Source organism: Squalius cephalus (genome assembly GCF_949319135.1).
Source record: "Squalius cephalus genome assembly, chromosome: 16".
Classification (NCBI taxonomy): Eukaryota; Metazoa; Chordata; class Actinopteri; order Cypriniformes; family Leuciscidae; genus Squalius; species Squalius cephalus.
In genome coordinates, this window is record NC_137137.1 from 10,963,974 (window position 1) to 11,166,107 (window position 202,134).

Sequence of the window (202,134 nt, forward strand, 5' to 3'; positions counted from 1 at the left end):
TAGACAAATCATCTTTTGCAACGTATTTCTAGAGGTTGGAGATTAGAATGCAACATTTCTTAAGGTACAATCAGTTACAAAGGTGTTGTCTGCCACCTAGTGGATCAGACAGGATGGGTTGGTTGCATTAAATAATTTAGACTAATTTTATTCCAACGCAGTACTTATTTTTTCCTATACAGATACAGATTTTCAATACAATGAAAGCGAATTACAATTTTAAATGCCAAGCTACAAAAAGTAAGAAAAAAAGTAGACTACCATAAAACTAGTCCATACGAATGGTGTTCAATATTCCAAGTCTTATGAATCCATACGGATGTTTTGTGTGAGGAACTTTACTAAATACTAAAATTCAGTATTTATTGACTGACTTTTTCCCTTGTACACCGGCTCGCGGTCATGGCATGCGAGAACAAAAGGGGTTTGCGTCATTTACGTCAGAGCGGCGCCATTTTTGAGTTGAACAAGACCGCGAATGATTACTCACTCACCTGTCATGACTCATAAGGAATAGCCTACATTAATGATAGTTTTTTATGATACTCAAAACTTGGCATTAAACATAACCATCCGATTTTATAGTATGGGAAACCTGCTTTAGAATTTTCTGCCTTCTCATGTTTCACGGAAGAAAAATAATATTTGCTTTGGAACTGCATGAGGGTAAGTGATGATGACAAACTGATAACGTTTTTATTTTGGGTGTACTGTTTCTTTAACAGAATAAAACTCGACAAAATGTGGATAATAATAAAGTGTCGACCATATTTTCTCCCTTCATTTAATAAATCAACTCGTAATTGTTTGTACAATTTTGGGTAGGCCTACTAGACAATAAATACAAATAATAATTAAAAAGAAATGCTTTGAGTGCCAGTAGAGGGCAGTATGCGTTCAAGTTTTAGTAACGTTGAAAACCTAAATTAAGGGACAGGACAGGAGTCAAGATTCTTTACACAACTCTGTTAACTTTAATACTTGAGAAATGCATGAAAATATACTCTTCATGAAATAATAAATATAAAATTTCTGTATGAACAAATGCACAATTTACAAAATATAAGTGTCATCTCTGTGAACTATTTAAGTTATTCAGTTATCTGTCAGTGACCATATCACATAATAACAGTCTCTATTACATAATTTAGGTTTTTAACCTTTATGTGATAATGATAATTTGGTATAGGCTACTTTCTTTTGCCCCATTTAACTTATTAGAAGAAAAAAAGCACATTCATGTTTTGCTGTCTGCTCTAATGGGGCAGGAGGGAACAATCATGTGGGTATTCACATCAAGGTACAATCTTAGCTGATACTTACGAATGAAGTCTGGTCAGAGTCATTGCATAAGTATAACAAAATGTTCTTGTTTTTCTTTTACTGTTATTCTTACAGACTACCATTCTGCCAGATGTAACAATTAGAAATGTCTCACATATGTCTGCTGTTACATACTACAGCAACTAATTTACTGTAGACACTAAGGCAGAAATTCAAAATTGATCTAAGCAGTACCTAAATGTACTTTACTGCCATTTATTTTTACCACAGGCAAAGTCACTCAGATACAATTCTGATCGAGTTGGTTTGTGAGCTTCCAAGAGACCCATTCCCTCTTCAGGAAGTAAAAAGCAGTTGTGAAATGAGACAGGCCAAAAGGTACGTCAGCGCATATGTTGGGTTTGGAGCAGCGGAGTCAAGAACGCTGGGGTTTGTGGGCAGGCTAGGTGTCTTCAGTCTGTCTCTGAGCGGCGTTCGTCTTTGCTGTTGTTCGTGCCGTGTTTGAGGAGGTTCCACCGTCACATAGCCATTGGTTATCCTCATATTCAGGTGTGGAGTTGTGCTACGGTCAACATGAAAACAAAAATGTGGGTTTTATTAGTAAAGAGCAGCTTTGAATTTCCTGCCGTTTCTGGCATGTGTCGTGTCCTCACCTGTCTCCCATGCGCACCCACAGGTCACTGAACAGCCGTGGTCGACTGTGTGAATGATGGGTTTTACGAGGGCGCTTGTAGCGGCCAAACTCCTCTAGCTGGCTGAGACTGTCTGGCAGCAGCATGTGTGTGAGTTCTTCCTGGCTGATCTCCTCTAGCTCTGGAGGTTCTGATGTCCATTCAGTCACTGACTCAGAGCTGTCTTCAGAGGGATTCACAGTAGTCCCCTCAACCTCAGACCAGCTCCTTCTGTGAGAACATGTGGAAGTTAAAAAACTTATGGGATGCAGAATTTTAATGGGACATTGTCGAAACACAAGTTTATTACTATATATATATATATATATATATATATATATATATATATATATATGCATATATGTGTGTGTGTGTGTGTGTGTTGGATATTAACATGCCTAAGACTTTTACACAGTACTGTATATATATATATATATATATATATGCTTAAAATTAGGGGTGCATGATATATCAGTACCATATAATTTATTCGTTTTTTTTATTGTGTTTGTCAATATTGGATATATTAGCTGATATTTAATTAGCTTGATAATTTCACCTCATTTTAAATTGAGATTATTTTTTACTGTCATCCAATGCTCACTAATATCTTTTAAAACATTATTCATTTAATAATGTAAATAATTTAGAAAATCTCAACATGAATTTCCATTTTTTTAATACTAAATTATAACTTTGTGGTTTAAATTCAGTTGCAATGTTTAAAATGATTCATTTTTAAGTTTTCAATTTACTTAAAATTAATTTAAATTAAAATGGACTAAAAACAAATATTTTAATATCAGCCATCTATATCATAAAAAAATAATATCAGGCTATCAGTTTAGGTCAGAATTTGAATATAAATTTAGTTGTAGCATTTAAAATGAGTATTTTTTTAGCTTTTACTGTTATTTTTAAAAATGTATTTAAAGATAATTTTAATTAAAATGTATTATTAATGAATATTTTATTATCAGCCATTTATAACAATTTACAAGCAATTTTCTGATTATCGGCATAGGTCCGAATTTTTGTATCGATGCATCCCTATTCCCTACTTAAAATAGTGGATTAATACATATGAAGGTTATTTGAGAACTGGGTAGTGTCAGGAGACACCTTTGAAGTACTGGAGATAAAATCCTAGTAGTGTTTTAAAAAAGCTCTGGCTTATGGTGTGTGTGCATGTGTTTTGGAGATACCTTGGACTTCAAACAGCTTCATATCAACCTTTCGGCTTGCTAAGAATTTACAAAGAGCCAGTGAGGTCAAAACTACAACCTCAAAGTCTTGAGCTCCCTTACTGATATCCATATTCAGACTTGCATACCAATCCATACAGCTATTAAATGCTAGTATTATAGAGTCATGACTCTTCTTTCATTATAGACATTTGGACATAGACTTTACCATAGTGAACCAGTAGGGCGTAGCATTGCTCAAGATTACGCCACTCTATACTTGTCACCTCCTGTTGGTGAGTGCCCTATAGGGCATTTCATCGAGTAACCATGACGACATTTGGTAAACCGTACTTTATTCCAAACTGCCACATTGTGGTTAGGCCAACCCACTGTGTTTAGTATGTCCATGAAGTGTTTTGTTTGGTTTGAATCTCATAATCACCCATATGTACACCACAAACACACTACAGGACTGGTTTTGGTTCTCCAGTTTGTGGTTCATGAGCTTTTAGTAAACACATGTCCAGCTGCCATTGCATGTTGTTTTACTTACCCATCATATCACCTCATTTTTTTTCGCTTTAGAGAGAAAAGTGAGCTAGAGGGAGCAGGCCTGAGAAAGCTGGAAGGGTTCATGTTTCTAAACCACAGTCAGTCCGTCATTCAGCCAGTCCATCCAGCTGTCAGCTTGTTACCACAGCCACTGTCATCATCTCCAGCAATCTGAGAACCCCCCCTCATGCACTCTCTGCCTCTCCCACTTCCAGTGGCGCAATGTGCCAAAGGAAAACGTTTGCACTGAAATTAGCAACAGGAGATTTTTCAAATGACACCGGCTGTATGTTGTGGCGGTGGTTGGGTCCTTTTGAGTTCTAAATGCCTTTCTGAGACTGTTGGCTTGCTCATCGCTCTCATTTTTCCATTTGCGTCTTTGCTGGGTGTTGGAGTCATTACAACAGCTATTTAATGAGTACAACCTACAAAGCCTTTGGATCACCTCCTTCCAGCTCCCCCAAAGGCCTGTTGAGTAATGGTACAAGTATGCCAACAATGGAGGTGGGTTTCCTTTGTTTGAGCAGGCATTGCACCTCTCTCTAAAAGATAACTGGGTGAGGACTGAGTTTGGAAGAGTGCTGGTGTAGCCCACCTTGTCATGGTTAGCAGGGGGAGATAAAAGGCATAGTTTAGCACTGTTTGCAGTTTAGCACAGTAAGTGGAATATCCTCCTGGTGATTTACAAAGTGCTTGGGGTTTCTATGTGGTGAAATACGATGCACTACAGAGTCTGTGTATGTAGTATGCGTCATTATATTCTGCGCCACAGAATATTCAGGGAAGTTTGTTGTATAAATAACTTCATAATTATTGTGTGTGTGCACGGTATTGGCATGGGAGGAAACGGAATTAGTGGAGACTGAATCTTAACGGGGAGAAAAAGGTGAAGAGGAGCACAGTCCTTGGTGAGAGAACCATAAAGCCAAGAGTGTGAAGTAGAGTTGTGTTCAAAATGCAGTTCCTGAAGTTGAATTGAGGCAGCAAACATGATGCAGAAGTTCAGTTCCAATTGGAATGCAAGGCAAGGCAAGTTTATTTATATAGCACATTTCATACACAATGGCAATTCAAAGTGCTTTACATAGAAGAAATTAAAATAATAAAAAGAAATAAGAATAATTAAAACAGTTTAGAAAAATAAAAAATAAAATACAGTACAGTACAAACAGTCGGACGAACATTGGCACAGTGCTCATTCATTTAAATGCATAGCTAAACAGATGTGTTTTGAGTCTAGATTTGCAAGGAAGTAGAATTACAATGAATTATGAAGAAATTCATATAACTGTAATTTTGAAGTTTTCAAACATGGCTTTGTCAAGCTAACATTAAAGTTTAGCTTGACAATACCATGTTTGAAAGTTTTTTAAAAAGCCTTGAAGTTTCAAGGTTTATAGGGCTTGGATGGATGGATGGATGGGTGGATGGATGGATGGGTGGATAGATTGATAGATTGATTGATAGATTGACTTTTGTGGCCCTGGGTGGAAGGACACTTAATTTCCCAGAATGCATTGCCTGTGTTGAATTTCTTTGCATTGCCTGTGTTGAATTTCTTTGCATTGCAATTCAGTAAATTCCACTGCATTCTGATCCAAATTCTGAATTAATTCTGAATTTTGCACAACCCTGGTGTAAAGTGTTTGTATGTGTGTGTACTCACTGTGTGATGGGCTCTTCCGCTGGTGTGTGCTCCACCTCATAGCCCTCCTGCCTCAGAATGTCCAGTACACTATGATTCCCCAGGAAATGACCTGTAGAACACAGGAAACAAGTAGCAGCCATGTTATTGAGGATACGTTTAAGGTGGGCATGTGCAAATATTAAGAGAAAGCAGATAAGAGCATATAGTTATGGGCGGACGCTGTCTCAAGAACCCTCAGTTTCTCTTGTTCTTGATCTTGAGGTGCACTTGTTCCTTCAAGAATAAGGCCATATAAAATGTCCCCGTGCTACTGTCTCTCCGCCTCAGCTCTCACATATAATACGCTCATAATTCCTTCACTCTTGAGACATCAAACGCACGCGCTCCAGCGCCACGCTGATGAAAGCTGTTTCACTTGTCTGCGTAGCCGATAATCCTGTGTGTCACTCAACCCAGCAATAAGCGCTAATACAGCCTGACCTCATCGCCTCAGCATGCTCCGTGAGCTTATTAACGGCACGCTGAAAATCTTCAAGGCTGTCTCTTTTCATGCTTCTTTATCATCATTATTTTGCTGATCACTCGTGAAGACAGGGAAGGGGAGGGGGAGAGATGGGGCCCGCGGTGCTTTCTTGGCCGCCGAGTTCAAAGGCTGCTGGGGCGACTGGCACGGAGCGTGAAGAGGCTACCGCTGAGCGGCGGTCAGATCAGACGGACAGATTATGCCGCTACGCCCTTCGGCCCGGTGGGAAGGAACAGGCGGCCCATTGAGGCCGGTCCTGTTGTGTTCCTCACCTCGTCTCCCATCCCAGTGCTGACTCAGGTTCAGTGACACTGCGGCATGGTCAGTAAGCTATCACACCCACATACACACCCAAATATGATTAATGTTCATATTAAACTTGGTTAGAAATGATCTTTTATGGAAATTTCGAGTAAAACAGCCATGCCTCTGTATTCTGCATGTAAAGTCGAGCAGTTCATTTCATGTGCTGTATTTATTTGCAGGGTTTGAGCCACATAAATAACCCAGCTGGACAGAGCGTTCTCACAGACATTTGGCTACTGGAGGAAGTAGTTACTGGAGAAGTGTTTGGTTACTAGAGGAAGTAGTTGGATTAAGTTTCAGGCTGCGGTGAGGTGCGGGTGGTCACCAAATTGGTGAGGTTTTTCTTTGTTGGGACTTATTTAGGGCGCATTCGGAGGTCTTTCTGAAAAGCTCTCCTTTAATTAATGCAAGGAGGCAGATGCATGCTACAAAACAAATCAGCCTGAACTAATCTCTTGCTCTTTCTCCGTAGGCACCCACACCCAAAACACTGGCACACGATAAATAAATATACACACCCAGAAACAAACAAACAAACCTGTGCGCCATACACACAGACTCGTTTCACTACAGGAGCTTCATCTCTCCAAAGGCTGATACAATTCATTATGTATATTTGTGGTGTTTATTTTGTGACCGCAGTTAGTATATTCTGATTACCAAGAGAAAACTGCTGTTAAGAAATCCTGAAAACACACGCAGGCCTTAAACAAATCCATTTGAGGCTTAGCAAAAGCTCCTGGCTTTTCACAATAGTTACACCTAAAGCCCTCGTCCAAATCATCCTGTTTACAGGTGCAGGTGCAGTGACTGTTAGTTCATTCCTTCTGATTCAGTCAAAGTAGAGGACATGTGGTGTTTACATAGTTTGTTTTTCAACTTGTAGCTCAGTCGGTAAAGCATGGCGGGAGCAATTCCATGGCTATGGGTTCGATTCACTGGGAGTATGAATACATTGAATTCACTGTAAGTGGCTTTAAATAACAGAGTCTGGCATATTAATAAATGTAAATGTTTAACTAATGTCCTTACGGCCTGGCTTTCGCTGTAATGCTTAAGCTCTGAGCTTTCTCTCTCTCTGACTTTCATCAGACTTGTTCTCGTTTTCACTCTCGGGGTATTTAGGGTTCTCAATCACTTTTTAGCAAACATTTTTTGGTGCATTTATACATTTTATGAATCCCCTCTCCTCTTGCCCAATCTTCGTACTCAGAAGATGTACTGTGAACAGTTCAGGGGTTGGTTTGAGTGTTTTGGTTTGTGTCCAGGTATGTCAGCACCTTTATGATACATGACAAACAACACGCAAACACACACACACACACACAGCCATTCAGCCAATATTTTAGACTTGTGAGGAGTGTTTTACACAGCAGGATTTTTTGTTTTAGTCATAGTTATTGTCAGCTTAAATCTAGTTAATATATTTTTGTCATATTTGTCAATTTTATTATAATTTATTAAACTCGCTATAAGATAGCAAATAATTTTATATTCCATATTATGCTTATATTTTTATATGCAAAACAGACCAAACATTAACCAAAGTGAATGACCAAAAGTTAAAGCAAACTAGTTCAGTTACAATTTAGGTATTCAAATCTATGATTGTACATACTTTGAACTATTTACATAAACCTTTTATCTACTAAAAGCATTGTTACTGCACTAATACACACATTGCTGTGTTAGGGAAACCCTAACCCTCTTGGTATATGTTTGTCTGCTTAACACTTATGTGAATGTGATTTCACCAAGTATAATTATGTTCCTAGATCAACATCTTTGTTGGTCCTGGAACAACATTCCAATCAACCAATCAAAATTGAGGTACACATTTACAGTTTATGGCAAGTTTAGGCTTACAACAAGGGTTAGGTGTTTCTACATCAGTGTTATTCACCTATCATTTCTCTCTGATTTTAGGGTTAAGTTATGGGTAGGGTTAGGTTTAGGGGTAGGGATAGGGATAGGGTTAGGACTACATTTTCGGGAAGGAATGTTGTTTCAGGATCAACAAAATATGTTGATCCAGGAACATGTCTTACTTGGCAACATCACGGTGGCCCCTATGGATAGACAGCCAACAAACAAAATATTCATTGGAGAGAGGGAACATTTGAAAGAGAGGAGAAAGCACATATTGAGATCTGTGATATGAAATTGAAATGCATTGTGGTCCACCAGGCTGCTGCTGTCTTTGATCATAGTACTACTTTTGTCTTGTTTGTTCTCTGCTTGCTGTCCATTATTATAAGCATGTGTGAATCTGTGGGTGTGTGTCAGATGATGCTCAAGGGAAGCCTCCACCTCAGAGTTATTCATTTTTCTTCTATCCAGCACTCAGTCCCCCATGATAACCCTACAAACTACTGACCTGCAAAGCAGCACAGCTCCATCTAATCCACACACACATGCTACCCTCTGCAAGTTTTTACAGCAGCAGGAAATCTATAAATCTCGACATGGTCTCTGAGTCAACAAAACCTCCGCGCCGCCTTGAGTGTGAGCGAGAGTAAATGACCACAGATCAGCTCTCACACCTCCTATAAATCTCTAAAGATCAGGAAATTCCAGCCTTCAGGCCATCCCATGGATCTGAGTTGAACCCAGAGATTAGTGAGAATTAAGGGGGTGCTTCTCTCTTTTACCTGTCCAAAGGGACTCCTCTGGTGGTAGTTCAGCAGACTCCATAATGAGGGGACTCTCTCTCTGTGGCGCTGCCGTAGGGGAACTGGAGTGAACTACTTTAAGGTCTGTTTGGGGTTCAAGGGTTTGATGCAGAAACATTGAAACTGTTTCCTTTATGGCTTTAAATATTTACATTTCTCTTACAGTGACTGTTGGGTGGCGGCAAGCAGATTTACCAAAGAGAGAGAGAGAAAGTCAGTACAATGGATGGGGACATTTTCACAGTTGGGGAAATGTGAAAATGGAGGAAAGAGACAAAAACAGGCAGAGCAGGAGCGCATTAACAGTCAAAACTCACAGGGGTTAAAGCATTTAGGGGAAATTGCCCCTACAGTTTGTTTTAGTTTCTGACAGCTGGGGTCTCTACTTTTTTTCTTGGAATGTTGAAGTGGCTTTGAAGCAGTAAACAGAAAGAAGCCTTTCTTGCTCATAAATACATGTAATGGTATGTGCACATACTCGAAGAGCAAAAACGACATTTATTGACAGGGCAGTGCACAAAAAGTGTGTGTGTGTGTGTGTGTGTGTGTGTGTGTGTGTGTGTGTGTGTGTGTGTGTGTGTGTGTGTATCAAATGTCAAATGTATACAGCCAATGTAGCATATTTAACTGCATATATGGGCCATTCTACAGAATTGATGCAAACTGCTGTCCGACAACCAAAAAACACATTTAAAAAGCATTTAAGTATTCAAATTTTAGATGTTTACTAAGATCCTTCTATTATCTATTGAATCCCATAATAATATTTAAAATATAAGTAAGCTTAATATATATAAAATTATAATTTATCGGGTACTTTCAATTGGGAGGTGGCTGTCCCGAACCCAAACCCCTAAATTTCAACTTGTGAAAATATTGAATTTATTTTTATTTTTTTCATTTTATTCTATTGTTGTTTTTAAAAATATCTTTTTGATTTCTTTTAAAAAGTAAAGTAAAAAAAAAACATTTATTTTATATTATATAAATCATGAAACTTTATGTAAAAAAATGTGTCCTGCATTTTCATGTCACTACCCAAACAGTGTGTGTTTTAGTCCATTGGCTGAGACTGATTTTAACCACACCCCTACATTATTGATCAGGAAATATTCTTGTGTGCCTCTCTCTCATAGCCTCTCTTTCATTATAGATAGGTACCATCATGTTGAGGGAAATGTGTTCAAAAGTCTGAAAATCTGTGTGTAACTTTAAGGGACATTACTACCAAACACCTTTTTTCTGCAATTAAGCAAACTTTTTTTGGGTGTAATTCCATAAAATGTAGTTTTTTTGTTTGTACAACTGTTCAGAACTGTGCTAGGTAACCAAGTGCTGGCTATCATCTTTGAACTAGGCTCAAAAGTATCTTAAATTGTCACTACCGAAATATGTGGTGAAGTTTCGGTTGTTACATCATGTTTTTTTAGTGTTATTAAATCAAATTTAGTTTTTGTGTGTGTACAACTGCTCAGAACTGTGCTAGGTAACCAAGTGCTGGTTATCATCTTTGAACTAGGCTCAAAAGAATCTTAAAATTGTCACTACTGAAACAGTCATGACCGAAACATGCCATCATTGTTTCGGTAGTGACAAAAGGGGACACATAATCATTTATTTGGGGGAAATAAACAAAAAAATTGTACAGTTATGCAAATCATTAGTATCTTAGTATGTTTTAGTAGTGTTTTAGTATGCAAGTTAAAATTCTGTAACGTGATGTGGTCGCTACCAAAACATTGGATGTTTTGTCTCAAATAAAGTATACTGAATCATCAACTAAGAAGTTATTATAGTGTTTGGTTCGATGCATATTCAAACTAATGAATCCTTAACTTTGAAATCAGTATGATTAACTTAATGCCTTTTATAAAGAAAGATTGGGTATCTTTGGGTATCAACAATTCTTATAAATTACACTTGAAATATTGTTAAAATTGTTATTGATTTACCTGTGAAAACTTTTTAAAAATAGCAAAAATATATTTACAAGGTAGATGTAAACAAAATATTAATAGGTCAATATAAGCCGCCTTATTTAATTCTTTATTATTGTGTTTTGGTAGTGACAAATTTGGGGAGAGGAAAAATATTCCAAAACTTTCTGAAAATACGATATGATAATTAATTACTAGAAATGTGTACCTTGGATATTATACAATTTGCATACATACACAATTTGTAGAAAAAGACACCTTTTTTTCAAGACGTTTCCAACTCAGACTTTGAACCAATTCTGTAGAATGGCCCATAAATTAGAAAATAATATTATTTATTATACAGTTAAGCCCAAAATTATTCATACCCAGAACAAATTTTGAGTAAATTTTAAGTTAACTTTTACTTGGTGAATGGGTATCTACAGACTGTCAATGACAGAAGAACGTGGGTGTCAGAGATATTAATGAAAAATATTAGGTTTGTATTTTATTTACATTTTCACAAAAAGTTCCATGTCCAAAATTACTTATATCCCAGATCTTATTGCAAAATTGTCAGGAAATGCAATCTTATGCACCATTCTAAGAGTTCCTAGTAACTTCTAGCATGTTCTAGAGCATTGTGATCAACTCTAAATTCAGAACATCTGATATACCTGTTTGCTAAAAAGTTTCTGGTCAATTGCGAGTCATGGTTAAAACCAAGGAGCTCCGTGAGGACCTCCGGTTGCGCCTGTATAATCTATATCTAATATATATTAGGGGTGAGTGTTATGGCAAAAATATCATATTACGATTTTTTCCAGGAAAATCACGATTCACGATTTTATCACAATTGTTTTTTCACATTGGTTTTACTATTTTACAAGTGACTTAGCATTGCAGCCAAACTAATGGCACGGACACACCGGACACCGGCACGGACACGGCACAGACACGGCACAGACACAGCACGGACACAGCGACACGGACACCGGCACGGACACCGGCACGGACACACTGGACACCGGCACGGACATACTGGACACCGGCACGGACACACCCGACACCGGCACGGACACACCCGACACCGGCACGGACACACCGGACACCGGCACGGACACACCGGACACCGGCACGGACACGGCACAGACACAGCACGGACACAGCGACACGGACACCGGCACGAACACAGTGGACACCGGCACGGACACACTGGACACCGGCACGGACACACCGGACACGGACATACCAGCAAGGACACCAGCACGGACACACCAGGCACGGACACACCGGACACCAACACGGACACACCGGCACAGACACACCGGCACAGACACACCGGACACCGGTACGGACACATCGGACACGGACACCAGCACGGATGCAGCATGGACACACCAGACACCAGCACGGACACACCGGACACTGGCATGGACACGGACACATGACACCGGCACCGACACACCGACACACGACACACTGACAATGGCACGGACACACCGACACGACAAAAAAGGTGAATTTGACTTGGTTACATGACACTCACCAACAGCGGTTACACAAACAAAACTAGACAAGATACAATGGAAACATGAGGGCTATTTATACACCAAGAATAATGACTAACAAGAAACACCTGTGAACAATCAAGACGATCAACCAATAATAAATATATATATATATATATATATATATATATATTAATTATATATGCTATTATTTTATATATAAACACCATAACTGATGGTTATCATGGTGAGTCAGTAAACTGTATCATTCACACACTGTATGATTTCACTCCTGCATTTTAATGTGGTTGTCACTCCCAAGACTCTCTGACTTTGTTGACTCTGCAATTATTCTCACAGTTATTTTTTCTGTTGTAAAGGGATACAAGGCTGCTTAAATAATTTGCATAATAAATCACAGACTTTGTCTTGGAGTGCATCCACATATTCTTTTTGTGTGTGTGTGTGTGTGTGTGTGTGTGTGTGTGTGTGTGTGTGTGTGTGTGTGTGTGTGTGTGTGTGTGTGTGTGTGTGTGTGTGTGTGTGTGTGTGTGTGTGTGTGTGTGTGTGTGTGTGTTGGATAAAATCACTTGCAGGTAGAAGCATCTGTTTAAGTGCATCACAGTAAAACAGTGTGTGGGAGAAGAGAGATCATGTGTTATGTGTGTAATGTGAGCTTAAATTCCATTAGCACCCAGATCAGTTGTTTTAGTAGCTAATGAGGCGTGTAATGGCAGAGTCTGATAATGAGCTCTGCTGGTCTAATTAGCACTGAGAGTCACTTCTGCACAATGTACTCAGAGATGCAGACCAACACAACACCGCAGCTCAAGACAAACAGACTGTTTTCTCCAGGGTCCCGAAAGCCATTCCATTTGATTTGCATTTAATAGTTGAGCTTTTTTATTGTGTATTTGGAGGGACCATTTAATGACTCAGATAAAAACCCTTCCTGCTTGCCTTTTGAGCCTGCATGATATTCACTTTCTAGTATATAATATTCCTAGCCAATAAAAGGACCAATTGCAGTGGTTATTGTGATGCCATCTGGTGGAGTCATCTTTTAAATCGCTTGACAAGCTACAAGTGACTCAATTTAAAGCAGTTTAGTTACAGTCAGGCTGCTTTTTGCATCCCAGTTTAGCTCAAAAGAATCCACAAAAGTTCTTCATTTAAACAATCCATCAGAATTAACTTTTACTAAAATGAATTGGACCCAATGCAAATGGTCCCAATGCTTCATAGTGCTTTATCAAACAATTGTGACCATGCCTATGTCCTATTCCATTCACTCTGCGAAGTTAACATAAGGTACTTTGACATCATCTTCCCAAACCACTGGAGCTTTTGTTACGGTTTTTCAATGACTGACGCTTCTAATGCAGCGCACAGAACCTTGGGAGTGAAGTGTCCCTCGGTTGGACACCAAGAAAATGTTCATGTCAAAGGGCCCTTTGAAGCAATTCTTTTTGAGCACTTCTGTAAGGAATGACAATACAATGACCACCACAAACAACTGCAAAACACATGTGCTGAGAGTTCCTCACCACACACAAACACACGGATGAGTGATCACATTCATACAAACACAGTAAGACATAAACAGTGTCCCTTGCTCTTACTGGAACTGACTGTAATAGTGCTTTAGAGCCTGTGATATTAGCATTGTCATTTATTAGTGTCATATGCATGTCAAATCAATAGAAAAACAAATCTGAAGCCATTAATGCGAAGACAAATGCTCCCTATCACTTGTAGCGTGTGTATTAAAGAAGAAAGTGGTTGGCCTGGGTTGTGGCCATTGCAGGAAATTCCTAGGGATGTTTTCAATAAGAGCACGAAACTCCACGCAGCACCGAGGAACCAGGCAAATGAGAACCTGCTGAAACGCCACACACACACTCTCTCCTTGCTCAGCAAATGGCTAATTAGGATGTGAGTGAATATGTTTGAGGAAAGCAAAATGATTTTTATTACACAAACAACGTTTACCATCGTACAGCATTGCCTTGACATAAGGCTTTTTATGTAAAATATATGTGTTTGTCGGAGGTTTGTTAATAGATTTCTAGTGGATGTGAAATACTAATATATACTGAAGTTTGTGTCTGTGATCTGTACCATAAACAGATGTGCCATGGTGGTGTGTTCCTGCTTATCATCTAACCTGTTATGTAACTTTGCAGTCCTTCTCATACTCACAAAAAAACAAAGCAAAACAGATGAAAGAGAATAATTGCTTTTTATATGAAACACTGAATTTTCGCAAAACTGTATACATCAGGGCCAGGGTGTGTTCCAGTCTTGCTCCTGGAGGGCCAATGTCCTGTCCTGCAAAGTATAGCTCCAATCCCAATTAAACACAATAAATCCGAAATCACCCCCTAAACCCTCAATCACTATTCCCTACGTTAGTCCACTAATACAGTTCACTTAAAGTAGTGAGTGAAAACGAGTGAACGAATTCGGACAGCCGTTGAGCCAAACTGAATCAAGTCTTATTCATAAACAAATCATTTAGTTTTGAAAACTGTGTGTCTGTTGATTCATTGAATATTTCCAATTCAAAAGAATGATTAATTCATGAAAGTGAATGTCAGGTAGAGCTAAGGCTGATCAGATTTTTAATCAGCATAAATTGTATGGATGACTTTTAGGGAACTTTTTACACAAAGGTGCTTTGGCGTCAGGGTTTGGGGGTACAGTATGTGTGAGTGCATATGAGTATGATTTTCCAAAAGAGTCTTCTAGCCTGTGCCATAAGGGCTTCCTGTTGAATCAAAACATGCTTTTGGAAAGTCTACAAAGCAAAGGTGGCAGGTTTGCTGTGGAGCAAAGATGGATGGCTTGTTTAACCACTTTACCAGCACAATGTGTACTTTAATCACCCCTACAGAAACTTGTGGAGCACTCTGGTAACTGTAGAACCCTATGAGCCCAGGTTTACAGCTGCCAATTTTGCTTTCTGTCAATAGTTCTGACTAGGTTCTGTGTGAAATGGTCCAAATTAAACTGAGTAACTCAAACAAGAGCTCTGAGTAAACACAGTTAGAGAAAGGACTAGCACACCAGGGACAGACAGACAAACTAACACTGCAGTTGGTGCTATTAGTGTGTTATATTTGTCACAGTCTTGATCTTTTACTGAAAAACCCAGGCATTATCATGTTAAATTCTACTTCTATTTCATTAACACTTATAGTGTACAGACAGGTTCTCACACACACACACACACACACACACACACACACACACACACACTTGTCCAGTAGAAAACCTCAGATTCACCCCATCAGTGCTAATAAACTTCACAAACATAAACGTGTGCTCATACCTATTTTTTACAGTCTATGGCTCATACACACACCACAGTTATCCCTGATGACTTGAAGCAGCATTAGCTTGGAATGCAAATTAAAAACAAACCACTCACACTCTTACAGATGAGAGTAGCTGTCAGTCCTCTCACTGGGTCTCATTCACTATTACACGCATTCAAGTGTTCTTAATTACGTGTGTACAAAACGTTTTCACTAAATTTAGAACAGGTGTGTACACGCATGCATTTCTATTCTCGTTCTAATGAATCCTGATTATTCTAAAGTGTGTAGCCAGAGTTAGTAATTAGCATAATACACACCAAAACTCTCACTTCATGCAACCCTTTTGGTGATTAAAAATGTCATGAAAATAATGCATTTTGTGAGGTATGCATTTGTCAAACAGACAGAGAATCGCACACAGGTGCACACAGAATAGGAATGTAGGTGATGTGTTCTCAGTCGTGGGAAAAGTTCTGAGGGCCGTTTGGTTTTACTGCCATCTGGGGGAGTTTGTGTGTGTGTGTGTGTGTGTGTGTGTGTGTGTGTGTGTGTGTGTGTGTGTATGTGTGTGTGTGTGTGTGTGTGTGTGTGTGTGTGTGTGTGTGTGCACGTTTGTTTTGTATGTGGAGCTGGACCTATTCCTAGTCAATGTCAACTGACCTCATCTTCACGTTGTTAAGTGTATGTGTGTGATGGTTATAAGTTTTGTGTGACTCACCAGCTCCGAAAGCAAAAAAGAATCTTTGGGTGGGGCTTCTCTGAAGCAGGGCAGAGACACGGCGGGCCATTCGCTCGTTGCGTTTGTAAATGAGCTCCTGCCGCAGGTAACTGTCAATCTGCTGCGCTGTCAAGCGCTCGTGAGCTGGCAGGGAACTGTTGATGAAATGTGGAAGCTGAGAGAGGAAAAAGAGAGAGAGAGAGGTGTTACTAAAGGCCTGGCATGAATCTAAGTCTGTGTATGTGAGAAATTGGGCAGCTGAGAAGTTTATGACGCTTTGTGGACGCTTTCTTACAAATTCTGTTTTACTGTCTTGGACTGCATTGATTTGCTGCAGGGTAAAGTGTATAGAAAGCTTTCTACAGCTGTCCGCGTCTCTCTACACAGTCTGCTATTAATACATAGGGATGGACTGAATAGATGGAAGGAGAAAAGGGAAAGTAGACTTCAAAGATGGAATAGAAGAGAAAAAGAAAAGGAAGATTGGGGAAAGACAATAAAGACGCCAAAGTCCCTGCAAACTGGTTTTCCACAATGAGGTGAAGTTTTTCTGAACTAAATGATTGAGCTTGTCCATTTTTTTTTATGGAATAAAAGTCTAATGGATGCCCACTTTTAGATTTAAAATGAGCTATAACATTTCTGTCATAAACTACAGTAAATCATAATCATAATAGGATAAATTATGCAATAGAGATGTATAGTTTGAAAAGCTTTGCTTTTATGGCACAAAGTTGTCTCCTCCTATTTTCCTCTTCAATGTTGTTTATAATCGAGGTTGAGTCAAGGTTTTCTAATCTTTTCGAGGTTTTTAAATTCCATAGTGCTTTAAGTTCAAAGTAGAGTTTTCTGTATGATTTCATTGGGTCTTTAAGGCCTATTTACACCAAGTGCATTATGACCTTGTTAGGAAAATGTGTGAAAGACCTTTTTTCATAGAGTGAAAAAGTCCATGTTTTAATTGTAAGACATTTAAGACAGTTTAAAATAAATGTTATACTTTTAAGCATCATATGAGTTAGAAAGTTGCAATTGAGAGATATAAGGCTGCAATTACAAGATGTGAAGTCACAATTATGGGATAAAGAGGCAATTATGAGAAAGTCACAAATGTCATACATAAAGTCACAATTTTACTTATACATTTAAGTCGTAATTACCTTTTTATTTTTTTCTAAATGTATGGAATCCATCTTTAGAATTGGAAAAGCGAATATAGATCTTTGGAAGAGAGCAGGGCATTAGGGAAATATATATGGTTATGGCTCTAATAGATGGTCGGAAACACAACGCTTCCCATGTCTTGACTGGCTATACATACACCAGAAATGGGGGGGGGGGGGGGTAATGGATAATGGCACCAGGACGGAGGAAGCGAGAGAGACTTAAAAGGGAAACTGTGAGGTGGCCTCTTGTTAGAATCCAGAGCTTTGGAACGTCTAAATACTATGTATGTGTGTGTGTGTTTATCCATTCACCCCTCTAATGAGAGAACAGTTTGGAAATTGGGAGGCAGAGAGGGTAAATATGGCTGTGCATGTGTGTTTATCTGAGAGATTCCTGCTGGAGTTGTGCACTAAAGAACTGAAGGTGAAGTGCAGCGATGCAGAAAGCCATTCGTCTGACTCCACTGTATGTGTGTGTGTGTGTGTGTGTGTGTGTGTGTGTGTGTGTGTGTGTGTGTGTGTGTGTGTGTTTGTATTCAGACACTGATAGATGAACTGCTGTACCCCTGCAAGCATCCAAACCACTTTTAGGGAAGGCTTTCCCGCAATGCCCTCTTATACTCTCTCTCTCCTCCTCCTCCTCTCCTATAAGACACAGTATAGAGAAACTTCAGTGTGCTAAAAGACATGGAAATTCAGTAAAAAGAGGGAACCTGACATTTAATGAGTTTATATATGTATACATTATCCTTGAATGCGGTTTGGATTTCTGTCTGTAATGATGAGACTCTAGCAGAAAACTCAACTCAAGCTCTAAGTCAAGTATTGCATAATTTCCGCATAGAATATAGAAACCGAAGTAGAGAAAGAGAATGAGGTTGAGAGGCATAAAGCAGTGAAAGGGGGAGCAGTCAGATTACCTTATCAGACAGTAAAGCCATTAGCTGCCCAGTGTCTGATCTTTGCAGGAAATATGGAACAACAGAGAGAAATTCCCTCCCTCCTTCCTCTTACTGCTCCCTCGCTTTTTTCCTAAAATGTTCATTCTCTCTTGCACTATGTGTGTGTGACGTTGCTTTAATCTCTTAGCGTGCAGGGTGAAGTTGAGAATTATAGGCCATCCATCAGAAGGAACCTGTTGCTGCTCAAACTTTAAGCTCATAATGAATTCAATACATCACATACATGCAGTAACACTACACACATACTCACATGATGCATAGAACAGGAGTGTGTGTTTTGTGTGTGTGTACCTGTGATGTGTCATGATTGAAGATGATGGAGTTGAGGTCTCCACAGTTGTAGTGTGTGATGAGGTCCTCAGTAGTGAAGGCGCCCTGCAAAATGCCTGCACGCAAACTTTCATGCTGCAGTAGAGTCTGGTTCAGAGCAAACAACACCTGCAGACATACACACACACACACACACACACACACAAAGAGAGAGAGAGAGAGAGAGAGAGAGAGAGAGAGAGAAAGGGGGGGTGGGGGTCAGTTTGACATTTTGAACACAAAATACACAAGTTTAGTCATTTTCACTCCCACACACAGAATATAAAGTCACAAACGCACTCTTCATTTATTCACACACTATAAACATACTCCATATGAACATTTTTCCTTTTGGAGGCGCCCAAAAATTACACCAGCATACTGCCAGGTACAAATATGTTGTGTAAAGCAGGCAATTTCTAGAGAAAAAGGTATAAGAGAGAAACAAAAAAGACAGGGAGTGCTCCTTTAAAAACGGCTCTATCTCCAGGGTCCAAGGGTTGTAAATTTACAGCCCCCATTAAAATAAAAAGTAAACTCTCTTTAGAGAGAATTTATGGTGTGCAACAGCCACAGACCACAGTGACACTGCAGCTGTCCCAGACTCCTGGGATTAAACTTCACAGTTCACACTCCCGCCCACTTCGCTCCCACACCACGCCTGATTGGCTGACTCGCCCGACTCTGGCTGTCAATCAAAGTTAAGCGTTTTGACAGCACAGCCCATTAGAGATGGGAGGGGGTCGTTTTTTCTGTTATTTTGCGTGGAAAGGTAGATCGAATTTCACACTGTCGTGCACTCTGCTGGCTAACACGTTCATACCCGATCATGTGTGGTCAGTTGATTTGTGTACTTGATTACACCTCTCTATTCTGGCTGGATCCCGTCACATAAATTGCCTTGGAGATTTACAGGGAGGGTGTATTTGTGAGCGTGTGTGACAGAAATACAGTAATGAAAATGGTCAATGAAAGCAGTGATGCTGATTGATTTATGCACTAGCTTAAAGGCTACAGAAGATTTAGTTCCTGCCTCATGCAGAAAGGTTGGAAATGAGAGTCTGTGCTGTTCTATTTAGCACTGGGAATGAAATACAGAATGCTGTTTTGCTCACTAGTCCAATGTGCTTTGTCTACACTAAGCATTGCCAATAGCAAGCCAACCAAACTTGACATCACTTTGTTTTTGTTTAAAAGTTTGAGAATCATAGCCTAAGCTCCATCTATCTATCTATCTATCTATCTATCTATCTATCTATCTATCTATCTATCTATCTATCTATCTATCTATCTATCTATCTATCTATCTATCTATCTATCTATCTATCTATCTATCTATCTATCTATCTACTGTCTGTCCGTCATTTATAAGCATCAATGTAGTAAGCTACTTTTCCCCTGTAGTTTATAGTGTAACTATCTACTTTCTCAACTTACTGTAAATATTTTTGGTATAATGTAATTTTTATCTTAGCTAGCTATAGGCTACCTTTCTTTGAGCAGTGTTATTTATTTTAGCATTATTATTTATATGCTTTTGTAATTTATATGCTATTATGCTATTATAGTATTTATTACAATTTTAAATGATCTTTTATTTTTAGATTTTCAGTTTTTCATTTTGATTTTAGTTTAAGTTTTATAATTTAACAAATTACTGTGCTTTTGTCATTTTTCTTAGTTTTTGTCTTAAACATATTTCTATATAACATTATTTTTTCAGTTTTCATTTTTCATCTAATATATATTTCATTTATTTTATGTCATTTAAGCTTTATTTCAAATAAAGAAAATTATTTTTAATAGTTTTATTTAACTATAACAACACTGTTGTTTGAGTAGCTTTCCCAACACTATACCTGGGTATAATGTCAGCGTGGGGTTAGTGATGCTATTTAATCTATTAAACATTTTTTAAACAATTCTATTTTCAGCCTAGTGCTGTGCAGATCTTTGTCACGCTGCCAGTGCGGTAATCCCACAATGGACCGCGATCAAACCAGCACCAGAAGAGCACGAATGCACTCCATCTATCGCACTTCACATCCAGCCAGCTCTCTGTGCTCTAAGCCGACCCCCTGCCGGCCTTGTAATCGCCGGCCGTTTATTTCGATATTGCGTGTGTTGTTTTATTGTCTTCATTTTTTACGTTGCCATGTCATGTCGGGTGTTGCCCTCCTGTGCAGATGTGCTCTGGCTCTGTGAGCCACGGTTTCTGCCCACACATGGGAGCTTTATAGTGATGCCAGCTGCTACAGCGGCCATGGCACGCTCAGATTAGGAGACGGGTGTCTGACCCATCTGCCTCGCTTCTGTGCTGGTGCCAAAAATGAGGAGTTTCCCTTAACCTTAAGCGCATTCCATGTGAGAAATAGAAAGATGAAAGGACGACTGGGATGTGATAGATAGAAGGATTAAAGGATGGGACGGCGAGGACGAAAGCAAGCCAGGAAAGAGAATTGGATCATTCTGTGCTTCTCTGCTGTTCATTTGATGGACAGAGTGCGAGAGAGCGCAGACATTAAGGCCTGGTGTTTTGTGTGTGTATGTGAGTATGTGGGATGAAGGATGGCTAAAGTGTGTGAGAACGTTCCATTTGTTGAAGTGTGAACACCCTTTAGCATCCATTGTGCTAAACAAAAGCATATTTTCACAGCGCTTTCTCTCTGGTAATGGAGATTTCACAGGGTGGTAGGTGTGCGATTTACCCAGATGGACTCTTCTGTGTTTCTTGACATGTGAGAAGCCTCGTTTACATCTGATAATAACATCCGTTTTGGTTGTCAGTTTAAAACAGGATGATGTTGAATACAAGTGTTAAGATTTAGATATCAAATAAACCTAAAAGGTATGTTTGGGAAAAACAGTGGTGAGAATTTCCTTTTTGTGATCGGATCACTCGAGACGGATAATGGGTGTAAACGGGGCTTGAGTCTCATGGACTGATTAAACACAGAAACCCCTTTGCAAACAAAAAAAGTTTGGAGAACCCAGCCTGCTTCTGGAACGTCTTACCTTCTCCCAAGCAATTCATTCCAAAATTTCATTAGCGGTTTGGAGAAAATAAATAGAGAAAAATACCAAGTGAGGGAGGGAAAAACAAAAGAAGAGAATGTTAATTCCCATGTAATGATCCCAAATGAGAGGAGGAAAAAGAAGCATGCTATTTCATTGACACGTGTGAGTATGGAAGTAGTTGACTTCTTGCTCGTTCATGTTAGTTGTCCAGCGGACTTCTTTTTTAGTTCAGCTGACGCAGATCTACACGACCAACACACAGCTAATTACATTATCACTCTCACACCTTCATTTCTTTGGGTCTCTTTCTTCATTCAATTCTTTGACTTGCTTGTCTTCATTGTTGTTTATGGAAAGTTCTGAGGTAGAACAGAGGGATGGAGGGAGAGAGGATGGCAAAATAAATAATAGCTGGCTGCAAACGCATGTGCACCACAGCTGGAAGTGATTTCGTCTCTTTTAGAGTGGTCAGAGGCATTATGGGAAAAGTGCAGATGGGCACAGGTGCAGTTGGTGGGCAGTGCGAGCCAAAATCAGCTCAGCGTATCCAAACATAAAAAGAAAAACAGCAGTCGAGCACAGCTGACCACTTCAAACCAACATCTTGTGGATGACACTTGCTCTTTATTGGTCATTAATTAGAGGTTCTCTCTTCCTTGCCAAATTTATCCCTGCACTTTTGTTCTCACTCTTGACTGCCCCCTACATGTCACAGAGATATTGTGCATTTTGTGGATTAGCTTGGGATAACTGATATATGGCATGAAGTTTTTAGTTTCTAATCTTTCAGCAGAACGTTTTTCACAGCAAGGTTGGGCAAAATTAGAATGTAAGAATTGGCCGCTATTAATGCTTGAATGTGAAATTTAATTGAAAGTTTAGTATTGTCAAAACAATAATACTCCCACAGACAAAATATCCACCACATTGTTTCAGGTAACTTTATAAAAATATCACAATTGTGATCTATTTATTTTGTAATGTTTAATGAACAATTATAACTAGTCCATTAAAAATGACTAAAAGTCATATGCTTTGCATTTATTTATGTTCTATATTAAATAATTAGAATTCAATTAGAATTTAAATTCTGCTTCCGTTTTAATTTGAAGTTTAAAAGGCATTTTCAATTCAATTTCCAGCGACACACAATCCTGAATCAAAGCAGGTGTGATTTTAATGTTGTTTTGACATTCTTCTAAACCATTTTGTGTAAATTCTGCATTTTTTTCTTGCAGTACCCTTAAAAGGACATCTGTGTACCTTTTTTACTCCTAAAAGTTGCATATTAGTACTTTAGAATACAAATACGAACCTTAAGGTACTAATATTAAACTTTTTGTGATAAAAAAAAAATGTACAAATATGTCATTTTAAGGGTACTGCCCCAGAGACAAGCTGTTGTACCCTAAAGGTAAATCTTTTTACACCTTTTTCTTTCTGTGTGTAAGTGGTTAATGCCTTAAAGAAACAGAGAGCAACATATTGCAACATATGCATTGAAGCACTTTCTGGACCAGGGTTTCTCTTTCACTACCTTGCATACTAATTTTACATGCTTTCCTTGTCTTGTATTTTCTTTTAGTCCAGGAGTCATATTAGTTACTGCCAAGAAAAGTTTGGTAGCACATTGGTGCATTTTGGTTTTCCTCTCCTTCCTGTCTTGCCAGACAAATCTCTTCATCTCTCTGTCTAATCTCTCCATGCACTCGTCTCCATCCTGTCAGTCTGTGTCTTGAACCCGCTGTCAGCCTGCAGCGACCATCTGTGTCTGTTTAATAAGATCATGGAGAGAGTTTCTCTTTTATTTTCTCTCTCACACCCTCTCTCTCACTTTTTGCACTTGTCCAAAAACAAACTCTGCCATTTGACTTGGCAGCACCGGTAGCGGAGTCTTCAGCCATTCTTTCCCTTCAAACAAAAAAAGAAAACAAGACGAAAGAGCAGGAAAATAATCAACTGTTTCTCAGCGCTCCAGCTGCTTCTGTGCTGTGAGGAGAAGAAAGTGGGAAATTACAAAAGAGTATGAAACGTATAGAGAAAGTGAAAGGGTACACCACTGAGAAACAGGAAAACGCTCAGGCCGGTCTCTAGGAGCTAAGGGAAAGATGGAATGGAGGGATGAATAAACAGAGAAGGAGAGGAGCATTGTTGAGAGGGGTCAGAGGTCAAATAAAACTCAGCCTCCTGAAAGCCCACCGCTCTGAATAAACATGCCAGTAGAGATGAGCCGAGCTGCATGGGGCTTTAGGACACTTATTAACCCCTGTGTGTGTGTGTGTGTGTGTGTGTGTGTGAGAGAGAGAGAGAGTCAAGTTTTTTTTGTCTTGTAGAGGGGGGAGTACTGTTAGGACATGATTGGTTTTCTAAACGACATTACAGTTTAACATACAGCTCTTGTGTTTTCGTACTGATTCTGACGAGATTGGGATCTGTGTATCTCTGGATGTGGGTGTTATGGAAGGTCAAGTGCTATGGATGTACATGCATCATGAAACCCTTTGAAATAAAAAGAGACGTATATAGATGTGACCAATGTATGATAGAACACACTACCATTCAAAAATTTGTGTTTTTTTTTAAGAAGTCTCACCAAGGCTGCATTTACTTGATCAAAAATGCAGTGAAGCAGGAATATTGTGAAATATTATTACTATTTCAAATACATATTTTCTATTTTGAATATATTTTAAAATGTAATTTATTCCTGTGATGGCAAATCTGAATTTTCCAAGCCATTACTCTAGTCTTCAGTGTCACATGATCCTTCAAATTTGCTTAACCTTAATTAAAGCTGCAGTCCGTAACTTTTTTTGTGTTAAAAATTTATATAAGCGAGTACATCATGAATCCATTTTCCAAACCGTGGTTTTGTCTTATTCTGAACACTATGGTACATCTATAATAAGTGTTTATATTCAGACTATTTAGACTGGTTCGGGTCGTACCACTGCAGAGTAGCCTAGCACCTGCGAGACTCGTCATAGACATACAGAGAGAAGTAGCTCCGGCTACAATGTTCTTCCGCAAGACGCATACAGTTCTGTTTATTAACTGCTAGAGCGCCAAAATTTACGGACTTTAAATACTAAGCATGTTTAATGTAAATATTTAAAATAAAAATAAAAATTGTGAGCAACAGGAGTCAAAAAATATAATTCGCTCAGTATATAAATAATAGAAGTCAATGAAAATTCCTCATGATTGATAAAAAAACGTGTGTGTGTGTGTGTGTGTGTGTCCTGCACTCTTGCATTGATCCTCTCACATTCTGAAGATAGTGGCCCCTCCCACTGGAAGAGATAACTGACTCCCACTGCTCTTTATCAGACCCCGGGGCGTCTGATAGCATCTAAACCATATGATGCTCATTCCAGAGCAGAGAGAGAGAGAAAGACAAAGAGAAAGACTGAGAGAGTCCTTCCAACTTCTCTCTTATCTACAGGATAGGCTTTTGTCCGTTTAATGCCCTCGGACAGCGTAATTCTCCTTGAGTGATTTGTAGTTTTCACAAACTCTTGCTGGAGAGTGTGCTGAAACATGAGTATAACCCATAAGTTTTAATATGATAATAAATGTGCTAAGGAAACTGGGGGGAAAAGCCTCCTACCGCTGCTGTTCATTCATACAGACAGACCTGTGTGTGTTTGAGAGAGACTAAATGAGAAGCAGACAGTGACAGTGTGTCATGTTCTCCTGCTCAGAGTCACAGATGAGATCTGGAGCACAGATGGACTGCTCTCCACCCAAACCTGCAGTCTTATCAACATCACGTCTTCTTTCTCCCTCTCTTTCTACGATTCATCCTCATCATAATGTTTATTCTCCTTTCATCTACTCTCAGCCCTTCCTGTGCCATTTTCCTTTCATGTGCGTATTTGTGTGTCCACTAATGTTGGTCGAATCTGAGTGTGATTGTATAGTCAACATGTGCTCCAGTTGGTTTTTACATGACTGTAGGATGCACTGATGATTTTTTATTTATTTTTTTGCCCAAAAATGCCATAAAATGCCACTTTCGTTTTTGGCTGAAAGAGAAAATAGACCAAATAGTTGAACAGAAAGCATTACTTTATTCAATAACAGGATCATTAAAGGCTTTAAAGACCTAAAAATGAAACTTTTGTCATCAGTCATCCTTATGTTGTTCCAAACCCTTTCATTTATCTTCAAAACACAAAGATATTTTTAATGAAGACTATATGACATTTCTGTCCCTCTAATGAAACTCCATTCACCCAAAACTCCATTCAAAACATTCATAAAAACGTTGTAAATCAATCCACAATAACCGAATGGTTTAATACAATTATCAATCAATTCATATGGATTCCTTTTACAGTATTTTTATAAACTTTTTAAACTGTCAAAGATTTGGGTGAATGGACTTTCAATTGAGGGTAAACAAAAAAATAGCACTTTTTGCCACTTGTTACCCATTCTGTTTTACTGAAGGATTATAATTATATAATATTATAATATAAAATATAATATTAAAATGATAAAAGTAATAAAATGTAGGCTACCATTTTGTTGTTATTTACATAGATTTTTTGTTTATTCAAACAAAGAGCGTTTTAATAGAAGCATTTTAGCAGACCAGCTAAAAGAAATATACCTTGCTTAATATTATTATTATTTTTATTAAATTAAATTAAATGCTGCATAAATACTGAGAAAAGCACAACCAATCAAAACATATGATCTTTATTATATATTTATTTGGAGCAGGATTATGGACCAATGAGATTTTACTCTGAGTGGAGTTCCTCAGCATTAAAAAAAAAATAGAAACCAGGCGACCAACAAAAGCTTTTGTTGCATGTCACGGATGCAGCTGTCAAGGATAAACTCGGAGATTGAAGACAGAGGGTTTGACACTTAGGACACAGCGTAAGACTGAGTAGTTTGTGTCATACCATGCGCACTAATGCAGCCTAAGCCCAAACAAACACAGCATTTCACGGCAAATCTTTGCAGAAAAGTCCGATTTCACACATAGACTGTGCCAGCACTGCAGGCCAATGTCTCTCAGACTAGAGGAGAAACAGAGAAAATGTGTGCGTGTGTTGTGTTTGGCTAATGGCAGGCATATGCTGTCTTGACTGTGTCCTGTGTGTACTGTACATGTGACCTAATGATAGAAAACATGGAAGTGTGCATGTGTGCTTTCATATCAGGAGCTTTAACATGTGTTGAATGCATATGAGTGTGTGTGTGTGTGTGTGTATGTGTGTGTGTGTGTGTGTACAAAGGCAATTGCACTCATCCAAAGGGGTCAGCCTCCTCCGTCAATTTCAATGTATTCCATTACAGCAGGAAAGGTTCCTGTCAACATGTGCGTACACACTGCAACAAGAACAAGCTGTCTGAGCCTGAGCAGATATTGATGGAGCTTTCACAGACTGGCGCACAGACGTGCCGTGTGATTCTGTGGAGGAGCCAGCGTTCTCTCAGTGTTGGCTAGTGCAGTCAGAGTCTGAAACTAGAATGAAATGACACTTTTTTCCTGATGGAAAATATGTACAGAGTGCTTGAGCAGTCTTATGTCATACATTTCTTGTGCTTTTGCTCTCTGTTTTCGGCTCTCACCATCCCAAGGCCCTCTGTGTAACATACACTCATGTGTATTTATACAGACGCATACAGATACATATGTCATTGGATATATATATACAGTATATATAGCCTATATATATATATATATATATATATATATATATATATAAAAAAAAATTCCCAGAAATAAAATAAAAATATAGCTGTGAGCAGCAATTATCGGGGTTCAAGCAGTTTAAGGCCTTTAAGCACATGCGTAAAAAGACATTATGTTTTATTTAGCAAGCCTGTTACCATCTCAAACATAGATGGAAATGACCATTTACAGCCAATACAGGAAATGTAACAGGAAATATATGGATTTAAAGTTGTTTAACAGTAATTCATTGGCCAATGGCGGACATGTTTTTTGAGATGCGTCAATGCACGCATAGACAATCAGCTCGGACAAAGACACGGCATGCCAATTTTCAAGTCAATCGGACAAGCGGTGAAGTAGTTATAGGTGTTTTCATGTTTTTCCCTGTTATAGCGCCACCAGGTGGCCAGTAGCCGTGTCCTTTTCAACGCGACCACAGAATGAGCTCTTACATAGGTGCGCTGAGTTTGGTGAAAATCTCTCATTCGGTTCACAAGTTATAGCCATTTTAGTAAAAATGGCTCCTCCCACTTCGAGCGTTTTGGCGGCCCCTAGGGACCATGTCAAAAATCCATTTTCTAAAAAAAAATAAAAAAAATAATGTAATATTGACGGAACGCAAAAGGCAGAACTCTGAAGCGTGGAAGTGCAGTGCCCGGATAGTCTGTGGCGTGCGCATAACAGAGACGCATGATGGCCCGAAATCCAAACGGCACCTTCTTCGTTAAAAGCTAACATATGGAAAATTGGCATAATTTATTTGTGGCCTTTTTTCTATTTTTGTATGAGAGCTGCTTTCTGTATTGTTTTGTTTTCACATCAATATACTGTAAACAGATCTGTTATACGTACGTAGGTTTACTGTACTGCCCTCCACAGTCATAGTGTGTTTCAGTGCAATGCCAGTCACAAAAAAAGTTACATTTTGACTGTGCTCTCTGCAGATGTTCATTTACTATTTTTGTATAAGCTGTTTTTGATTGTGGTATACAGCAACAATTTCAAGTCATAAGTCTTAGACTCTTTATTATTTATTTGTGTCTAAAAGCAGCTTTGTATGTTACTAATTATTCAGAATATGCATAAGTCCACAAGCATTATTTTTGAATGAAAGCTGCTGGTACATAATTCTAGATTTTTGTATGAAAGCTGTTTGTGATTTTGCTACAGCAAAATGTTTATTTATTTTTTGTCTGAAGGATTATATTGCTCATTGCACATAACAGGAGGATGTTGGTTTGAAGTCTATTATTTTATGTTAGAGATACAGAATATGCTGAAGTTCTTTGCAATGTTGGTACATACATATGCTGGCAAATGTAACCTTACAGTTGACTTGCCAAATCCCTTCCATTTGTTTTATTAATAAAAGACATTGGAAGTAAATTCTTTATGGGTCATTATAAATATTTTGGTACTTTAAAAGTACCAAGTAGTCACACACACAAAAAAGATGCATCGATAATCGTTTTAGCATCGCATCGCAGCCCTCTGAATCGTAATCGAATTGTGAGGTGCCTAGAGATTCCCACCGCTAACCGTGAACCGAAATTTCTACTTTTTTGACAACTATCGACAACTATCGGGCCAAAAACCTAGGACTAGTTCACAAAAAATCCAAAACACCAGAAAATTTCGCTGAACGACAAGCAAATCTGGGGCATGCATTTTGTCCGCCTTGAGCCAAGGATTCCAACGATAGAATACACTTGAGCCATTTCGTACTTTTGAGCGCTGTAGCGCCCCCGTCAGGCCGATCGTGGCGAGCCTTGGTGACGTTGTAGGCGGTGTGAGTACTACCAGCCCTCAAAGTTTCAAGTCTCTACAACTTACAGTTTGGTCTGCCCAATCACTTTTAGAGGAGAATGCTGATCCTTAGAAAATGTAACCATTACAATAGGGCTTCAGCGCTATGCTGAACATTTTATTTTATTTAATGTAAATCCCAATAGAGTGATCACGATGCAGACATGAAGAGAAGGGCCCCAAAAAGTATACTACTCAAATATGTTGTCACCGATATACTGAAACCTGTAGAACAACAGGTTTGGGATTTCACTATTTGAGATGTTCATAAATCTGCCAAATCATATTTTGCTTTAAATCTAATCATTTCTACTGTAAGGCTTAGGATTAGGTGTATAGTAAATCATTTTTTTGAACATGAAAACCATTGCATCTATGAGAAGTCTTCACTAAAACAGCTTCAAAGGTTTGTGTGTGAGGTGCATGCCGGCTCGGGCCGCCTTCTCAGACAAAGAATACATCATGTCAGCTCTTTCCCTCTCCTCCACACCCATCACTACACAGAGCGAGGGAGCGGGTAGCTTGGCAGAGGAGGGTGTGAATTAGAAGCAGATGAAGACGGGGAGTCACAGCCAGTGTTTCGGCAGGAACGAGAGCATTTTTACTCTCTCAGAGACCCACATCCCAGAACACATACAGAAATAGACAGACAGTGCTTCCGTTTCTACAGCTGGCTGGATCCTTATCTTAGAGAGGGAAATGGAAAGAGGGATAAGACCGACATACACAGACAGACAGACGACAGGATGAACTCAAGGAAAAAGAGCCAGAGAGAGCCAGGCAGACAGACCCACAAACAGAGCGCCTCTTCGACTATGTGCTGGTCTTAATTAGAAAGCGGGATCCAAAGTTTCTACCTCTTTCTCCCTCTCTATCCCCTTTTCCTTGCTTAGTGTCTTTCTCTCGTACTTTCTCTTGCCCATGCTCAAGTCTCCAAACCAAAGAGACTTTTATTACTTTACAAGAATGTTCCACAGGTGAGGGCAAGGCCAATTTGTAAATAAGACACTGGGCAACTTGCAAAGTGGAACATGCCAAACTGCAGAGATCGCAGCTATATTCGCATCCATTTAAGTCTTGTTTCATTTTAGTCTTCATTAGCCTGTCATAACATTATTTATTTTTATATTTTTATGTGTAATTTTGCATTTTTTTATTTGAGTCTAATGCAAGGTTTTTGGAGGACTCCATTTAGATTATATTCAGGGTTTTGTTCCTCTTATGGATGTTGTTGAGTGCTGTTAGGGGCTTAGATTGTGTGAATATATTGTTAAAGAAATAGAATATCAAAATGTGAAAATTCTGTTTTTTAATTACCCTCATGTCATTTCAAGCACATGACTTTTTTTTCTTCTGAGGAACAAAAGAAGTGCTGAATGTATGCAGTGACCAACAGCGAGAGGATGAGTAAATTTATGTAACATACACTAACGTTCAAAGGTCTGAAGTCTTTTTGGAGATTTTTTTAAATAAATTTTTCAAATGTAACAAATGCTGTTGTTTTAAAATTTCTATTTATCACAGAATTCATCAAAGAATCCTGAAAAAAAATTACCATGGTTCTTTCTACAAAAATATTAAGCAGCACAAACTCTTTCAACTGGGATATTAACAAGAAATGAAGAAGAAACGTATTAAGGATAATGTGAAACTGAAGACTGGAGTAATGATGCTGAAAATGTTTGCCATCACAAGAATAAATTACAATTTGAAAAACAATTTTTAAATTGTAATATTTCACAATAATGTCACTGTATTTTTGATCAATTAAATGCAGCCTTGGTCAGCATAAGTGACTTGGTCAGCAACACTAACATTGAACAAAAGCATTAGTTGTGGTGGTCCTGTAAATTGCACACTGTTTCGTGCGTGCCAGTAATTCTAGCTGAACTTTATATGTGTTTTCCGGCGTAATTAGCAGCTTTCATATCATTCATATGATGTATTTAGTTAGTTTCTAGTCCAACAGCTCAGAGCTGATTTCATTTCTTTTGTATATTTACAGCTGTAGTTGTTTTCCTTGAATGTTTTATTGTTTTGTTGTGCGTTTGTAGTTGTGTGTGCTTTTTATGGTGGTTTGTGTGTACGTGCATGTCTGTTTGTTTGCCTTCCAGTAGTTGCATGCATTTGGCAACCTTTGGTCTTTTGCTAAAATTACAACAGCATTTGGTTTACTACATTCTGTATCTGTTTGTGTGTGTGTGTGTGTGTGTGTGTGTGTGTGTGTGTGTGTGTGTGTGTGTGTGTGTGTGTGTGTGTGTGTGTGTGTGTTTCCTTTGTGGCTCTTTGCTTTGAAAAACAAACATTTTATTATTTCATTAGATCCTTTAATAATGTGCAGCATTAGGAAAAACAGAGATCTGGGATTTGGTTTCCTGGTAGTACTAACTAAAAATAAGGGTTGTTTTTTTTTTGTCTTGTGCACATGATGGGCCAGCAACCAATCACAAACAATCCTGTCTTCCAGCTCCTGCCAGCGACCAATCACAAACCAATCTCTGCCTCAGCTAACTGAACCCTTGGAAAACAAAAACCTATTTTGCGAGCATAAAGACAAAGGTGTTCTGATAAATGTAAGCTAACTTTGACTGATAGTCATTTGTACTACAAAGAGCATACAAAAACTCTACACACACCTGTGCTTACTCACATTTGTGGCAAATTTGGATGGTAAAACCCTGGGAAAAAAGTGCTGATGTTAATGGAACAGCAGGGAGAGGGAAAGTTTTGCACCATATTTTAACCAATAAAGCCAAAGAATTACAGCTCAAACGGACTCCATGGCAATGCACACGTACACGTACACACTCACGACTCACCAGAGAGAGTATATATATATATATATATCTAGTGTGATACACCAAAAAAGTACTAGTGCTTTAAAAACATATTAGGACAGATGCAGGAAAAATGATACACTTTTTGCAAATAAATAATATATATATATTTTGAATTTCTTTTGAAATAATGAGTGGTGCTTACTGCTTAGTTTGAGTTGCTGGGACGTTGCTGTGTGATTGCTGTGTTGCCTCTAGGTAATTATTTACTGGCTTAAGTCAAAAGATTTCACTCCCAAGTCTCTATGATAAAATAAGCCTAAATATGGCTCAGGTCCTTCCATCAAGTAAGTCTAGGGGATTTTTCCACCCATTTAAATGTCCATCACGCAAAATCGTAAATCTGATTGCTTAGAAAAGTAATAGCACACCTCTCTTCAACAAACCACAAGATTTGAGGTATCATTCAGGACAAATTACATGCCAAAGATTTGTCCAAATCCCAAACCTTAAGTATGAGCAATAGTACTAATGATGATCGTCTTAGCAAGCACCACTAATTCTAAGCGTGATCAGACTTTTAAACAGCCTTTTAATCTTGAAAACGTCTTAACAGTCACAGATTGATTCATCCATAGTGCCATTAATGTGAATCAATCTAGTTAATAAAGCTTGATAAGTTGTGATGGAGCAGGTGAGGAAGAGGGTAATTTTGTGGTAGCCCTAAACGTTCCTTCTGCTGGACCAGCTGTGAGCAGTAAATCCAGCGGTGCCGCCAGGCTGATCTCAGCTGATTTAATTCAATGAGTCGTCCTTTTCCTGCTCTGGACAACACGGCCTCCCATCACATTAGGGCTGTACTGAGGCCTCATGGGAATGCATACAATGGAGCTCTTTTATTGGACTCTCAACTACTATTCTTTCCCTCTCACTCTGACTTTCTCTTACTTTACCTCTCTAATTTTTGTTCATAAATTTGAATGGGGCCGCTCTGTTTGGGAGCCGAGGACTTTGTGCTGGGTAAAGCTGGTTTAAAGTCTCCTGTTTCTGTAATAGATGGTGCTGATTAAGTCTTTAGGGGACCAGGCCGAGTCTTTTGCAGCTGTGTGAGGTGTGCACATGTGTGTGAGGGGATATGCAGTGGATGTAGCAACCGTTATAACTGCATTGGGGGGAATAGAAATGAGAAAGTTCCTAATCTTTCGGGCAATTAATGATATGCTGCAATGAATGCTATGAAAAGTACTGAAAGAAAAGTCACCTATACAGTAATTAATATTCATGAGCCTGGCTGATGATAAGGTTTATAAAATTTCCCGGTTTGCAATATGAGCCTGGAGTAAATTATTTTTTAAGTGGCTTATTGTAGTACAGTTTTAAATGCCATATCTGAGACTGACACACTCAGATTGGCCGTTCTGTGACCCTACATTTATCTGTTGTTCAGATCTCTCTGTGGGACTCGAGGCACTGTCTGGTTTGGCTATGCCCCAGGTCATTTAACCTTTTCTCTTTCTCTATCTCTATCAGTCTTGCACTTAAATACAGTTAATTTAATTCACTCACTAACAGTGTGTACAGATGTATGCAAGCATAAAATCTGTGTGCAAACATTTTCAAACAGAAACTTATTTACAAAAATGTATATGTATGTCAGGGGCGTTTCCTCCGAGGAGGCAAGGGAGGCAGTGCCTCCTAAAAAAAATAGGATGAGAAAATAATCCCTATTACAAAAATAAAACAACGCAAATATTACAAAATGTGACATTAAAAAGTGTATAAATCACTACTTTTTTTCTGAAGTAACACTGTCCAACAGCAACACCAGCAGGTAAAGCTACTGCGGGACGCCGCGTCTCTCGTGCCTCCTCTGAGCCCATTGACTTTTAACAGACCCCCTAAAGTTTGCAGTGGGTTTAGTGCGGGGTAATTGAGAATGAATGGAGGAAAGTTACGTGAGAGGAGGCAATGCCTCCACTGCGCTAAGATTAGATGTGATTGGTTATGATTGGTTATGATTGGTTCACATGATAAATCTCGCCTCTTGTTTTCGTGTGTGTGTGTTCCACATCCGCGAATCAGTCTCAATGAACAAAATGATGGCGCAAATGGAAAGACTAATTAAAAATGTAAACAGTAAACAGCCCATGTTGTGTTTTCATGTTTTATGGAGACTTTCCATAGACATAATGGGCCCTATTTTAACGATTTGAAACGCAAGTATCAAGCGCGAAACGCAAGTAACTTTGTGGGCGGGTCTTGGGCGCTGTTGCTATTATACCGGCGAGAGAAATGACTCTTGCTCCCGACGCAAATCTAAAATGGGTTGGTCTGAAGTAGCTTCATTATTCATAGGTGTGGTTTGGGCTTAACGTGAAATAAACCAATCAGAGTGTCATCTCACATTCCCTTTAAGAGCAGGCACGCTTGTCCCATGGCGGATTGCTATTATAACGGCAGATTTGCCAGGCGCACGCCAGGAGCTGTTCACATCCGAGGAGACCGACGTTCTCGTCAGGGCCGTAAAAGACAGAGAAGTGATATTGTATGGGGATGGGAGAAACCCACCCAAATTAGCTTCGTTTAAACAGGCGTATAAAAATTTGGGTAAATGTGTAAGCTAGATTTATGCCTATTTTTTCACATCTTCGTGGACACCACAATGATTTCCCTCGTGTGTTTATATTTTTCCTTGTAATAATGTATGGTTTTCTAAAAATGAGAACTGCTGCGTCTGTGTGTAGATGAGAGAAGCAAAGTGCATGCGCCCTTAAAATAGTATATGAATAACATGCGCAATGCGCCACTGACTTTAGACTAGGTTTTTCCTGGTCAGTGGCGGAATTGTTTTCTAAACTTGCAAAATGGCACCAGGGAACGTTTGCGCCGGAACACGCCTCCTCTTTGCGCTGAACCACCCCCGGGAGCGCAAATGCATTTCCTAGTTTATCGACGTGCGTCTGTGGAGGGAAAAGTCCGCTGTGCGCGGGTGCAAAATAGGAATGATACATGTACAAAGTCAATTGCGCTGGGTGCAAGATAGGGCCCAATGATTTTTATACTGTACTAAGTGTATATTCTATCCCCTTACACTAAGCCTACCCCTAAACCTACCCATCACAGAAAACTTTCAGCATTTTTACATTTTTAAAAAACATAGTTTAGGATGATTTATAAGCTGTTTTTATCATGGGGACCAAAAAATGTCCAGGCAAACCATACACACACACACACACACAGAGAGAGAGAGAGAGAGACACAGACACACACACGCACACACACAACTATTAAAAGATTGGGGTAATTAATATTTTTTATGAATACTTTTACTCAGCAAGGATGCATTTGACTGGAAAGTGACGGTAAAGATATTTATGATATTACAAATTGTATTTCAAATAAATGCTGTTCTTTTGAACTTTCTGTTCATCAAAGTATCCTTTAAAAAAATATATATTGTTGTATGTTGAAAATTCAGCTTTGCCATCACAGGAATAAAATACATTTGAAAATATACTAAAATAACTATTCTATTAAAATAAATAAAAAGTTATTTAAAATTGTAATATTTTAGAATACTACTTTTGTATTTTTTATTCAAATAATGGCAGCTTTGGTGAGCATAAAATACTTCTTTCAAAAACACTAAAATCTTACAATTTGAGGTTATGCTGTGTATGTATGTACAGTATATGCTTTATATAGCTTAATCTGGGATAGGCTCTGAATAAACATTAAGTCAATGAGAATATTTATGGTATGACTGCAGAGAATGCATCTTTAACATTGTGGTGAAATTCATGTGCGTATGCACATGTTCTGACTCTTGTTGAAATTTTGTATGAGAACCTTTCCTGCTGACATAAGCAAGAACACTTGAAGGCAATTGTTAGTGAGTGAGTGAATATGAATGACTTTGACCGTGGCAAAGCCTCTACCTGAGTGTCTACAGTATGTCAGTGTGTATGACTCTGACACAAAGCTCAGTTTCACCCAAACCCCAGGACCCAGTCATTTCTCATGAACCTTTTGTTTTTTGAAATTAATATTAGAATTGAAATAGACATTGGACTTTCGACTCATACAGTTAAAGTCTTGATTCCTGTGTTCTGCCTATTTCTATCAAAATGCTTGACAGACATCTCAGATTAAACTCTGTCAGAAGCACTTAAGTTACGAGGAATGTGTTTTTTGTTTTTGTGTTTGAGAAGAGAGCGATAACAGCTCTCATCTTTCAGTCGAGCCACTGCTCTTGTTTCATTTAGTAACAGATGCTTCGGGTGAGTGGTTGTGGTTTTGGTATCTTTTGGCGTGTGTGTGTGGTGTGCTGTGCCTCCTAGACACAAACTAACCACATTTTTATCGCTGTGTGGGCATACATCAGTGCCTTTTATTTATTCAAAATAGGAATGGCAGGACGAGAAGAACTATTTCAGCAAAAATAAGTCTCAGTTCACCGCAAACACAGACACACTCATACTCTTGGCTGTGTGAGGAAATGCTTCATTTTCAAGGCCTTTCCACATAGATTACAGGCAGTGAGTTGTTCACCCCACAAACAGTGTGAAACCAGAATCCTTGAGAAGAGAGGATGAGCTCTTTGGGTTATTTCAGGTCACACCAGACCCAGAGCACACACACACACACACACACACACACACACGCAAACTGCTGTAGGCTGCAGGGGACATTTATAGGTGTCAATTAGACAGACCACAACACACACATAATAAAGTCCGGTTTGTGGGCAGTCCAGCGGTGCCCATGAGTCAAAGCGCAGCTTCAAAGGTAGCCTTGAACACCATTTTCAGAGAACATTTAGACTTCTCTGTCTGTACATTTAAACAAACTCAAGACAGCTTTCCACAGTGTGGTAACTGAACCCACACACCTAGAACACAGAACCGGATCAAACGGCTTAATGGCATATACAGTAAAGCTGAGATATGCTGGTTTGGCAGACAGGTTTGGGCTTGGGTTTTTATAAAGGATAACATTACGTTTGAATTCTTATATGATTTTAGTATCTCTCCTATTTATGAGACATTTCATGATTCACACTGTATTTGTATCACAAACAATTTGTCCGTACTGTTTTTTCCCTCTCAACTCATCCGCCATATTGGATTTTCTTTTTTATTGAGCTCAACGCAACACATTCTAGGATTGCTTTTTCTTCTAAGAGTATGCCATGGAATATATTTTAGTAGGCAACGTAATTAGGCTGCTTGCCTTTTGCAACAACCCTCACATCAGAAGCACACCATTTATTATTTTCACAGCGTATATAGGGTTCACAGGGTATCAAAATGCTTGTTACGAGGTTCAGATTGCAGGACACTGATGAGATCAACACTTGTGCAGAACAAGACACAGAGTATTACACAAAAGTAATACATAAAAGTATATATAGAATTAAAATATAAATCTCCTATTTTTAATAAGAGAAGACTAGCAGACTGTAACGTGCTTGTAGAGCAACAATGATGTCTACAAATGCTGTCTAGTTAGGCAGCTCACTTGGTTTTGGTTTTGGTCAGCGCTGATGTGTTTCTTCCTCCGACCAGAGCAGGGACCGGGACACATGGTTATCATTGAAGAGGATTGTGGATTCCTTTCATCCGGGGGTGACTGTCTGTTTCCTAAACCCTGCTCTGACCTCCCTTACCTTTATCTCTCCCTGTCTCGCTCTCTTCCTTTCTCTCTCCATTTTCACCCGCTCTCATCTGCTTCTCATCCGTGAGTGAAAGTGAATCGAGCATGTGTAATGTATGTCAATGCTGGACTGTAAACCGTTTTCCCATGTACAAGTGGAGGTTATCTATTCCCATAATACGATACAACGATACAGTATCTGCTGTAGACAATAAGCCAATAGATACACATGGATCACCAGTTCAAACAGTGGTTTGTCAGAGTAAATGTGTGGGGAAAAAAAAACACATGGAGATTTGACGGGGCAGCCTGCCATTTCAAAACACACATACAGACAGTCTGTAAGGCTGTCAGTGCCTGTTAGGCTTGGCATCCTGATTAACGGGCGGTTTGGATCCACTTTCAGAAGACCTTTTCCCCTCCACTCCTCTCCCATTTACAGACAGAGAGTGAGAGAGGAGGATTATGGGAAAGTCTGAAAGGCTTAGAAATATAGAATATAGAAATATTCTTTTTTTCTCATTACCTTATTTTATGCATATTTAAAAAAAAAAAACTGCTTTAACTCTTTTAAAAAAGTGAGTTTTAAAAAAGTGAATTTAAAAAAATTCATTACAAAAAAATGTTTTAGCAGTTCCAACAGTATTCGTTATCGGACGATATTAGAGATTGATTTATTTATTGTTATTTAAGTGTGCATGCTCATGTCTCCTATTTTTTTTATTTAGATTACCTTTGCCATTATCTAACACTGACTTAATTTTTTAACTCACATGTAGCATTTAAAAAAATGTTGTGTGTTTCAAATTTAATTTATTTAGACAAAATAGTATAGAATTTTAATCTTTATTTTTACTTATTGTTTCAACCAGAAGTTTACTATCAGGGCATCACTACTTTAATTCTCACTCTTTGAAACTAAATCCTAAGGGAATGGAGCTGATAATGAGTATTTATTTGTGTTTAGGAGTTCTGAGACTTAAGACTAAACCAAAAGATCCCTGTGAGTCATTAAATCCACAGTAACATCAGCCTTAAAACTGACCCAGATCACACACTCAGCCAATAATGACAGAGCCTCAATGCAGAATCAGATCGTCCTGATGATGTCTATCACCACATTAAACATTTTTTCACCATAATAAACAAAAAAGGCAAGAACGTTTTCCTTGGATGCAACGTGTCCTACAGAGACCAGTCGGCTAAAGGTGCTCTTTTTCTCTCGCTCTAACCATCTCCCGTTCACCCTCAGAGGAAAATCATTAGCTCCTACTTTTCCTCCATGGATAATGTGTTTCAAATGACTCCTTGCATCTCTTTCATCCCTCTTTGTCTCTCTCCTTTGGGGCAGGGTGCCTCTTGAAGGGCTTGTTTGGAGAGGGATGTTTCCTCCTGAGTTTGGCCAGGGCCCATGGCAGGTTCGAGAGGGGCCCCTGCAGGCCTCTATTCTACAGGTTGATGGATGGCTGTTTCACCTTGGACAGCTCTAAGGGTGGGGGGGGAAACGTTGCTGCTTTGTAACGCTGTAACGGGGCTCGTTCACCCCCCGAGACGGATGGCACTCCAAATAGAGTGAGCGGCAGGGGGCCATGTGGCTTGGTAAGTTAACAAGCTCATGTGTGCTTTTCTCGCAATATACAGATCGCTGTCACACTCGACCCCTACACAGCGGGGTCACGGCTTCTGTAGAACGCAAGGTGGGAGGGGGTCCGCATTTGGCCGGTAAAGACATTATAGGAGAGAATGCTCACACATGCATAGAACCCCCCTGGTATATAGGTCTCTTTTTAACCCTTTCCTACATTTTAACCCCTTTCTTAGTTCCTTGAGCCCACTGAAGAAAGGTTGTGCTTTAAAGACTACAACTAAACTAGAAACACCATGGGTATACCTGAAGTGTTTACCTTGAATTGATGTGGGGTCAAAAGTGTTTGATATTTGGCTAATACACATCCACATGGCTCAATCAATCAGATTTTAGAGCTGGAACTTATCCAGTGATATTTAACGGAACATTTTGTGTTCAAAATACTGAAGCAATAGCACAAGCTATCTGTAGCACCTGTGATACGTCGTCAATTACCACAGAAAAAAACATTTTAGTTTACAATGGAATTCCTTTCCTTGTGTAGTATCCAAAAACCTTTGTGCAATGTGCAAAACTTACTTTTAAGGCTACAGCAGTTTGCCATTGGGGCAGCACCCTCAAAAGGTCCACCTTTATAACTTAACTACACTTTAAGGGTGCATATTAGTACCCTAATGTACAATTTTTACTCATTAACACACATAATGTTTGTTTTGGGGCTTTCCTTTAGAATATTTTTTAACATTTATCCTAGCGGAAAGCCTTCCGTCTTAGACTTCTATTGTGAGTACCGTAAAATGATGTTAGTCGACAGCAATGCTTTTGATAGAGATTCGCTTATTTTGAACCAAGAACATTCCTTTAACTTCTCCTCTCCAAAGTGTAGTCAATCGTATACCTTATCTTCTCCGTAGTGACCTGTTTCACCCTCCTCTGACCTGTTTTTAGGAATTTGCTGGGGAATTTACAGCAGTCGTGGCTGTATACAGGCCAGCTGACACAGAGAGTGTCTTAAGCACACAGATATACAAACACGGGAAACATTTGTGCATCCTGAGTGGTATAACTGCCATTCAAAGCTGTGGAGACACAGAGGTCATCTCAGGGCTGAAGTCAAAGGTGCTGAAATATGTAAATCTTGGGCTGAAAAGCCTGAACATCTGTAATTGCTTCAGCTGGTGGGCCGAACGTGGTGCTGTAATAACAGACTCCCAGGAATCACAACAATGTCCCAATATTTCTCCACACTCGTGTTTTTAAACTCAGCTAATTTCTCTCAGCATTTTTCCAGCAAAAACACATTATACCATTAATTGAACCTCTCCAAGATGTTTTTTAAACCTTTCAAGTCATTTTTGGCTGCCTTTATGTGTAGATCTAACTGAATCCAACAAGCGTTGATGGTGGTAAAATTCAGGATTAGTGGACACCAAGGAAAGATGACGTGTTCGGCTCAGTCATGGATGGTTGGAAAGACCCTTCCCCGCTCTGTCGACACTCTCTTCCCATCTCCAGTTCTCCATCGTGCTAAATGCCTCTCCTGTTAGCAGGCATTAAAAAGCCATTCACACCGCAGCCATGTGCTTGAGTTGGCCGGCATAATAGCTGAGCTACGTCTGGAAGGTGTCCGTTATTCTCTCAATCATTTATTTTCTCCATCTCCCTTAGCTTTTGGCACGCCAACAGCGTTCGGTCTCTCAAGACCGGTGCTCAAAGCCGCTCAGACACGGCAGATAAAGTCTCTCATGCAGCTTTTTTTTGCTTAAAACACAGAGAAATGGCTGTTATGACTGTTACCTGTGAGAGCCGGAACAGAGAAACGTGATTTATGCTTTTGAAAGCGAAAGGATTTGCTAATGCATGTCGATCGAATATCATGGCAAGCCACGGAAAAGCACTCTCTGGCACGGACGAGTGCCTGAAGCCATATTTTTCATATTAGAGGTTCTGTACAGTTGCCTTGTGGTGCACATATCCGCTGGCACCCTGCTTGGGGGACGATCAAGCCTCACAGGAGCTGTTCTCATACTGCGATGCCCATCTGACCATCATCATAATCAAATACACTGCACATGGGCCCTGTGAATGATCCAGTGTAGCAGTGCGGGCTGAACTGGGGGCATTTTGGAAAGTCAGGGAGGGGTTAAGAGCTTGATGGGTGGGATAGAGATGCTGTAGTGCAAGTCTCTTTTTCTCTCGCTCACTCAACCTCCTCCCTTGGGCAGGTGGTCTGGCCGAAAACTGACAAGGGCATCAGAAACCAATTACCCAGACTGCTTACACACAGGCTTTTCGCTGCCAAACCAAACTATGCTATCTGAATAGGCCTGCGTGTTCACTCCCACCCGAACCCCCCTTTCTCTCTTTCTCTGTGTCCAGCTCTCAGAAGAAAGAATGTGAGATGGTACCGTATTATTCCCCTGTTCCCAATCGTTATGTTTTTTTCTCATTTTCATTCATCGCTGACGTTGCTTCAAATATCCATTTAAAAGTTATAAACACAATTAAGCTGTATTTATAAAATCATGGTGTATTAAGAAGTGTTTTCCTTTTCTTTCTTTCTTTCTTTCTTTCTTTCTTTCTTTCTTTCTTTCTTTCTTTCTTTCTTTCTTTCTTTCTTTCAGTGTTGTTTTAGGATCATTTATATACTGTTATAGTATTTATTAATATTTGGAATTTGCTTTTATTTTTTAATTTGTAATAGTAGTAATAGTAAATATTTTATTTTTTTTAATATTTATATTTAGCTTTAATTTAGCTGTGTTTAGATTTAGCTTTAGTTTAGCTGTGACTCCGAAAACCTGAGATTTCTCTCACTCGTTCTCTCTCTCCTCCTGTCTTCCTGTTTTTCTGTCTGGAGGGTGTAATTTCAGATGCCCATCATCATCTCCCATGGTAACTGGTTCCTGAGGAACCAAAGCTGGAATCGTTAAGCAAATTTGATTTCTCAACTCATTTGCCTTCTATAAACGTTGCCATATGTTTGATATTACATATAAGCTGTTCCAGTGGGTGCAGAGGGAAAGCTGAGAAAGGAGAGAGGTGGAGAACAGGAATCGGAACATTAAATGGCAGGTGAAATTGAGCGAGATCTGAGGCGGAGGAAAAACAGAGAAGATGAGAAGAATGATATGCCAAAACATCACTTTTCTTGGCCATAAATAGGGAAAAAGACAAAACATCAATTCTTTCAATCAGTCTGTTATTACATGCGCAAAACAAGAACATCCGAATGTTGAAAGTTCAACCAGCAGACAACCGTGATAGAAAACAACACCATGTCCCAACTCTACAACGAAACTTAAACAATGCAACATTGAGTGGCTAACCAAAATCTCTCTGTAGGCTGAATCAAAAGTATATTGTTTCTGGAAAAAAAAGATTGTAAAAACCCTCAAGTATTTAACTCAAGGACAGCCTGAAGGTTGGACAGTTTTGTGCATTGTAAGGAATGTAGGCAAAGGAAAATTACTAACTTTTAAAATTCAAAACTAAGTTTTATCAATGTCAATGACTATATCAATGTCCAAAAATGCAATTGACATGTTTTCCATGCAAGAAAAAATTTGCATTTAAAATATATTCAAATAGAAAACTTGTAATAATATTTTACTATTTTTACTGTATTTTTTATTAAATAGATGCTGCCTTGTTGAGCATAAGAGACTTTTAAAAACATAAAAAAATGTGTGATGTTTCTAAACTTTTGACAGAATTACATTTTTAATGCTTTGTAGGGAGCATTATAAGCACTAAATGAGGTTATGTAGGGGTGAGAGTGAGAGGAGGGATGGGTTTATAATATTTAAGAATAAAGGAGAGGGGATAAAATGAGACTGGGTGATGATCTGTCAGTAACAGATAAGTGTCACTGTTTCCCCTTTGATGTCACTGGCTCTAAACCAGTATTAGCGCAGTGCAGAAACCTAATATTGTGCTAATCTGGACCTATCTGCTGTCGTCTTAGATGGACTAGGGGGGGAAAAGCCCTCCAAATGCCATAACCAAGTACTGTAGATGTACTTGCTTCCCCATGTAGCTATATATAAACAGCCACGAACAGTGAGCACTGCATCACATCCCTGTTTTATTGATGAATTGGGACTGAATTTGCCTGATCTCATTCTGATCTCGTTAAAAAATTGAGAGAATGATATACAATCTTTCCCATCATGCCTCTCTCAAGAGCAGAATTGTGATAACTTTGCATCTGAGTATGAGACCTTGTTAATATCACTGAAGCCTGTCTACACCCCTCAGGCGCTGAAGATCAGGGGTTGTTCAGACTCTGAGCCTGCAGAGGTTACAGTGACAAAGTGAGGTTTTGAGGGGAAGAGGTTGACAGGGAATCAGAAGATTTATGTGCACGCCTGTAAAACTTTACGAGAGGAGCCGCATTTCTAACGATCCAGCGGGCACTATTCACATCAGTCCCGACCCGGTGGGGGCGAACTATGAAAACTTTGTCTGAGACGGAGGTGGAAATGATAAAATAAGAAGAGATATGTTTTAGTTAGTGGCTAGCAGCATCTGTTCAAACAATACCAGCCTGACAGAAGCTGTATGGTTCAAAACTGTCCATAAGGAAAATGAATATTGTGATTAGGGCAATGATTCTTACTCTGCATGCACGTGCCTGCTTGTCCAGGGGTCACAGAAGTTGCCCTATTCCCATCTTTACTCATCTCGTGGGGTTTGTGCTGACATGTACGGGCAGGACCCAGAGGAGTGTTTAGGGAGAGTATGGATTGTGTTGGAGCAGAGGTCAACAAGAGGCTGCCCATGTGTGCTGTGAACCTGATAAGATTCAGAAAAAGACCATAGAACCAAGCATGGAGGGTCTCTGGATTAAAGAGTTTTCAAAATACATTTACCTTCTGTGATGACAGATTCCTGAAACTGAATATTCTGAACTTAACATTATTATATTCAATAATTATTATATATTATATTCAAATAATGTATTTTATCTATTAAGATTTATTGGATGAGGTTGAAATGTGACTATAACATGCACATACACACTACCATTTAATGTAGTGTAATTTTTTTAAAGAAGTCACCTATGTTCACCAATCCTGATGAAAATTTGCATAGAAAAAGTAGCTGTTGTCTATGTGAATATATTTTAAAATCTAATACATACCTGTGATGGCAAAGCTGAATTTTGTATAAAGTAATGTTCAATTTCTCATTTAGTGTCTTTCAGTTCATGTACTTTCAAATGTAATGAAGTCGACCACACAAGTGGATTTCCTCTAGTTTTGTGTCTGTGTGTGTACATGACAAAAATGTTTCAGTCTCAATTCAATCTTCTTTGTTCCACTAACAAAAGCACTGCTGGAAAGTTTCCTCATATTTCTGAAAGGGTGCCATGTTTGTGGTCAGTCGCCTCAGAAATCTTTCCTATGAAGAGGGAACACTCTCCAAACCTGTTGACCGTTTGAAGGGTGTTTGTAGTGTGTTATCTGATTTAACTCTGTTACACCCATTGGTTGTATCTGTGTGTGTTTTTTATTTTTTTTGTAAAATAGACCTTCTCACTGATTGGTTCTCACTGATAGGTAAGACAGCCGGTCGGCGACCTTTTGCATGACGTTAGGCCATTAAAGCAAAGATGAAATGACTGTTCCATTCTCAAGGAGGAATGCAGTGAAGATGATGAAGAGAAAGGAAAAGAAAGGTGGATCTTGGCACTGGGATCACAGCTGTGTGGAATAGCACTCTGTCTTGTGCATTCCCAGCTGTTGGGAGCTCATAGCACGATCTATCCCCAATGTGCAGAATTCATTAGCGCTGGAATACTGTAGCACAACAGACTTTCATTCAGGCCATTCATTCAGTCATTGAGATGTTTCATGGATCACTAACAATAGATTGATTTACTGATGCATTAACAGCAATAACTGATTTTGATACAAAGAATGTCTGACTGCATGAATCATTAAATATCAGAAATCACTTTTCACAGATCAGGCAATGGAATGAACATGGTTACTTATATGTTGTGACATTACTGTCGGGTCCATTTCTTACAGTGAAAGTCTGTTTGCAAAACTTGCGCCGAAATTGCAACTGATTTACCTAAGAATCACAGTGAAATGTACTAAACAAACAAAGCTCCACTTGAGACATTCACATAGTTGAAAATATAAAACCACTTTCTTTGCATTAGGATTCTGTACCTCTTTTCTCTCTCTTTCTCACTAACGCGCCAGTGGGCTGGGCAAAAGATACGATGATGTTGAAGTAGGCGTTGTTTTTATTCTGCTGAGGCAGTCTTTCATCACGCTATTACGTCATAATGTGACAAAATTCCAAACAAGTCATTTTCTAAGCTTGGATTCAATAAAAGCTTTTTTTGGACTAAGTTTTGAGTTCTAAAACTTACATGATGTTTATATTGCACAATGACCGTATATGTCGAGGAAAGGAAATGATCAATTCATGACCACTTTAATAGACTTCTATCAAGCACATAATAGCAATCTTACCAAAACGAAATGTATGACCTGTAGTATACACTCGCAGACACACATCTAGTCCAAATTCATTTTACACATTAACATTATCCACTTCTATTTTCAACTTGACAGAAAGCAGAAAAAGCCACAGGACAGGATGTTTGTGGGACACAAACTCCAGTGTGTACTTCATGGATAATTACCTCTGCGAGGAAGGGCGCACCCTCAGCACAGACACAGAGTTGACCTTGCTGACCACTGCTTCCTCACTGTGTGTGTGTCACACTTTGGGGAAAGATGGCACTTTGATGTAGGTAACTACCTCCTATTTGATGAAAGTAAACAATCACGGTATCCATGGCTTGGCTTTTCCACTTCAGTGATTTCCACAGCAAGCCTCTTTTTCAGGCCAATACATAATTGTTTAAGTGGTCCTGGACAGCAGGGGACAATTTAGTCATTAGAAAGGCCAATTAAGTAATTAGGCCAGTGGTTTGACTGCCGCGTGTACGCTCACAGGCCCCGCAGATTGCCTGATTTGGCTTCGGTGCCACTTCTATGCACATTTGCTCTTGATATCATTGAAAGCTTAAGTCCCCTAGTGGACATTCTCCAAATGGAAATTGCATTTCTTTAAGAGCATGATTGGTAATTGAGAAAATTAAGTCGTGGATATACAAACAGAGGTCATTCCTGAGTCAAAAGTATTTATGAAATAGAGAGTGCCAGAATCTTGGGTAATATTTAAAGACATGCTTAAACATCAGCCAATCAGCCACACGAAAACACCAAGCTCCAATACCATCTTGAAACAATGAGGAAAGAATTTGATGATAACATCTTTGCTTCCACCAGACTGAAGCTCATGTGTTCACATTCCCATATTCTGATATTCTAATTCTCCATTTATTCTAATTCCATTATGCTGACATTAAAATTCCACTCTTTGCAGGTAGAGTGTCACAGAGGTGTGCAAAATGCCTCCACGAAGAGGACGAGGAAAAAAAAGAGAGAGGCAAGGAGAATATTTTGGGCTAGGAGGTTATCCAGCAGGAGCAGAGAGGTGGCTGCTTTTTCCATCACGCCGTTGCTCATGCCAGCAGATCATAGCGCCCAGTTCTTACACATGAGACCTGGAATGTAAATATTTAAATGCAGCAAAAGTCAGATTCTCCTTAATTCTATCATTTAAATATGCATTATTTATCCGAAGTCCATCAGATGATTACAGCATGGAGTATTGAGTAAATATTTGTAGCACAATGCTGATTATAAACTCTTTTGAATAGCCAGTTGACCATTTGCAAAATTTATGATGGAAATTTTGCACACATTTTACATCATGGTGTCATTCCTAATAACATTTCTAATTAAGCAGTAAGAATACAAGCAAGAGTGCAATTATTGTGCACTGATTGGCTGTGATTCGGGTGCTTGCTTGTGAAGTTCTTCATTTTTAAAATGCAGGGAAAACATGATATTGTGAATATTACAATTTAAAATAGCTATTTGAATATATTTATTTGAATATATTTAAAAAAAAATATATACAGTATTATAAAATAATGATATTAAAAATATATATATATTCAGCATCCATTAATCCAGTCTTCAGTATCACACAATCTTTTAGAATGCCGCCTTGCTGAATAAAAGTATTAATTTATTTTTTATAAAAATCTTACTAACACCAAACGTTTGAACAAGAACAAGTTTTTGAACAAATTAATACAAGGTAACTGACATTTCATTCACAATATGGCTGGCCATGTTTATTTTTGCGCCGCCAACAAAAATACTTTAGCTTATACAGTTGGAATTCTCTGTAGCAAACACAGAGAAGCAGTGATACAAACAAATTAGTGGACTGGAATTAATTGCTGTATAATAATATGGTGAAAAGATCATGACAATTTCACAGTGAGTGTACAAACATTTCTGCTGTATTCAACCTATATATTTCTGTTAATCCCATTTAAACAGACTATATCCCTCCACGGTCCATCAACACTTTAGCACTTCTTCACAGCTGAAAGCAGATGTGGCTTCTGCTAAAGTGTGAGATCCAACAACTTTATACTGTTAGTCTAAGTTTGCAGTGGGGTTTTCACTCCTTACGCAGAGCCTGAAATAGCCTTGTAACTATCCCTTTCTGCTGGTCAGAATCACACAGAGACTCTAGTATACATGGGGTTGTCTGCATCGTCAGCAAGGCCGTGACTTTTGACCTCAGCCCTGACGAGATTGGCAAATATATGATGTTTCTTGTACATTTTTTGTCTTCACCCCAATTGTCAAATGCTAGCTAAGAAGTGACCTCAAAATGAATAAATAAGCACATGTAAACATTGCTTTAGCATAGGCATGAGGCATTCAGTCCAGTGATGCATTATGGGAGCTTTTCTCACAAAACCAGAGATAAACAGCTTGTCCTCCACCCCTATGGACACCCTGTTCTGCTATTGCCTGGTGTATTCTGCATGCTTTAAGCTTTAAGTAAGTGTGTGTTGCTTCCTGTCATGCCCAGCTGTCTGTGTTCATCCATGTTTGTGAAGCTAGAGATGAACCATGCGCTCCATGCGGCCTTTGAAACTCACCACTCCTGCTTCAAGGAGAAAGCCAAACCCTCCCCAATGCTCTTCAACTCCCCCAAGCACTCCATCCAAGAGCCAGACATGGATCTGTGCCAGGCCAGGCAAACCGCTCTATCCTCCAGGCATCACACCCCATTATCCCCCAAGGAACCACATCAGCACTGAGATGGGACCTGTTTTTCTGTAGCACCTTTCAAGCTCAAAGCACTTCCTGAGCTCTTGGCGACGATTCCCAGCGAACAGAGAGGTAAAAGGTCAGGCTAACTGCTTTAACCTAAGGTAAAGGCCAAGAAGGTTAATGCCAGTGACAACTGATGACTCACACCACAAAGCCCCTAGAAAGAGCGCACTGCAAGATTGAGGATATCGTAGGCAGTTACTTTTATTGGGAACGATTAATACGCCGGCTAGCGGCATTTGGAAGCATTCCCAACTCTGATCTCCCACAATCCCGTGGCTCATGTTTCAGATTAAGCCTCGCAGCGACACCACAGCCTACACATCATCCAACCCCTTCCTTCTTGCCTCCACGCATGATCTTGCCGTCTGACCTCACTCCTGCTTGAGCGTTCCAGGCGAGCACAGCGCTCAAATTATCCCTCAGATTCTAATACAGCATAATCATTTGCCTGTCATTTTCATTTCATGCTCTTTACTTCTTCTGGGACTATTTTTGGGTGGAAAGCTGTAGGAAATTCAGATGTTCAAAAGCTTGCTGATTAGCCCTGTGATTAAAATGGATCGCTGGCTGAGCCTTCGCCAGAATCTAAAGCAGAGACTTCTACAGTCATTAAGAGCACTTTGTAACAGTTCACATTGCAGTGCCTAACTCCATCTGCTCTGCCCATTCTGATCACATTTAGTGTACGAACACAATTCGCTGAAAAGTAAACTCATACTCAAAGAAATATTTGATGCAATAAATATCCAAACCCAAAAGCCATTCAGTCTGAAAGCATTATTTTGCTGCTACATTAAATACGATTTTTCGACTTGCTCAGCCTGGGAATGAGAGTGGTATTTTGACCTCTCCCAGATTAAAGACGAGAGTGCTGTCACCCTTAGCTGGGTCTACATTTCCCACGATTCCTTACAGGGGGTGCGCTGTATGGCGGGCCCTGAAGGCATGTTCTTTTTTGACAGCATAGTTAGGAGGTGCTGATGAAAGTGGAGAGGCTACGTTGCCCCTGTACCCTCTCAAATTAGCACAGGAGCCCTGTTGCCTGTCACACGGGGGCCCCGACTCACAGATTCAGTTGCAGTGTGAGCGTTTACGACTGTGTTGCTGCCTCTGATGCAGGTTTTGTGGTGCTGAGGTTGCGGATGTATATTTTTTTATGTATATATGTGTCACACAAGGAACAAAAACTCTCTCTGCCGTGTTGAATTTGTGGATGTGAATTTTTTATATATATACATACAAAAAATGTACATATATATTCATATATATATATATATATATATATATATATATATATGTGTGTGTGTGTGTGTGTGTGTGTGTGTGTGTGTGTGTGTGTGTGTGTGTGTGCACTTGTACAACTATCTTTGTGAGGACCAGTTTGAGTTTTAGACCATTGGAGTGAGGACAATGAGAGTAAAGTGAGGACATTTTGGCCGGTCCTCACTTTCTGAGACCCCTTTAAATGTCTGATTAAGGGTCAAGACTTGGTTTTAGGGATAGTTAAAATTAGGTTAAGGGTAGGTTTAGGGTAAGGGTTCGGGTTAGGCACTTAGTTGTGATGGGTAAGGTTAGGGTAAGCGGCTAGAGATTGCATTGTGCCAATGAATGTCCTCATAAAGATAGATGTACAAGAATGTGTCTGTGTGTGTGTGTGTGTGTGTGTGTGTGTGTGTGTGTGTGTGTGTGTCAAGCAAAAACTGTCTGCCTGTTTAATATAACTCCTACGCTCTATACATATTTCTGACCCACTTCTTCAGTACAGAAATAAAAGCTGGATACCCTCCACCTGCATATCATCAAGCAATTAGGTAAGTTTGTCCATCTTTCACTCTAATGTTACATTCGACAGGCAGCAATAGGATAATCAAGACGTGTCAGATGACAGCGCGACCCCACAGGCAGCCAGAGTCATTCTCTTTCCTCCCTCTATACCTCATAAATATTATTCAGCATTGATTTCCACACCAATCTATCAACCTGACAGCTGCTCTCCCTCCCCCTCTGATTTAACTTCAGTGGCTTCAGACTTTTTTTTTGTCAGACTTTTATCTCATTTCCTCCCTGCTCTGGTCTGTCGGTGGACATTCATAATCACTTAATCCATAACAACACCTTTTTTTTTAACCACCGGATCTCCCATGCACACTTGCCAAAACACACACACAGGCCTCTCTGTCTGGTTGCCTGCTCACTGACCTGTGAGAAGTTCAGTCCATTCAGGGGATGACACTGTTCCTCCACCCTCTCCACAGCACCTGTCTGCTTCCCGAGACGCTCTGCCTCCTGCGCCATGAACAAATCGAGCACCGGAGTTCCCCTCGACCGCACATCTGCTTCAGTCAGAGAGTTCACCATCAGCATCACCCATACAGGCCTCTTGCGTTCCCAGTTCCCCGCAATGGCATTGAAGAGGTAGTCAGCATAAAGTCCACGGCCACGCTGATCTGCCGTCATCCAGAAGGGCATCATGTGTTTGACGTAGTCCAGGTGGCGCTTGAGGCGACGGTAGAGGTCGCGCGGCAGTAACGTCTGGAGGTTTTCTCCGTTGGGCAAAAGCTGGCAGCTGGTGAGTTTTGAGATGGTTAGAGGATTTGTGAGGTCCAGTTCAAAGAATACATTGGTGCTGGTCTGGAAGGCCCGTTTCGAGTTCTCAGGGATGTAGTCCCAGACTCGAGTGTAGGGGACGTGGATTGTCCCGAACAAATAGGACGGAGGGTAAGGAGGAGGCCGTTTCACAGTCCACAGGAAGGAGTTCATGTCTTTCTGCTTTATGAAGAGAAAAGGAATAGAGAGGAGATTTTAGGGTCATTAAAACATTGGACTGACACAAACACATCAAGGCTATTTCCTTTTATATTTAGAAAAGCAGTCTATATATTTTAATTTGATTATAATTTTAAAAAATTAACTGCATGAATCAAAGTAAACCACACTGATGAAGTATCGGACACTGATATAATAATCTTAACTGGATTCCACAGAGTAAGACATTAACATGCATGAACTTTTTCCTTATTCACAGTCAAACTGAGAGAAAAAAAGCACCGTATAGTAGCTGTATCACAGAGGAGTCGGTTCATGCCAGTGCACTGATAGAGCTGGCGTATTAAATCTGGGGTGGAAATGTTTAACTGGGGTTCTTAGTTTACAGTGTGCCTCTCCTCGTAAAAAGGGCCTTTACACTCCGCAGAGCAGCAAACCTCTGCTGTTCTGCACCCTCTGAAACTCTCAAGTATTTACTAGTTTCTGAGGCTGTCAATAGCTGTGCCCTCGTAAAATGTAACCTTCAATGAACAACTCACTCTTAAACGGTCAATCTTTAATTTTAATGAATTGTTCATCCACCTCAGATCAGGAAAGAGCAGTTTAGAGTTTATTAACCACTAGTCAGAGCTGATGGTAATGAGAGCAGAAAGAACTGCAAGTGATGTTTGACTATATTTTTTGAAGGTCCCCCTTCCCCAGGTATCTTATACTTGCACATAACTCTTTTTTTCTTTTTGACTGGATCTATTAAGTAGGCCTACATTACGAAACGTATGGAACGTAAACGTAACATGACTTGGATACACCTCTTCTATTATTTCTGAATTAGACATTTTAAGATTTTTATGAGGGTGTTATGCGGAAAGCCATTTTGCTGTCATGTGACAAAAACACCTTAAGCCCCCCATGTCATTACATTTTTTTTAACCTTTTTATAAAAGTGTATCAAATCAAATAGAGTAAATGTAAGCAACTCTCCATACTGAAAAAAAATATGATAGGCTATATAATGATTTTTTTGAAAATAATGATTAAGCTATGTATAGCCAACATAAAATATTTCAGTACTGTTTACTTGGTTACATGTGATATTATAGGGTCATGAAATCAAAATATTTTTAAAAAATGGTATAAAATGTTTTTCAAAAATGTATGAATCCAACATAAATGCGAATGCATTTCTAAGAACTTTCATGTTTTAATATTATCTTTTTACATTTTTAACCTGACATCCTTATCGTTGTGTTGCTAATGTGCCTTGGTTGTCAGCATTTATTTTCTAGGCTCTATTCCTTTATTCCTTTTTTCTAGGTCTTCACGCCTGAAATCCTTGTTCGTAAATGGCCACGTGCGACGGCTCTTGTCTTTGTATTAGCCTAATGGACACCTGTGAAAATGGCTCGAACACTGACCAGCTTTACTGGAGAGAAGCTTATACTAAAGTAATATATTGTGTATTGGCCAGTCACATTTGCAGACCCTCTGCTCTGTTTTATAGAGTAATTTCTTAACCAAAAACAGGCCTCGCAGTACTCGCGCATTATGAATTACATAAAGAATGCACAGGTCATGTCCTGGACAATGGGGCCATTAATGATATAAATCTCTAGGAAAAGATAAACATTAATTGTAAAAACAAATAGAGAGGTAAATTGGCAGAACGTTTGCGTGCATAATGCATTCATTTTCGGATTAGTATATTTAACAAAGTCTGTTGCATTTTAGCCTATAGGCTACTCAAACTCTATTGAATGTGCGAATCTCTATTAAGATTTGGGATAGTCAATATGTTTAAAGGAATATAATGCATCATCTTTCCTTATGATTTCCACCTCTACCGATGAGGAATTCTCTCCTCAACACACTGCATGGCTCAGATGAAAGCGAGACGTTAATTGCGTTAAACAGACTCGCGCACTTGCCAAATCATAATGAAGTAAATATGCTCGATAACTACTTTAACAGTTCTCGTCTCACGCACTGAAACTTGATCAGTTTATGGGGGTCAGTGATTTTTTCCCATATAAATGCATTTGAAGTCTATTCACCCGTGGGCTTCCCCTTTTTCCTTTGACACATAAACTGGCATTGCACTGGCAAGAGTTTAACGGTATTTCACTTGGCACAAAAATTCATTTTTCAGGCCCAGATTTCTACGAGTATATGACAAGAAGTGACACGCGGTTGGCTGGACGCCACTAAAATAATTGTTTTAAAACAATAAATTCCTATGGCTCAATTATTAACTGGAATGCAATAAATCTAATAATAATAATATACAAATAATTGTTTATATTGCGATTATAATGCCATTAGGGATTTATATGATAACTATTTTATTTTTAAATATTATATAGGCCTAGGCTATATTTGTTGTTGTTTATAATACGAAGAGGAACAATATCGTGCAGAATAATTAATTAATAAAAAACGAAGATCACTTTAATCTAGTAGCAAATGTTTTATGTTAAAATATTTATTTTTTTAAATCATATTTTAGTGCCCATATATAATTTTAGTTTGAGAAAAAGATCGTAGAGAGATAAAACAGATAAAACAAATGCATCTATTTTTAATTCATTAAATTTTCTTTTAATTTTATTCAACTAAAAAAACGCAAACTGAACTTTTATTAAACATAGGCCTACACGCATTCTAATAATTTTGATTGACAATCTGGAGAGGGGAAAAAAAAATCAGTTGTTGATAATAAAAGCACCTCTTTAAAATAACCCACATCAGCAGCGGAGAAGATCAAACAGCGAATCAATCTGTTTATAATATCATTCAAGATTGATCTAGTTAACATGTCATTTACGAGGATCTCCAAAGGTGCGTGCATTGCGCGCGAAGCAACTGCAGAAAGTGCGTTTGAGACAAACTCACCGATACGGGCTTGTCACATTGCCGCGTGCTCTCGTGCGTGTCCCGGGGTGAGCCCACTTGAAAGAAAGCGCATAAAGTTACCAACCATCGTAGTCCCGAATGACAGTTCATTTCGAGATGAGAGGGCACAGGACACCTCACGTTTCCCTCAGCTCCGTTACCTCTGTTGTTTACAAGTTTTTCCTGGTTTCACAGCACAAATGAAGTGTTTTACGCCGGTTACGATAATGAGCTCACATTTGCCGTCTCGAAAGGGAAGCATTCTGCCCCTCCGCCATTCTACTGCCCCAGACTATCAAAGAGATTCGCGTTGTCTCCTGTCTATCTCTATCTCTATCTCTCTCTTTCGTTCTCTCTCTCTCTCTGTCCAGTTGCCCAGCTGTGGAGAGCACTAAACTCTGCGCTGCGCCCCTCAAGTTTCCAGCTTAACTGCGCCGAGAACGTGTAACGCCTTGAATGTTTCCCCCTCTGCTTGTTTTACAAGAGGAGGGGAGAACAGGTTCTTTCAGAGGACGCGAGTGTGTAGCACTTCGACGGTCATGGAACAGAGCATTGATCTTTAGCCTGTAGCTATTGAAAATATTGCATTTTTCATTAGATGAATGTAGACTTTTCATTAGATGGATGTGCATGAATAGAAATAAACCCCATAAAAATCCTGTTAAATCTGCAGTGAAACGGATAGCTCTTGTCGCCAGAAATTCACCTGACGACGTTTCGGTCATCACGGAAGAAGTTTTGTGCTGTAGCTTATATTTTGCAATTTCATACAGCTATATCATCTACTACTGCGGTATAATGTTAATATTCCTGGCTGACTTGGATTACTAAAAACTGCTTTGTACCTTAAAATATAACCACCATAATTTTACAAACAGTACTGTCTCATGCCACGTGATGAACAATGAGGCTAATAAATGTATAGCACAATGTTACACAAAATACCATGATCCAGGGTAACACACATGACAGTAAAAACATTAACTAAACAACAAAAAGTGTTACACCCTAATGTACATAACTGATTTCAAAAAGTAAATTTAAGTATTTAGATAAACCGAATGTAATGTAATGTAGGGACTCATGGGAATGCCTTTTTTAATTGATACGCCTTTCACTGTGTTTCACTGTAAATTATATCTTGTATTTTTCTAAAAAAAAAAACATTTTAACATTACTCTAAATATGCATGTATTATCTTGTTAAATATAGATTTGCACTGTAAAGTAGGCCTGTCGGCTATATTAATTCATACGTTTTACTTTCATAATCACATTTTGAAATAGGTTACAGTGAAATTGCATATATCCATTAATCTATCTGCTTTTTCTGTTAAAACTGCATATTTTACAGGGAGTCAAAATAATCCGGCAGTGGTTCTTAAAGGGTTAGTTCGCCCAAAAGTAAAAATTCTGTCATTAATTACTCACCCTCACGTCATTCCAAACCCGTAGGGCTTTTGTTCATCTTCAGAATTAAAAAATATTTTTAATGAAATCTCTGAGCTTTCTGTCCTACCATTGACAGTCTATGCAACTACCACTGTCAAGCCCCAGAAAGGTACTAAAGACATAATTGAAGTAATACGTGTGACTCCAGTGGTTTAACCTCAATTTTATGAAGGGACGTGAGTGCTTTGTTAGCACAAAAAACACAATTTAACACTTTATTTACAAAATATTAATCTCCGACACGACACGACACGTGTTGACGCGAGAGCAGATGTTGCGTGAAAATGCTTTGTAAATTAATATTTTATAAATAAAGTGGTAAACTGTGTGTCACTTGCGCTTCATAACATTACTTTAGGATTATTTTAATGATGTCTTTACTACCTTTCTCGGATAGGCTGTCAATGGAGGAAAAGAAAGCACACAGACTTCATTAAAAAGATCTTCATTTGTGTTCCGAAGATGTTACAGCACAAACGACGTTCTTCATGAATTTGTGAATGTCATCAGGGTCTTTTCATGTTTAAATGTTTCGTTTCTGACATATTGTACTGTTTACCCTCAATTCATCACTGTCACCATCTATTTGACAGTAATGCGTTTTGGCTATTGCCTCTAATCATTTTTGCATTGACGTGTACTGGATCGCAGGCGTAGCTATGATTAATGGATCCAAACATTGTAGGAAGTAATGCCTGCAAAAATATATTTTAAGTTTGTTTTTCATTCCATGTCTTAAGGATGTGTCACTCCGGCCAGTAACACTGGTGGATGAATGGCAGTGCTGAAAGCCAGTTGTCGTGTTTCCGCAGTCCCCAGCTCTGGTGCCGTGACCCGTGTTATTGTCCGAGTGGATGGGCGAGTGACAGTGTCAAGTAGTGGGCAATTAATCATACGGATCCTTCAAAACAAGTGCTACATAGAGCTCCGCTGGTGACAGCAGAAAGGGTCGACACAAGAGCCCCTTTGTGTTTCCATCACGTCTCATTCTCCAGACTCTCCACAGGTCCATATGGGGCTCCAACGCCGGCGTACTTGCTCTTACCTACTGTATATTTTCTGTCGGCTCAGTGATTACACCACACTGATTACAACCTTATATTTGTTTATGTGAGTGCGAGCCTGCTCAACCAGGCCTTGATGATGTGCAGTATCAGTAAGTTTTAAAGCAGCATGTTTCAATCACAAGCGTTGATGAACGATTAAATTATATATATCTGGCTACAGTAATGTAGCTAATGAACGGCTTTAGCTCAAATATTCCTCGCAGTTTACCCCACGTGCTCTAGTTACGGTAAGAGCTTCAGTGAGAATCAGTTTTCAGTCTGAATGATAGATAATCCCGTTTAATTGTGTTTTTCTACGGCTCATTGACCGCATGTGCCGTTTAGCGGGTTTATTTGACTGTTACTCTCATGGTGAATGTCAATGTGAGCCCACATCTGCCTTCTCTCATTGTGTGTTCTGTTATTGAGATCTTTTCTCTTCGTACATGTCTTCTGTATCACCTGTGGCCACCTGCTGAAGCATTTACCTGTTGAAACGACGCCTGGGAAGAGCTCAGGGTCTGAGGGTGATTTTCACATTCTTGGCTGGCAAGTGCCGAATATTCCTGGATCTGCTCCAGAGCTTGAAGCACATTTATTGTGCACTAGGATAGTGGAAATAAAACAGTTAAATGTTAATGTTCTGGTTGTTTCTTTAATGGATGCCTTGGGAAGCATAAACCTAAGAGCATGTGTGTTTTTTATGGTCACAGCGCTGTCATAGTTCGTATCTGCATTCATTCACCTCATCGTCAAACTCAACCCTTCAACTGGACGTTCAACCAAACAAACACGCTGACAGACCAGTCTGCGCTCTCATATGCCGTCAAGCTGCTTTTTATGATGGAGTGGGTAATGTCTTTCACCTCAAGGTTCCTCAAGGCGCTTGTTTTCGTGTTTCTGAGGCCGAGAACTGACGCTTTGACGTTTCACAGCTCTCCCCCGAATGAGCTCATGAATCATGATTAGGTCGAGAACAAATGTCTTCATTTATATTTGAAGGTCTTTTTTGTTCATTTGGGAGCCTGTGCTAATTTTGATCTCTTTTTGGTGCCTTACCTGCTGTGTCCATTATAATATGTTTAACTTGTTGATCTTTAAAACGGCGCCCTCTATTGCCCACTCATGATAGTGCAAGAGTTTGTGAGAACAAACTAAGAGAAACGACCATTGTGCTACTCTCAGTAACCTAAGACAAAGTCAAACAAAAGGAAAAGTTCCCAGCAAGAGGGTTATGAAGAAATTAAAAAGAAAACAGCTTAGTCCAGACCGTGCTGCTCATCCTGACAGTTCTGTAGCCGAACATGAGACAATACTGCAGTCAGTGGTAACCTTCAAATAAAATTTTAAACTGTCCCCCAAACCAAAAACAACACAACACGGCCTTGTTGTCAATATTGTTGTGGTTTCCAGCATTTTGGATTTCCTAGGACAGTATGGGGCAAAGCGGTCCTCACAGAAGGGGGTTGCAAGTGTCGTTTAGGGGTCACTAGAAGAAACATGAGGCTCTGAGTTAAGTGAACTAGTAATAAGCCTAAGGAGAGAGAAAAAAAGTTTAAGATTTCACAGTTTTCATGCCAAAACATGAATAACTTGTGTAGTTGTGACAGCAAAGTGTAGCAAACTACAAAAACAATAAAGGAGAACGACTCCGTTTACGACTGTTTGAACTACGTGCTTTCCTGGCGTGTGCTCACACGCAGACAAAGACTGTCGGGCTATCTCATGAATCAGTATGAGAGAGATGGAGAGAAAGAGTGAAAGTGAGAGGGGGGATGTGGAGAGATTCAGATGATGATAAGATTGGAAGGCGACAGACGGATGGTTGTTCGCTTTCTTTTAGACTATGATGGAAATCCTTACAGATCGAATTTGAAAGGCTGCTTCCAGGGAATATCGGAAACTGTGGATGGAATTGCTTAGCTTTGTTTGTTTGATGTTGGAATAGGCTTAACGGACTTGTTAGTGTATGTATGTAGGAGAGAGAGAGTGGAAAAACAGTGTTCATAACCTCAGAAAACACTGAACAATCACATCAAAGAGCTTGCAAACAAAGGCTTCCCATAATGCAACAGTGCTTTCTTTTTAGATCAGAGATTATGTGTGTAATTGCATGATGATCTGTGGGGGACCCCTGCTATGGCTTCATCTGTTACTGGGGTCTCTCAGTGTTACAGTCTGAATAGACTGCATAACTGCATCTATTCATGATGCAACTGTACAAAGAGCTCCAAAATTACTGCTGGTTAAAGATTGTGGTGGTTTAATATACTGAGACCTGGAAGCCTAGATTTGGACAAAAGAAATCATAATATTATGGAAATAACAACTAAGGCATCATTGTCAGGCAGCAGTTCATTCACATTCACCACAAATCGGCTTATCCAAGAGATGCTAATACATAGCAGACTGGCAACAGGGATCCAGAATTTCCCATAGGGAAAAGGTACTCCATACCGAAGCCGGTGTAAATCATTTATTCTCTGACCATGTAATTATAGGGTTTGAAGGAGCACTTAATCTGACCAAAGCAGGCAAACATTTATTGTCATAAATTTGCCAATCACAATGTACTGACACACCATTAGATGTAGTATATCATCTCCTGTTTAAAATGTACTTATGTGTGTGTGTTTAAGGCAGAAATGGGTGGGGGGTGGCCAGAGAGCTGCCTAAGAAAATATGGAGAGGCCAGTTTCCTGGCTGCAGCGTACTGTGTAGGGTTTTTATGAGTGGTGAAATCTTAACCATGTTTATCCAGCGTTTTTCCAGTGTTCTTAAAGAACATCTTAGTTTCTTGACCTGGATTACTTGTCAGATTTTGAAATGTTGCGTGTGTGTACATGGTTATGACAAATATGACAAAGAAGCAGTCTTTTTTAATCAATAATGAATACATTTATTTATTATAATTTTTATTAATACATTTCTCTTGGAGTGTCTGGCATGATCATGGATATGACAATGTTCATATTTGGTCTTGGCGGAATAGATCTGCCATGATGCTGCTGTTGCAGAGCATATCCGGGACTTGCTACTGCCAATACATACACAACACGCTGCTGTGAGCACATGAATTACCCATAGCAGATCTATAGCCTACAGGTGGAGCTGGGGAAGGTGGAGGGTTTCCAGTAAACTCGTCATCAGAGAAGAGGGAGGGGAAGATATTTTGATTAAAGATTATAAGGGCACATTAACTTTAAAAACATTATTTGTACGGATAAGTCGTTACAAGTCGTAAATACTGTAATATTCCATAAAAAAATAAGAATTTTCAATGTGACTTTAAGTAAGGTGAAAGGTGTGAAAATAAACATTTAGTTCCATCTGTTACTTTCAAACTTTTCAAAGAATTAGTATCAAATGATCATAACTTGTAATGGAATGTCTTTTTTTCCCACATCTCTTTTGACATGTTTTACAAAAGAACCTCTTTAGATCATGTTGGTATAAAGGCGTCTCTGAAGTCCTGCAAAAAATGGCTGATCTGATGGTTATCTCTCTCATGTTGGCACCTTTAAATGTTTGTGTGTCCGTGCTGTGATTTGAGCTTGTGATGATGATTTCTGTCTCAGCAATCATAGATAAATCAAAGAAGGCCAGCAGGCCATGGGAGAGAGTTTTGGACTGCTTCCCCAGTCTGTCAAGTGGACAGAATTGCAATGCCATTTTTAAAAGCTTGGAGAAGTGCATTACGAATTCTGTCAAACTACATCATTTTCTTGTCTTGGCATAATCACGTTCTTGTCATGTCTGTGTAATTTTGCACTAGAGATGATGTCCTGTAAGTACTTCACTGGATAAATAAAACTCAAATAGATATCCTGTCCAGCAGTTTTTGTCTTGAATAATCTTCAATGATAATTTGTCTTCAATGACTCAAAGCTCCCCAGGGATGCTAAAAATGCAAGTACTTTTCTCAGGAGGAAAAAAGGACGTTGAAGTAAAAAGAAAAAATGCTCTGCCTTTGGTTGCCGTGACAGATTCTGCACTCTCTTACACCACAATTGTGCTTTTGTTTATTTTCATCAACATTGGTTTCATCATGTCAGTAAACAGCACGATCAGATCCTGCCTTTTCTTCCGCTACATGTTTTCAATTTCCGCTCACAAACAGTTGTTGCTCTCTGGCTCAACCCAGAAGCAAAGAGAAGCTGTCAGTAGGGACATGATAAAGTCTAGGAAGCATCCTACCCTCCATCCCTTAAATTATCATACCACCCCTCTTCCCAACGAACGGCACATAACCGGAAAAAAACAATGAGTGTGGGCGCTTCCAGGAAAAGCTCAGTTCTCATTTTCTGCTTCTCTTGCTGATTCTGAGCATGTGTCTGAGCTTTTACTGTAATCTACAGTACGCCTAGGAAAAGGAAACATGCGTTATGCTGATTTGCTTATTGTCCTGCCAGCGGCCATGGCCTGACGTGCCTGTTTGTGCAGACGCACTTCACAAACAACATATGTTTGTATGGAAGAAATTATACAAGTATGTGAATGAATCATTCTTGTCACATTTCCAGGCACGAATAGTAGTGTTGAAATCATTTTCATATTTATTATAAAATCATATTAATCAATAACTTTGATGATGAGGTGGTCATATTGTCTTTAGAATGGCTGATCCGGGTCCTGATGCTGGATGTCAATCTAATTTGCTCTTATTCATGTCAATCAAAGTGTTCCCTGTAAAAGAAGTACTCTTATATTTGTATTGAATGTGCACTTGTAGAGTACTTCAAATCTTAAAAGTATAATATAATATTAATGAAATAAAAGGTCATAAGTGTACACTTTTAAAATGAGGTGCATTTTATAATAATGTAAACTTAAAAGTTTTACTTGAAGGTACGCGTGTATTTTGATGTGTTGACTAAAGCCTACTTAAGCACATATCGTTGGCTATACTTGTTTATAATTTTAACTGTTATTCGATATTACTTTTAAAGTTATTTTTTAAATTGCAAGTTTATAATCACAAAACTGTAATTACAAATATTTAATTACATGACAAGTTTAGATAAACGTGACATTAACATTTTATTTTACCATAAATGTTTGTCAGCATATTTGGCAGTGCATTAACCATAATTCAAAGTCAATAGAAGTAATTATGACATTATGTGTAAAGCCGTACTATTTAAGTGGGTCAAAAAACAAAACAAAGTTCAGCTGCATTTAATATGCATTTAAAACACAATACATTTTAATTTAATTGTAAATGACATGCAGTAAGTGTTTAGTTTCCACTTAAAGGTTTATTTTTTTTTTCCAAGTCAATGGGGCCCGTTTGCTTACCAACATTCTTCAAAATATCTTCTTTTGTGTTCAGCAGAAGAAAGAAATTCATACAGGTTTGGAACAACTTGATGGTGAGTAAATGATGACAGAAGTATATTATTTTCATATAGTGAGTACTTTTTTAAAGTATGTTATACTTCTTTTTCCACAAGGGCTTGCCGTTCTAAAGCCTCAGTTAGACTCAGTTCCTCTGGGCTGGACTCCACTAAAGCCTGTAGGGGTTTGTTTTAAGTGTGGGCAAAGGTGAAGAACTAAAACACACACCACTCAACAGGCGGTTAAAAACACAGCAAGGCCCGTATGAAGGCAGAAAGCTTGATTAATGGCTGCGTTCACGGTCCAGCCAGATTCGTGTGGCATCAAACATGAGATTCCTGATTCCTCTTAAATCAATCTCAGAGAATTGCAGATTTCCCGGTGTTGAGTTACTTCATATCTCAGATGCTGTACGTGATATAGCAGCGTTTCCCTCAATTTGATTTCAATGAGATGAGTGCCTTATGCTCAGACATAATAAACAACAGTCATCCTCTTCGTTTTTCTTTCTTTTTTTCCACTCCACTGTCAAACACAGATTTCATCCACATGGAGACATGTTATGAAACCCTTTTATGTGTTTCTGTTTGCAGAACTCCCTCTTCAAGACAAGCCACAGCCGATCAGAGCATCATCATGTGTTGAGTTTAAATGATGCATGGATGGATGAGAAGCATGCAGGTACTGCAGTCTGACTTTCATATTCTGAATGAGATAAAATGTCATGTATCATTGTTAAGTTGAATGAGAATGGAAAGAGAGAAAATTTATGGAATTTCCATAAAAATGGAAGAGAGTTCTACCAATGTTTTTCCTAAACCCTGTAAAATTTAAAAAGATTAAGTGAATTTATCCATACTCAGATATTTATATTACCCATAAAGCCACAAGATAAGCATAACATGTTATTTAATTGTACAAATATTCAAATAGTTGTTGTTTTTTTACTAAAAATGCTCATGAGGGTCTTTTGGTCAATTCAATTTTATTTCCATAATTTGATGGATTTTCCAAGTGAAACAGGATATTCAATGAGAAAAATTTGTAGTGCGGCATTTGATTATATCCATGAGGAATTGATTGGCTTGTGAAAAGTGGGAGTTATATGCTAGATTGGAGCCAGATTTAAGGGGCGGATTGAGAGATTTGTAATATTATATGAAAGGAAAGTTGTTTAGGAAGTAGAGCAAGTTTTTTTGTTAAGATTACAAAGTTAAACTTAGCATGCAGTACTGCTTGTGCACTTTATGCCAGAAATGTGTACAATTTTATGAAACAAAAAGGTTGATCTTACAGTAACTTTACTTATGAAGTAAAAAGGTCGATTTTGGTGACTTGTTTCAGACAATATGTTACAAATAAATAAATGACTTCTAAAACATAAAAAAATGAAGCCATATATGGAGAGAGCTATATCTGATACCCAGTCAACTTCTTCAGTGTGTTCGCTTCTCATTTAGTCGTCATATAGTGTTTGGAGACACAACTTCTGTTTTGAAGACGCAGGACTCAGACAGTAAACGAGCCGCGGTGTAGGTAATTGGGGAAATAATCCCCCTTGAGCTGCAACAGCATTTTTACAAAAAAAATATTAAGTGGAAACAATTTCATAGCCTGACCACCACATATGCAAGAGGAGGAAAGACGGAGATGAAAAATTGCAATAATCCCTTCTTTCCTGTTTATCCTGGCTCAGTTTGATGGTATGTGATACACTGATAAAACAAGGAACTGATGTTTGATGCAGAGGGAAGGGGTTTCTAATGTCAGAACGACCCTTAGATGTTGTAAATTAAAATTAAAGTAGGAAAAACTGTGTTCTTGCACGTATGAAATGTGTTGTTAACGTAAAGCAGCACTGTAATTAGTATGGTGACCGAGAGCTAAAAAATAGAGTGCTTTAATCAATGTAACGCTAAAAAAACTAACGTTAATTTGTCTTGTGAAACTTGTGAAAAGATCCATGCATACTCGTGTAATATAAATGATGAATTAGGCCTAACTCTATGAGAAATCACAGAGGTTCCTGTTCTTTTCCAGTTCTGTTAGATTTTTTGTATGATTACCAAACAGCTATGAAAGCTAAAGAGCAGACCTGCCCTTCAAACAGTGCTTAGAGTCTGCTGAGGCTTTGTTCATGGGATTTTGCACATGGTTAATTAGATTAGATTAGCACAGATTCCTCTGCTATTCACATTAATAAGCTTGTCTGTGTGGGTGTTTATAAATGAGTGTGTGAGAGAGAGAGGGACTCTCAGTGTTTTCCATGACAGGGGCCAGACAGACCCCCGGGCCCAAGTCTCTCCCGACAGAGCCTGTGATTTATCATCTGTAAGCCCCTTGCTTCGAATTTACACACACACATAGACTGATCAACCAAGTTCTCATGTGGTTAACCACTCCTCAAAAAGACAAATCTCTCAATTCTTAACTCTCTTACATACAGTGTGGAAGGCACTGTCACTCCAAGAAATGCAGTTTGTGCAAAAACATGACACCACTGTAAAGTACACTCTTAAGAAAAATGGTTCTAAACAGTACCAAATTAGGGTTCTTCGGCTTGTAACAATAGCAGAACCCTTTTTGGTGCTAAATAGAACCCTTTTTATGAGGTTCCATAAAGAACCATGCTTTAAAAGTGCTATATAGGACCTTAATGGTGTTATAAATAATAAATAAATAAATTTTGACATGGCAGATTGTAGCAAAACTTACAGTGCTCTACCAACAGAGGATACCTGAATACTTTAATAAATAACAATTTACATTGAACACTATATAGATGTAATGAAGGCTAAGTTCCAGTGAAATATCTTCACAATCCCCTATGATGTCTTTATACGTCCTTGTGTATTCTGAGTGGCAGTTTCTCTGAGATGATGAGGTTATGATACGTGACAGCATCTGAAATACACAATTGAGTTTAGAGTTACATTGTGTCTCTTCCATTTGATCATGTAAAAACAGTTATGTTCATGAAGGCCAAAATTAGCAAAAAATGGACTGAATGAGCCGTTTGTTTACAGGAAAAAGTGATATAAAGTCATGGTATAGCTTTTTTTTGTGACTGGGTATGTTTAGGCATAAAGTCATAATTAAAAAAATCAAACAATATGGATCATAAATTCCATATCTCTGTTGTACTTTGTGGAGAAGAGAAGATGAGTAGGCTATCCTTAACTGAACAGAGCTGCTCACACTTAATGTTCTGTTAAACTAAAAAGAGAAAAAGACATGATTGTTAGGAAATGATTGTTAAATTTTTTAATAATTTATTGACATTTTAATAAATCATTTACCTGTTGAGAGTATGTTGATAGTCTGCGTTGTCGAGCTCCAGAAAATCAGTAATGAGGAGGCTTTGACAGTTAAAGATTTGAAACACAAAAAGGCGGGAATAAATAACCCTAAACTCTAACACAAAGAACCATTTCAGCATATAAAGGGTTCTTTAGGACGATACGGTAAATAGAACTGTTACTATGCGTAAGAACCTTTAAAGAACCTTTTTTTTTTTAGAGTGTAGGAGCATCATACCTATTTTTCATAATTTAATCTAAAAACACTTTTAACTAGCAAATAGTAAATGTATATAAATACACTGCCATTCAAAAGAATTTTGAAATATAAGTACAATTTCAATATATTTTAAAATGTCATTTATTCCTGTGATGGCAACACTGAATTTTCAGTGTCACATGATCCTTCAGAAATCATTCTAATATGCTGATTTGCTGCTCAAGCAACATTTCTTAATAAATGTTGAAAACAGTTGTGTTGCTTAATATTTTTGTGTAAACCGTGATGTTTTTTCAGAATAGAAAGTTCTTTTTTAAGTAGAATCTTCAAAAGAAAGTTCAGATCAAATATTTTGTAACATTATACACTCAATATTGATCAATTTAATGCATCCTTCCTGAATCAAAGTGTACTAATGTACTATTTTCAGTAAAAATCTGAAATCCCAAAACTTTTAATGGTAGTACAGTATATATATATATATATATATAATCGGTAATTTTGCACAACACATCCGCAATCAATTTTGGCCTCCAAGTAGAGTTAAAGGTAGGGTAGGCAATTTCGGAAGCTAGCTTTGAGCATTAGATTCCACTCTCCCATCAGAGCGATCTCCAAAGCCATGCCTCCTCCAAAAGACAAGAATGCGCACAGCAGAGTGTGCAAAGCTTCATGAGACGGTGTTAAATTAACTCATGTCTCAAAGCACACAACATTACAATAGTAATGAACGTAAACAACTTATAGAGTTTACTTGTACCACCTGACTGCTGCAAATTCATTTCGGTGTTGATTGTGTTTGCATACAAACACATAATTCTCATAAGTCTGAGGATGTGAACAGCTCAGAATAGAACTTCATGGGTTGCTGTCTCTAAATTATGTTTACGACATTCGAACCGAATGCAATGATTGGACTAACATTTTTTGGTCCTGAGACTTCCACAGAAGATATATATACATGTTTTAATATTTAGACCACTTCTATTATTGATTGCTATCATGATGTGAAGAGAGTTTTAACCAGTATAACAAAAAGTGTTTATTTAAAAAAGCCTTCACTACCTATAATTGAGTGCATGGTGTTATTGTGTAATTTTTATCGTAAAAGAACATCTGAGTTTAATTTGTTTAATAAACCAAATAAGATAAGCTTGAATATTTATTTTGCTATTTTATTTATTAAAAATGTAACATTTTAAATACTTGACTGTAGGCCTACGTTGTAACTGTAGGAAGTAAATTTAGATTTGAACAATGTACTTTTACACAACAAACTCTAATCGGTTTTGCCCTCCAAGAGGAGTGCATCAAATTTAGTGTGTGAGACTGGGCCGTAAAGATGACGAATGTCAGCATTTGTTTTCCCATCAGCGGCGAGGCAAGTTTCACCCAGGAGAGCTCTCTGTCACAGCCTTCACACTTCCACAGCTCTCAGGGGGTCAACAGTGTGTGAAAATGACCGCCCTCAGTAACCTCTGCACCACAGTAAATCAGGCCTTGATGATGACGCTGCTGCTGCACTTTTCAGGTTCAGGGGAGGAGGAGGAGTATCAGATGAGAGGGAAATGAGAGGAGAGATGAGAGAGGAGGATTTAGTGTGTGGGAGGACTGCGGTCTGAGGTTGATTTGAAGCTCTCCCAGGTTGCCTCGGATCTCCGTCATCTCCATAGTTGTTTTTCTTTTCGAGTTCTGTTGGTGACTTACTGCACGCGTGCAACTCTAAGTCTTTGGCGCATTTCACAGAGCTCACAATCAGAAAAGGGATATATTTATATTTAAAGGGGTGGTTGATTATGATTTCACTTTTCTAACTTTAGTTAGTGTGTAATGTTGCTGTTTGAGCATAAACAACATCTGCAAAGTTACAACGCTCAAAGTTCAAAGCAAAGGGAGATATTTTCTTTTAAAGAAAATGCTTTTTAAAGGGTAACTCTTGCCAAAATTTAACCTAGGCTCTTTTTGTTAATCTACCCGAGTCAAACTTTCGTGTAAAGGCATAATTACAATGGAAACGCCACTTTTAAGATTGACCGTATTTTCATTTTAGGTCAAAATGCCTTTTGAATGGGAGTGCATGGGGCACTTCTATGATAGCATCAAAATCGCTATTTTTAAAACACTAAGAAAGTTTCACACAACATAAAACTGACCTCGAAGTATCACCAGGGGCTCTACACATGAACTTGAGCATTGACTACATTGTTTTTGTACACAAAGTTTACTAAAAAGAAAGGTTTTGTACAACTCACTTTACGCCGGCATTTTGTCAGTCAAAAATAGCCGATCTACGAATGCAACGTAACCGGGAGGAGAGTAAAGAGGGAAAGCTACAACAAGGACTACAACAAACGGCTGGTAGGGACTACACAAGCTTCCTCCCGGGTTAGTGATGCCACAAACCCTAAAATGTACATAAATCCCACCCCTGGGAACACGATTTATAGATTATCATGACAGAATATGCTAATCAATGACTAGAAGATAACTACACATAAGCTACATAAATTAATCAGCTAACCATTCAGAAATGTCCTGTTGCTTCTACATGTTGCTTATTCTTGAGTCTCTCCATCATGCATGTCTGTGTGAGGTAAAAGGACACAAGCTGTTGAAGCTCCGCCCTCTGTGCCGGGAGCAGCAGCTCATTTGCATTTAAAGGAACACAAAACGGTGTGTTTTTGCTCACCCTCAAAAAGTGACAATTTTAACATGCTATATAAAAATATCTGTGGGGTATTTTGAGCTAAAATTTCACATACACACTCTGGGGACATCAAAGACTTATTTTACATCTTGTGAAAAGGGCATTATACCACCCCTTTAAGCCTCAAATCTAAAATTATACACCTTTTAGAATTATCTTAAAAGTTTAGTGTGTAAAACATTTTCTCTTGAGCATCCTAGCAACACTGACTCCAATGGTGTCAGTTTAGGGCAGGCCTATCTGATTGTCTGAACAATGGAGAACCCTTTTTGAAAACAGTCATTGTACCAGCTGGTGTCGCTAGTGAGCAGAAATTACAGAAGCAAAAGAAGAGTTCAAATTCAAAGAGTTTGTTGCTTTCCATTTAAACCTGCTTCCCTGCTTGCAATGAGTGAGGGAATTAGAGGCCAAAACTCAGGAGCTGAGGGAAAGAGAGCGTGAAACCACAGATCAAATGATAAAGACGAAAAAAGTAGTCGCCTGGCCCCGGGAGCCTCTGCTAAGCACTACAGGAAGTCATCGGTACAGAGGAGCTAGTCATTAATTTGATATGATACCTGCGCTAGGCTGGCTGTGGGCCAAACCAAATACAGGTAATGGTGAGGGGAATGCAGCCCTTTTCCTCTGGCTTTGAATGAGCTTTTCTAATTAATATATGGGCCCTGTGTCACCAGGAAGCAATTAGGGGGTGTTGAAGCTGTCACTTCTTGTCTTCATTGAAAAACCTCTCAGTCAGAGGCAGTTACTTCAATACACAGATCAATACACAGTTTTGCTTTACCTAGCTTTTTAACCTTTTATTTAAAAACATTATTACAAATTCAGTGCAAAGTATGTTTCATTGTATTCTTTGGAGGAAGTAATTCAGGATTTGCCAAGGAAATGAAAAAGGGTCACAGATTTTGTCAGGGGTCAATAATTCTCATTGAATTTTTCCTGTATGAGGTGTAAGAGGAAGCACATTCCCCCTCAGATATTCAGATATCCCCCTCAGATATTACCCCTCAGATAAAAATAGTTTTGTTTTTGTTTTTCATGACACAAACTTTTGAAAATAATTCAAGAAACATAATTTTTTTGATCCATTCAGTCACTGTCTATGTGGTAATTGTAACAACCTAATTATTATTCATTTTCAGTTTTTCTAATGAATGCAAGTGTAAAAAAAAAAAAGTTTTTTGGTGTGTGTGTGTTTTTTTTTTTTTTTTTTTTTTTTGTGGCCTCTCTAATATTTGCACTGGCAGCCATCTGGTTTGGATAAAAATAAATGTTAAGAAGTTTGGTGGTGATTGAAGACATGGTAAATAAATCAATAAAACACCGCTTTGCTGACACTCCTGCATTTCACATTTGCTCCATAAATAGATTAAGTTACATTTGACTTCATTGGTTTTATTAAGTATTTCATACAGTTAATCATTTTGGCATCCAGCAGTCCACATTCATCTTACCAATCCTTTATAGGGAGCTTGAGCCCCCTGAATGCGGTTTTGTTCGTGGGGTTACACACTCACTGGCTTGTCTGGCAGTGACATGCTGGACACTTATTGGCTTCATTGTTTATTATGGGAGTGTGGTCTCAGAGTTGCCAGGTTGGTCAGTATTTATGGTGCTCTGTGACCCATGCCGTGGCTTTGTGGATCGGTGGGGTGATAGAGAGGCCAAGGTCTGGTTCAGGTGAGGCTAGGGTTTCAGTGCGACTCCCCTCCTTTTACCCTCCCCTATGGATCCACGGACCAATTCACCCACCGGCCTCTTTCAGCCCTACAGCTGTAAATGTCACCTGACTCCTGCCACACCAGCACTTATTGACAGGCCTTTTATTCCTGCCGCTTTAACGAGTTTCAGCCCTCCTCTTTCATTCCCTATGGTTTTACAAGTATACTAAACACCATTGCCCCCAATAATTCGCTCATTTCGATGCAAGTTGGATGGTTGTTGCTTTTAGACAACAGTTCAATACAAGAGGTTAATATCGAATAGTTTACATTTTATACACAAAATTGCAATTTACTTTGTCTGCCAAATACAAATAGTTTCAAACAAAGCAGTTTCATTCCTGAATGAATGAGATTTTAAATGAATTGGCTGAGTAAATGAATCAATGACTCACTTAATGCCTATAAACACAATCACTTGTTTTATTTCTGAATGAATCAGCATTTTTTAATGAATTTTTTTGAATAAATGATCCAATGACTCACTCACAAAGAAAATCGAGACCTGCTCAGCGACCCGATAATGATGTGTAACTCGCGACCGAATTATTCTATTGATCTGATTTTTTTCAATGAACCGAATTAACAAACTGCATTGAATGATTCTTTGGCGAATTTAACTGAACTGATAGCATGCAGTTAATTCACCGATTTAGTATGAACTCAATATGTGCAGATGTCATACTGAACTCTATTTAAGCTCTATCCTATCTGTAAAAATCTACATCTGCATACTAACAATTTTTTAAAAACTAACATCTTAGCAACCACATGAAAATGCCCATACTGCAAACCCGAAAAAGTTGGGAAAACTCCTTGAGGGTATGAGGATATTGAGGATACTATATTCCTTGAGGAAGTTTGAGATAACAAGTTACATCAAATTTTTTAAGATTTTTATTTTGTACTCATACATTGAAATTGCTGAACTTTAAATATTTGAGTAAGCTAATTCATACTTTTAACTTAAAATTATCATGCAGTCTCAACTTAAATATTTTAGTAATGGGAACTTGGCTTAGCTATTTCAGTAAATACTAACTTGCTAATTAGTAACACAATGCTTTGATAATATTAACATAGCATAGCAATTGCTGAACATTTAACATTTAATTGTTCTTAAACTAAGCTCATGCTCCACTTGTCACCATGATGGTAGTTAATTTTGCACACAAAAAAACAAAACATCATATAACACATAATTTTAGCATCTACTCTCCGTTTCGAGTGTCATGACAAAGCATGCTGGAAAATAGAAATCCCTTTCAGTTGAATTCATAAAAACAAAACAATGAAACAATTCAGATTACTTAAATTGTGTCAGTTTTGTGAACTCATAAGAAAAAGAAAGTTATAAATACTCATAAAGGTTCATTTGATTGAACTAATTTGTTTAATTAAAATGTTGAGCGTCAGGGTTTACAGTATGGTTCCGGACAGAAACCCTTTTCAGGAAGCTCTTTATTAGCAGTCATTTCAGGAAAGGAACAGTAAACAGAGAAGAGGGAGTGAACGAGAATAAAAAAAGAGAAAAATCAGCTTCTGTTGTTTTCTAACAGCAACATATTTAATTTCAGTCTTCCTAAACCAGAAAAGAGAGGGCTATAATGGAGTGATGACAACTTGATTTATAAACTCAACACATACACGTCTTCCCAACCACTGCGCTCTGTTCCTCTTCCCTTCGTTCTCTCTCTCTTTCTCTCCCATTCGATTTATGAGAAAGATACTTCAAGGCTTTTTCAAACCCTCAGCACTCAAAATTTTATAGAAAACAAAATATAAAATCATTTGGTAAGAAATAAAAACCAAATATGCATTTAGTTTTATGACATTTTATCATTAAATGCTTACAAAAAGTGTGAATTGAATTGTTTTTATTTTATATTTTAATATTGGGTAAAAAATACACTGTTAACTTAATACAAAATCAATACATATTTTAGGAAGGGGTTCTCATAGGGGATTCTCATATATGAGAGGAGGAGTGCTTTCTTGTACAGTTGGTCAGTTAATAGTATCGTAGTAGTGTCTAAATTCATGCCATTTATGGTAAGTCACTGTTAGATCAAGTCATCACATTAAAATCTAAAGTTCACCATCACATGCTCCACGAGTGTTTGTCCACTCACCATGGGAGGTTCTTGCAGTTCATGACTGTTATGGTGTGATAAACATCTTGATCTTTGACCCATCCTCCCAGAAAGCAGCTCTTGCCATCAAAGAGCATTCTTTGAAGATGAGAAGGCTGTTCCTTAAGTTACTGCCCATCTGAACCTTGAGTAACAGTGCAGTGGACTGACTAATCAAGGGATCTTGAGCAATATCTATAGGGATGTTCCCTCATGTGATCTTGCCATGCACACAACAAAATAAACAGGCTTCTGTACAATCCATGTGTATTAAAGCAAGAAAATGATGGTCGCTGTTATTCTAACCCTTTTTAATGTTTACAGAACATGTTCCCATGGTGTCACTGTAATGAAAACGTGTATGCTATTAAGCGAAGTCTTTTTAGTCATTGAAATCTTAATGAAATAATAGTACATTATTAGCCTTTACAATCTCCTCAACTGGCTAAGATAATCACAAGAGCAAAATTAAATTCATGTCATAGTCAGCTTGAAGAAGAGAGAAGGAATCTTTGTCTTTAAATCTTATGAACCCTCTGTAACAATCATTTTTGTTTCGTTCAACATGTATTAAAATAGCTTGCTTGATTGATGTGATGTGATAAAATTGAATAATGATGTTGTATCACAATAGTTTTTTTTAATAAGAAAATGTAAAGAGTAAAATTTTTAAATAATATAATGAACATATTGCTGTAGTTTACTTCATTAGAAAATATGGTTACACTTTATTTCCATGCTTTACTTTAGACATTCTACTAACTTTAAGTAACTTATTTCACCTAGTTTGGTGAATTTTGGGTTGAGCAGGTTTGTTGACGAAAAAAAAAAAAAAAGCTATTGTTTTAGGCTTGTCAGAGCCTGTCTATCATAAAAACACACTGGTCAAGTTCAGGTTAGTATAACCGAAATAATTCTGACCAAACATTTTAAATTTCACATTCACATTCTACACTGTAAAAAATTATATAATCAATAAGTTATGATAATATATGTTTTTTTTACATTGCTTTAACTTTAATACAGTTATACAAGATTCAGTTAATTTTTAAGTCAGTTTAACGTAATTTAAGTCACTAAGTTGAAGTGACTTGAACATTCAAGTTGACTGTACTTAAAAATTTTAAGGCAGCAACTTTTTTTTACAGTGATAAAGTTTGTCCCCATACTTGGCATTTATACAATGCAATGTGTAACAGGGTGGACCCTAACAGGATGGACGTTTTAAGCTTAAAACCCTTAATTAGCTAGGACAGAACAACATAGCACAAGATTTACATTAAGGAAGAATTTTAATAGATATATAAAATATATTATACATCCAATACAACAGGGTGGACATGTTATGATTTAGTCATCTAAAAATTTGAGAGAAAAGTTTATGACTGATTCTTTCTTTGTTCTTGGAGTTGCTTTCTTTCCAAGGAAATGATGTAATTTCTAGCAAGTCATGTGATTTAGGGCATATGCTTAAGGTTTTAAAGGGCAAATTGTATTTTATGTCAAAGAGAATAAGTAAATGTATATTTTACAACTCAAAATTGCTAATTTAGAAATATAGACGTAACTTTTATTTCAAAGCTATATAGTTAGTTGAATGTCTCGAAACAAAGTGTAAACAATAGCATTTGTAAGACTTTGAGTGCAATTTACATTTTCTGACTTGACTTGCTTTCTGAAGGACTTAAAAAGTTTCTTCTAAAACAAAATAGAAAAAAAGGGAGCCGGGAGCCGGGGCCTGATAGGGGACCCATTGCAGGATGTCTTAAAAGTAATTAAAATAATAGATTATTGATAAATTATTAAAATAATCTCTAAATTTAAATCCTAAAAAAATAGGACTAAAAAGTAAAATGTCAACTGAAATCATATTTTTTCCTCACTAATTATTGTTTTTATTGAAGAAATTACAGGTCTTTAAACGTTTAGAATAAAAAATCAAATGAATCCTGGTTAATTAATTTAATATATCAGTACTCCCGGTTTGTGTTTATAAAAAAAAAAAGTTCAAAAACATGTAGCTTTTTTATACAGCAGAATACCAGATACAAAACTTTTTTAAATCTTGTGTTGGACAATGGATGGTCTTACAGTCAAAAAGTTTTAACTTTAATTTTCCTTGAGGAAAGGCACCTCTTTCACACAAAGAGTTTTGTGTGGCATACTGAACAATATGGCTTCCCTCCCTGCTCCTTAAACACCCCCTGACTCAGCTGCCGAAGGCAGAACGCACACACAAAGTGGTCGGGGTGAAACTTGCGGTCCAGAGCAGAGATGCAGCGACCTGAGATGGGCTCTCCGCAGGTCCCACACAGAGTGCCCTGTCTAGAGTGATAGTGCAGGGAACAGAGAGGCCGACCGTTCAACTCAAGAAAGCAACCGTCTGTAAAAGGCTTCAGACAGTCCTGGAGAGAGATGCAGAAAGAGGGTATTAAAGATAACTATAATGAAGAAGAATGATTGAGCAGGTGAAGAATTCACCTATGAAGCTTACCACAATAGCACAGACTGACTGACTCCATATTCCTTAATAATAAGGAGCAAGTCACACGACTGTATTGCATTCCAGTCTTCAACGCCACTAATTCACTCACCGCACATACAAAGCAGTCGGGGTGCCAGGTTCCATTGGCTGCGGACAGATAGTTATCCTTCACTGGCTCTCCACAGCCGGAGCATTTGGGTGCAAAGAGGCGGTAGAAATCCCTAGAGCAATATGGTTTACCGTCTCTCTCCATAAACCCTGTAGACAAAGACAAATTTATTAAGTACAAAAGATCATTTTTCAAATGATGACCAGATCTGCTGGCTTGTCAAAATGGTCTGCTAAATTGGTGAATTTCCAGTTGTCTCACCATCAGGTCCAAATAGATCCCCACAGTGGGAGCAGAAAAAATGTTCCGGGTGCCATGTTTGATCCATCGCTGTTAGAATGTTCTGTGCAAAACACACTCATTTACCACCTGCTTCATTGGCTGGAATAAGTTCATTTGTTTGTGAAATGAAAGAGTTGAAAATGTCATTCCAAATATTTGTATACGAATTTTAAATAAATGAAATTATTATTAAATAAATACAAATACAATTTATAGATATACAAAACTTTAAAATGTAATATTTAAAATATAATCTAAATAAATGTAATATATATACATATAGTATATATTACATTTTAAATTATATATTTTAAATATTACATTTTATATTTTTATATTTTTATACATTACATTTTTACATATTTAATAATAATTGTATTTATTTCATATTTACAATTTAATCATTAATTCTAATTAGTTATACATATATAAATGCCTGAGAAAACTCTAACTCTGAGCATTCAGAGGGTAAATACACACAGATATGGCAGGTCACCTGTATAATAGGACCCTTGCAGTAAGCGCAGCGAGGGGAGAAGAGGTTTTGGTAGTCTTTTTCACAGTATGGCTTGCCGTCTCTCTCAAAGAAACCACTGGTGCCGAGTTCAACCCTGCATGTGGTACACGCAAAGTGCTCTGGGTGCCACACCTGACCCAAAGCTGTGATCATCTGCATGGGCAGAAGAACATAGACAGTGAAATTGTGAGAGACGATGACAAATTTGTTAATTCAGAAAACTCACCAGTGATTTGCAGAGAACAAGACATTATTATAACAAATCTGTTGTCTGTTGCTAGTACCTTCCCAGCTATACACTTGCCACAAGAAGCACAATGGCCTTTGGCAGCTGTGCGGACCCCCATTTTCTCCATGTCCGAGCTGAGAGAGCCCAGCAAGTCGTCTATAGCATCCACACTCTTGGATACTTTATTTGACAGTGGAGGATGTGGTTTCTTATCCTCTTCCTGACTTCCACTATCACTTTCTTTAGTTTCCTCCGTTTTTTTGTCCTTTACTGACTTGCGAGCCACTGGAGGGGGGCTTGATGTAGGAACTGGTTCTGAAACCTACAAAATAAATCATATGTGGTCCATTTCAAAGCATGTTGTTTTTAATTGATTTCAGTAGGCATGAATTAGGAGCGTTAATATGCTTATACTGCCCTCTTCTGGTACTACTCATTATGTGCATTGGCGGTAAAATACAAGTAGTTGATGTATGAAAATGTCATCTGATGTCAACCTCATGTTTCCCTCACCTCCAGACCGAGTCCTAGCAGCTCATTCATGATGGAGTCTAGCTCTCGTGTAGCTGTGCCGGGACTCATCACTCCTGCCTCCACAGGGGCTGGAAGCACGCTAGAAAAAGATTACTGTTCTTAGTGAACAGCTGAACCTCAAAGGACACCACGCATGCCAAAATATGATCTCACAAATAAGATACATACAACAGATATTTGTGCTCCATATTTTGCAAAAATATGGATGTACCTGTAGGCATTATCAAATGTCTTTCCTGGACCAGCAACAAGACCTGAGGATTCAGTCTGTGAAGATAGGAAAAAAGCATTCGAATGAATCAGTTTGGGCCAAAATATATATTTATTAGCTATTGCAGACAAATAACTACACTACTGTTTCAAATTTAGTGGTCAGTAAGATTTTATTTCAAAATAATAGTCATACTTGTATTTTGCAAGGATGCATTGAATTGATCAAAGTAAAAACATTTATAATGTTTATAAATGATTGAACATTCTGTTCATCAAAGAATCCTGAGAAAAAAATACCATTTACATTGAACTGTTTTCAATATTGATAATAATAAGAAATCTTACTTGAGCACCACATCAGCATATTAGAATGATTTCTGAAGCTGAAAACTCAGCTTTGCCATCACAGGAATAAATTAAATTTATAATAATATTTCATAATATTACTGTTTTTACTGTATTTTTAATCAAATAAATGCAGTCTTGGTGAGCAGAAGAGACTAATCTTACTGACACCAAACTTTTAAATGTATGTTTTTGAATGTTTTCGAAACTTCGAAATTCTTGTTTCAGAACAACCTGAAAATGAAAATGAATTGGTCTTCATGAAATGTAATTACTTGTTCAAGCTGAGTTGTGTTGGAAGCTTTCAGTGAGAGAGTTTTGGGTGGAATGGGTGCAGGAACATTTGAAGTCTGGGTGGGGTTCTGAGCCAACTGCTCTAGAAGCATGTCTGCAATATCAAAATCACATGAAAATCATGCAGTGACACTGAAATCAGTGACACTGAACTCAAACTTTCACACACTGTAGCAATCATGGTTAGGTGTAGAACTAAAGGTGAAGCGTTAGCAATTCGTGTCATTTCCTGAGGAAGTGAAAAGGCACATCACTGTCATCACAACGGATGCAGAGCACAAAACATTAAAAAAAACCACATGAATTTCAAACTTTTGCAACAGTTTTTTGCTGACATAGTTAAAGTCACTTATTATAGAAATGGGCGTTCTGACTAACTTCTGTAAGAATACCAAGAAAAATGTAAGCAAGAGCGTAATTTTATTCCTAATAATGACAGGACTTCACAACACTCATTACTTCTCACAGGGAAGAAAAACTAAATTATAAATCCTCAGTATACCAAAATGCTGCCAGAAAATATTTATGAACAGTATACATAGCCTATATATTTATTTATTTATTTATTTTTTTCGAATGACAACATTTCTCACTCTCTCCCAGAATGGCCTGGTTTAAATAGATATAAATATACACAACTATTCCAAAAAAAAGGTGAAAACATTCACTGATGCTCAAGGAGGCAACACAATGTATTAAGAGCCGGGGGACGTAAACTTTTTGAATTGGATGATTGGGGTAAATTGAACTTATTTTGTCTTCTGGGAAACATGAAAATATATTATGTACATGTAGCTTCTGAAGGGCAGAAAAATACAAATTCACATCAACATCCTGTTCAAAAGTTTACATCCCCGGCTCTTAATGCATCGTGTCTCCTTCCTTCTTGAGCATCAGTGAATGTTTTCCCCTTTTTGTAATAATTGTTTATGAGCCCCTCAATCGTCCTCAGCGTGAAAAAATGGATCTCAAAATTATACAGTCACTGTTCGAAAGGGTTCAATTATGCAGATTCAGAAGATGCTGGAAAACCAAAGGCCCTTGAGGATTTTTCTGAAGAACAGTGGGCAATTTAACTGCTCAAGACAAAATAGGGACACAGAAGAACAGTCGTTGATCACCAACAACACACAGTATTAAGATTCTAGGGTGTGTAAACTTTTGAAATGTGTATTTGTGTAAATTCAGTTCATTTTTTTTCCCAGTTCATTTGTGTAAATTCAGTTATTGTTTTGTCTTGTGGATTGCAATTTTTGCCATTTTTATAATCCTTATTTTGTTCAAATGATTAACATCTTGCATATTCTTCAAGGGGTATGTAAACAGCAGATCTGTACATAGAGACTCTATGCTGATTAAGACTTTAGTATTAGAAGGACACAGAAGGTCGAACAACTCACCGAGTTCATCCATGGTGGTCTGGGGCGTGAGATGAGAGGTAAGCAGCGCACGTTGTGTGTTCCTAGTGAGCATGTGTGGTGGGGTGATCTGATACATGCAGCTGTGGGCTGAGCTCAATCTCACTTGTGAAACTGATGTTGCTTCCTTTTTGTGTTCTCGTTGCCGCATAAAAGTGAGATGATTTTACTTTAATATATATATTTTTATTATTATTATTAGTAGTAGTAGAAGTAGTAGTAGGCTATTAGCTTTATAAGTAGCCTAATAAAAGTAGTGGTGTTACAAAACCAGTGTAATTAGACTATGTTTTTGAAGATTATTGAAAATATTTGACCAATGGTTAAAAATTAAGGTAAATGTGTAAAATGAAAAGTGTACAAAGTTTTGAAACAGTGTATACATAACAAGGTAGCTTGCTTAAGAAGTGTACTGTAAATATAATAATCTCATGTAGGCTACAGCACTTTGGTACCCATTGTGGTTATGCATATTAAAACATTCTATTATTTTATTTTTTATTTTTTATTTTTTTGTAGAAATGACTTATAGGCCAAGTCTTTCAACACATAAAACACTGTTCTGATCATGTAAAATTATAACATCACGGTGATTATTCTCAGACTACATTTCCCATAGATCCTAGCAATGCCGTGAAGAATTCTGGGACAGGAAACTTCCGATTCGGTTTCTCTTTCTGCAGCTCGCTTGCCATAATACTCTAGAACTGAAGACATTCTTGAAATAATCGTATTAAGCAGATGAATTCAACTGATATTCATTATTTTATGTAGCATCTCTTTCGTCGCGAGATAAATTCCATGCTCTTTACACTGAGTTAAGCGATAGTCTGTTGATTGACTGAGCGGTTCCTCCTTAAAAGGGCAACAGTTCGAGCGAGTGGGCCCCGCGAACACTATCGCGCAGGGTCTTATTTAAGGTATGCCAGAGGTTTCCTGTGGTCTGTTTACTTATGTTATGACTTTGTTGTTTTACCTTAATATAGACCTACACTGTGTAAGACATATGCGCATATATTTAAAATGAGGCCTGAGAGCAGCTGCTGGTGGTGGCACTTTCCATGAAAAGAGTAGGCCTAGTCTACAGAATATAACGTTAGACTTAGACTGAAACTTTTAAAATGATTTTTTTCCTGATGATTTTATTCCACTTTTTTTGTACAGCAACAGTACACACACACAAAAAAGAAAAAAAAGTGTTTCTCTCTTTTTTCAGTGTTTGTGTGGCACCTGTCAGTGCGATGTCGTCCTCTAGCGATACTCCTCGCAGTCAGCGGCGCAGGGAGTTGGATGCCCGCAGGAGTAAGTCTCGCGTGCGGCTGGGCTCGTGTCTGCAGAGCTGGGGTCATCTCAAAGAGAAACTGGGCTTTTCTCTTCACTCAGAGCTCGCTCAGCATCTGGTGCAGAGGTATAATACAGTGAGAGAGATACAGTTACCCTTAGACCCACACTAGATGACAGTTCGTTGGATGTGCGCTCTAGAATTTCAGTTAAATCACATCTGCAGTTGTTGATTCTGGCTTTGTAGAGACTTAACATTTTTTCCATTTGTTGTGATCCTGTTCCAGATCATACAGGGGAAAGACAGGAATTATGAGTGAGCTTAAAATGAAGTATAGGCAGAAAAACAAAGATGAACTTGTGGTTTATGGAGTTCGAAACATATTATAGTTTGGCTGACAGTCAAGTCTTTTGGTGGTGTGAAGCATTGTAGATAATATGTGGTGTAACTGACGATGACGTCTGCTTCCTGTTTTGCAGCTACATTTCAAGAGTTTGCATCAAGTGCTCAGGTAAACCACAGTTTAAGGGATAGTTCATCCACAAAATGATAATTATGAGATAATTTAAAGATTTAAAGATTACCACAATGATCGCTCTGAAAGTGATTTTAACAATATTGTTATCGTTATAGCTGTGGTGTGGACTTCCCTATTCATCTAAAATTAGAAAAATAATTAAAACTTTATAGTTATCCTTCTAGTTAACAACTTTGGAGTGAACAGGCCTTAAGAAAATAATTTTTGCAATGTTTTTGGCATTTGGTTTCTCACTTTCTCTCTCTCTCTCTCTCTCTCTCTCTCTCTCTCTCTCTCTCTCTCTCTCTCTCTCTCTCTCTCTCTCTCTCTCTCTCTCTCTCTCTCTCTATATATATATACAGTATATGTATGTATGTATGTATGTCGAATGTCTACTTTAGTTTTACATGTCACTATGGCTTCTTTAGGTGATGGGAAAGGAGAGATCACAAGCACCCTATCAACTACCAAGGAATCTTTGCAGGAACTTATCCTGCTGGTCCACAACCATGGGCGGATGTGCCTTTTCCCCCCTGTCCTGCATTCTCGGCCTGTCACAAAACCAACAGTTCAAGATCAGAGTGCTCATGCAACAGGGAGAAGAGAAGCTGAAACTGATTCCAAGGACTGTGAGGTGGACGTGTGTCTCAAGTACACCTGTGAAGACGGACATCATTTTTTGTGGTCTCCTATTAAGATGGAGAAGGCAATGACATCTAAAAACGAAATAACTGCAGCCAGCCCAAAGAGACTGAAACAACGAGGCAGGAGGTGGCTGAAGGATCCTGACGCAGAGATAGAAAGACAAGAGGTGACGATGACTAGATTAAAAACCAGACGGCAACTACGAGAAAACGCTGAAGTTACCACAAATGACACTGAACAGAAAAACAATACAAGGTCTCAAACGTTCGGAGACAACAAGAATGCAGGTGACTTTGTTATTAAGGATTTTTCTCAAATAAAGATGCTGTTTTTGTTTTTTAAGGAGTAACTAGAACCATGTGTTAAGGTGTTACAGTGACTGAGACTTCTGAGACACAGAAAGGAAATAATGTGGCAGCTGACTTTTCGCATTCAGAACATAGGTATATATTTTTGCATATTTGAATGTTTAGCTGGTTTTATAATATTTAGTTTAATTATGTCTCCTCAATCTTTTTCTGATTGTCAGGTCTTCAGCAGACAGTGATGAGATGACTGAAGATGATCCTGCCAGGGTCTGCATTGAAAACCAAAGCCCCCCTGATAGGTATTTCCTCTATTCATCTACTCTTTTAATGAATCAGTTAGACATATGTTAAGCCAAGTCTCTGTCTCCTAGCAATGGGGAAGTTGCAGTGCTGAATTTAACCAACAGAGGGATCCAGAGTAGAGCAGATCCTACTGAGAAACACAACACCAACAAAAAGGCAGGAACACTTAAAAATAACAGGTGATTTTTCTAACTGCACATATTTTTGATATTTTCATATTTTAGGATTTCTAACAAGTTGAATAAAATCGTAAAAGTTCTTTACCATTTTCTCTCCAGTCCACAGTCTTTGAAAGATGATGTGTCCCAGATTGGTGGCAAGAGAAAACGGTTTGTTTTTTCATTTTACCAATGTAAATATTGTTTATATTTACAGTATTTTACACTTATATAAAAGTTATGTATAGTTATACAAGTATGAAATATTAGAACAGTAATTTATTTATTTATTTGGTGATGTTTTCATGCTTTTATTTTGAATGCCTTATGATGTCCTATTGTATTATATGTTGACATCATATTACATGATACTGATCTCTGTGTTTACAGAAAATCAACATCCAAAGTGATTTTGCCTTGTGAGTTTCAAGGCTGCGATAAGATTTTCTCTAGTCGGCAATATCTCAATGTGAGTGCTGAGTCAATATTGACTGTCCATGACACATTCATTAGTCTTTACTAGACTAAAACATTTCCCATTGTTCTGCAGTGATCTGACTGTTAGAAAAGAAACTTTATTTAAAACAGAATTACGTTGATTGCAACTTTATTCAAAACAGAATTACGTTGATTGCAAGGTTTTATGGAAAAGCATCAACACTGAGACAGGATGGCAAAGCATCTCACAATCTGTTCCTCTCCTCAGCATCATGTCAAGTACCAGCATCTCCAGCAGAAGACCTTCACCTGCTCGCACCCCCCCTGCAGCAAGTCATTCAACTTCAAGAAGCATCTGAAGGAACATGAAAAGTTGCACAGTAGTGAGTATTCAGTCCATATGAATGATTTATGTGATAGATGTAATCCAGTGTACACTATAGACAGGCACTATATACATGTATGTATGTATGTATGTATGTATGTATGTGGATTACCACTGGATTAGAAGAATCTAATTACCATGTTATTTAAATACAGTATAATATATATATATATGTGTGTGTGTGTGTATGTATATGTGTGTGTGTGTATATATATATATATATGTATATGTGTGTGTATATGTATATGTATATGTATACTGTATATAAATAGCATGGCAATTAGATTATTCTAATTCAGTGTTTATTGGCTTGTGGGTTGCAGGTCTGTTTAGACAGCAGGTAAACAACAATGCTAAATGCAAATAACCATAAAGCTGTGCAAGTAACAATATAGTTGTGCATTGGTAGGAATGGAATAAAATAGGTTTATCAACTTTTAAAAGGAGATAAACCTTCCCAAATCTTTTATTGTTGATGTCAAATGCTGGGTGTCTTATCATTTCATTGAAGTCATGTAGAATCCAAATTAAGTAAATGCAAAAATGAACAAGGTGATAAAAATCCTCAAAAAAAAGTTCCCACTTTTTATTGTGTCTGTCTATTATATATACTGTGATGTACTTATGTCAAAAATGTATTATTTGGTACAATATACTTATTGGAACACAATAAGTACATTGTATCAAATAATTCATGTTTACTGCTATTGAGATGGAACACGGGTAAGGGTAGGGACAGGTTTGGTGGCATGTTTGGCTTTAAGGGGTAGGAGTTGGGTCAACATGAACTTGTAAATGCAATTACAAAAATGAATTACATGTAATTACATGCAGGTATCATTTAAAATATATACAATGTAAAACAGTGTATATATACAATAAGTGCATTGTATCAAATGATTATTTTAAAGGTTAGTACATAGTAGTTTAAGACACTTTAAAACCATGAACAATTACAGAAAGTTCAAGAAAATCCAATCCAGACTGCAGAAGTAACTTGCAGTGAGTATAAACATGGTGTGTGCTTTGAATTATTGGATGCTGAAATTACTTTCATACTGTATGATATTGAATCAATGTAAAATTAATAATAATACATTTTAGTGTAATTATAGTGAAAGTTTTGTCTTCTTTGTATGCAAAAAAACATTGTTTTCCAATGTTAAATCTATGTCCAGAAGCAAACCCACTTAAGAACCACTGGACAAGTACAGTAAGCATTAAGGATGAGTGATGTTTTTCATGTTGAGGTTAGTAACATGGTTCTCTATGATTCTTTGTGCCTGTGAGATCAGAGAGACTATATCTGTGAGTTCTGTGCCCGGGCGTTCCGAACCAGTAGTAACCTGATCATCCACCGCAGGATACACACCGGAGAGAAACCACTGCAGTATGAGTTTCACCACACACACGTGCACCAGGCCCTTTGTTTATACCAAAGCTTGCCTACCTCCCAAACTAATTTTTGCATGAACATTCCATCAATATTTAGCACAACAACCGCTCAAGGCTTTGCTACTAGCTCCGGATATAACTCACCCCTTCTCTCTTTCTCAGGTGTGAGGTGTGTGGCTTTACCTGTCGACAGAAAGCCTCTCTGAATTGGCATATGCGGAAGCACAATGCTGAGAGCACCTACCAGTTCCCCTGTGAGATCTGCGGTCGTCGATTTGAAAAGAGAGACAATGTCACAGCTCACCGAAGCAAGAGCCACTCAGACTACAATACACCCACTCCTGAGCTTCTCCTTCCTCCTGACCCAGTCCCGCATCCCTCTGGGCAGCGCAGATCTTCCCCTTCTGTTTCTAAGAGTCACATTTCTGTAGAATAACATTTGTAATGCCGTGTTTTGACTAAATATTGTACCATTTGTGCATCCTTGAACTTGAGCAAACTTTACTGTGGGACTGATTGGCTTCTATAAACAAGCTGAGTAATTGCCATGTGATCTATCTGTGGTGTTAATTCTGATTTTGGTGATTTTTAACATGCAAGTAGATATTGTTTTTTCATCATGCAGAGGCTGGACTTCTGTAAAATGACCTAAATCAGCATAATCAGGTCATTGTTAATCAGGTTATTGTATGTTGGAGACAGTTGCTTTAGTTAAAAAAATGTAGGGCATCAAATAGAACTAAATTTGACATTTTTTACATTTTATCAACAAAACGTGATATTTATGGGTTTGTGTTGAAATTATATACTACTTTTAAAAATTATCAACACAAGACATTTTTGGCTCTTTTTACATAGCCTATATATTTTTTCTTTTTCTTTTCCACCCCTTTACACATGCATAAATCGCAGTTGTCTGGAAAAAAATGTGATGCACACATAGACGATTTTGCATTTTTGTGGAGATTTGAACAGTGGTTTGTCATGATGCATTTCGGTAAAGAAATACATTTGCATACATTATAATAATCGAACTCAAGGGTTCCCGCCTTTAGTAAAGCCTTACTTTGATTGACAAACACTTTATCCAATGACTCTTGTCCATGAGAAGTGGGCGTTGCCTCTTGAAATTGAACCATACTCTATTGGCTAGCAAAAGCGGTATTGGTAACGCAGTTGCCATGCCTACACAGCTTTGCTCCGGTGACGCTTGAGTGACAGGAAACTTGAACCAATAGGAACACAAAGAGGCGGGGCTTTTCTAACACTGTCAACTGTTCGTTCAAACCTTGTTACACATTGAACGCGCCACGGTCGGATCAACTACCGGCGATGAAAATGAGCCTCACTGTTTTTACTGAAACCACAACAAGGTAACATACTTTTTACGTTTCTTTTCACAGTAAGTGAAGTTATTGGTTATGCTGCTGAAACGTTTTCCCGGGAATGCAACATAATAGGCGTCCAGCACTAGGCAGTTCATTGTACGTGACACTGACAGTGAGGCTTTCCCCAGCGGAGCATCTCTGTTTCAGTGTGTCAGCATTGTGGAGCAAAAGCGTGATCATTTGCTACAAGGTCAGTTTTAGTTTGGGCTGCAGCGCACAGCATGTGTGGTGCTGTTCCTCATCAGTTCAGTGCATACACATTTCCTCTGTCTAGAACAAAGACAGACACGGTGCTTTGTGGAAGGAAGTTGCCAGATCAGAATAATGATGGGCAAAGTAGTGAAGAATTTGTGTCTCCTAAGTGTATTTTAAAAGTTGAACAGATTATTTTGTGTTTTTAAATAAGATGCTATATCTTTTTTGTCTATTGCTTCAGGTCTAACTAGTATCTACATTTATGTCACTAATGCTTTTTAAGTATTAGTAAATAATCCACTAGTGACTAGTATCTTTTTCAATTTAACTAGCAACTATTAATTTAGAGATACTACAGTATTAATGCTAGTAGTGACTAGTATCAAGTCACTGGTACTTTTTACATACTAGTATTTCATTTAATTGCTATTAGTCACCATCCTAATAGTGTAATGTAACTATTTTAGTAACAAATTCAGTAAAAATTGGTTACACTTTATTTGGTAACACTTTATTTTACAATATCCTTGTTACATGTTACATGTACTTACCATAGTAATAACAGTAATCTATGCATAATTACATGCAACTAACCCTAAACCAAATCCTAATCATACCCTAACTCTATTGTAAATAGCCTACATGCAGTTGCTTAATATTACTCAGTACTTAAATATATAATTACACTGGAACAATGACACCTTAAAATAAAGTGTAACCCTTTATTTTAAGGTGTCAGTATTACAGTGTAATTAATTCTACATTTAAGTACTGAGTAATAATAATTAACTACATGTACTTACTATATGGTTAGGATTAGGATGAGGGTATGGCTTAGGGTTAATTGCATGTAATTATGCATAATGTATAGTTATTAATACAGTAACTACATTTAACATGTGTAACACTGTAAAATAAAGTGTTATCCAATTGAATTCTGTGGTTTAAATATTCATCTCTGAATATTATGTATTACATTTTTTGCTGGTACCAATTCTAGTTTTTGGTAACACTTTATTTGAAGGTGACAGTTACATGTTATGTACACTATAGTAATGACAGTAAATTATGCATAATTACAAGTAACTAAACCAAAACTAAACCCTAACCCTAAATGACATGTTCATTAATATTACTAGGCTACTTGAGTAAGTACAATGTAACTACATCAACTTAAAATGAAGTGTAACCTAATTTTTCGCTTTTTTACAGTGTCAATGTTAAATATGTTACATGTAGTTACAAAAGTAATACCTATAAATTATCCATATTTACGTGCAACGAACTAACCCTAAACCAAACCAAACCAAACCCTAATCCTAACCCTATAGTACATGTAGTTACTTAATATTACTCAGTACTCAAATGTATAATTACAGTGTAGAAATCTCCATTCAATGACATATGTGCAATTTGTTACTATACAATAATAATAACTATTATTATTAATTATTAATAAATATGTCACTATATTAATAAGTCCTAGTATGAAATGGATACGTACTAAAATCCTACAAATCCAAATAGGCCTACTTTTGGATTACTTTCTAGCAAGTAAAAAAAAGTACTGGTTAGTTTTAAGGAATACATTTTAGAAAAGCTTCTTCAGATTGGATTTCACCAATATTCTAATAGCAGCTCTATTTGGACTGTTGAATTTCATGCCTTGAAAGACAAATCATTTGTTTTGCAAATTGTGTGGATGAATAATGTCCCTGTCATTCTTGATGAAGTGGATAAGGAGAAATATCTCTAGAAGTAGCCAGTCGCCTGTTCAGAAGAGTGGCTGGTTATTTCTAGAAACACTTGCACCACCGTATGTCACGTCCTGAGGCATGTGGTTGTAGATTTGCGGAGAATGGCTGCAGGTTAGTTTTTCATATTCCCACATAGTCAAAAGAGTGTGCAAAGCTGAGTTATTGCGCAACACAGATCCCGGGGCTCATATACACTGTACTCCACTTTGTGACTTCTCTGTGGGATCTCTTGCAGTGTGTGTTCTGTTGTAAATGCACGTCATGGTATTCCAACCTCATGATAAGAGTCTTGTGATGCAGATGCAGATTGTCCTTTGCATGTGTGTCTTGATTCTTGTTCTTGTTTAGTCTATCCTTAAAGGAACCCAGAGATTCACAAAAGTCTGCGTATCTACAGTACACAAACATAACATTCTTAAGACAATTTTAAGATGCACTTGAGAGCACTGAGATGTGGCTAAGATAGGAAAGAATGCTGGAGTGCTTTTAAAAACAAATTAACAAACCATTGAAGCATCTGATTCTTCTAGTTGTGGTCCGTGAAGAATTCCAAGTGGTTCTCGAGTTGAATGTCTAGTAAAAATAAATAAATAAATTGTCTTCTAGATGTTCGTTTCCTGAAAAAGTTGAATACTGTCCTAATGCCATGATAAGATTTCAATGCAAACGTGTAGTTAGTACTAGCATTTCTTAATATTAAGCCTAAAATGTCTTTTAATATCACTATTAGTAAGGATATAGTACGATCTCTGTATAATATCAGTCTTTAAATGCAAGATATTTAAAGTGTACCTTAAGTATACTTGCAATAGTTCCACTTCTTTAGCACAATCAAATTTACTTAAGTATATCTTTAGTTAGACCTCAGCACAACTTCCGGATAAATAAAGTGCATTACAAAAGTTGTACCAATTTAGCAGACTTAAAGTATATCAATTTAGTATACCAAAAGTACAATTGCAGGATATTTATATTAAGTACATAAATATGTAATGAATTGTATTATACTTAGCATAAAATAAATGTATTTCAAATACATTTTTGTATTTTTATTTTTCACTAGGGTAGTATACCAATGAATGCTAATGTTGTCCTTCATAGTTTCTCGTCATTTCCAAAGTTGCAAGCTTTTACCACTTATAGCATTGTACTTATCTCAGAATAAAACAAATAAAGGCAGTTAAGAATTCAAATATCAGTATTTGATTATCAGTACTGGCTGCACTTTAATGTTGAGCATGCACTTAAAGGGACAACATGCATTTAGTAGGTGTAGAGACTAAATTAAACTGCCTCATAATCTGGTTTTCTGAGTAGTATGTAATGACATGTGAGTCACACTTTAATATTTGTGCCAGGACTGAAGACTGTTGCTGATTACTGTAAGTGCTGCATTTCCTCTGTGTGCCCAGACAGAGATATATACACCACACACTGCTCTTCAGTTCTGCATGGCTTGCCAGTGCTATGCACGCAGAATGCATTGTTGGTGTTTTTTTTTTTTTTTTTGTAGAGTAAGCTTTTCTATCTCTGTTAAAAGTTTCAATACTGAATTTGGATTTTGGAGGCTACTTTAGTGTTCTAACCTGTCTCATCTTAAATAAAAGACTGAATAGAGCTCTGAACTCTGTAAGCATCTGGATAAAAAGGGCTGTACATCTCATCCCATGCTTTATTCTGGAGGTCATGCTGAAGTTAACAGTAGATATTTTGACACCACACAATCCTGTTGAATTAAAGTCGGTCTGTCACTTTTTAAGTCAAGGTAGATTCATTATCAGACCTGAAAGAGCTGAGACACATGAAAGCCGGTGCAGTTTGAGATTAGAGGGATCATCTAAGGACACCCCCTGACTCTGAAGACCTGCAGAGAAGGATGGAGAGAGAGAGGGAGGTGGGGGATGCATTGCACAGTATGTTCCATTTCAATTTGAATTGGCTTGAATTGCTCCTGTTGATTAGACTTCATTAGAGTGAAGCTGCAGCATTAGCATGGACTCCCTCATTAGCAGAGTGAGAGAACATCACACTTATAGTTCATTGTAGTATTGTTTATCCTAAAGTTTCAAGGAATCTGATCCAGTCCTCCTGTCGCTTGTTTTATCATCTGCTGTAGTGGTTGTTAGTAGCAGCATTGGAAGATTTGTAGTTTTGTGTCAGTGCTGCTGGCTCACCTAGATCCCTGCCAAGCAGGACAGTGCCTGTGGGCAAAGCTTGGCAGCCCGTGGCAGATGGAGGATTTCTGTCTGTTGGGCTGTCTAGAGGCACACAGAAGCCTGGAGAAGGGAACGTGGCTCTGAGCCTAGCCGGATTGTGGGTCATTGTTACATGAATTGGATGTGGGATTTTTCAGTAAGCATCCATTTATTTCAGCATGTTTTAATTAAATGTTTTATAGTTCACACAAAAATGAACATTTTGTTTTTTTGTTCACCCTCAACTCTATGATTTTATTCCATGAAACACAAAAGGAGATGTTTGGGAGAGTTCCTTCCTTAGGAATTCTCAAATTTACTGATGATCTGTGCTGTAGTTCTCAATGTTGTTTGCTGTAAATAATTCACAGTAAATAATAATAATAATACAGTAACTTATGGTTGCCATATTTCATTAAAATATATATTTTTTTATATAACAATCTACTTGAATTCAAAAATCTGCTTTATAAACTGAACTGATAACCACCCATGATAATGCAGAGCGTGGTACAATAGAAAGCCACATATAAAATAGGTGCCTGTCCTTAAAAAATAATACTCTACCAATAATAGATAGATGGCGGGTCATAGACACAGACAAGACAAAACAAAACAACACCATCAGGGTAACACAGATGACTATTTAAATAAAATATAGTCATATGTGATGTGTCACACAGGGATTTGAATGTCAGTTTACTGTTTTCTTTTCACCACAAAATATTAAAACCCTACATTATTTTACAGTAAAATATACTTGTATAGTAGTAAAATATACATATAATGTGATGTTAAACCATTTACAAATTTTCACCATATATAAGGTAACTTTTAAGCTTGTACTGTTGCATTTTTACAGTATTTAAAAAAAAAAAAAAAAAAAAAGGTTTTAGCTTTAGTAAAATAAACCTGTTCCAAAGACTTGGAGTAGGCCTAAGTTGTATCGTCTTATGTAGAATTTTTGTCCTTTTTGGAGCTTGACTGTAAAATGACCATTAAATATATTGGCTAAATAGCCTTTAAAATGTTGGCTAAATAAAAAGTTGATGGAAAATAGATTAGTAGGCCACTGGGTCCAGAGGTTTAAAATTTGCTCGACTTGAAAGTTCAGAAAAACGGTGACTTATGGTCATATGAAAAGGCAAACAAATTAAAGAGCCATTTAACTGCTTTGAGTATAAAGTTTCAGTTATTTTCAACGTTTTATCTGTGTTTCAGTAAAATTATCTGCTGAATACAGACCTAACGACGACATGCTGTGTAGCATGATAAGAAAAGATAGTTTACAGAAATCTCAGTGCAGTATTTGCAGCATTGAGATGCAACTGTCCTCAAATTCAGGAGACCCTAATCAAATTTGCTATCTAGGTCATTTATGAGGCGCACACTGACCTCAAAAAACTCCAAAAGCAACAGCAAGTGATGGCAGAGAATAGGACTGTGTTCATAATTTGTAATGCTAATGCACCTCCGTCAGTGTCTTCTAGATGTGTACTGTCATTTAAATGTGCTTTTGGACTGCAAAAACATGGTTTAATGATCTGACTTAATTAATGCATTGTGTACAATTGTTGATTCTGCTGGGTGATGCACCGGGTGGAGGTGAGCTCTGGACTGCTCTTGTCATAAACTGTGCTCGAGCACTACTGGCAACAACAACAGCATTCAGCACAGCACAAAAGCCAGCAGAGACTGTGGTTTATTCTGCTGGGCTCTGAACAGAGGAACAAACTGAACTCTGTTGGTGTGGAAGGATGTATGGCTGTTGTCCACATGGTGCCGTTCATGGTACCATTCGCCTGTAATGTTCAATGAGGTGACATTAAGTGTTGTCTAACTGCTAATTAGTCTTTTAGCAGATCATTTATTATCCAAAGCGACTCACACACTTACTTTAGAAAAGGGAAACCTGGGGTTTAAGACCTTGATCTTGTCACCTTGGTGATAGTTTATTGATAATCACTGCTTTAATACTTTTAACCTTTAATCTTTACCTGTCCAAATCTTTAATCATGATGTATTTTCAGCTGGGAATAAACAACTTTATTTACAGTTCTGGTCTTTGAATCGGATTGGTCGAGCGGTGGTCGAACAGCTATGGCACTTTTGAATGATTAGTGTTGTGGATTTTTCAGCGATTCTTCCTGCATACTTTATCAATCCGCCAGTAGGTGGCATCAACTGACTGTCTTTATGAGTGAGTCACTGTCTCATTCGTTCAACTGATTTGTTTAAAACACTGATTCATTCGGAACGATAGAAGTGACAGGCTAAATTCAGAATAGCATTCTAGAATACTACTCTTACTTTTTCTGCAGTTAAAGATATGACAGAAATAAGTTGGAGTATGTTAGTATTAGGGCTGGGCGATAAAACGATAACGATAATTATTGCGATATAATTTTTCTCGATAAAACGATATCAAGAGTTCGATAAATGTTCGATAATGTTTATGCGCCAAAAGCGGAACAAAACTCATTTGAACCGCGCGCCACACGACCATTTATCCGCTCGGCTCAAAGTCCAAACGGCAGCACAGCGCGAGCTCACTAGAGCCGATGCGTTTACTCTGATCGCTCTCGGTCAAGGTCACGAGATTTAGTGAGAAGCGCTTGAATTCAGCGAAGAACACAATGTCTCCGTGATTTAAACCAGTTTAAAGGCAGATGAAACAGCGCTGACAAACAGGAGAAACACTGCGCAACGATACAGTCAGAAGGCTTGTCCGTCAATAAATTCCCATTATTTACCACGGATTTACTGTAATGTTAGCTTAGTAATATTAACTGCACCATGAAATGTGGGATTTACATATTGAATTGTATTATATTATTAATGTAGACAAGGTATTAAAGGATTAATGGAATATACACTCACCTAAAGGATTATTAGGAACGCCTGTTCAATTTCTCATTAATGCAATTATCTAATCAACCAATCACATGGCAGTTGCTTCAATGCATTTAGGGGTGTGGTCCTGGTCAAGACAATCTCCTGAACTCCAGACTGAATGTCAGAATGGGAAAGAAAGGTGATTTAAGCAATTTTGAGCGTGGCATGGTTGTTGGTGCCAGACGGGCCGGTCTGAGTATTTCACAATCTGCTCAGTTACTGGGATTTTCACGCACAACCATTTCTAGGGTTTACAAAGAATGGTGTGAAAAGGGAAAAACATCCAGTATGCGGCAGTCCTGTAGGCGAAAATGCCTTGTTGATGCTAGAGGTCAGAGGAGAATGGGCCGACTGATTCAAGCTGATAGAAGAGCAACTTTGACTGAAATAACCACTCGTTACAACTGAGGTATGCAGCAAAGCATTTGTGAAGCCACAACACGCACAACCTTGAGGCGGATGGGCTACAACAGCAGAAGACCCCACCGGGTACCACTCATCTCCACTACAAATAGGAAAAAGAGGCTACAATTTGCACAAGCTCACCAAAATTGGACAGTTGAAGACTGGAAAAATGTTGCCTGGTCTGATGAGTCTCGATTTCTGTTGAGACATTCAGATGGTAGAGTCAGAATTTGGCGTAAACAGAATGAGAACATGGATCCATCATGCCTTGTTACCACTGTGCAGGCTGGTGGTGGTGGTGTAATGGTGTGGGGGATGTTTTCTTGGCACACTTTAGGCCCCTTAGTGCCAATTGGGCATCGTTTAAATGCCACGGCCTACCTGAGCGTTGTTTCTGACCATGTCCATCCCTTTATGACCACCATGTACCCATCCTCTGATGTCTACTTCCAGCAGGATAATGCACCATGTCACAAAGCTCGAATCATTTCAAATTGGTTTCTTGAACATGACAATGAGTTCACTGTACTAAAATGGCCCCCACAGTCACCAGATCTCAACCCAATAGAGCATCTTTGGGATGTGGTGGAACGGGAGGTTCGTGCCCTGGATGTGCATCCCACAAATCTCCATTAACTGCAAGATGCTATCCTATCAATATGGGCCAACATTTCTAAAGAATGCTTTCAGCACCTTGTTGAATCAGTGGCACGTAGAATTAAGGCAGTTCTGAAGGCGAAAGGGGGTTTGTAATGGTGTTCCTAATAATCCTTTAGGTGAGTGTAATTACAGTATTTAATAATAATGTATTTATGCTACTGTTTTTCATACAAATACCATAGAAACCATAAAGTTACATTTTGCCATGATAGTGAGGTGCAATAGGCTATGCCCGGTTTTATCTGTGGTTATCATGATCTAAATGTATGATACTGGATGACCAATGGTTAATTTTAATAAAAGTCAGAATATTACATTTTACCAAATAAAAATTAGCACATGAAGAAACTAAGAAATTAATTTTCCAATAAAGATATTTATTTTGTTAAGGAAAAATGACAAATGTTGAATGTTCTACCTCAGATTTGTGAAATGTTCACCTGTTTGGCAAGTGTTTGTCATGATATGTTCTGACAATAAAGAGTAGTTTAAAACCACAATTAATGCTCTGGTTTCTACAACTTTCACTTAGGAGCAAAAATCTGCCTTTAAACTTGAAAGAAATAAAATTTGACATTTATTGTGATAATTATCGATATCGACTGATATAAAAAAATTATCGTGATAATTTTTTTTGGCCATATCGCCCAGCCCTAGTTAGTATGCTATTCCAAATTCAGCCGAGTCATTGATTCAAACTATTCATTCAATAACGAAAGAATTGACCGGCTGAATTTGCATACTTTTTATGGCAGAAATTAGTAAGTCTTTATGAGTGAGTCAGTGAATCATTCACTCAATTAAAACAAAAACACTAGACTAATACATTGAGGTAGGAATTAATTTGTTTTGGCTTTGTTTGCAAATATATTTGTAGGAGGAGCAACAATAGACAAACTGGTATTGTGTCTAAAATGTAAGTTACTGAATGTTAACTTGTTCAATTAACTGTTCTATATAAGCAATATCACACTCTCTCAATTGTGCTGTTGTTAATAATAATGCTGATATTCAGAGCAACAACACTCTTGCTTGAATGATATTGCTTAATTATTTTTATTTCTATTATATTATTGAATACCTTGGTATATGAATGTGGTAATCATTCAGTAACATGGTCTATATGATATAATAACAAAATATTTTGTGTAAGTTAAATATTACATCTGACATTTTTTAGGGACTTTTTGATAATGAGGAAATAGCAGAAGGGGCTTCTGCAGCAAAGGCCCAGAATATCCATAAAAAATCCCCCCAAATGTATTTGTAATCACACCAAATCAAGTTCTGGGCATTTTGATGAAGCTCTGATGCAGAGATACAGACAGGCTTGTTATAGGTGGGTGGGGGATTTGGCACTGCACTGCTGAAGCTTGCTGCAAAACCTCTCTGACAGGAAATGTTCTCAGCTCATTTTCTTTGCCAACGCAGGTGAGGAAGGACACACAGATACACTCTCTGATTCACACTTATCCACACGATAATACGTATTAGAAGCTGAAATCACCAAACAGCCATAGCTCATGTTCATGTTCTTGTTCATCAGGGATTTCGATTTAAGTAATATCATTTCTTATAAATGTATTTCAGGCCACTATCGGTTGGTTAGCTCCCCTTAATTTCTTTACTAATGGAGCCCTTGGCCCTGAAGTAATAAGAAAATTTTATTTCAAAGCATGCCCTCTTCCTCATTTTGAGTTTCACTCCCCTCTCACACACTTAGTATCACACTCATAAAATCACTCTCTGACTTTGACAGATGGGGCTTTAGTAGCCGAGCAGGATGTCTACTGTTGATTCTTGGCTCTGGAGCCAGGCTTCACTCCTGGTGTGAGGTCAGCTGAGGGTTGATACGCTGCTTCTGTTTATACACTGCACCTTATGAAGCTTCGGATTGAAAGAGAGAGAATAGAGATCAGCGTCTCCCTTCTGAGCTGCATCTGCATCTGCCAATAACGCTCTAACAATCCTCTCAGCCACAGCAAAGTGAGAAAGAGAGAGGGATTGAAATGATGCTGAGCGTTGTCATTTAAATTCTGCCAGAGAGTAATGAGGATCACTTAGTGGTTGTGTGCTTTACTTTTAAGCTCCTCATTTTTCCTGGCACCCTATCTGTTTTTTCATTCTGAAAAGCGCCGGCTTTTTTGTACTTATTGATTAAATGAATTAATGTGACGTGGCATGAGCAAGGATGGAAGATTTGAAATCTCCTTTTTGGGGGGGGGGTTGGGGTCCTGACTCCTGTGCTGGCTAAGCAAGTGCAAATGAGATGAATGTGAATGCTAATGGATGGTTAGGGGTGTAACGATACCCTCATGTGACATGTCACGAATCACGATTCGATACATATCACGATACTGAACTCACGATTAGATATTATTGCGGTACTCCAAGATATATGTTTTAAAGGTTAACAAAAAATTAACCGTTGATTAAAATGCTAAATTTGGTAATGGGTGTGTAAATGAATAGAACTTGGACTAGGACTTGGTGCTGGATACCCAATGCACAGGAAAATAAAGACACCAGAATAAAAATATGAATGATTCTGAAGCTGAAAATACAGAATATTTTAGATGAAAATGCTTGCATTCTTTCACTGACTATATATATTTTAAATAATGTAGGCCACTTTTTACTGGTAACATCAGACATTTGGCATTATCAGGACCCACAAACATTCCCCCATAGTATCATTATACTTTATATTCAACATTATATATCTAGTAGTTTAATGTAATACTGACACGAAAACTCTGTAATCTTAAATTTTATCACACAGTCATTTTTCATTTTGGGTGAACCATCTACGATACATATTGTCACTATCCACGATACATAGTGTTGTATATTTGTATTGCGATATATTGTGAAACAATATATTGTTACACCCCTAATTGGTATAGCCGTCTTTAGAGAAACCAGCTACTATTAACAGTACGCTGGTCCTGAAAGATTCACTGAGCACCAGATGGATCCTCCAGAACTCACTCCACAGTGACCACCGAATCAGCTAAGAGGCTTATAGTCTTCAATGGAAAATTCGGCCGCACATTCACTGTGTTTTGGTGCCAATGCTAAACCCAAAGGGTAGATTTGCCATGATCCCAAATGTCTGGAATGTAGTTATAGCTTGTTATTTTACCAAAACATCTCATTTATTTGTGTATATGCCATTAGTTGATAGTTACAAGCACGTGTTAAATAGATATTTTAACGGTTATAAGATTTTAGTATCGCTATATTATGTCTACAGAGATACATGGTTGACATAGACCTAATTACACGGAATGAGAAGAAGCCAATCTTTAGAAATTCCTTCTAGTCCCAGTTGGATTGTATTCTTTCTCTGCCACATTACGCCCTGATGTCTGTTTGGAGACCTCTGAACCGGCGGCTGAGTCTTATTTTTGGAATGAGCCATGCTGCCAAGCTTGTGTCATCCATACACCCCTAAGGTTTGCCGGGTCGAGATAATTAAAGGGGTGTGAGAGATGAATAGAGGGAATAAGGCGTAAGCATGAGTATTTCCCTGTCCATGAGAGGTTGTGCTGTGCACCGGCTGATGGTCGTCAACAGTGCCAAGAGAGGCCCGGCCGGCCAGAGAAAAGCCCTGTGGTCAGCACTCCGTGGGCTGTAGATCCTGCCAGCATCCAGCTCTCAGAAACATAACAGGAATCACACCTCCAACCGGCTCTCTGCTGGGCTCACGCCTAGGACCCACAAACACGTCTACTCAAGGACAGTGCTATCATTTTGGCAGTTGCATCACTGCTAATCTCTATAAAACATGTTTTTATAGACCATACTTTGTAGACCAAAGATTTACTTTCAAATTAGTATTAGGTCAGTTAGGCTGATCTTTGTCAGTCATTTATCAGCAGAAAAGTTCTGAACATTTGTGTATAAAATTCATAAAACATACACTATCATTCAAAAGTTTGGGGCTGGTCTTTTATACTAACCAAGGCTACATTTATTTTATTAGAAAATACAGTCAAAACAATAATATTGTGAAATAATATTAAATTATTGTTAGGGGTCATGATTGTTTTATTCTTTTAATATGTTCCTTGTGGTTTGCTAAATGTTAATAAAGCCATATCAAAATTCAAGAGCATATAATTCTAACGTTTGTCGTTGTCTAGGACATCTCTCCTCTTGCTAACTCCCCTCTTCATGCTTCTCTCTCCTCCACTCCGCACACCCCCCTTCATGTGTACGCTCACTAGCCCCCCAACCCCCACCCCCAAATCATTCTTGTTGGTTATTGGCTGGAACACTGTTTGTTATGTTTCGTGGTCCAGGCTGGCCCAGTTTGTTTTTGTTGCCGTTTGTGGAGGCAGGGCTGTCTACAGAGACCGCATTTTTTTACAGTGTGTTCAGGGGACAGGCAGCTAGCGGATAATGAGGAGATGTTTGCTGTATGTGACAAAAAATGTTTCAGCCTAAAAAACGTGTGACATCGCTTAGAGAACCTTTAAGGGAGCTGATCCTTTAAGGCTTGTCAGTAATGGGCCATTATGATTGGCTTATCTCATTGTATAGGGAAAAGTGTAAACGCCCCCACTATTGCACGCGATTAATTGTTTTAAAAACATCTATATAAAACCGTCATTTGCAGACAAAGCATTAGCAATTTTTTTACTAACGGTCTGCGATGTAGCTGCTGTCAAATGCTCCAAAAATAAACATGGATTGCGTCCTCCGATGCGATATATTCGGGATTTCACCTTGATGTTTGTGGCATCATAATGTCAGAAAGTGTGCTAATAAAAGCAGTGTCCAAGTAAGTAGTCCTCATCACACATAAATAGAGAACTGTTATTCTCATGGCGATGTGGGTTTGAATGTACAGTAGCATGTGTCCTGATCCCATTCCCTTCTCCCTCCTTCTACTTTCCCATCTACCTCCACTGTCCTGTCAGGCACTTAAAGGATTTAACCTGACTGCTGTCAGGAAGGATCCTCATTATGAGCCGTAAGTGTTGTGCGGTAGGCTGCTGGTCAGAAAGCAGGAACACAAACCTGCCAATATAGTGACACTGGACTGGAAATGCCCATCACATTTTGAGAGCCAGCAGTCACTGCCAGGATGTGTTTACGGAAGAGAGTGAGGAAAGAAATGGATAGTGAAAAGGATGGTAATGTGTGTGTGTGTGCAATGTATTGCAGAAAAGCATTCTGTAGTGACTCAGCTCTTTTTACCTGTTGTCTTACCTCAAAGAGATGTTCAACCGTCGTATACACAGCTGCAGAAGAGATGCATTCTGAAACATTACTCAGTTCCACTGATCTGACATCTTAACTTTCAAAAGCTTTTTCGCGTTTTGTTTAGCCCCTGACGTTGTGAATGTTACATTTGATTTCAATGAACAGTGAAAAGAATTCAGTGGGATGCTCAGGCTATTAGCTGAGGTGATGGTTTTATATTTCTGAGTTGGCTGACATTTACATTCACAAAGAGAAAATTCCGCAGTCATCTCAGTGTCATCTGCTCCGCTAGAGCACTGAAACATTGAAACCGAGTGTGTTTGTGTGTGGACCTCAGCGTGGGTTTGGTCTAATTAAAATTGCCTTGAGTTCTTGCCACTAGCCCCTGCAGGAGCCTGCTTTCATCAGCACTATCCGTCAGTTTGCTCTACTGGTTAACCTTGTTTTTGATTGTGTACCTTGTTTCTTCCAATGACGGTTCTCTGAAATGCATCCATTTAACAGGTTCACTTAGGCACATCTAATATCAGTTGATTATGCACAGAGAAAGACGGCCCCATCTTGTTTTAAAGATATTGAATTAGTCATTAGCCGGGTTTCCATTATAGAACATCATAAAACATTTTATAAATACATAATTGAACTTTTCTGTCATTTAACGCTCACTTAGTTCATCTTTTAATAATAATAATTTAATAACACTTTTAAATGTAATCTTTAGCAAATCTCAAAATCCAAAATATCATATTTTCATACTGTACATTATAATGTAGCAATTTAAAATGATTCATTTTAATTTGAGTGTTTTTTTTTAATATTATTAATTTGGCCATAGTATAGAACTTTAAAACGGCTATTTATTAGTAATTGGCTATACATATGAAAATGATTAGTTATATTTCTCTGAATATTAAACTGAGATGAAAGGAAAACATTTTACTATTTGAAAATGAATTTAATTCACAATTTTGCTGAGTTTTCCTAAAAATCAGTTTGGGAAAAAAAACACCTCTAAATATTATATCTGGGGGCATAACCACCTTCTTCTCTCTTTCAGAACTCTCTAGGAACCCTCTAAATGGAGATGGCGTATTTCAAGAACAATTTTTGGGTAAGTCTGTGTTCTTATGCTTATGTAAGCTTATGTTCTAGCTTTGTACAGTAAGAGCAATGTTTACTCAGCGTATGTTTCATACAGTTGCCTTGTAAGCAGTTTGGGATTCATATGCTGACTGTTTCTGTCACATCATTGAAAGTATGAAGGAAGGATAGCGAAAGGAAAGAACAGAGAGAAAAAAGTTGTAAGAACAAAAGCAGAGGGCCAGGGCTTTGTCAGCTTTCCCATGAGGACAGCCGTGTTCTGCACTTTCCACACACCTGGTAGGGCTATTTCAGGTGCGTCCTACTTTAATACCTAGCCTGCCCCTCTCAAAGAACGAGGAAGAAGGGAGGAAAATCAAGCCAGAACATTCAGGAACTGCTGCTACTGAATGAAGGCCACATCACACCAGCACAGAAGCCTTCCTACCAGATAAAGACCTCCATATGTTAGAGAAGCTTACAACATCTGTGCCGTCAAATTAGTTTTGTTTGAGAAGTAGTAAAGTGGCATTTAAATGTCATGTTAAAATAAACATCATACAGTGATTGGTTCCCTCCTGTTTAAGCTGAACACCCCATCTCTCATTTGTAGTCTTGACTAGAGTTTTATTTTTGAGTTCCTCTACTGTGTTCTGTCTGGTTGCAGCCTCTGGTCTTCTGACCAGTTTTGGCCAGGTCATGTGATTGTCTGGCTTTGTGTCGCAGGACTGTGGTAGATGCAGAGACCTCCTCTATTGTGTTGTGTTCCTACACAAAGCTGGTGTAAAACACCCCCAAAAACTCCCAAGCATCCATGCAGAACTATTATTCACTCTCGACCCCCTCCCATCGCTCATGCAGATGTATGCAGACGCTCTGGCCTGCACTTTTTCCTGTTACTCCGAAAAGCAGTTTTTAAAGTCAACATAAAATCAAATTGGCCTTTCACGAGTTCACACTTACATATTATAAATAGAGTAAAGGTTATGCATATTTGGCGTGCTGTCAGAGGGGAGGAAGCAGAAGTGAGTCTGCTGTGTGTGTATATATATACCTATATCTTGTTAATTGAGTTGATTACACATTTTTGGTATTTTTGTGCATGATTCATCAAGTGATTCATGATTCATTCACAAAATGAGTTTCTTTTTTTGGTTGATGGAACCGAGGCTGCCTAAATTTCAACCAATGAGTGCTGGCGGTGTTTCAGGAGGAGAGTAGTGACAATGTAATCAATTCCTGATGGGTAAATGTCTCACCCTAAACATTTTATTTATATATATATATATATATATATATATATATATATATATATATATAAATGCTTAGAAAGATTATAGAACACATTACAAATACTGATTCATGTTGCCTTTAAAGAAATTCATCGTCATTCTAGTGTGTGTGTGTGCGTGTAAAATGATCATAATTGTGTGTGTTTGTCTTGTTGTGTGCGTTCGTCCTGCTCTGGGGTGCGTTTCCCGAAAGCATCGTTTGCCAACTATGGTCGCAAGTTCCGTCGTTATCAGCATAATTCAACGATTTGGTGTTTCCCGAAACCATCGTTCCAACGAACGTTCGCAAACAGCATCGCAAACTTGTGTGGTTGGAACGACAGCTCTCGAGCTGTGGTTAGAAGCATAGTTTCTAGTTTACATGAGATGTAGACTGAATAAATCCTTATCTTTAGCAAAATAAGCAAGCTGACATTCAGTACAACCCGTATTATTTATTTAGAATACATACAAATGTAATTTACGTCTTTTAGTTGGTCAAGAGATTTAAAGCACCGTGTTTGAAGACTGCGCATGTGCGAACGTGCTCTATTATGTAAGAACGAGCCAAATATTGAGTCTGGTAATAAAGTAGAAATGGTCTTCAGATGCCATGTCTGTAACTTATATGACAAAATCTAGCGTTAATTCGATCTCAAACAGATTAATATAGCAGTGAGCTATATAGTTGTACAGGAAATGCACCCCTGACTGTTTCTTCAGCACTGAGTAAAAACACCTGTGTGAAAAGACTGAAACGACACATTTGGGTAATTACTGAAAATGCATGATTAATTAAGTCTCTGAGAGGGAATTCACAATCGCAGTGATTAAGCACATTCCTTATTTAGCTCATACGTCTTCATCCTTACAACTGTCTTCAATCTGTTTTCTCCTCGGATGGAAAACAGGGCGTTCAGCAGGCTGTCAGATGTTGTCTCACAACAGAGAGCTCATTTAGCAGCCTAATCAGTTCATTTAGTTTCACTTTTACTGTTCTTTTTCAATTTTGCGAGCTTGGATGTCGATTTTTCAGTCTCACATTAAAGTATTCGTGAAGCTTTGGAAGATGAGGGTTTATTAGATCTAGAAGTTGTTAAATGCGGTCATACTTTAATAGCTCTACAAAGCATGCATTTTCTCGCATTTGCTAGTGAAAATTACTTTGGCCACACCAGTGCGTGTGAAATATGCCACCTAAACCTCATGAACTTATCTAGTACCATCAGAAAAAACGAACATTATACGCAGATTACCTTTCACACTAAGATTGGCAGATTGGCTGCTTTTTGTTGGTTTCCATCCAAATGAGAAAGTTTTTTTGAATTCATTTCTGGACACATGCATGGACGTTTCTGTCCATCGTTCTCATAGTGTTGTGCTTTTATAATTAATGTTTGATGTGGAAAGTAATGTATAGTGTGTGAATATTAATTGCATCTTTAATTTGGTCATGGATTAGTAACCCTCTGAGAGTATCCAGACAAGTAACAGTATAATTAAGAATTCAAAAATAAGGTTCATGAATATTTATTATTCAAAACATAAGCCATGCCTTTATAATAGTAGAATTTGTTAATTAGTTACCTGATTAGAACACACTTAACAGTGTCTTCCTTTCAGCATATAAATTATGCTTACTGAGCAAATCATTATTTGTCCCTGTTCAGTTGGGTTTTGGGTCATGATCCATCAGTTTCCACTGTCATAGAGAGGCTTTTTTGTCTTGTGCATGTAATCAACAAATAGCATTTCATTAAAAAAACAACAGAAGAACAAAGAACAGAAGTCGGAGAAATCCTCAAGTTAATGTATAGCCCTGTCTCCATCTCCAATTCAAGATAAACATCACTGATACACTATATCTGTCTTGTTGTCCCATTCGTGTGATTTAATCAAGACTCGTCTAAAGGTAAAAGAGAGGAGGATGAAATACTTTAGGTCAGTCAATGATTTCCCTCTTTCTCACCTAAAAGCTAATGCAGTTATTCATCACAGGTGACAGGACTGGGCCATGTGTGTGTGTTTTAACTATAATGCACAGTCAGCAGTAAGACCATTACAGCCCCTTTGGAGGGAATTCTGGGAAATGAGCAAATAATCAAATATCCAACATACACATTGTTATGAACAATCTCGTCCGAGATTCTGATGAAGATACAAATGATGATGAAAACATTTACATTTTCTTACATAGAGAGGAAACATTCTCTCTCTTGTAATGCTCTAATTTATACAGAGCAGTATTTCAAATGGAGTCAAATCTGTTTTCTTTCGTAAAAGAATCAACTCATAAGAGCCATTTGTTTCAGGAATCAGATGGGCAGAGCTGTACATACAAGTTTTCTCACAGCCGAACTAGAGGTCTATAAAAGATAGATCTTGGGACTTTAAGAATTGATGTTGAGCAAGAAAAAAATCACGCAGTCCTTCTCCTTCTCGAGCCATGGTGAACTCATCGACCTGCACTGACACTTGAATGTGAAAAGGTTTTTTGAGGGACTACAGTGTTCTGTTCTGTTGCTTGTCCTTTGTGTTTATTGGGCCTCACATGATTGCCTCATTGCCCCGAGGATCATGGCACTGGAACATCCTGCAATCTTCTAATTACAACTTCCATGAGACATGGCTTATTCATCAAACTCCATATTAGACCTTCTTACATGCTGCTTGTGTGTTTACAGCATAGGGTTAATTAAAATCAAGTGAGACTGGTTAGTTCTGCAGGCTAACACAGGTTATCATTGTGAGGTGGTGCTGTTGGATGTTCAGCCTCATGTTCAGACTTACTTTCAAAAGAGAAACACATAGACATGGCATGATGGGAAAATTTTAAGTTGAAATGATTCCTGAATAGATTTATAAACCATTTTCAGAATATAGCTCTCAACACTAATGACTTAACACATTACAATCAGATTTTAGGGAATCCAGCTCTCTTAAAACTTTTAAAGCCCCCCTGTGGTGAAAATCAAGCTTTTAATGTTGTTTATGTCTATGTGGTGTTCATAATTCATAAGTCAACACCATTGCTGAGTATTTTCTCTTTAAAACTACGGTGAACCAAAGACAGTCTCAAAAACGCGGTTTGAAATCGCTGGCCTGTGACATCACAAACTACTTTGTAACCAATCACGTCAAAGTGCAGGCGGGCTTTAGATGCGAACTATCAGGGGAATCGTGAAAGAAGCCAGGTTATCCCAGTATATTTTTCTGGTGATATGAAAAATCGCGAGCGAGTGTAAGATATGATGGATATTACGAAGTTATGATGAACTATATGCCTGACTCTGAGATGCTGGACAGGAACATGGTTTGTGTAACATTAGCAATACATTATTAGCTGTTTGATAACGTATTCAAGCAAAAGGCTAATCATATTAATTTCTGTTATGTGTCCGACGTCAGCATTTACCTCAGGAAGTTGGCCGAGTGAATCTCTGAGCTGGTGGCGTGAGTGGAGGCGGGGCTAATTAGCATATTTACATCTCGTGTCACAATGCATTTTATGTGTACTAATTTTGTCGTCTTTTATTATCATTATAAAGTGGATTTCATTTTATATTATTATGTTTTTTATTTGTTTTCATGTTGATGCTTCTTGTAATGCTTGTAAAGCTGCTTTTCTTGTGTGAAAGGTGCTATACAAATATTTCATACATTAGAGTTAATGCATTTTTTATTACAATATTTTATTTATTTATAGTATTTATAATAATTTTATAATATAAAATATATATCAAAGCTTTTCTCCACTTCCTTAGAGGAGAGGTCAAACTGATTTTTAACAGTCCTGGGACTTGTGATGAACAAGACAGAATACTTCAGCACTGACACACACGTATCGTATGCCCCTCACCTTATGGAATGAGCTGTCATGTGTCTCCCACTCTCTCACAGTTTCCAGGGGAACCCTGTCGCTTTAGCAACTGCTATCTTGGTAGAGACACGTTAATACCGAGCGGATTGGAGTTCCTCTTTCAACACCTGCAGCTCTGCTTAATGTCATCGCAGCCAAGCTTACGCTTTGTTTCTCGCTCCCTGTCTGTCATGCTTAAACATAAAGCGTCCTCTGTGGCGGCATCATGTTAGAAAAGGTGAATGGCAGATACTGCTGTATGCTTTGCAAATGAACTTCAGGGAATGAAGCTATGAAAGAACAGACTGTCCACAGATGGGCCATCATTCCATATGCTTTCAGCACTGAATTCTGACTGAGGAATCCAGGGGTCTGTTTAAGCCTGCCTGATAGTTGTTTACCGTCCTGTATATAAAAAGAAAGAGGGAAGTGAGAGAAAGAGGCAGAATAGAGTGAGAGAAGGAAAGACGGCTTTAGAAGGGGTGCTGTTGTACCTGTGCTGTGTGGGCAGAGCAGAGAGAATCATGGGAGATCAGCTTTCCAAAGGGGTCAGGTTTCAACAAGCATACTGGCTACACAACAAACATCAGCTGTTGTTTTTCATTTCGTTCTAACATTGAAATTACATGTTGGTTGCAACTGGTCCATTTGGTCCAACTGTTGTTTTGTGACCAGGGTTCTTTAAACAGCACTATACTGTGAACAAGTACAGCATAAAAAGACTGAAACTGAACACCAGAAGGGTCCATGGGTAACTGATACCTAGTCTGGATTTGACTATAGTGCCACAGGAACATAAAGCATAAAGTGATCCCCACTTTTTCAGGAACCCTTTTTTTTTCATATAGGGATTTTAAATAATTTTTCAATAAAACCTTAAACTTAACTAACCACAACATTTGATTCAAAGCAAAAGTATGAGATTGATTTATTTGGTTCAGTTCTCTTTTGGCACTTCACCTCACTATAGAATTGTAGCAGCTCTCTGATTGGCCCAAATCTATTTGGATAACCTCTACTTTTCCTTGTGGGACACAAAAGCTTGACCTCTGACCTGCTTTTTTGTATGATCTGCAGTTTTTTTTATCTGAATATTTACGGCTAATTTCACCTCAGAACATAACAAATCTGCTCTTTAGAAACACAAAGTGTAAAATAGACCTCAAAACAATTACGTTTTTGTTCAATGTCACAAATGTCTAGAATTCAAATATACCAGATTCAAATTCAAACTATAAATAAAATATTCCCGGATAAATCAATTTTGTTAAATGTCAAACTAAAATGTAAATTTACAAAAGTCTAATTCATTTTCTAGTCTCGTAAATAACAGCTGTTGACTTGTTGCTCATGAGTTTTTTACTTTCTTAATGAGATTCAGTTTAGACTTAAAGCCCCCCTGTGGTGAAAATCAAGCTTTTAATGTAGTTTATATGTCTATGTGATGTTTTTAATATGCTTTAAGACAAACCATGTGCAAATTCATAAGTCAACACCACTGCTGAGTATTTTCTCCATAAAACTGCAGTGAACCAAAGACAGTCTCAAAAACGCGGTTTGAAATCGCTGGTGTTTCTGACGTCACAAACTACCTTGTAACGTGTGATCGTCAACGAGTGGATCTCTGAGCTGGTGCGAGTGAGTGGAGGCGGGGTCATTTGCATATTCATAGAACCTCATATACTAAATGAGGCAAGGGTGTAGAGTTACATTCAAGCTATTTTAAGGCAAAAACATTTGAATATGTAATTTTGATGATCAAAGATGAGATAAAAGAGCTAAAATTATTGACTACTGGAGGATTTTAAGTAAGTGACTTAAGAGAGGAGAGAAATGTCTTTATCTGTAATACTCGTACTTGACATCAACAAAATTGTTCCCCTTAAAATTTGTATAGAATTCATATTGTGCAACACTTTTGCAGTAGATTGCTGGAATCAAGTTTAGTTGGCCCTGTCCAGTTTCTATCTTTGAACAGTGGGAATTTTGTCAATCCTTCTTATACCTGGGAAGTTCTTTCTGTGGTTTGGAGATATTTATGGCCACTGACTTCTCTGGTTCTGTCATTTCTTTCTCTCTCTCTCCTTTGTTGACATTTTTCTGTTTGCTAAAAGAAAGGGGGCTATTTTTATACTTGCTAACTTTGACCGCAGGATGTGCTGTTACTTTGTTCCAAAGGTTATCATCTGAGGATCTCCCCTACTGGGCCTTAGCCTTTGAGGGAAGTCTGGGAGAAGTGTTGTGCTCCTTGCTCACGTTGCATGTTTTGCACACACTGCTGTCCTATTCTTTTGTTGTTGTCTTTTCACTACACCAGACATCCCACCCTACAGAAACTCATTTCCGGAAGTTAGCGCGCTATATTGTATTATATTATTTGTATGATTCTTTTTTTTAATCAAGTATGATAAAAGTATTATTTCCTTAAAAAGATGTATTTCTGTAAATGACTGTCGAGATTTTCAGTTGTGTATTTCACAACCAGAGGGATGAGGGTTTGGCAGGTTATTCTCCGAATGGAATTTTTCCACACCAGTGGACAATAAAAGAAAAACGCTTGGTTTGTTTTTGTTTGTCTTTGATTTGATTCAGTGTCTTTTATGCCAAAAACAAAACAAAAAATACTGAGTCAGACTGTCATTCTTACATTGCAGTTCCTAAAATAGAGGTAACATGTACAGTGACATGAGTAACATAAGAGTAATATGGTTTAACTTTTATTTACTTTTCATTGCATTTTTCAATTGGAAAAAAAGTCAATTTTGGAACCTGTCCAGTCAGCAGATTTTTATTTGTTCCTTCTCTTGGTTTATTGTAGTTCTCTCTGACTCTGATCTCTTATGTGTTCTGAAAATGATGAGAAGTTTGTAGAAATACTGACATTCTGTACTGCACATATTCTGTGCCTGCTGTGGCCAATGGCTCACAATCGACACCCCAGCCTTCCAAATTCCTCTTTCTATTTTTATTTTGACACATTTTAATGATGATTGATTTTGCACACACTACATGAATGTGCCTTATGCTGGTGTTTTTGTTTGTTCACAGGGAGAGAAGAATGCAGGCTTTGACGTTCTCTACCACAACATGAAGCATGGACAGATCGCCACCAAAGAGTTGGCTGAGTTTGTGCGCGAGAGGTGAGGTGTTGTTTTGGGAGGAGTTGTCATGGTGATTGGAAGGAGGGGGTGATATGGTGTAACTGGTACTGACAGGAATGTGGCATGGAATTTGTTTTCTACTCCTCACTTCTTGTGTTTGTAACTCAGCTGTAGCTGTTGTATTTTTGATAAGTTACATCAAAGTGGAATGTTCATGTTATAATATTTTGATAATGTCTTACGTTATGCTGTATTATACTGTACGTTGTTACTGTCGTATGTGATTTTATTGTATCTTAGAAAGTAATGTTACACTCTTACGTTAAATTACATTACATCTTATTTAATGTGACATGACATGCTGGGGTGCATGACATGTATTATCTGATCATATTAAGGTATGTTACGTTATTCTGCGTTTTGTTAAAAGAGATGCTTTGTCTTATTTGATCTTATGTGATGTTAGATTACATTTTTCGACTTTATTTTGTGTTAGTGTTTTTTTTTTGTCTTATTGTATATTGTTACATTACATTGTTACATTAATGTGTTTTATCTTATTTGATTTATTGTATCTTACATATTGTTACATTACCTTATGTTGTTACATCACATTATTGTAATGTTTTGTCTTATATGATGTTACATGATGTTTTCTGTGTAATGTTTTGTCTTATCATACAGTATTATTATTTTTTTATGTTATGCTAGATTACATTACTGGAATGTTTTCTTATTTGATATTTTCTCATCTTATATAATATTACATTATGCTACATAATATTATGTTGGGCTGTTTTGTCTTATTATTATTTAATGTTACATTAAGTTATGCTACTCTAATATTTTGTCTTATTAGTAATAACAGCAAATTATGCATAATTACAAGCAACAAACCTTAAACCAAACCCTAACCCTAATTATATAGTAAGTACATGTTGTTAATGAATATTACTCAGTACTTAAAATGTAAAAAAATACTGTAACAAGGGTACCTTAAAATAAAGTGTAGCCTAATGTTACATTACAGTAACAACGCAACATAGCGTAGCATAATGTAATGCTATGACTGATATCATTTTTGCCCAGTTTCACAGACAAGGTTTAAGCCTAGGCCCAGACTAATATTCATGTTTGAGCTGTTTGACATAATCTTAAAATATGTAAGTGCCATTGTTTTGTCTCGAGATGCACACCAGTAATGTTTTTTAAGGCACATTTAAAAAAGCTTCTTAAATGTCCTGATTGAACTAAGGCCTAATCCTGGCTTAATCTAAGCCCTGTCTGTGAAACCGGGCCTGTATGTTATCTTTTTTCATATGACATATTATCTTTTGCTTTTTTGCTCGAATTACTCTCTCTGTTCCATTACTGGCTTTCTCCACACCACAGTGCTGTCTTTCAGCACACAACACCGGAGTGTCAAAACACACTAACCGGAGAGGAGCAGAGCAGTCAACAAAGTGCTCACTGTCCACCCATACACGTCCACAAATGCAAGGCAGTGCAGAAAGTCAGAAATGCTTTGTGTATATGCAGTGGATGAAACAGATGAAGAAAGATCATTTCACCCTTCCACTGACAGCATATGTGGGACGTGTGAGCATTTCTTTTGGTCTGTAGTAGACACTTGAGTTGGAGCTAATTGCAATAATTAAAATGAAAACTCCATAATGACTCTCTCATTCTTCAGAGAGAACAGAGACTATTTAGAGCTCCGCCAAGCCCACTGCCAACTTTCATAGTCTCTTCTATCCGTTATAATAGAGTTGGATGCAGGCACCCTCCGTCATGGACTAGAGGATTAAATTGTATTTTTTTGTGTGTGTGTTAGAAATCTGTCCAGGAAAGCCCTGGAGGAGAGTGCTGAGAAACTGAAAGAGACAAATGCGTCCCTGATAAAAGCATAGCTTGTGCAATAAATTACATAAATCAATTTTCCAAAAGGCCATTTTGTATCCACTCAGGACATTGTGCCTCAAAGTGTCTCTGTTCCTTGAAGAATCTGACTTGACCGTCCCTACAGAAAGCAAAATTTCACTTATAAGAATCAAGTAAGATGATAAGGCCAACAATATAGCCCGGCGCACTGGCATAATAATGACAACATCCTTTTTCCCAACAAAAAAGCTTGGCTTATCGAGAAAGCAGATCACACAGTGGTTGATAAGAAATATTTGGTGTTTTCAGCTGTGGCTGTGGCTACTATGAACTATGTTTTTTTCACTCTTGCATCTTGCATCAGTTTTTGTCCTGATGTGTACCATTGCGAATATAAACACTTAGCACCCAGCACTGAAGAATTGTTTGTGAACTTTGAAGCATTAATGTTGGTAAAGTATTTTTGCAAAGCGATTACCTGCTGACACTTTGTGTGTATTTGTGTTTGCATTTAAGGGCAGCCATTGAGGAGACTTACTCGAAATCCATGAGCAAACTCGCCAAGATTGCTAGCAATGGAAGCCCTCTTGGGTGAGTGGTTTCATTGCTGTTATTATGAGAGTATTATGTGTTGAAAATCACCATTATCTTTGGATTTATGTCACCTGGAGATGAACAAAACATTGAAAAGATTTCTCTTGAAAAGAGTCCTGCTGCTGGCTTACAGATACTTATCAGCAGGGAGATTCAAGTGAATTGCTTGCAAGTATTTTTATTTTGTGCATGAGTACATGTGGCTGTGTGTAATTGGACGAAAAGTCATTGCTATGGTTAGCTCTTTCCTCTGCTTTCTTCACCTCACTTCCTGTCTGCACAAGCATGTGCTAGAGTAGTTGTCAAAACAATCACGCAGTGCTCTAACAATGTAAAAACTGACTTTGCAAAGGTGCAAAGTTGGCATAGAGTCAAATTCGTAAAGATTTACGAGCATAAATACAAAGCTAATAGAAATCTAAACTTTTTATTTGGCCATGCAGTTTTTATATACATTTTTTTCCTATGAACTTTATGTTTGAAAAGAGGTAGACTTACAAAGACATGGAAATCTGTTGTTTTTCTAATAATGCTGTGCTGTAAAAAAAAAAAAAAAAAAAAACTTGAGCGGCTTATGCACTTCCTTTCATTAGCATCTAACCACCTGCTTCAATTTTCCAGCACGTTTGCCCCCATGTGGGACGTGTTTCGTGTGTCCTCGGACAAAGTGGCCCTCTGCCACCTGGAGCTCATGAGGAAGATGAATGACCTCATCCGTGACATCAGCAAGTACAGTGAGGAGCAGGTCAAAATTCACCGCAAGGTAAATGTTTTTTAAATGGATAGAATCTTTGCACATGCCTTTGATAAATAACTGGCTATGTACCCACAATTGTTCATCGCTGTTTTGTTTTTCATTAAGTGTCCACCACAATGTTTCCGATCCCCTGCAGTACTTCAGTCTGATGTGAACGAGTGCATTGAGTGCATTGACTAATGTTGTGCTTAAAATCTTGATTGTAAGGTACAACGGGGTTAAACTCGCACAAGGGAAAAAGTGCCTTTGATTTGATTTTCCTCTAAACCGAACCAAAAACTTGCCGCAGCACTTTACAAAACATCTGCTTTTCAAGATGCACGTGGACATTTGTCTGATCGTGGGCAGCAGCACAAAGTTGATTCTGCTGTAATTTGATCTAATATTTGGTGTTTTAACATTTTGTAAATTTAAGTAGCAAACGAGAATCGCTAAAATTATTTAGAGGTCTTATTAAGGATTTTCAATTTTGTTCAAGCTAATTAAATAACGGAAGAATATGTAAAAGTATGGTATTTGGGGGTAGGGTAAAAGGCACCGAAAGGCACAAGAATTAAAATTATAATAAACAGTCTGCTGACTTTTCCATTTGTTGACATGACATGGTTAGATTCAGATGGTAAGTTGGGTGTGTCAGCCATATTTATAATGAAACCATCATATTTATAAATATGATATCAATCATATCATATAATAAAATATAATGTATTGTTACTACTGTAAATCTATATTTAATTATTATGGGATCTCCTTAAATGCTTTCAGAATCTTTACTTTTAGAAATATTTTTTTGTTTCTGTATTTTTTAAATATATTTTTATATTAACAAATTGTATAATTAAAGTATATTTATTGGAATTATTAAACTGAATTATTTTATTGATCAAAATAAACAGAAAATAGTACACACTTTGCTAAAGTGGTTGTTTTGAACAAGTATGAACTTTTTGGCTAAAGTATTTGCATAAATAATGTGTGTAGGGTAAAAGGCTCACCTTGCCACCTCATACGTTTGTACGATTTTTCAACAAAATAAACCACTTTTATGATTTATTTTCACACAAAATATGTTGCTCCATCAATGTTTAATCCAATTTTCTTTTCTTTTTTTGCAATCAAACACTGTGGGAGAAGTCAAAAGCACATTCTTCTTAAGGTGTGCATTTAGCCCTGTTGTACCCTATATTTAACTATGTTGTGTCTTGTGTAGACGAAAGAGGAAGTGATTGGTACTCTGGAGTCAGTGCAGTCTCTTCAGGTGCAGAACGCCCACCTGCAGAAGGCCAGAGAAGGCTACCACAGCAAGTGTGTAGAGCTGGAGAGACTACGCAAAGAGGGAGTGCCTCAGAAAGAGCTGGAAAAGGTGCTTGTGTCTGAAAAAAGTTCAAATTTAAGTTATTCACAGATTTGTTGGACTTGAGAACCGGGTCAGTTTGATTTATGAAGCAGTTTTGTGAACCATGTCAACTGATTCATTGAAAAAACACAATTTGTTAACGAAGCTGCCATTACTACTTTTGGCAGATGTCAAGATTTTCTCAGAATAATGACTTAAACTTTGAATTGAAGTTTAAAAGCATGAAAAAAAGCGAGCAGCTGCACAATTCTTCATGATTCTTGTGTTCCACTGAAGAACGAAAGTCTATGAGTTGAAGTTTGGAATGACATGGCTGCAGCTTGTTAATTTTTTGGTTGAACTAATCCTTTAAGCTGGTAGCCTTCTTGCAATATATTTTTTTCATCTGCCTCTTTCTCTTTTCTCAGGCTGAGCTGAAATCGAAAAAGGCAGCTGAGTCGTTTACAGGGTCTATAGAGAAGTTTAACCGTGCTGGAGGAGACTTTGAACAGAAAATGAGTGAATCAGCACAGGTTGGTGATTTGACAGTTGAGGGGTTTTTCCCATCCCTGCTGAGCGCATTTGTCGCATGTGTGAAACTTCATTAAAGCAGATAATAAGCTAGGTTAGCTCGCAAGTTATCATAATCAAGACCTTCGGAGCAATTTCAATGAGCTCAATAAAGCCATGTGAAGTTACCATGACTACGAGTGCCATTAAAGCAGTCTGTTTGACAAAATGATTACATGCCTACAGTCTATTTCTGCCTGGTGTTGACCTGCATGCATGAATAATTTGAGAGCGAAGGATGAATCTGTAAAATGCAAGAGAAGTCCTGACCTCACTCTGAGAGCACTGGAGTCATGGGATCCCCTGAATTAGGGCATCAACAATAATCTTAAAATTATAGAGGCTGACCACGTTAAATGCTAGGGCCGGTTCTGTTACTCAAGCAAAATCTAAACATTTCCAAAAAAAGGATCAAATATTGAAGCAAGACCTTGAGAAGATTTATATAATTAATATATGACGGTAATGACAAAAAGTAGGCAGTGAAGATTATAATTATTTTCTAAAATATATTTATGTTTTATAACTGAACTTTCATTAAGAAACATAATTTTCAGTTTTTCTTTCAATTTTGTTAGGTTGTTTGTTAACGGCTTTAAAGCAGTAAGGAAATTGTGCTATATTGTGAAGATTCACAATACTACTGTTTGGGGTTAATATGATTTTTTTATTCTTTTATTCAGCTTGGAAGAATTAAATTGATCAAACAAGAAAGATTTTTTACATTGTTATCAAACTTTTCTATTTCATAAATTCTGTTATTTTGTGCTTTCTATTCATCCAATCCTGATAAAAATGTTTCATGGTTTCCACAAAAATGATTAAGAACAACCATTTACAATATTGATAATAATAAGAAATGTTTCTTGATCACCAAATCAGCATATCAGAATGATTTATGAAAGATCATGTGACACTGAAGACTGGCTCAGAAATAAAGTACATTTTAAAGTATATTAAAGTAGAAAACAGTTATTTCATTTTTTTATATTGAATCACAATTTTACTATTCTACTGTATTTTTCATCAAATATGAACGTTTTAAAAACTTGACCGACTCTTTACATTTATCCTTCCACATCTGCAGAAATTTCAGGACATTGAGGAGGCTCATTTACGGCAGATGAAACTACTGATCAAAGCGTATTCACACTCCATTGAAGACACACACGTACAGGTTGGGCAGGTATGGCTCGCGTTCACTCTTGAGATTTTACCTTCTCCTATATTCTGTTTGATTTCTAATATAGTGCTGAAAACTGTTCAGAAGAATAGGCTCTGAGGCTCAGAGTTGTTCTAGTCAGCATAGTCTCGATTAGCTGTGCTTGATTAAATCTTGTTCTATCACCTTTAGGTCCATGAGGAATTCAAGCAGAACGTGGAGAACATTGGTATTGAGAACCTCATTCAGAAGTTTACAGAGCAGAAGGGAACAGGAAAGGAGAGACCTGGTGAGTCACAGACGTATAAAACACTTTTCGGTTACATCTATCATTCCAGAAAAACTTTCTGGTTTCTCAGACATAGATAAAGGCTGGCCAAAGATATAAATGGATTTTCAGTATGCTCTAGGACCAGGCTGAATTTATGTGTAAAAACTCGCCCCAGAAGAAATGAGAAATGTCTAATAAAATATTCAGCACATTTGATTGATTGACTTTTATATTGCATTTCTGTTTTACTGGATAATAATGCATTGAAAATCATTCTTCTGCAAATTTTAGATTTTGCCATATAGTGACTTTCAAAATGTAATGCTGTGCTCCAAACTTTCGTTAAATGCTGTGTTGTATGTGTGTGGATAAGGTCCAGTAGGGTTTGAGGAGTATCTGTCCTCCCTGGTATCTGAGAACAGTAAAAAGAGTCGGGCTAAAGCCTTCAGGATCCCTGGCTTAGGAAAGAGAGACAAGGAACCCGATTCAACGTGAGTCATGCATTCATGTGAAACACAATACATTTAAATGTTATAGATCAAGGCTGGAACCACCATAGACTTTCAGAGTAACACCCACAATAATTCACAACAGCGGTTGATCAAAATGAGTTTTTCAGTGACCAATTCTTCTAGATTGTTATATACTGAATAACGAATAACTTTTCATACCTCTTTTGTCCTCTAGGGATTCAGCTGTGGCAGATGCTCTTGTGAGTTCTCATAACACACACACACACACACACACACACACACAAACACACGTTTGTTTCACAATATTAGTGAGGACATCACATTGCATAGACTTCCATTGATTTTATATTACGTTACCGTTAACTCAACCATACCCGTAAACCTACCCATTACAGAAACATTAGATTTAAATAAAAGCATGTTTATGGTCTATTTATAAGTCCTTTCAACTAGTGAGGACCAGAAAATGCTGTCATAATATTTCACTATATAAGTGAGGACATTTGACCATCACAAGTATAGCAAAACCTGTGTACACACACACACACACATACACGCACACACTATTGATTTTACACTCACAGAACAGGTTCAGGTTACTAGTCATGTATTATCAGCTGTTCTTGGTTAAACTTCTGCAACTCTTCTTAGAGCATCTGAAAAAGTCTCATCTCAAACAGTTGTTAGTTTATTAATACGCATACACAGACCATAGATGTTGTATTAGTGAGGACCTCTCAAAGACTGATAGACTTCAAACTCATAACTCATAACCTTCTGAGTCTTTTTGAATCATTCATTAGGAGAACTTAAATAATAATTTGTTAGTGAATCAAAGTACACTGCTTATGATGTATATGTTTTATTATGCACTATGAAGAAACTAATCACAAGAGTCATTTGTTGGTGAATCTGACTTACTATACATCATTCTGCTGTATGATTGATTTAGTCAGATTTAGCTAACTTCTAAGGACATATAAACCCTTCTCCACAAACACACACAGACATACTGTCCACTGTTTGGAAAACTGAAGACTCTTTTTCTACACAGACCTCAGTGTGTATGAGAGAGTGACGTGTCTGGCATGGTCTGGTTACCTCATTAAGCTATATTTAACCTTGTCAATAATACTGAGGGTGTTTAATGAATGTCTGATAGCCCACTGACTGCCAGAGATCCTACATAAACACACACTTGTTACAGGCTGTTATGTAAGACTTCAGCTTTAGTCAGACTCTCTTAAAACATTAGTGCTGTTTTAATGTGAGCCATGGCAACAGCATTTGTATGTTTATGAGGGAAAGACAGACCACATGCACGCTACAGACCTGCAAAGATTCATCACTCTGTCAGCTGATGTCCTGTGCCTTTAAATGTTGTTTCTTATTGTGAGCTTGTGCTGTCTGTTTGTGCTTGTGTGTAGAACTCACCTCTCGAAGTGGACGACGAGGGCTTTGTCATACGTGCAGACGTCAACCAGAATGATATCCTTCAGAGTAAACCATCAGGCATGGATGCAGTGAGAGTGTACAGTGTGCGTGTGCAGAAGTGTGTATGTGTGTTTACATACAGTGGAGTCCATAAGTTTGAGACCACTAAAAATGCTTCAATTCAGTTTAATACATTTATACTATCTGCTGTTGACATGAAGAAATTGACTTGAATTTGAAGATGTCTTAGTATTCAGTTTGTTGCTCTTTTGTTCTAAATGAAGAAGCACTCAATCTGCATTAACTTCACAAGTTGTAAAACATGATAACGATTGAAAAAAATTATCAAAAGAGCAACTTGTTTACTTTTTAATGACCTATAAAAAGTGCAGAATCTTAAATATCTTTCATTAATTTTGTCATAACATTTATTTGATTTTGAATCCCTTATTTTCAATATGGCTTCAGACTTTTGGACCATAATGAGGGTCTGGTGTTACTCTTAGATTCCTGAGAAGTTAAGTTCATTGTGAGGGGTGTTTAAGGATACGAAACTCAGTAGTGTCCCTAAATAGGTTGTTCATTTGTGCAGTTTATTTATTCAGCTGTGTTTGTACATTTGCACTCATGTCTATTTGTGTCCGTGTGTGTTTTCTGGTCCCTCTTTGTACCTGTGTGTGAGTACATGTGTATCCTGTATGGTGTCTGGATTTGCTCCTTAACAGCATTGCTCTCTACGTTGTTCTGCTGAGGAGAAGGAGGGAAATTTTTACTCAAGCGACTCGGATTTCGATGATGAAGAACCCAAAAAATTTCACATCCAGATCCGACCGGTTGCCAGCAGTAACCGTAGCAACTCAGCAGCCAATGAACTGGAGCTGAAGGCCACAGTGGGGGCGTTGACCCTGCCCCCTAACAGAGCGGTAAGAGATGGGGGTATTTAATCTTTGATAGCTGAAATGAGACTGATGATAGACTTTTATAGAGAGTCATTATACTTAAACCTGTGTGTGTGTACATATTTACAAACTTTTTGTTAGATGCGATAAATCTATCTATCTATCTGTATATATGTGTGTGTGTGTGTAAGTGTGTTTTATATTATATATATTTTTTTACATATACTATATAAAAGATATATAAAGCTGTTTATTCTACAAGTTGAGATCAAAAGACTAGCTGAATAATACTCACATTGTCTTGGTAATCTCCCCTGTTATCTGACATTTTAGTTTCTCAATAACTTAATCATAGGTGACAAATACACTCACAAAACATATGATGTATTTTTCACTCAAAAATGGCAAACTAAACTGCTTTAACCTGATTGGCTGGCTTTATACAACTTCTGTTAGTCAGGGTGCACAAGATTTTACTAGTTTGCCAGTCATGTCTATAAAATGATCTAAAATTAGCTCAGAAAACCTACACATAAACACACGTTAAAGCAAAATGATGCATCAAAAATGGCAAGAGAGGAAAGTCCAGTGTGTCATATTATTTGTTTAGGAAAATAAATGAGACAGCAAATCATGAAAAATATGGAGCAAAACATTGACTAAATAGTAGTAATGACACTTTATGTCATTCATCCCATCCTGTAGGTGTCAGTAAAGAAGCAGCTCTCAAGTAAGTTCACTTATATTGCTCTTTATATCTCAGACAATATTGTGTATGTATGTTAGTGTGGATATTTCTCACGTGTCCTCTTCCTCTGTTACAGGGAACTCCAGTTCAGCAGGTCGATCTGAAGGGGAAGGGGAAAGTGTTCCCCAGAGAGGTCGGTCACACTTCTCAGACGTCAACTTCTGTGCTCTTACAGCCAGAGTTATGATCATTCATTTTTCATTGCTCATGCAGTGTTCCTGTGACTGTTCCTGTGATTTCAGCCAGCCATCTCAAATGGCCACAATGACACAGACATGTCCCACCTCCTGTGTCTACATTAATAGATGTCGTTATCTCACAAACAGCTCAATCTGACACCTTAATCACAGCAATCTGCAATCCAGCTGACCTTGGGGTCAGCGTCATGCATCATAACAGCACTGTCATTATTGTCTTATATTGACCGACTGATCTCTGGTCAGCTGAATTGCTGTAATTACTGCCTCAGAATAAGCTCTATTTTTGTATCGTGGGTTTTGACAATAATAGCTGGAAACAATTTGGTGTGTGGTTTGAAGAAAAAAGTTTAAGGCTGTCTTCCTCCCAGGCTGGCTATTACTCAAACGTATTTGCAGAGATTAGTCATGTAGAGGAATGGTACTATTTTGATAGTACGTGAACTTTATGATTAAAATTTGTTATATTTATTACTCAGTAATTGTGCTGTACATTACGTTTTATGGGTGTGGTGCGGTGTAATGGGTAAAGATTTAGGCTGGTTACTAAAACTTGAACCTAAAAGGGATGATCCATAAACAATCACCAATGTAACTCTGAGAAAAGCACTTAACCTAATATTTTTCCAGGGAGACTCCTTATAATATGTGGACTGTAAGTCACTTTGGATGAAAGCATCTTCTAAATGACCCCTTACTTAACTTGTTTATTTTATTATTATACTGTTATATTGTCCAATAAAGTAATGTTTTGTTGTTGTACAGAGGGAGAACAGGAGAGTCTGCGTAGATCCACATCCAGCCCAGATCACAGCAGGTACAGAGAGATTTCCCATACAGCATAATTACTGAATGCTTTAATATGCAAAAATGCAGATTTAATGGTGAAAGATGTAATTTTCGTGGCATTTAATGCAGAAATGCTAAATGCTGAATAAGAATGTGTGCCCCAAACTCATACCATAGGTTGAGCAAGAAGAGGACAAACTGAACGAAAAGGCAGTTTATTAAATAAATAAAAAAGAAATGTTAAATTGAATTGATTAAATTGATTTATTTAAATTATAGAAATATAGATTTGAATATTGTAAGATTTTTTTATTTATATTATTTTGATTATATACAGTGTTCAAAATTTTGGGGTTGGTACATTTTTGAAAGAAGATTCATATGCTCACCAAGACTGCATTTTATTTGGCAGTAAATTTATTGTACAGTAAAAACAGTAATATTGTGATTGTGAACAGTAATTTATTCATGTGAAATTTCTGCATCATTACTCCAGTCTTCAGGCACATGATTCTTCAGAAATCATTCTAATATGCTGATTTGCTGCTCAAGAATTTATTTATTATTAATATAATTTATTCATCATCAATGTTGAAAACTTTTGTTCTGCTTAATGTATTTGTGGAAACAGTGGTAACTTTTTTTTCAGGATTCTTAGAAAGTTCAAAGAAACAGCATTTATTTGAAATGGAAATCTTTTGTAACATCAAATCTATACTGTCACATTTGAACAATTTAATGCATTCTTTCTCAATAAAAGTATTAATTTCCCAAACTTGATATTATTTCAATCATTCATTTAAAGATTCTTTTTTCCCCCTCTCATCTCTTCAGGTTGAGTTCCACAGCATCTGGTCCGGACGCCCTGTTTGGACCTCCTCTGGAGTCGGCCTTTAAATCCCACAGCTTTACTGGCAGAGAGCAGCTCCAGAACGCCTTTGCTGCATCTAAATGTAAATCTCCAGCAGCACACACACCACCCCCGGCCTCATCACTGTGATAGATGAGAATCGACTGGATGAGCTATTCTCTTACAGTGTTTTAAAATAACGGAGAATTAAAAGCTTTAAACTAGCCTAATGTGTGCCAAAGTGTGCGTTACAATATTCTAAGAATTAATTGACTCGCTTTAGCAGAACTGCTTGTGTAGGCATTAAAGCATCAATTATTCAATTATGGACAAAAGTGGAATGTGAATTATGTTTCTGCAGTCAGTCTTTTCCTTATCCTATCTGTTAAGAAATTTCCTTTCTGATCAGTAATAGACTTTTCTTCATGTTTGACAGATGCCGCATTCTCTTCGGATTCGTCCTCTCCTGAGAATGTGGAGGATTCTGGACTGGATTCGCCTTCCCATCAGCCCCTTGGAGTGTCCCCTGAACCCAACGTTTGGGCAGCCTGGCCGTCTAATCAAACTCAATCTAAAGACTCTGTAAACCTGAGCCGATCCTCTGACCCATTCCTGGCCGCATTCCGCGACCCCTCGCCCGGTCGGTCTCCTCTCCCACAGGACGACCCCACCAATGCCTGGCCTTCCAATCTACGTTCTCCACGTGCCCCACCAAACGTCGAGCCCACCACCTTCAGCTTCCCGGCCTTCTCCCACAGCCTGGCGTCTTCAGAACTGGAGCCCTGTGTGTGGAGCTGTAAACACATCCCTCCTGAAGACCCCTTCCTGGCTGTGTTTGAACGCTCCGCCCCCAAAGACAACCTGCCTCCACCTGATGCCTGGGTCCCGACTCCCCCTCGGCCCACCAGGGATAGCAGGGCTGTGGAAACCCGCACCGATCCCTTTTCCGTCTCTCTGAATGACACTAAAACCCTCCCTCCCCCATCCTCCTCCCGCAAGGAGCGAGACAGGAAAAGAGATCGTAGCGTCCCGCCTCCAGAGTCTCCGGATGATCCTTTCGCTATTACTATGATAGGGAGTCCAACGCACCAATCGGCGCTGGCGGCGCAGGCAGCTGCACAAAGCAGAGCTGGTAGTAATAGGCCGACACCCAGTCCTAACTCCGCCCCCAATTCTCAGCCAAAGAAAGAGCTGGTGCATTGGAACTCGCTGCATAACCCCTTTAGTGAGGGCACTACGAATAACACTGTCACGCAAGAGTCGACCAGAAAACAGAGATCATTTAACGACGAGCCTCGCAGGAACGGACCGCCGCTCACACGGCATTCTGGGCCGCAGGAGGACCTTTGCTTCTCTACAGACAAGGACCAGAACTTCCTGGATATTAACACACAACCAGGTATTGCAGATTAGTGAATGTCTGATATGGTGTTTTAATGGCCGATTCTGATACTGATATTTAGAGAGCAAAGTGGATGATAAAATGGGAATATGCAATGGCCCCAAGAAGTGTATAAACAATTAACCCTCATTTAAAGCACAAGCACACTTTTCAAGTAAAACATTTCTCAAAAAGAAGCTTTTTAGGTTTAAAATTATAAAACAATAAATGTATTGCTCAAAATAGAGACAAAAACCCTTTCTGGTTGTCAGACATTGGGGAAACACATTCATAGTTAATATGATGAACTACACCTGTGGTTACTCTGTGAGAACACATAGATAATTGCAAAATATCTAAGCAATGTGAAGTTAGTTCTGCAGCATTTGATTGCAGATGCCACTTAATTTGATATTTTATAACAAAATATTTGATATCTAATACAATAATATTCAGTCACTTACAGTAAGTGTCTTTTTTTAATTTTTTGGATCCATTGTATAATACAATTTAATGATAACAAAAAGTTTAATTTACGCTTATGTTCAAAAGTTTGGGGTTGGCTAAGGTTTTTTAAGTCTCTTATGCACACAAAGGCTGCATTTATTTAAACAAAAATACAGAAATGTTGTGAAATAATGTTGTTTATTCCAGAGCATCATTACTCCAGTCTTCAGTGTCACATGATCCTTCAAAAATCATTCTATGCTGATTTGGTGCTCAAGAAACATAAAGAATCTGAGAATCCGATTAATGAAAGAATCATTCAGAGTGGTTAAATAAGTTGTTTCAGACTCAGAAAAACACTTATTCATGAATCAAACATTCCTGCAATACATCTCATTAACTAGGCGAATGACAAGATTTTCAGTGAATTTTCTGTATGTTCCGGGAACAAAGCTTTCGGATGGTTTTAAGAAGACAAGTCGTATGGACCACTTTTGAGATTGAAAAGTGTGGCAGGGTGTTATTCAAAATTCCAAAACCGTTTCAGAATTCCAAAGCTCCATGGAATAAAGTCATGAGGGTGAGTAAATAATGACAGAATTTCCATTTTTTTCTCTTTCAGTCTCCCAGCATGGTTTCAGGCAGGACAGCACTGAACGTCTGGCATTGGCTCCCCCTCGGTCGGTTCGGTCCAAGCGTTCCTCAGGCAGACTCAGTGGCTGTGAGCGGGTAAATGTTCCACAGACCTCATTACACCATCTATCCAACCAGCACACTTAAGCTTTTTTAAAACCATATAAACAAATCCCTTAATAGGGCTCTGCTGCAGCCTCTTTCGTTTTTCTCTTGTTTTATGAGATGTGGTTTCTCTCATGTGGTTCTTCAAATTGCTCCCTTGACTTTAGCTCTTAATTAACACCACTACTGAGATTCCACTTCAAGCTTTTAATTGCTTTATTCTGGGAGGTAACAAATAATATTACAGGACATAGAAACAAGCCTCTGGTAATTTGTTCAGCCCAAAAACACTCTTTTCAATCCACATACAGTAAGGGGAGAAAATAAATGGGGAGTTGACAGATAGCATGGACATAAACTTTTTTCAACATCGATATTTTAGTTTAAAATAACGGAAAACGTATATTTTTAGTCTGGTCTTTGTCTTTTTTTCACTATTTTGAATAATTTGTATGCTTATTTATTTAGCTTTTTTTATCTGTTCACTTAAGTCCTGCGGTGTGAAAAATGGATTTAAAAAATAAAAAATAAAATTAAAAAATGTATATACATATGCAAAATGCAAAAGCCTCTAAGTGCCATCTGAAATTTTCTTCTAGAATGATCATTTTTATCAAGCTCGTATATTTAAGTTCAGTAATTTCACTTAAATGACAATTAATAGGTAATTTTCATTGCCATTTAAGTGAATTTACTGAACTTAAATATACAAGCTTGATAAAAATTATCATTCTAGAAGAAAATTTCAGATGGCACTTAGAGGCTTTTGCATCTGAACTCTTCATATATATATATATATATATTCCATGTAGTCTCCTAATTAAAAAGGTTAGTTCACCAAAAAATGGAAATTCTGTCGTCATTTACTCACACTCCTCCATATGAATTTAGCGGTTTAGTCCAAATTTTCTGAAGAGACTTCACATATAAACATTGATCAGCGAACATAAACAGAAGCTCAACCGAACCTGCTTGACACCAGAACAAACCTCTAGCTGAAGCTCAAACGAGCTGCGTAACACGAGAACGAACCTCATTGGTTCTCGCACATCAAGTGAACATGCTTGAGCTTCCGTTTACCACAACTGATGTGTGAGTTGATGAATGTTTATATGTGAATGAATGCCCAAGTTCAATCTGTTCATCATATAAAGTGATCGTGTCTCTTCTGAAAATGTTGACTAAACCACTCAATTCATATGGATTAGTTTTACAATCTCTTCATGAACATTTTGAAGCGTCAAAGTGTCAGTTGCGTGGCTGTCAATGGAGAGACAGAAATCTCTCAGATTTCAATAAAATATCTGTATTTGTGTTCTGAAGATGAACAAAAGTCTTTGGAACAACATGAGGCTTTGTAAATGATGACAGAATTCAAATTTTTGGGTGAACTATCCCTTTAATATGAGCTCATAAAAGTGGCATGTACTGTATAATTATGAAAAAAAATATAACAATAAAAATGATAAAATATTTTAAATGTTTAAAAAATATATTTTAATTTATTTTAATTATTAATTTACTATAAATTATAATAATGATATATAATTATAAAATAAGACTTTTCTGTGGTGTGTCTCAGTCTAGGTCTCTGTGCTCGTCTCCGCTGCCTGAGCCCAGTCCTCCCCTCACCTCCTCATCCTCCTCCAGCCCCAGTGAATGGGGGATGCAGAACCGCGTCCCCAGCCCAGCCCGAGGTGACCCGAGGCACACTCCTATTTCCCTAAACACTCACATTATCACAAAACTTAATCATATATTACTCTGAGAGACAACCTCAAGAGCTTTACTGTAATTTCATTATGCTAATCTAATGTAGACAAATGCACATTAACGCTGGGGACAGTCAGGAAATGTCCTCATGGCTGATTTTGTCCCCATCACAGCATCTCCCAAATCTTATTTTGTATTCAACTGCTGATCCATTTATTTATCCATCCTCCGACAAAATCCAGGGACCGACTATGGCAGATGAAGTTATCAAGTTATGTAATGTGACCCTGCAGGTTTGTCGCGAGGACCCAGTCCCATATCTCTGAGTACCCAGGAGTCTTGGCCTGTAGCCACAGCCATCACGGAATACATCAACGCCTACTTCAAAGGAGGAGAACACAACCGGTCCGTCTGAGGTTCTTTCCCTCCATCTGGAGGACAATGTCTTTTATCACTTTGTAGCTCCAACTGAAAGTGATTTGCTGTCCAACCGATTGTGTGTGTTTGGGTTTCAGCTGTCTGGTTAAGATCACCGGCGACCTCACTATGTCGTTTCCTGCCGGCATCATCCGCATTTTCACTGCCAACCCCAACGCACCAGTTTTAAGCTTCCGATTGGTGAACATCTCTCGAGTGGACCACTTCTTACCCAACCAGAAGTTACTCTATAGGTATGATGCCACACACACACACACACAACTGGCTTGTTCTGGGTTTAATACAAGCTCTGTGGACAGCATCTGTGGTCTTTGTACCTGCAGCGACCCGTCACAGAGTGACCCGGACACCAAGGATTTCTGGTTCAACATGCCGGCCTTAACGCTCCACCTGCAGAGAGAGGCGGAGCTTAACCCTCAGGCCTCCTATTACAATGTGGCTCTGCTAAAATACCAGGTCAGTCATCACAAACCTAATGAGTGCTTGAAACCTAAAGGAATATTCCACATTCAGTTCAAGTTAAGCTCAGCATCAACATTTGTGTTGTAATTCATCAATGTTTTAAACACCTTTACAGCTCAAATAATATAAAAGTTTTAACTGAAGAATTCATGTACACGACTGTTCAAAAGTTTGAAGAAATTAATACTTTTATTCAGCAAAGATGCATTAAATTCATCAAAAGTGACAAAGACTTTTACATTATTACAAAAAACTCAAATAAATGCTGTTCTTTTGAACTTTCTATTCATCAAAGAATTAAGCAGCAACAGTTTTCAAAATGTTTAATTTTTTTTATTGCGCAATAGCATATTATAATATTTTTTGTAGGATCATGTGACTTTGAAGACTGGAGTAATGATGCTGAAAATTCAGCTTTACCATCACAGAAATAAATTACGTTTTAAAATATATTAAAATAGAAAATAGTTGTTTTAAATGTTTTTAATATTCTACAAAATTATGGTTTTTACTGTATTTTTAATCAAATAAATACAGTCTGGGTGAGGATAAGAGACTTCTTTCAAAAACAATAAATCATTTTACCAATCCCAAAGTGTAAAACTGTTATAGTGTAAGTGCGTTTATAAAATGATAAGCTTCACATTTCCGCTAAGGCCCTATTAACTTTCATACATTTTTACTTCCATAAATGAATCTTGATTTGAACCTTTTTTATGTTAATCAACATTATTACATCAACAAACTTATGCTTAACTTGCATTGAACCCGGAATATTCCTTTAAAGGTTAACATCTTTGAAAATGTTTATAATCTATCATAAAACTATTTGAAATGTTAATGCGAGTGTTTTTTTTATTTTGATTGAACTCTCTCGTAGGCGTCATCTCAGGATCCGGGTCGTGCTCCCCTCCTGTTGTCCGCCGAGTGTCAGCGCAGTGGCACAGTGACCCGTGTGTCTCTGGATTACCACTGCTGCCCCGCAACCGCCCCCTCCACCCAGCTGACCACTGTACAAGTGCTGCTGCCCCTCGATCACACGGCCACAGACCTGCAGTGCCAGCCGCCCGCATCCTGGTGAGAACTGGAGGCACATTTATAACAACATATTGGGAGTTTTCGAGAAAAGAACATTGAGGTTTGGGTGGTTGCTTATAGAGATGGAAAGAAAAGAGAAAATGAAGTGAATATGTGATGAGAGAAGTGATAGATGAAGAGAACTGTGTTACTGACTTGTTCTGTTTCACAGGAGTGCAGAGGAAAGACGACTCCTATGGAAATTGCCCAACCTCTCCCCGACAAATCACAGCAAAGGTCACTGCTGCCACCTGTTCATCCTCTCCTTTCTTTTTCTGTCACTCATTCATGATTCATGTTTAACTCTTTCCGCGCCAGCATTAAAAAAAAAAAAAAGTTCCCAGCCATTGCCAGCTTTTGTGATCATTTAGTAATTTGTCGTTTTAGTTAACAAAAACAATAAAAAAGACTTCAGAAGCCATATATTGTATGTGTTTGTGACGAACAGACCTAAATTTAAGTCCTCACTCACTCACAAATTAAACAATTAATGATTTTTGATTCTTGTTTGACATCATGAAGTCTAACCTGTACCACATTTGATTTAATGTCAGCGTACTGGGTTATAATTTTAGAGTTTTGATCTACAAACTGGTCACTGTTCTGGCATCATATGGAATACAGGGATTATTTAAAATTCTCCTTTGAAATAACGTTTATGTGAGTGAAAGGTTCTAAAATGAAAACGTCATTTTTTAAACAACAGAATAAATATCAGTCGTAAAATGGAAGAACTAAAGAATATCTAACGAATATTGATTTCCTTGAAGAAAAAAACTGCACTATATATAGTTTAGCGCTGGTACATCTTAGCGGAGTTTAAAGTGCTGCACTGACACAAGATGTTTTCACTGGAAGTGGGCAGAAGAGCGAGAGGCCACGAAACAAACTTCTGAATACATAAGATCAGAGGGAGACCGACAGAGCATCAAGGGAGGGTTGTGAACATTTTGGAAGCAACTGCATGTTTATTCAAATATGGGCACCATTAGGATATTTTAAGATGATCTTTTATTTCTAAAGGCTCTTGCACATATCTTAACAAGGTCTGTGATGTAAACCTAAGAGCAGCTGATGACTCTCTCTCTCTCTGTGTGTGTGTGTGTGTGTGTGTGTGTGTTTATGGGTCTCAGGGTCTGGCACATTGTGCGCCAGTTGGCAGTGCCTGGAGGTTCCCCGCGGGCCTCCCCCGAGCCTGGCTGTGCAGTTTGTGGGATCCGGGGCTTCTCTGTCAGGCATTAACGTGGAGCTGGTGGGCAGCCGGTACCGCATGTCCCTGGTGAAGAAGAGGTTTGCCACAGGTGGGAGCCAGACCTACTTTATGTCCCTCATAAGCAGCTCCCTTCAGTTCATAATTGTTTATTTAGTAGGATATATTGTTGCCAGGTGGTTGCTGATTGTTTTGGGTGGTCTCTAGGGGGATGCTTATGAAGTCTCTATGATATTCTAGCAGTTCATAGATGCTCAGGTCCCTCCTGCACTCTTAAGTTTAGATTTTTTGACCAATTGCTTGGCACCATAACACACCTCTCCTCCACAAGCTGAGCATTTCCATAATAGGTATTTATGGTGAAATCTACTTGCATAACTTGTTTATCATTAACCCCAGCAACACCATGGTCATAGTTACCTTGAATGCAGTGTTGCTTTAAAGAAAGGCGTCTGCCGAATGCATGATGTTCACCTAAATATAACCATCACCACTTTTTGCAAAACTTGAACAGTCCCTTGTGCTTTTTAATATAAAGTATAATATTCAAGGTATAATCTCTGAAAACCATTGTGCTTCTTAAGTGAGATTAATTGGTGCTTGGATATTAATGAATAGTTTTTGCAGTGTTTTCTTGAAACAGATGATGCATTCATTGTCATATGTAGTAATAATGTTCATCTGTATCATTTTACAGGAAAATATATGGCCGGCTGTTCTTTGTGAGAGGTGATGGTGCCGCTCCGGTACCACCGAGGCACAACGTTTGCACTTTTTAAACCTACCTGGGCTGGTGGAACTGTCCATGTGCTAAAGGCCTAAACAGAAGAGATCACACTGTATATAGAATGTGATGTGTAGGAAATAGATAATACCCATGATGCATTGCTTTAGAATAAGTATGCACTGGGATTAGGGACCACAACCAGCCTCTACTCTTTTATCTGTATAGAATTGTTTGTTCAGTGTGCAAACCACACATTTATTTAAAGATTGAAGAACTGGATGTACATTTCCTTTCATTTTTAGTGCAAATTTGTGAATGAGTAAGTATGAATATGTATAATGGATATAAAAAGTCTGACATTTATTGAAAAAATGGTCTCATGTTGTGTATTCAAGAAAGGTTTACTTAAAGATAAAAATAAAATAGAAAAATCACACAAATAGACTTGTTTTTTTACTTTAAAGGGTTAGGATTCATGTCGTTCCAAACCCGTAAGACTTTTGTTTATCTTTGGAACACAAATGAAGATATCTTTAATGAAATCTGAACAATTTCTGTCCCTCCAATTGCAGTCCACGCAACTACCAAAAATTCATACATAGATCGTAAAACTAATCCATATGAATTGAGGGGTTTAGTCAAAATTTTCTGAAGAGACTCGATCGCTTTATATGATGAACAGACTGAATTTAGGAACTATCCCATTACAAAGCAAGCAGTCAGTCTGAGACAAAAGTGGTTTACACAAATTTATTACACTTTTTACCAGTACAAAATACAGTCGAACTAAGCAGTTGAGGCTAAATAAAGATATTTTAAAGACACAAAAATAAGGTATCAATATAGTAGTGAGAAGAATTGCAGCTACCTCCATAAAAATAATCCTTAGCCAGAAGCTTTAAAACAGCATTAAAAAAAAAATCTTTCCCAAAAGCACACAACAGGCAAAGAACCATGACAGGCGTTAAAGTACAGAGCCTGACACTCACAACCAACCACAGTGAGAAAACATCCGCCAATCACTTCTCAGAAACAAACACAAAACGGCTAGTAGAAATAAAGTTTATCTTTGTAAATAGCAGAGAGGGACATGTAGGGTGCCCGTTACGGGCCGCTACCAGGCACCGGTAAAGATCCCAAACGGGTTCAGCACAACATCTTCAAAAACAAATGATGTATCCTGAAAACGATAGATCTCCTGAAAATGTTTCCAGCTTTACTTCAGCTAAGTGGGCACGTTGTTTTTATTAAAAGCGTGAAAACTAAAACATCAGATGTACAGCACCAGGTAATGAGGCATATTTGCAAGAATCTGCATATTCTGTTACTAGACGTGTCTATTTTTTGGGTTTTCTACGTCTTCTAGAAAAGGCTTTCTGAGATGTGGCGTTTCATAGAAATTTTTAGCTATTACGTAGCGTTTACGTTTTTTTGCTATTACATATACACAATATCTACTTAAATATGTTATTCAAAAAAAAAAAAATTGAATCTTAATAAAAAAAAAAATGATAATAAAAATAACACAGAACTAGTCATAACCTGGTGAGTGCAGACTCACTTCCAGTTACTTCAGAAGGCCTTGTGTACAGATGCACGCTCACGCACAGGTACGTCCAATATATCGACAAATCACCGAGGCTCTTTTTAACCACTGCAAACAACTAAGAACTCATCAAATAACTACAAAACTAGACCAAAAAGTTTCACAAACCATATTTGATGGAAACTGCTTTGCTTGGGTTCAGGAGCAGAGCGGTAACCATCAACACAGTAGGCGTATGTACATCCTGAAGCTTTCGAACGAGAATGGGGTGCTTTCAGGGCAACCGATCGGAGCAAACAGTCGAATAATCTCTTATAGTGATTTTTATAAAACGTATTAAAAAGTTAGAAATTAACTCATTAGAACTAAAAACTGTTGAGGTATAGACTAGGCATCTCATATGGCCAGGGGTTCATCTAAAAAACGTCTGGAATGGAGCGTTCTCCATCCATTTCGTCATGGAAAGGCTTTTGCATGTGCAGCAGGTTTGGGTGGACGCTGCGATGCAGCTTTGGGGTCAGCAGGTTGCATCTACGCCTGAGGAACCGCGAGGAAACGGCCGAGGCAGAAAGTCTAAAAATGTGACCATCTTTAAAAGGTGCTTTAGACACATCTGAGGTTCTGAGACGATACATTCATTCTGCGGTTAGAGGCACGGCCGAGGAAACGACAGAACGAGAGAAGGTCAAAGAGAAAGAGAGAGACAGTTCTGCTCTAGTGTTTCTTTTCTCATCTAAGGCACTGAAAGAAGACTATGGCACATGAAAAAAAACACATCACAAAACCAGCACGTTCTTGTTTCACAGTCGGAGAAAACCTAAAGGCGAGAGAGAGAGAGACACACACACTGACCCTAAACAGACCTCCGTACCCTCAAGATAAAGAAAAAGCTCACGGCTGAGTGTTAGTTTGGCCACCGGCAGCCGTAAGAATGTGGTCTGGGGTGAGCCTGACGCCCCAGGGGCTCTTAGATCTCCTGCAGGGAGTGACTGCTCTCGATTCTCTCTCTCTTCACCGCCGGCTCGCTCATACTCCTCTCGCTCATCCTCGACATGTCTCCATCGCTGGCCATATCGTCTGAGAATGAGGCATCTGGGAGAGGGAAAAGAGAAGGATGTTGGAATACAGAGCAGAGGAACTTTCGAAATGAGAAAAAAGAAACTTTCTTTTTTTGGGTTGGCATCAAAATCCATTACCTTTCTCCATGAGTGATGGCATCATTGAACTGAGGTCACTGAACTGAAAACGTAAAAAAAAAAAAAAAAAAATTGTGATGGATTTGCATATTGTATTACATTTTAAAACCTATAAATAACATTGATCTAAACAAAATTAAAATAATGTTAAACCAATTCAATATTTATTATGTGAAAAGTATTTGCTTGAACAAATTGTTTATATTTAGTCATTTCCATCACAAACAAATGTACAATTTACCAAATGTTAGTGTAATAACCAGTGAGACAAAAGTATAAGATAAATATGAGCAGAATATTTGTATGAATTATTTAAATAATAATGAATTATATCTCTCTACATATTTATTATATTAATATAATTATTATTAATATTGATGTGTAGACAGACAGAATTATATCAGTAGTAGTATTTGTGAATGTACAGACAGAATTATGCAGTCAATAAAATTATTAATATGAATTTGTAGACAGATAGATAGATAGATAGATAGATAGATAGATAGATAGATAGATTTATTATAAATATGTAATTCTGTGCATTTACTATAAAATCAAATGCTAGCTAGGAAATTAGCCTTAGAAAAACAAAGAATTCAACCACTCAAAAAATGTAAAATGTCACTTCCACCACAGAATACTATTAAACACAATACATCGTTTGAATTGTGATGGAATGGAGGTTTCAGAAAAATAACAATACTCTGATGGCGCGCATATATGCTCTTGGGCATTGTTATTTAAATAAACTACTGCAGGCGTGAAAAGTGTGTATTCAGGGAGTTTATTTTCTTAGTGGACAGGGCCAAAAGAAACGCCTGCATGTGCTCAACGCTTAATACAAGCGGTTGGATTAATGCACGAAGGTCTGAAATATGAAACTACGGAGCAGCCAGATCTCCTCACCTCCCCCATGACAGCGATGGGCGTCTCTCCGGTTGCATGGGCGACACGGTGTTCCACCAAATAGAACATGTATTCATCATAGAGCAGACGGATGAGGTGGAAGGAGCCAAAGCTTGCGGCCGAGCGCAGAGTCAGATCTCTGATCACCATGGAGCTGTAACCAGGGCAACAGAGAGTTTCATTACAAACTACCACAACAAAACCACAACACCCGCCACAGATTAAAGCGCTGCTTTCGATCTGCCCTCTTCAGAAGATCAGTTGTTGTGAAGCTGTGTGTCTGTTAAGAGGCCTGATGAAATGGAAGTCGGACCTGCAAACTCACAAGCGGTGATAAAGGTGACGTTTACGAAGTCATTTGTTGTAGGGGGGGTCCCTCCCACGAGACAATTTTTATGATTTTAACATGTAAATGAAGCATTCTGGTGCATTCTGACAAGAAACATTTTGCTTCAAGTAAAAAAAAAATTAATAAAAAAATAAATAATTTATTGACGCAATTTGATTCAATATTGATTAAGTTGGGGCCTATCAGGTACAGTACATAGTACAAAAATATCTCTCAACTAATGCTGTAAACCATAAGGAACCCCAGTTGATACGTCATTCTAATATTAAAGATTAAAAATTATTTTTTTACTTTTTACTTTTTTATATTTGTAGACTGCTTATATTTAAATCACACATAAGGAAGGTTTTATAATAACGTTATAATACATTTTGAATGACATTTATGTTTCTACTGTGCATTATCTGATAATATGCATTATCTTTCATGTCAAATTCTTACATTTGATCATATTCAGTTTTAATAATAAGGGCTGTTATCAATCCAATTAAATAAGTTACACTGCAAAATTACAACTGTAATAAATAACTGTATGAGACTGATGTTTAAACAAATGGAAAAAAAAAAAGAAAAAATCAAATCAATGATACTTTTAAACATGAAACTAAACTAGTGACCGTCTTAATAAATGAATCATTGAGTTCTTCATTAAACGATTCGTTCAAAATGCTGAATCATTCAATCACAAAACACCGTGCTGAGTATTGCTTTTCTTTTGTAACTATTTTCGTCATTGAAATAGAACAAAAACAGTCAATATTGCATCTAAATTTTAAGTGACTACGTATTACCTAGGCTACTTGTTTATTCCATTATTCAATGTAACATTTGCAAAAGTGATAATGTTGAGTAGAACAGCTCCCTTAGTCGTGTTATGTTACTTAACTCTATCATATATTATAGATATTCTGTGAACGCTGAGGTGCTACAGCGCTCTGTCACATCACAGAGCGCAGATAAAGATCGTGACAGCTCGAGAGACGTCTATGGTCTCACTCCAGTCTATATGAAATTAGCCAATTTCCAATTTTTATTGTATACGCACTTTCACTCATCGGATCTACACGATTCAAATAAATGACATATTTTGTTTCAAAACGGCGAATATCACCGAAAAGCGACTAGTTTGCAGGTATGGGAAGTGAAATAAATGTAGTTGAGAAGAAAGAGCCCACCGAGGGTTTTTCTAGGGAGCCTCGTACCTGTAAAAGGACCACTTGAGCAGGAACTGGCGCGCGGCGCGAGGGAAGCTGGGGCTGCCGTCGTAGGGTTTCAGCACCTGGTTGACCACGTTATCCAGCCAGGCGGCCCACTGATCCAGAGAGCTCTGCTGCTGCAGGGTCACCTTAAAGTCTTGCTCCAAACGCTGGACCACACTCTCATCACACTGGCACACCCAGGACGCCTGCTCCTGTGACAAACACACACACACTCAGAGTGAGCAGAGAACGAACACTCACACCTCCTTATAACCTCCATGAACCTGAAGTGTTTCTGATGTTCCAGCAGAAGACAGACCTGCACGTTAGCGAAGTCCACTCTGTTGAGGTCGCTGAGCATCTGGTTGATCTGCGAGGTGTTCTGCAGGACGGCTCGAGCCGCCTGAGCCAGATGATTCAGAGAGGTGTAACGGCGCAGGGTCTGCGCAAACGCACTCACTACTGCAGCCTGCGCAGACGACAAAACCGCGTGAGCATCAACACAAAAATACCTAATCCTCACATCCTGTAAGGTCAGTCACCAAGGCACAATCCACAAGCATACACGTTAACCTAGCTATTTTTTAACACAACCCTCCAAATGTTTGGGGTCAGCAAGATTTTTTTTTGTAATTAATACTTTTATTCAGCAAAAGTGCTTTACCTTACATGTACTTACTGTAGTAATAACAAATTATGCATAGTTACATTCAACTAGCCCTAAACCAAACCTGGTAAAACTTTATTTTACAGTCCTGTTCCCCATTATACATACTGTGTAATTATCATAGAAAGTGCAGTAACTGGATAATAACTAGGTACTAACCCTGAACCTACACCAAAACCTCAACCCATGTAGATACCTTATATTACCCAGTACTTTTTAAGGTATCTACATGGGTTGAGGTTTTGGTGTAGGTTCAGGGTTAGTACCTACACAAAAACCTCAACCCATGTAGATACCTTATATTACCCAGTATTTTTTAAGGTAAATACACTGTAAGTACATGTAAGTGTACGTACTGTAAAATAAAGTGCAACACCAACCCCTAACTCTATAGTAAGTACATGTTGTTAACTATCATTACTCAGTACTTAAGTGTATTATTACACTGTAACAAGATAAAATGTAACCAAATATTTATATTTCAAATAAAAAAAATGCTCTTTTGAAATTAAAAAAAAGAATCGAAAAGTATTAAGCAGAAGACCCGATTTCAACATTGATAATAATACTAAATGTTTCTTGAGTACCAAATCAGGAAATTAGAATGATTTCTGTGGGAGCATGGGTAACACTTTAACTAATGTTAACAAATGAAACATTACTGTAATGTAATAACTAACACGACCTAACAATGAGAAATACATTTGTTGCCATATTTATTGATCTTTATAGTCAGTTAATAAAAAAACAGCTGTTCATTGTTTATGTTAGTTCGTAAATCATTAACTAATGCAACTTTTGATTTTAATAAAGTATTAGTAAATGTTGAAATGAACATTAACTAAGATTAATAAATGCTGTGGAAGTATTGTTAATTATTAGTTAATGTTAGCTAAAGTAGTTAACTAATGTTAGCTAATGAAACCTTACTGTAAAGTGTTACCAAAAAATGCCATCCCAGGAATAAATTACATTTGAAAATGTATTAAAATAGAAACAGTTATTTGAAATCGATAATAGAAATTATTTCACAACATTAGTGTTTTTACTGTATTTTTACTGCTTTTGTGATCATAAGGTACTTGTTTCAAAAACATCAAATCTTACTGACCCCACACTTTTAAACAGTAATAGTAAACAGTAGTTTTTGAGTATCATTATTATAGAATTGCATTTTTTTTTTTTTTTTTTTTGGCATTTTAGAATTTCTTACATTAATAATAAACATTATAATTTAATTTTTAATACATTCATTTATTTATTTTTTTATTTATTAGGGTTTTTAGAATTTCTTCTTCTTGGAATTGTGTCTGCTTTAGCCAGCTTTTCAGCAAATTTCTCCTTTAAGTTAAGGTCAGAAACACACACACACACACACACACATACCTTAGTGCGGACAATCTCCTGTGGGAAGTCAGTCATGGCTGAGGTCAGCCACCCCTCTAGACTCTTAGCGAAGTTTCTGATAGCTTGAGTGAGAGTGCCTGCAAGGATCACATTTCCCATCAGTCATGCACTCAAACATTCAGCCCCACAATACAGCAGCAACACTGACCCTGGAACAGGTCACAGTAAGTGTGTGAAGAAGTAGAAGAAATACTAACTGGGAACAGGTCGCAGTACATCAGGGATGAGAATCTCCACCAGTGCCTGATACAAGATGTGATCACAGCTCCTCATCCACTGTTTGATTGGTTCATATTTACACAGAGCGATCAGCTTCTCTCTGGGGAATCCTGGGATGTCCTCCACATCCTCTTCACTGCACAATATACCAATACATGTTCATTCAGACAAGAATTCCTTCGTTTCAAGTGTATTAAGATAAACAGCAAAACTTACTTTACTTGATTGCAAGTAAAAATATATGAACAGGTTGCATCTTTTAAAATAATAGATTAACATTAAAATGTATAAAAAGGCCTCAAAGTTTCACTCAGAGAGCGCAATACCAACACTACAGTTAAAAAATCTGGGGTCAGTAAGATTTTCTTTCTTTTTTTTATAAAGAAAATAATACTTTTGCTCAGCCAAGGACACTTAAATTGATCAAAAGTGACAGTAAAGATATTGATGTTACAAAATATTTTTTGTTTCTGTTTTTAAAGAATCAAAGGATCCTTAAGAAAATAGATCATGTTTCCACAAAAATATTAAGCAAAACAACTTTTTTTAACATTGATAATAATAAGAAATGTTTCTTGAGCACCAAACTAGCACTAGATTGATTTCTGAAGGATCATGTCACACTGAAGACTGGAGTAATGATGCTGAAACATTGCAAGATTACATTAAAATATATTAAAATACAAAACAGTTCATTTAAATTATAATAATATTGCACAATATTACTGTTTTCACTGTATTTTTGATCTAATAAATGGAGCCTTGGTAAGCACAAGAGACTTCTTTCAAAAAGAAAAAATTTTTAAACTTTTGAACAGATGAAAAATAATATATACACATACATACACACACAATACTAATACACTACAGGAATGTCCTTGACTTTCTATGATGAATTTTGCTCAAAATGAAAATCACAATTTAAAGATTTCTATACACTTGCAGATTTGACTGTGAGAACACTGTGTAAAGGTGTGTATGGATATAGCACCTGTTAATGGTAGTGGCTCCGTCACTAGATGGCGCTGTTGAATACCAAAAGGTCTGCCATAGCTTCTCTATGAGATGGAACTGCAAGTTCATCACTACGTCCAGAGTCGCCTAACAGAGAGAAATCAGGGTTATAAGCAATGTTTAAACAAGCTTCCATGAATTAAAACACTCAAACAGCAAAACGGTTCCTCCTGATATTTCAAAGGCAAGTCTTATATGCCACTATATGCTTTGGAACAAAAACACTAATGTGTGAAGTCGATTTTTGGGCTGTAAGAATATCTTGAGAAGCTCCTATGCGAGTTATAATATCATTTGTGAGATGAGTGCGCTCCTTTATTCTGAGCGCATGTCTTTCCTGTTGGCATATCAGACAAACGAGATCATCTGAAGTGCGGCCCACTCACGACATCACCGTCCATCTCGCAGTTTAAATGATGAAAACAGCCAGTGCTCATTCAGAAGCACCCATCTTGAGAGCAATCCACCTTCTTATATAAACAGTTTAATAGTTACACAACACAATCCACATATAGAAACTTTCAACTACATCTTATATTCTGGTTTATGTCCAAAAAAAGGAACTTTAGTCGGTGTGGTGGGGATGGTATTTCAGCGAACCCTGACATGCAGAAATAAAAGTAGGTGTTGGTGCTTTACTGAAGAGCAGAAGTGAGAGTGTGGTGAGTTCGCTGTGTGTTTGTCTCAGAGTGATTCACACTCAGCTCTCAGATTCTCCTCGATGAGGACACACTCTTGTATCCAGTTACACGGCCCCCCCCCCCCCTCTCCAGCCCTTGCCGGTCACATGCTATGTTTTGGCAGCCAGGTCACCATGGCAACCTTGTTTACCGTTGCCCCGGCAACAGTTTAAACACAGCACTCCAAAACAAAAAAAGAGAAAATTCTCTTTCCTGGACAAACAAGCTTTCGTACCTTAGTCGAAAGAGAGGAAAAGCACTGTAGTCTTGCATCTAGAGGACAAGTCGATGATTTTTTAAGGGTACTGCACTTGTGTGAACTCTAAAAAAAATATCTGTTTTATAAACTCACATCCTATCTCAGGCAGCACTAAAAGTGTAGAGCTCTGACTTCCTGAAGTGTATCAGCACTCTACACCAACTTATGAGTTCGAAGAGCATAATTTAACACATTCAAGTGATTTTGGTCAAATGAAAATGGATATGTTGAGCAATTTCACATCTTTCTCTCTTTTTCAATGCCTGAAAAGCACTGGAAATTTTAGCGCTAAAAATGAAGTTAGTGCAAAAAATGAAGAGTGACAGGAAATTTTGGTGTTCACTTTGTTTCTATTTTTAGCCCTGTCCACTGTGAAATCAATTAATCGCGATTAACCACAGCTTGAATTAAATCGCAACATAACATTTTGTAAATATATTGTACATACATACATCATATATACGTGTGTTTGTGTGTGTGTACTCAAATATATTAAAGGTGTAACGGTTCAAATTACTCATGGTTCGGTATTTATCATGATTTTAGGGTCACGTTTTGGTATTTGCTATATTAAGGGAAAAAATTACTTCTGTCAAATGAAAATCAAGAAAATAAGAACAAGATTTGTTGTTTGTTTAACAAAAACAGACAGCAGAAGGAAAATTAGGAAAATTAGGCTGCTGTCACTTTAAGATACAATGCACGGATCCATTATACTGATACTATACACATGTATGCCCCTGATACAAAAATAAAATAAAAGTTTGTAAATATATAATATGTGTGTCACACACATATATTATACATTTACAAACTTTTAGTTTAGAAGCGATTAATCATGATTCATTGATTTGACAGCACTTCATCAAATATGTTCTGACTGCTTGTGATTGTGTGGTGTTGCACAAAGCTTGTCACTGGACCCGTTTATAACAATATTAAGAGAGTGAGTATGAAAGATATTCAGAATGCGAAATCATTTCCATTTGAATGGAAGAGGTCTGAGTGAACCTGTTCATGTTTCAATAAGACTCTAGTGTGGTTTTGCAGAAATCACACACTTGACTTTTATGCTTTACCAGCAACAAATTAACTTATATTTTAGTAGCGAGGAGTAGGTCAAGATCCACAGATGGGCACAGACGGATGGCAAAGATCCTGCTGGATGAAAGGTTGATTGGGAAGACTGAAAAATCCTAGTCTGAGGGATGAAAGAAGCCCTGGAACAAAAAGGTGTGCAGTGGACGGGGAGGGACAGAAAGAGAGATGGAGAGAAAGAGCGCTCGAACATGGCAGAAATGACATTAAAAGTGAGTGCTGGGAAATGAAGATGGGTCGAGTTCATATGTCAGAATATTGAGAGCAGTGCTTCACTCCGACTGTAATGAGACCAGCCACATTCTGAAAGTAAAACTCAAGAATACTTAAAACTAGGAACTCCATCAGCAGAAAGTAGGGAGAAGCAAAGCAGCGGTGAACAGAAATTAAGTGCCGTTTATTCTTCCATTAAAACTGAAAGTAAAACCTGAAAGTAAAAAGAGGGTGTTGCAATTGAAATTGTTCTATACAAGGTTTCTGAATTTAAATCGATTATAATATTTGCTTTCTTTTGTTTAAGTACATTTTCTAATTCGATGAAGCAAAACATGGGAAGAGAAGACATCTAATCTACTCCGAAGAACAAATCTCAAAACACTCCCTTTTCCAGCACACATGAAATAGAGTGAATTTAGCACTGGAAGCAACTCCTTATCAACCAACTTCTGGAGATAACAGACACAGAGAACAGAAATGTTTTTTTTTTAAAGCACCATCAATGCACTATGCTTATTACAACATTATTTTTATATTTGATTTAGAAAATGTTTTAAGTCAAATTATTATAATAATTATACAACTACCGTTCAAACCGTTTAAAGTTGTATAATTATACACCTACCATTTTTTTAAAAGAAGTCTCTTATGCTCACCAAGGCTGCATTTATTTGTGAAAACTGTAACAATGTGAAATATTTTTGCAATTTAAAAATACATTAACATAGAAAACAGTTGTGTAACTATTCCCGTGAAGGCAAAGCTGAATTTTCAGCATCATTACGCCAGTCTTCAGGGTCACATGATCCTTCAGAAATCATTCTAATATGCTGATTTGGTGCAGAAGATACATCTCTTAAGTTTCTTACATTTCTTAAGCGGAAACGCTTAATATTTTTGTGGAAAACATGGACAGCCATACTGGGGTTCTAGCGAACTCTCAGGCTGTTCTGTTTTCAAAATCCTCAGAAATCACAGGACAGAATTAAACAATTATAAAATGTGTAAATCTGATGCAGTTAACACATTAAATTCAACAGAGACTGTGTGACAAATATTCACAGGTTGTGAAAGAACATTGTTCATACAAGGTCATTCTCTGAGAGATGTTGCAGGTGCTTGGTTTTCCTTATTCTAGCTGCCCGTAATAACAAGGCTCACATTCATGATGGAAAACATGTTGATATATTGTTGCAAGAAAACAGCCTTGGGTAGATTAGTGTAACTATTTGCTGTGGTATATTTCATTCATTATTGTATTTCTTTAACATTCTCATTATTCCATTATCATACATTTTTATGTACTTGATATGTACTCACATTCTGATGAATTCATTTACATATTTTATATTTTACTTTATATTTTTGAATTATTAAATGATTTGAAGTTGTTGTAATAAGCATATAATATCAGAATTTACATTTCCACTGGTATAAGGAATAGTTTATCTTTGCCAGGTGTCTCTATTATTTTCTAAAGATAGCTGTTAAGAAGTTGCCTCCTTTCCACGGACCCTGTGAAACACACTGGGTGCTCTCATTATAAAGGAAGTAGGAATGCACTGATACGAAAAATATGTCCGATACCGATAATTCTATATATATGAAAGCCGATAACCGATATACTGGCCGATAAATCTAGATCCAAGTTTTGTGTGTAATTTTTGAAAGCCTGATTACAAAAACAAAAGTCTCACCATTAAAATCCATGTTGCAAGCACATAATTATAATAATGTTCTCATTATAATTATAGCCTATATGACAGACTTGCACTGCACATGTTGCACTTAACTGTATTTTCCTTTTTTGAAGTGATTCCAATCATATTTCAAGCAATTCAAAACCATCATGATCATCTGAAGTGTCTCAGCTGAAGCTGAAGGAAATAACCCATTATTTATCGGCTTTAATATATCGGGCACATTTTTTTATTGGGTCAATAACGATAGGATTAAAAATTAACATATATCAGCCGATGCCGATATGGTGGCCGATATATCGTGCATCCCTAAAAGGAATCAACCTCTATTTGCAAATTTGCTAAATTTGGAAAAAAACAACAAACAAACAAACAAAAAAAACAGAGTAGTACCTCACAGTGAATCCTGTAGTTGCTCTGTAGATTTTTAACATCGTTCATGCTGATTGGCTCGGGCAGAGGACACGAGCCCAGATCAGGTGAAGGGAAGGGGGGAAGGACGTGAGACACATCTGCAAAAACACGCAGTGTTACCAAGAGCGAGAAGTAAGACTTGAAGCTGGTTGTGTATGCATTCAGATGTTTTTGATGTGCTTGTAGGTAAATTCGATTCAATTCTATTAAATGTAGAAAAATGTATAATGAAGAAAAAGCCTGCACTAATTACGGCTTTGCGATTAATCGTAGCTGATTTTCGATTTCAATTTTGGCTTCCAACGATTATGAAAACATTGAAGGTAAAATGAGAAAATCGAGGTAAAATGTTCATTGCAATCCTTCCAATGCCCTTTCCTTTCCTTCATACACTTTCGTTCCTCCCTAAAAGCCCAAACTTAACATCCAAACCAGACATATAAGTAAGTGTTGTAAAATGCAGTCTACTGTTGCTAAACCGCGAGACGTGTTTGATATTAAACAGTGTTATTAAAAGCGCATTAAAGGGATGGTTCAGAGTAAAATCAACCTAGGGTCCTTTTTACCATGACCTCGAGCCAAACACCCCCCCAGAAGCCTTTTTTCCCTTGGTCGAACATTATTAAAATTAGAGCTTATTTAGAGATATCAGCAAAATGGCTTAGTGCAGGCGCTAATGGAACCTAGATTGTATCTTGTAAATTACCCCACTAATAATGCCCAGAATGGTACCAAACTTCTACAGTAGTACAAATAGGTACTGTACTTATAAAACAAGGCATTGGAAAGTTTGTAAGTACATCAGTTTATTTAAATAACACTTGCCTGATGGCTAATGCTACCGCTAACCCGGACGTCGAAGTCATTTCAGGGGTTTGGGAAAAGCATGTAAAAGTCCTGGCATAAAGCGATGCATAAGGATGTAGTGTAAACTTTCCAATGCCTTGATTTATAAGTACAGAACCTATTTGTACTATTGTAGAAGTTTGGTACCATTCTGGGCATTATTAGTGGGGTAATTTGCAAGATACAATCTAGGTTCCATTAGCGACTGCACTAAGCCATTTGGCTGATATCTCTAAATAAGCTCTAACTTTAATAATGTTCGACCAAGGGAAAAAAGGCTTCTGGGGGAGGGGTTGGGGGCTCGAGGGCTCGAGGTCATGGTGCAAAGAACCCTAGGTTGATTTTACAGAACCATCCCTTTAAGCCGCAAAAGAGACACTGTTCCCCCGCTTTCTGTGAACGCGCTTCGAGTCGGATCTGAATGCCGATAAGCAAATGGGCTTCGGGTAAGCGCCTAAACGTGTACACACAAAAATGTCAAAATGCCTTTTTGGAGAGTATTCAAATAAACACAGTTGGTTATGTCTGCAGTAAACACACACAGGTAAGGAAGAATATGCATGTGTAACAGTATATTGGATCCGTGCATTAGCTTTTAAAGTGACAGCAGCCTAATACTATATATCTGCTGCAGTCTGTCATTAACAATAATCAAACAAAAATTACCAAGGAAAAAATCTCACTGATCTTGACTGAATAACTTAAGTAGCTTTAGGGCCCTATCTTACACCCGGCGCAATGCAGCGCCAAGCGCGATGCAAGTGTTTTTTGCTAGTTTCAGTCCGACGCAGTAATCATTTTCACGTCCTGCGCCACGTTATTTAACGCCACGTCCTGCGCCCATGGGCGTGCTGGTCTGGTGTTCAGGCACATTGTTGGCACGTTGCTATTTTGAGGCAACAGAAATAGACTGCGCCATTGACCAACTGAAACCTGGTCTTAAGTCAATGGCGCAATATTTTTTTTTTGTTATTTAAAGAGCGCGTTAGTAATGTGCGCCTATAGGCCTATTAAACACACAGGGATGCACGTACAGCAGCACAGAAACATGCCAAACATTTAAAATAAAAGGATCACATTGACCAAAAATAATCGTGATTATGATTTTTACCATAATTGAGCAGCCCTAGTACTAATGTATTAAATCATATATTAATGTATAAAAAGTCATGGAGGAGGTTTACCAATATACTGCTGGTGATGCTGGCTCTGGGCCGCCACGCTTTGCTCAGGGGTGCTGGACGAGTGCTGGGAGCCGCTGTTCAGACTGTCACCCATCCCATCCATCTTGTGAAAGGGCTTAAACCTGGACACAGGAAATACCAACAGAATGACTTAATGTTGAATTCACTACAGGGGATTACAGATGATATGACTAAGCAAGAGAGAGAAGATAATTTTCCATCAGGCTGCAGAGCCAGTGTCCAATCTGAAGGTGTTCTGTGCTTTTCCAATGGCAAAAAATTCTGATAGTTTTGAACCTGAATCACGTCATAAGCCAGATGTCGGCATAATGTTTTAAAAAGAAAAAAATAATTGAATAAAAGGACATTAAAATGTATTTTATTTAGAAAAATCATGTGTGAATTGATCAATAAGAATGATTATTATTATAAATATAATTTATTCCCTATAAAATTCTCACAACTGCATCAATTGCAGCTAGCTGTGGCATACATGATTTTTTTAATAAATTAATAAATTAATAATTAATTTGTAATGTTTAAATAAGTTCGCAAAACCCACACTGGGTTTTCTGTGTCTGAGATAAAACTCGGTCTGCGTGTCCATCTATTCAGCCAGTGTGGGACAGAATTAGACATGGATTTAATTAATCAAAGAGGGGGGAAGAATCCAGATCTCTAGCAGGATCTGAACAATTGAGTAAGACATGCACACAAACACAGGATGTGTGATCCTGATGGCAAAGAAGTCTGGGACATGAAGATTGCATGCCAGTGAGAAGGAGAGAGAGGGGATGTTCATTTCACCTCTGTTTCTGATGGACAGGTTGTTGTCTCATTGCCATGTACTGCGTGTCCTCCTGCAAGCGGTTGAGAGGCGAATCAGGCTTCAGACGAATGCCATAATAATGGTATTTTGAGTTCCCCCTGAGACACACATGCACATAGACAAAATGAGTGATCACATTTTTTTTTCCCCAGCAACAACACACCACAATTTGAGACTGAACGTCATTTATTTCAGACCATCATCTCATGATCATTCTTTAGGTATTAGATGAGTGTCTGCAGCAAATCCACTCAGCAAATGTTCTTCTCTGTGCTGCTGTGGTTTGGAGACTGGATTGTGCTTTTCTTTTGAGAGTGGATAAGCTGTAAAAGTAGTTTACAGCTTATAGATTTATAGTTTATTGATTAGCTGTATTTGTGGGGTGTAGTCTTATAGAGTTTCCTTTGTGACTTTTTATTCAATCAAACATACTGTGTTTGAGAACAAAAATATATTGCAATTAAAAAACAAAAGTTTGCAAATAAAAAGCTGTTTTAATTATAAAAATAAAGTAATTGATAAGAAAACTCTTTAAAGTGCAAGTACCTATTTGTTTTTCTTTGTGCAGTTTTCATCACGCATGTACAAATTTGCTCTGTTCTGCCGTCACTTGCATGTTGAAAAGTTTTGAATTCAAGTGAACCTGCGTCTCAGTGGGCGGCATCTAAGCACCAGAATGAAAGACCTGTTGCTATTGGTCATTCGCGTTTGGCACAGTATTTTGGCCACACCCACTGCCTGGTCCCACCGTGAGATACACATTGTAATGCCCTAACAAAATATCAATTTTGATCATTATTTACAGTAACAAGTTTATGGACCATTAATGTAACTTAAAATAATGCAGCTGAATAAGCCAAGTCATTTCAGTGCAGTCTTTCAAGAGAGCATTAAATATGACAATGGCTGATGAGACACTAATGGAATTCAAAGTTTTATTATATTTCACTCTACCAACCTGTTTTATGAACTCTTGAACTCTAATCAGCTGCTCTATTGCAATTTCTGCCCAGTCGGCGCAGACTTTCACAGCCATGTCCTTTTGATCCTAATATACATTTGCCCACATTATCAAATGTCTTTCTAGAAAACAAAACATTTATGACCTAATGTAAATTATTGTTGTCAAAATTCATCACGTCATATTATCGCACCTGCTAACAGGTGCATTATAGTTAACATTAGCACCAATCTACATGACAAAGCTCAAAACTCACTTTAAAACACCGAAGAGTCTTTGTACAAAATTATTGTGATGTAAAGTGGATTTATAATAAAATAAGCAGAAATACATCACGAAAACACCACACCTTCAGTATTTCTCATATCATTCTTTATTCTCATAAAAATACCGCAAATTAATTGAAAAACCTTCAGCATTTCTCATATAATTCTTTATTCTCATAAAAATACCGCAAATTAAAGGGGGGGGTGAAATGCTATTTCATGCATACTGAGTTTTTTACACTGGTAAAGAGTTGGATTCCCATGCTAAACATGGACAAAGTTTCAAAAACTAAGTTGTACGTTTGAAGGAGTATTTTTGTTCCAAAAATACTCCTTCCGGTTTGTCACAAGTTTCGGAAAGTTTTTTTCGAGTATGGCTCTGTCTTACGTAAGATAGGGCGGAATTTCCTTATATGGGTCCTAAGGGCACTTCTCCGGTAAGATCGCGGCCGCGCGCGCACTCGTAGACCAGAGCAAGAGAGTGAAAGCAGTTCGCCATCAAAGCGCCCTGCCCAGCTTTTGGGAAGTCAATGTCACCAAAGAAGTGTGTTTTTGGTTGCCAGGGCAAGACAACCCTGCACAGATTCCCAAAGAACCCAGCGTTAAGGAACCCGTGGCAGTTTGTTTTCCTGAGCATAAACGGAGTTGTGTAAGACTTTTGTTCCCTGCATTTCGACGATGATTGTTTTATAAACAAAGCCCAGATCTACGGATTTGCAGATCGTCTAATGCTTAAGGATCGAGCAGTCACAATGATAAAGGTTCGCGGTCGTGCGTTGGAACCGGACGGTGAGTAAAACTGTTTGTTGAACAAATGTCTCTGTGTGTTGTCACTAGCTTGGCGCGTTAGCACAGCTAAGCTTCGCCCACACGGCCCGCCCCCAGCCGCTCGTTTTTTTCCGGAAAGACTCGGTACAGCCTATCTTTATGTTAAAAATTTAATAAAACAAAATACTTTTTGGAGATATGAAGGATGCAATATTACTCTATAGGTACTCAAGATTAACAGGAGATTGAGTGAAAATGAGCATTTCACCCCCCCCTTTAATTGAAAAACACATCAAAACAATATAATCGTCTATTTATTATCTTCATGTTTCATCTGTACAAACATCTATTTCTATCTGTTATTTATGTAGCGAGACAGAATGCGGAAATTTACAGGATTTTCGTCATAGAAGGGTGCGAGTTATGACCACGTAATATAAGTGACAGATCAGTAGCGAATCATCTGTCTGAGTCATTTGACCCGGAACAGAGGCAGAGCCAGTGAGTGAGCGCATCAGATCTCATAATTTAGTTATTTCTAAAGAAGTATGAAGTAAACATGGGAATCCAATCCAGCAAATTTTTTTTTTTCTAAATGTGCACACTTTTGGACTAAAAGCCCTAATAGACATTGTTTAAAGCAATCACAAAGAAAACGGAGCAGACACGATTGAATATGCATGTCTTGTTATTTCCTTTGAAATATGACAGCAGAACAGAGAGCAAATTTGTGCGTGATGAAAACTGCACAAAGAAAAACAAAGATTTACTTGCACTGCAAAGAACTTTGTTATCAGTTACTTTATTTTTGCAATTAAAAGTCTTAAGAAGCTTTTTTGTTTGCAATCTTTTATTTTTTTAGCTAGAATAGAATTATTTTGGCTCTCAAAACCATTTTGATTGATTGCATAAAGACACAAAGGTAATTCTATATAGTCTGACCTGGTGCCAAGTCGGCGTGTGCGAAGGCCCATGAAGACAGAGCGGATGAGTTTGCCAAAAGAGGCGGCATTAACTGGATCCAGTTTTTGCTCCTGACAGTGTCTCAGGTAGTGGTTATACAGAGAGCTCCGCGGCAGACTCACTCCCTCAGCCGTCTCATAATTATCCAGCAACCACTGCAACTGTACACACACGAACAACCAATGAATAAAACAGTATATACTCAAGAAAGCTTAAATTCAAAACTATAGCATAAAACAAAACCACACATAACAGAACACTTCTGCATACATACTGTATGTTCATATTCATTACCAAATTAATTTGACTGATAAAAAGACCGTCATGGGATCTGCACACTTTCACATTTTATTGCACAGAGAGTAAGGAAATATGTGGAAATCTGTTGATTTAAAGGGATAGTTCACCCAAAAAAAATAAAAATAATCTGTCATCATTAATTCACCCTCATGTCATTTCAAACGCATCTGACTTTCTTCTGAGGAAAACAAAGACATTTTGAAGAATGTACTGGTCATTTATTTTCCAGTGACAGTGACTTGAACTTCAGAATCCGATCAGTTTTATTTGTGAATTAATTTAGGCGGGTTTTGTGCAGGGGATAATCGGATTCTCTGAAAAGGTTCAAAGGGACTCAAACAATGATTTGTGAATGTGCTAGGAGAGCTAATGAGAGCTAGGGAAGACATCAAGAAATTCCGTAAATACATAAATTTTTCTGTTACTCACACAAAGCTATTGTATTGTACATTCTTGTTTTTATTGCACATTTGTTTTCTACAGAAGAAAGTCACACAAGTTTGAAACAGTGTTATTTTAGTTTATTTATAAACTTTTATAATTTTTATCAATATATTGAATTACGTTTTATTTTATTTCATTTCATTTTAGTTTGTTTTAGTAATTTTGTTATGTGCTTTTGACATTTTGACATTTCTATTTAGCTTTCATTTATTTTTTATTTCAGTTTTAGCTATAGTAATTTTAGAACTTATTTTATACTAGTGCAAAATGGCCGTGCAAAATCAGTTTTTGTGTGTGTTTTTAGTAATTGTTGGTTTGGTGTGTTTGAGTGCTCATTGTTACAATTACACAGAAAAAGTGACATTTTTATTTGTGCATGGTAGAAAGCACACAGTGAACTCTGAAAAAACGCTATGCTTGAGCAGTTTGTGAATAGGCTACTACAAGTGATGCCCGTGAAAGAGACTGTGAACGCATTGAATAGGAATGTTTAGTTGGTGAATAGCATAGGCTACTATTACACAGTAGCGATAACGTTAAGCGTACCAGAATGAAATATAATATTCAGAAGTAAACAGCATAGCTGACTTACAGATTCAGTTAACATCCACAAATGAATAAGCGTGTCGATTCAGGGAGCAGTGCAAAGTGCCCGTGCAAAATCTGTTTTTGTGTGTGTTTTTAGTAATTGTTGATTTGGTGTGTTTGAGTGCTCATTGTTACAATTACACAGCAAAAGTTCAGTGACATTTTTATTTGTGCATGGTTGAAAGCAAATACTGATACTGACATACAATAAATGTGGAAAATTGAACTACACGATTCAGGGAGCAGGCTACACAGGGAACTCTGAGAAAACGCTACTTAAGCTCCGCTGCTTTCTTCAACCCTCTCTGTCTCTGGTCCTGGGCTGTGCTCACTCAGTGTCAGTGTGAGAGGGGGAGCGGCCAGCGGCTAGAGCGGCAAAAGCCAGTGTGTGCTTCTTTTACCGATATATATTTAACGATATCTTTTGCATTTCTAATCCAAACAACGTCAAACTTGGCACTGCACTTACTCATGCCCGTAGCAAGACACCTGTCAAGTTTGAAATCCATCGGATTAACGGTTCGAGAGATATGCGAATAACAGACATACTGACTGACTGACAGACAGACGTTTCTGTAATTTATAGATAGATTAGTTAGTTGCTTGCCAAGGCTACATTAAACCATTTTTTATATTTTTAGATAACAATAACAACAGCATGAAGGTGAGTAAATGACAAAATTTCCACTCTTAGGTGAACCTTTTCTTAAAAAAAAAGTTATTTAAAAGAATGATCAAATTAGCCAAATATTTCATAAACATGTCAGGGGTGAGGGGTGTGTAGAACTTTGTGAATGAACGGCATTCAAACTCTGTGGGTGCAGATTCTGTGAAGGCCTCCTGACTTCTGAGGAACAGCATGGGAGAGGGAGTTTTAAACACTCTCAAGTCTACAGACTTTGAGGGAGTATTAATTGCCAATCTGTGAGGATCAAATAAGCCCCTCCACTGACACACTGATGTCATTGTTATATCAATCTCATCTCAGGGCTCACCCAAGAAAAGAATATATGAACATTTGTAAATATTCACTGCCTAGAGCTAAGGAGTCAGTCTAAAATACAATTAAAATGAATTCTTAAAATATTAAATCCTTAAATATAAAATTTGAGTGCTTGATGTTCAGGGGTAAATCTCACACATATACACAATGATCCCTGGGATGTTGAATGAATCAGTGGTGTAATGCAGGGGGTCTGAGGCGCTTTAAACCCAAAATACACAGAGCGAGGGGCTGTTCTGGAAAATGCATGCTCAGAGCAGCAGTGAAAAGCAAAGCGAAGAGGCAGGCAGGATGAACTAAGCCTTTTTTTCAGGATTTGTTCCAGTTTCAAGAAAGTTTTTTTCCCAGTTTGACTTACATGGCTGTTGAGCAGGCTGCTTTTGTGAGTGGCAATCCCTTCTGACTTTTGGAGGTTTTCAATCGCCATTTCAAGCTGAGGAAAAGTAGGAGCATGCAAGACAAACGGGGAAAGAGAAGGAAAAAAAAAAATGGAGGGGGTGGAATGTTGGGGGGGGGGGGGGGGGACAACAGAGAGGGAAAAAAGACACACAAAAAAAGAAAAAGGAAATCAGTCTGTTAGCTGCAGCCGGACTTTGAGCATTTCCATTACAGTCTGTCAGTGTTTGCAGCCACATTCATTATGGGTGGACAAAAAGCATGCAAATGTGAGGAACTTGGAGGGTTACGCCACTCTTCCTGTCTCTGCCTCATATATGCTAATGAGCTGCACACACAGGTCGTGAGGTCAGGCTACTCTCAAACACATGAGACAAACTCTCTAGCCACGTCTGAAATCACACAGTTAGCGGGGTCGTGACCTCTGTGAAGACACGGCCGCATTTGATGCGTGATGCTGAAAAAGCAGATTTCATTTGACTCAAATAAACATGTTTTTCTGCAGGTATTAGCCGGGGTCCTATAAGTTTCTGTTATTGCATTTATGAACCGGACTTGTTTCTTCCATAGTGGGTATGAAAAAAAAAAAAATACTATTTCAAAAGTTGGAATAAAGAGAATAAGGCCTGAAAAGAGATTGAGAAGAAAAGATTAGAGAGGGAGAGAAAGATATAAAGAGGCAGAGAGAGAGAGTGAGTTTTGGCAGAGTGGCAAAACTTATAAAGAGAAAGAGAGAGACAGGGTGGAAAAAAAAAAAAAAAAAAAAAACGGCATCCTTCCAAGTCTTTAAAAGGCTCCCGAGGGCTCTTGGCCAAATGGTAATGAGCCCCAGGGGTTGCTTTGTTTCGGAGGCCACTCAAGTGGCTGTGAAAACTGCTAAAACAAGGCAGTCGCCTCCTTAAGCCCTGTCCCTGTTTCCAGCCCACCTCATAAACTAGCACACTGTGGAAAGAAAGCTACACTCTGATGACAGTGTGTGTCATCTCTCCTCTATGGTGTATTGGTAATGGAGAAATGTGTTTGCATGATAAATCTGTGATGTTACTTTTTGAGAAATGCACGGAATTGCAAAACACTTTTGTCTTAAAGAACGTAAGAATCAACATCATGTGACATGCTGCCGATATCATCATTTTGAAAAAAAAGAAATAATAACTCTGTGGGAGATTTAAAGGGGTCACGACATGAGAAATCAAATTTCCCTTGATCTTTTGACATATATGAGATCTTTGTACCAATAAAACATCCTGAAAGTTTTGATACTCTTTCCTATGCAAATGACGTTAGCCAATCATAACAGTGGCCATTTACTGACAAGTCATAAAGAAATGGCCCTTTTTAAAATGGGAAGGGTCAAAATGAGGGCTGAAAATGATACATTTTCTGCATATATATTTGTTTTTTGTGCAAAAACTTTATTAACATTATAAGTGAACCTCAAGAAACATTAAAAAAAATCCATGTCATGACCCCCTTAAGCAGAAATGCAGCTAGTTATAAAGTTGCCTAAATTTCTGATTTAGATATTTTATTTCAATTTAGCTACTTTTCTAGGTAGGTAATCTACTAGTTATGCTTTACTGACTTGATTCTTAAGGTAAAGAGCCTCTTTCTGGTATCCTTGCACATCTCATGCAAAAGATACTGAGTTTATGGGCTATATGGTCATTGCAAAAACAATGTTAGTAAGTAATTTTATAAAACTAGTCTCATATTAATAATGTTTAGGTTTTGTAGCTATACTTAAAATATATGTAATTTAATGCTTATTCCACTGCAGTCCAGTCCCCCACAGACTTTCCTTGTACTGTAACCAATTTTTGTTGGATTTTATAACCTGAGGGATGAGTTGAAATTTGTTAAAATACATGATCATAAGCGTAACCCAGCGTAACATTGCTGTCACATCTTATCTAGACCATATAACAGTCTAACCATAACTTTCTATGATCTCAAAGTAACTGAGACTAAAAACTCCCCTCCCATGTCACTAGTGGAACAGTCTTGAGGGATTTCAGCACAGCGGACCGTACCATTGCAGATGAGGAGCGTGAAGAGTGAGAGGTGTGGTGGCGGCCGCTCTCCATCCCGCCGTGAATCAGGTAGGCACTGCCGCTGGAAATGATCTGACTGCCGCCCACGTCCATGGCGATTCCCACCATGCTGTGGGCAGGCACTCCACCCGCAGACGAGACAACAGTGGTAACCTGAGTTCCCCCCGCTTGAGAGTCGAAATAGTTGCTTCCGCTGCCCTGTCCATAGAGCTGGGATTCAGGGTTGTATGAGTATGCAGTACGACTGAAGGAACGGAGAATGACAGTAATGATTAGGGTTTAATGTAACCTCAACTTTCAAAGCACATCTTTTGACTTCAAATTTTCAACAGTCTTTAAAGTCCCCCTGTGGTGAAAATCTAACTTTGAATGTTGTTTATATGTCTATGAGGTGTTTTTAATATGCTTTAAGACAAATTAGGTGTAAATTCATAAGTCTCTCCTTAAAACTGCAGTGAACCAAAGACGGTCTCAAAAACGCGGTTTGAAATCGCTGGTGTTTCTGACGTCACAAACTACATTGTAACCAATCATGTCAACGAGTGGATCTCTGAGCTGGTGCGAGTGAGTGGAGGCAGGGTAATTTGCATATTCATAGAACAGGGTATACTAAATGAGGCAAGGGTGTAGAGTTACATTCAAGCTATTTTAAAGCATGAATAATTTTTTTTCAAGGAAAAAAACGTTTAATATGTCATTTTGGTGATCAAAGATTATTTTTAAGGGATAAAATTATTGACTACAGGGGGATTTTAAAAGCAGTTTTGATCTGATTCTGGACTCCATCTATGTCTGAATGAGCAACTTTAATGACCAATTAAAGGGCTCAAGGGGACATATTTTTAAAATGTTTGAGCAATTATATTAGCTAATTAACTACACAGTGGACATGAACATACAGAAAAACAGACCGAAAGCTGCTAGGGTTTTCAATATCGCTATGGTTTTCTGACCAGACATTAAAACACACAGTCAGCCATTATTAATCTCCCCCAAAAGAAACACTTTCCATAAAAAAAGCGTGAAGAATAGGGCCTGAAACACTTAAAAAGGCTCCCGAAAAATTTACTAATTTCCTTTTTTATTATGATCAAGCAGCCATTGAAAGTCATTAATTCGTCTTTCTGCCATGAAAAAGGGTCCAATATTATAAATTATGTTATATATTAAATATTAGTGTCTTACATTTTTGATTGAGTGTTACAAAAATCAGCCTCTGTACACAAAATGATGAACTGAACACAGCTTTGATTGACAGATTGATAGGTGCTTACATTGTGCCATTGGGGTAGACGGCCTCTGCACCCTCCACGTACTGCACCTGGGACTGGTACACATGCTGAACCTGTTGAACCTTCACACACACACAGAGAGAGAGAGAGAGAGAGAGAGAGAGAGAGAGAGAGAGAGAGAGAGAGAGAGAGAGAGAGAGAGAGAGAGAGAGAGAGAGAGAGAGAGAGAGAGAGAGAGAGAGAGAGAGAGAGAGAGAGAGAGAGAGAGAGAGAGAGAGAGAGAGAGAGAGAGAGAGAGAGAGAGAGATCAGACTGGAGCTAAATAACCACCGCAGGAGTTCTGAGATGTGTTAATGCAGATTCTGTAAGGCAAATGGGATGCACAGCTGTATGCAGGCTGCAGGCAGTAGGGGGCAGTGAGCACAAAGCTTCGCCTCAACAATCAGAGACGCCCTGTCGAACCGGGAAACTACTTATTAAAATATTAGTCGCAACAACCCAAGCGTGACGTGTGAAAAGTAAAGCATGCCTGCATTTCGGGGTTCTGACAGTACACTGGGAGATAAAGAGCTTGATGGAAAGACAAAGATAGTCACAAGAGAGTGAAAAAGATATGTAGAGAGGCAAAAGATAAGCCAGAGGTGTTGTGGGTCCTCAGGATGTGCAGTGAGTGTGCAGGGTTTGATTGACTGTACTGTGTGTAAGTGTGTGTGTGTGTGTGTGTGTGTACCTGCTGAGGGACCTGTTGCACTCTAGGCACTGGCAACTGCTGCACCTGATCTCCCTTCTGGGAAGAGCCGGTGGCCTGAACTAACACACGCTGCAGGTGAGGGACACACACACACACAAATGTAAAAAATTAGACCCTTTTCTCTTTAAAAGGTGAGGTGCGGAATCGTTCCGATGTTAGAATGCAATTATCCAAGTTTAAAGTCGTCATGAAACGGATGTTGCGATAGTCTTTTCTTCGCTATTGAGACGTACTTCTTGAATGAAACAAAAAAAGGGGGACTTGATTTTGTCCACTGGGAATTGATTGGATCGTAGGATACTTGTCATTTGCTATTGCTGTGATCTCATGTGAGTGACAGGTTGTCATTAAACACGTCATCAGAGAAAAGAAAAGATGTCGGTGCAAGAAGGACGGGAACTTACTTTTATTTTGTAGAGACAACTAAAGTAAGCCATTTTCGTGACAATGCAACTGTGACATTTCCAAAACTTCTGGCTCAACAAATGGTGTGAGCTTGGGTTGGGACAAACTGTTTGTCTAAATAATGGAAGGTGGGTGGAAGGGCGGTTTGTTAAACCAAAATACATTTAAAACATTTTGCACACATTTAAAAAAAAAAAAAGGCCTCAGGATCCTGAGAAAGATCACTGGAAAGTTTCGTATATACAAGTGTCGTCTTTGATCCAGACTGCTAGCACCACAAATGTTACGTACAGAAAGTCTATATTTCCTTCATCGCTGGTTTTCGTCTAATCCTCTACAGCTGTCCAGGGAAATGTGATGCTCTACTCAAAATATTAACCGAAATTACATAAAGACTGGTTTCTTTGGATGTGAGGTTGATCCAAACCCAACATCTCCCACAGCAGCACCACGCAAAGTCGCTGCTAATCATTTAAAGTGTCTCAGTGACAGATGAAGGGTGTGGGTGAGGAGAAATCTTTCATCGCTTCAGATGGATCCAGTGCATATTGAAAAGCATCTTTAGAGAGATTCAGAACGATGACAGTAAAGCGAAAGCAGCTCAGACCTTCATATTAAACTGCTTGTGTGGGAGGAGCTTCTTTAATAATTATGATGATGCTAATTTTGTGCATCACTGCTGAGCCTGCTTACCTGTTGCGAGGCAGGAACGGGCTGAACCACCGGCGCCTGGGCTGAAGTGGACGTTCTCAGCGCTACAGTGGACGCCGACTCTGAGCTGCCCTCTGACCGCTGCATGGTTCCTCCTAGTAGATGGTTATAGCATGTAGTATTAGTATGTGTTAATATTAATAATTAATACTGTAAGAATTCACTCATGATAATGTTTAAACATGCCAACAATTAATAATTTAAAGCTTTTATTTGAAAAAATGTATTATCATTAGTAGGTATACCACACAGTAAATTTTTTATTTGAACAAAATCAGTACAAGCTAAGAATATAATTGCGCAAAGCACCAAAAACCAATGAAGATGACTGAGAAACGAGTAAAAGATGACAATATATCACTGTTTATTCTTAAACACTAAGCATAAAGAATGTCAGGATCATATCATGACTAAAATGTCATCAGGACATTTGATTTCTGCTGATTTCGCCACATCAATCAATCAAATGAAGCCCCAACAGGTTGCGAGAGAGGATAAGAACAGCCCACTGAAATACAACTCTGCGCATGTGCCAGGAAAAGTGTGATACAAAGCGGCTTTTCACACCGTCTTTTCCGAAAGGATGAGGAGCTCAACCTAGCCAAGTCAGGCTGAGTCACCCGCATCCCCAGCAGGCCGCTCACCTCTGAACTCTATTATGGAGGAAAGAACAAAGGAGACATTAACAATCCCATCACAACCACAGCGCGGTTCAGTCGAAAAGGAATTGAGTTAGAAGAACCGAGTTTGTCGCTGTCGTCGAGATCCTGACGCAACTCTCCAAACTCTTATGGGCGCACACAACAACGGGAAAGAGAAGAAGAGAGTGACAAATACAGACCAGACAGCCTCCCACGGAAAAAAGATAGAATAGGAGGTGAGAGCAGGGGGACTTTGGAAAAAGTGGAAGGGCAGAAAAAACACTCACACCCCCCACCAAACCAACCATGAAAAGAAAAGAAAAAGGAGGTAAAAAACTAAAATGGCAATGAGGCTGGTCCCCCCCACCAGGACACTGATGATCTCCAGTGGTTGTTTGGAATGAGAGTCCGTCTCTAGGGGCTCCAATAATACAGCTGATATGAGGAAATTCCTCAATGCTTTGTAAACGTTTGTCGGTTGCTATGGTGAGGGATCCATGGCAACCATCCCTAACTCTACCACCCCCCTTCCCCTTGTGCTATTCTTTTTTAAGCTCACACACACAGGAACTTTGGAGTGCTGGAGAGACAGACAGACTCAAAGACGGGGAACGAGTTACAGGGGGGCAGCCGATCTCTGTACATCTAAATAAGCTCTTAACCAGTCCGACGGTGCATTTATCATTCCCACCAGTGTGCTCAACAGGTCCCAGAACTGCGTTTACGTCGTGTGCCTGCATTGATCCTGACCAATATGCAGCAGCAGAGACTGATCTGAGAGCTTCAAGAGACCCCTTGACTGACAGTTTGCTGTTAAAGTTTAAAACAGAGCAAAAGGCAAGCAATACGCTTGATTTCTGCAGGAAAAATGGATGCTAATTACAGGCACTTAAGGTTTTCCACTGGGAGTAGAGAATAAAGAATAAAAGCTAATTGTGTTTTCTGAGATTAGTAAAATAGAAATAATGAATTCTCAAGTGTGAAGCTCTATTCAAAGGTAAATTAATTGGAGAAAAACCTAACTGTCCTCATTTTCAGAAAATAAATGAATTGTAATGAAGACAAAGGATGAATCAGTTCAGTAAAAAATGCATGAACTCAGATGCCCTCTGGGTGTATAATATACTGCAGAAAGAACACTACAAATGTGCTTTTAAAAACCAAACAGCAATCCTGTGTAAATCCATTAAAATCCATGGTTTTTAAACCAACATTTCACAGCATGTTCCAATACCTTTCGAGTCCGTCTTGTTTTTTATTTTATAGAGATTGTTCAGAAATTTGAAGTCAATTTTACAATTTTATTACTTTCCATTAGTGATGCAAAATATTCAGACCGAAAATAGCTTTGTTACTTTTGATATGAAAAAGTCTCAGCTTTCAAATTCTGTCAATTTTTTTTAATGCTCTTTAATGTGGCGTGACAGATCGCTGTAGCCTCCTCAGTTCAAGCAGTAGCGCTTCCTCTTTACTACAAGTTATAGCATGAAATGTTGAAAGTAACAGTACTTACTGAAATGTATCAAGTCTCATGTTATCGATCAATCATTGCTTTTCAACTGCGGAAAGATGTCAATAAAACAGCTTGTAAACATATCACGTAACGCTGCATTTACCTCAGCTAAGCTATTCAATTAACTTAATAATAAGCACAAAAAAAAAAAAAACTCTAGAGAGGAGCATTTTGATAAATATATGCACCACATTACATTTTAATTTTTATTTATTTTATAATTTGTTGTCTTCATTATTTAATGTATTTCTGAATAAATCTGTCATGTTAACAAATGTTTAAATATTCATATTTCAACAACCAACTGATAATTAAATAATGAAAAACTTTATGTAAAACTGCCTTTACTGAGGTACTTTAATTTATATATGAGCGCTGAATGTTAAATAAATTTGATTAATTAATTGATTACAAAAACTTTCCCTTTCGGTTTTTGGCTAAAAACTTTCAATTTCAATGCATCACTAATTTCCAAGACTTTTCATTTGACGGTGAGGACTTCGTGAGGACGATTCAGTGAAGATTCAGTGTTGATATTGAACACCAGCAGGCCCAGATGTGTCGATTTGAAAAGGAATTCAAATAGATTCAAACATGTGTCAAGCGGGAACTGTGACAACTCTTATCAGTAGCTAAAGGCATAATCAAATTAGCTGTATATTTAAATCAACAAAAACTCAAGGAGTGGTGGCTGGTAGAGTTTTATGAATGACGTGGGTTCCAGTTCTGTGGAAATCTGTGGATTTGCGGGCACAGATTATGTGTGGGTGTAATCACCCAGTCATCACCAGGCTGGAAGTTTTCCAATTTGTTTACACCAGTTAGAAGCGTGTACATGGTCACAGTCATGCTTTCCAACTGGACTTGCAGGATCAGTCAACCGGAGTTATTTGGTTCAAATCCCACAGACTTTATCTAACGCTCACCTGAACCAGACTGGAAACACAAATCAGAACGTCAACAAGCTTCATCAAAACTCAGAGGGTAAATAGTTGAGTAGTAGAGTGTGCTTAGATCTTTTAAAAGAAAGGAATTTGCCTGAGGGGTGCTGCATTGGTTATAAATATGTCCTGGGCTGTCCCTGCTGCAGTTATCTTTGGAGCTGATTCCTGCCTACTGCTATTATTCGCAGAGAATGGGAGAGATCGCTCGCTTCGGTGAGAAATCAAACTTCAGCCTGTCAGTCTGAGTACTGAGCAGCGGTTCTCAACCAGCTTTTTCAAGGTCCAAAATTTGCATTAACTTGCATTGAGCGATTTTTCAAGTAAGGACTTAAATCGCAGTAAGATGCTTACATGACACAAGCAAAACTCTTCACTCCTGTTTACATGCATACTTTTCATAACTTACCATAACCACTCATCTAGAGGAGCTTCTTTCAATAAAATAGAGAAAGAGTAAAAGAAGGTTAGTTAAGGCCCTGATATACGTATAGATTAAGTTTGTGATACCTTTCCCGAAAAAGAAATGTGAAATACTAGCGCTGCTGGGAGATATTTTAGATGAAGATGTAAAAATGTGCTGCGCACTTTCCTCTCAATGACAAAATAAACAAAGAAAAGAACAGTGGTGAGAAAACAGCAGTTAAGAAAGCATCTGATCATAGTCTCATTGACATGTTTGCACAAGCTCTGCAATTTGCCATTCCTCTGAGGTCGCATCATGTTTATTAATATAAACAAGTATTTATATAGCACTCTATACAATAGATTGCTTTAAAGCAGCTTTACATTATAAAAATAAATAAAAAATGAAAAAAAACAGATTCAGTGTTGCTTTCAATTTAAAGTACAACTTTCTAAACTAAATGAACCGGAGATGATTTCCACATTCAAGAAAGTGGAGCTGCAGAGCACACCTAGCTATTATGTAAACGCCATGGGCCAACGATAGTTAACCAGCCGGAGCAAACTTTTCTGGAATCTTTGCTTTGGCAAAGCAGTTTCGAACTCCCGAATCAAACTACAAATTAATTTTGTGATTGTTCGAAATGACGTCACAGCAGTTGTTCTTCGATTTCGCTTGAAGTATATTGGAGTCGTTAGATGTGCACGTCACTCTTGTCTGAGCTCCAAGAAAAGGTTAGAATCCACACAAATTCCCCACCAGCAGCTACGGGCCGCACAAAGGCAGAAAACAGCAGGAGGCCCCCCGGCACTTTGGTGTGAAGACCGTGAGGGGCCCGTCCCGAATAGGATTCTGGTTTATTACAGTAGAGCAGAGACTCCCCGCCGCACAATACAAGCACTCACCTCTGCTCAACACAAATGAGCTATTAAAGACCGCCACAACATTGTGGCCATTTCCTTCTGTTCTCATTAACCTGAGTGCGAAGAGATGGAAAGCGAAATCCTCTCCTGGAAGTATGCTGGCAATAAACCAGGCCTAAATGACAAAAAAAACACAAAGTAATACCTGTGATTGAGGTTATTGTTGAGAAGAGGGTTTAGACACATCTGTCATAGACAGATTGAACTTAAACAACACTCGATCAGAGCAAAGCACATGCAGATGTTCAATTAAAAACAGGAGCCCACAGTCTTGGCTCTTGTTTGCACTGGCCCACATTGTTTGCAGAGCAACAACGGTTGCTAGTGGCAACACCGTCCACTCCCGTTTCCAGGAGCCTGTTGCTATGCAACCAACAGAATACTTCCCAAACCAAACAATGCCATCCCCCAAGTGATCCTTCTATCTCACATTAACCAGAAACTTAGAACAATAAATACATAAGCTATTACTCTGACCCTCTGGAGCGGAGGCAGGGACTCGGGAGGGGGGGCGGGGGGAGGCATGCGGTTATAGAGAAATATCTACAGAAAGCCGTACTTCAGGACTTACAACTTTCTCTGGTATGAGACGCTGACAGGGGCTGTTAAAGCCATCAGAAAGACAAAAAAAAAAGTAAAGAAAAGAAAAGAAAAGAAAAGAAAAGAAAAGCCGCCACAAGTCATGCTTGCACCGCAACACTCCAAACACAACAATCACTTTGTAAACGAAGCCTCAAATTACTTTTCCAACTAAATAATCCAGACGTTCATGACAGATTTGCAGTTTGGAAATAAACTCTGATTGCTTTTACGACACGCCGGAAGCTACGAACAGCCGTGCAATAAACCAGAGACACTTGTTGCCATTAAAGGGCCGTCTATACTGGACATCTGTGTCCAACAAGCTGGGCTGATGTTCCGCAGATACGCGCCTTTCAAACACAAAATGCTCCTACCACTTATGATATAGATAGACCATCCATCCAAACTAACTGCAAATATGAAGTGTGTTATTAAGTAATGGTGGTGTGTGTGATTCATAACTTTTATATACTGTATTTGCATACACAAATTTAAAGATCTGAGGCCAGGTAAGAGATTTCTCTAAGAAAGGCAGTTCTTCATATCTATTTCAATATCGTAATGACTGATCCACTGAGATTAAGGTTTGCAGATGGCAAGGTTGGGCTGAGGAAGTGGACAGTTTAAGTGGTCAGCTGGGTCCTCATGTGAGCCCCTCAAAACAAATCCCCCAAAATAGGCACATCTCCAAACCCTCAATCTTCAATTGCTGTCACAACCCTAGCCCATCCGTCGCCAGCACACCAAAAGCAAAGGGCTCTGCAGCCAGGGAGAATCGGTCGAGCGTTGCCATAGAGACCGTTTGTTCACACTTACAACTCCACAACCCCCCTCCTCCTCCTCCTCCTCCGGTAACCCTTTCCAGATTTCCGCACCACCCCCAACCCTGAGCTGAGGATGATTCCAAAAACGGGGAAATAAAGTGTTGTAAAAGAGAAAGCTTACCTTTGCAACATTTGCAAGAAGGTTAAGGACAACACTGTTAAATGTGTCTGGTTCCACAGAGATAACTGCCTTTTCTTTCAGGTTTCTTTTTTTATGGTGATGACAAACTGGTGGAACTCCAGTTTTTGTCGTCACACCACCTTGTTGCCCATAGTGATACAAAAACAGAGGACTGAGCTGTGAAAAGGAGTCTCTTAGAGCAGGTGTCTGTTTGGGGTGCGGAAATATACGTTCTGGTAACTACAGCAAGTGACACATGCAGGAAAGAGTTGTTCAGAAACGTGATGGATTCCAGTCAGACAAGTTACTGCTGCAAGCTTTATATTGCAACAGTGCAACAAGTTCTGGCTGGCAAATAAGAAGCTAGATTAAAACAAAAGCACTATTACATGCACAATTAAAATATGCATTTATATTTTTTTATATTATATATGTAATAAAATAAGTGCCATTTCTCTTTGAAAACCCTCTTCTGAAGACAGTGAGTGCCAAATGGCATCAGGTCAGCGCCAGCGGTAGCCAATATAGTCAAGAAGGAAGGAAGACAGAAACTTCCTAAAGTGATTCTGTCATGCCACATTGTCTCCACATTACGTCTACACCTCGACACTTGGATTTCAGAGTCACGTAGGCTGAGTAATCATTCTTTTGATAATCCACAAGAACAACATAGCCTTTACTCCATACCTTCTATGACTGATTTGATCTCATCTCAACAACAACTGGATTATCACACACCCTTTAAGATGTTGTTATGACACAGTGTGGTGATCTCTACCACTGTACGTAAAAAGCTTCTACATGTGTCATTGGTATTTATTTAAACTTGCTGATAATAGTCGCCCATTACCACCAAACAGGGAAAGACTGTCTATAGGCACATGAGACTTAATAAAATTTGATTTTGATCTGTCAGCACGGTTCAACACATGACAAATTCTGTCCAGCTCATCAAGCATCTTGCAAGTATCACATTATGTAATCCAATCCAATCACGTCAACGGCAGCTATGGTCAATCAAATGGGTGTTTCTCTGGATTGTGTGTGCCAAATATTCCAAGATAAGGACATTACATAAGAGAGATAGAGCAATAATCAGTTTGACCAATATTGTTTTACAGATATTCACAGATTTTCTACTTAAGGTGCAGTTACATTACTGTAATTTCAGTGTAATTTTGCAGACAAAAAAGGTCCATAATCTACCGTCAATGGTGCATGAAAAACCACTCGCAGAGATGTCACTTTGACTTTCAAACCAAGCAGCTTTCTGTTGGTCAGTGTGGCAAATTCACAAGACCAACTTAAACACAAGCAAAATCTGCATGAGGAACTTTTCTGCCAGCACGGGAAACTCCTGATCGTGCAGATTACCATTTAAACAGCTCACAAAATTTCAAATGTTTAGAAGCATTACACTTTTTTCAGTTAATTTTCTCATTAACAATAATTGCAATTAATAAAATATTCATTATGCATAATGTTTATTGTTGCAGTAGAATAATTTAGTTATCAATGTGGCAAAAAAAAAAAAAAAAAAAAAAAAAAATAGAAAGAAAACCCCACCTTAAGATTTGTTAAACAAGTATACAAGTTTCAGTCATGAAAATATTTTAATATGTAAAGTCCTATTGCTGCTTATCCGCATTTCCATACACCCATTTTCAAGATTGATATCTATGTGTTTACAAGCATCTATCTGATTCACACTGGGTTACCAAACAATGATATACCGAACAAAGGTGTGTTCTGTTTATGGGCATTACTGGTAAAAGTGATATCTTGATATAGAAATATAGTGTCATTTCAAGTCAAGATATCACATGACTAAGTCATCTGAATGATTCAGTCATGCCATTACTGGTGAAATACCGGTTATAATAAATATTAGGAGAATTGAATAAAATCTATTGTGAGTATGTGGTAAACTATATTTATTATAGTCCTTTAAACGATTGTTGCCCTGATTTGAAATTTACGAGAAATTTTAACTGGTTGTAACCTGCGTAATTTTTTTAATACACAAAAGGGAACAACCTGGATCTGTTGGAAGTTGATTCAATCCCGCCCCAAAGGAGCGCTCTGGGCTGCTGGGGGGGCAGAACGACTGTTTGAAAAGTTCTGCATACAATAGACTGATAGCAAAGAGGGCAATGAAGGAGTCAAACAAGGTTCAGCCCTCACAGAATCAACAAGCTCTCGTCTGGTGTCTATTCAGGTGCATAAAGAGGTATGAATGGGAAGCTGAAGTGCAAATCTGCACACAGGCATGGCTTGGGCAATGCATAGTAACTACAGAGATGTCAGCCTTGGCGGAAGAAAAGTCTTGAATAAATGCTCTTTTTTTCTAAGGGTCCGAGTGTACCGGAGTGAACTCCTCCAGGATGAATGAGAGGATGGATGGAGTCTGACGCTATAAAGTGTGCCAAACCTCATAGTGATGGATTTTAAACATAACAGAAGACAGAAATTGAGTACATTATAAATCTGGACTTTTTCAACTTAAACTAAATAAAGTAAATATTTAGTTTCAAGATGTTGTCCTAAATCACAGACGCTGTAAAAAGAACGTCAATGACTTGAGGTTAACATTAAGAAAACTGGAAAATGGACAGGAAAACACTAGTCGTATATTATGCAACAGTAAAAAGAGGGGACATTAGAGGGAATGTCCATCTCTCCAGACTAAGGCGAGAGAGAGGAGGCCATTGTGATGCAAATGTCACAGGCCAGTGTGCTGTTTGCGGCAGGAAATTTAATTAGCAGTTGTGGAGCTACGATACAAAGCAGGTGGAATGTAAAGAACGCTCAGACGAGGAGCGGCTTGAGACGAATTCGGGGGGGTTTGAACGCTGAGGGAGAGGTTCTTGTGAGCAACACATTTCAGTCTCAGACAAGTCTCAGCCTGCAGCTCAGACATCTCAACCAAGTCACCCGTTTCCTTTTTTCCCAAAAAGAAAACAAGGATCAGAGCACTTCGATTGCCTTTACTCATCATTTCATCATAGACCGGCTGGGCATGGGTTAGTGATACCGATGGCCGATATATCATAATTACACTATATCACATCACATTGTTTCATTTAAAGATTGTAAATTACACAAATATAACAATTGCAAAGTCTGAAGTTTGCTTTGTTTTGTGGAAATTATGGTTTAATAGGCTAGATATTCAAAGACTTAAAAGACATAATACGGTATAAATGCATATTTTATGAATATCAACAGTATATTAAAGTATTTTGCTGCATAAATTAGCCTATCTTTTAATGAAACGACAGCCCATCGGCTAATCTTAAACATGTTTGCTCTTAAACATTCATATTGGATTGATCTATTTTTTAACACCGAAAAAAACAAAAACATGTTTTATAAGAGAAGTCACGGACAATTGTGCGACAGGTATGATTCCGTTTATGGCACTTCTCATTCACTATGGTATCCACAAACAGTAACTGAACTCAAACGAAACTGAACGAAATTCAATGATAAGACCATCTCTACCCTGTCCATCTGAGTTCTGATAACTTTTTCTGTTTGACTGATAAGTGTCATAAACGGGACATTTATTTTTGACAGCACTAAGAAAATGGACAGTGCAAACAGACAGGAGCTCCCATTCTCAATCTTCATTGGTTTGGTTTACTGTATTTGTTTTACAGTTTTGTCTAATAATAGAAGGGCAAACACTATACTATTTTTAAAGCACTAATTGAGATCCCTAGATACTATTTATTCATTTTTCCAGAGCCTTTGGTTTCACTTTATTTTGTTTTTGTCCAATTTAGACACTCTACTAACTTTGTTCAGGTTCAGGTTAGTAGAATAAGTTGGCATATAGTTGCAAAGTTACTTATAGTCAGTAGTAAAATGTAATAAAAACCATCTAAATAAAGTGTAACCGAGCCTTTTATCCAAAGCAACTTAAAGCGATACATGTTACTGCCTCCTTGGGATGAAAAGTGCTACAAAGACTACATACTAAAACAGAGTTGAAGGACAGGCTAGAATAGATAGATATAGGCTGGATTGTGTCCCTGTCTGATTCCTTGAAAAAGTAGTATAACATCTCCTCAACAAGCCACATAATTTGAGTCTTCGTTCATGTTTGCAGCACAAATAATATGGGGTGAGTTGTGCATCAAAGTTTAATACTAATGGTTAGGAGCTTGTTCAAATCCCTAATCATGAGCGATAACAACAGAGCTAAAATAACTATTTGTACGCAATTATCAGGCTGAATCTTCTTGGCTGCATTTCAACCTGTCAATTCTATAAAGTTACAGGAGGAAGCTATTTCAGCAACGTTAGAGTGAGAGATAAGATAAAGAGATAATTACAGCCATGAACACAATAACAAAACATGATAATAACATCTATGGAGACATGAAAAAGTTCAATCATCAGCAGTGCTGCTCACGCTGCCAGGACGGACTAATGCTTGATTTCTAAATGCGCTTTTGTCAGTGCCAAAACAGCTTATGTGTATTTCAACTCAGATCAGTTAATTGGGTTTGTTTTGTGTAATTTATTAAAGGGATAGTAGTTCACCCAAAAATGAAAATTAGCCCATGATTTGCTCACCCTGAAGCCATCCTAGGTGTATGTGACATAGTTCTTTCAGACGAAAACAATGGGAGTTATATTCAAAAAATATCCTGGCTCTTCCAAGCTTTATAATGGCAGTGAATGGCCGTTTCTGTTTTGAAGTCCACAAGACTGCATCTATCCATCATAAACGAACTCCACACGGCTCTGGGGGGTTAATAAAGGCCTTCTGAAGTGAAGCGATGCGTTTGTGTAAGAAAAATATTCATATTTAACACGTTACAAAGTAAAATTCTAGCTTCCGCCATACGCAATCTACTTGCGCCTAAAGCGCAACTAAAGCCGGGTGCACACTGTGCGATTGTGGCCGCGATTTGGCCGTCTGAGATACATTTTGCCAAACCTAAAATAATCCTCTGATCCTAGGCTAAAATCTGAAGTCTTTGACCGTTAGTTTGACATGTTCACCGACAGCCGATTAATGACTGTTGCGATCAAATTTTACCTCAGACGAAATTCTGGCAGTGTCAGAAGATTTGACTCACAGTCCTGCAGTGTGACTTCTCCTACGACGACCGTCAAATTGTCTTCGTTTTTCAAAACTAACATTAGAGATTTCTTTGTGGCCACCATTTCAGTCCCGCGTGTAACGCAGCTCACTGTCACCGAACGTGTCATTGATTGATGATGTAAAACTCCGGACAAGTTTTCTTGTGTGCGTCCGTTTTTAATCGCGTCTTGACTGTCGTACAGTCTGACATTTATGACAACTGAGATCTTACAGTGTGATATGGATTACAGCGATGATCATGTTTATACAGTCTGACCAGAAACAATCGCAAAGGACTATTATAAATCGCACAGTGCGTCAAGGCATAGCGTAAATATCAGCAGTACGTCGCATTACTTGCGCTTTAGTAGTGGAATCTGTATGTTCATTTGGCCGGAAGCTAGTTATTTTACTTTTAATAGGAATATTTTTCTTACACACATGCATCGCTTCGCTTCAGAAGGCCTTTATTAACCCCCCAGAGCCGTGTGGAGCGTTTTTATGATAGATAGATGCAGTTTTATGGACTTCAAAACAGAAATGGCCATTCACTGCCATTATAAAGATCCTTGCACACTGAATCCGAAATTTTCGCATGCGTTTTTTCGTTTCCGTCATTCTGTGGCTCTAAACTGTCAAAACACCATTCAAACCCTTGTTACGGATGCGACGTGTGGTCGTATTTATTTTTTAACGTACGAAAATTTCGGACGCGAATTTCGGACTCAGTGTGCAAGGGCCTTAAAGCTTGGAAGAGCCAGGACAATTTTTAATATAACTCCGAAGTCGGTTGTAGTCGTCTGAAAGAAGAATGACATATACACCTAGGATGAGTAAATCATGGGCTAATTTTCATTTTTGGGTAAACTATCCCTTTAATGCTTGTAGTCCAAGTATTATGACCCCTTACAGCACAAGCGCAGCTGCCAGGTGGGTACAGCAGCGATCTGCTCCGGGCCGGGCTTCTTCCACACAGGCTAAATACAGCATACACACACGGGAGAGCTGTATCTTGTCATCTGCCACTCGCTCTGACACCCTTCCCCCCCATGGTGCATCGGTGCACAGTGCACACGTACAAATACTTTTCAAAACGGACCGCTGCAGCTGTCTCCTTGAGAGCTGCGCTCTACTATAGTCCATTAAAAGCTCAGCGTGGTTTAAGGTTACAGTAGACGCTGCTACAACAATCATAAAGTCTCCATGATGGCAAATGACTGGAGCTGAACTCTGACCTGGGAACAGGACGCAAACATGGGCACTGATTGATGAACGTGACCTAATGAGGTGAATAATGCACTTGCATGTACAGATTTAGGTATTTAATATCACACTATCACTTCCTGTTATGTAAATGTTCCTATCACTTCCTGTTATGCTTTCCTTGAATGATTTAAAGGGAAAGTTCACCCAAAAATGGAAAATTCTGTCATCATTTACTTCTTACATCTTTCTTCTGTGGAGCATAAAAGAAGATATTTTGAAGAATGTTTCAACCATTTTTGTCCATGCAATGAAATGAGACATTTTTCAAATTATATATTTTTATGATTCACAGAAGAAGGTCAGTCATACAGGTAATTTCTTAGAGATCGTCTATAGGTGATAAACTATAGTTCACAAACACCAGCCAGAACAGTACTGACACTTCAAAAGGAAGCGGATGTGTAAAATCATGGCGTTTATGTGAGTCACCTCACCTGGCTAAATATGGTACCATACTGTACCAGCATTTCCTCTTTGTTCTCCTTTCGCTGTAACCTGCTTTGCAAACCGAGACTGTGCACGTCCATCACCACAAACTGAGATTGAAGAGAGCTGATTAAAAACCATTGACTTTTGAAAGAATAACACAGCACCCCCAGCCCAGCCCCTCTCTTTCCATAACCCTGGCTGTATTTGTGTATCAAGTTGCCATGTAAACATAACAGCTGCTTGGATCTGGGTTGCACGGAATTCCATTCCCATTCCTTTATTTTTCTTTGTGGTGGGTGTGTAACCAAATTAAAAGCTTGATTTGGACTACACTGCATTACGGGGCTTTGTCAAAACAAGTGAACGAATGGTTTTGAATTTGCCCACAGGTTTAGAGCTAATCTGTTCATCACGTGTGCAATACAAATCTAAAGAATATATAATTACCGACACATCTGGGGTGTTTTGAGGTGAAACTTTGCCAAATATTGATTTCAGCATGATAAGATTTTGATTTTGCACAGTCAAACCGCCCAGCAGTTGACGTTTTACTTAATATTAATCATATCACGTGACAAAGAGCACAACGAAGACTAAGCGCCATTAACGTGAACTACTTAATATTCAAGAGCTAATCTTTTAAAATTCACCTACTTGCCTTTTTCAACAGTTAAACCATACTAGCTGTGATGAAAGAGCTGTCAAAAGACACAGTAGAATCACAAATGACAAAAATGCTATATATGAATATGTGAAGCCTTGAAAGCACATAATATAGGCTACACAAAGCAAGATTGCATGAAAAAATAGCCCACTTTAGTGAGGTTAAATTTATCATGCATTCACATTACTACCATAGAAACAGTTAGGCAGTGATCTAAAATAATTTCAATGTCACTCACACACTATCAAAATGCCTTATTCCTGCTCTTCTAGAAAGCACGGATATCAATATGTGCAATGAAGCCATCAAACAGGCAGTTTGCATTAACTGAAGCTTTAATAATGTCAACTTACACTGCATTCAAAAGTTTGGTGTTTGGCTTTTTTATTTTCATATTTTTTATTATGTAATTTATTCCTGTGATGGCAAAAATACATTTTTATCAGCCATTACTCCAGTCTTCAGAGTCACATGATCCTTTAGAAATCATTCTATTATGCTGATTTGCAGCTCAAGAAACATTTCTTCTTATTATCAATGTTTAAAATAGTTGTGTTGCTTACATTTTTGTGGAAACTGTTTTTTTTTCCCCAGGATTTTTTGATGAAGAGAAAGTTCAAAAGAACAACATTTATTTGACACAGAAATATTTTGTAACATTGTCTTAGATGTTTGATCAATGTAATGCAACCTTGTCGAATAATAGTATTAATTTATTTTTCAAAAATCTTATGACACATACTTTTGAATTGAAGTGTATGGCTGAACCAATGAATTAGTTTGGGTCGGGAAACTTGTTTACCTGAAAAATAACAGGTGGACGGCAAAAGGAGTGTTTGGGAAACCTGTATGGAAATCATCATTTTATTTGATTTAAATTCCATTTGGAGGCACAGGAATTAAACACCTCCTGTTACCGGGGCCCCCTAGTGCTCAGGGCTCTTGGTTGCATCCAAATTTGCCCACTGGGTTAAAGCATGTGCAAAAGAAGCCTATGCAAATTTACATTTAAACACTGAAATTCTTTGATTATAATTGGTGTGGGAGTCAGTCATGTTGAGAACAGAGTGTAGTGTACCGTCCTAGACTCAGACAGGGGGAGGTCTGAGCTGAAGGGAGCTTAGTGTGCAAACCAAACCTCGCAAAAACTAGCTAACTGGACATCACACAGCCCAGGAAACAGCGACTGGCCTCATCAATAATTAACTTCAATTACATGAATCATTCATTTCTCCTCCAGCCTGAACATGCACCTGTAACAACATATTTCATTACAGAAACCAGATCTTAGGGCTTTGGAGATGTTGCGTGGTGAAGATGCGTTTGAGGAGGATTTCAGAGCTCAGTGAAGCACCTGACAGACACGTCTGCAGCTTCAGCTGAGCTCAGGAGGGACCCGTCACACACAGCGACAAACACACTCCCACTCTGACAGGCAGAAACGCCTCATCTCAAACATCCTTGAACTGGTGCTGCAGAAAGGGTGAAATAATCGAAACTATCCAAGCATGGTGTTATAGATAGTGAAGAACGGGTCGGCCAACATGATCTGTGTGTTGCTTCAGGATCTGCCTCTCTCTCTATGCCAATTACCCTCATTATCAGCTGCGCTTTCAGTGGCACTGACACTCTCAGCTAAAGAGAGATCAATAGAGAAGCACGGCCCAATGAGGGGCGACACCTGGACCACACGCTATTGTCATGAAGAGGGCTCATTACCAGGCTCTCTGCTGAGCAGGTGTAACATCGCCACGGCGACACGGTGCAACTCCAGAAAAATGACAGCAGCTTTGGATGAGCACAGTCAAGCTGTTGTCAAAATGTTAGAGTCAGGCAGACCTGATCTCATTATGACGACAATGCAAATACATATCTCATTTGCTCACAATTACTACAGTATGGCATTCCAAATCACTGACACAGCTCCACTTAGTTACAACAAAGTTTAGAAAGGTGGGGAAAATATGCTATTATTCCTAAATGCAACAAAAGTTTTGAATTTGAGGTTTCCGACTAATTTTAAATGTACTTGCAAATGGTGATTTTTTTAATATAACAATGTGAGAATATAAAACATGGGAAATAAAGATATAGAATAAAACTATTTTATTATTATTAGTTTATATTATTATTTATATAAATTTATGCTGTTTAATATATGATCTGCAGATTGGATTTTGGGTCAATGGCAAATACTCTCCAACATTATAAAAAAAGGAAAAAAAATTACAATGAAATGTTGAAAAACATTTGCCAAATCCAATTTTGTATGAATTTTATTTTCATAGAATTCAAAATAAATCAATTAATTAATTAAAACGTATTGTGTGAAAGATTTCAAACATGTCAAGTTTTCTAACCATTAAGTAAATGCAATTAAAACCCCTTTTTAAAATTCCTTTTTGCACCCTGAATAAAATAAAGATTCATTTTTCATATTTTTATGGTAAAAAACAACAACATGATTTTTCATTAACATCATGGGGTTTTCATAGTGTTACTGTATTTGATCGAACCTATGCTTTTGCCTGGCCGAATTTTTTTTTTTTTTCAAAGGTCATAAAGGTCTAAAGGGGTCCACTATGATTTATGATTTTCTTGTCTCATGAGTCATGACAACACAATAAAATAACTTCCTTCACGCTGACTACCATAACCACACCAATTTAGTGTTCAAAAGTGGGTTGATTTAGTGGACAAAAGTTTTTTAAATCTTAGTAATAATAAAAAATAAAAAAATAAAAAAATACTTCACTTTAATGACAAAAAAACATCATTGACCCTTTTTCAACAGCCTGCAAAACATTTTAGCTCAGGTAAGAGAATACGATTTGAGCGATGACATTTCCCTTCAAAATTACGTAAATATATTTGCATTCAATAATCTAAACAAACATAACACTTGAATACTTTGTATAGTAAATATTGCCGATGACGCTCGTATTATCAGAAATGCATCAGTTTTATCGGGCACCGCTATCCCGACTTTAGCAACCTGTTGATGCGTCCGAACCTGAAGCTTCAAGCCCCAAAGAAACATGACAGGTCTAAAAACGGCATGTATCATTTTTGCGAGGTTTCTGTTCAAACTAAAGACATTTAACCTGGACTCGTTCATCACACGGAACCGGGTAGGTCCACGTCGGCTCACGCACTTCTACGAGAATTGAAGCGATTCCTGAAGAAAAGCAACGGCGGAACAAAGCGGTTAAGTTGCTCCAGTAACAGATCTAGCTGTTATTAAAACACTTCCAGCTTTTAAGGAAAGTTTACCTAGTTGGGTAATTGGTTAGCCGGTTAGCTCGTGAATTACCCGTATATAAAGCATATTAATCTTACAGACGTAACGTTAATAACCCACATGTATGGCATTCAGAGTACAAACCGCTCACTTGGATTTCTCCGCTATTAGTTTAACCGATCCCCAAACAAACTGACTGAAGTTGGCAAAGCAGATGAGCTAACCAACTAGCGTGCTAATGTGACTCTAATAGACAGCGAAGGAGATCAGGGCGTGAAAACACGTCGAGATGTACATTACTCAACCTCCAGGGTCCGTTAAATTTACATTCAATTCATTTCGATCTCTCTAGGCAGTAAAAAGATATTCACCTCAGACTTTTGCTTAGATCTGCCCTGGCTTTACTGTTCTTTTCCCTCTCTCTCTCCTCCAGTTGCTGCTGCTGCTGCTGTTGCTGAGTGTTGCTCCCGTTGGTAAGTAACTGTCTCCACGACTACAGTCACTATGGCGAGCGGGGGTCTCGAGGCAACTGTTGCTACCGTCCTCTTCATACGTCAAGGGCTAAAAAGCGCGAGGGGGAGGAGCCAAACGCGAGCCCCTCCTAACTCATTCTACTTCGGCCTCGACTCGAGTCTCGAGCGGTTGATGTTTGATTCCCGCGGCGAGCAGCGCACTAACGCGCCTCGGCTCTTCTTTTCTCCGCCAAAAACCGGTCACTTTACCGCGCTAACGCCAAATAAAGATGATAAAACGGCCAGGTTCTTTGGTTACATGTCTTTCCGCACGGGTTGCCAAATTACAGCTGAAAAGAAAAACAAAACGAATGCAAGGCTTGGCTAGTCTATACATAACCTATTATAATGCAGATAAAACAACTCATGTGATGTGATATCTAAACAATTCATCTCTGTAAATTGTAGTACAATATATAAACGTTAAAACTTCAATGTTAAAACTACGTTATTTCATTAGAACTGATGTCAGTGTGACTAGCAGATCAAATTCAAGCCTAATTCCCCACAATCCCCGCGTAGTGGCAGTATATCACCGTAAAACAAATACACTGATCCTCATCAGGAGGAGATACAAGCGAACTGCATGCCACTGTAAAATAATGCTAACTATTTTGAAACTACACAGTACCTGTCGAGAGTTTGAAAACATGAACATTTTGAAAGATGTTTTTGAAAGGCTGCATTTATTACCATTCAAACACTTAAAACAGAATAGAAAAGTAAGTGTGTGTGTGTGTGTGTGTGTGTGTGTGTGTGTGTGTGTGTGTGTGTGTGTGTGTGTGTGTGTGTGGCAGAGTGGGATCAGTATTAGAATTCATGATGGTTATGGCTCTGGGGGAAAACTGTTCTTGAATCTCTTTGTGGTAAGATTTAAGAGAGAGAAAGAGAGAGAAATTAATTATCCCTCATTAAGGATGCATTAAATTAATCAAAAGTGCCAGTGAAGACATTTATAAAAGAATTTCTATTTTTTATTAATAATTGAATTTAATAAATGCAAATAAATGCTGTTCATTGAACTTTCTATTCATCAAAGAATGAAAAAGTATCACCATTTCCACAAAAAGGTTAAGCAGCACAACTGTTTTCAACATTGATGAGGATGTGATAATTATAATGTTTCTTGAGCTCCAAATCAGCATATTAGAATGATTTCTGAAGAACCGTGTGACACTGAAGACTGGAGTAATGATGCTGGAAATTCAGCTTTTCATTACATTTTAAAATATGTATTTAAATAGAAAACAGTTATTTTAATTTGTAATAATATTTCGCAATATCACAGATATTTTTGATGAAATAAATGAAGTCTTGGTGAGCATAAGAGACTTTTAAAAACATTAAAAAAAAAATTATGTTTCCAGACTTTTGACTGGTACTGTGTATGTGAAGTAGTTTAAACATTCAACAATAAATGTTGAAATAATTTTAAACAGTATAGGCTATTATTCTGCATTGTTGTCATATCACCTCACTACATGTTTAATTTAGTGAATTGTGTTGTTATCATCTTGGAAATAAACAAAATTCACAAACGAGTTTTGTTTAAAACGCCTCTCTTGGCAGTCTACTGCACATTTTTTGGCAGAAATTATAAAATTAGTATGCCTTTCTTAAAAATAGCCTATTTGAATTTATTTGAATTTTATTTTTTTTATTATTATTATTTTTTACAGATTTCAACTGTTTTGTTATATAAAAGCTAAATTAAAATTTTCTTAAAAACGCTGCACCATGACATTTAGTTTTGGCGCTATTCAGATACTTTGTTCAGAATTGGAAAAGTCCAATAATGACCTAAACAAAGAGTGAAATAAACTGTTTTAATGGGTATTGTATGAATTTTATTTCATAGATTTGCCGTCATTTTCACCACAATTTTGCCGCTAATAACGTTTTAGTTAGTGTACCTGGTTACCAAGGAGACAACAGTGTCAGGAAAGAGCGTGCTTGTGAACGCCAGGTGGCGCGTGAGAGCTTTGAGGGAAGTGACGGCGGGCGCGCGCAAGTCTGATTATAGATAATTGGCGCGCTCACTACTCTTGAGTTTATGAGCAGGCGTGAGCTTCATAATGACAACTGGCGTGGGGTTTCCGTGACAGTCTCACACACACAGAAACAGAAACAGACATATCACCGAGCCTGATCTTCCTCTCTCACCACGATTTAACAGACTTCAAATCTATCTTTGAATCTCAAATTTGTACAAAACCTGTCACTGACAACATCAACACTTGGACGTACTGATATAATAAACAAACGGTGAGTACAACATTACATATCTCTATGAGAATATATCTGTGAATGTTATTTTAGTGACGCAATTAAATCTGTGAGATCCATCCTCGAGTTACCTATGTTTACAATAGCCGGCTAATTAGCTACCAAACAAGACATTCCGGTTGCTCAGGTAACGTTACTCACGTGTGAAACCTGCGAACGTGTGCTTGTTATATAATTTAGTCCAAATTAAATCTTCAAAATATTTTAGATTACCAACAAAAATAATTACCACTTTGTTAAGTTTGTTTCGTAGCAAGCTTTTGCACCATATAAATATATGAAAGAAAAAAATTCACCATGCAGCTTTCAGCGACTTTTTAAAAACAAGATGACTGAGTCAAAATTACTGCTATTTTTTTATTGCCTGGTAAACCTACCAGCGGCACCATCGATAGATTTGTACACACTCTGCATTGATGATTAATGTCGATGACCGTAAGTAACCTTCCTCGCGCCAGATGCTTTTCTGCATGGGAAGCTGCGATGAGGATCGGATATATTCGGTCAACGGTCACGTGATCGCATGGTATTCCAGAGCCACGCCATCATTGGCCGGTCGATGGTCTGGCTATGGTGGAGTGGAGCAACATCAGCATCATCATTTCAGATTACATCTGAATTATTTACACTAGGTAGACATGCTTGCATCATAAGCAAAGCTTCCAGAGAAGAGTTCTCACCTAACAGGGTTTTAAGTCAAATGATAAGACCGTGAATTAGAATGTCGTTATGAGTGAAATGACCCACTGCATTCAGAGTGACAGGTTACGTAAGCTCACCAACTGAACTTCAGGTAGTTTCCTGAGGGTCTGACTCATATGACATATAAAGTTGTAGTGGGGATTTTGATTGTTCCCAATGACAAAGGGCCTGTCCCAATACCACTTGAGCACGTGCATGTGACAGGAAGTAAGTGTGCAAGACTGTCCTAGATCAAAAAATTGCTCAGTGCCTTTAATGCACACTTAATCCACACAGTCTCTTAATACCACATTTGTGGCTAAGCATATCCCATAATTCATCATATTCAGGGACTTGGATACCCCGAAAATGCAAGATTTTGAGGAAGACATTCAAGTGTAAGTTAAATGCCCAAATATTGTATAAGAATTCAGAATTTCAAAAAATTGAGGTTTGTAATGAGTCAACAGAAATATGGTCATCATGTGTTCTAGATTGGTAAACACTGGATGATAAACCATATGGTCGGTAGTGTTATCAGCGTCTGAAAGCACTCAGTTTGGAAATGTGTATATAACACATTCAAACAGTGACAGCTGGTTCAGATTTATTGACAAAATGATCTTTATTAAGCGGATTGCTTAGTAACCTTAGTGAAAGAAATGTCCATTTTAATATACATATTTGACAATGTCTTGTGCCTTAATTTGCATGGAGGGACAGTGATGTCAAAGTGCTTTCCTGTTTCAAAGGAAACTGCTTTTCCTGTTTGTGTGTGCTGAAGGAAAAATGTCCTGTTCCTCTAAGTGAAACTGGGAAATGTGTCATGGAATATAGACCCAAAATTCAGGCTTATAAAGAAAAAGTTGTATTACATCAACCAATATGGCATGACTTCACATTAAATGTGTACTTAATTGTAATACACAAGTTAAGACTTTCTAGCCAGATGTTTTCATCTGCTTTTTAATACTTTTAGGTCATATGTGATCAAAAAAGGACTCGTCTCACTCACTCTCACTCAGTCCCTTAGCAAACGTTTGGATGAGATTTGTCCATTGCTGTGGGTGTCACTGGATCACGAATGTTTTGTTCAATAGTTTTCCAGGCTTGGTGGTTTGATAGCTTTGCGTTTGGCATCAGGAAGGCTAAGCCTTTGGTTTTTGAGGTCAGCCTTGATCGGGTTTGCCCTGGTTTTCTTGGGCGCCATTATTGGAACTTACATTTTAAAACAGCCTTTAAAATGTATTTAGAATTTTAAAGGTTTTTAAAAGTGTGAAGGGTAAAGGTTTTTTGTGTCTCTCTGCTAAATGAATTTAACATATGTTTGTGATGGCCTTTAATTTTAAGTTCTTTTTTTATATATATACTTGCACAATGTAGAAATGTGAAAAAGAAATGTGTTAAGAACTTGCTGTTGAATTCTGTCATTTTGAAAGTTCAATTTAAAAAAAGATAGAAAGAAAGTGCAACAAAAAAAAATTGTTCATTCATTCAGCATATGTGTTGGTTGATTTTTGCACCTCAGTCTGATGGTGTCATTTCGAAGCCGGTCGTGTAGAGAGGCCCGTAGTATTCGCCACAGATGCCGCTTTTGAAACACTTCGGGTTTGTTTAGGTCTGTCTGCTTTTAACAATGTCAGTGTCAAAAAAGTTGCTGTTTGGATTTAAATAGTCAAATTCTTAAAGGGTAACTCTCGCCAAATTGCAATCTAGGCTATTTTTGTTAATCTACCCGAGTCAAACATTCGTGTAAAACCATAATTAGAATGGAAACGCCACTTTTAAGATTGACCGTATTTCCGTTTTCGGTCAAAATGCCTTTTGAATGGGAGTGCTAGGGGCACTACAATGATAGCATCAAAATCAGTATTTTTAAAACACTAAGGGGGTTCGACACAACATGAAACTGTGCTTGAAGTGTCACCAGGGGCTCTACACATGAACACATGAAAGTTTACTAAAAAGAAAGGTTTTGTACAGCTCACTTTATCATTTAGTGTTTTCCGGTGGCTGGAATTTTGTCAGTCAAAAGTAGTCGATCTCCGAATGCAACGTAACATGAGGAGAGTAAAGATCTTTCCATCTTTACTCTCCTCATGTCAGTAAAGAATCTCATGTCGAGATTCCATTCTAATTATGCTTTTACACGAATGTTTGACTCGGGTAGATTAATAAAGAAATAGCCTAGGTTGCAATTTGGCGAGAGTTACCATGTCAATGATTGGATCATTATTGCAGTGCTTATGTTTATAGCATGTTATATGTATGGCAACAGTTCTTATAACCCTAACTGATGCACCTCTTGATGGAAATAACATTTTGTGATGTTATTTCCATCAAGAGGTGCTTCAGTTGTTGGTCAAGATCTTGTATTGACAATGCAAGAGTCAAGCACTCTGTAAAGTCTACTCCAGCACATCCCAAAGACTTTCGATGAATTTAAGGTCTGGACTCAGAGGTGCCAATTCATGTGTGAAAATGATTCTTCATGCAATCATTCTTTCACAATACGAGTCTGAATCTTGACATTGTCATCCTGGAATATGACCATGATACGTCTTCCTACATGATTGTTTAAGAAATGAAAAGCTATACACGCTCCATCAATTAGGGTTAGAAGAACTGTTGCCCAACATATAACATGCTACAAACATGATAATCACTGCAATAATAATCCAATCATAAACTCTAAGCATTTGCCGATTTAAATCCAAACAACGGCTTTTTTTTGGCCGGGCAGTGCATATTAGTCTATATTAGTGTCCTGTTTTGAGTTGACTTTGAGTCACTGTGTTAAAAGGACCCTACCTTGACATTATCAAAAGATTGCTCTTTTTCGCAAGAACTTAACTCAAGAACTCGCAAGAACGTCTGTGTAGTTTTGTGCATATCGTTCTTTAATTAATTTATTTTTTTTAATGCCAAATTACATTCATGTATTACATTCACTACATTTCTAAAGAAAACATTGCTTCACTGGTTAGTAGTTCTAAAGTTAAGATGTAGAAATAGGGATATTTGTGTAGTTTCGACATGCCTGTGCTAAACTTGCACTAACCTTTGGGGTCAGAAGGCTTATCTTCACATATATTTATTATCTTTTCACAGTGAGGTGGCACTACCGTTCAAAAGTTTTTGAAAGTAGTCTCTTCTGCTCACCAAAGGTGCATTTATTTGATCAAAAATACAGTAACGATCACTTTTGATCCATTTAATGCATTCTTGATGAATAAAATATATTTGAAGCAGATCATCTCTGAAATGACAAAAATTTCCCCACTACAAAGAGATTCCAGTTTATGTGTCAATGACAGAACCTCACTTTTTTTACTTCCTTCACAGAAATGGCATCCTACAACTCATAAAGAAACAAACCAGAAATACAGGAACGAGCTGTCAGTCACATACCTTTTGAGGTATTCAAAGTCATTAGTGATTGTTGGCAACTACATTTGTCAAAGGTAGCTTCAGGTTTATTCTTACATAATTCTGTTCCTTTTTTGACCCCTACTAGACGTACATTACACAGCATGTACACATTTGTGTAGTGCTTTTTTTGTCACGTAGGCTACAAGAACAGCTCATTTTAACCGACTTTTTCTTGCAAGTCGTTCCATATAATTTTGGTTTTGGTTTCTTTGGTTAGATGAGATGAGCTTTAGCAGGTCAGCTGCACTTGTGTGTGCTCACGCGATAAAGACGGTAAATTGGAGCAGAAAGCTCAAGCACTCTTGCAGATCCACGTATGCAGATGCTCAGCAGCACAATATTGGCATTATTATGGCAGCATGTTAATGGGACAGATGTGTGTTTGTGGGCTATGTGTTCGTAAAATGATGTCAGTGCAGCTGTTCTGGCTTTTGTAAGCTGATGTATCATACTCTAAGTTGCACTGTGGTAACCTCATAGCTTCTGCATTGGTTTGTATGTATGAGAGTGGCGTGTGTGTTTTATAGCCCCTCCCCCCGGCCTTCAGTGGGCTGGTATGTCCATATATGAGGGATGAGTTTTGTGGTGTGAGAGATTTCAGCCAATCAGAGCACGAGGAGTGTTTTTTTGTGGAAGGGGGGTAATGGTAATGGTGCCGTTGAGGGTGTGGTTACAGAGGAGTGGAAAGCTCTGTTTGAAAATGAATGTGCTACATGCACAGTTGTAGGGCGTAAGGAATCGGCCATCATTTTTGAGTCAGACGATAAGGAAACCGAAGAAACAGTCATTTCAGCTTCTGATACAGAAAATCCAAAGACAAAGCAGCATTTTACAGCCTGTAAAGATGCACTGTAAGTTTCCATTTTTGTTTCTACTATGTGAAATAATGGTTTTATAGCACTTGGAGTTGGTAAAGATGATGAATCGCACCCCTAAACACTGGAAGTTAGTTTCTAAAGCAACAGATCTGTGTGTGTGTGTCTGTGTGATGTGTGTATGATTATCGGTGTTTGATGTGTTTAGATCCCAATGGATGTGAATGATGATATGAAATTAGAGGCGTGGCCCCATTCATGTCTGGTGAGATGATTTTTGCATATGAAAGATACAGTTTCGGTTTTGGTATTTACCACAGACTTCTCATTTAAATGAGAAAATGGGCATTGGAAACTTAAAGTATCCTCTGCGTGATCCCAGCTCTCTGTGCCGGCATACAGATGGTAATTTTCGGGTGGGGGCTGAGCGTAGCCGACAATTGCTGCCAGCATCAGCTGTGTGGAAACCCCTCCTCTCCCGTCCTCCTGTTGAGTCTTGTGTTAATGCAGGCTTGGACAGCATGGCAGAAGCATCAGCAGTAAATTACAGGATGTTTGTGGCGTTCGAGGTGTGGCCGACAGGATTTGCACAACCCTTGTGTACACACAGGGTTTTGGGACATCTATGCTCATCTATGCTCATATTCTCCCATCATCCTGCATGGCAGACGCCTTCACACACTCCTCAAATTGATAGCTGTGATTGTGTCTGAAAAAGTGAGGAAAAAGCAGGAAAATTGAAAATGAGCTGACCGATATGTGAGGTGTTTATGATTTGAGAACAAATGTGGTTATTACAGTAATCATTATTCTAAATGGGTCTGAGCTGAGGATTTGTCCCAGAACAATTACATGATTCAAGTCAAAATATAATTATTAATAGTAGGCTAAATCAAGAAGTTGTCATAATCAACTCACATGATAATATGAGTTAATCAATCATTGAGTTTTTTATGTCCTTATTCATGACTGAGTGATTGTCAATTTGTGGAAGGAAGATGCGGAACATCACACTTCAGAAGTTTGGGGTCTTTTAAATGTTTTTGACGGTCTCTTATGCTCACCAAGGCTACATTTGTTTGATCAAAATTCAATAAATGTACTGCAATAGTGTAGATCCCTTCCTGATGCAAATTTACCAGGACAATTCAGAAAGTCCCTCGGCAGTGTCAGAGTGGAAAATATAGGACTACTGGAAACCACCTGAGGACCAAAGAAGATCTTGCTGGTGTTTTTAAGAGTTATATATAGAGAGATATTTTGATAGTCATAAGGCAAAGGATGAAATTTCAACAAACAACATCAGCTGATATATTAGTCATTAAGGAGACATCACTCTTCTTCCAGTCCATGACTCTTTCGTGTTTTTTTGTTGCTGTTGTTGTTGTTGTTTCTTCCACATTTGAAGGCCAGTTAGCGCTATGAATATAGTATAATGCTGCTGAGTGAAAATGGCCATGATCACCAATTCACAGCTTTGGACCGATCACATGACAGCAGATGGCTGATTAAGATGAGATAAAGGGATGAAGATTGAGAATAAACTGGAATGTGCAGAACGATGATGTGTATTTCTAGGTAATGTAACGACTGACAGTATTCGAGCCTTTAAAATGTGGGTTTTTAAAGGTTGCTTGTTTGAAAATGCCAGATTGAAGGCAAAACTAGTTCTTAATGTAGTTTGGGAATCTTGTGAATGTTCTGAGATGCTGATTGGTTTCAGCTTCACCCACCAGATACAAGACACGCAACAAGGGAACATCAGTCCAATCAGCAATGAGATGCAAACTCGCATGGGTCCATACATCTCAAACAAACCCATCCAAATTCATATTTTACTACCATGCCTTCAGTTTCCAGACAAGGGAGTCTGTTATCAGGCGAGCTGACGTCAGCCAAGATGAGAATTTGCATCTGCATCATTGAGTGCATGCTGGGAGTTAGTTGTGGCTGGTGTGTGTCTGTGAGGAGCTCATGCCATGGTGCCCGCTGAGGGCGGATGAGGATGGCTCTGCTGGGAGGGAAGTTACCAAGGTGAATGGATTGGAAAAGGGGGGAGGGAGGAGGTTAAATCATTCTACTAACTGAGGAAAAGACAAATGAGCAATTTTGTCTTTTTTTGAAAAAACAGTGTGCCATGTTAATGGTGTGATAAATTAAAATGTTTAAATCTTTAGTTCTTTTATGTTATTATTTTGAGTTTTTATTTAGTTTCAGTGTAGTTTTAGTTTTTCTCTTATTAATTATCTTGGAGATTTTTAGACTGACCTTTTCCTATACACATACAGAACACAAACTGTTGATTTATGTTGTTGAGACGCCCCAGTTCATTTTGACAGAATGCACAGATTGTCAGAAATCATACAGCATTGATTGAAAATATAAAAGTAATTGTCTCTATAATTCTATTTAGCTTTTGTTTATATTGTGATGCAGACAGTTTCAGTTGAATTCTTTGGCGTGTGTGTGTGTGTATCCTATATTGTATTACTTATGTAAACATATTTATTATTGAGTAGTTTAATACGTTAAGCTGTTTTATTATAATTTTAGTTAGAGTAATGGTCTTTTTAACAGTTTATTATCAAACCCTGTGGCTCATGAATTTGTATGTTTCAAAGTAGCATAGTGTTGATTTCTGATACTGTATCAGATACCAGCACGGTACTTTTTGTGGAAGTGTTGCTCATAATAACCCTAATGTTTTCATCATCTCATCGATGAAAGCTAAAACCAAAACAGAACCAAAAACTCTGAGCAAAAGGTCATGAAGCACGAGGCTGATGAATAGCACCCGGTTTGTTTTTCACTCCCTGGGTTTATTTCAGACTCTAAAAACCCTGTTTTTCTATTCGCTGGCTTTCTGATTGTTTTCATCATTACAGAGGGGCGGGAGCGTCGTTGGCATGTGTTTTTATGGCAGCGGCGTGTAAAAACAACATGCCGCTCGAAAGGTGCAGAGGTCAGGCTTTGGAATGGAGAGGGCAGAAGATAATATAAGGGTGGGCAGCAATATTTTTCTGGACGTAGTGATGCGTTTCCTTTTCTTGGCAATGATACCCTTTCTGTGCAGTCCGCAGGAGCCATGTTAGGAAATTTAGTGGAATAATGTGGTCAACTGCCTTAGCAATCAACCTTTTTATGGTTTTCAATAGACTATTTATTCAGGGTTATTGTAAAAGGTTGTATATTAGGTTAAGGGAGTCTTTTGGATAACTTGTTCCCAAAGTTTTATATAATAGTGAATGATCTTTGATTAAAGGAAAAAAAATCTGTATAGTGATTTAGTGTGGGAAAAAAAAACTGAAGAAAAGGCTCATATCTGTTTAGTTTAGATAATTTTTGTGTTTTGTTTGGCCATGTGACTGTCTCATGCTTACTTCAGGGGCTTTCTTTTAAATTTAAGCTTTGGCACAACGTTTCGTCCTATTCACCAGTCTGATGGTGTCTTAAAGACAGAGACAGAAAATATTGTGGCACTGCTGGTGTCCCAGCATGCTTTGCCGTTGGCGTCAAATCAGAGACTAGAAATGTATGGGTGAAACTGTTTTAGATGGGCATTCATAGTTGGTTGTAGGTTTACATTTCACTTTAATATGTTGTGACTGTGTTGTATGTGTGTTGAGTAGTATAGTCCAAAATAAGTAGTGTCCACTTTGTATTATGTCCACACACTTTTTAGCAGGTCACCAATAAATCCATCTTATAGGGGTGGTATAATGCCCCTTTTTACAATATGTAAAATAAGTCTCTGTTGTCCCCAGAGTGTGTATGTGAAGTTTTAGCTCAAAATATAAATAAAAAATGCGTTGTTTCGTGTGTGTCCCTTTTAAATGCAAATGAGTTGCTGCTCCCAGCACAGAGGTAGGAGCTTCAACAGCTCCTGTGTGTGTGTTAGCAGATCTGATTACCTCACGCAGACATGCACTAAAATGTCAGAAACTGTTCTGCCTTTTATGTTTAAACTGGAGTCAGACAGTGATAGAGACTCAAGAAGTGACAACATGTAGAGTGCAACAGGATGTTTCTGAATGTTAGTTGATGAATTTATGTTGCTGATGTGTTAAACTATCTTTAATTAGCATATTCTGTCATGATAATCTATAAAATCAGACGGATTTGACAGCTTGAGAAGTCTCACAAATGTGCTCTACTACATGTGTAGACTGCGTGTTCCCAGGGGTGGGGTTTATGTAAATTTTAGGGTTAGTAATGTCACCAACCCAGGAGGAATGTTGTTATAGTCCTTAGCAGCCGTTTGTTGTAGTCCTTTAAAAATGATTTCTTTAAAAGCAAATATCTTCCTTTTGCTTTGAACTTTGAGCATTATAACTTTGCAGATGTTGTTTATGCTCAAACAGCAACATTACACACTAACTAAAGTTAGAAAAGTTAAATCATAATCAACCACCCCCTTTAAAGCATTTTATATGCCATTAAATTGTCATCGTGCTCTCTAGATATACATTAGGCATTAAAAAAAATCGTTTGAGTGCTACTTTTAACACTGTGTCTATTCACATTAGTGACTGCGTGTGAACCTACGGCCATGTCCACAGCCTTAGTGATGGACCATCCAGGGGACGCAAGCCTCCTCCAGTCCTGTGGAACAACAGACAGTCTCGCCTCCCTGGAAGATGTCATCACCGAGTGTACAGCAAAGTCAGTGTCTTTTCATTTCTTCTGTGTCATGTTCACATAAACTTAACATGCATGTATACTAGGTTAGGCTACGTACATTTTTGACGAATTAGTCATGATAGGTTTGTTTGTAAACGGGAGAATAAAGTTATGTGGGAGTGTCATTATATAAAGAAAATACCAGTGTCTGTCTGCTATGCCAGGTTTATAAAATAAAGATACAATTCATCATAATGAATCACATCAAATAAAGATTCGTTACATCATAAGTTGAGTACACACTTTTTATGTTCTTTATGATTGTTCCTCTTCAGATACAGTACAGTAGGAACCAAATGTGTGTTTGCATAAGTCAAAGTAGATTCAGCAACATCAATGTTTTTTACACTACCGTTCAAAAGATTGGAGTCAGTAAGATTTTTTTGAAAGAAGTTTTTATACTTACCAAGCCTGCATTTATTTGATCCAATAAAAATACAATAAAAATAGTAATATTTTGAATTATTATTATTATTATTATTATTATTATTATTATTACAATTTAAAATAACTATTTTCTATTTTAATATATTTTAAAATGTAATTTATTCCTGTGATGGCAAAGCTGAATTTTCAGCAGCCATTGCTCCAGTATGTAGGCCTAAATAATGTAAAGTGATACTCGTGTGTGTCTGAGAGAAAGATGAGACCATTTCAGCTAGAGAATGCTGCTTGTCTGGAAAACTCATTATTTGATTTCTTCGCAGTGAGTCATCAGAGGAGGAATCAGCATGTGCCAGAGAAGAGCAATCAAACACCAAAGCCGAACAGAGTGTGCACACAGAATCAGGTGAGATTACACACTCTTGCTGTTTTACTAACACTCGCAAATCACTTTAAACTCTCAAACACTTGGATGAAAAGTCTAGAACATGTTCTCACTATTATACAAACAAACATACTCACTTACTCTCGCTGTTACAGGCATATGTGACCATAACCGCCATTTTGAACACATGCCATAAACATCTGAGGTCTCAAATCCGCCATGTGTGCATTGCATTCAGTTCTGCATTACACAGATAAAGCACAGTGATGAAAGCTGGCCGGAGCACTAACCCCCAACTCGCACCTCAATGTTCCTTAGTGTTTTCATCATAAACTCTTACGTAACTTCATCTTTTCGAGAACTTGAGTTCACTAGGACCATTGAGTCCTATGTGAGAGGAAGTGCTTGAAAAGGAAGCTGCTGTCCCTATGCAAACTAACTTCCCTTTCCTTTAGACATGCAGCAGGATGACTTTTTTTTAATGGGAATTATAATGCAGTTTCACAGTCCCATATGAGTTTGTTTATAAAGGTTAAACAGTTTGAGCCGTTTTCATGGGAAGCCAGATGTCAAAGAGCCGTTTGAAAGTGGCCCATGTGTGAACTTCCAGAAGTTCTATTTCTCTGCTGTTGTCTGTCTTGTTTACATAAGATAACAGAGCTTTGAATGAGGTCATGTCGCATGACTCTGGATTTACTGATCAAGCTGCTGTGATGGCTGTGTTTTTCATTTCGAACGATTTTGCAGAATGTATGGTCAGCATATATTTGTGTGTTATGGGTTTACGCTGCACAGGATATTGTAAAATGTGTGAGGTGGCTTTCTTCCCCTTTCATGCACAGCTGCCGAGATCAGTCAAGATAAATTCCTGTTGATATTATTCTCAGCTATCTTGCAAATGATTTCTTGCAGTGTGTAATTTCTGCGCCATTAGCAGCAAAAGAAAGAATTGTTTCCAAGCACGTTTCCCAAACACTTTCCCATCTGTCATTGTTCAGACAAAAATGCCCCAAACCATTGGCAATGGTGAAATGAACAGATTGCAAGTCTGGTTGGATGTGATAAAATGACCCACTGCAGCTTTAAATTGAGATGTTCACAAAAAAGTTACAGTTGTGTAACTGTAAACTGTTGTGTAACATAAAATTATGAAAATGAGGCTGGTCACTCACTCACTCACTTCCTGAAGAGTCTGCATACTGTTATGACACCTGCAGTTTGTTTTCTGGTTTAAATGATTCTGTGCTCTGCTACTGAAACCTCAACAGAAACTCTGGGCCAGTGTGTGTATTAGATACTAGTGATGGATGGACCTCTCATGCTGAGGCGAAAGAGTGTGTGAGTAAATGTCCTGATAGGGTGTCGCTGATCCGTTTGATTTAAAACAGACGCTGTGGCAGCAATTCTTTTGTGTTTTGTGCAAACGAAGACCACACAGAAACACACAACATAAAAACTGTGACTTACAGCAGAGACTAAAACAGAATTCACTAACGTAAAAATAAATAAAAATATTATCATGTTATATCTCAAAGTACCACCTGATTCCATGTTACTGCTACAAAACGATTTAATAGGGGTTGTCCGGTTAAAAATGTATGATTTTAATGATCATCATACTACACTGTGCAGAATAAATAATGATCAGAGACAATAAATAGCTGTTCACTTTGTAGGTGCCACCCCTCGACCCGACTCCCTGTCTTTGCCCGCTAAGGGCACAGAGTTCTGGACCACATGCAGGGATGGAGAGGTGAAGCTCAGAATGGGTGAGTCCGGCCCTGAGGCTGAACCCGCCATGACTGTGAACCAGATGTTCACCTCTACTGTCCAGCGTTTCGGCAACTACAACGCTCTGGGCTGGAAAGAGGGAGAACAGTGGAAAACCATGACCTACAGCGAGTACTACGAGTCTTGCCGCACTGCTGCCAAGAGCTTCCTCAAGGTGAGGGCCGTTAACTCATTTAAACTGTTGAGTATTGTTGAGGGTTTAATATCTTTATTTGTGACCCACTGAGGCTTTGCAAAGATGGGCATACAGTTTGCATTTTTACTTTTCCAACATTTTCACTGGCTTCATTTTTTTAGCAATATATTAGTTTGCCCTGAGTTTGCCATTGTTTGAGTCAAGCACCTAGTTAGCATAACAGATTTAACCCATGACTGTTTATTGCTTAGAAATTTTGTAACTTTGTCATTGTCATTGTCTTCTTGTTGCTGTTGAGATCACGACCGTTCAGCATTACACTGTTTGTTATCTGAAATGACACTGTAATGTTTCTGATAAGAGGAACAGTTTTATGTAAGACATTCCTGATAACAAACACTTAAGAACTTATAAACGCATATAAACAGGTGTAACTGTTATTAAGATCACAGAAAGTTCTCGGGTAATCATTGTTTTGTCCTCGAGTAAAGCATTTGACCTCAGGTTACCTCAGGGTGAAAGTGCCTGCAATTAGTGCACTGTATGATAAGGCATCTGGGTAATGACACAATCCTCGTCCTATTTCACTACAATTTAAAGCCAATTTTTACCATTTTTAATGAGAATCAAGCACATTTTCATGCTCCGTTCTCATTAACATAATGTGTCTGGGCAGTTTACATACTTTAAGTCTCATTCTTTTTATTCTCATTTCTGTAATGTATACATAATACAGTGGAAATTCAAGTCAGCTCAAATTAATGGCAGTACAACTAATACTATCATGATAACAACTTGTCTAAATATAATTACAATTAAATAATATAAATATTCTTTCCATTACGGTAATGAGAATTCTATTTATTTATTTTCCTATCCAAGTAATTAGGATTAGGATGAGTTTTCTAAAATGGGCTTTATTTCCTTTATTCAAAATATATAATTTTGTATTTTTGTCTTTCTCTTTTGGGGTGTAATATGTAATGTGTAATTGGGGTGTAATCGACATGTTCTTGAATTCTGCACAACCCAGTCAGAGCTGGATTTTAGTTGTGCAGCTTGAGGATAATTGGCCGCAGTACCTGAGAGTAGTTTCTCTCTGCAGCAGGAGGCTTTTGTTTATCGTCTTCGGTTTTTCCATGCCCTTATCTTGGGATGAGGTTCATCTCCCAACTGGTCACGTTCTCCCTGTGGGGGAACAGGACGTCATGCTTGGCGGCCGATGTGGGCAGATTTCCATGGTTTTGTTTATTGTGCTACTCAAGTGTAATTTGTCCAATTCAAACCCTGTGGGAGAGATTCAGATCGAGTTGTGTGTACACTAGGCAGCATAAACACAAAAGAAAGACTTCACAAAAGAGGTGTTAAATGTCATTACATGCGTGCAATATTTTGGCTGGTGCGACTTATGTATTTTAAATACGATGCAGCTTGGTATGTTCATCCATATAAATCGATTATGAAGTCTGACTCATGAAAAAATCATTATTTTGAATCTTCTTAATGATTTTGTTAAACTGGTTCGCAAATTGTTTATCTCTAATGTCCTGTTGCAAGAACTTTGTTTAAGAGTTGGATGACATTTTGGAGTTACTGAACTAGTGAAGATCTTAAACAGAGAGATAAACGGCAGCATTTAACTAAATATTTATTTAACCACAAAAAAAGAACATGTCAAATGCCATGTGGGACTTCTGGAAATTCTTATGAGCAATGACTCAAACAAATCATAAGATGGGCATCTTCATCTTTTATGTACAAACAATATGATTTTGCTTTGAAATGTGTTTATGTACATGTGCTAACTGTGTGTATATGTTCACAGCTCGGTCTGGAGCGGTACCACGGCGTCGGTATCCTCGGGTTCAACTCAGCCGAGTGGTTTATTGCTGACGTTGGGGCTATTTTAGCTGGGTAAGTATTTATTGCGAAGATGTTTTACACTTTGTCCTATGAGTCTTCAAATCAACCATAATACGAATGCTGCTGTCATGCTAGCTCCAGGGTCATACAGGTCATTCTCGAATTACACATCATCAGCACACAACCAGTGTTTGTCCCAAACAAAGCTTTAAGTCAAATAGTGGCTATGCTGTGCCTTAAACTGCCCAGTTGCCTTTATGACTTTAGTGATGACAGATGGTTAAAGGCACAACCTGCACTTGTTAAACAGCATCACTTGAATCATGTCTGGGTCTGTAAACATATAGGTGGAGTCAGAACAGAAGTAACTTTGAATGTTGTTAATGTTTGAAGGTGTTTCCTGTTGCTGAACTGCTCTCCATTTGGTTACATGAGTTACAGAGTTCAGGATGTTTATTGAGGGATTCTGTATGTCATTGGCAGGGGTTTTGCTGTGGGCATCTACACCACCAACTCCCCTGAGGCGTGCCAGTATGTGGCGGAGAATTGCCAGGCCAACATCCTTGTGGTGGAAAACCACAAACAACTGCAGAAGATCTTACAGGTAATGAGAGTACAGGACCCATTTCCTTTTCTAAATCAACTCAGATAAGACCTTTTACCTACACTACTATTCAAAAGGTTAGGGTTGCTCAGATTTAATGTCTTATGCTTACCAAGGCTGCATTTATTTCATAAAAGATCCAGTAAAAAATGTAATATTGTGAAATTTTATTACAATGCAAATATCATTTTTTATTTCTGGTCCCAGTTCTCAGATCCTGAGACTGATCAGGGGCCAGATCAGTCACACTCAGTTCATTAAAATCACACTCAGTTCCTCCATCTGCTGTAGGCTTTTTCCTGATGATGTGTGTGTTTCATTTCAGGTCCAGGACAAATTACCGCACCTAAAAGCCATTATCCAGTACAAAGATGAGCTGAAAGAGAAAAAGCCCAATCTCTACACGGTACATTTGATTAGTCAAATATTTTCAATTCCGTTCTCAGAACATAATCTTTCTTTCTAATCCCACTCCTTTACTAATTGAAATCTGACATTTGCTATGTAAATATCTGATACACATAGTGGGCGGAGTTTATGGAGCTGGGCCGCGACGAGCCTGACGCTCAACTCGATGATATCATCAGCTCCCAGAAACCCAATCAGTGCAGCACACTGATCTACACATCCGGAACCACAGGCCAGCCAAAGGGAGTAATGCTTAGTCACGACAACGTGAGTTAAACCCAAAACATTCACAATATAACATTTGAGACTTTTGAGCAAATTGTAACAAAAACAAACTTTAAAATGAGGGTTTACTTGTGATTATATAGTATGCTGAGTCACCAGTCATTCTTAATACTGAAATGTTCTCTCTCTCCTCCTGTAGCTGACATGGACAGCATTTGCAACAGGCCGAGATGTGGGTCTTACAGATGCAGATAAGTCACAGGAAGTGGTCGTGAGCTACCTTCCACTCAGCCATATTGCTGCACAGATGATTGACATCTGGCTTCCCATGAAAGCAGGAGGAGTTACGTACTTTGCACAGCCTGATGCGCTAAAGGTTAGTGTGCAAATTACACATCCTTTGCTATTCATTTGCCAAGCTAGTGCTAAAAAAAAAACGTCCTGTGCTTTTTTTTTTTTAAAGTGATACTTTTATTTAGCAAGGATGCATTCATTTAATCAAAAGTGACCAAGATATTTATGACCAGAAATTGATAAATATTCAGTCTGCTGTTTAAAACAAATAAAGAACCAATGGTTATGTGCAAACAGCAGGAAACTGTATATTCGTGCATTTTGCGCATGTCAAAAAAATCTATCCCTATTTGAAGCTTGTGGCGTATAAACGCACATCAAACCGATCACGTTTAGCGTTCATGTAAACACTACGTTCGATTCATCAATCGGAATGAATTTAGTCTGGTTGAAACAAAAGTTTTGCATGTAAACGTAGCCATTGATAATAACAAGAAATATTTCTTGAGCAACAAATCAGCATATTAGAAGGATTTCTGAAGGATCATGTGACACTGAAGACTGGAGTAATGATGATGAAAATTCAGCTTTCCCATCATGGGAAAAAAATACATTTTGAAATATATTAAAGCAGAAAAAAGTTAAACAGTAATATTGTGAAATATGATTACAATTTAAATATATTTTTGATTAAATAAATACACCCTTGGTGAGCATAAGAGACCTTCAAAAACGTTAAAAGGTTTTAACGATCTCAAACTTTTAAAAGGTAGTGTACATGTTAGGGAAGGCACTTCTTGTATTCTTCCCCTAATCCCTCAGGAAGGATCTTCTCTTACGTACACAAAACAAAGACAATCTTGTTAGTTTAAACTAACTGTATAATCCTTTTAAAGAGCTTTTTCACTGATCTATTTGATGAAACGTAATTCATAAAGTCTTAGTCATGCAGCTCTCACACACAGAAAGGCATTTGTGATGTTCAGAAGTGTTTAATTTTCATCCCTTTTCAGAAAACAAGCCCCTGATCTGATCTGATATTTTATTAAAACAAATGCATGATATGTTTCCGCATGTGATCTCTAGAAGCTGAGCATGTGATATCTGTAGTGCCTCAATGGGTCTCAATAGCGCCGCAGTACTGTTTTATAATAGGATCATTGATTTAAGAACAGGGCCAGAAACTGACATGGAATACCTGCTCGTCACCTGACATAACCCTGGGTGTGTCAGCTGATGTTGGCATGCACATATGAACATGAACCATGCTTGCACATGTAATAATAGAAGTCACTGCATGTCCCAGGGTACTCTGGCCAACACCCTACGTGAGATACGCCCTACTGCGTTCATGGGTGTCCCGCGAGTGTGGGAGAAGATGCAGGAAAAGATGAAGTCGATCGGAGCCAAATCGTCCACTGTGCGCAGGAAGGTGGCATCTTGGGCCAAAGATGTGGGCCTGCAGACAAACCTCAACAAAATGGAGCTGTATGTACATACACATTTAAACACACAAAAAGAAGGTAGAAACATATGTTCAGACATGACACTCCTTTTGAAATATCAGTAATTTACATTGGGATCCAGAAGTCTGAGAACAAATTGAAAATCTGGGATTCAAAATCTATTTTAAACCTGGATGTAGGAATTTGAAACATTTAAAATAAAGAATTATTGAGCAATTAATGCTTTTTAATAATAGTATAAATAAAATATTTATTTATAATTTGTGAAGTCAGATTTCCTTAAATAAAAAACAAATACTAATAAATAGAAAATTTCAAGTCATCGTTTCACTCAAACTGTTATTCTGCTAATATCATTTGACTTAAAACTAATTGTATTAAGTTATAAAAATGCAAAATAGAAGTGGTCTCAGACTTTTGGTCCCCAATTAAGTTAGCTAATCCCAATTAATGCCACAAGAGTAAAATATGGCCTCTTTATGGAAAATCTGGGAATAAAAGTATTTTTAATGTTTAATAGTTCTTAATAATATTAATAAAATATGTATTTGTTTATAACTTTTTACTCAAACTGTTATTCTGCTAATATAATTTGTATTGAAATAAATTGAATTAAATTAGAAAAAGGTAATGTGAGAAGTGGTCTTAGATTTTTGGACCCCAAGTTAGTTGACTTGAGCAGAAAAAAAGGTGCAAACAAGGAAAAAAAGGGCACTTTAACCAGTTTTGTTAGGAAGATTGACACATCAATCGGTGACATTTTAAACAGTGAAACAATTAGGCTCTGTATTAACAGAGAGGAATTGTCTTGTGTCTTCAGTAACGGAAACCTGTCCTCAAAGCCACTGAACTATCGGTTGGCGAAGCGTCTGGTGTTCCGGAAGGTTCGGAAGGCACTGGGTCTGGATCGCTGTACGAGGTGTTACACCGGAGCGGCTCCAATAACCAAAGACACGCTGGAGTTTTTCCTCAGTCTGGACATTCCTCTCTTTGAACTCTACGGCATGAGTGAGAGCTCTGGACCGCACACCATCTCACTGCCTGACGCCTTCAGACTCACCAGGTACTGTCACCTGCATTTTTTTTCAGCTGAAGTGAGTCATTTTTAGTCACTTAAGCTTTAACTTTTAGTATGTTTCTCATTTGCATTTCCTTCTCAGCTGTGGAAAGGTGATTCCAGGCTGTAAGACAAAGATCTTCAGCCCTGATGCCGAAGGGAATGGAGAGATTTGTTTCTGGGGTCGTCATGTGTTCATGGGATACCTGAACATGCCTGATAAAACAGAAGAGGCTCTAGATACTGATGGCTGGCTGCACTCGGGTGACCTCGGCAAACACGACCAGAACGACTTCCTGTTCATCACCGGCCGCATTAAAGGTAATGAGTTTGACGGTCGGTTGAAAACAGATTCTGTGCTTCCTCTTCGAACCACACCAGAGTTCATTTGGAAGTGGACTGAGACCCCCTGAAAAGGTGGTGTCCGCTTGTTTGGTGCGCACCAGGATTCGGACGGCAGCGTTCACACTTGCAGATCAGTTCTCTTGGTTCTTTGGCACCAGGCCAAAAAAAAAAGAAAGATGCATTTAGTCCTGGTTTGCTTGGCTTTCACATTGTTATTTTTTTGACACCGAACCTAAAAATACAAACAAACTTACTGCTTACCAATGGAATTTACCGCGGCGCACATCCAAAACAATTCTGTGTGCTAAATGCGCTGTGTGCTAAATCACAAAGAGCTTATAGAATGCGTATAGAAGTCAAAACAGCACTAGGAATGCCTCTGTTGCACACAAAGAAAGATCTATAATGGGCGACTGAATTCCTATGACGATATGTAACAGATATACTTGAGCATTCTGTCCTTTTTAGGGTCGCACCTTGTGACATCACTTCCTGTTTTTAGTTAGTTTAGATGTCTTTGGTGCATGTTGCGTTCATATTTCATTAAACTGCACCAGAGTTGGCTTGAAAGTGGAAAGGTGGGTCTCGGTCCGCTTGTTTGGTGTGCTCCTGGATTTGGATGGCAGCGTTCACACTTATTCAAATGAACCGCACTAACAGAGCAAAGAGCAAACCTGCCAAGTGTGAACACACCCTCACTCACTGGAACTAAAAAAGCTATGCAGTTTCATTTCATAAGATGTTACAGAGTGGCCACATAAAGGATTTCACTGGGATTTAGTGTGGTGCATTTAATGAAGTTTCTGTTTTTATTCTAGAACTGATCATCACAGCTGGAGGTGAAAATATTCCCCCGGTGCCCATTGAGGACGCAGTTAAAGAGGCCATTCCACTCATCAGCAATGCCATGCTTATTGGAGACAAGAGAAAATTCCTCTCCATGCTGCTCACCATTAAGGTATCATATTATTTATATATATGTATGGATGTGTGTGTTGATTCCAGTATAAACGTGTGTCAAGGTTATCCACCTTGCACTCTTTCACCAGACGAGATAAAGCGACAAGCTTTAAAAAATCTTTTCCATCCATCAACCAACTGTGATGAGGGACATTTTGTCAAATGTTTAGTTTAGATTTTTGTGGCTTTGTGTTGTGTAACTCATTCACCTTTGTCTAGGAAACAGTGTTAAACGTAGTTAATGACCAAAATAAAACGTTTTTATTTTTATTATTATTCAACATTATTGATTCATTTTTAATGCCTTCCTTGTATAATTTGACTGATAATCATGTTCTTCACAAACTGAATGCTGTAAATCTAATCTGAACATCTCACCCGAAAACTTGGGTTGTGTAATGTTACAGAGATAATGCTGATTGTAAAGATACACGAATGACCATACATTTTTACTATGCTGTAATCAGATCATATCAGTATGTTAAATGCTCAAATGTTATCAGACGGCTTCCATAAACTTAAAAGCTACTGCCAACCAGTGGACATATGTGTAATTACAAGTTCCACGCTTTTTTCTTGGAATCACTACGCCCCCTAGTGGCAATACTTTTTGAGTTGTAAATTGAAGTGTTACTAAATAGTGGTGTTTGCTAAGGCAAGTATTACTAGCATCACATTATTAGTAGTATAATATATGCAGTATTATATTATTATAATAATTATTATTATTGCTCATATTTAAAACAAACCCTGAGTTAAAAACTCTCAAGCATGTAACTTGTCCCACTGTATGATGTCTCAAATCATGTAGTTTGTTAAGCACGGGTGTTGTATTACTTTTCTAATACATTTGATGTAGTATTTTTACCTGGTGGACAATTATAAGGGTGAACAAAATCCCACAGACTTGCATTTTAATAAGGGAACTGAATAAGAAACACTGGCAACCGCAAAGCAACATGATTAAAAAGCAGTCAGAACAACTTAGCAACCACATAGCATCCCCCTGAAAACCACGAAGAACACTTTAGCATCACTGGAGTGTGATGTTAGTTGCCTAATTTAGACTTAAAAGGAGCTTTATCTAAATTTAAATGGGAAAACTATTGGATAACATGCATTTAATCTAATATACACTTACCTTACCATTGGAAAAAACATTGACCGCTCTTCTCTCTTGCTCTCAGTGTCAGGTAAACAGTGAAACGGGCGCTCCTGAAGATGAACTGACCCCTGAGGCGGTGGAGTTGTGTCGTAAACTCGGCAGCAACGCCACTCGAGTCAGCGAGATCGCCGGCGGCCGTGACCGCGCCGTAAACGCAGCTATTCAAGACGCCATCACCCGCGTCAACGAGAAAGCCACCTCTAACGCCCAGCGCATCCAGAAATGGACCGTGTTGGATCAAGATTTCTCTATCTCTGGAGGAGAACTGGGTGAGTTTCTTTGTAATGAACTTTCTGTGAGTTATTTCTGGGTTTTGTTAGTAATTTTATTAAGATGTAAATATGCTGTTTGTTTAACTGTTTTAAACTCTCAATCTCAGGGCCCACGATGAAGCTCAAGAGGCCAGTGGTCATGAAGATGTACAAAGACCAGATTGAGAGCTTTTACAAAGAAGTTGTGACCCCAACCACCCCAGACAACCCTCTGCCTCCTAAATAGGTGTCCAACAAAAGCCCTTGTCATCCACTTCAGATCCGGAGACAAAGAGACTGACATGGTCTAACACACACATGCTTACATAGGAACACCACTCAGACCTTGTGTTTTGCTTCATTTTTGAGTTAATGTGCGTTCAGGGTTTTTTAATTGTTAATTTCATACTGTTTACATTTTTCTGTGTTACTGAAAGAAGGAAAACATGTTTGTAACAAAAAAGCCATTTGTGAAAAACATTTTTTTTGTTATTTACTATTTATTTTTCTTGCCTAATTATAATGAAGTGTCTTGTTGATTTATATGGAAGTGCAGGTGATACAGATTAATTTATGGTTCGTGACTGAATTCTTTGAGAATAGCTTTGGGCGGTAAGTGCTCGTTTGTCAACGGCACTTCTGTGAACAAGTGCCACCACAAACACTGGTTGTTTAACAGAAACTAGATGTTTGCGGAGGAACATCCTCAAGACTTCGCTCTGTGAAGATTATTTAGCAGGAATCCAATGCCATACAAGCCATAAATCGTTTTTCAGAACCAAATGCATCACATTTGTTTGAATGTTTGTTTCAGTTATGCGGTTGGTTAATATTGTTGTTTAATTCTTTGTAAAAAAACATTAACCTGTTAAATAGTGTAAATACGTATTGCATTAATTTCCTCTTCTTCTGTGGTCTTACTTAATGCTTTGCTGTGTCATTGTGACAATCCTCAAAGTAGCAAACCCATTTTCTTGCCATTGATATCTGGACAGAGAGAAGCGGTGAATATTTATCTTATGAAATACGGGGCATGAAGGATCTGGTGTGAGAAATAGATCTGTTCAGAGGTGATCATTTGATTTGCTTTGACTTGCATTGTTCTTTGCTTTGCATGTGCAATAATGACATTTTGACCAAATACGTAATTGATTTTATTTATATTGTATGCATAGTAAAATTAGTATAATGCAATTTAGAAAACCAATATGGATTGATAAATAGGTTAAATGGACTAACATTCTATTTAATCAGTCAAGTGCTTGAATATACAGAAATGTAACTGCAAATGACTTAATGCAAATCCAAAGATTGATCTTCCCTCTGTAGTTTTATCACACTAGAGAGCTTTCCTCAAATACTAGACCTCTTACTCCAAAGTGTGTATTTTCTGACTGCATAGCATGACCACAGCGAGGCCTTTTTGTAAATGAGAAAGATTGCAAGTAAATTGTGCATGAAATGAGACTTTCATGAGAAAAGTTGTTCGCTCAGTCAGAATAGGTGAGAATGAAGGTAGAGCTAGTGAGTGATATCCTTTCTTCTATCCGGGATTTCTATTATGGTTTAAACTTTAATTCTTTTTCAGAAAAGTGAACATACTGTAACATGAAGTCTCAGACTGTGAAAGACTTGACTGGTTTTACCTGACTCAAAACCTCTTGAGCTGGGTGACATTTGTGTGTTGTGTCTGTTGAAACTGGATCTTGGGAGATGAAACTCCAGGTTTCTACTTGTATGTGTGTGTGAAAAATCCTTTTACTGGACAATAAATGTACTATAACCATGATAAAAGCAAGTGTTAAAGTGCTCATCCTTCAACTTCGGATAAATGGTTTCATTGGTCACTAGGATCAGAAATGGCTCACAGCTGGAAAGACGTGCGCAGTATTGGGAACGTTACTTTGTTTGGAAATGTAATAGGTTACAGATTACAAGTTAGCCTACTCTATTTAAAATGTATTAAGGCGAGACTACAGGTGAATAGGGTAAAATTTTAAAATGATAGATATTACTATGAAACTTCCTCAGTTGATTACTTACACAAGTATATAAAATATATTTGAAATGTGTATGTTTAATTATGCAAATTATGCATTATCTCATTAATTATGCGCGATTTTGCATATATTTTCGGTAGATAGATCAGAACATATGATAAAGTCAGGTGATTTTTTTTTTTTTTTTTCATTTTGTTTACACACAAGTTCAGAGGGATTTCAGGATATATGCTTTCATTACCTAGGAAATCCAAATATACTGTCCATAGCCTTAAAAATCGATTTTCGCATTATTTTCTTGATTAAAATGTCACATAAATCAGGCCAGGAATGATTTATCAACAAATCCCTCTGAAAATATCTTCAGAATACTGCTAAGTGTATAACTGGAAAGTTTGGTGTACATAGGTGCTACATAGGCTGAGATGTTTGTACTGGAGAATGACAAAAAAACATTTTGAGAAAACGGCATTTAAAGATTTAAATAGCTCTAAATGAGATTTCGTCATTAGCTTTAAATCCCCCTTTGGACATTCACGATTGGTTACTGATAGAAAGGAAATGCCCATATTTGGGTTATATAGCGTTGAGACTCGGAGCTTTACAGTGATACCGGTCATGACAGACTTCAGTAAACAGAACTCTGCATGTCGCGTGGAATGCTAACTTCTTGGTAAATTCGGGAGAAACTCAACTTACTGCCGCAAGTAAACAAAATGTCATAAACATCTTAATGTATATTTTCGACGTTTTCTTTACAGCAGCTTGAAAGAAACACATATTGAAGGAGTAAACTAGCCCAAAATCTCAAACCTGACCACTGCATATCTATGTTTTTGCCTGCCGTGTCTCGCCTTAAGTAATACAACTATTTAAATTATTGTATTAATGTAACTGATTACATTTAATTACTAAATTTCCAACGAATGTTTTCAACTGTTAATCATTTTCAAACATTTAAACCAGGCAGGGTTAACCTGCAAATTCAAACGTTTAAGCAAATTCAATAATAGCACATCTACGGCCTTTATGGCGGGAGGCTTCGTACACATCAAAAACAGGCAAAGCAACAAATTAATATTATTAAACATATCATAGCTTTTTACAGGAATTATTCAGGTGTAACCACCTTTGTAATCGCTAACATTTCATAAGTAACTAATTTAATTAAAAAAAATTCTAAATAAGCTTATTACAGTAGGTAACGTTGTAACTAACTCCCCAACGCTGAAGTGTAGTAGCCTACCAATTCAGTGAAATACTGTAAATGCTCTTTGGGATGTTGCTGTGCTTCTCATAATGTTGTATGATTATTTTAGCATCAGATTAAAAAGACAAGATCGTACATTTTAGATCAACTTATGGGTTGGTAGTTGGAATTGTCATTTCACCATGTTAATCACGATATAGATCAGGGCTTCATAAACCTAGGTTAAAAACAATGCAAACCACCTTTATATATAGTAGGCTAGTCAACATTAGAAGTGGATCAAAACAAGTGAATCAAGGTTGTCCTAAGACAAGAACGACAAGAGGATATACACTCACCTAAAGGATTATTAGGAACACCATACTAATACTGTGTTTGACCCCCTTTCACCTTCAGAACTGCCTTAATTCTACGTGGCATTGATTCAACAAGGTGCTGAAAGCATTCTTTAGAAATGTTGGCCCATATTGATAGGATAGCATCTTGCAGTTGATGGAGATTTGTGGGATGCACATCCAGGGCACGAAGCTCCCGTTCCACCACATCCCAAAGATGCTCTATTGGGTTGAGATCTGGTGACTGTGGGGGCCATTTTAGTACAGTGAACTCATTGTCATGTTCAAGAAACCAATTTGAAATGATTCGAGCTTTGTGACATGGTGCATTATCCTGCTGGAAGTAGCCATCAGAGGATGGGTACATGGTGGTCATAAAGGGATGGACATGGTCAGAAACAATGCTCAGGTAGGCCGTGGCATTTAAACGATGCCCAATTGGCACTAAGGGGCCTAAAGTGTGCCAAGAAAACATCCCCCACACCATTACACCACCACCACCAGCCTGTACAGTGGTAACAAGGCATGATGGATCCATGTTCTCATTCTGTTTACGCCAAATTCTGACTCTACCATCTGAATGTCTCAACAGAAATCGAGACTCATCAGACCAGACAACATTTTTCCTGTCTTCAGCTGTCCAATTTTGGTGAGCTCGTGCAAATTGTAGCCTCTTTTTCCTATTTGTAGTGGAGATGAGTGGTACCCGATGGGGTCTTCTGCTGTTGTAGCCCATCCGCCTCAAGGTTGTGCGTGTTGTGGCTTCACAAATGCTTTGCTGCATACCTCGGTTGTAACGAGTGGTTATTTCAGTCAAAGTTGCTCTTCTATCAGCTTGAATCAGTCAGCCCATTCTCCTCTGACCTCTAGCATCAACAAGGCATTTTCGCCCACAGGACTGCTGCATACTGGATGTTTTTCCCTTTTCACACCATTCTTTGTAAACCCTAGAAATGGTTGTGCGTGAAAATCCCAGTAACTGAGCAGATTGTGAAATACTCAGACCGGCCCGTCTGGCAGCGACAACCATGCCACGCTCAAAATTGCTTAAATCACCTTTCTTTCCCATTCTGACATTCAGTTTGGAGTTCAGGAGATTGTCTTGACCAGGACCACACCCCTAAATGCATTGAAGCAACTGCCATGTGATTGGTTGATTAGATAATTGCACTAATGAGAAATTGAACAGGTGTTCCTAATAATCCTTTAGGTGAGCGTAAGGTAGGTCTATAAATTACATTGAAAAATATATTAAAATAGAAATGTTATTTTAAATTGTAATACTTCACAATATTACTGTTTTACTCTATTTTCATCAAATAAATGTACCTGTAAAACAGCTTAACCTGGAGTTTAAAAATATTGTAGGCTAGGTAAAGGGATAGTTCACCCAAAAATCAGACAGTTGACCATAGCCATAGCCTTCCATAGTGTATTCTTCCTACTATTTAAGTCAGTGACTACCGTCAGCTGTCTGGTTACCAACATTTTTCAAAATATCTTTAGTGTCACAGACTGTAAAAAAAAATAAAAAAAATTGTGTGTTCAACAGAAAGAAACTCGTGTTTGGAACAACTTAAGGGGTGAGTGATGACAAAATTGTAATTTTTGGGTGAACGGTCCCTTTAAGCGGGCTCTTAACAATAAAACTAGCAATATAAGACGCTGTGAACAGTACTCAAATGACTTTATTCATAATATGACTTTGCAATAAAAACATAAAAAGTAACATCTTTTGCCCTTATTACAACTTGCATCATATGACCACATGGTGGCATTGTATGTCAAGTTTAACACGTCATACTAAAGGGTTACTCTTCTGTTCAGATCAAGGAAGGTTTTCTACCACGTTATCAAAACATATGTAAAAACCCAGACCTCCCCAAACCCCACGGATAAATACAGTAAGTCCTTCCGCGCTCACAAACACAAATAAAACCACCACTGACTGACAAGATAGCTCTCTGCAGCTGCAAGCGAACTATGTGAAAATGATGCAGTATTAACCGTCGATTAATGTTTTCCTCCAGCTCCTGTAGATAAGATTCTGACTGTCTACTATACATGTGTGTCTACGTAAAATGGGTGAAATATATGCCCCTTCATTAGTGTTCTTTGCTGCATCCCATGTACAAAATACAGAGGTTCTTCACTTTCCTTCTTGGAAAAAAGGAAGCTGCTTAAACTAGCTGGTCTTAGAGGGATGAATTGGCTAACAAGTACCCAAAAAACCCTCTAAGACCAGCAAACTAGCTTAAGACTTTTTTTCAGCATGGTTTAAATCAAATACATTAACAAACTAACAAACACTTGTTCGTTTCGCAAATATGCAGTCCCCCCTTGTAGTGGATAATAATGAGGCTACAACAAAACAGATGCTAGTAGAAATTCATCTGATATGCAAACACACCCTGCCATGAACTCATATATTGGCCTGAAGCAAGTTTCAAGTTCTCATGGTCACGTTTACAGTCTATCATGATATAATGGTGTTAATACAGAGAAAAAAAAACCCAACTAAAAATTCCTTAAAAAACTGGCAATTCTTGACAAAACAATTGACAAATTAATATCATATTGCATGTAAATATTGTATAAAATTCTTAAAAATACAGATTAGACAATTAAGTACTTGAGTCAACAAAGCCAAAAGTGCAGAGGTACATAAATAAAAAAATAACCCCCTCAAATAATATATATATATATATATATATATATATAAAAAAAAAAAAAAAAACCTGGGTGTACTCAGTGGGATGTCTTTTCAGAGCCGCCACTCAAGTTCACCGAACTCCACCCCTTTGCCTCTTGCCCCACCCCTTTATGACAGGCTGACCCGAACCAGTATCCGGTCAAAGGTTAAAGTTCACAAAACAAGAGCTGGGAGTTAAAAGTTCACGCACATAACACTCAATCATTCTCTTGCTGAAAAACGCACAAACGTCTCAAATCGTTTCAAAGTTATAAACGTTATTGTTCACCAAGATTCAGACGAATCAGTTGAAGATTCAAAACCCATGCAAACGGCACTCCCAGACTCTTGCAGGGTGAAGTTAAGGGCATGTGGTCTGCAGCTCAGGCCACGGAGCCTCTTAAAGCTATTAGCATAAGAATGGACACACAGAGGCGAAGTGAAGCCGAGATGTAGGTCGCTCTGAGAGAGAGAGAGAGAGAGAGAGAGAGAGAGAGAGAGAGAGAGAGACGGAGTCAGAAGCACAGTGAATCTACAGACTGCTGTTCTGGTAGGGGCCACTGAGAGAAAAACAGCTTGTCTTGTCCTTTTCTTTTGTCTCTCCCGCTTAGTCTAATGAATAAACCAGATATGATGACAGAAAACACAGAGACCAACACAGACTTCCAAATACTTTCACAAGCTGCACTAGCAATGCACAACATTTAAGTTCTAAGGCCCGTTTGGCGAACACCTAAATGAGGATTGATGCATATTGGCATACAAATCGGAATCTCCCCGGGACGATATCCAGGTATCCCACATACACC

At 38.1% G+C, this 202,134-nt stretch overlaps 6 protein-coding genes across 18 annotated transcripts; 3 read left to right on the forward strand and 3 right to left on the reverse strand.

Annotated features, from left to right (window-relative positions):
- Nucleotides 1-774: 774 nt before the first annotated feature.
- Nucleotides 775-54,896, reverse strand: trabd2b (TraB domain containing 2B). 2 transcript variants are annotated; one of them, XM_079896663.1, is made up of 7 exons: nt 54,188-54,894; nt 50,732-51,301; nt 18,734-18,880; nt 16,315-16,489; nt 5,361-5,451; nt 1,938-2,186; nt 775-1,846 (listed from the first exon to the last, which is right to left on the reverse strand). In XM_079896663.1, the coding sequence occupies exons 1-7, from the start codon at nt 54,296-54,298 to the stop codon at nt 1,621-1,623; spliced, it is 1,569 nt and encodes a 522-aa protein (XP_079752789.1). In that variant the 5' UTR covers nt 54,299-54,894; the 3' UTR covers nt 775-1,620. The 2 variants fall into 2 exon arrangements, with proteins under 2 accessions (XP_079752789.1, XP_079752790.1); XM_079896664.1 differs by having other exon boundaries at nt 954-1,846; nt 50,732-51,298; nt 54,188-54,896.
- An 18,477-nt stretch (nt 54,897-73,373) lies between these two features.
- lpxn (leupaxin) lies at nt 73,374-78,615 on the reverse strand. Of its 2 annotated transcripts, XM_079896112.1 has the most exons (9): nt 78,506-78,615; nt 77,087-77,199; nt 76,465-76,520; nt 76,233-76,332; nt 75,775-76,041; nt 75,470-75,643; nt 74,953-75,034; nt 74,692-74,840; nt 73,374-74,502 (listed from the first exon to the last, which is right to left on the reverse strand). In XM_079896112.1, exons 1-9 carry the CDS (start codon nt 78,600-78,602, stop codon nt 74,236-74,238), a joined length of 1,305 nt encoding a protein of 434 aa, XP_079752238.1. In that variant the 5' UTR covers nt 78,603-78,615; the 3' UTR covers nt 73,374-74,235. The 2 variants fall into 2 exon arrangements, with proteins under 2 accessions (XP_079752238.1, XP_079752239.1); XM_079896113.1 differs by lacking the exon at nt 77,087-77,199 and having other exon boundaries at nt 78,506-78,575.
- Nucleotides 78,616-79,160: 545 nt separating this feature from the next.
- On the forward strand, nt 79,161-84,500 carry znf692 (zinc finger protein 692). Of its 2 annotated transcripts, none has more exons than XM_079896104.1 (12): nt 79,161-79,443; nt 79,740-79,931; nt 80,285-80,316; nt 80,751-81,254; nt 81,335-81,410; nt 81,497-81,574; nt 81,647-81,757; nt 81,857-81,907; nt 82,127-82,205; nt 82,443-82,557; nt 83,850-83,949; nt 84,117-84,500. In XM_079896104.1, exons 2-12 carry the CDS (start codon nt 79,765-79,767, stop codon nt 84,388-84,390), a joined length of 1,587 nt encoding a protein of 528 aa, XP_079752230.1. In that variant the 5' UTR covers nt 79,161-79,443; nt 79,740-79,764; the 3' UTR covers nt 84,391-84,500. The 2 variants fall into 2 exon arrangements, with proteins under 2 accessions (XP_079752230.1, XP_079752231.1); XM_079896105.1 differs by lacking the exon at nt 79,161-79,443 and adding an exon at nt 79,458-79,464.
- A 717-nt stretch (nt 84,501-85,217) lies between these two features.
- Nucleotides 85,218-128,535, forward strand: fcho1 (FCH and mu domain containing endocytic adaptor 1). The gene is made up of 27 exons (XM_079896080.1): nt 85,218-85,327; nt 99,721-99,774; nt 107,922-108,013; nt 110,372-110,446; nt 111,071-111,212; nt 112,417-112,569; nt 112,971-113,075; nt 114,200-114,298; nt 114,467-114,563; nt 114,919-115,036; nt 115,233-115,257; nt 116,446-116,506; nt 117,191-117,375; nt 118,057-118,081; nt 118,176-118,232; nt 119,062-119,113; nt 119,920-120,038; nt 120,372-121,334; nt 122,386-122,492; nt 124,084-124,198; nt 124,508-124,619; nt 124,730-124,885; nt 124,976-125,108; nt 125,995-126,191; nt 126,364-126,428; nt 127,325-127,492; nt 128,099-128,535. The coding sequence occupies exons 2-27, from the start codon at nt 99,742-99,744 to the stop codon at nt 128,125-128,127; spliced, it is 3,483 nt and encodes a 1,160-aa protein (XP_079752206.1). The 5' UTR covers nt 85,218-85,327; nt 99,721-99,741; the 3' UTR covers nt 128,128-128,535.
- Nucleotides 128,536-128,864: 329 nt separating this feature from the next.
- Nucleotides 128,865-174,575, reverse strand: rfx2 (regulatory factor X, 2 (influences HLA class II expression)). Of its 8 annotated transcripts, none has more exons than XM_079896087.1 (18): nt 174,524-174,575; nt 154,682-154,794; nt 153,563-153,652; nt 152,875-152,954; nt 151,580-151,844; nt 149,509-149,583; nt 146,795-146,976; nt 143,836-143,955; nt 143,029-143,150; nt 140,978-141,096; nt 136,609-136,718; nt 135,596-135,753; nt 135,378-135,475; nt 133,644-133,793; nt 133,328-133,536; nt 131,777-131,930; nt 130,871-130,913; nt 128,865-130,766 (listed from the first exon to the last, which is right to left on the reverse strand). In XM_079896087.1, the coding sequence occupies exons 1-18, from the start codon at nt 174,558-174,560 to the stop codon at nt 130,642-130,644; spliced, it is 2,250 nt and encodes a 749-aa protein (XP_079752213.1). In that variant the 5' UTR covers nt 174,561-174,575; the 3' UTR covers nt 128,865-130,641. The 8 variants fall into 8 exon arrangements, with proteins under 8 accessions (XP_079752213.1, XP_079752214.1, XP_079752215.1 ...); XM_079896088.1 differs by lacking the exon at nt 174,524-174,575 and adding an exon at nt 171,720-171,854; XM_079896089.1 differs by lacking the exon at nt 174,524-174,575 and adding an exon at nt 160,651-160,810.
- Nucleotides 166,828-196,898, forward strand: acsbg2 (acyl-CoA synthetase bubblegum family member 2). 3 transcript variants are annotated; one of them, XM_079896086.1, is made up of 16 exons: nt 166,828-167,035; nt 171,782-171,821; nt 183,601-183,736; nt 184,462-184,544; nt 186,200-186,468; nt 188,276-188,364; nt 188,797-188,917; nt 189,243-189,323; nt 189,443-189,592; nt 189,750-189,926; nt 191,151-191,332; nt 192,131-192,373; nt 192,471-192,688; nt 193,531-193,670; nt 194,860-195,106; nt 195,217-196,898. In XM_079896086.1, exons 3-16 carry the CDS (start codon nt 183,624-183,626, stop codon nt 195,333-195,335), a joined length of 2,232 nt encoding a protein of 743 aa, XP_079752212.1. In that variant the 5' UTR covers nt 166,828-167,035; nt 171,782-171,821; nt 183,601-183,623; the 3' UTR covers nt 195,336-196,898. The 3 variants fall into 3 exon arrangements, with proteins under 3 accessions (XP_079752212.1, XP_079752211.1, XP_079752210.1); XM_079896085.1 differs by lacking the exons at nt 166,828-167,035; nt 171,782-171,821 and adding an exon at nt 173,902-174,125; XM_079896084.1 differs by lacking the exons at nt 166,828-167,035; nt 171,782-171,821 and adding an exon at nt 178,914-179,110.
- The last annotated feature ends 5,236 nt before the right edge of the window (nt 196,899-202,134 follow it).

Excerpts from the sequence above, each read along its gene's own strand:
- trabd2b (XM_079896663.1), bottom strand. The coding sequence starts at position 54,298 with ATGAACTGTCATTCGGGACTACGATGGTTGGTAACTTTATGCGCTTTC. Across the intron at positions 2,187-5,360 it reads GCGGAAGAGCCCATCACACA|AAGGAGCTGGTCTGAGGTTG; the intron begins GTGAGTACACAC and ends ATGTTCTCACAG. Across the intron at positions 1,847-1,937 it reads TGGGTGCGCATGGGAGACAG|CACAACTCCACACCTGAATA; the intron begins GTGAGGACACGA and ends TGTTGACCGTAG.
- lpxn (XM_079896112.1), bottom strand. The coding sequence starts at position 78,602 with ATGTATCAGATCACCCCACCACACATGCTCACTAGGAACACACAACGT. Across the intron at positions 76,333-76,464 it reads ACATTTGATAATGCCTACAG|CGTGCTTCCAGCCCCTGTGG; the intron begins GTACATCCATAT and ends ATCTTTTTCTAG. Across the intron at positions 75,035-75,469 it reads GCAAGGGTCCTATTATACAG|AACATTCTAACAGCGATGGA; the intron begins GTGACCTGCCAT and ends TGTTTTGCACAG.
- znf692 (XM_079896104.1), top strand. The coding sequence starts at position 79,765 with ATGTCGTCCTCTAGCGATACTCCTCGCAGTCAGCGGCGCAGGGAGTTG. Across the intron at positions 80,317-80,750 it reads AGTTTGCATCAAGTGCTCAG|GTGATGGGAAAGGAGAGATC; the intron begins GTAAACCACAGT and ends TGGCTTCTTTAG. Across the intron at positions 83,950-84,116 it reads ACCGGAGAGAAACCACTGCA|GTGTGAGGTGTGTGGCTTTA; the intron begins GTATGAGTTTCA and ends TCTCTTTCTCAG.
- fcho1 (XM_079896080.1), top strand. The coding sequence starts at position 99,742 with ATGGAGATGGCGTATTTCAAGAACAATTTTTGG. Across the intron at positions 99,775-107,921 it reads ATTTCAAGAACAATTTTTGG|GGAGAGAAGAATGCAGGCTT; the intron begins GTAAGTCTGTGT and ends GTTTGTTCACAG. Across the intron at positions 112,570-112,970 it reads CTCAGAAAGAGCTGGAAAAG|GCTGAGCTGAAATCGAAAAA; the intron begins GTGCTTGTGTCT and ends CTCTTTTCTCAG.
- rfx2 (XM_079896087.1), bottom strand. The coding sequence starts at position 174,560 with ATGCAGAGTGTGTACAAATCTATCGATGGTGCCGCTG. Across the intron at positions 153,653-154,681 it reads CCGTTCCTGCCTCGCAACAG|CGTGTGTTAGTTCAGGCCAC; the intron begins GTAAGCAGGCTC and ends CCTCACCTGCAG. Across the intron at positions 143,151-143,835 it reads CCTGTCCATCAGAAACAGAG|GTTTAAGCCCTTTCACAAGA; the intron begins GTGAAATGAACA and ends TCCTGTGTCCAG.
- acsbg2 (XM_079896084.1), top strand. Across the intron at positions 189,324-189,442 it reads AAAAGCCCAATCTCTACACG|TGGGCGGAGTTTATGGAGCT; the intron begins GTACATTTGATT and ends TGATACACATAG. Across the intron at positions 192,689-193,530 it reads CATCACCGGCCGCATTAAAG|AACTGATCATCACAGCTGGA; the intron begins GTAATGAGTTTG and ends TTTTTATTCTAG.